At 38.7% G+C, this 288358-nt stretch overlaps 4 protein-coding genes across 14 annotated transcripts; 2 read left to right on the top strand and 2 right to left on the bottom strand.

The window, feature by feature from the left end:
* Positions 1-2765: 2765 nt before the first annotated feature.
* Positions 2766-63546, bottom strand: LOC131677064 (lutropin-choriogonadotropic hormone receptor). Its single transcript, XM_058956609.1, has 15 exons — positions 62735-63546; positions 34225-35164; positions 24516-24668; positions 19660-19734; positions 19202-19267; positions 18447-18515; positions 18304-18378; positions 18064-18181; positions 17768-17950; positions 11676-11782; positions 11357-11599; positions 11136-11288; positions 10932-11074; positions 3530-4154; positions 2766-3467 (listed from the first exon to the last, which is right to left on the bottom strand). Exons 2-15 carry the CDS (start codon positions 34698-34700, stop codon positions 3173-3175), a joined length of 2781 nt encoding a protein of 926 aa, XP_058812592.1. The 5' UTR covers positions 34701-35164; positions 62735-63546; the 3' UTR covers positions 2766-3172.
* A 13949-nt stretch (positions 63547-77495) lies between these two features.
* Positions 77496-86276, bottom strand: LOC131677063 (chorion peroxidase-like). 2 transcript variants are annotated; one of them, XM_058956608.1, is made up of 6 exons: positions 85996-86276; positions 85671-85906; positions 84975-85599; positions 79161-79321; positions 78373-79099; positions 77496-78313 (listed from the first exon to the last, which is right to left on the bottom strand). In XM_058956608.1, exons 2-6 carry the CDS (start codon positions 85825-85827, stop codon positions 77626-77628), a joined length of 2358 nt encoding a protein of 785 aa, XP_058812591.1. In that variant the 5' UTR covers positions 85828-85906; positions 85996-86276; the 3' UTR covers positions 77496-77625. The 2 variants fall into 2 exon arrangements, with proteins under 2 accessions (XP_058812591.1, XP_058812589.1); XM_058956606.1 differs by having other exon boundaries at positions 85671-86276.
* Positions 86277-92333: 6057 nt separating this feature from the next.
* On the top strand, positions 92334-103002 carry LOC131677062 (chorion peroxidase-like). Of its 3 annotated transcripts, none has more exons than XM_058956605.1 (6): positions 92334-92545; positions 92955-93321; positions 100269-101336; positions 101424-101748; positions 101805-102124; positions 102794-102999. In XM_058956605.1, the coding sequence occupies exons 1-6, from the start codon at positions 92473-92475 to the stop codon at positions 102858-102860; spliced, it is 2220 nt and encodes a 739-aa protein (XP_058812588.1). In that variant the 5' UTR covers positions 92334-92472; the 3' UTR covers positions 102861-102999. The 3 variants fall into 3 exon arrangements, with proteins under 3 accessions (XP_058812588.1, XP_058812586.1, XP_058812587.1); XM_058956603.1 differs by lacking the exon at positions 92334-92545 and adding an exon at positions 92573-92750 and having other exon boundaries at positions 102794-103002; XM_058956604.1 differs by lacking the exon at positions 92334-92545 and adding an exon at positions 92573-92750 and having other exon boundaries at positions 101448-101748; positions 102794-102997.
* Positions 103003-105116: 2114 nt separating this feature from the next.
* LOC131677060 (afadin) lies at positions 105117-283674 on the top strand. 8 transcript variants are annotated; one of them, XM_058956595.1, is made up of 19 exons: positions 105117-105949; positions 182417-182784; positions 182863-182971; positions 183227-183420; positions 183504-183654; positions 184112-184395; positions 184503-184584; positions 228591-228943; positions 244997-245118; positions 245462-245896; positions 254110-254316; positions 254400-254865; positions 254951-255475; positions 255897-256266; positions 275362-275499; positions 275911-276037; positions 276104-278396; positions 281716-281834; positions 281909-283674. In XM_058956595.1, the coding sequence occupies exons 2-19, from the start codon at positions 182671-182673 to the stop codon at positions 282087-282089; spliced, it is 6270 nt and encodes a 2089-aa protein (XP_058812578.1). In that variant the 5' UTR covers positions 105117-105949; positions 182417-182670; the 3' UTR covers positions 282090-283674. The 8 variants fall into 8 exon arrangements, with proteins under 8 accessions (XP_058812578.1, XP_058812583.1, XP_058812579.1 ...); XM_058956596.1 differs by lacking the exon at positions 105117-105949 and adding an exon at positions 119168-119688; XM_058956594.1 differs by lacking the exon at positions 105117-105949 and adding an exon at positions 119168-119997.
* Positions 283675-288358: the final 4684 nt, after the last annotated feature.

Here is a 288358-nt window from a genome sequence, read left to right as displayed (position 1 = left end):
GGCAACACTGTAACTAAAAATTATTATTTTTTCTAGATTCCTTGATCAATTTTCTCCAAAACGCACCTCACCAATTTTCTCTAGACCAAATTGAGGATATGAATAAAAGTGAATAATTGATGCATTAATTGTATGAACTTTTATCATCAATACACACATATGACACGTGCGAGTTCGACTTTCGTTTACATTTTTAGTGAAAACTTTCAATATAGTCACAATATTTGAGAGGATATCACGGAATAGGTAGAGGCATCAAATACCTTCTCTGAACTGTTTCTACCAATTTATATGTTTCACTAGATTGAATTTCAAACTTTAAAAATCGTTAATAAGATAGCATAACAGTGGCGATATATCACAGTATGGCCACAGATAACAGACGTTTAGGCTCGATTTGAATCGTGTGCAAATACCCGCTACTGAGATTCCAAATAAAGCAAACGTCTGAAACACGTTTGGCAAACGTTTGTAGATGGCGCAGTGATAGATACAATGCAGTTAGAGTGCAGCTGTCAAACACGTATAGCAAACAGTTGCGCAGATGGCAATAGTGAAACACGGATTTCCAACGTTTATCAATTTGAAAGTTTACACAGGTTTTTGAAGAAACCTAAACGTCTAGCCTAAACGTCTGTTATCTGTGGTATGGCCCTGTATAGAAGAAATTGTGGACCACAATTGACACTTTTTAATGGTACGAATAAGAACGTTTAAGTGATTTTGGTATGCTGAATACATTATTGACATCGGAAAATATAGAAAATAAAATATACTGTTCATTAGATTGGCTCAAAAATGTAGAATCGGAGTAAATAATATTTTTCAAAGTAATTTGGTGTGCTTTGTTTTCTTATATTGCAAAATCATGAAAATAAAATTCACTGTTAAATATGGTGTTTCTAGATGCTAAACTACTCACTAATCGAAAGTTTAAGTGCTCTTCTTTCATCTGAGCATAACTTTTAAATCTAGGATGGGTTTTCAAAACGACCTATCGACATTTTGCTCGAACAGAGAAAATCTAGTTTGGAGTATGGCAAAAATACTTTCAATTCCTAATTTAATTAAACTGTTTTAAATACTGAAAAAAATCGTCTACGGTTTTGTTTTAATGGTGTAATACGGTTGATAAGAAATTGTAACGATTATTGTTACTATTAAGCAAAACTTGACAATACGACCTTTTTTCTGTCAATACGACATTTTACCAACGCACGATACGTCCTTTTCCCTGCATAGGTCTCACATACGTCGTAGCGCATAGGACTGATCTCGAGACACGAAAGCACATGCGACTGTTCAAAAAATACATTTAATCTGTAATTACGAAACAATTATTGCTTATCCCGAGACTAAACTAGCGTTTCGGCGATTTGTTGCTATATGTGACACAAATGAGTGTGAACGAAACAAAAATAAACGTCAAACCGTTTTCTCGCATGCACTAATGCAAAATGAACATGCGCGTAATCCGGCGCACGGCTCGGTGGCGCATGGCTGAAATGTCACGATGTGGATTTTAGAAAATATTCGCAATACATTTCAGGTTGAGTTAACCCAAAAGAGATTATAACTACTAGAGGGAGCAATGCGCTACCCGAGCAAAGTCAAACATCAAAATTACAGCAAGTAGACATCATGTTTTGATATCAGCCATCAATTTGAAATCTTATTTTAATATCGGTTTAAAATTTTTCAGAGATGACATCATATTTTGATTTCACTTTTCTATGCGTTTTTTAGAAAAAAAAAATATTGTTTCTATTTCTTTGGCAAACATTAAATTGATTACCTATTTTGTTTTTATTGAAATATTTCAACATCTCAACGAGTTTTCAATTTGCTTTCACTGATAGCATAAATTGTTTTCTATTTGATGTCATAGGACAATGTTTCTGCTTTCGGTTTTGATCTTTTAACTGTTAAAACGACCAAAACGATTGCATCCTGAGTAATCATTACCTACTACATCACAACATCAAATTTAGTTCTCAATTTGATATCAGGCTCTGCTCGGGTACCTAGTGACTAGAAAAACATTTCCTCCTAGTCAAAAGGTGGCGGGACTGTGAGAATAGGGCCCCTGAAAAAATCGTCGTTTTTGAATGGTAAAATAACTTCACACCATGTTTCCCAAATAGTTATCGGGCTGAAAACAATACCACGAATGGGGAGAACAACTTGCGGTATGGTGTGTTTATTGTCGAATCACAATATGACAAATACCCTTTATTGTAGACAAACAGAACCAATCTTTGTTTTTATTGTTATTCTAATTATAACCGGGAACACATTTGCAACACTGCTTGTTGCGAAAAACAGTTATAATAAAATAACAATTTTTGTAATAATCTTCACATTTACATTTTACGATTTAAATGTAGTTTTTGATTAAAATAGTTGTTTAGGGTAAGCGCTAAAATTTATTTGTATAATACGTCGCAATGTTGTTTACGTCAAATGAAAAAATGATTCTAAGTGTGTATGATACTAAATAATTTGCATGTTAATTTTGCAGTCAGTGCAGTCGATAGCCATGCCCTTTTGTTGGTCCGATGACCTAAATAATTTTCTACCACATGCTAAAATGATTTGCAACTTTTCTGGGGCCTTATCAGGAATAGTTTTCTGTGCGTCATGGGGAAATTTCGCTTCCGAATAGTCTATTCTTCCATGTGTGAATGCCAACAAATTACGAACAAGAAAAAAACCAACCCTTGGCTGTCATCACATTAATCATATGCGTCAACACTCAGGTTTCAGACGTTTCTTGTGTATGTATATATATTAAAATACATCTGTTCTCAGAAACACATTAAAACGGAGCTTATTCCATATTTCCTATGTTCGCGCCCAGGCGGATTTTGTACACATACGTAGCACGTGCAAGTAGATGCGAACGAGTATTTTGTTATCAAGCGTGTTCTATGACACCATCTGTCATCACTTTGTTTTGTAAAACCATCGATAACAATATGTAGCACACTTTTCACGAGGGTCCAGTTAGTAGTTATCACATTCAGATTGGGAATGAACATTCAAAGTCAAGTTTTATGCTTTCAACATCAGTTCCGGTACCGGCTCGGCACACACGAGATTCATCCACAGAAGCTTTCAAATCCGAGGCGAAAAGCTCCACCCCGTCGTTTGTCAGTTTTCTTATAGCAATTCACAGAAAAGTTTCATTTTCCTCCTCTACCACCTCTACAATGTTGGCATGGCCGTTGCCGTTATCAATCGATCCGTTGGGCGTCGCCTTCACGCTAGCTCCGTATAAATCCGCCACACCACAGTTGTTGTTCAAGGGATGGCTAACACTTGCAGGATTACTGATGATAGTTCCACATGTGTTGGAGTTCGCATTTGTCGTGATTGAGCCCCTCGGCTGAGCTGTATGAATCGTATTGGTTGGCATCGAGTAAGTCATTTTGTACTGTTGTGCTCGTTGAGTGCAAAGCCCGTAACTAGAAAAGAAGAAAAGCTCTTACTAACTGAGAATGGCGAAACTTGCATGCAAGCTACTTACTTTGAAAGCAACATGAAAAGATCCTTCCGGTACTGAACCGTCATTATGGCATACAGGTACGGATTGGCACACGAATTCAGCGGATAGAAAAATACCAGCAAAATTTTCGACTTGGTCACATCAATCAGCGGATAACCGGCAATGGCGGTCAGACCGAAGAAAGCTATCGGTGCCCAGCATGCAAAGTTTGTAAACACCAACAGTGCCATCTTCTTCGCTACTGTCATTTCACCGGCGTGTGCCGTCCGTGCCGCGTTTCGTGTTTCCTTCCCCAGCGAAAAGTAGATCTGACCATAGCAAATCACGATGATGACGAATGCCAACCCGTTGATCCCGAGCACCGTTAGCAGGTAAACAATGTCCCAACTATCGCGCGCCTCCATCGGTAGACAAATGCTGGTCGAGGAGTAGTTGCTGATACCGAACAGCGGTAGTGATGCCAGTATGAAGGAGTAAATCCATCCCGCGATCATAATGTACGTGGCCGCCGATAATTTGATGCGATGATCCAAATAAATTGCGTGGGTGATGGCGAACCAGCGTTCCAGTGTAACGATGGTCAGGGTGAAGATCGATAGATGGCTGGCGAATACTGTCAGGAAACCTGCCACCTTGCAGCCGGATCCTGGGAAGGGGGTAGAAAACAAGGGGTGAGTGTTGTTTGAATTTAGTTTAGCTTTATATTATGTAGATTATGTGGGGACTAGCATACGGTAACAGATGTTATAAAGGGTTGAATATTTTCCCTAACTTGATTTCATTTAACGTAATTTAGTAGACCAGCTGTCAGTGTGTTAACTGAATTTAATTTCGATGTATTAAATTTATAAATCAGTAAAGAATAGATAAAGTTTAAAAATAATATGATTGTGCTCGTAAGCACACCCGCTATCGATGCACACGAAAATTGAGAGTTTTGTCCAGATTACTCAAAGTGACCAGATGTTTTCAGGACGAATGCGGGACGTGCTCAAGAAACCAAAAAAATGTACGTTTCCCAAATATTTACACAACTTGTGCAAGACTAAATAACATTTCATGCGGACTCAGGAGCTGGCTCACATTAGATGTCGAAAAGGGCACCGTGACAAACGGAATAAATTGGCTCAATTTGACCCGGCTATGCCAGATGTGAAGACATGTCTTTATTTTGAAAACATTTGAAAGGTGGTGAAGACGGGTTTTTCATTTTGACAACAAATTTCGGTTACCTGAACGATTTCTGGCAGAATGCTGGCTCAAAATCTAAGACCGATTCAGAATCCTGATCGGTGAAGACAAATGAAGACATTTTTTTATGAAATTTGAACATTTGAAAAATATACCTGGTATCCCTGGTTTGACCGTACCCCCCTAGTTCGGATATCAGGCAGCTCGTCTTACAATTTTGTTTATGTTTTGTACAATATGAATGTACAGTATGGGTTCATTCGTACCGCAACTCTCAGACAGATCGGGTGTGTTTTAATTTCTGTGTGATTCGACGCTTTGCCTCGGCGTTGCTTTGAGTCTCCTTCTCAATACCACATTCCTTAGTTTTTTGTTTGCACGTAACTGGGCCGTTTGTGGTCTTCTTTCGGCCCAAGACTAAATCTCTTAATCTTCTTCGGATTTATAAAGACCTGACGGTACGATTCTCGACTGCGTGCGAAATTTCAAAAGTTCGCTCAGAGAAGGTAATGGTTTTGCTAGCCAACTCAAAGCAGGCAAACGATATTGCTTACTGTGAGCACTTTACGCGGGATTATAATGTATATGTTCCAGCTGTAAGGGTAGTAATTGAAGGTGATGTCCATGATGAGAGTTTTACATGCGAGGGTCTGTTTCAATACGGGATTGGCTGTTTTAGAGAGCGCTTACTTCAGCCGGTGAAAACACATAAGTGCAGTGTTTGCACTCAGTAGTAGTTGCGGGGGATGGTTAAAAAATACCCCCAATCCAACTCTTATCGGGCGACCTTCGCTGATACCGAACTACATCCTCTTGCGCGCGCAATGTTCGTCTGCCTGTTCATCTATTTGTAGTGTGGGTTACGAATTGTACTAAGTTTCAACAATTGAGTGACACGACAATAAGGCCCGCTGTGGAAAATGCGGGGAAAATCATTTAAATGATACGTGCAGTAAGAACGCTGAAAATTGTCCTTACTGTGCAGAGAGTCTGCATGATATCTTGCCATATCCCGCGTACAAACGGGATAAACTAAAACGTTCCCTTTGCGGGACGTTCCAAACGTTCTTTCGCAGAAACTTTCGATCGGAAAGCTACGCCACCATCCTCAATAAACCTCTATGTTCTCTTTCCTCCTAACGAGGGTGAGAGATCCACCAAAAGGAACATCTACTAGGGTGCCTAGAAGTTATAAGAAGAGGTAGAACATTTCCTCTCCAAAAATTCCTTGTAAAGGTCAGAAGGAGTCGGGGATCCGAAAGTGGCATTTCTTGGGAGTGCTGCAACTAAACCGAAGCAAGAAGCTACTGGTTTCGGAGTAATAAGATCAGAGAAGAAACTTCAAGCACTTCCTGGAACATCAAAAACCCCAAGTGTTCCTTGGTTTCAGTTCGAGAGCAGCACTGGAATTATCACACTCTCGGACAATGTGGACTTGATAATAAAAACTTTCAATATTAGCTATCAGCAGTAGGCAAAGTTAGAAACACGAATGAATTTGTTGAATTTATTTAATAAGTTTCTCGAGAATAACATTATCCCACACGATTGGAGACAAATGAGTGTCATCTCCGCCTAAAAACCAGGAAAACCAGTCCCCGATCACAACTCGTATCGACCGATCGTAGTGCTGTCCTATATCCGGAGACTTTTCGAGAAAATGATCCGGTTCCGTCTCGACAAATGGGTCGAAGCAAATGGCTTACACTCAGATAAACAACATGGCTTCCGCAAAGGTAAAGTGACGAACGACTGCCTTGCGATGTTGTCTATTCAAATGACCTATGATCGAAAAGAACAAATTGTATCAGAGTTCTTGGATATTAAGGAGGCTTTTGATTCAGTTTCTTTCAACGCTCCATCTGAGAAATTGCACCAGCATGGCCCTTCAACATTTTTTTGCTGGATTTGTGGTCGGAAGAGCACATGTCTTTCTTTGTATGGCGATTCGTCAACGTAGAGATTCAGCTAGATGGGTCTACCCCAGCGTTTATGCCTAAGCCCTCTTCTATACACTTTTTACGTCAATGAAGGCACTAACCGGCTCGGGAGTACCTGGCACATTTCCCCCCAGATAGCCGGCAGCGAAATAAAATTTCTGGCAGAATTCCTGCCGGCTCAAATGCAACAACCGTTTCAAGCAGAATTTTTCGCCTTAACGATTTTTCCTGCCAGATTTCTGCCAGGCACGTACCGGCAAGACCGGTTCTGTAGCGCTTCGAGCTTTTCTTGAATTTTCTCTCTATTTTTTTAAATTTTATATATATTTATAATAAAAACATGTCTTCCGTAATTGGAGACATGAAATTCACATTACTTACCGTCTTTTAAAACAAAATATTTGCTTCTTCTTATATTTTTCATCTGGCAAAACTAACTTTCTTAGAAGTTTGTTGCAAATGTGGCGAAAATTAAACAAAGACTAACAAAGGAGAACCGGTCAGGCGAATCTGCCCGGCATAACTGGCAGGAATATAGTTGAATTCTGGCAGCGCCAGCGCCATTGTGACAGCTGCCGCAACACTGACGCATTTCTGCTGGCTCCCCGATTTTCTTCCAAGCGGGACCTGGTGGTTTGCGTGAGAAGAGCGCGTTAAGCTTACTGTGCCGCGACGGATAGGAATATAAACAATAACTTGATTATAAGCTTTCGACTGTATTGTATTTTTAAGCTGGAATTATTTAGGCTAAGCAGTCTTTACGTTATTGAAACAACTTAAGTTGTGATTATTCCGACGTTTCGATGCAGGGTTCGCATCATCTTCAGGGGATAAATCTTCTTGGTTGTTCCTCGTTAAGAGGCTTTTCTAAGCTTAATGTCTTTGAGTATGAAGTTAGTGGGTACTACTAGTATCAGAACGACAGAGTATATCAAAATCAAGGAAAATTAGTAGTATTTTTTCTTGGTTTTGATATTATTTTCTATATAAAAATCTAGTTAACAAATTTTCTATTGCGATTAGAGCTATGTTCACCTGTTAAAACATGTTAAGATGTCTAGGGAACAACCTTTGATAGTGTGTGGGCATGCAGGGCCTATTAAATCAGAGTGTAAGTGATCTTACCAGGCGCGTGCGCAAGGGGAGGGTTTTAGAGGTTCCCATGAGGGTTTTGAATTACTTTATAACTTTGTGTTCAGGAAAAAAAACATACTGCGAGACGTTTTGACACATAAAATGATATTTGAGTTTGGGCACAAGTCGTTGTAGAAACCAACGAAGAAACCTTGCGAGGGTGGCTGGAAAGGGATGTAAGTTAAGTTGGTCGGTTACTTTGGATCGGTTCACGTTTCGACTTGTTCCGATACTAGCAACAGTTGTGAGTGGACCAGCTACACAGCAAAATCGGAGAAAATCGAGATATCGCAGTCTGGAAAGTCAGAGTGGCTCACAGCTAAATGCGCTACGGTATCGGGAGAAATACCGCCACCGAGGAACTCTCAGCACCAGCTAGCAGACAAATATAAACGAGTAGCGCAAAGAAGGATAGGATACTCTACGAAGGTGCTTGTAAAGAGATGTAAATCATTAGGATTAACTACTGCAAACCAATATTATGTTTAATAATGAAGGATTCAACCGCAGTCCAAATGTACCGCCCGAAATCCACATCCGACTTACACACTACAATATAAACAAAGCGGATTCTTCGAAGCAATTCCGTCCAATCAATTTAACTATGAAGTTGAAAATATAAATGTAAATTCAATGATCATTTCCAGATTTTTTTTTGTTTTCGTTAAGTTTGAACTTGAACTCCTCGTTAAATAGCGAGAAAATATCTTAAAACATACCCAACTGGATTTTTTACAAATAATTTTGATGGAAGGAAAACTAGCAAGGATAAAAAACAAAATAGTCTCGAAAAATTTATCCAAGCGTAGTAAACAAACCGAAGGTTCAATAGAAAACTCGGTTTTATTTGTAAAAGGAATATGAAATAGTTTTGAGCTGCCTAAAATAAGCATTAACTGATCCGATAGCTTTGATTTGTATGATGGATACACTAAATGTTTCACGCGCGCGTCGTTTGTTCCCCTTTTGTTTTTTATCCTTGCTAGTTTTCCTTCTGTCAAAAATATTTGTAAAAAATTCTATTAAGTATGTTTAAGACATTTTCTCGCTATTTAACGTGAAGTTCAAGTTCAAACTTAACGAAAACAAAAAAAAATCTGGAAATGATCATTGAGGTATAATTAAGAAACAACACTTCTGATGACCGCCAATCCGGAGTTCAAGTTGATCTATTCAAATGTTCGGAAATCAATCGCGAACGACTTTCTTACATATAGCTAAAATCATATTGCCTATCATATTACACACCTACTGACCTTTCCGCTTTCCTACTAACATAATTTCATTCCCGTGAGGCTCGGGGAGAAGCAGAGGTAGTATCGGTCTCTATCAACAGCGAGTGTCGAACTAACATTCCTTCGCTTCCTCGGTAGAGCAGCATTTGGTCGTGACCGGCGTCGTTATTGACCATTTTCATGAAAGTTGTCAGTGAAACATGCACAGTGAGAATGATTGGCTCCTACCAATCACTTTTTGGTTCATTGTGAATTTTCACTCATTCGATCAATCACGAAGCGCAACTTCGAGCAGTCTACCTAAGCTAAGCTAAGCTAATGGGATTCTTTGGAATACCAATAACACTCATTGGGGCAAACAAAAGATAATTTTTTTTCAACTACGTATAAGGTCATGAGGTGCAAAAAATGGCGAACATTTTGACAGTATTTGAATCCATAAGCTGAATACTTTTCTATTGTTAAACAATGCACCTGTATTGATAGTAGAACTTTTGATGTTATGAAGGTTTATACATTCGCAAAAGTTCGTAAAATCGGGGTTGCTTAACAACCGGGTGTTCTTACAACAGGTTTTTGTGCTCCACAACTAGTATTATAAATTACGTTTTACAAGATAACCTCTTTGTTGCGTCAAATTGTTGTTTTTTCGTATTCTACAGTAATTTAAAAATCAGTAAAGAATAGTCGAGATTTACATACAATATATGTGTGCTCATCAAGGCAACCCGCTATCGATGCATACAAAAAACTGATTTTTTCCAAATTAAAAATCTCCATCACCAACCCACCACAAACCTGCAAAAGGTAAGACTGCCACGGGCCAGTTGTCAATTTATCAATTTCATTAGCAAATAGAATGCCTCGTCAGGCTCGCTCTGAATGTGAGTTTTTTATTCGAAAGCACTCAACATAAATTGCATAGTCTATGTATAATGTAAAATACACTCAGACCCGAACCCACCTGTCAGTATATACGAACTGAATCTTTGATATTTCGATCGTTGAATCAAAATACACACTAGTAATGAAATCTCGACAAACATATGATTACGGCCTAAAAGCCAACTGTCAAAATCCACTTCAAATGGAAATTCCAGACAAACCGTTACTAGTCGAGCACAGTTCACAACAGTTTATGAAAGAGAAAACTTTTCTCTTTCATTTACTACCAACATCTGTGATTGGCGTGTAACAGTTTGTCCGGAATTTCCATTCAAAGTGGATTTTGACAGGTGGCTTTTAGGCCGTAATCATATGTTTACCGAGAAATGAAAAGATTCGATGCAGTGTGAAAATCCTAACAACTTGACAGTGATTGATTAGGAGAGGCTTTGATATGAGGTAATCCATGAGACGTTTCTGATAAGCTGATTATCGGCGAGACGTTCGAGAAAATCGTAGATTCGATCCAGCATCAAACGAATCGAATTTTCTGTTCAGCAGAAGCAAAACAAATAAAACGTGTTGACAAAACCCACCGCTGATTCAAACAAACGTCTCGTAGATTGCCTAATTCAGCTTAATTCTTGATTACGACAAATGTGAGATTCGTTCGAATGCAGTTCGAAAGAGTAGCATTCCAATATGATTTGGTTGTCAAAAATGAGAATACGAACCACTTTCATTTGAATCTCACATTCGTCGTAAATAAGAATAAGGGTTACAATCATCTGTAATTGTCATTTTTCTATTGCTACTGCTGAGATAATTTTTAGACCTTTTCACCAAATTGATTTTGAGTGAAAAATGTTTCGGGCTTTACAGGATCATCAAGAAATGAAGTGAAGGAAAACTGGGAAATAATACTGCTACACCAGTCATAGGTTCATCTACTGATATTTCGCGGATAACAAATCTTCTAGAAACCACCTATCAATGATGCACACTGTACCTCTACTGCTTCGCCGAAACAACACTCACCATACTGCCAATCGAAAGCAAAGTTGAAATACTCTCCCATGGAATGCGCATCGATGGACGCTATAAGCAGCAGATATAACCCCATACACAGATCAGCGATGGCCAAATTACAAATCAGGAACTTTGGCACAGTCAGGTCAGTTCTGAAACAAAAATCAAAAATATTACCAAGAACCAGCTAGCAATCGTTCATAGGCCAAAAACCTGTTCGAAAACAGTACTACCAACACAGCTACATTCCCGAACACTGCCAACAACACCACAACCCACACGGACCACCGCAGCCAATGGGAGCCCATTACATCCTCACACGGGTTCAGCGCATCCGGCATGGGGTAACATTTCACGTCGAAAGTTCTGCGGAAACAAAATCACACCTGAAACCATAATTTACTAATGTTAAGTATCGAGCAATTAGTACTCACGTGGGCGTCAGATTCCCGCAGAGTGCCTCCATCGACAACGGCTCAATCGCTTGATGAAACACCCCCGGCAGCGGGTTCTCAACATACATACTGGAAACATCCTCCCGCAGTATGCCGTCCTCCATGGGTGAGCCGGTGATGGGTTGGAAAAAACTATCGCCTTCCATGGAAAGTTCGCTTTTAATGGGGCTTACCAGTCCAACCCTTTCCTCGGAAACATCTTCCTCGGCGAGGAACAAATTTCTGTAAAAACAGAAGACGTAGGTATCAAACAAATTTCGCCCACCGTTTTCGCGTTTAACCGTTCGCCAGAACTTACCGGGACAAAATGCGCAACCGACCGAAACTTTGGTCGCTCAATGAAGCGTGCCGTTTTCGGCGCCGGAAAAGCTCCGGATCGACCAGCTGTTCACCGGAACGCATTGCCTGCGAGATACACACAAAATGTCGGTGATTAATTTCGGCAGGTGCTGGTTTAATGATAATGTTAGTTTTCACGGAGTTTGTAATAGAATCTGGTGGAGGGTTCATAGGTTGAAGAACAATTCAAAATGCGAAATGGGAGATGAAATTTCAGGAATGTTCAGTTAAAATCTGCTCAATTATTTATCGGAAAACCCGATCTGAGGCAGATGTGTAATTCAAAACTAAACCTGACGTGCTGATGCAGATAATGATAACGCAGGTTGATGAACATAGTTTTGTTCGTTTCCACGGTTGAAATAGCAAAATCGAGAACAAAACAAATATTCCTGTGGCATCATACGATAAACTATTTCTATTGGCCATGAGAATAGAATTTCAATCAGTCAATCAATTTGATGTTTTGCCAAAACAGTTCTTGTTGTAAAATTTCCTAAAACTGTTTTAGAACAGGTCGAAATGTATTACGAATTCAATCTCTTCAATGTGGGTGTCGAATTTCTTGAAATTAATGAGTTGAACATTGAAGATCATAAAAATTGCCTTCACAGCATCGACTACCGATGACGTAAACTCTGAATTGAGATTTGTAGAATTGTTCCGCAATCTTGTAGATTTTTTGCTCCAGCATCCTGGAATAGCTTAACTCTTACATCTTTTAATTAGTGGATTTTTAAAAATGTAGAATAATAGGATTGATGAAATTATAGTAACACGTACAATCGGCTGCAGCTAAGTTAAAAATGAAAATGACATGCCTAGGAACGGGATACAGATCAGGTGTTTCTCGAGATTGTCGTGGAGAGACGAGAACATAATCGTGCGAACCAATAGAGACTATCCTAAGGGAGCAGTGCTGTCACCCCTTATGTGGTCTCTGGGCGTGGGCGGACTTCTGGAAGAACTGTGACTAAATTTGAAAGCAACGACTTACGTTAAAGACTTGCCATCACTGTTACAAGGGTAAAGATAAATCCACTATTTCGGACTGTATAGAAACTACTCGAATTGTCACAACGTGACAGTGGTTTTAACGGAAGAAGTTTATCATAAAGTCCCACGATTTCATTTACATGGAGAAGACAATCATTGCAACACAGAAAATGTAGTATCTAATCCGTTGTCATCATCGAATACAAACTAAAACTGTTGAGATGTTTTAAAAACAGGTTGTTTGCTTCATTAATCATGCACGGGACTATCAACTAAATCCAACTTTTAATTAAAAGAAAATTATCTTCTTGAAATATCTGCTACTTTGCCTCTATCGCATAGAATCTCGCGAAAAACGCCGAAAAACGCCGCTCTATCCTGAAAAATATCCCATTACATCGCCACAAATGTAAGGAACACTAACACTAGGGCATTGCAAAAAATCGCTTATTTTTGAATTTTCAATGTCCCCCACAAATATAACATCATTCGGACAATTTTAGACCCCCGCCCATTTCGCTTGACGTTTTTAAAATAGGTACTATGGAAAAATATGGAGGAAAAATATATAAAATGGTATAACTTTTGAAGTGTCACTCAGAAAACTACAATTTATGCCTCTTTTTTAAGGAAATAATCATAATAATCGGAAATTTGAATGGAGATATTTCTGTTTCTCGAAAACTACGGGAAAAATGGGTACTGGTTCATTTTGTCCCCAAAACCCCCAATTTTTAATAACGTTTCTGTCAAAATGTTGAGTATTTTTTGCAATGGCTTAGTGTAGGGTTCCTTACCTTTGTGGCGATGTAATGAGATATTTTTTGGGAAAGCGTCGATATAATTGAACATCGCAACTGTACATAGGGTGAAGTGCCTATTTTCACCATACTAAGGAGCGCGCCTCACTGATTCATTAATTACTCGGCCTACAAACAACGGAATGCGTACAAATTGGCATCAATAGCTTTGCTTCGTTGTTAAGTACCAAGATAATAACATACATGCGCTGAAAACAGTGAAATTCTCGTGTTTGAGCGCAACGAAAACACGAATCGAGTGCCCCTATTGTTGCGCTACCATTTGACTCAATGCGTTAAACAAAGATGGCAGACACTGCTCTAACCAACGGCTTCAAATGGGTCGCGTGATAATAGAAACATAGCGATAATGGGCTCATCACCCTATGTATTGAAAAAGGGTACCCTAAGGTGGCATTTCTTAAACGTGGAAAGCATCTCAAACGAGTGTTTTCAGTTTTGGGTAACACCTTGCAGCTTGCACACGTATCCTAACAACTAGTTTTACTCACCGTTGCGCACTGTATTGGTAATTCTTTCTAACGCTCATATATGTCTATCAAAAAAACAGTTCAACTTCAAAACATTGGCAAATGACTCAAAAATGATTCAATAATTTTTAAAATATTCTTTGTACTTTGCATATAGACGATCGACGACGCTAAATCGTATTCAGAGTTGTCAGCACCCTGTCAGATTTTAATGAAACTTTTTGTATATGACGACTTTGTCACAAAAAGCCTCTTTGCATACTTTGCTTTTCCAAAAACGATCTAAACTATCTTTTGAAAAGGGTCAAACTTTTTCTACCATCTTTTTCAAATGGCATTAGTCTTAAATTGACAAATCCTAAAAAAATGTTGAAAAAATTCTTCATCGACTCCTACACTAAAAAAATCGATTTAAAAAATAAAAAGTCGATTATCAAAAAAAATTATATTTGTTTTGGATGAAATTTTGTTCCAAGATAGGTAATTATGTTCACTACCTACCGTCAAAAATTCATGTTGGGCACTTTCAAAGAAAAAAACCTGTTTTAATCCACCTAGCGGTGCAATTGTGCCTTTCTCATTTCTCTAAACTATGGCACGGAGGCTTTTTATGTTCAACATAATTGTGGAAATGTCCATTACATTCTTAGTACACTTTGCACTTATACACAATGGCATGCCAGCCACGAACTTGATGAGCTACGTGTCGACGGTGAAACACTTGAAACAAAAAAATATCACACTCCATTAGTCTAACCAGCATTAGATCAATGTTATCTGCTTGCTAACTCATTTTGTCATGCGGGGGTGGGTATGTGAGGAGGGTGAAAGTCCCATGAACGAACGACTCCCCAGCTTAAATTGGTATGCTTTGTGATATAGTGGTGGTTTAAAGATGATGGGGTTGAAAGGGAGGGGTATGAGGGCTGGATGGGGTGGTGTTCTGAGGGGTGATTTAAGGAGATTTTTAAAGGAGGGGAGTGAACAGTAGAGGGGGGGGGGGGTGTAACCCCTCTCCGTAAACCATCAACTACGCCCCTGTTAAAATCCAGAAACCTTATGCGAGTCGAAAAAAAGGCCGGGATTAGGTTGACGTTTTTCAGAGTGATTGCATAACCTTTCTATATGAGAAAGGCAAAAATGTGCCAAAATCCAAAAAAGTGAATTGTCGTCAAATTTTTTTTCGAGTTTGCATCAAATCTCGACGTTTCATGCACCTTGAACACATTTAGCATCAAAAATAAAAATTCTATTTTTCATTTTTCCTATAGTTTATATGAGAAATTTCTGTGTGGCCGCACTCTGAAACCCGTAATTCCGGAACCAGAATTCCGATCGATCCAAAATTCAATAGCAGCCGATGGGAAGGTTGCACCTTTCATTTGAGACTAAGTTTGGGCAAATCGGTCCAGCCATCTCTGAGAAAAATGAGTGACATTATTTGACACATACGCACATACATACACACACACATACACACATACACACACATACACATACATACATACACACATACAGACTTTTTCCGATCTCGACGAACTGAGTCGAATGGGATATGACACTCGGCCCTCCGGGCCGGGATTAGGTTGACGTTTTTCAGAGTGATTGCATAACCTTTCTATATGAGAAAGGCAAAAAGTTATTTGAAAAAAACTTTTCCTTGTCGAAACAATTTTTTTTCAGCGTATTTTTATCAAAAACTGAACCAATAAAAGTCATAATCATCTCAGATAAATGCCTGATAAATGCAAAAAGTATCAAAAACAAATTTGGTATATATTCAGAACAAACTTGAATGAGGACAAAGATAAGCCATTTAACATCATCGATATATGCGAAATGGTACATAGACAAGATATTTCTTCGCACTTGGCCGTGTGTGAAGAAGTATCTTGTCTATGTACCCACCCGGGAAGTAGAGATTGTTGGTGCAGTCTCCAACAGGGGCGTTAATTGCGAAGCATGGGGTTCGCTCCATCGCATCCATTGCTTTGGTCAGTGAAAATTCTGGTTCGAAAGCATTTTCGTTCAGGAAAAATCAATTAAACCCCCAGTGACTTATTGTAGAAACAAGGCACGCTGTGAAAAATGCGGCGAGAATCATGAAAAGTTTTCCTACTGTGGAGAGACTCCGGATGATCTCCCGACATATCCCGCATATACAAAACCTAAGTAAGTGGTTCCTGGTCTCGGTCATCTTAGAAACTAGCAGGAATTTCCAGCACGGTGGATCGACCAGATAGAGGGCGACCTGCGGACCCTTCGAAGACTGCGAGGCTGACGACAAGCAGCAATGGACCGGGTGATGTAGAGACGGCTTCTGCATACAGCAAGAGACAACAAGGCTCTAGCCTGAACGGTGAGGTAAGGTAAGGAATTTCCACATGGGACATTTTCCCCCAGGTTTTACACAATGTAGTTGCACTACGCTTAAAGGTCTGACGAAACGAGTTTCCGACGCGAACAAGCGTGAACAGTCTCCTACTTCGGGGTGGGCAGAGATTGCTTAGAATTGTACGCGAAAAGGACTTTTTAATGTCATTTCGTCCGATTATTTCCCAATATGCGCGACGCTACAAATGCAAATGAAAAACTTGATGAAAGCAAAAAAACGCAATTATTGGCACGGGTCCGTCGACGGCTTAACGGACGGATCATCAGAGAACAAATGTTTCGGCTGGTGGCTAGGGCCTATGTTGGGTATTCGATTCATCCTCTGATTGGAATACACGGAACGTTCGTCATATGATGACAGCTATGTATCGCTTTTATGGTAATTATTATGACAGTAGTGATGAGTGCGATCATAAAAGAGGCTGTGCTGCCAACATTCTCCCCACAAAACTGATAGTTTTATATTTACCTATCAACGACCATGCCCACATCGTTACAGTTACAGGAGGCTCTCTGTTTGATGGAGCACGGAAAGCACTCTTTGTATTTCCTGGAGAAAACATGGGAGCTTTTGAGTACTTTATCCGAAAAATCATACCAGATTACCTTAGTTTGAGTTCTTTCGCAGTGCTCCATTCCGGGTAATGAGAAGAGAGACACTTGGATTAGAATGATAATGAGAAGATTGACCCTTAGGCACTAGAAGATGATATTTATGAAAGATCGCGTAGCTTCAATGAGTTTTTAAATATTTCTTCTCAGCGATGTAAGTTCAGGAAGCCCAAAGGTATCCACAAACCTTGGTCCAACAGAATGGATGAGGGTCATGACTTCATTCTGGTGATATTTCAGGTCTTGTACAATCATTATACGTAAAATGCCCACCTCCGGCGTATTGGGGTCGTGGAGAGCGGTATCTGCGCTTGTGGTGACGGTTGTCGCGATATTAAACATGTTGTCTGGTCGTGCGCTAAGTGTTCTAGTACCAGATCTCTCGGATCATTATTTCAAAGATTTTAATTACGCATATTTTAAATGCTTGTTGTGGAGATGTAAAACAAGCGAGATAGTAAAAACCTTAACAAGTCTGTTGTCGATATTTTTGCATGAAAACACCACAGAATGTAATTGAAATGATGCACTATGATATACAAAAGTTTTGAGCAATTCGAATGACTGTTTATGCTTCTAAACTTTCAATATTTCCCCAAACGTATTTCATAAAAAGCGACAATTTGAACCAATTGTGTAATTACAAAAACCAATACCACTATGAGATAAACACTGACTAAAAATCAATTCAAATGGGCGCATTTGAATTGTACAGCCTCGGAACCCAAACAACACACAGCAAAAGCATTCCAACTTACACTATCCACCGTTTCCAGGTTGGCCAGCCGAACGTTCGGCGTTGCGTAACCCTTGGCAATGCACTTCTTCTGGTCCTGATGAAACCGCCGCAGGTCCTGCTCGTGTCCGTCCGGGTCATGCCGGGCAGGGAACTTGAATGCACAGCAGTGGAACGAATGTGTCAGGTAAGCGGTTTGTAAGTTCTGCACAGTCCGTCCCACCATCGGGAAAGGTACAAAAGGGTAATCGTATCAACGTCGGAAAGTTTTAATTTACGCGAAGATGAAAATGTTGACAGGAATAGAACTCTACTCACCTTAAAGTTATAGACCGATGGAATCGTTTTGAGCGAGTGTGTGTTCTGTATCCGCAATATTTCCAAATCATTCAGCCCGTCCGATGGCATGGCCTCGATTGCGGTGCTCGACAGATCACTGAGGGAGGATGGAAATATATACATGTAGGTTGGTTCTACCTTAATCCGCTACTTAGACGTAGCATATGGTTATTAGTTTTTTTTGCTCATCCGAAAAGCTCATGCATAAATAATACCTACAGTTCTCTTATGTTCTGAATCCCCGCAAAAGCCCGTTTATGGATGTGTTTCAGCTTGAAGTTCAGCTTCAGACTACTGCTTACCAGAGAACAAAATGAAATGTTACTGGTTTATTTGGGTTTGAAAGAGCTGTTGATACTTACAGTTTGGCTAACTCCGAGCCGGTAAATGCGTCGCCATGTATGTGCGAAAGTGCGTTATTATCTAAAATTCTGGTCGGATTTAGTAGATTTGGAATACATAAGGTATATTATTAGAATAGAAATCAGTATCTGCGGCTAGATGTCAAAAAAATTTGTTAATAGGCTCTATATATTTCTCAAGTCTCATGAGAGAGGGGTAAATGTTAGTATTGTTAGCTTGTAACGTGAGATACCACCACAGACTAACAGACATAACACTCAAAAACAAAGCTTCGCTCGCTTTAACGGTCATTTTAAATATATTTGTAGTTGGGACTGTGGCCACATTTGAAATTATGGCGCCACTGACATATGAACAAGCATATGGGGGATAGACCACTAGTGAAAAATTGTTCCCAAACCTGAGGGGTAACCCACCAGTAAATGAGTGATTGGGACTGTGAATAAAAGGTGGAGCTAGTGTTCTGAAAAAATTGTCGGATCGATGTTTTTGAAGGAATTCCCTCATAGTGTTATGTCTGTTAGTCTGTGATACCAGTTCTGGGTTTCAAATGTAATGATCGGCCGTGAATCATCCGCCAACCTTACATGCCTTATTATAGTCGATTTTTAAAAACAATCAGCTTTTGTTCAAATGAGGACCGATTCCACCAAACGAAAAGCATTGTTTGATGATTTGTGAGTGCGCGTTAGGTGATACTTTGTACCTCCCTAGTTTTATAGGACACCTCATTCACCCACCCACGTGTACTTACAATTCATCAGTCTTTATTCGTATGGTTCTCTCGTGTATCTCCTGGATGTGATTACCGTCTAGATCTCTGCAAAAAACATAAAGGATTACTTTCGTTGGCAACTGTTCCCATGACAAATTCGCTGAACCGCAATAGCTTGTTCTGGTAACCAGAATAAAATGATTGACATGCATGTTCCAACAATGGTGTGAAGGCTGTATACTGATGATGCGGCGATGGCGGTGATGATTATGGTGACGCTATACAGGTGAGTGAAACAAAGGAATGCAACCATTGCCAATATAAGCCGATGCGGTGACGATGTACGAATGATGTATGATGATTCATTGAACATACAAAGCATCATGCATAAATGGCGTATTGCACAGTGCGCTAATTTTGCTCATCTTCACTCAATGCATTGTGAAAGCAATACTACGACAGAAAAACATTCATCAAAACACCTTACGTTTACTCACACCATGTGGAGGATGATGCGATCAGAAAGCATTCGCATATCCGGTACTGCCAGCAGTCCACAGTGGATGATGCGTCTGGAAATTAAAACCAAAAAAAAGGAAGGACATTTTTAACCTGATGTAGACTGGCAGAAGTTGCACGATCTGAAACACGACGTAGCTGATGTTTCGAAATGATGTTCATGATTTTTCTTTCCCGCTATGAAAACGGCTATAAATGGAAGGTGTTTTATGTCCCTGGCTAATACATTTTGCATAAATGCTACCATATTTTTGAGAATCTGAGAGGTTATCGACAGAAAACAAACGACTACGAATGTGATGCGCATTAGTTCACGCAGCAAAATTAAACATATTTAAACCAAAAATATGTGTTATTGGATCCTATCATTTGTTGTATATTACTATAAATAACAAACTTATTGGTCTGAAAATATTTCTTTATTGCAATTACAATAAATTTATGCATTCAGCAAAAAGAATTAATTTCAGTAATTTTGTTTTAATTTCAATAAAATATTTATTAAAAAAATGAAATAATAACTTTTTTTATTGAATCAATACATAAATTTAACTGAATTCAATAAATAAATTTATTGTCTCCCGACCAATAATTTTATTTATTGAACTTAATCCATATTTTGATTGAATCTACAAATCTTTTTTCTGCGTGTTATCCTCTAGGGAGAGAAATGCGGACAAAATGGCAACCTGCAATTCCATTGAGTACTCACGATGAATGTTTACATGTTTTACAATTCCCGGTGGTTTGTTTACTTTCTCGGTTGCGTGAGCTCCAGTGCAACTAGAGCACACTAGCTAGAGTGTGGCCATGAGGAAGAGAAGACACGTGACGTAACCAAACGAGCATGAAATTTGATGTATTTCTATTCTGTATGTGTGTTAAATTTCATGCTAGTTTGGATACGTCATGTGTCTTCTTCTTCCTCATGGCCACACTCTAACTAGAGTGCTCTAAGTGCAATGGGTGCTCATCGGGTACATACGAACTCACGTAACTCCCGTGTAAACAAACGAGAATTTTGAGGGGTTGAGGCAAAGGTTTACAGTTAGGGAAACGTGGCACGGGATTTGGGTCCCTGTGTATTTTAAATGGAGCTCGGGATTTCAAATTCCCTGACGGGAAATGAGTCTACACAAAAATGACACTTTTCATGAAGTGTAAACCCAACCGCGGGAAACAACACGGGATTTTAAAACTCTCCACACAAAAATCCGCCCGGAAACAATTCAACACAAATTGTTTCCGACGGGGAAATTGTATTTTTATTAAGTTTAAAATTCAGCACTATTTTGATACTGTTGGTGTTTTTTAGAAGCAGCAGAACTTTTGTGTTGACAGTTTGGAGAGATCTCGGCGGAAAATATTTCCTGATCAAATCCCGACACAAATCCCGTGCAAAATCCCGTGGCCCATTTCCCAAACTGTAAACTAGCCTTTATGTCGGTTGGTGTGGATAAACATGTGAAAATGGCATATCGCAAATGAGAGCCTCTCTGTGTTTACTTTCTCTTTCGATTATTACGACGTCTTCACAAAACTTTCCAACATTGTTTCAATAAATATCGATAGATTCTGATGTCGTCTAGCATATTAGGTTCTTTGCATACACAGTTAAGCTCATTTTTCTTGGCAGTTCACTTGTACTTCTTTACATGGACTTAAAAAAAAATTGTGGACGACTAGATTCGCTCGAAGCAATTCCCAAAGAATTTTTCAAAGTCCATGTGAACAGTACAAGCAAACTGTCAAAAATGAGCACTTGAGCTCATTTGTGACGTCAGCGTAAAGTATTCAATTATGGTAAGAGTTGAGGAGCAAACGTAAAAGCGGCCTAGTTATTGATGGAAAAGAAAGCGAACACCGAGAGTCTCTCATTTGCGTTATACCCTTTTCACATGTTTATCCAGAATTGTTAAAATCTATCAGTGCTCCCAAAAAGAGGAAGATTGACTCAAGAATTTGACAGTTTCGCTGGCTCAAGATGGCGTCTCCGCATATCTCTTTCTTGAGGATAACTATAGTATGGATTAACTGCGAAGTCACTTCTAATAGGGAATGGAAATTCCATAAAGAAACCGTAATGTCACCAAATTGACGCCAGTTAGGCGCTAAATCCAAACAGTTCACTCAACGCATGTGAACGCCTAAAGCAGCTGGATAGTACCGAGTGATGTCTAGGTTAGGTCTTGTATCTTTATGCGCAAATTGGTTAGTCCAGTTTTTTGCATAACTACAACGATCTAGTATGCAGTTTTAAAATATTCACAACGGACGGAAAGCACTGAAAACTGACATACAAGTAAAGTTTTCAACTTGTGTACGAAATAAAACTGTCGCTTTGAAATGACAACAATAAGTAGCAACTTTCCACTGGACGGCGCTTCGATCGGCCAGCAATCGCTATACGGGACTTGTGTGCAAACTTGGATACAATGGTGACTCACGCAAGCAAACTTGTTTGCGATGGTGATTTTCAAAATATTTTCATTTAAATGTTTACACAGGTTTTTCGGAAAAGTTTGTTCTAGCTTATATGTCTGTTCTCTGTTCCGAAACTAACGAATTTTTTTTTTTTATTTTTCATAAGCGAAATTCTGTTTTAATTATTTGCTGTGTGCCGACGTAATTAGTTTGTGGCATCACGTCTATCTTTTATGTGTTGTTTAATCTTCATCTATGAAAGAACGTGCACTGATTTGGTACATTTAGAATAAAATGAAATAGCATTGAGTGCAAATGAAAGGAGCATGGAAATCGTACTACTGCATTAGGCCTCAGTGAATTGCATTGAATTCTGTCACACCGGAAAAAAGTAAGAAAGAGTTTCTCGCATTCTTTGAAAACGAAAATAATCAGGTATCAGTATTTCACTGGTGCTGATTTTTATCGCTCCCGTTTACTGGTTTCCTTTTACTATTAAAATTGCAATTTTGGATTCTTGTAAACTAGTTTGCAACGTTATTTGGTCTGTTTTCAATTGTGGAGGAATTTGTATTATTCCGAGGAGTACTTCTACGTCCATTGAGGTCGAAAATTCCGGACAAATTCATACATGTATTTTTCCCGGGCATGCATCAAAACTTCGTCTACTCCTCGGATGTACGGTTATTCAGCTTTTTTTTATCCACATATTGTATTAGGATAAGTGTTGCCAGTACCTAGGTAACCACCAGTCATTAGCATTTACATTTTAGTAGTTTTGTAGATGTTTCATGCAGTATTTTCAATGCAATGCAAATATAAATCAGCATAAAAACAATTTAAAAATTTCGTGACATTAACCCTAGAACGTTGCACTTGCTTTTTCCATCCTTGAACGTTGCACTGGGGTACAAACTCGTTTGATCGCAATTTTCGCAGGTAAAAATGCAAACAAAAGAAATGTATATTAGATCATTTTCTTTGTTTTTAATTACGAAAACAGCTGTGTACGTTAAAGTATGGAAATTTAATCAATCATACCAAAATTGGTTTGAACAAAAAAAGTGAAAAAATCGCGGTTTTGACTTTTTTCTCAAAAACTACTATAACTTTGCAAATTTTTAACTGATTTGAAAAAATCAAAGGATTCTAAAAGTTGAAAGAATGGTCTAGAAAGGGTATAAAATTTAATTTCGATATTTTGAAAAAGTGCAATTTTTTGGAAGAGTGAAAGTTTAAAAACCGGGTTTTGGAAAATAGCACAAAATGAGGCGAAAATTGAAATGAAAAAAATATTTGTGACCAGTAATACATTGGTAACACGCAACGTTACTGTTATAGCAGTTACTGTGTACAAATTATAATTGCGATCCACGAAAAACTATAAAAAATAAGCAATAAAACAATAAAATCAGCAAAAATGAGAACAATTTTTTTTCTACTTCAAAATTAAATTAAATTAATTGAATAAATGATTAAAAACGATTATATAATACTAATTGTTACTTACGTAGTAAAACAACCAGTATTTAAACTGGTATTGTCACGAGTCACATTTCCACTGACAGTACGAAACCTGACGAAACGTTAACGGCAACCGTACACTGGGGTACAAACGTACCCCACACCAACTTTGACACCTGCTTCCACGACGACTATAAGCAAGGCAATACCACCTTTTCCTGCTCTTACTAGGAACTCTAAATTGAATAATGGTTAAGGTCTCAGGTCGGTAAATGCCGAATTCTCGCCTTCACACGGCTCCAAAGAAGGCGTGGGGTACATTTGTACCCCAGTGCAACGTTCTAGGGTTAATTTGAATTTTAATGGCAAAATAGCCGTAAATATGCATTTTTATGGCACATGCATAACGCTTAAAAAATAGCCGTTAAATGGCATATCCGTGAATGCCTCAACTATTGTGTACATATCCCTAGTATCAATTGAGGTTTTATGGTAGTTTTATAGCCACTGATAAAACTGCACAGATTGCACTTGTAGCGTGCTATAAAACTTCAATTGTTACTTGGGATAGAAAATATCCCAAATCGTCTAACATACGTAGTGTATGATAATCTGTCCTCGGAGTATCGAACAAATTCTTGATAGTTTGAATGGTATCCAAACCTTCCTGCTGTACTTATGTTAAAATAGGTAAAGATTTATAATCTGCCTTCTTTTTAAATACCTATACCTAATACCAAAACTCGCGAGCTGGTTTGCTTCAAATGAACACATTATCCCTACGTTTCTTACCAAAAGTAAATAAAAGCAAAATCACACAACCCGCATACACTATCCTGAAATCGTGATCTTGAATTAACCGGCGCGATAATATTCAAATCCTTCAGATATGCGTATTGTGATACATTAGCACTTCATTTACATATCGGAAAACATATTTACTTACAATGTCTTTAGTTTGGTGGAAATGCCTTCGAACACGTTCGCTTCCAGATACTGGAGGTTGGGCGCGTGTGCTATGTACAGCGTCCGCAGCTTCCGCAGTTTGGAGAAAGCCCGCGGCTCGATGTGGTGGAATTCCCTCAGGTACATCAAGAATCTGAAAATGAAAGGACGCGTAGAACTATGTAATCTGATTGATTGTATTGTAATTGCATTTATGTCGGAAGGTAAGCAATTTATATGCAGGCAATTTTTCCAACAGCAAGTACCCTGGCGTATCGCTCAAACTATAGATTCGACAGTGCCCTTATACTAGGATAGTCAAGACTGACAAAAGAGCGTAGGGGACCATTCATAAATGACGTAGCATTTTTTGAGTGATTTTTAACACCCCCCTCCCCCATCGTAGCATTTCGTCACAAAACCTCTAAATACCCCCCCTGCTAATTACGTAGCTTGACGGTAACCCTGCCCCTCCTTGCCACCGTAATTTTTTTTAAAAATTCTGTTCTCCCTTTAAAAAAGCTACGTAGCATAACATGACCCCCTACCCCCCCTGTCGTCACACATCATCACAAAATACGAAACTCCCCCCTCCCCCATATAATGCTACGTCATTTATGGATGATCCCTAGTCAGTTTTGTTTTTATTACGTCAAATGATATTTTTTTTAAATGCTTCAGTCGAGTCGAACCCAGTTACTTATTCTGTGCACCAAAATATACAGCCACCAAATGGTATGAGACAGGGATTTTAAATTTCTATTTCATTAGGCACATCATTTTCCACTCATCACAGAGACCGTTTGGAATGCGAAGTAGGGTGATTTGTCTATTATAAACATATTGGCAATGAAACCACGGTCTTCGATTTGTACAATTATCGGCCTACAGTCAATAAATTGCACTTCAAACCATTTTAAAGTTTTCGCTTTCATCCTGAGAAATAGTAATATAACTTTGCCTGGCAGGGAAAAGGTCATCCAATTATGTCGGAGAGAAGCTAAACTGCAAATCGAGCACTGCTATTTTCAGGCTACCATTGGCGTTGATGTCAATGCGTTGCCCAGAGATATCTCTCGCTGCAAAGTAACTTACTAACAGGATCAAATGGGTAAGGTGATAATAGGTACACGGTGAACATTACCGGCTCAAAAGCCCACGCAGTCGTTTCGGTTTTTTTGCTTCTATCAGTAATTAAATTTGTTTGCAGATGGACGATGCTGATGTTGGAGCCTGTTTGGCGATGTGTGGTTTCCCAGAGCAGACACAGTAGCCCATACCATCAGGTCGACTACCAGTGTGTGGTTTCAAAAAGTTTATAGTTGGTGTAGCCAGCTTTATGACCTAGTGGACTGTATACTATATCGCCAATCACAGGGTGCGGACAAATAATCCATGATAAACATTTTAGTCAAATACAATATTTTGTTTTTTAGGAATGTAGGTGCATAAAAATTTATTAATATTTTCCTCAATGTCTCAAAATATCTTCTATTGACTTTTACGCACTTCTGTAACTGCTTAGGGAAGTTGTTGGAGATCAGAGCCTGGAACAACCTACTAGAACAGCGGCTCTCAATCTTTCTCGTATCACAGACGTCTTCGAAATTATCCTGAGTTTTTCTAACTACAATTTTCGCACACTACAATGTACATAACATTGTTACACTAAGTCTGAAACTTTCTGCCTTTGCTTATGGCGCAGAAATTGGTCTAAGTTGATACAGGTATCTTCAGCACTACACTGAGAAAGAATTACAAATAAGCTATTTAATTTCGATTATAAAGGTTTTAACCTTGGGGTCATTCGCCTCTTTTTCGGGTTAGAAGCATTCATTTAAAAAATGTCTAACCCTATGTGCCGCGTGGGGAATTGAACACAAATGAGCTAGGCAATCGATTTCTCAACCGCTAAGCCGCATATATTTACGAATAACTTTTCCCCACCCTGTACTCAGTCTAATATTTGTTCAATTTACTATTTAGCTGCTGTGTTGTGATTACTGTGGCGTATCTAGTTTTTTTTGTAAAAACGAACTGACGACAGTGTTTTGTTTCAACAGTTTTTGACAGTGAACTACACTACATTAGTCAGAACTACACTCATTCGTGGGTGTAATCAATCTCTCAAATCTATCTCTTTTTTGCACTACACCGGTGTAGCACCAGGTACAAATGAAACGCTATTAGTTAATTCTAGCCAAACATGTCAAATGGTGCTAAGTGAAAATGACAGTTTCTTTTTGTTTACTTTCTCTTTCGCTAATAACTCGTCCGTTTATACGTTTGTTAATTAACCCTTAGCATAATATGCTAGTCGAAATCAGCGTTTTTCGATATATTCTGAAACAATATTGAAAAGTTTTATGCTAACGCCGTAATAATTGAAAGAGAAAGTAAACAAAGAGAGGCTCTCATTTGCACTTAGGACCATTTGACATGCTTGTCGAGAATTGCTTGTAAGGGATCATCCATAAATGACGTAGCATTATATGGGGGAGGGGGGAGTATTGTATTTTGTGATGATGTGTGACGACAGGGGGTAGGGGTCCATGTCATGCTACGTAGCTTTTTTAAAGGGGAATAACTAACATCGTTTTTTATTTATTTTTTAATTTTACGTGACAAGGGGGGGAGGTAGAATTACCGTCAAGCTACGTAATTACCAGGGGGTATTTAGAGGTTTGTGACGAAATGCTACGATGGGGGAGGGGGGTGTTAAAAATCACTCAAAAAATGCTACGTCATTTATGGATCGTTCCTAAGGGCAGTACCAGAATATATTAGCTAAAACCCGGTCAGCGTGGCAAGCAGAAAGTTAGCAAAAGTTGAGCAAAGCGAAATAGATGCTGGCAGAGTTTCTGCGAGCATTTTGCGCGATTTGTGCGAGAATTCTGGCAACGAATTCGCTCAAATATAACAACCGTTTCTGACAGAAGCGGTTCAACCAACCGATGCTGCTCACTTTTATCCAGAATCCAGCCAGAAATGTACGGCCAAGATCTCTGTACGCTTCCTGCCACATCTTTGTCAGATGTTTTGCTCGATTCGTGCTAAATTCTACCAGGTAGGAATTGCCAGGATCTTTGCACAGTTTATGTCCGAGTTATGCCAGGGTTTTGCTCGGTTCCTTTCAAAATTTGTCAGAAAACGCGAGCGAAACCGAGTTCACCCTAGGTCAACTAATCCGACAGGATACGCGCAGAAATCTGACAGGGCTGCCAAACCAAGACTTACAGAAATCTAGCAGAGCGGTCTCTGCCAGAAAATTTGCACACTGGGAAGGAATGCCCTCGATCCTACTTCGTATACTTATTTTCAATTCGAAATCTAAACAATGCATTTCCACGCAAGACAAAATCACTTGTAACTTTTACTACATATTCTTTCTCAGATTTGCTAGCAATTTTTCACTTAGGTATAGGCAAATCAACAAACGCAGACAAATGGTTGTTTTCTAAGCGATTTTGATTTCTTTTGTAACTTTCTATTTTTCACAGCAAACAGAACACGTGACTAAAAATATAGCAAACAGCCGTAACGCATGTTCTATCAGTATAAATCTAGAATGGGTTTTCAAAACGCCGTATTGACATTTTGCTCAAACAGAGCAAAATAGGTTAAAATTATGGCGAGCATGCTTTTAATTCCTTTTTCGAAACTAAACAGTTTAAAATACCAAAAAAAATTTGAGGGGCCTTCTCCTGGAAAAATGAAAAGATATACGAACTTTGGCTTTTGATCTTTCAATCGTTATTTGTAATTAGAAAATAATTTATTTTTAAATTCAAAATGGCGGCTTCAAAATGATTATTTTTTTCGAAACCATGTTTTTTTCTGCTAACGACAAAAAATGACTTATGTGACGTCTAGGATACCAACACAGTTGCAATGTATATGGACAACATACGTATAATGCGATGTTTTCAATTCGTCATCTGATTTAACCTCATTTGGCAAAAAATCCACCCGATTTAACCTCAATCTCGCACTAAAACTATTGCACATGGATTAGTCAATAAGTCTTGTCCTATTGATCTGATTTCCTTGATTCAAAAAATTATTGGAAGTATATACTTTTTTGTCGTACTTCCCAGTAAAGTTTAGCCGGAAATGAACTGGAATTCTGGCTGGTTCCAGTTCGTACACCGGCTCCAGTGACACAACCGTTTCTAGTTAGAATCGGTTGTGTCACTGGAGCCGGAATACGAACTGGAACCATCAAGAATTCCATTTCATTTCCGGCTGAGCTTTACTGGGTTATACCGAACATTGGCATGAAAAATTAATTATTTATAATTTTTAAACGAGAGTATACTAAGGTTGTTTTTAACACGGTTTTTTTTGCACGGTTTTCGCAAAAATAAAAGTCCTTTTAAATGTAAAAGACTTACACGATTTTTGGTCAAGTTTTTTTGCACGGATTTTGCAATTAACATGATTTCTGCTTTTATTCCAAGACCTTTTGAATGCAAAGAATTTAGCAGATTTTTGGAAAAGTGGGAAAGGCGGATCTTGACGATTACTTTTGGCACCTCAACAATCTGGTTGCTTATGAAACAGTATTAACGAGTAGACGCCAAATGTCTGAGGCTATTTTAAAAACCAAGATGGCGACTTCTGGTTCAGTGGAAATCTCTAAAACCTGATCAATATGGGTATTTTTGGAACGGGATTGATGAGTAGGCGTCAGATATCGACGTTTATGGTCATTTCGAAAACCAAGATGGCGAATTCCGGTTCAATTGAATTCTCTAAAACCCCATCAATGTGAGCATCTTTGCAATAGGCTTGACGAGTAGATGCCAAATATCGATGTCTGAAGCCATTTGGAATATATGGAGCGGGCCTAATGAAGGTGGTAGAGATCAATATAAGAGGCCATTTTGAAAACCAAGATGGCCACTTCGGTTTAGCAAAATTTTCAATTACCAAAACAATGTGAGATTTTTTGGAATAGCGTTGATGAATGGATACCGGATTTCAATTCTAGAGGTCATGTTTTAATCCAAGATGATGACTACTATATAAGTGGTTCATCTCATTCATCTTAATAATACAGCGAAGACCCGATTTTATTATTTCCCCCTGATTTTGTCCATTTTTTGATTTGAGTCTCGCATAAAAATCCGCTCGATGAGCACTAGCAGACGAACCAACTCGAATTCGAGTAAATCCACTCATGAGCACATTTTTCATATCTCACAAATGCAAAATATACAAAAATAAATTTATCTTCTTGTTATACACTGGATATTTATAGGGGAACCCGGGGCTATTCGGACCTACCAAAGCAAATCGCTCTTTTAGGTGGATAGATGTCAAAGAAATCATCACTCAATGGTCCTAATTGTTATCTTGAAACCTCAGCTATATTTTGGTGCTCTAGAAGTCCATTTGCACCACGCCATGGCAGCGCTAGGCGACCATTTTCAAAACTCGTTTTTCCATCCTTTTACAATGTAGGGGAAATTCGGACCTCCATACGGTGCAATTCAATCGTTAATTTTTTTATAATGAAATTATGTCTACCCATAAAATACTTACTGGAGAAACTCCTCAAGAAGCCAAAAAAAGAATTGCGGTAAAAATATTAATCTGAGTAGTCACAGCTGATGATTACGCATCATGAATTTTCTTTGCAATGGCTTGTACAATCGTGTGCGCAGCCGCAAGCCGCTGAAATGTGGTTGATGGAATAGTGGTGAACGTCTTGAAAATATCTGTGTTTTCGAATAACCTTACCCGTTATTATTTTTATTTTTAGTTGCTACTTTCATCGCGGTTTTACCATTATAATTATTTTTGTTTTGAGGAACGGCTTGTATCTCTTCTCTAAAAAACCCAATGAATTAGATTCAGATGTCAAAATTAAAGTTTTAGAATAGCGGATCCACGATATGTACGACAGTCAGAAAGTCTTACGATTTCCTGAGAAATCGAGGGGGTCCGATTAATCGGACGATCCTAATGACCCCGGGTCCCCCTACCAAATAATTAGAACCATCTTGGGTGTCAACATGACGTCAGACCTCTGGCAATTCAAAATGGCCTCTGGCATCAATATTTTGCGTCTACTCGTCCAGCCCGTTACAAAAATGCCCATATTAATGAGTTTTAGAGAGCTCCACTGAACCGGAAGTCGCCATCTTGGCTTTCGAATATTTGGCAACTACTCGTCAAACCCGTTCCAAAAATACCCATATTAATTGGGTTCTATTGAAATCCGATAGGCTGGAAGTAGCCATCTTGATTTTTAAAATGGTCTCAGACATCGATATTTGGCGTCTACTCGTTAATACATACTGTTCAGAAAACAACCATATTGTTGAAGTGCGGGCCAAAAGGAAACCTCAAGATCCGACGTTTCTACTTTTTCAAAAATCTTCTAAGAAATTAGAATAAAAGTAGAAACAGTGCAAAAAAAACTTGTTCAAAAGTCGTCTAAATCTTTTGCTTTCAAAAGGATTTACAGCATTCTTGATAAAACTCCGAAATCACCCCTTTTCCTAAAATCGTCTTTTGCATTGAATCAAACGCGGTTTTTTTGCACGGTTTTTGCGGTACGTATCCCCCGTATAAAAAAAACCTTAGTGAACAGTAAAAAAGAGACAAATTTAAGTTTTTTCTTAAATTCCTATAAAATTGTCTTTTTTTCATCAAAATTTATTGAAATTACATATAAGTCATAGGAGATTTCCATAATAACTGTTGAATAAGGCTAATGAAATTTGTCAACAAACTTTTGTTTTGCTGATTTCTCGTCAAACGAAATCGTCGTCACACCGCAACGCAACCTTTTGTTTTGCTGATTTCTCTTAATTTGTTATAATTTCAACGCAAAAAAAACATTTGAAATTGATTCTACGAGGGGTAACGATGTGGATTAACCCTAGAACGTTGCACTGGGGTACAAATACGCCATCTTTGGAGCTGTATGAAGACGAGAATTCGGCATTTACTGACCTGGGACCCTAAGCATAATTCAATTTAGAGTTCATAGTAAATGTTGAAAAGGGTGGTAAAGCCAATTTGCTTTTGGCCTTCGTGAAAGCAGATGTCAAAATTGGCGTGGGGTACATTTGTACCCCAGTGTACGGTTCCGTTAGTGTTTCGTTCTGTCAATGGAAATCTGATTCGTGACAACACCAGTTTAAAGACTGTTTGACTACGTAAGTAACAATTAGTATTATGTAATCGATTTTAATCATTTATTCAATTAATTTAATTTAATCTTGAAGTAGAAAACAAATTTTGTTCTCATTTACGCCAATTTTTACTTTTCTAGTTTTTTAAAATAATAGCTTGTAAATATAATTTGAGCACAGTATCGGCTGTAACAGTAACGTTGCTTGTTATCAATGAATTACCGGTTAGAAATAATCATTTCATTTCAATTTCCACCCCATTTTGTGCTATTTTCCAATTCCCGATTTTACAACTTTCATTCTTCCAATTAATTGCACTTTTTAAAAATCTCAAAATTACGTTTTAAATTATTTTCAGACCATTTTTTCAACGTTTGCATTTATGCCTGTGAAAATTGCGATCAAACGCGTGGGGTACGTTTGTACCCCAGTGTAACGTTCAAAGGGAAAAAAAGTAAGTGTAACGCTCTAGGGTTAAGTCTACAATCCAATGAACGAAATTTGAAGCAAACACTAAAAGTTTAAATCGGTAATGGTGAAACGCCAATGTGTACTAGCACGAACATGTAATTTTGCTCTTACATATTTCCATACAAACGTTAAACGCAATGCGAAAAGGGTGAAAACAACCAATCGCTCCCAAAATTTCCGTTTGAGTTTACAAAAGAAACCCAAAGAGTGCTCTACTCGCTAATTAGGATTATTGTTCAGCTTTGGCACTACATACCAAGCGTCCTCACTAAAGCGGTTTAGCTATTTGAATTCAATACACGTTATTTGTAATGCCATTGAACCGAAAATTTCACTTTTCAATTCAATGAACCGTAAGTTTCACTTTTCATTCTCGTAGAAAATGTACATTATGTGAGGTATTTCAATTTGAATTATATGGCAGCAAGTATAAATAACAACTGTAGTTATGTAAACTGCTGTTGGCTGCTCAGTATGAAATAACAGAAAGTACCACCTTAAACAAGCATAAAATATAATCCACATCAATCTCTTTCCGGCTATTGTACGCGCATCATATCTTGACGATTCTTCCGACTTCTATACATCCCCCCACGAAAATCAAATCAAAAGGTAACCAATATCGCTTCCAAGTAACCGATATACTGTCTCGTCAAGTACGGTCAAGAGCCTGTTTGCGGAAAATATGTGAATATTGCCTTCCAGTGTGGTGTGAATTCTTATTCAAATTCGCGTTCGTCTTTCTAAGTATTGTGTAGAATATATAAAACCTCACCCAAAATAGCTTCTGCCGCGTAAAATGTCATACTTGAAGTTGAGTGCGCCCTCGAAAAAATATAAAACTTTACTTGTAAATTATGGGACCAGACCAAGAGGTTGACGTGACGTCATATTTTCGTAGCCAACATAAGAACTTTGCTTGTAACGAAATTAATTCTAAATACCAACGAGGAGCACTTTAGTTTACATCAAATCAGTTAAAGTTGTCATTGTTTTCTTTTGTTTACTGCTACTATTGTTTGTTGATGACGTTTTAAGCGATTTTGACGTTGTCAAACTGACCCCCATCGATCGGTGGAAAAACGATGTTGCTATTGTCAAACTGTATGTAGAGATAGGGATGCCAGTTGCCTGGACCAGACGCATTATATTTCGATGCTGGCGGTAAGGATCGGATTTATATTAAATAACAAAAAAGATAAAATAAACCATGTGTGCGCGTGAGTGAAAATATGAGATTTGTTTTCGTTATTAAACCGCTCGCCGATAAGTAAAATTGCGTCACGTGAGATGACGGTGAGAAAAGGACACTATATAGGGTAAGGTGGGGCTCGTTTGTCGTGTAGAGCATCGAAAATAATCATAATGGTGACATGACAGCATTTTACAGCCGTGATTCACTGGTTGGGCCACAGACTTGTCCAACTAACGAATTTGATTCGCTAGTTGGACCGACTGACAAATGTCAAAAACTCTCCAAAGGAGATGTTGGCAGTGTAAATGCATCTGTTCACATCTCAGAATATTGTCAGATTGATTGTGAAAGTAAATTTGACATGAGATTTTGGCGTTCAGATGCTTTTTAGTTGGACAATGGTCTAACTATCGTCTAGGTCCAACTAAAAAGCGGTCCAGTTAAAAAATGTCCAACCAGCGAATCACGACTGTATTTGTCTACATCAGTGGTTTTCAAACGTTCCATGTACCCCATTCCGAATATTGATCCTTATGATGTACCCCAACCCCTTTCTGAAAATTGTTTACCATCATTACCCTCTCAGAAAAAAACGATAAAACCCATAATTTTCCAATAAGAAACCTGTTCTTGAGCACTCACAGTAAGCATCTCAATTCTTGACACACCGAAACAATATATAAAGACAAAATTCCAACGGCAATGTTAGGACAAGTTGAAATTTATCCCGCATAATTCACCCCCTACAATAGTCTAATTTACCCCTGAGGGTGAATTCACCCCCGGTTGAAAACTACTGATTTAGACAGATTTTTGCGGACACTTTCTCGCTCGGATTCCATCATGTTTATCAACGCAACTCAATCTCAATTAGACGACGAATGAACGATACTCACAAATCTCGTAACTCCTCTGAATACACCGAAAGGGCGTTCTCCCGCAACCGCTTGATGCCCACCTTCTCCAGGATCAGCTTCTGCATCGCGGACAGCTTCTGCGGGATCCTCACAATTGCACGACCCTCGCAGCGGCATTGTACTTCATCCAAGAAATCGTCGGTGGAGTTCCAACAGCGACACTGGCCCCGCTTCGGCTCGTGCGCCGACAATGTGTTGTTAATCTCCAGCACCAAGGTATGATTGCCGTCCGGCGGCACCAGTTTGGGGCTCCCGACAGGGGAAACCATTTCGACGGCTGTTTCGACGATTGACGTGGCATTACTAACGATCGGAACGCTTCGAACGAAAAAGGAACGCTTTTTCAGCGGTCGTCCCATGCTGCCACCCGTTCCACCGGTCGACAGATAACCGAGCAGAGCCAATGCACTCCAGAATAGCTTTCGTTGGACTCGTTTCGAGCTGCATACGCTCATTATTCCGCACGTTTTGCCTCCACCTAGAATGGGGACTTCACCCCCGACACTTCACTTTATCGCTCCGGACGTTTTACAAAGTTTTGCTTTCACTTTCCCGCCGGTTCATAGTAGCCAATCAAGCCCGAACACTGTCACTTGGCAGCAGTTCGTTGTGTCTTCCCCTTCGCGGGTACATCACGTTATCTCGAATACGAAGTTTATCAGTAGACAAAAAAGCATCTCAATTTCGCACTTCATTAACACCTGGTGAAGCTAATGTTCAAATTTTATTATTTTCTGAAAACACACAAGTCTGGAAACGATTCACCGCTGGCGGTTCGTCATTTTCGCCCACCTGGTGATTAGTTCATAGCATCTTCACGAGAAACAGCGAGTCCCGAGCAATTAGCTGGTAGAATCGACTGTTAGCAACTAGGGCCATTTGAAAATTCGATAACGATGACTGTTGACTGGTAGATAATCTGCAATAGATGGAAGATAGAAAACAAATGTTTATTCACTCATATAATTTCGAAACAAATATAACGTTTGTATCATTTTAAAATAAATCGTTCTGTGAAAATCCGTATTCGTTCGACAACAACTTGAATAACTCTCATCATGATATGTTTCGTATCAAAATTCAAAACATATAAAGCGGATTGCATTGTGACACGCTGATAGTTCCAGCTCAGCAAATAAATTGGGGTCAAATGAATCTTATTTACTCCTTCATTCACGAATCGTCTGTTAAACTTGTAGGGTTTCTGGATAATTTTCCGGTCAGCGCTTCTCTTGCATCCACACAGTTTTGGGTAGGTCTTGTGCGTTCTTCTATTCCATTGCAACTACCATCCGAACACCAGCATAACACAGCAACGCATCCGATATTCCATAACTTACAAACTGATGGCCTTCACTCCATCGTGTAACGCACTATCTGTTGCGGTTTAACACTCAATTAAGTGAACCACTCAGTCAGCTGTCGCAGCAAATTAATGCTGGTATCGAAATTAATTACATCACACAGCGAAACAGTTCATTGACTGCACTGAAACTGGGTGGTTCTGGTTGAGCAGATGGGTAGGGTTTTTATAAGGATTATTATCGGAGTGAAGCCGAACTAGGTTGGTATTCCTTATTTTTACTAGTTCTTTTTTTTGTATGACAAACACAAATCACATAGGATAGACTATTCCTTGTCTATCTCATAATTATAGTGCCATATAATTTCACTCAATGGATTCGACAAAATCAATATCAATCGATTCTAGCCCTAGGACGTTACACTTACTTATTTACCCTAGAGCGTTGCACTGGGGTACAAACATACCCCACGCGTTTGATAGCAATTTTCACAGGTAAAAATTCAAACAAAATAAATGTGCAATATATCATTTTCTTCGTTTTTTAATTGCGAAAACAGCTGTGTAATAGAAAGTACGGAAATAATTGAATCAATGATACATAAATTCGTTTTACCTAGGTCGGTAAATTCTGCATTCTCGTTTTTACACGGCTCCAAAGATGGAGTGGGATAAATTTGTACCCCAGTGCACCGTTCTAGGGCTAAGAATCGATAGAATTATCCAGCGGTGTTTCTAATGAGCCGTTTTGACGTTTAAATTTGGAGAAAACCAATTCGTTTATGCAAGGCGAATTTGGGGGTAAACAAACCGCTTCTAGGCTTCAAGGGGAGGGTGGTAGTTTAAATAAAATAACAAAGACGACAGGAGTATCTCTGCGGTTGTTTACTTGTGAACACAAATGGTGTTTCGTTTCAAATTTGGCGTCTCTCTGGTCGGTCTGTCAAACACGCGATTCCTTAACTTATGCTGTTCGCTCGAAACTGTCATTTTTATGTAGACTTTGTAAATATTAGAGCGAACCTGGAGCGACGAAATCATCATCACTAAACCTCCATATAAATAAACCTAGTTTATCGATGTTTTGAATACGCAAGCAATAGTGAAATAACTCATTTTTAATGAAAGTCAGCTGTTATGGAGTTCTCCTTTGAGATATGGGTCAACTATTGACGTTGAGATAAATTCTCAACCATTTAAAAGATCATGGACCATATCAACAGTTGAATAATAAAACTTATTGCTATTGATAATTATAATCTTCAATCATCAACAAGTTAACACTTACTTAAACGTGCATGTTATCCAGTTATGTTTAATGACACTAGTTTCGAGAGTTAAATTAGTACTGCCAGTAGAAATTTCGCGCAAACTAACACAGCACATCCAAAATCCGCAGTAGAACTATTTAGCACTCAGTATCTTCTCAGATTTATTTTAATCTTGCTAACACGTAAAACGTGCTTCGAAAATTAAACCATCTTCCACGCAGAAGCGATATGCAATCAAATGACTAACTGCGAAAGGAGCGATCAGCCTTATCGGCTCCCTACGATCACTTGGAATCGCCAAAGCAACATCTCTGACCGATGTCGACAATTACATGCTCGAAATCGTGGCAAGTTGCTAGAGCACTGGATCATATTTCACTCGATGCACAGGATAACCTAAAAATTTTAGGCTTCGGTTACATTGAGCGGCAACGTCTCACCTTTCTATTCTCCAATTTAAAAAAAATGCATTTTCATTTTGTTTTAGTATATTGATTAAAATAGCTGAAATAGCCGGCGTTACCAGTGAAGGTTTCACGTGAATTTTGCAAATACCAAATTAGGACAATATTTTAGTACACACCAAAAAATAATGAAATTTAAACGACATGTAAATCAATACGAATGTAAACACACAAAGCTTGAATCAAAAATTTTATTGAAAATTAAGTTGAATCCGATGCAGTCAATGGGAGCATCAAAAAGCATATGATTTTACACTTTCGTTCGTGTAATATTACATGTCATTTATTTTAAAGCAATATTGAATTAAAGTGCATAAAAATATAAAGAAACAATGTAATGGACCAGATATGTGAAACAAATAAACATTAAATTCATAAAATAGATAAAAGGAAAATTTTGAGAGTAACAAATACACTACCTAGTTTAAAAAAATAAAGTCGAATTTTGCGTTTCGAATTCATCTCATTAATAACAAGTTACACGTCTTGTGTGAACGCCTAAAAGACTGACTGGTCCCAAGTGATGTCTTGGGAAGCAAACATAGAAGTTCTGGTTTGCTGGTAGGAGCTTGCTTTGGACACAACGGTAAAATTTAAAAAAAAATTTTAAGTGATTCAAAGAAACAAATTAAAGGGAAAAATGATTAAAAGAGATTAAATGAACAAAACTAACAAACAATAAAAGAAATAAATGTGATATGAGAGAAAAAATAATAACAGAAAAAAGGAAATAAACGCAACTAATTAAATAAACTAAAAAACTGAAATGATTAAAATGAATATATATTAATAAAATTAATAAACTAAACAAAACGAAAAAATCATAAATGCATAAAATAAATCCATCAAAAACAACGAAAAAATGAATGAGAAAGATACAATAAATAAAAAATATATTAAACGATTGAAAAAGGACATTAAAATTAATAAAATAATAATAATAATAATAAAGAATAAAAAACAGATTTAATGCAAATATAAAAAATAAAATGAATCATGTCAATGAAATGATATAATGGCTATAATTATTAAAATTATTAAAATGAACAAAACAATTGGAGACATAAAAATAATTAAATGAATGAAATCAATAAAATACAGTTAATCAAGATAAAGAAAATGATAAAATTATAAACGATAGACGAACGAAACGAATAAAATAAAAATGAATAAAAAAAATATTAAATGAGTAGAATGACCACAAAGAATAAAATCAATGAAATAAGAAAAAATAATAAATTAATGCAATTGAAATTTGATTTGAATGAATAAAATGAATGAATTTAATAAACTGAATAAAACAACTAAGCTGAAGAAAATAGAAAACATCTTCAAATCGGCGAGATGAACCAACCATGGTCTTAGCCAAAATAACAGCAAAAAATCTTCAAATAGATTGGAATAAAACTAGTTAAATGATTCAATTGAATAAAATGAAAAAAAAGAATGAGCTGAGTAAAATTAATAAAATTAATAAAGAAAATAAAATTAAATGCAATGAGCAGAGAATGAAGAAAACAAAATGAATAAGTGCAGCATAGGAAAAATAACTAGGAACCAAACACCGTGCACTAAGCAAAATTAAAATAATATCAATATTCATGAAGCAAGGAAAAATATGTAAAAGAAGTTTAAACAAATATAAAGAATAACAGGAATAAGTAAATAATGGGAATAAAATAAATTTAAATAATATAATGAATAAAAATAATAAAATTTTATGAAAGTAATGGTACGAAAAAATTAATAAAATAAATAGTATGCAAGATATTTTTAAAAAATAATAAATAATAGATACAATAAATAAAACGAAATAATAATAAAATGGTATAAATGTACGAAAGGAACAAATTGTATAAATTGTACAAAATGCATAAAACCAAATGAGTAAAATTAAGCACAAGAAAAAAACACAGATAATGCATGAGTTAAATAAAACTGCAAAAATAAAGACAATAAATAAAGAAACAAGATAAATAAATTAATAAAACTCATGAAAGCAAAAACATATAAAATGAATTCTATAGTTCACTAAAAAAATAAGCCGAGTACATCAGATCAAAATTAGTTGCTTTAATCGAAACAATAAAACGAATAAAATGTACAAAATGACTAAGATTAATAAAATAAACCGCTAAAAGGTAAATAAAGCTTAAATGCAAAAACTAAAATATAAAATAAGCATAAAAAAGAAATAAATAAATAAAAGGCATAAAACATATCAAATGAATAAAATAAACACAATAAAAAATGGTGAAAATTTAAATAAAAATGAATTAATGCATGAAAGCAAAACAAATAATACAAGCAGTAAAAGAAAACAAAAGAAGAGAAGGATAACAAGGATGTTTGAAAACAATGAAATCAATACAGGAACGAATAGAAAAAAGGAAACTGAAAGAATGCAACTAATAAAAGGAATAAAATAAAAAGTAGAAATAAAGATAGTGAAAGAAATAACAGAAGTGAAATTCATAAAACCAGCAAACATAAAAGGAATAAATCAACAAAAATATTAACAGACTGAAATTAATTAAAGGAATAGAAGGCATAAAATAATTAATCAAATAACATAAAAAGGTAGAGAATGGATAAAAAATTAATTGCATGGCATGCACAGAATAAAAAACAATTAAGGCCAAAAGAAGTGAAATTTCGATAAATAAGAAGTAAAGTTTCGATAAATAATACAAATTATAGCCAACATGACTTAGTTCTTGGGAGCTGTGAGGGTCATTTCCGAAATAAATTGATGCGTATAATCCGAATAAAGTATAAATCCGGGTTGAGAGTTAGCCCACGACGTTAGGATTTTGAAACATTTGAGTTCATGTGTTATCCGAAAAATGGCGTTTTTCCACTCTTACCACTTAATTTAGGAGTTCAAGAGTTCAATAACGATTTTTCTCGCTAAGTTTTGGCTATTCGAAGTTATACTATATATCCCTTCGACGTCATTAGCACTTGCATTAAACCTTTGAGACAATAATTTTTTACTGTGTAATTTGTCTTGAATATTTTCACTTTAAAGCGGACCCTACACGAGACAAGAATATTGTCAATAAAAATATTGTCAAGACTGCTTCAATACGTCAATCCCATTTGAATTCTACAGAATCAATATTTTCAAAATGTCCTTACACGATCAATATATTGATCAAAAATTGGTTTATTGTCAATATTTCTGCTCGTGTAGGGTCCGCTTAAGTTGCATTTCCAATGTGGCGTAATCAGAATAGCAGATTAATGTGGTTTTTGTTTGAGACGAAACTGAGTCAGTTCCTAACCCCAACTGCTCTCAAAATGTATGAACTGACAGCGGTTGGGGTTAGATTTCCCATGTGGCGTAATCAGAATAGCAGATTAATGTGGTTTTTGTTTGAGGCGAAACTGAGTCAGTTCCTAATCCCAACTGCTGTCAAAATGTATGAACTGACAGCGGTTGGGGTTAGATTTCCAATGTGGCGTAATTAGAATAGCAGATTAATGTGGTTTTTGTTTGAGGCGAAACTGATTCAGTTCCTAACCCCAACTGCTGTCAAAATGTATGAACTGACAGCGATTGGGGTTAGAACCTGACTCAGTTTCAGGTTCAAGCGAAATCGCCATAAGAGACGTCGAACGGATTTTTTTTAACTTTGAATAGCAACAACTTTACGAGAAAATCGTGATTGATCTCTTAAATTCTTAAATTAAAGGGTAAGAGTGCTACCAAATGATGTACCTGGAAAGACAGACCGCAACATTTTTTTGCACCATGCACATAGCCTCAAAAGTAGGAACAACGCTGTTTTTCAGGTACATAACCTCAAATATCTTAAAATACTGACGTGATGGACAAATTCTGACCCCCGGTTTCAGATTCTACGCGGCAAACTACTTCGGAAATAAACATTAGCTTTCCAACAACCAACAGGTTTCTGCTATATTCCTACCTAAGGAGTAAAAATGGGATAAACACAAAAATTTCTCCCCAAGGGAGAATTTTCGATGAAACCACTCTTTGTCCGTAAATGTACGTAATTTTTCCTCTTTAGAGAGAAAAATAGCATAGTGCTTTTGCATTGGCCTGCTAAGCCAAGACAAGCTTCGGCTACGCTGTGTCTCATCGGCATAAACAGAACTTCTGCTTGGACGGGACATCACGTTTGACCAGTCCTTTGATTGAAACACAGGGATTCAACGTCAAGCCGGCGCTAATCTATTCCGACAATCAGTTTGTGTCGGTTTCTGACGAGACGAAACCGACACGCGCCCATGACTTTGTTAACTAACAGGACCTCAGTGTTTGTAGACCTATGTAAACAGAAAGAAATACCTGTATAAAAAGATGATTTGAATAAACAAAGTAATTCAAAAAAACGAACATATGAAATAAATAAAAAAAAATCAGATGAGCAAAACCAATGAAAAGATTAAAGGAATTGAAGGTCCAAAAAGAAATAAAAGAATGCAAGATAAAACAGGAACAAACGTAATAAAAAGAGTATAAGGAATACGGTTAATAAAAACAGTAACAATTGTATAAGAAATAAAAAGGAAATAAAACATAAGTTTACCCATGTATTTTCCCTAGGGATATAGCTTATTTCCGATACAATCCTTATCCTAGGTTTGTCGAACACGCAGAGTAGGTTGCCCGTTTTAATCTGCCTCTCCTAGTAACAATTGAGGTTTTACTTATAAAATTTAGATTGCACTTGTAGCGTGCTATAAAACTTGGGTGGACACGAGCCACAAATAGTATTCTATAGGGACTTTCTCCTGGACGTTCCAAAGCTGTTGCCGTGATGGAATAGCTAGAACAAAATCCATTGTGAATATTTTTTGCGGTGTGTACACTGTTGCTTCGTCTGAGAAGAGCTTTACCTGTGTAGTATTATTATCCATAACTTTGATAGATGTTTCAATATTGGAATACAGGATAGATACGCGCCTTTCCATATATAGGGTAGCAGTTTCCAAGTTTATATTGGCTAAATGCCAGTAAATATGAAGAGTGGCACTCTATTAGCATTTTCACTGCGCTTAAACAAACGTGTTTAACCACTGATAACAGAATTTAGGCTAGAACAAAATTTCTTCAAACACCTGTGTAAACTTTCAAATCGATAGCCGTTGGAAATCCGTGTTTCACTATTGCCATCTACGCAACTATTTGCTAAATGTGTTTGACAGCTACATTGCATCGATCACTGCGCCACCTACAACCGTTTGCCAAACGTGTTTCAAACGTCTCATTTATTCGGAATTTCAACAGCGGGTATTTACACACGTTTCGAATCGAGCCTAAACGTCTGTAGTTTTACCTTTTAAAGTTAGTTGTTTTTATCAATTATAATAATTAGGAATAAATCAAAGATACCGATTCGCGCGCAATCGCTTATAATCTGAACCAAGAAGCTTTTATTCTCAGGTGATACGATACTGAAAAATTCAGAACGGCAATGTAGGTTTTAGAAACGACTGATGATTGTTTACTAGTTTACTACTTGTCATATGTACACTCAATTTATATTTGCTTGGATTTTAGTTTGTACACAAAGTTGTTCGCTGTATTTTGTTATCCCTCGCAGCCTATTGGTCACTTACCTCACTTCTCACCTAGTTACATCGAAAAACGAATCACTTTAGAGCTCTAAGCACAATGATTGAAACAATAATTTGAATGAAGTATTGTGGACGCAATTACCCTTCACAAAATGGAAACGAGGCCCAAAAAAAAACGATGTGATTTTTTCTGCTCTGATAATTGCCTCGGTCATAACAAATGAATGACATTTCCGAAAAATGTACAATGCCGAACATAACGAAAAACCATTCGTATCCTTCATTGTTGATAAGTCACGCAATGATCATTAGTGTTACTGGGAAAGCACGAACCTCATTAGTGATAGAAAAATATTCCGTCCTTTTGACTGAAGGATCGATGGTCAACCCTCGGGATGTGAACTTTACTGCCTGAACGATAAGTATTTTTATTTTTTGTTTCCAGAATTGGATGTATTATATTCGACAACAAAAACAGCAGACTCTACGATTGATTACCCAGATTTAGATTTCATTTGGTTCCTGGTAGGAAATGGAAAACGCTAACAGTTAGGTTCAACTGGGTAACACCAGATATTCTAGCTATCCAATCAATTTCGACTCGTTAAGCATAGCGCACGTGAACATCAACGCAAAATCATAGTCTGCCGAGAAAAGGGCACAAAAGTATCAAAGCAATGAGTGGGGATTGAATTTGCGCTTCGGTTGAAAACATGTAATTTTATATACGAACCATGCTGTTGTTGCATAGGCGATGGTAGTATTTTTATGTTTGCTAGTTGTTGTTGAATTTGGCGGTTAGTTTATATCTCGCGCAGAAGAAATGTATCCTCATACCAAGACGGATACAGGTGTGCACATTTTTTTCTGTGTGAGTGCGGTTGTCATTTTTCTTCGATGAAGCTTAAAAAACAAGAAGATATGAAGAAGAAAAGCACAAACAGTTGACGTAGCGGGCCCTTCTGTTGCCATAAGTTTTGTTTCGGTTCGGTCATAGTTAATTTAATCGATTTTTTTCGAGGTAAAAATTGTCCATAAGTGTTCTAATCGATAGATCCGAAGTGAAGCTCTCTTTTCTCACTTTTCATCGTGCGCCAAAGAATCAGGATGCTCGTTCGGATGTTGATGTTTACTTCAAGGGCCCCGGCCGCCATGCTTAATTTTGCAAGTATAATACTAATACAATCAAAAGTGTCAAATGTTCCCACCTTTCTTTCCATCTTGTCCTCATACATACGCTGCATCATTGGGAACCGTGGCAGCTAGAAATAAAATTCGTTCAACTGGAATCATATCGAGTTTCGGAGAGAGAGAGAGAGAGAGAGAGAGAGAGAGAGAGAGAGAGAGAGAGAGAGAGAGAGAGAGAGAGAGAGAGAGAGAGAGAGAGAGAGAGAGAGAGAGAGAGAGATAGAGAGGCAAACTGATTCATTTCTGAGAGCTTATCATATCTGATTCACTCACATAAAAGAATCGACTCTTTCGTTCGAGTGCCTCCTTTGGGAATACTGAAGAAATGTCTGTTTAAACATAGTTTGGAATATATTCTGTCATAATTCTGACCGGATGGTATTGATTCCTTTAAAGACTCAGTCACGGAAAAAACATGAAAAATTTGTTATAGAAACAAAATGGCGACCACTTGAAAATAAAGTATCGTTTCTTTGCATGATTTTTCCACTTTGGCCGGCAGTAAAAAATCGTTAATGATCAAAATATTGCGAGATTGTAGGTTACAGCGCCGGAGAATCGGCGTTGTAACCTACAATCTAATTGGCGGGCAAAACTGGAAGTTGATTAGTAGAATGGTTCAAAAACGAGAATGCCCGCAGATTCGAAAAATCTTGTTTCGAGAAAGCCGTCATTTTGGACGCCATTTTTGACACATTACACTCGAAAATTTTGATTTTACAGACGAAACCTTAATAAACATTAGCAGAATAGCGCGCATGTCTAAGTTATTTTACTTCATCAAAAAAAAATTCAAGCATTAGGTACTTTTTGCACAATTATATAGGAGGACTTCTTAAATAATTAAAAAAAAAGAATTAAGAGCATTCGTCAACTAAGTTGTTAGAAAATGTCACTTGAAAAAAAAACATTAAAAACACCCCTTTTTTCAATAACGAAAATATGAATGATTCTTGCCTGCAATTTTTATTTCAAGTTCCTTTCTGTTCTCGAACTGAGTCTCGAATATGAGCCTCTGGGATTGGTTTCGGTTGAATCATTCGGTGCTAATCAAAGCTTATAGCAATATCTTCAACTGACAGATTTCAACCATAGGTAGGGGATTCAATCATCGTAGGTACAGGATTCAATCATCGCTCACTCGGTATAATCCGAGTTGGCAAGAATTAAATGGATCACCGTGCCCATCGAACCATGTCTTCCTGGCGAAATTAGCGAGAAAAATGCTCCTTTAGGGAAGGAAACTCGGAATGATGCTGATAGACCAGGTGGTTCGCCTAATTAATTAGAGTAAAACGCATGACGCGGGATTTAAAACAGCTGGAGGTTTCTTTATACATTGGCATTATCATTGTACTGTTTCGAAACAAAAAATTATTCTATCCGTACAGTTGTCTGCAGGCATAATCTTATTGCGACAATTTATGACGATCTTCGTCGATAAAATATCCTCGGGATTATTTTTCAATTTGAGAAGCTGCGATACAAGGTGTCTGCAAATAATGAATTGGATTATTTATTTCCACGGCGAGCAGGGCCGTTTTAGAACCACTCGGGACCCTTGGGCGCTCTTGAACGAAAGGGGTTCTACAGCGAAACAGACGTCGCATCACAGAGATGAAATTAGCATATCTCGACAAACATGTCAAATGGTCCTAAGTGCAAATGAGAGCCTCTCTTTGTTTACTTTCTCTTTCGATTATTACGGCGTCAGCATAAAACTTTTCAATATTGTTTCAGGATATATCGAAAAACGCTGATTTTGACTAGCGTATTCTGCTAAGAGTTAATTAACAAACGTATAAACTGCCGAGTTATTAGTGAAAAAGAAAATAATCAAAGAGAAACTGTCATTTTCACTTAGAACCATTTGACATGTTTGGCTAGATATGGTGCTTTACTTCAAGGGTTCCGAAATGGGACATTTTGTAATGGCAATTGAAAAGATAAGAAAACAATTGAAGGCTATAAATACGCATTGCGTTTCTCTTAATAGCATCCGTATAATTGAATGCGCAGCTGGCTGTATACTTAGGGCATGTTCAGGAGTGTTTCAGTTTTAGATTCATAATTTTGACAGTTCTATAAAATAAAACTGAAAATTTTTAAAACTGGAACTTGCTGTCCCAGCAGCAGTTTTAGCGCGTGTTCTATTCAGTTTAAAATTCATGTCCCGCCATGCCTTCAGCGTTACTGCATTCAAATTTATTTTCCCCGGTCTATCGGGTCTAAGTGTCTGTGCTGAATAGTTTCCATGAATTTAAAACACAGTTCTAAACGTGTTTCAAAATCAGCAACAAATAGAACGGCGTCGTATAACAGTTTTAAATTTTAAAACGAAACTGTTCGAAATTATGAAACAAAACGCTCTGCTGGGGATGTGAATGTTTCAGTTTCAATTCTACTTTAAAACTTCTATACAAAATAAAACGCTCCTGAACATGCCCTAACTGAATTAACACTTTTACCTCCTTAGTTGCACTGCGTTGTTTGAGTATGAAGAGTTTCTTGCCCTAGAAGGAGCAATCATGGAGTAGGACGGATTTACCGTAAACTCACCATTCGTACTCCCTTGTTTTGGCCAGCAAAGAATTCTTTGTATTTAATGATGCGTTTAAGGTTATTTTCGTAAAAAATGCGCTCGGCTATGTACAACTGCGTTAATATTACAGCATTTTTTACATATGCTATTATATGTCAATAGATGACAATCTATTGTCTATCTTTTGACATGTTTTTTTTTGATAACGGAAGAACTAGTACGTGGAGCCAGGTCATGTATCTTTATTTCAATACTGTCAACATCTATATGCGTTGGGATATTGTATAAAATGTCATTACATTCGACGACGTGTTTTATGTTGTTCTGGGAAGCGACTGATTCTGCTTGACTAATGTTTTTGAACATAATCAGTAAAGACGCTGAGTCCCTCTGGATAAAGACTCGCCATATCTATCTTATTCTTCCTATTTATCCGTAAGTGTCATTCCAATCGAGCACGAGACTTGTCAAAAACACCCAATCCGAAGAAAATCATTTCGAATCCTTCTGGAACGAGGGCCATTGACAGGTCTCGTGCTCGATTGGAATGACACTGACAGATAAATGGTAAACGAACGATTGACGTGTCGAATCATGACGTAAATGGTTGAATTGCACCGCATTAACTTCTGCTACGTTAAGCTTCATGTTCACCTTCCACAATTGCTCCACTTCACGAATCGATGGTCTTACCGGACATTCCGATAAGTTAACAGCAACACAGTTTGCCCGCAATGGGATATACTCTTGGTTCGTATTGTCACTCGTTGTTTGTTCACGTTTCACACACTAGGTTGAAAGAATCAATTTTTTCCTTTGCAAATAGAACAAGCGGCGCGCGGGTAAATTTGATTACTTGCCCTGCTATAGCAGCGGAGCGATTGCTACACTGAAAATAATCGACACGATAAAACCATATGCAATTAAACATCACTTTCATGTGCGTTCTCACGTTAAAAAGAAAAAGAAATGATTTCCCTTTGAATTTCACATGTTAAAAAGAAAAAGAAATGATTTCCCTTTGAATTTCACATGAAAATCCATTAAAAAGCATTTCAAATTGAATTCAAACAAATTCCACGTGAATACGACATATTTATCCATTGAATGTTCACTGCCATGCTATTTAGTCGTAAAGTATGAACTTTCCACATGACTTTCGCATGAAAAACATGTAGTGCATTTCTACATGTAAAACAATTAATTTCACCAATTCTTCTGCCCATGAAATCTATAAGCAAAACAAAGTGATAGTCACGTGTAATTCATTTGGAAAAATTAATCAATGGTATTTCTTATGATTTTGATGTGCTTTTCATACCATGTTCGCATGAATTTCATTTCAAAAACCATATTTTCCACACTCGAATGGATATTCAAGTGGCAATCGTATGCATTTCACTTGTCTGTGGATTGAAATAATTTAATAGATTTCCACATGATGTTAACGTGTTCAGTTTTTTTTTCAGTGTAGCGTCTGAACTGAGCGAGATGAGAAACCGAACAGTGCTTGAAGTTTTTGAAATTGGTACTATATGGAAAATATGGAGGAAAAATATATTAAATGCCATAACTTTTGAAGTACCATTCAGAAAATTACAATTCATACTACTTTTTAAAGGAAATAATCTTAGTATTTGAATGGAGATATTTCCATTTCCCGAGAAATACGACAAAGGGGGGATACTCGGTCATTAGCGTCCCTAAAATTCCCTATCTTTAAAAAATTGTCTGCTCCGTGATGCAAATCATACACATAATGCAGTTGATCTAATGTGAAAAAATCTAAGGAATGTCGAACGGAATATTACAGCCTTTGTTCGAATACGCGAAGTTGAGGTTATAGGCCTTTTTTCATGCGTATTAAATTTTAACGTTTTCTCGTGCATACATCTGTATTATTGCTTAATCACTTTTTATAAAATGTGCCTTGATCAACGTGGAAAATCCTTAGGAATAAAATAAAAATAGATTCGTTACCGATTAAATAAAAAAAAATCAGATTTTCGACATTTAGTTTCGATTCCACATTTTTATCATTAAATTGCACATATCAACTCCATTTAACAATACATTAATAATAATTTACTACTTCTACCGACGGCCAACCAAAGTCTCATTGACCACATTGACCATCATAGACGGTTCCGGAAGTGTGCCGGAAAAATGGCTATTAACATTAACATTAACACATCAGTTTATGGTTTGGCCGATTTTCACAAACTTAGACCCAAATGAAAGGTAAATTATGCCATCCCATATACCCATAGACGTCTATAAAATTGCGTACGGATCGGTGATATGGTTCCGGGAATATAGACTGAACCGTCCGCTCACATGAAATTCCCATATAAGCCGGAACAATTTTTTTTCAAAGGGGGGATCCATGAAATTTTAGAGATCAAATTCGTATTTTTCATGCCAAACATCTATAAAATAAGATTTTATGTAATCTCGAAAAATCATTTGTTTTGGGGAAAATCAACTTTTTAGGACGATTTCGCTTATTTTTTTTAAATTTAATAAAAGTGTGGCTGCTTCGAATTTTTTTGTAATTTTTGTGAACACTTTTTGGTGTTAGAGCTTTTGAGCATATAATATCCTTCTTACACATGGTGCGAACATTACCCTTCTTCTTCCACCAGCTGATCATAACAAGACTAAGTCTTAAAGGTCTTAAACCTCCAATTACTGGTTCTGATGGTTCAAGTTTTCGATTTCTTTTTCCTGTTAAAAATAATGCATCTGTACTCCGATCAATTTTTTGGAATCATCAGCATACAAACATGCGACGCGCATGCTAGCTTGTCAATACCTTCATTTAGTTTTAGTAAACATCTCTCCCTCTCCGTTAAAAAACGAGCTGTCATCACTTCTGAAATTCGCGGTAAGCTTTGCACCGTAAATGTCACAGCGCCTGTCAGTTATGCTGTCAGAAATAAACAAACGACGTCAATCCTGTCTTTGTTGAATGTGAAGTAACCCAGTGAGCAAATTTTCTGGCAAAGACCGCTCTGCTAGATTTCTGTAAGTCTTGGTTTGGCAGCCCGGTCAGATTTCTGCGCGTATCCTGTCGGGTTAGTTGAGCTAGGGCGAACTCGGTTTCGTTCGCGTTTTCTGGCAAATTTTGACAGGAACCGAGCAAAACCCTGGCATAACTCGGACATAAACTGTGCAAAGATCCTGGCAATTCCTACCTGGCAGAATTTAGCACGAATCGAGCAAAACATTTGACAAAGATGTGGCAGGAAGCGTGCAGGGATCTTGGCCGTACATTTCTGACTGGATTTTGGATAAAAGTGAGCAGCATCGGTTGGTTTAACCGCTTCTGTCAGAAACGGTTGTTGCATTTGAGCGAATTCGTTGCCAGAATTTTCGCACAAATCGCGCAAAATGCTCGCAGAAACTCTGCCAGCATCAACTTTTGCTAACTTTCTGCTTGCCACGCTGACCGGGAAAAAGTGACAATCACAAAGTTAAATGTTTTTAGGGAAACAACAAACTTTCGAGAATTGTCATTTGCGAAAGATGTTTCAAGGGCGACGATTGAAGAAAATGCGCACACTAGAAGCGCACTGCATTTTACATTCGGCATTATTTGTGATCATTTTATGAAACACCAAAATGATAATTTAATTTCTTTGTATTGAATTATTACGCTGTTTTAAAATGATTACCTTGATTATCTCGTCCGAATGTAAATAAATAAAAATATTTCGTAAAAGATGTCACGAAATTATTTTCTCGCATGGAAATTGACAGTATCATAATTAGTGGACGGCATTCTATGGTGGCGACATCATCCCAAACACGGTGGTTGCAAGCAACTTAGGCTAAACATCAAGTTGCGGTAGGGTTGGATTGAACCGTTGCTATTGTTGCTGTTCCACAGCTTCTAGGTGGCACCGCTGTTTTCTCTTAGCAAAATCGTCATTTCTCGCGTGTTTTTTGTAAACGGCCAATAAGCGTACTGTCAAAATTCACTTTGAAAGAAAATTCCGGACAACCCGTAACTCGCCGAGAATGAATGTTAACATTTTATGAAAGAGAAAAGTTTTCTCTTTCGTCCGCTGTTGTGATTTATAGTCGGCGATTAATGGTTTGTCCAGAATTTTCTCTCAAAGTGAATTTTGACAGTATGCTTATTGGCCCTTTTCAAAAAACACGCGGGATTTGCTTTTGATTTCAGGATATATCAGATTCGGTCTACAAACTCCGGAAGGGTCGACGCAAGCATTAGAAAATTGGTGGGGATAGCCGACATCCTAATAGGGACCCTTACACTCGCAATAAAAAGTGTCATTACTCAGTAATATCATTACTGAAATTGTATGAGAGTTCCATCATTTCACAATCATTGAACGTGACATTACTGCTCAGTAATGACATTACTAGCGCCTCGTGTAAGGAGCCCTAATGAGTGCGCTCATACAGGTTCCATTTCTGCTGCAGAGCACCGTAATCAAGCAGCTGCCCATGCCGGTACCGGTTGCATGAAGCATCCTGTATATTATGCAAATGATATTACACGAATTTGAATACAAGTGCTTCCACATGTGCACCGGCAACTGCGAACGATTGGCGTACATTGAAACCAATTGGCCGTATTTCAACGGCTTCGGTCTGCCGTTGGAACTTCTCCGAGCTGGCCAACTTGCTCGTTATCAGTGGCTGCGTTTCCACATGATGTGATGCTTCCGGCGAACATCCACTGAATGCACGAGGCTACAACAAAAGTGAGTGTATGTGTACCAACATAAATATTGCTGAGTAGCTATATTCTAACAAATAATCATTTTAGGGATCAACATATAGGTGATTCAGGAATATAACTGCTTTCGGAGACAGCCCACAAATGCGGCAATCAGCGACAGCGACATACTCTGCGACAACAATCAGGAGTGTTGATTCAAGTCAAAACAATGTTTTGACAGGTTCAAATAAATTATTTTACTATAAAAGAGGAAGGAGGAAAGACGCTCCGAGTCGGTAATAGGCGGAATCGATTCAGGGATGAAAAATGAAATGTTTAAGCATATATACGATATTACATGAAACCGTTTAACCCTTAAATGCATACTGTTGCCATTTGGCAACATACCGAATTCTGTGATATAAAGCCTCAACACAAGCTGAATATTGCATATATACCGAAAAATCAGTACCAAAGAAAAATGAGTTTTATGCGTTTACAAATGTGGTTTCAAAATATCGTTGTTTTTACATTTTCTGCCCTGAAATATAATCCACTCCTAAAAGGTTTTAATGGTATACGGATTCGTTTATTTTTCCGGACGCTTTAAATATGCATTCGCGATGTGCCTTATAACTCAACTCCCAAAAGTTATTTTTATAACTGGTTGGCAAGATATCACATTAATTTATCAATCGACTTGTAACAATTTGGGAAATGTTGGAAAAATGAACCGCTAGCGTCTAACACGAACTTTTTTTCAATATTTCATTTCTACAAAACTTGTTTTTTTTGTCTAACCAAAAAAGACGGGAAAATTTTTTTATTTAAAACTCAAGGCCAAATTTTCGCATTTTAGAAAAATCGTATCAGACGATAGCCAAGGGATACAAAAATAAATTCTTTTAGAATTTTCTGTTTCAGGTGGATTGCATGACCGGAATCTTGCCAACCGTTTGACCTTACATTTTTGAGAGGGGTGCATTAAAGGTCAAACAACATCGAACAGAAATTCGTGGTAAAAGTTCGATAAGAAACAATTCGAACTGAAAAAACCAACAGGGTGACGCCATATTTTCGTAGCCAACATAAGAACTTTGCTTGTAACAAAATGAACGAAATTAATTTTAAATTCGAACGAGGAGCACTTTAGTTTACATTAAATCAGTTAAAGTGTTGTTTTCTTTTGTTTACTGCTACTACTGTTTCTTGATGACATTTTAAGCGATTTTGACGTTGTGAAACTGACCCCCATCGATCGGTAGAAAAACGATGTTGCCTATTGTCAAACTCTGTATGTAGAGATAGGGATGCCAGTTACCTGGAAAAAACTCATCCCATCCGCATTAATGCTTCTCATCCTCAAAAAAGCGTTATTTGTAGAATACCCCTTTAATCTGACTTTTCCGACAGTCCAGAAAACTTTTTTACTTGGACTTAGAATTTTTGATTCCACCCAGGCCAAGATACCTGGTTCGAATTGCATTTAAAATTCTAACATCAAGTAAACAAGCTAGCTGTCATTTACTCAGATGGCGCCATCTTGAAATGTTTCATGCAAATTTTTGACGAGAAAGGTCTATTGAATTTCTATTCGCTGTGACAAAAACAAGAGCCAAACATGATTGAATCTTTTTCATTGAATAAATGAGAGATTCTGAGAATTCGTACTCTTTTTGTCGTTGCTTGAAGTTGAGTCTTTGGGTGTGTTATATACGATGATAAATTTAGGGTGACCATATTAGACGAGTAAAAAACCAGGACAGTCGTAAGGGGCCCCGCCTTCCCGTTGATGCAACTGGCCGCTTTTTCAGGTTTTCTGTAGCAAAAAAATTTCAGCTCAATTTCTGCATATAGTTCAAGCCAAACGGGTCTTTATTTCGTGAGAATGAGCTCACCGAACACTACTTCAGATTTACACACATGCGGCTCTTTCTATACCAATCAACGAAAACTGGATGCAGATGTTGGAGAATCTATAATTGAGCGAATCAGACGAAATATCTACAGATCATCCGCGAAGGACAGACGTAAAGTCTTCAGCACTAAAAGTACATCATTGAAGTACAGCGAAAACATCAACAGTATCAGTTGCCTTCCATGAGGTATTTGTTGATGTTGAAGTATCTAAATGTGGGTACCCGAAAATCTCTTTCGTGAAGTAGGATCGAAATTAATATTTAAAATTAAAAGTGATTAAAAATATCTGCGTTTTAGAGACTATTCTATGTAGTCTACATATGCTTGACGAAAATAAATAAATTTCAGATTGTTATATCATGGTTCGAGTTATCAGTTATCTTTTTGTCGTTGCTTGAAGTTGAGTCTTCGGATGTGTTATATACGCTGATTAATTAGGGATCAACTATCATTCTTCCGAAATTAATTAGAACACAGTTAATGTGATGATCGAAGAAAGGCAGCGATATGCAGTAAAAAGGTGTATGGTTTGATGAAGACATCACCGTAGCTGTAAATGTTGGGTAATGTCATAAAATAGAAAGACGAAGAGACTGTTACAGTCTCCACAAAACGCAAAATCCGTGTTATGAGAACCAACCAGGTCGGTTTTTTTTAATTAGCAGAAAGGTCTAATTTAAAAAAAATTGACAGTCACGTACATTGATAATTCCTGAATGTTAATAAAAAGCTAAGTGCACAGAACGAATTTACGTTAAGAAATCTAGTGCTGAGCCCCAACCACCCAGTTGCGTAGCAAAAAAAAAAAACAAAACAACAAGGTTTGGCAAGCTTTTTCAATTCTTCTCCCTCAGAATGTTGGCCTAATAAAAATAAACAACAAGCCGCCGTGATGGCATTTTCGGGATATTCCGAACAATGAAATCACTGATCCGGAACGTTGCCCGCCGAAGACGTGTGTGTGTGCTAGAGAGCCGAAAGCAGATTCCCCACGTGCAGCATGAGTTGGGTTTTGCAAGAGGTGATATCATACTGACTGGTTTACTTTTTGAATTATACCCGTATCTGGTGCGGAAACACGTTTTGTTTTTGTTCCATGATTTTGTTTCTCCATCAGAGACAGTGATTTAAAAAAACCCAAAAGTATTTCACGCAATAAGGCGATCAAAACCTGAAGCTTTTATCCCTACTTGCGGGGTAACATCGTAACATTATTGACTTCTGACGGAGGGTACTGCGAAAAATGTTTTATGCATAGAAAATGGTGGAAAGCTGCATGAAACAAAACAAAAACATTCGCTCACAAACAGAATCACATCACCTGCGCAGGGTGTTTGATACGAAAAGGAAACGATACTATATTAAATAGGTTCATTCTAGGAAGTACAAGTCATGCAATGGTACTAAAATATTTGGGAGAATCAAAAGACAAAAGTAGGTAGGGTAATGAGCCTATGTTGACACTATTAGGGAGAGGGCCGCACTTTTTACTGAACTTCACCTCATCGAAAAACAATCTGGTTCAAACGCAATTACTTATATTCCATTTGCGTCGATTCTTACTAGATATTCAGAACATGAACGTCATCGCTTGATTTGAAAAAGGAATCATTCTACTTTTTTGCTGATCAAAATAAACGTAAACATCACGCACATGAAAGAACCTCAACAGCGGATAGAAGATGAGTACCCAGTATTGCACTCGCAGGAAATAATCATGTGAAGGCTAACAACTGGCAATGGCTAGTTTCACACCAAACATGACATTGTCCCGAGCCAAATTTTATGTCTAGATGAAAATAAAATTTCCGCAACCAGAAAGCAGCTGAATAACTTGAAATAATTGATAATTTAACTTAATTAAATTTTGGATTTAGAGGGTAGCTAACTAAATATGTGTACAACAAATAAAGAATATAACTTGAGCTTATTTTTGCATATCTGTTTTAGCCAAACAGATATTGTCACTATCCCATATCTAAGTCCAAAACCAATAGGTGCGAAAGAGGGTCAAAATAGGCTCTCCGGCCACAATAGCCTCATTACCCTATGTATATTGCATTCAATTTTGTTCCATTTTCTACCAGAGGCTCACGTTTGTATGGCTGGATTGTTAGCACAGAAAAGGAGAGACACAAAGAATTTTCACCTCATCTTACAACCCAGTATCCTTTCTCGTATTAAATTTCGTTCACAAAGCTATTAGTGTCCTACTTTATTGTTAGTATGTCATTTAAAGTCAATAAATTTTCTTCGACAAGGAAAATTAGGGTGTCATGAAACACAACTACATGAACGATTAATGCGAAATGCATAATTGACTACAATGTTTCGCTGTTAGTTGCATTTTGATAACCATGATCGATCATCAAAGCAAATTCAAAAATTCTTTAAATGATTCTCTCACCTATCTCGCTAGAAGATAAACAAATTGCACTGATGAGATTGCAAATACTTCTTCGCAAACCGCACAATTGACCCTTTTTTACGAAGACGAAGCACACCAGCCGCCTGCTTACAGTCTTATCGGCGGGTTTATGGATTCTGCTGATCCAGATTGTGAATCATTGAAAGTGTGTCCTTTTATCGGTAAGTCGGACCACTTAGGCTGCGAGTGGTGTTATAAAACTCACATATGCCGATAGCTAGAAATTCCTTCGTGTATTCGAGCTAGTAGCATTCACGAGTTTCGTCGAGTCGTTATTTGAATATTTGACACGGCTCAATGTATGAGCCGCTTTGTGCCCGGATACCAAAAAAAATTAAAATGCTTTTGTCTATGGCAATTTCGAAGCGATAGTATAATTAATATCCCCGCGTATTTCATCAACTAACGATTCAAAGGGTAAGGGGCTGGCCTAAGAAGCCACTTGTAGCATGAAAGAGCTCTCGGACACACTTTTTTGTTGATACTGTAGATTAAAACTCGGCAGCCGAAATATCAGTTCAAGTTCCACAACGGAAAGTTGTACCACGGATAACAGACGTTCAGACTCGATTCGAAATGTGTATAAACGTCAGACGTCTGAAAAACGCTTGGCATACGTTATTAGGTGGCGCAGTGATCGCTACAATGCAGTTGAGTGCAGCTGTTAGACCAGAGATGCCAGATTTGAAGATTTGTCATTTTGAAAACATTTGAAATGTTGTGACGACGTGTTTTTCATTTTGAAGACAAATTTATTCGGATGTCCGAATGGTTTCTGACAGAATTCTGGCTCACAATCAATAACCGATTAAGAATCCCGGCCGTTGAAGACAAATGAAGACATTTTTTACAAAATGTGAAGACATTTGATAAAGATACCTGGTATCCTTGTGTTAGACAGAAACTAAAGACGAACAGTCTAAATGTCTGTTATCTGTGGTAGTATCAAGGCTTTGCTTTGCTTATTGCATCCCGGTACGGCGACCCAGAAATCCTAATTTCTAGAAACCAGATGAATATACCGGGGTCTTTTAGCAGCAGGGTTTAAAAGCTGATGAGTTCATGTAACTAAAACACTTAAAAGTATTGGAATCGGCTAAAGATTGCTATAGTTATGAGCATTTCAATTTTGCATATATCCGGGTACCCTACCGGCCTACTGAAGATGTTTTTTTTTATTGAACAAACAAAACGGAGCTTTGTATATAATCACAAAAAATACTAGAAATAAAACATTTCAAGTGAGTCTTTTAGTTTAAGTACGCACCGTATGATGGATTATTTTCTAGGATGAGATATATCTTCGGCTCCTCCATGATAGCAACTTGGGAATCATTTTATTTGCTGCCCCTGAGGAGTGTTTTGTTCAACATCTTGAGGCTATCGCTGATTGTTTGTCCTTTCATTTTTTTTTTCGTTTTAGTTGGGCATTGATTGCTGTTAGTAGCCTGGGATGATGGAAAATGCGTTGTATGTGTTTTTGCTGTTGTTTTTGTCGTTTGTTTACTCTGATTTTACTTAACTTTTGCACAGTAGATATTTCTGTATCTGTTTTTCTTGGTTATTTACAGCAAGAATTACTAATGCCGTTTTTGCTTGACTTCGAAACTGAATCCGGTAGCAACCCCAGTCGCTGTCAGTTCATACATTTTAACAGTAGTTGGGGTTAGAACCTGACTCGGTTTCTATATGAGAAAGGCAAAATAAGTAAAAAAAAACTCATTCTTCCTTTCTATCATGTTTATAAAGGCCGGAAATCTAGTTTTCCGTTCTAAGTAAATTACCATTGTGAAAAAATAACATAAATGAAATAAACCAATCATATGAATAAAATGGACAAGAATAATGAATTAATAAAAGAGCGAAATTAATAAAAAGACTAAAATTTGCAACATAAATAAAAAGAATCAAATGAACAAAATGAAACGAAATAGCAAAATTAGCAGAATAAATATAATAAATAAAAAGATCAAAAGGAACAAAATTTATAAAACTAATAAAATGAATTAAATCAACAACATTAATGCAATTAATAAAATAAAACGACTAAGCTGAATGAATCTAATAAAACGAATAAATAGAATAAAATGAACAAGATCAATAAAAACAATCATATGAATAAAAACATTAAACTATAAAATAATTAAAAAATAAAACCACTACAATGAAATAAAGTTAATAAAATGACCAAATTGAAGAAAATAAATAGAATGAAAAAATGAACTTAAAAAATAAAATGTATAAAATCAATAGCAATAGAATTAATAAAAATGAGAAAAATGAACAAAATCAATGAATTGATGAATTCAATCAACTTTTTTTAATAAATAGAATGAAATTAATAAAATGAATCAAAAGAATAAAGTTAACAAGATGAATAGAAACGATCAATTGAATAAAATAATAAAATGAATAGAATTATTAAAAAGAACAAAATGAACAAAATGAACGAAATAATAAAATGAACAGCATGTATAAAATAAAATGAATCAAATCATCAAAGTTATCAAAAATATATAATGAATAAAATCAACAACATCAATAAAATTAATTATGATATGTGTAAAATTAATAAAATTTATAAAATGAATGAAATAAATAAAAAGGATAAATCTATAAAATTGCTGAAATTAAGGGGGGCGTCTGGCGTAGGGGACAAAAAAATCGACTTCATTTTTATCCGTTTAATTGTTAGTATTGAACCTCTGGAATAGTCTCCCGCAATCTTGGTGGCCACGCTGAACTTCTTTTGCTTCTAAACAGCTATGTATTCCTCGCGCGTAACACGCTGTAACACATGCAGATTTCAATCTATCGGTAACGATTTTCTCAAAAAACTGACTGCGGTAAAAATACAGTGTAAACGATACACTCTAAACTACTTCTACCCAAATTTTCAACAGAAAATACCCAATGGTTTAATTTCTACAGCATCTTTTATTCCGTGATGTAATTTGATGTGGGACACCCCTTAATAGTGTTTTTCTAGAAACCGCATTTTTCAAATTGGCGAACATGATAACTTAAAAACTAATCAACGAATTGGCTTGATTTTTTTATAAAAATGCACAACACGTGTAGTCTGTCGATGAACCACAGAAAACTGAATTAATGTTTTTTCTCCCTATTATTTTAAAGAAAAGTGACCGAATTTTACAGTAAAATATGAGATTTTTCGGTTTTCCTGAAGCCATTTTCCGTCACTCGAAATATTTTCTATTTTTTTTTTGTTCGTCGAGTAATTACAGGTCTAAACATCACAAACCTTATTGAATTTCCTGTGTTTTATCAAGAGTTATCGTGTTCGCCGCGACGTTCCTCGACGTGGAAATGGTTGGACGTCTACTGTTGGAACGCTTGTATGTTTTTTCATTGTTGCCTTACCTACCAAATTGTAAAGCAAAATAACTTTCGGTTTGAGTACTTTACACTAGACGCCCCCGTAATTCAATATACGAAATTAATAAAACTAATAAATTGAATGAAAATATTAATATAAATGAAAATAATAAAATGGACAAGATGAATGAAAACAATGAGATTAATAAAATTAACAAAACAAATGAAGTGTACAGAATTCATAAAATAAACGAAATAAATAAACATAACAAAGCTAATAAAACGAAAATAAATAGAATGGATAAAGTGAATAAAATAGCTAATGAAATTAACTAAATGAATAACATAAATAAAATGTTTTTCTTTTTATATTAACGACTAAAAGTGAGTCAATTTTCCCTTTTTATGTTTTTAACGACATTCAATTAGCAAGAGACTGGAAAGTGAAGTATATTTTTCAGTATTAAGAACCATAGTACTCAAGAGAGAGCAAGGAGTCCAACGAAGAAAGTTTAGAAAAGCGTGGAAAAGGGTCATATGAGCAAGCTTAGAGTTTACCGGCTACTTAACCCTTTGTTTGCTACCGCAGGAGTCAGGATCTTTTGGCATTAAAAATGCGAATCACCTGAGTCTGCGGCATCTTTGTTCTTCATGTTGTCGGTACCGACAAAAAGTTAAGTCACGATAAACTTCCACACTGAGCTTTTTACGACATTGAAACTCATTGAATGAGCTAGTTTCTGCCCTCACTAATTGCCTGCCGAGGTGTTTTATTTGATCGGCATTTTGTGTTTGCATCAACAGTTGTGTCGTATGGTCACTGTATGCTGATTGAACACGGCTAACCTTGCTAATTGAATGTCGTTAACCCATTCATGCCCATGTTGTTTGTGGACAACAACGTTTTTAAGCAGCTATAGCTTTTGATTGAGGCAAGATTTGCTCACAAAAACAAGTAAGCCTAATAAATGTGACTATTGGCTTTCATTTGAGTGTGAACAGTTACAAAGATCAGCTCTAGAACTGAAGTTATTGCAATTAGTCTGATTGGAGCAGTGCTGCCAGAGACAGTTTACGTTGACGACGGAAAATGATTTTTTCAAATAACTTTGAGAAGTTGCAATATTCGTGAAAACTGATAAAAGTTATCAATTTAGATTATTTTTGGCTACGTTTTCCACGCAGTTGGACTATTGTAAATATTCTAGGAGAATTGTAGTGAGCATTGGAAGGTAAAAATTGAGCCGCTTCTAGCACTGCCATGGAAGGACCTACCTTCATGAAAAAAAGTTTTTCGAGTTTCTTGACCTCACCGTTCTCAAGAAAAAATAGTTTTGAAACCCTACATGCACTAGAAAAAAGTTGGGCATGAAAGGGTTAAAAACATATAAATAAAATGAATACCATCAATAAAATAATTAAAATTAATAAAATGAACAAAATAACGAAACCAATAAAATGAATAAATTGAATGAATGAAAATGAATAAATAGAATAAATTAGCAAGATAAAAAGAAAAATCTGTGGTCACGTCTTCCTTCGAAAGGGAAGTAAAGCCGTAGGTGCCGGTCCATGTGTTGACGGGCCCTTATCTAGGATCCAGACGGTGGAGTCACCTCTTTGGCTTCGGTGATTGGCACTCAGTGTGAACATAGGCCGACGACAAAAATAAACAAACAACAATTAATAAACTGAATGAAATGAACATAATGAATGATATGGAACCCGGGGCTGTTAAGACCGTGCGGGTAATTCAGCCCCCTCGATTTATCAGAAAATCGTAAGACTTTCTGATTGTAGTACGTATACGTGGAAGCGCCATTCTGAAATATTAATTTTGACAGATGAATCTCATTCTACAGATTTTTTTAGAAAGAAAATACAACGTGTTGCATTTTTCGCCATCCTCAAAACAAAAATCATTATAATAGTATAACCGTGATTAAAGTAATAAATTTACATATCGTCGCCTAATGCTGCCATGGAGTGGTGCAAATGAATTTTTATGACTCCAAAATGTAGCTGAGGTTTCAAACATACAATTGGGACCTTTGACCGATAACCTCTTTCACATCTATCCGCCTATGGGCTATAGCAGACGAACCAAGTTGAATTCGAATAAATCCTTTCTTGAGCATAGTGTTCTTATTTTAGAGGTAATATGAAAAAAGTTTTTTTAACCCATTCATGTCCATGTTGTTTGTGGACAACAATGTTTTTAAACAACTTTTGATTGAGGCGAGATTTACTCACAAAAACAAGTAAGGCTCATTAATGTGATTATTGCCTTTATTTTGTGTATTAACAGTTACAAGGATCAGCTCTAGAACTGAAGTTATTGCAATTAGTGTGATTAGATTCCAATGGGGCAGTGCTGCCAGGGACAATTTACGTTGACGACGGAAAATGATTTATTCATATATCTTCGTTATGGTGCAATATTATTGAAAACTGATAAAACTTATCAATTTAGACTGTCATTGGCTACGTTTTCCACGTAATTGGACTATTGTAATTATTCTAGGAGAATTGTATTGAGCATTAGAAGGTAAAAATTGACCAACTTCTAGCACTGCCAGTAGAAAAAAGTTGGGCATGAAAGGGTTAATTTTGCACTATCAGACCCCCCCCAAGGGACATTTAAGCTAAATAATCAGTAAAGAATATGTTCTTCTTTAGTCCCTAGATATCTAGGGACTAAAGAAGAACATTTTAAGAGCTTCGGTTTCTTGAAAAGAAAGAAAAATATATGTCCCGATTTTGCCAATGTCCCCATTTGATCAGCCTAAAAATTACCAAGGGGCTGACAAAAACGAGTCTTCACTGTACTGCCGGTTTTCGCATAACAGTTCCATCCATATGCAAAATCATCATGTCGAGAAAATGCGACCATAAGATTTTTGTTTTATTTGTACCCAGGTGAGCTGCGTACGATTTACAACTACACTATGCCCTAGCACCTCCCAACCGTTTTTATTGATGTGCATTTGATCAGGATAGTCGAAAAAAATGTCACAATACAAATATAACAGATAAATATTGTCTGCAGCTTTCATCCAAAAATTGATATGGGACTGGTATGTGGGTACTTTTCATATGGGACTGACATTAGTTGATGTTTTTGTACATTTTTTGAAAAAATCAATAATTTACAGTGCGTTATTTGATAGTACAATAAGAATGAGACTTAACCCTGAGGTTAACTCAAAAGTGATGAAAATGCATATGGGACAGTTATGCGGGTACCGGCAGTGTACATCTGAGCTATATGCAGGATACAATTCCTCCCAACCAGAATCCTTTCACTTTCTTTGGGTTAGATATTCAAAAAATGATTGCGCATAGACGGCTGCAAAATAAACAATAAAATCGTATTTTGCTCAGAAAAACGTTTTGGAGTTAAGACTTATTTTTTGTTGTCTAAAGAAGGAAAAAGGAGTCATTACGGTAAACATGTGTCGAATGAAGTTTTCCAGAAATTGAAACATCCATGTTCTTTCAACATGAGAAAACGCTTAAAAAGTTTTTGACCATGTGATATTCTAATTTAATTTGTTTTATCATGGATTGAGATGTGTGACAGATTGCACGGAAACATTCTATGATATTTGATTGATTTCAATATTACAACACACAATCAATTTATATAGTAAATAAAACAACAAACTTTTCAGAAACAGTTCCAACCTCCGGACAAGTGAAATCGAAGATGGATGGCAATTAGTTTGAACGAAATTGGATAACTCAATGAACCGAGAATCCTGCTCTGCTCTGGCTGAAATATCACTTACCGTTAATGAACCTTAATTGCGTCTCCTGTCTGGGATCGATAAAATATTCACCACAGAACTCGAACCGACCACGGATACAACTTCACCTGTCCGAAATTGTGATCAAAACTTGTTTTCGCACCTTCCTTTTTTAGCACGTCCGTCGGGCACACTAAATGGGTCCTAATATATCCCGCTTCGATGCCATCATCGCTGCCGCTCTCGAATAAGTTAGCGAATTCGATCACGAACTTACACGCCAAACAGATTTCGGTAAATATCACTGTTTACCACTGGATTCCATTTTTTTTACACATTAAATCAACCTGAGCTCAAGATTGATTGCTAAGTAATCTTCACTTCGAACGTCCAACGCCAAGCAGCACCCGCTCCCGACAGATCACCAACCGTTCGCTGCCAACTGTTTACATATCCAATTAGACCACCATCGGTAATTGACTCCCTTGCTCCATTTCTCGGCCACTCCCGGAGCCTTGATCTTATCTGAATGCAGAATTAAATTGCACCTTCAATCGCAGTAATCTTCCCGAACCACGTCGTTGGATCCAATTTGAAAGAAAGGCGATAATCTTAACTATTTATAGGTTTACCATCATTAAAAATTCTCCTAGTCAAAGTTCCATCAGCTGTTCGCTATACATAGCACGATATTTCACACCACTTCCCTGTACAGCACAAACCAGATTCAGCGGTACAACGCCACAGACAACCTTCTTCCTCTTCTGGCAAAATAAAAAAAAAACTCAACAATCAACAGATTGATTAGCACCTCTCAAGCGCGAAGGACCGGATTGGTAAAACATCTACTTGACGGAACGGTCAAACTGATACTGAATTCCAATCCCTGAGTCTGGTATTTGATGTAAACTTCCACCATCCAGTCCAGCCAATCGGACGGATGAACTTTTCCATCATCGTCACCGTCAGTGGCCACATCGCGTCTACTACCACCATCATCGTCGTCTCATTCTGGTGGAAATCGTTGGGGTGGAAATTCACCCCACCCAGTGCCGATTGCCAGAGATGAATTTTTGCGGGAAGTTTTGGCGGTTTGCTTGTTCGACATCCGGTTTAGCTGTGACACTAATTCGCTAATTAAAGATTTGGTTCTTGTCGTAACATCATAAATCTATTTGACAGTAGATGATAACTTTCCTGGCGTCTTGCGATTCCGAGTAAACATCATCGGCAAGGGCAATATTGGATTAGGTCAACTGGATACACATCGAGTTCGACTCAATTAATGTTTGGTTAGCCGGCAAAACCACCGAATCGTGGCTTACCATGCTTCTCTCTGGGTAATTCAGAGAAGCTGAGATCGGTATCTTTTATTTGAGTAGCGAATGATTTTGGCGCCACCTCTTTCTTTTTGATGGGTTTTGACAGATTTGCAAAAGGCGATTTTTGGTTTCAGAAACGGTTTCGAACCAGGATCCAACTCAGTATTAATTCGTCAAAAGGGCGAAAGTGTCTTTTGTAAACAAACTTGTTTCGCTCATTAGTCTGCTGCAGAGTGGAATTTCACGAAAAATATGCGTTAATGTAAATTTTTACCCTTCGTAGAAGTAATTTCAATTGTTTTCTGCTTTGAAATTATAGTAAATTAAGAGAAACCATCAAAATAAAAGTTTGTTTACAAATCTTATTCGCCCTTTTGAAAATTCAATATGGAATTGATTCCGAGTGACAAAAATTAATCACCAATTTATTGCATAACCAAAAAAATTGCAGTCGGTAAAGAAGAGCATTTTACTAAGTTTTCATCAATTTCAATTCAATAAGCTCCCTTTGCTTCAAGTCACCTCAGTGAAAGCAGAGGAATAATCTAGGAAACAGATTTTAGGCAAAAACAGCGAAATTCTATTTTGGATTGTTTGGATACGATTTTAGCTACCAAAGTCAACTGCCCATCATGATAACCTTGGACATAAATTTGGATCACCAGGTCCGTGCCCCAAAAAAAGGAAGTAAAAAATTTTGGACGTGTTTTTCTCTAGTTCAACCATATCGGCACCAGTGTGTAAAACAGTGACACTAGACAAAGACCTTTGCATGATGTTAAATTGCATTTATAACTTTACACAACTGTTGCGTTGTGTTGCGAAGTAAGGCGCTAGCCGAAGATTGCAATCTTATGACTATCACATTTTCTTGTCGGTAATCCAACTCAATTGACATTATCTTTGTTGAGTTCAATAAAATACCATACCTAGAAATTCGTAATTAACGTATCCGGTAGAAAAAAAACGATAATCCCGCCACCGAGCGCAAAATAATAAAATGTCTTCTCAATCCGAAACATGTTTGCTGTTTAGCGAATGCGTTGTTTACTTTACTCTGCTGTTTACCCTCCAATTTTCATGATGATCCGACTTGTTTTCTGTGCAGTTATAGCTGAAACTGTGAAAACTAACCGTGCATAATTGTTCGTTTTTCGATTTTTACCCCTGAATGAAGACATGCTTTATACTAGGGTTACCAATCATCTTTATTTTAAATGTTTTATTCCTAATTTCGACGGTTTTGGGGATGCGTCCTTCTAAATATCCTTTTTAGCAGAGAGAGTTGACGTTTATTCCAAGGATAAAGGTTATGTAAAAATTAACGATCTGTTTAGAAGTAATTGGGGTATAACCGCCAGGGGCGCTAATGAGTTTGACGGAATAATACACCTCATTGTGTATGCATCAACTTTTACACAGTTCGGAGATCTTGTTTACACAGACTTAGAAAATTTTTGATTCCACCACAGTATAAGACACTGGAGTCGCTTTTAAATTCTAAAACCTTGTGAATAAGCTAGCTGAATTGATTTTTTTTCATTTGATTATGTCATCAGGTTATGTTCTAATTGTGTCATCAGGTTATGTTCAGATGACGTACAGAGAATAGGGATCTTTAGGGGTGCGCGGGTTAAGACATTTTCTGATGCAGATTAGCACCGTGAGTTAATATCTCAATCCTTTTTCTATTTTTAAACCCAAAACTATTGAAAAAGATTTTTTAGTTTATTTCCTTTTAGGACAATAACACATCCAAACCCATGCGACTTGCACGATTCTGTAGGTTGCCTCATCAGATCTACCATAGTTTGCAGATGAAATTTGGGATGGCAGGCTGCTAACGAATTGCAAAAGTACCAGATCATGCTGTGTGGGATGTTATCCTGGTTAACAATGAGGCGAACTAGATATTTGTAGATACGTCATTTAGTAGGACAACTGTCAGTTTGCTAGCTGAATTTCATTTATTTTTTGTAATTTAAAAATCAGAAAACAATAATTAAGGTTTAAAAATGATATGAGTGTACTCGTAAAGACACCCGCTACATCAGTACATATGAAAAACTGACACAATTTTTCCAAATTAAAGATCCCTATTGGCAAACAGAGTGGCGGCGTGAAGATGAGCTGGAGCTGGTACTGACAACTTGGTCGCAGTCAACTAAAGGGTTGATGTCAGTGAAAACGGAGCGGATTGCTTGCTTTTTCGGGCTCCATTTGATTTGTTACAAAGTTTCTCGTATCCTAATACCAGTATCAGCTCCATCTCAGCTTCTCACCGCCATAGTGCGCAACTCTGTGGACCACCTAAGACAATATTCATTTGCTTTGGTTTTGGGGAAAACACGTAGGTATATGGTACCCCTATCCCATTTGTATTGAACTGACATAAGTCAACATCTCAGCGGGCACTAAAATTATAGCCCCACTGACAGTTCAAATTGTTCTGCTCGTTTTGCTCTAAAGCGGACGCTACACGAGCAGAAATATTGACAATAAATCATATATTGATCAATATATTGATGGTGTAAAGTCATTTTGAAAATATTGATTCTGTAGAATTTAAATGGGATTGATGGATTGAAGCAGTCTTGTCAATATAATTATTGACAATATTTCTGTCTCGTGTAGGGTCCGCTTAAGACAAGGCGTGACAATCGGCTTCTTATTTTTCCTTCGGCATTCTCCTTTTCGTCTATTTTTACCCTGCCGAAATCTTTCGAACAGTGTTGCTATTTTTATTAATGAAAATGGAGTTTTGTTAATTTACTTTGTTCCGACAATGTTTTGTATCTTGAATCCACTATATTGATGGAGGGAACCGTTTTTCCATGTCATGAGTGTTTAGTAAGGTTTAATGAAGCCATTTTCTGAATAATTTTAGATTATAGTGTGGTTTCGGTCTTATTTTTGTTACAGTTAATCAACTACGTATACGGTAAATGCATGATAAATACTTGTTTCACATTGCCGCACAATTTCAGTTCAATTTTGTTATTTTTACTTTTTTAACCATACTAATTTCATTTGTCAAAAATAATGACAATCTTTTCCAATTAATACAGCAATACTGCCAAACATCATTTCGATATCCCTGCAGTAACATTGCGTACGGTGCAAAAAGTCAGAATCAATCAATCTGGAGTTGGACCATTCTGACGTAAAATTGCAACAAAAAACGGCCCCCTATTGTCACGTCTTGTCTTAGACTAAAACAAGAGTGCGTATACACACCAAAATTTGGTTGTCGATTTCAGCAAAATTTTGCTGAATTTTCATCAGCTAAAAGTTTCAACAACACAAGATGCCGAAAAATTGGCAATTTGAATTGAACTTATTTGACAGATTCAGAAATCCAACCCGGCATACTGAGAATTCTGCAAGTGCGCTGTCAATTTGACAATTTAAATTGCTGAATTTCCTGCAAAGCGAATCTGTCAAACAGGTTCAATTCAAAATGCCGATTTTTGGCATCCTGTATTGCTGAAACTTTTAGCTGATAAAAATTCAGTAAACTTTTGCTGGCATGCGACGAAAAAAAATTGGTGTGTAAGTTTTACACAACACCGTCGACCAACTTTGATCGCGTCGTAATGGACGATACAATATACGCTATGGCGGATTTCGAGCAACTCTCAAGGCAAGTTTTACTGAAATATCGAAAAAATCAAGGTTCAAGATAAGTTGAAGCAGAAAACATTGTCAAAATTTTCGAGAAAACATGTTTAGCCGGCGATATGGGTTGTGGGATGAAAAACGAAATTTCCGTGAAAACTGGCAGAGTCAATTAAGAAGTGTTTGCATAAGTCTTTTTTGAAAAAGGCACAGAAACTCATTCTTACAGTTATTCTCCACGATTAACAATCACTTTTTTTTTAAATTGGTCTATTTTCATTTTTACTATTTTCAGAGAAAAACATATTTGAAAAAAAATTTAAAAAGAAAACTCATAATTATATCAAAATGTTTCAAACAGCAAATATGCCACCTTTATTATGGCGATATCGCTTGAACCCGAAACTGAGTCAGGTTCTAACCCCAACATACATTTTGACAGCAGTTGGGGTTAGAAACTGACTCAATTTCGCTTCAAACAAAAACCACATTAGTGTGTTAGTGTGTTGTGATGATATTTTCCTGCAAAAAAAAACTAATACGGAATGCAACAATATTAACTGGAAATGCCCGCGCCAAGAAATAATTAACCTCCTTTCGGTCCCCTCCAACCGATCAATGTCCTCACCCATTGAGGTCCCGTCTGAATCTGATGCCAAACAGCTTTTTGTTCATCAATGTGGCTCGATTATTTACTGTTCATGATTCCTAATTAGTTTTCGAAAAGGGTTAAAAAAAATTATAAACGTAAACTACTCCAATCCAGTCCAAGCCGGTCGAGCTGATGCTAACTTTTTTCGTTGGCCGAATCCCATTTTTGAATTGACACATCTTGTTAACGAGCTACGCACGTGTTACTCCGCCGCATCGCAAAATAACGACGATCATCGGGTATAATTCATCGATGTGTACAGCACGGCCCATAAAATGATGCGAAATTTTTTGACAGCTAAATTTTGATTTGGGGATATAATCAAAGCTTTCAATAGGCCGTGCATATAGTACATGGAAAGAAAACGCCCAATTTTGACCCATTCCTTCTCTCCATGGACAAACATGGACACTTATTATACCTTTTACGCCTCTCCCATGACGAATACGGAGTACATTTTCAAATGTGAACTTTATGTAGTGTAAAATACACCAAACATAAAAATCACTCGAAACTACTAATGAATCCTGGCAATTCATGTCGGCGCCAGTAGTACGTGAACTGCGGAAGAGAAAACACATCGAGTGCATTGTGGCCTCTAATTTCACTTTAGGGTTGTCAGATCCACTATTGTTTTCAAATATGAATAGTGTATCATACTTTGTGGTGAGTGAAGATATCATGCATAATCCTCGATTAAAAATAGAGCGAACGAACATGTTTTAAGATACTGACATAATAGCACTGAGAACTGACATACAAGTAAAGTTTTCACTTTGTGTAAAAAATAAAACTGCCGTTTTGAAATGCCACTAGCAAGTAGCAACTTGCCACTAGCCGGCGCTACGATCAGCCAGCAAACGCTATACGGGTGTTGCGTGCAAACTTGGATACAATGGTGGTTCATACATGCGAATCTGTATGCGATGGTGACTTTCAACGTATTTTCATTAAAATGTTTACACAGATTTTCCAGAAATATTTATTCTAGCTTGTATGTCTGTTCTATGTGATAATAGCCACTAAGTCTTATCAGTATCAAAGCTGAAGCTAATTTTTTTGTTTATATTAAAATCACATCTCTTTTGGAGTTTTTAGCATCTGTCAGTCGATCCAACTAGAGAATAAAATTCGTTAGTTGGACAGAGGGTGTGGCCCTAGGGGCAGATCACTTGTGATGCATTTTTAAAAATCAGCGAAATTAAATGCATTTATTTCCATCAAAATAGAAATTCATAATGTATTTTGCGTTGCGTGCAATGTTTTTGCGTTGCGTGCAATGTTGTTTGCGTTGCGTGCAATGTTGTTTGCGTTGCGTGTAAGACGTCAAAACCCTACAGAAAAACTAGCCCTACATTTAACAAAACGTCGAACAAAGTGGATCAGCGTAGGACATTTGTTAAACAAACTTTTATGCGAGGCAGTGCAAAGCTCATGCAAAAATGGAAATTAAATGCATTTTTTTCAATTTGATGCAAATTTGTTATACATTCTTATGTCGTTTTCGATTGAGAACCTAGAAACTAACCCAGGTTAGTTGCTTCAAAAGAACGTTTTTAATGAAACTGAGTTGGGTTCTCGCCAAACAGCGGTGGTGTGAGCGAACCCGAAATATATTTCAGGTTGGAACCCAACCCGGTTTTCAGTTCAGTGGCGCATAACCTAGGTTGGAAACTGGCTTCAAACAAACGGTTTGACAGCAGTTAGGTCCGAAACTGAGTTAGTTTCTGCTTCAAGCGAAAACGACATTAGAGTGATCTGCCCCTAGGTGTGGCCCAACCAGCGAATCACGTCTGTATTTAAAAATTATATAAATAATTTTTTGCAATTTTTCGTGGGACACACTGTACGAATGTGACAATTCGCTTCGGTGGATTTCTTATTAGTTCTAAGATATGTTAAATAGCAAAAATTGTTGTCTGGAATGAACAAGCGTATCAAAAATTCCCGTTTGAAGTCAAATCAATGACTTTAGTTATTTTTTGCGGAAACTACTTATGTTGTTATTTTTAATTCATTTTTGCGTGTACCAAGAAATGGTGATATTTGACGTCCATCTTCAGCATTCAACTTGTGTAAAATCTCTAACGGTTTCGAAGGTAGTTGGGATATCCAAACCAGGTGCGCTACTGTCGTCATGTGTTTTTTGTGGCTGAGTTCGACTGAATTGACAGCGGTTATTCCTCTACCCAGTCAAACTAGTCCGGAACCGATTCGGACTTCCAGCTCAAATGCATCAACCGATAGAGCCGGAATCGGTTGTTTTCTTTGAGCAAGATTCCATACTGAATCCATTCAGGATTTCGAACCGGTTCCGGAATGAATTCGACGGATATTTGGGGTAGGTTGGTTTGGAGGCGCTGGTGTTTATCGTAATTTAATTCAAATGTTTACACACGGTTTTTAAATATTTTTGTTCGATCATGGATGTCTGTTCTCTGTGCTATAGGCTTTCGTCAGGTCGGCCTTCAGATGATTTAGCGAATGTGGGACTTAGTACATGCTGTTTGCTCCAGAATAAACCAGATGGTGTCCATCGGATTCAAATCAGTAAAGTTTCATGGTCATTGGCTAAATATCTCGGGAAAAGTTTACTACATAGTTTTAGTTAAAATAACAGAAAATTATAACAAGTAGCATCGCACGATATAGTTTTCAAATGCTTGTGTTACGTGTTTTGATCAGGATACCATACCACAGTTCAAAGTAGATAATTCACACAAATTCCAGCATTACGTAACATGATGCCGTAGACGAGTAAAATCAACTCTAAGTTCTACGAGTTTGATGCGAGCTCAAATTACCAAATATGCTTTTAAAAATCTAAATGATTACAATTATCAACCGAAAAGTCGACAGTCCAATGTCCGGGAGATGGCAAAATACATAACGATAACCAAATCTACTGGAGCAGCTCGATGCACAGCGAACTACTCGGAAGATCAATTTGCGAAATGTGAATATCAAAGATAAACGAAGCTCTACGACTGTATAGGTAAGGTAGATCAGATTATTAAACACGGTGATTTCAGCCGTTCGGTCAAAATGAACTCCAGTCAGTCAGTCAGTCGGATAAGCAACGAGTTTGCGCGTTGCGAATGTTATTGAAGAGATGAACTTCAGAGTGGAATTACTATAGGGAAAATGTGCCACCTGTTGAATTCTGTCGGCACTTGGCAAGGAGCCTCGACGGGATGCAGCTTGGTGTGAATATTTGTTCTGCATTTCCTTGACTCGAGCGTGAAAATATTTGCCTGTGGCATGACATAAACACGCGCTTACTCCAGAAAGAGCTAGCATGTGTGGTATGGGATGATGAACAAATTATTACCCGGAAGGGGAGGGAGACGAAAAAGAACTGTGATAAGAATTTCATTTCCATTTTTTTAAATTTTTTTGGTGCTAGGTATATGAAACTAGCTCAAATAGTTGGAAAAATAACGAATTTTCCATGTTATCTCTAACAGAAATAACATAACGGAAAGATTTCAAAGCTGTATCTTGTGTTGTTACTTGTTACTATTTTCTGTTATTGTAACTACTAACGAGACTAATGGCGATTTTGCTTGAACCTGAATCTGAGTCAGGTTCTAACCCCAACTGCTGTCAGTTCATACATTTTGACAGCAGTTGGGGTTAGGAACTGACTCAGTTTCGCCTCAAACAAAAACCACATAAATTTATAGCACCAATTACTACAGAAACTGAATTCTGTCCTAATTGTGTTATTGCATTCTAATCGGGATAACTATCAAGAGAAACCAAAATAGGCGATGTAAATCTTTTATTCGACAATTGAAGTAAACCAAATTTGCATCAAATTAAAAAAAATGCATTTCATTTCCATTCTTGCATCACCCAGTTAAGCTCAACCGGAAATGAACCGGAATTCTGGCTGGTTCCAGTTCGTACACCGGCTCCAGTGACACGACCGATTCTAGTTAGAATCGGTTGTGTCACTGGAGCCGGAATACGAACTGGAACCATCCAGAATTCCAGCTCATTTCCGGCTGAACTTTACTGGGCAACTTTGCACTCCCTTGCAGAAAAGTCTATTCATCAAACGTCCTACGCTTATCCACTTTGTTCGACGTTTTGTTGAATGTACACGCTCATTCATAAAAACTCAAATTTGAGTGGCCAGCCACTCAATTTCATAAAAAGTGCACGTAGTCAAAAAATGAGTTTGCCTCGTTTACTCAGTTTTGAGTTTGGGATGCTAATGTCAAATTTGAGTAGATTTTACTCAAAAAGCAAATACGGCAAATAATAATTCCGTATTTTTTATATAACAACAACGAATCTCACCGGCACTTCACATATCATTTACCTGAACCTCCAGGCGCTAGCAATGCCTGGAAATATAATCCTTAAAGGTTTCTCTGCACGTATTCCATGTCTATCGGCGCCTCATAGTAATGGCAGAAACTACAAAAATACGAATGGATGTTTGATTTGAATATCAACAAACCTCAGAGAAACTTACCTTTTTGTGAATGATCCAAGTCGGCTCTACAACTACAGGATTTGCGGCTTGATCTTTCATAAAACTTTTAGTCAACGACAAAGTTCGTTCATTTTCTTTTGAAGTTAACTATTTTTTTCACTCGAAATATTGAAAATTGAATGGTTACTCACCAATTGAGTTCAATCTACTCAAATAAAAACTCATTTTTTGACACATTGCTTCTATTTTTGAAATTGAATGCTCTGAACTCAAATTTTGAGTAGTGTTGTATGAGCGTGTAGGGCTAGTTTTTTGTAGGGTTCTGACGTCTTACACGCAACACAAAATACATTGCACGCAACGCAAAATACATTACGAGTTTCTATTTTGATGCAAAAAATGTATTTCAATTGGACTATTTTTCAAAATGCATCACAATTGATCTGCCCCTAGGACCAGAGTAACTATCAATGTAGATAGTTTTACGAAATGGGCGGACGTGGAATGGACACTGATTGTGTGTTCACTTTTTTGCTCGCTTCCGATTACCAGATGCTTTCGCTTCGGACGAAGATCCTCCGCTCAATTCATATTCTTTTATTTATTTTCTGCAAAGGCAAGGAATAAAAGTTTCGAAAAGTCCTCCTTATCACCCAGCGGAAAACTGTTGAAAAACTTCTTAACAGAATCTGTTTCGGCGAATATGGATTTAGTGGACCAAATAACTTTATTTATAATTAACTGAAGGAGTAATTGCTTGACAACGGACGGTGCATTCCCATCAGAGAAGATTTGTTCTTATCTTTCGAAGACATTGTTTTAACTACTACATTAGAAATATTTCTATAGTGGAATTAAACGGAAGACATCTGCCTTAACAGGATTAATTGAGACTAGAATGAAAAATAGGCAAACTCTGCAGTTTACTAATTTGAAGGTCAACTAAACGGTTTGTGGTTACAAGCAATCCATATGCTTCTGTGTGTATTAAAAGTGCGGACCTAAAACTTTTACTAGAGAGACTTTCGATACATTGACAGATATATACCGAAAGCAAAACAAATCTGCTCCGAGGATAAAATACCAGCGACAATAGGTTTGTTCCAGTACCAGAAGAAACTGGAAGTACTCCGGAGCAGAGAGGGAGAAAATCGTTCCTGTATTATCTTCCTCTCTTTTTTCTTCTTCTGCCCAGTTAAACTCATTCCGGAACCGGTTCGAATTTCTGAATGGAGTTATTATGGATTCCAAATCAAATGCAACAACCGATTCCGACTCAGAATCGGTTGCTGCATTTGATTTGGAATCCATACTGACTCCATTCAGGATTCCGAATCAAATTCCGAATGGTTTGACCGGATTGTCGCCCAACAAGCAACGTTGTCAATTATTTTAAATCAGAAACGATCAAAAAAGTTTGGATAAATCTGGCTAGGTATCTCATAGCAAAACTACTGCCATGCTTACAATTTTTATTCTTGCTGAAAAGTTCGACGATTTTTTTCGAGATACTCTTTCAATCTGAGAGACAGTTGTCTTGCCTGGGACATCGAAATAACAAGATCGGCCATATATTTAATTTGTGAAAGCGAAACCCCATATGTCACTGAAACTGTAAGACTCAAAGTATTCTGGTATTAAGAGAATAAGAATTCGAGATCAGATTCGGCATTTGTATCTCGAAATGCTCAGAAATCTTTATCTAGAAATCCGTAGTTAGGATCGGGATCCCAAGGGCTTTTAAAATCAAATTCAAGCAGTTTTATTTAGGAATTTACTTTCGACTTTGAAAACAGTCTATTGATGCTGAATTTCTGACTTATTCAATTGGCGATTTGCCGCAAAACTCAATTTGATCATGCGACGCCTATGATTCAGCTCATGAACTACCAAAGTGATGCAGTTTGTTTTTACAGTGAGTCGTAGCTTCCCATTAAAAACTTAATTTTATTCACGGAAAAACATTTCCAGTGCCCAAATATGAATGAAATTGGTTAGAAATTTAGTTTTATTTGCAATTATTCGGAGTTTCAAACATTCAAAATCATTTGGCTTATACATTTCTTCGAAATGTAATCGTGGTATTATGGTGATTATAAGAATACTTTTCATAATTAAAATTTCAACTGGAAGTCGAGACTCAATCAAAATCAATATTAAGCTTCCTGATATTATGGACTACGTGGGAGATTCTGGCAAAAAAGTTACTGAGTTTTGCTGTTCAAAAATACTAATTCGTCTGGTTCCCACTGACAATGGAAATTCCCAATGAACCCGACTTATTCTTTCCTCTCGTGGTCCGGAGTTTCTTGAATTATACCATCTCATAAAGGCTTTGCTCGACTTATTAGGGACGGGAAATGATGTTGCGGTGCTTCACGAATTACATTTTGTAATCGCCCACATGTAGCTCTGCGGCAAATATCACAAACTACAATTTTTTACACCATTTTCGCAAGATGTTTACTGAACTTCCTATAAAATGATAGTTTTCCTTCGTTTTAGTAAACAATTACCAACAATTTAAGAGGTGATACGTCGTTTAAAAGAAATTTTTTGGCTAATATTTACATAAAAAATATCTCCACTATGACAGAACAAAATGAGATCAGCAACACTGCTTCCAGCGCTGTGAACGGTTGCGACATAGAATCGCCAATTGACTTATTTTAGTCTACGACACCAACACAGTTGCAACGTGTATAGACAACATACATATAACGCGATGTTTACAATTCGCCATCTGATTTACCCTCATTTTGCAAAAATTCCACCCGATTTAACCGCAATCTCGCACTAACACAACTGCACATGGATTAGTCAATGAAGCAAAGTAATTCGACAGCAGGCATCGTTAATCGATACTACTTTATTTCTCAGAGTCTTATTGATTTTCAGAAGTAGCCAACTGGTTGCTGTAGAGTAAAACGTAATATTCTGAATATCTGAAAAATCTGTCAAAATGTTGAAAAAAAAATCTGGAAGAATTCAAATAAATCTTGAACATTGGCAACTCTGTAAACAAGCTTCAAATCTCGTCAAACATATGATTAGGGCGTATAGACTAACTGTCACAATTCACATTGAGAAAAAATTCAAGACAAACCGTTACTCACACAGCTGTTGTTAGTAAACAAAAGAGAAAACTTTTCTCTTTCATTAACTGATGTGAACTGTGCTCGACCAGAATTTCCCCTAAGAGAAGAGAAGACAATCGCGTAGCCAATTTGATCCAGTCCTAACCTCAATATTGAACCAGCTTCTGATTGGTCGTTTTGTCAGTCAAGAGCGTTCATAATATTTTCAAACGGGATGAAAAACAGTGCTGCTGAATTTATTTTGGCTACTTTTCATACACATGCACATTTCATGCAAATTGAATAAATACCCTGAATGACGATATAACTACGTGTATTGTTAAGAGAGACACGAATAAACATAAAATTCAATTTTTAAATAGAGCTAGTATTGTGAATTCTTGACAGAGGGTCGATATTTGAGGCACAATTATTTTCAGCAATTGTGGAAAACATGCAAATGGAATCTGGCAACGATGGATGCTTGTTGTCTTTGGAATTAGGCAATCCATTAGACGTTTGTTTGACAATTCAGCGGTGGGTTCTGTCAACAGGTCTACTCCTGCGAACAGAAAAACTCGTCCAACAAACATCTTTCGTTAGTCTGATTCGTTTGATGTTGGATCGAATCAACGATATTGTTGGACATCGCACCCCTCGGAGTAACGTCAGAATAAGTAAACAAGAAATAATCAGCTGATCAGAAACGTCTCATGGATTGCCTAATTACGACAGGGCCTGGTAGATAAAATTAAGAAGATCAAGAAGCCTGAGGTCGTCTCTTCTCTTAGAATTTCCCCCACAAAGTGTATTTTGACAGTTGGCTTATACACACTAATCATGTGTTTGTCTAAAAATGACCCCAATGACGCAGCCTCAAGGAGAAAATTGGCAGTAAAGCACACCCTACAACTACCAGCTGATCTGCAATTAACTTGCATGTCCTATAATGAGTTGAACACTAATGCTACTAACGCTGATAAGCAATCAAATTCGGGCCGGCCTTGACATTTCGACACCCATTGAACCTTATATGTTTTGCATTTTCAGCATAATACCGACGACCAAATATTTGCTCAGTAGTTAATATTTTCGACACTAACTAAATTTGTTGTTACTTTTCATTTCACACTTTTAAATTATATCTCTGGATAACGGACGTCAAACTGTTCTTACCACCCGAAATGTGTAATGAAACAATCACTTACCAGAGTTAGTTGTTGGTTGATGTATCAAAACAATCAACATGCATCGTATGAACGCACTTATCCACTAAATGCACTAACTATTTACCAAATCTAGTAAATTATTTGAAACTGCCACAATATCTTCAACTTCCACCGAGAATAAAAATCGCACATCTAAGTCAATTTCAACAACACAGAATATCAACATCTCTCTCGCACTAAAAATGGTATGTACTATTCCGCTGCTGCGCTGGAGCTATGCGGAACGGAATCGTGGGTTTATGGTTCAGCTGGGATGATAACGCAAATATGGGTGACGTGTGGTCATTATTTCAGCAATAATGTATGACGAATATGAATGATGCGAGCAGAGAAAGCAGTGGCAACTTTTGTTTTTCTTGGAATAGAACATTCCAATGTCATAGCTGACTTCTTCTAGGTTTTAAATTGTGACCCTTTTTCGGCATGGGTTAAACAATTAAGATCATATCAACGAACCATACATTTATCACACTTTATTGTAACGTTAACAATATGATTAGAGCACAGATATAAGAAAAAAAAATCCATACACAACTACACATACACACCAAAAAGTATGATAGCTCGAAAAAAATATCATCTAAAATATCAATCCTTCCATGCACCAAAGTCCAAATTGTGATACTGCTTGCACGGGATCGGCATATTGTGCGATCCCGATCGTAGGAAGGCCCGCGGTGCCTGATCGAAATTAACCTGCTCATCCACGTTGGCACAGATCAAACTGGCCATCGTAACCCGTTGAATCTGTTCCAGCTGGGATGGCGTGAAAGCACCGGGATTATTCTTCAAACCTTCGGTGAAGTAGTACCGATCGCCATACTTGAGACGGGCAAATTGTTCCGCGATCAGATTCGCAAAAGTCTCACCAACCAGTCCATCCGGTTGGGAATCTTCCAGTAGACCTCCGACCCAGAGATCGACGTCGTTTGGAGATGCATACACCTGAGCCAATCTGCTACCGACGGGGCCAAATTCGTGGAAGCTTTGAATCGTTGGTAGCCCCGCCCAGGCCCGGTAGTCATTGTACGGGCGCAAAGCATGATCTCGGCCACGTTGAATGTTCAGCGATGCCAAGTCGGATCCGAAAGGTGCCCGCCCGGCAAATAGCATTCCCGCTAGACCCGTAGTTATCGCGTCGTCCACCTGTTGCTGAGCCTGGTTACCAAGGGAGAACATGTAGTCGTCGAAGCTGGTGGGGTGGACTACCCTGGATGGATCGTTGAACACCGTGTGGATGGGAATGTTTTCCGCGCGAGAATGGCGATGTTGGATGCTGAAAGTCAAATGATTTTCTTTAATAGATAATAACTAACAAAGCAGTAAGAATCGTACTGGAGATGGCCATCAACAGTGGAGTGAGCGAAACGAAAGGCAGCTCCGGTAACCTCGCTCAATACGGTGGGTTTCAAATTTGGATTATACTGGTTCGTGTGACCATGGCCCAGATCCAGCAAACCATACTGTCTCGCTTTTCCAGCTCCAACCACAATCGGAAGATATTCGTTAAAGACAATATTTTGCAATTCACCAATGACAATTTTTCTCGTTTCTTGGTATATCTTTTCATCGTTCCACTGAGGATTAACCTGGCCCAAAATACCAGCAATGCGATTGTGCTCACGGATGAACAACGTATGAACTTGGACGAGTGAGATAATCTGATTGGAGCGGTCATCTCCCGCCTCGAAGCAAGCCCTCGCCCAAGGTTCGCAGACGCTGGGATTCCTGTTGAAGGGTGGCAGCTCGATACGTGCCGGGAAGGAATTCCTCATGAAACCATTCTCGAAGGTTCGTAGTGCAGCCGCCAGCTCGCTGTTGGATCCGTACACCGCAGACGCATCGATGAAGTGTGTAACCTTGTTGACCTGCTTTGCGTAGCCAAGCCGGCAGCGTCCATCTTGGGCTAACGCAAGACGAACAAAGTTCAGACAGCGTACTCCAAATTTTCCGTAGAATGGATCCCGTGGGCTAACGTCGATCGGCAGGCAGGCAAAATGGGCCTGATCTCCGTGGAGCGCGTGACTTTTGTCCTGGGAGCAGCATTCGATTTCTTCTTTGCCTTGAATGGAGGGAAGTTGTTGAGAAATATAAGATCTTGAGTGTTTTATACTACAATTTACCGATTTTAATGCTGGAACTTCTGGAGAAATCGTGAGCGAGAAATTGACCAAACTGCATCAGAAGCAGATTCAGGTTGGCATCGGGCCGGTCAATGTCGTGCAGAACTGTGGCGGAAATGGTGCGAGGACTGGCCAGTAGGCTTCCCGTTGTGGAATGTATTCTGGAGAAGTTAGGAGAAAAGTGTCAAACAAAATAGCAGTTTGGCAAGCATTAAAATAAAAAAAAAATCTACATTCAATATGTTTGAAATAATTGTGATCTCTGAGATTGAAATATATTGAAAAAGTAACAAAAACATGCACAATTAATCTGGTAACAATGATCGCTAGTTGCCGTCAACTGTTTCGCTAGTTGTGAAAATTGAAATAACTAAACCCCGAAATGCCATCGGATTGGTTGGATGGCCTCTTAAGCCCTATCTACATCAAGAACCCTACATTCTAGAGTAATAACCAAAAAGGTGCCACCTATAAGGTACTTTCCGGTGTTCTATTTAACAGACTGCGTCCGTTGCCTGAGCGCTTTGTCGAGAAGAACAGTCAACGACGGATCATACCCTGCGACAAACCCTGGAGAAATTGCTGAAATACAACTTGCGGAGTCCTCATCTGTTTGTGTATTTCAAAGCGACGAACGATTCAGTGAATCGAAGCGAGCTGCATTAGAAGCAGCGACCAAATTATGCAACCAAGTTGAAACAATCCAGCAAACCATCAATTGTATATCTAAGTTGAAAAAAACACATAAAAATGTCTACAAAACGTCAAAATCGTCGTGGCAGTCAATTTTAGTCTGTAGAAATTGAATTGTTATCGCAGATTTCTAGAAACATGAATTGAATACGAACTTTGATTCATAAACGCCTTAATATAAAACCGAATTTGTTCACATTTGATCGTTTTTTATTTCAATCCATCTCGGATTAACAACCTTGTAGAGTCACTCTGGTGCATATCAGAGTCGTTTCTATATTTAAGAGTCGTCATTAGGCAAAATAAACATATATACGACTTCGATGTACAGCAAAACGATTTCAAAAAGTTATATAACAGTAGTTTCACTACTTGAAGATAGGATATGAATACGAATATGCTAATGTTTGAAATGAGTTAAATAGTTCTGTGTAGTCGTCTCTGTTCTATAATCCAAATGTCGTAAGTTCGAATCCAACCTCTAAGATTGCACAAATATCAAAATCTATGGTTGCTTGGCCCTGATCACACAATCAGCATTCGTTTTTATCCCCCACTTCACTTTTTCGTACTTTGTTATGTTATTTTGATCTTCTTTACCGACGAATCGCAGTAAATCGTATATCCAGCTTTTACGTGCCATAATGGCGGTCTAAATTATTGAGTTTGTAATACGTTTAATGGCCCATTTTTTGACAATAATCGTTTACGTCAACCGCTCAGTGAGATTAAGTCATCCTACGTTAGTCCAATGCGTTGGATATTTATTCAATGAACGGCCGACATTTTCAACTGGATGTTGCTGTCAAGCTGGCATAAAAGATTATTGTCAAAAAAGAGCAATAAAACGGATTACGAACTGAACAAATTAGACCGCCATTATGGAACGTAAAAAGCTGGATAGTGTTCCGGAATCGTACATGAATTATGGATATCGTATATAGTGTGAAATTGTGGCGCATATGCAATCGTGAATATATTCTCTAGAATCACTTCAAAACTAGACGTGCGCAACATACATATTGCTGCCCGAAATACGTATATTTCAGCACCAACATGGATATATCATCAAAAAGACTGACTGGGACCCGTTTGATACTAACGCTGGTACAAAAAAGCTTTCAGTTTGAGACGCTCAATCTCACTCCAGATTCAGATTGGAACATGGCTCACCGATAAAAATGATTGAGCTAAGCGCACTTTGAAAAAATCACGAACTTAGCTCACTTTTTCGCCCCAACTTTGTATATAACACCCTAATATAAAAAAATATGATTCGTGAAATTCGGAAAATTCGTAAACCACGAACATGAACTGTCACATCGCGGCCATCTGTAAATTTAAAAAAAAATGAAGTTATCGACTGAATTGTTGTCCAGGCCGTTTGGATATCTTATAGATTCCGAAGAAGAAGCACTGACTAAATGTGCAAGATGTCTAATAGAAATTTTTCAAGGGGTATTTCTGTAAAGACTCCATGTTTCTTCCTTTCTTTCCGACCGTGATATTATGTATTTACTTTTACTGAAAAGATGGATTATAGTGGCTACTTCAACTGAGCCTGAAAGTAAGCGTTTGAATACAGGGGAAATAGTATATGCGTTTTGACACTGTGTGGGTTATTACCTAATTACATCATTCTTATTCGTATATATGTAAGCAGTTTTTTTAAATGTTAACAGCTATGGGAACCCGAATAGAAATGTACAACAACAAAACCATGATTTTCACTGTGACAGTACAGTAATTTTACAATTATTTACAGTAAGTTTTAGTGTTACGCTACAATACAAAAACAATAAACTTTAACGTGTTCACAGTAAATTTCAATGTAAAATAGACTTTTACAGTGAAAAAGGGGGGTGGTTATGTATCTTAAAATTTAATGTGAATGCACTGTATCAGTTTTTTGCTGAACAGTGAAATTTATTGTTACATGAAATTTTATTGTAAATCTACTGTGAGAACTTGGCATCGAACAATGTTGAAACAGTAATAACTATAATATTTATTGTTTTTGATTGTTTGTACGGTAAATGTTATTGTAAAATTCTATCCGGGAACTGGTTCGAAATATTAGCAAAATATAATTTACTCATAATTTATGTCCAAGAAAATAATAATTTTTTAACAAGCTTTTTTCTGATTACGCGTATTTTGACCAAACCCCAAACCAAAACAATCGCTCTCTCTCTCTCTCTCTCTCTCTCTCTCTCTCTCTCTTGCTGTTTCATTCATTTCATATATTTTATGCATGGTTGTGCTAGTACCATAGTTGCGTGTATATACAATCTGCACCTTCCCACTGAGACGTCAAAAAAATTGTTTAAAAATCTTTCAACACGGGTCCAGCGATGGACGTTTGTTGAACAGTTATTTGGACGTTGTCCAAATTGTTCCAACGAACGTACTTCATTGGACGATTTTGAAACCAACCGTTCTTAGAGGGTTGTTATTGAATTTTGTTTTTATCAAAAGATGAAAACATGCTTAGCCCTTAAGGTGGAAGGTGATAGCTCTATTACATACACCGTTTTTGAGTGTGTTGCTAGCGAAATTCTCGCGTGTTTTTTGACAAGGGCCAATAAGCATGCTGTCAAAAATCACTTTGAGAGAAAATTAGACAATCCATTAGACGTTTGTTTGACAATTCAGCGGGGGGTTCTGTCAACAAGTCCACTCCTGCGAATAGAAAAACTCGTCCGACAAAAGTCTTTCATTAGTCCGATTCGTTAGATGTTGGATCGAATCAACGATATTGTCGGACGTCGCACCCCTCAGAGTAACGTGAGAAAAAGTAAACAATAAATAATCAGCTAATCAGAAACGTCTCATGGATCGCCTGATTCCGCACAAACCGTAACTCAGGTAACTCAGCGAGAATGGATGTTAACATTTTATGAAAGAGAAAAGTTTTCTCTTTCGTGCGTTGCTGTGATTTATAATCGTCGATTATTAGTTTGTCCAGAATTTCCTCTCAAAGTGAATTTTGACAGAATCCTAATTGGCCCTTTTCAAAAAAACACGGGAGAATTAATCATGGCTTCCGGGCCTCTAAAGAATAACATCAACAAAAGCAATCAATTGAAACGAAGCTTGAAAGCACGCGGTGAAAATAAGTATGGTGGCCAGGTCAACAAATAATAAATATTTACAACACTAGAACAAAGAAAGGCACCAAGTGCTTTTCTTTTCTCCTTTCTGTACTCCATATTCATTAGAAAAAAAAACATGAACCCTGCACTCACACATAGAAAAATGTGCACTACGAAATTTGCCTAACGTTAATGTGACAGACACAATAAAATGTCAATAAATCGAAAACCTTTCATGATAGAAAAAAATTTCCATACAATAAATACATGAGTTTAGGGCCTCAATAATGACACTTCTATAATATAACGGTAACTCACGGATACACTCTTTTTCCCTTCGAGGTACATAATGCAATGAAATGATGCAATACGTCAAGCGAACAGATTTAAATTTCGAAGGATGTTTGAAAAATAAGGGCATGTTCATGAGTGTTTCAATTCTTGATTCATAATTTTGACAGTTCTATTATATAAAACTGAAAATTTTAAAACTGAAACTTGCTGTCTCCAGCAGCAGTTTTAGCGGGTGTTCTATTCAGTTTAAAATTCATGTCTCGCCATGCCTTCAGCGTTACTGCATTCAAATTTATTTTTCCTCAGTCTCTCTGTTCGGAGTGTCACTGCTGAAAACTTTGCATTTATTTAAAACACAGTTCTAAACGTGTTTTAAAATCAGCAACAACCCAGTAAAGTTCAGCCGGAACTGAACTGGAATTCTGGCTGGTTCCAGTTCGTATTCCGGCTCCAGTGACACAACCGATTCTAACTAGAATCGGTTGTGTCACTGGAGCCGGAATGCGAACTGGAACCAGCCGGAATTCCAGTTCATTTCCGGCTAAGCTTAACTGGGAAATAGAACGGCGTCGTATAACAGTTTTAAATTTTGAAACAAAACTGTTCGAAATAATAAACCAAAACGCTCTGCTGGGGATAAGCACTTTTTCAAATAGACGTATTCCACGATGAGAGACTTCTATTGTTTACTTTATCTTCTGTTGATTATTCAGTAATTTTTACGGTTGCTTCTCAACTCATTGCTTAATATGTTAGCCAAAACATCCAAATCACCATTTTATTCACACTAGAAAAAATAGGAAATTTTTTGGAATGGCACTGAATATTCAAAATAATGAACACTACAAGTTGTATAACCCTCCGGCACTCGCGCGAATGGCTCCCCAAATGAGCAGCCGCTGGTGCTGGAAGAAGATTTCGCTAGAGTTTCGGAAGGTGTTGCACAAAATACAACGGCGCGAGTGCCGGAGGGATAATCAAAATAATGAACGTTGCAAGCTGAAGCGATCGTTTCAAGCATTATCCCGAGTAGGCTCTTTTGTTCTAGGCTTAAACGTTCGTGCCCAAACTGAACCTGATAACATCAAAACAACAACTATAGATTATTGTTAACAGACTCAGTTCGCCCAAATACCAACTAGACGAAATCAAAAATTCAACTATGTTTTTTGTTGAAATTGTGATGAATCGGTTTGCCGTGGAACAAAAAATACAACGGGCGAAACTGGATTTACGTTTTACGCTATCGATTTCGTCCGGGTTTTCTCAACAGCGATCATTGTTACTTTTTACAGCTGGTATCAGCTTGATAATCGTCAAAAAAATACGAAAAAACTACTTCGGCTCTAAACTGACAGCAAAACAATTATTATTAAATAAACAAAAATACAGTTTGGCCCGTTGTATTTTTTGCTATAGTTTAAGATAGTTGTAGGATCCAAATTTTTAAATAAAGGTTAGGTTTCTAAGCATTCATTCGCATGTATAGGAAATGCCCTGTTTACATTTGTAAATGTCGCCCTTTTCTCAAAAAGCGTTATCTTGTCTCACCAATGTTTCTTGTGTTGATTTTTTCTGAAGTTTGACCTAAGAAACCGACCATGGAAAGGCGATTTTTGAACAAAGCAAAAGCGTACTCATCTCAAGCCTAGAAACACGCCGTTTACAGTTCGAAACCACTGTGCACAGTCGGTTTGGCACCGATAGTTGCAGAAAATAAACCCTTACTCACCTCGGCGCCCACACACCGTCCTCGTATGCCGGTGGCAACAGCTTCTGAAAGGGTTGTTCGGCTGCACCCCACGAGGTCCGCTCCGGGTGTGCATTGTTACAGGTGCCATCAAAGGACCGATAGGGTACATGAGGATTACAGTTAACCGGAGCGGCACACCGTTTGCGAAGTTCCCTCGGTAGACCCACAAATCGATCCAGCTGACGCTCCTCTACCGACATGTTGGTCATTTCGGCAAATGTTCTGCTAGCAAACAATTCTTCGTACACATCGTGCTGATCCGGTTCAGACTCTGACTCCGGTTGAGCCGGTTGCAGCAGCTGATGGAAAGGCGGGTTCACTAGTCTCCTCTCTGACCTGCCGACCTTTTCGCTCTGTTTCCAACAGCGCATTTTTTCCGCATACTCTCGGTGACCTTCCCGGACGGCATTGATGGACACGTGCTCGTAGTCGTCATATCCCGGTGAACGTTTGCTGCGCACACGCAGCAGATTGTTTTGCTCTAACCGACAACACACTCCCTTTGTCCCGAAAGCTGTTGTGCAGTGTTGCAAACCGGGACTTCCTTCAGACTGAGCAGGGCATCGCATCGATAGAACACACTCTTCATCATCATGCTTACATCCTGCGGAGAGTAATTCAATTATTATCCCGGAAATGTATTGTGGTAGATAATGGTTGTTTTTCTAGGCATACCGGTGGTTTCATCATAGTCAGGCGGTCTGGAACTAGGGCTCGGGTGGAAATATTTGTCTGCCACGGATGATAGCAGCACTCTATTACCCGACACGTCCTGACCGGCTAGGGAGTTGACGACCGTAAACAGGCATACTGATAAAAGTTTCACCAACATATTTACTCGACTAAAAGCGCGCTTCCGTTATTAAAGTTATATTAACTTTTTCGTTTTCGAGCCCATTAACGGAGCAGATCTGGTAATTATATTATGTTTATAATGAAATAAAAGTTTGATGTAACGTAGTTTGTTCGTGGCAGTTCACAAATAAACACAATTAATAACCTTTCTGATAAGAGCCACAGCCGTGACCAGTCGTCACCCACACTGATGAAATGCTATCGATACAGGATAACCAGTATAACAATACCGGAAACCAACCGAGGTAGATTGAAGTAATTTAATTAATCCGAACTAATTTGCACGTTTTTCGAAATAGAATAAATGGTACCTTACGTAGGATCTAGAATTGAAATGGAGGCGTGAGAAACGAATAATCGCTGATCTAATTGATGCTCAAAACAAGTGACGTTCTTGTTGAACTTTAATCGCCGGAAACGATTAAACGCAACTTGCTTGTATGTGTGTTGTTGCATTTACGTTAATCTGAGTGATCATTTATTGGTAATGTTGTAGTGAGCTATCAATTTGCATGTTTGTTCTTTAACATCTTTTGAGAAAGTGTCATTGTAAGATAATTGAAATGTGATATCTAAGGTACCATGGGCAAAACGCCGCAAAATACCTCCAAAGTTAGATTATTTGTTAATTATTTTTTGGTTCAATGTGATAGAATCACAAATGAAATAAACTTCCAATAAATTCTCATTTTTATAATTTAAATGAATATTAATGCCCATATTTATTATTTCCGATTTTGTTTTTCCTTCTGTTATAACCTAAAATAAGCTTGAAAACAGCTAGCATTGTTGAGCTGATCTCTTGGTACACCACAATAATATTTCTGTTTATTGATTGATGAAAGCAGAAAGATATTTTTTTTTGCATTTTTGTGCTAGTGGATTATGTGTTTCAAAAAGTTTGCTCTACTCAATTATTCCTGTTTTTCTGAACCAAAATTAGCACACACGGATTGCTGAAAAACAAAAATTCCAGCTAAAAAGTCTGATCATTTTATAAATTTATCTAGCTGCAATTTGGGTGAATTACGCCGAACATAAGAAATTTACGCAATGTAGATTTGCCTCATTTTTAAACGCGCAAAATACAAATTAAAATTGATGTATGTTAATACAAACGTCAGTCTCAGGCGCTACACGAACAGAAGTTAGTCAATTTATCCCATATCCCATGAAATTCACCATTAAAAATACCATTATAAGGTATTGTTCCCAAACCCGGGACTTATGTATTCCTGAGAGTATTTACTGGATTATTTACATAATAATAGCTAATAATAATTTCCCATAAATTCGTGTGACTAAGCGAAAGAATCGTCGTCTTATATCAAGACCGACTTCCGTTGGCTCCCTAGGCTGGACGTCATGTCGACTTTATGCAGAAAATGTTGGTATGGCATGCAGTTTGCTGGTGTGGTGAATTTGAACTTAGAAAATCACTTCTGAACGGCTACTAGTGTCTTCAGATGCGACTCTTGCCATTTATTCAACTATTTCTGACCTCTTATCGTGTCCTGCAACTACGCTTGAGACGTGTCGGAATAAGACCAAACTAATAACGTCCAAAAGCAACTTTTCATTGGCAATCTAACGTTATTCACCAGAGCTTCGCTCAATTGAAAATATTTGAGCCATTTTGAAGATAATACTTCGAAACCATCCAAATATATTAGAAGTGGCTGTAATATTAGCATATCTGTATACTTGGCGCACGTCACGATTCATGCATGGATTCTTCTCTGATTACTCGATACTCTGCTTCCTTCAACGCCCATGTCTAATGATCGTACGTACGTACGTACGTACGTTGTGTGCGCATCTGAAGGCTACTGAACTGTAGTTGACTACGCAAACTATAGAAAGTCCTATTTGCTGCTACAACATGTCTTTTTACCTCACGGTTAACACCTTTATCACAGTTCACTATAGTATTCCAACTAGTGTCGACAACCTCATACCGTACCCCACCAATTTGCTCATTGGAACCAACACAGTTCGAACTGCCCAGACTCTCTAGCAGCTAACATGTAGTTTATCTTGTCGGAGCTTATAATCAGTCCGAATATCACAATCTACCTTTTAAAAGGCACAAGCAATATCTGACATAGTTTCTTTCGTTGCACTGAATCGAACGTCGCCTTGAAAACTACAAACAAGTCCGCAATATATTCTCCCGGATTTTATCGGTGCAGTTTCAGTGCACTCCACTACACCGGTGTCAATCAATCGAAAACCCCAACTAACACAGTTTCAGACCTAAGACCTAAGAGAAGAGAAGACAATCGCGTAGCTAATTTGATCCAGTCCTAACCTCAATATTGAACCAGCTTCTGATTGGTCATTTTGCCAGTCATGAGCGTTCATTATATTTACAATCGGGATGGAAAACAGTGCTGCTGAATCTATTCTGGCTATTTTTCATACACATCAACATTTCGTGCAAATTGAATAAAAGACCTGAATGACGATATAGTTACGTGTATTGTTAAGAGAGACATGAATAAATATTTAATTTAATTTTTAAATGCAGCTAGCATTGTAAATTCTTGGTAGAGGTGCGATCTTTTAGGTACAATTATTTTCGGCAATTGTAAGAAGCATTTAAAGGGAATCTGGCAACGATTAACGCTTGTTGTCTTCAGATTTACGGCAGGGCCAAGTCGAGAAAATTAAGAAGAACAAGAAACCTGTTGTCGTCTCTTCTCTTAGACTAAGACAAGACGTGACAATCGGCTTCTTATTTTTCCTTCAGCATTCTTCTTTTCGCACATTTTCACCCTGCCGAAATCTTCCGAACAGTGTTGCTATTTTTATTAATGAAAATGGAGTCTTGTTAATTTATTTTAAGCCGGCAATATTTTGCATCTTGAATCCACTATATTGAACAAGGGCACCGTTTTTCCATGTCATGGGTGTTTAGTAAGGTTTGATGAAGCCATTTTCTGAATAATTTTAGATTATGGTGTGGTTTCTGTCATATTTCTGTTAAAATTAATCAACCACGTATACGGTAAATGCATGATAAATACTGGTTTCACTTCGCCGCACAATTTTAATTCAATTTAGTAATTTTTACTTTTTGAACGATAATAATTTTATTTGTTAAAAGTAATGACAATCTTTTCTTATAAATATAGCAACACCGCCACACATCATTTCGCTATCCCTGCAGTAACATTGCGTACGGTGCAAAAAGTCAGAATCAACCAATCAGGAGCTGGAATCTGACGTAAAATTGGAACAAAAACGCCCCCCCCTATTGTCACGTTTTGTCTTAGATTGGAAAGTACTGTATAGACTGGTTAGTTCCAAAGACAATGATTTAAATAGCATCATCTTTGGTTAATTATAGTTCAAGTTGTCTATCTATGAGAACACCATCTCTATCACTTCAAATGTGTGTGGTTTGACAGCTCGCAGTGTTCAGTATCAGTTTTTTTACAGTTTGTAAAATTAAACATGTTGCCCGGATCTCTGAAAGTAAACATAAACCCTTTTTTCGCGAAACTACCGATAAAAAATAATTTTTTAACGGAACTGGAACAAAATTTATTGCAGCAGAAAAGCCCACTACGTCATTTGCTCATGTATTTCTTCTTCATATCCTGTTTTATCGGTTTTATCAAAGAAGAATGACAGCCGCACTCATACATAGAAAAAAAAGTGTCCATCTGTAACGTCTTAGATCAGCTGTTCTTTAGAAAACCAATGAACAGCTGATCAGCAACAATAAATAAAGAAGAGCGCAGCACATGTTATTATGGTCGAGCAGGGGCTCGAGAAGTACCCCTATGTATTGCGAATCTTTTCTAAAATCCACATCGAGACATTTCAGCCATGCGCCACCAAACCCAAGTAGCATTTCTAGTTTTATAGTGCACTACAAGTGTATTCTAAGTTTTAAGAAAGAGTGCCATAAAACCTTAATTGTTACTAGGGAACCGTGCGCCGAATTACGCGCATGTTCACTTTGCATTAGTGCAAGCGAAAAACGGTTTGACGTTTATTTTTGTTTCGTTCGCACACATTTGTGTCACATATAGCAACAAATCGACGAAACGCTAGTTTATCTCGGGATAGGCAATAACACAGCGTATTTTACTTCTTATGCCAACAGGATGCTAAAACAAAGCCAAAGGTTCCAAAATCCGTGCAGCGAAACTGTGCGAGCAAGTTTTGGCTAGTTATTGCCTATCCCGAGATAAACTAGCGTTTCTCCAGGGAGAGATATGCGGAGAGAAATGCAGACAAAGTGACAATCTTCCAATCCATTGTTAAAACCTAGCAGGGCTCCCAAAAATATCAATCCGCTTAGGGCCGATTTCTTCACCCTCGCTTAACTTTTAAACCAGGTTCACCAGTACGGCTTAAGCGCTAAGCGAGGGTGAAGAAATCGGCCCTTAGTCATCCTCCAGTGAGAGATATGCGGAGACTCCGGCTTGAACCAGTAACACTGTCAAATTCTTCTTGTTCTAATTATTCTCTGTCGGCCTATTCCCGCTATGGGGCCAAACACCGACGTTAGAGAGGTCCCTAGATATCGACCCATCAACTCATGGACCTGGGTCCTACGGATTTACTTCCGAAGAAAGTCTTGACCAAAGATTTTTTCTCCTTAAAAAATTTCAGCGACCTCGGTCTGGGATTGAACCTAGACCAACTGTGATGAGTGGCGGTCACACATACCACTCAATCACCGGCACCGTCGTCAAATTCTTGAGCCGAGCCAATTGACCTTTTTGGGAACCCTGCTAGATTTTAACAATGGAACATTGCAAGATGTCGTCAACAGAATAAAAATACGCGAAAAAATAACAGTTTAGTGAGCCTGTTTAATGATTCTTGTACTGGGTGGAATCAAATCTAAGTCCAAGTAAACAAGCTCTCCGAACTGTCAGAAAAGTGAGGTTAAACAATACAATTATCTGTAAAATTCAAGGTTGCCATTATGTCTACTTATTCTCCGCATATCTCTCCCTGGCAGAGTTAAAAATAATCGAAGCTGTTTTTGACGGCTGAGAATGAACCTGATGCGGCTCGTGGTGAATAGAAAAAAAATATTCATTTCGCTTATTATCTAGGTAAATGTTTTCAAATGTTGGAAAAGCATATAGAATAATAATTATCATTGTTTACATTGTGCCACGACCTACTTTGATACGTTTGATTCGTTGCTGCACGTTCGCTTCGTGCAATATTCAGATATGAATGAAAATCTGCATTGAATGAATGAGCAGTTTGTTCGTTTGACGTTTTCAGTTGCGCCACTGAATATTGAAAATGAATGCGGCTGAATATGATCAATTTTCATTCAATGAATTTGAATTTTTAACTTTGCTCTCTGATTTTGACCGATGTTTTTTTTATGAACTGAACAGTAGAACCACTGGGAACTGACATACAAGTAAAGTTTTCAACTTGTGTAAGAAATAAAACTGTCGCTTTGAAATGACAACAGAAAGTAGCAGCTTACCACTGGCTAGCGCTTCGATCGGCCAGCAATCGCTATACGGGACTTGTGTGCGAACTTGGATACAATTGTGACTCACGCATGCGAACCTGTATACTATGATGATTTTCAACGTATTTTTATTTAAATGTTTACACAGGTTTTTCGGTAAAGTTTGTTCTCGCTTATATGTCTGTTCTCTGTTGTAGAACCTCCGTTAAATTCGCTAACAAATTGATGATTCGACATTTTTTGAACACATTAAATAATTTTGAATAAAAAAATTGACCTCGCAACGACCTTTAGTAATTAATACCTATAATTGTAAATGAAACCGAGTTTAAGTTAGTCGATAATTGAACAGATGTTTTAAATATTCGTATGGATAATTTATGGATGTTATAATTTCAGTAAATCTAGTGGATTGTCGTAAGTGCGGGGATTTGACTACGGAATTCAAGCCGGGATTTTGTGCCGGACTTTGATCACGAAAAATTGTCCGCCAAAATCTCCAAACTTCTGACAGATCTTAAAAGTACTTAAAAAAACAGCACAAATTTCCAAAAATAATTTGGGTTTTTGATTTTCCGTGACGGAAAAAAAAGTTTACACAAAATATCATAATTCCCGAAGTGTAAAGTCAAAAGCGGAAAATGTCACGAAATTTCAACAAATCTACGCACAAAAAATCCAGCAGATAACAGTTCTACAAGAGTTGTTTCCGACATTAAAAATTGATGTTTCTGTAACGTTTAAAAATCCTTTCTGAAACAGTTGGTGGTTTTTAGCATCAGAAATTTTATTTTAACAGTTTGGGAAGGTTTTGGCGGAAAATTTTTCGTGATCAAAATCCGGCACAAAATCTCGGTCCGAATTGCTTGATCAAATTGCCGAGGTATACAGTAGCCCTAAAACTGTATACGGCTTAACACACTCTTGAAGGCCCTGATTAGTAACGCCATCGACAGTAGTGTTTGTGTGTCAGCACATATCCGATTACACATCTCTATCTTTCTACCTGTAGCTATCATGAAACCAATAGAGCACTCAAGGACCGTGCTATCGGCATATTTCTTCTTTCCTTACAACGTACATGTGAAGTGCGTGCAGCGTGATAACGGTTAATTGATTGTGTTTTCTTTGTTGTGCATCTCGTTAAATTACCATAAAATAATGAAATTAAGAGATCAAAAGCGAATGATGCTGATGTTGATACTAGTAATTGGTGTTCAGGCACTTGTTGATGGTCTGTATAAATATGCAATCTGTAATATTGTTAAGTAAATATATGTTAGCAGCTCTACATGCGGCAATAAATATCAAACCAGTTCAGTGTGATTTCCCCTTCAAAAGGAATTCTTGTTTTCGTGGACAAAAATTACGCATCAACTTTAATAGTGCATTACGCTTTGGGGATTTCTTTTTCAGCAACGCAACACTCTGTAAACAAGGTAGACAATAATCCCTAATGAGCGTCAGTGCAGTGTCATATGTCATGATTTATTATGCTTTTACACAAAATCAAATTTCTCCCTGAAACGTACGCCAAGGACCGAATAGAGTGAAATTTTCCACAAACCAGCGAACTAAATACTGCTTTCACCATTCCGAATGTCAATATTTGTTTTCTGTTCTCGTCCATCTCGAAACCACAGATCGGCCATGTCCCGCCAACAGCACGTGTGTACATCCGCTTAGATGTACGAGGGCGATCCGCGATTGGGCCGATTTGCCGCACGAAACCGACCCATCAGTGACGCCAGTTTTCGATCGAACGTATCAACAACGCTGTCGGTTTAGTACCAAGTTCGAGGGCATCTGTTGCCAGACGGGTGCCATCGCCGACTCCGCAGAAGTGCTAGCAGACTGCCATCGACGGCGGCCGCAACGGGCGACGGCGATGGCTGGTGGGGAAACGGCGGAATTTGAACGATTGCCTCCAAGCGAAAATAGTGATGCCACCACTGGCTGTGGTCGGAAAGTGCACCGGAGAGCGTTTGCGGATTACGACCAGTTATACGGGTAATTAAACCGAAGATTTTTATTGTTCTGGTAATCGATTGTCGATTAAAACGTTGTTAGGATTAGCTTGGGGTATAATGTATGTTCGATGATTGCATTAGCTAATAATATTAAGCTGTATAATTTACGAGTTGAGGATTTTCGATTGAAGCCAAATTTTATTCGAAAATCACGGAAGCTAATGAAATTGTGCCACGAATTTTGAATGACGGATAGTGAGAGCACAAATAAAAGATTTCTATAGCGATCGTTTGAGTTGAGTAAACAAAAACGGTTCATTTAATGCTGATTTCGGTTTTAGATTCGAGGCGCTCTAGGTTCGCCCTAATGTTTACAAATTCCATATAAAAATGACAGTTTCGAGCGAACCTAGAGCAACTCTGATATAAAAACGAAATTAGCATAAATGTAATTCGATATTTTCCGCCAGATGGCCTACTGAGTGTGAACGCAATTGGGTCATTAGGCCATATGCTGGTTTTGGTTTTTTGCACTGAAGGGGACGTTAACGATACGCAGTCGAACATTTTATGTCGCAAATGTCAAATAAAAATTATTTTACTAAATTGAATTATTGCGATCACTACCTCCTTCCCTCAAATATGCTATCCCATGTGGTAAAATTCATCTGTCAAGGAAGAGCGATAGTGCAAAATGAGGACGTGTTTACATTTCCGTAGAAAATCAATTAAAAATCATTCTACTATATGCTATATTTATCCATAGTGGAGAATAATTTAGGTAAAAACTATTTTTTCTCCATTAAGGAAAAATTGTTTAAAACCATCTTTGCGCGTGAAATACCCACAACATAATACTGAATTAGTTATGGAATTTGCGTTTCGACTTCGCCTCATCAGAATCCAACACTAACTAAATGACAGGACTAACCTAGCGCCAGATTGACGCTAGTTCCACGCTTGACGTTTTTGGAGCTAGCGCCAATCCGGCACTAGCTTAGTCCTATTACTAAGTTAATATCGGATTCTGATGAAACGAGATCGAAACGTAAATTCCACAACCAATTTAGTTGTAGGTTTTGTACACTTCACACTCACGCTCAAAGATTATTTACAATTTTCTCATTACTGGAGAAAAAATAATAGTTTTTACCCAAATGTTTCTCCATAATAGCAGTGTAGTTTCCTACCACCGTTGCCAGTGACAATCCTAATCTAGTGCTCTGCACCTACTTTTCAAACTCACTATGGTCGAAGACTACATATTAGGAAGACTGATATCTCTTTCCTTCCCCCATGTAAACGAGAAGCGACGGAGGTTACATCGCCTCTATTGGAGGAAGGTAAGAAGCTTAATGTAAAAATGTATGTGTGTGCATCACTATGAGAAGTACCACCTTTACCCGCAAGTGGCGTTGCTGTTACTGTCTCCAGATTCTGGACAGAGTTGTCAGTCTTCTTGATATGCAGTCTTCCCTATGGTTTAAACATAGAACACGCGAAGGAAGGAAAACTAACCACCCAACCAGATTTCCCGTTTAGTTTTTCAGCATGCCAACTGCCCGACTCATGCTGCTTCAGCGTAGCTTTGATCCATTTTGGTCAGTAGGGAAACATTAGAAGATAAACAAGTTAGGCGGAATCGCATCTCGCATTGGTCTGGCTACACGTGGATTATTTTATTTACGTTGTGAGAACCGTGTTGTTTTGTAATCGCATGAATTAGCATATATCTGCGGTGAAACCAGCATGGAAAATGGTTAACATATTGCACACTGCCCACTAACATGGACTCCGCACTTTCGAAGTGCGAATGATCAAACTGCTACTGAAAATTTCGAGCTGTCAAAACACGTATTTCAAATGATAGAGATGGCACTCTCGTAGACAAGCCAATCGAACTAACTAGTCTATGAGAAGAATTTATTAGAAGAAAGCTTAAGTGCGCAGTGCGTTTCGAATCCAGTTTTTAGTGCCACAAGCAATATTATTATTTGTATTTTTGTAGCTGTCAGGTTTTATTGACGGACTACTTCCAATTTAAAATCTATGGTATCAATATTTTAACCCGCACCTTTAATATATTGATCAATGATTGGTTTATTGTTAATATTTCTGCTCGTGTAGGTTTCGCTTAAGCGGAATCTACACGAGATGAAATATTCGCAATAAACCATTTATTGATAAATGTATTGATGGGTTGAGGGAATCTTCAAAATATTTATGCCAGAGACGTGAAATAGGATAATCAGTCACTGACGTATTGAACTAGTCTCGTCAATATTTTTACTGACAATATTCTTGTTTCGTGTAGGGTCCGACGCGTCAGACAAGTTTAGTCTGTCGGTTAGTGGGATATGTTTTATAAATATACCTGCTCACATATAGTACAAATATTAAAAATACATAAACGACGACGACCTCACGCCGAACACAGAACGCGGAAAGGGTAACGAACTCGCAAAAAGTTCAAAACTATCGCCAGCACCTACCCAGGTAAGTTCAGCCGGAAAATAAGCCGGAATACTGGCTGGTTCTAGTTAATATATGCCGGCTCCAGTGACACAAGCGATTCTAATTGGAATCCAGTAGTTGCCACTTAAGTCGTTTTTGCTTGAAGCGAAACTGAGTCACATTCAAACCCCATGTCGGGGCCCATATTATTGGCTCGAATCAAAACTCGTCGAAATGTCAATTGACGAAAGGTTCATCCGGAGTGTTCATAGGGCTGGATGTTGTTGGCTCGAATCAAAACTTGTTGAAAGTAAACAAAGTTCATTTCATATCGTCAACCTGGCGCGCAGGTGGTGAAATCAACGGGGTGCTGGAGCGTTGCCAAAAAAAATTTATTTCCAGATTAAATTTTACTAAACTTCCCAGTTTAACTCAACCGGAATGCTGGCTGGTTCTAATTCGTATTCCGGCTCCGGTGACACAACCGATTCAAGTTAGAATGTTTAAGGGGTACCATTTCGATGCGGCTTAGCCGCATAACCGAGGCCTAGGAACTGAAGCGGCGCAAAGCCGCTGAGGATCCGCCGGGCGAGGTGGCCACCGACCCGCCGTCGGAAGCAAGCGAACCTGTGATCCACTCGTTTGCCCGGCTTACTCAAACATAGGGGCTATCCCTAGTTTAAGTCCGACTGAGCGGTAGCGAAGTCGAACAGCACTCGCAAAAGCGATGTGGCGTAGCCACATTGGGTGGTGGACACAAAATAAAATGGCTGGATGTTGTTGGCTCGAATCAAAACTTGTCGAAAGTAAACAAAGTTCATTTCATATCGTCAACCTGGCGCCCAGGTGGTGAAATCAACGGGGTGCTGGAGCGTTGCCAAAAAAATTTTATTTCCAGATTAAATTTTACTAAACTTCCCAGTTTAACTCAGCCGGAATGCTGGCTGGATCTAATTCGCATTCCGGCTCCGGTGACACAACCGATTCAAGTTAGAATGTTTAAGGGGTACCATTTCGATGCGGCTTAGCCGCATAACAGAGGCCCGGGCGAGGTGGCCACCGACCCGCCGTCGGAAGCAAGCGAACCTGTGATCCACTCGTTTGCCCGGCTTACTCAAACATAGGGGCTATTCCTAGTTTAAGTCCGACTGAGCGGTAGCGAAGTCGGACAGCACGCGCAAAAGCGATGTGGCGTAGCCACATTGGGTGCTGGACACAAAATAAAATTGGCAACGCTAGCAAAAGGTAAACACAAATAAACACTCCGGATGAACCTATCGTCAATTGACATTTCGACGAGTTTTGATTCGAGCCAATAATATGGGCCCGAAAAAAGCAGTATTTACGCAATGTAGATGTTGCCAATTGTAAAAACAAAACTCTCGCTTTACGTATGCCTATACCTTATCTGGTATCATCTTGGGTTTTCACGTCATTTGCAGTTTGACAAGACCAAAATTTGACAAGACCATAATTTGATGTTGAAACGGTCTATCCCTGAGAATCATCATAGGAAGGGCAATCCCTCGGGCTGAGGCCGCCAAGCTCAAAACGCCTAAAACGCTAAATACAGCCTCCCAGTCAAAAAAGGCGGACGAAAATTGTCAGGCGAATTGAATATTTTGACGATTTACTCTGAGATAATTACCAGAAGAAGCTAACCGAACCGTAGAGTGAAGAAGTGACGACAGAAAAGTACAACCGACGATAATTTTGCTACTTGAAGACAAGTTAGTTGTCGCTAGTGAAAAACAGTGTTTTGCATGTGATACATAAAGTGCTGTGAAAAGTTATCACCAAAGGACAACCCTTTCGGTTCGAGTGCCGTTTTTGAAGAAGTTGTGCTCTTCTGATTTAGCAAAAAAGGGTGACATCGAAAAACATTTGCATGATTTTGACGAGTTGTTCGATCGTCTAAATGCTGCTGGTACGACCTTGGATAAAGATACCAAGATTTCGATGTTGCTTCAGAGTCTCCCAACTTCGTACGATTATCTAGTGACTGCGCTAGACAGTCTGTCAGATGACGACTTATCTTTTGAAGTTATTAAATCGAAGCTCGTGGACGCGGATAATCGGCATCTGGAGAGAAAAGGCGATAAATCTGCCAAGATCAAATAGGTAATGCGATCTGCAGAAGGAAGTTACTGATTCTCGAACCTGCCACTTCTGGAACAAGAAAGGTCGTATCAAGCAAATTTGCCGCAAATTCCTCGCAACACATAAGAAGGACAAAGATTCTGCTAAAGCCGACAGTGATGGATCCGATAAGGCTAAAGCTGTTCATAGAGACTCATGAGGTGTTGCTTTCACCGTCAGAGAAGATAATCGACAGTGATGCCAGCGCATACATGTCCTATGACAGATCATTTTTTAAGTCGTTGAAAGAATACTCTGGAGGTTACATCACGATGGCAGATGGTAAGAAGACACAGATCCTAGGAGAAGAATGTGGGGCAAGGTATGATGCGGACGGAGCCGGTGAAACAATAAAAATCGATGTAAACAAAGGGTTCGTGCCTGGATTGACCAAGAACTTGATTTCGGTCACGGAGGAAGCGCTTGAAGACTCAATCGCGGAAAACTATAACAAAGCCGAAGATACTGAAGCGTCTGCCAATTCTAGCGTTCGTCAATCGGAATCGAATCTAGGAGCACGATCTCGGCACTTTGAGGATTACGATCTTGAATATGCTGTAGATCTGTGCGATCTTGAATATGCTGCCACCGCTTGTGCTGTGGAAGGACCAGGTCATCATAAGAAGGCTCTAGAAAATCCTATATAGCGTCGAAACGAAAAATGAAAGCTGGTTCCGCTATCGGACGGACAGAAACCTGTCGGTTCGAAATAGGCATTCAAACCTGCCTACCTGAACGGGTCGCTTGAGGAAGAAGTGTTCATTAGACCTCTCCACATTTTGAAAAAGTTTTGAAATATACATGGGTCAGCTCAAATTTTTGTTCTAGGTGTGAATTTAAGAACTTTCGCCAAAAATGGCTTAATTTGAACATGATTTAGAGGCGTCTCCAATCAAAAATCGTGTTTTTGCTATGTTTCCATAGGAAAATCACTTACACTCTGATTTGATAGGCCCTACACGTCCACATATCATCAAAGGTTGTTCCTTACACATATCTTAACATGTTTTAACAGGTGAACATAGCTCTAATCGCAGTAGAAAATTTGTTAACTGGATTTTCGAATAGAAAAGTATATCAAAACCAAAAAAAATTAGTAGTATTTTTTCTTGGTTTTGGTATTCTTCTCTATATAAAAATCCAGTTAACAAATTTTCTATTGCGATTAGAGCTATGTTCACCTGTTAAAACACGTTAAGATATGTGTAAGGAACAACCTTTGATTATATGTGGGCATGTAGGGCCTATCAAATCAGAGTGTAAGTGATTTTCCTATGGAAACATAGCAAAAACACGATTTTTGATTGGAGACACCTCTAAATCATGTCCAAATGAGGCCATTTTTGGCGAAAGTTCTTAAATTCACACCTAGAACAAAAATTTGAGCTGACCCATGTATATTTCAAAACTTTTTCAAAATGTGGAGAGGTCTAGTGTTCATGCGACTACCGCCAGTATTCTTGGCTCCTAGGAAGGAAACCCTTGTTTGTCATCTAGAGCTAAGCATCTACGGACTACGTCAGTTAGCACGATGCTGGAATAGAAGATTGGGTGAAGTTTTGAGACAGAGCGGTTTCAAAAAAGCAGATCCGTGCTTGTATATCAAAAATATCGATAAAATGAAAGTATTTGTGTTGGTGTATGTTGACGATATTTTGATTGCAGGGTGTTGAGTCCATTTTCACCATGTTTCTATTATCACCCTACCCATTTGAAGCCGTTGGTTAGAGCAGTGTCTGCCATCTTTGTTCAACGCATTGAGTCAAATGGTAGCGCAACAATAGGGGCACCCGATTCGAGTTTTCGTTGCGCTCAAACACCAGAATTTTACTGTTTTCAGCGCATTTGTGTTATTATATTGGTTCTTAACAACGAAGCAAAGCTATTGATGTCAATTTTTTCGCATTCTTTTGATTGTAGGCCGAGAAATTAATGAATTAGTGAGGCACCCTGCTTAGTATGGTGAAAATAGGCACTTTATACTGATAAGTCCGAAATTACGAAAATTTGTGACGGACTCAGTTAAATTTGAATTAACATCTCTGGGAGAAGTGCGGTACTCATCATGTTCAAGCTAAGCCTATGAAAACTACATTGAAAAGCTTCTCAACGTATTCGGGCTGTAGCAGTGCAAACCGGCCAAGTCGCCTATGGACTTTAAACCCAATCTGTTTTCTTCATCTGGTAGCAAACCGGAGTAAAAAGGAGCAAGTATTTTTTGCCCCTGTTTGCTCTGGAGCAACTTCCGTGTACTGGAACAAAGCTATTCAAACCACTATTTTCCACTACACATCTCTCTGGACAAATTTCACACCTGCATCGTGTAATTAAGCTAAATCTACATAACTTGTCGATGATGTTCCTAATATGTCTTACTGATTTCTTAAATTTCAGCATAAACACAACGAATCAACCCCACTCCCGCACCAAACGGTGCATCATCGGTCCGAGGTGCAAAGATGAACACATGCGCTACCGACGGTTCGATGGGCGCTGCAACAATATCCAACCCGGGCGGAGTCTATGGGGTTCTGCCGGATACCCAATGGAACGGGTACTAGCTCCAGCGTACGGAGACCGTGTCGGATCGCCACGGAAAATGTCCACCGCTGGCGGCAACGTTCTCCCGAGTGCTCGTCGAATATCCGCTCTACTATTTGACGATGTGCACGTTCCGGACAAGCGGTATAACGTATTGATGATGCAGTTCGGTCAATTTCTGGTGCACGACATCACAAAAAGTCAACCGGCTGCTAAGGATGTTGCTTGTTGTGTTCACAGTGGTATCGAATCACATCCGGATTGCTTACCGATTGCGGTCGCTTCGAACGATCCATTCTACTCGCAGTTTGGTGTGAAATGTATGGAGTTCGTGAGAACGGCCGTCGTACCGAAGTCACGATGTCAAGCTGGTCACGCCCGACAGATATCTGCCGTTACACATTTCATAGACGGTTCGGGTATCTACGGAAGCTCAGCTGCCGAGGCCAACAGTCTAAGAGCACACGAGGGAGGTAGGCTGAAATCTTTGATGCATCGCCAATCGCCCAATGAACTGCCACCATTGGAAACGAAAGCAGGAGCTTGTAGACGAGACGCGGATATGTGTTTCAAAGTAGGAGACGAACGAGTGAATCAGATTGTCACATTGGTTGCCGTTCAAACGTTGTTCCTACGGGAACATAATCGTATCGCGCGAGCCTTGCAGAATATCAATCCTCACTGGAATGATGAGATGATTTTTCAGGAAGCTCGTCGAATTGTGGCAGCTGAGATTCAGCACATTGTGTACAGCGAGTATCTACCGAAAGTTGTTGGGCCAGGTTTCATTGACCAGTTTGACCTGTTTGCTTCCGAGGGGCACAGTAATTTCTACAACCCGAAGATAAATCCGTCGATTACGAGCGAGTTTTCTGCTGCCGCCTTCCGTTTCGGTCATTCCACAGTTCCCGGGCAACTCAAGTAATCTTATTTTAATATACTCAAATAGCAAATTATGTTATTGTATGACATACTCGATTAAGTTCTCGGTACAACGATTTTCTCTAGACTCCTCACGAACGTGTGTTTCAGGCTCCCACAAGGATTCGTAGACACCCACAAAACCTTCTTCAATCCGTCGCCACTGCGTAATCCACCCTTCTATGATGGTCTATTCCAAGGGATGCTGCAACAACCGATGCAAAAGATGGACGATAAATTTGCTCACAGTTTGACGTGGTTTCTGAACTCTAAGGAGCAACAACCGTTCGGATCGGATCTTGCCTCTATAAACATTCAGCGTGGACGAGACCACGCCTTGCAACCTTATAATCATTATCTACGTCTGAGCGGACGTCGGATGAAAAAAGACTTCAAAGATTTCGGCCCATTGGTAAGTATGAGCCTTGCGAAGCTCCCGTTACCAAGTTGAGATCGTTTTATTTTCAGGCAGGACCAAAGCTACAACAACTATACAGCACACCGAACGACGTAGATCTGTACGTCGGAGGGATTCTTGAAAGCCCCGTACAGGGAGGCATCGTTGGGAAAACGTTCGCCGAAATCATCAGCGACCAGTTTTCCCGGCTCAAGCGAGGCGATCGGTATTTCTACAGCAACGGTCTGCGATCGAATCCGGGTCACTTCACCAAGCTGCAGCTGGAACAGTTGCAGCGGGTGACGCTTGCAGGAATACTCTGTGCAAATGCCAACGATCCGTCTAGTTTCAAAGTTCTCCCGGATGCTTTCGCCGTGCCGCATGGTACCAGGTGAGACTGTTTGCGGAATTAATAAAAACGCTGAATCTCCGGTACTCAACATCTCAACCATTTGTTTACCATTCATCTGTCAGTATAATTCCAATTGAACACGAGAACTGTCAGTGGTCCTCGTTCGATAAGAACTTCCTCGATATGAATGCTTTCGACAGGTCTCGATGTTCATTAGAATGACTGACAGAAAATGGCAAACAAAAGATTGAGATGTCGAGTCTTTATTCAGAGATTCGGCGTCGTTAGGAATTATCGGGTTTGTTCCAACTTCCAGTAGCAGGAGAAACTGCTAGTATTTCTATGCCAACAAAGAGTGTTGTTCATGTACCTACTATCGAAGACTGCATATTAAGAAGACTGACAACTCTGTCCAGAATCTGGAGACGGTAACACCAACGCCATTTGCGGGTAAATGTAGTACTTCCCATAGGGATGCACACACATATACACTTTTACAATAAGCTTCCTACTTTCCTCTAATAGAGACGCTGTAACCTCGGCCGCTTCTCCTTTGTAAAGGGGTGGGAAGTAAAGAGATATCAGTCTTCTTAATATGTAGGCTTCGCTACTAGCTACTTCTTTTTTCATTTTCTTGTAGCAAACCAAAATAAGCAGCAAACAACCTATTATATTTGACAAAATGTTTGATTTCAAATATCGTTCTAGCAATCCGCTTGTATCGTGCCGATCGGACAAAATTCCGAAGCTGAATCTGAAATTGTGGAAAGATTGAGATTGTTATGTTTTTAGCTTCGTCTTGTTGATATTTGTAAATTGCATTTATTTTAGAATGTATAGTTGTAGATAAATCGTTTAATACTTGTGTATGCATTTATGTTGTTTTGAATAAAAAAAAGTGTGTGTTATTAAAGATAAACGGATCGAGACAGCCTGGATGACACTTTTCGATTTGCAATTGCGTCATTTAATAAAGAATAAAATTCCTTCATTACATAGGGTTACTGCTCCCTAATTCATCTTAGCTCCTCTGTTCATCCCACCCATTTGAACACATTAGTTAGAGCAGTATCTGCTATCTTTATTCAACGCATTAGCTCAAATGGTAGGATGAATAAGGATACGTTGTACTCGACTTTTCGCTTCGCTCTAGCGCGGGCATTTTAGATTTTTCGAGTAAAAATTTTAACTGCACTACTTCTTAGGAGCAAAGCAAAGATAATGATACCTATTTAAGTGCAATCTAGCCACTCTAAGTCGAGTTATCAACGAAATAGTGTGACATCCCGACTAATGAGATGAATAAGGGCTCGTCTACCCTACATACAGCTCAACTTCTCCAATGTAACAATATAATGTCCAACACTAAATACTTCATAATGATATTTAATTGATTATTAATGTGTAAAGAAGCCCTTGTTTGGGCTTATTTGATATTTATTTTAGTCACATGTCTTAGCATCTTTGACAAAGGAAAAGGATTGTCTGGTCGAACCATTTGGAAGTTAATTCCAAACATATAAGAATACTCTATAGCCTGTGGTTAATTCGGAATCCTGAATTAATTCAGTATGGTTTCCATCTCAACTGTCAGATGCAAAGTCAAATCAAAGGTTTGTTTTCCTCGCGAAATACCTAGCCCCAATTAGTTTTTGCAGTACAAAATGTTTTTTTCCTCACGAAATAATTCGGTGCGTTCTCTTTTTAACGGGAATAGAAAGGCTTATGTTCAACCGATCTGTCAACAGCTGAACGTTCTGTGATTGTAATAATCACAGAACGTTCAATATTTGATTTTTTTCTGAAGATCTAGTTCGGTAATTGTAGTAAAAATTTACTGGACGCTTTCGGTACGTTCACACTTAATTTTGTTCTACCAATTCTCAGCTTTTTCACCAAGATTTATAATGTCGAGAAATCAGAAAGCAAAGCTTTTCCCTAATTTTCAGTACAAGTGACGTTTGTTTTGCTGAAACTCGGAAAATATTCTGGTTGCAGTTGAAAATCGAAATAGTGAACTTGCGCCTTTCGATTTTTCTCTTATTTTCAGCGTGCGAAGCTAAAGCGCAACTGGTGTAGGTGATTCTCTAACATATACACAAGATGCGCTTTAGTTGTCCACTCTGCAAACAGGGAAAAAACGAAAGGCGCAATTCAATTTTTCGATTTTCAACTGCAACCAGAATATATCGCTGAACATCAGTAGTTCATTGTCACTTTACTGAGACATCAGTTGAAATTTTTTACTGACTGTTCGGAAATTATAGAACTGAATTGGGTGTATGTAATCACTTTTTTTATTTTTAACAGAAGAAGTGGATGGTGTGGTCGTAATAATTCATTTTTATAAAAAAAATTTTTGTTATTTTGCGCACACAAAAGTGAATAAAAAGTTCAACTATACGTTACTTTAACATCAGCTTCACAGGACAAAATCAAAAACAGCATTATATAAATCAAAAGAAATCATCTTTCTAGAGTTCTAACTGTTTATGTAATAATAGACGAATATTCTTATTACAGTAAAGCAATCCGTGAAAACGGCAACTCTGTCGATACATTGCGGGCTGGCGAAATAAATTATAATCGAATGCGCGCAACCCCTCGTTAGAAAACATCACCACCCCATCACATCAGCTAATGTTTGTGACGTTCATCGTAGCTGCGCGCGCCGCCATCTTTGCTGCTGTCGGACTTGCGGCTTTCGTTTCTTCTGGCGGCTGCTAGCCGTACCAACGTAGAAATTTCAAGGTGGTGATTGTCCAGAGATGCCAGATTTGCAGACAAGTCTGCAAATTCGCAGACTTTTAATTTAAGCTGCAGATTTTTTCGATGACGCAGATATTTGCAGTTTTTTTAGTTTGGTTGCAGATATTTGCAGATTTTTTAGTTTGGATGCAGATATTTGCAGATTTTTGAATATAAAGGCTTTTGGTTACACTAGCTTTCCTGACATTTCTGTTCTTCCCAGACTTTTAAAATTATTATTGCAGACATTTGAAAAAAGTACCTGGCATCTCTGTGATTGTCAAACACGATTGATTTCAGACAGGAATCAAACTGATCTCCTTTGTTTTTCGTAAAATCTAATGTGAAAAACTTACCTATTTCCGCTGTATTCGTACCGCGATGTAGTGCGCGGTCAGCGCTTTCGTTTGCGATAGTTATTTGCCGGTTAGTGCGCGCGTTTGGTAGTGAATTTGGTGAAAATTCAGTGGTCAATTGGACGACGACATTCGATGATCGTTTTTTTGTGTGAAGTGTGTCTTCGCCTTCCTTTCGCGCATTCTCTCGCTCTTTATTTCGCCGTGTCCGCGTTTCCAGCTGAAAGGAGGTGAATAATAGCAGCAGCAACAACAGCACTCAAACCAAGCAGAAACATCAACAAGAAGTGGCAGAGAGAGAAAACAGCGAAATAAGCGACACAAAATTCCGTCACATACACACACGTTTAATTAATATCGTGTTAGTCCAGTGCATTGGAGCGGAAACGAGAAAAAAGGTGTTGTGTTTGAAGCCGTCAGTGGTGGCGAGTGAATGAAAAGTAAAATAATACAAAATAAAAAAAAGGTTCGTTGAAGAAAAAAGGTGTTCACCGAAGAAAGCAACAAAACAAAAGCTGTCTAGTTTTTTTTCTGGTGCGTTGAGCTACAAAATTCATACCTGCAGCAGCTAGCAGTACACACGGGGGCACCAGTGAAATTGTGTTTGTGTGCTAATTAGTGTTGGTGGTTTCGGGCCGCCAGTACGGTCGAGTGATTCGCGCACGATTCGCAAAACTGTTGGGCTTGTGGGGTGGATATACGCGATCCCGTGGTAGCACCAGCTCTGTTTGGAGGTTGAAGTGTGTACGAAATCAAGCAGGTAAAGGCAAAGGAAGAAATTTGCATTTCACATTGATATTATGTTTGGTTTACGGTTAATAAAGCGTCCTTAAAGGCTATTTTAATGCTACTCAAAACTCTTGAACTTATTTGGTAATTTGTAATTTTATTGAGAGCGACAATATATTAGTTTGCTACAATGATAAAAAAAATATGAGCTAAAATTCAATCTTTGTGGCTGTTTATGATTGATATTTTGAGGTCCCATTACGAACAAATTGTGAATAATAAGCATTCACACAATTTAGTAGATGTTACAAGTGAATCATGATTTTGGACAATGTTCTTGTTGATGTTGATAATATTTTTGATTACTGTTGGTCAGGGTGGTAGTAATTTGTTTGCGGTTCTTAAATTGGAAATCCACTGTATAGAAGAGCAACGATGCTCTTTAGTTGATAAACCCATGAGTGCATCCAATCACTCGACTTTATCCGCCCATTTTTTTTTGTTATCAACTATGTATAACTGGTTTTACTGTGCCGTCCATAACTGTTTGGTTTTCTTGCTGATTACAGGAAAATTTAGATTGAGAATGTTTCTCATGACTCACCACCTCGATTATAGGAACAATATTGTTAATTCATTGACGCGGATAAATGATGAACAGTGAATCTAGTTATATATGGTATCAAAATAACTGGATACACGCACTGCTTAGCATTGGACATCTGTACTCATCGTTAAGACAAGTAGGGAAACTGAGTGTCGGCAGATGTCCTCAAGGGTGTGTACTGTCACCACTGCTATGGAACCTAGTCACCGATGGTTTGTTGAGAAACCTAAATATCTGGATTTCGGACATAAGTATACCAGCGCTCACTGATTTACTTAATAGTCGATTGATCCGCTTCAGACCTAGGTGACCCAAGAAAAGATCAAGAAGAAGACAGAAGCGTAATCAATGCGAAATTTCAATTGCATCACTGACAATTTAGCACGTGTTATTGGGAGCATGATACATTGGACTAGACAAAATAGTGTACTTGACGTTACATACTTCGAGACAAACAAGCGCAAAATTTAGTCCTCCCGAGAAACAATGTTTACTTGGCAGATTGATGCATTTTGCAAATTTTAACTCGAGGGACGGACCGAAATCCGCTAAGTTGTAGCTATAATCTGCAGTCCTGTCAAACCGGCAACCGGACCACGGGTTGATGTTATGACGTCTTCGCCTTGACCGAGAGGTGGCTTGTCTACCGTACTCTGTCTCACCAGGTGTTGTGTTCAGCATTTGATGTCTACCGCTGTGACTGCAAAGCCCTTAACAGCCGTGAAACACCGAGTGGTGGTGTGCTTATTGCTGGTTATAATGGTATAAAGGCCACAGCGATCAGCGATGACCGGTGGGCAAGCTCCAAGCATATGTGGCTACCAGTGAAATTGGTCAATCACATTTTGTTTCTGGGTTTCTTGTATTTCCCATCTGATAGAATTTGTGATTCCAGTCCGAAGGATGTGCCTCTTTGATATTGTTATTCTGGGCGACTTAAAGTTACCTGGCTCGACGTGGTGCCCGCGTATGGAAGATATTTTTGGCTGATGGCAGATCCGTAGATTTTTAGAATGCGGAAAATACGGTTAGCAGTAAGTTGGCGGTACTATTCACAGCACACAGTGCTAAGAAATATGTTAAGGAACTTTGCATTGCTCCGTTTTGAATGAAGAAACATTTTGCCATTGTTTTAAGAATCGGGTTTACTGTGTTTATTACAATTATCAAGTTATAAAACAAAATGATTATAAGCAGGATCTTGATTAGTGCTGTTGAGTTTTTATATATAACAACTCAATATCCAACATTTTTCGGCCGAAAATGTAGCAACTGAGTATCGCTCATTGAGCGGATAGAGAAACCAACGTAACTGGCAATGTGAACAGCACGTCAGAGGTTCAGTGGCGCCAACGAAGCGATTTGTTCGATGAAGAGTGCCAAAGAGTGACGAACGAGAAGAATGCGGCCAGATGCTAGTGGTTGGTACACGCCTCAACAGAGAGCGATACAGGGAAGCGAGAAGTGCGGAAAAACGAATCCAACGCGAAAAAAAAGGCAGCACGAAAAAAGTGTGATTGCAGAAGCCCAAGAAAGCATGGACCGGAATGATATGCGGAGATTTTATGTCAACGGCGCGAGGCATAAATCAGCAGCGCCAGTGCAATGTGCAATGACTGAGAGGAAAATTTGCTGACAGACAAAACAATGGTGGCTGCCAGGTGGAAAGAGCGTTTCGAGGTTTTGTTGAATGTCGGAAGTAAAAGCGTATCTAGGAACAGGATAAACATTGAACATGACGGACAAGCTGTGAATCCAACAACAGTACACGAGGTTAAAAACGCTATACGTGAGCTGAAAACCGGTAAAGCTGCTGGAAAGGACGAGACTCTGGTTGAACTTCTCAAACACGGTAGTGAGCAGCTGCACCAAATAAATCACCGCATTATTCGAAGAATATGGACGGACGAAGAATTGCCCGTCTGTTGGCTGGATGGACTCATTTGCCCCATCTACAAGAAAGGGAACAGACTGAAGTGCGCTAAATACAGGAGTATATCTCTCTCCTGAACTCAGCCTACAAAATGCTGTCGCGTATCCTGTCTAGCAGACTGAGATCTTCGTGCCTTTTAAGAGGACGACAGCGAAGATGGGTAAAGAGAGAGGCAGGTCTGGTATGGAGGTAGTACTTGACGTGTTTGAAGTGGTCGAAGAATTCGTTTATCTTGGTACACTTGTGACTTGCGACAACGACGTTTCCCGAGAGGTAAACATGCGTATTGCAGCTGCCAGCAGGGCTTTTTGCGGTCTACGTAACCAGTTTAGGTCCCGTAACCTGCAAACGTCAACAAAATTTGCCCTATACATGACACTGAAGTCGCTCTTTATTAGTTACGAAGCGTGGATGTTGAGGAAAGCAGATAGGAGAGCATTCGGAGTCTTCGAGCGTAAAATGCTGCGGACAATACTCATCAGTTGTACCAAGTCTACAAAACTGCGGATATTGTTTAACGTAGATAAAATACGGCAATGGGCTGGTCATTTGGTACGAACGTCGGAAGAAAAAATTGCGAAAACAATATTCAGCAGGGAGCCAGAAAGAGGACGCCGACTTCTTGGGAGGCCACGAGCACGTTGGGTATACGCAGTGGGAGAGAACCTTAGATTCTGCGCGAAGAACTGGAAGGTCGCCGCCCAAGACAGACAAAGACGGAGCTCTACGGTACGCCTGCATTAGCGAGATGACGCTGTAGCCAACAAGGTACAAGTCAGATACGAGCTGTCTTGAAAACTCTTGACAAACATATGATTCGTTCTCCGTCAAGATATGCAAAAAAATCATTGCGCGCGATAGATCATCCGGAAAGTCTACACTCTCACATTCATGAATTAAAAAATCATATCTTGATCTTTTAGTTATAATTTTCCTGATGAACCACTCAGATTCGAGATCCCAAATTGTACTATACTAATCCGATATTCCACAAGTCTCCTCTTGCTTCGACGTGTCGAAGAACAAAGGATAGTTAGAAGAGTCATTTGGCATAAGGTCATTTGACATAACGGTTATTTGGCATAATGGTCATTTGGCATAATTTTGAGAATTGATCACACTGCAGGTCATTTGGCATAACGGTCATTTGGCATCATTTTGAGAATTGATCACACTGAAGGTCATTTGGCATATCGGACATTTGGCATAACGGTCAATTGGCATAATGGTCATTTGTCATAATTTTGAGAATTGATTACACTGAAGGTCATTTGGCATAACGGACATTTGGCATAATTTTGAGAATTGATCACACTGAAGGTCATTTGGCATAACGGACATTTGGCATAATTTTGAGAATTGATCACACTAAAGGTCATTTGGCATAATAGACATTTGGCATAACGGTCATTTGGCATAATGGTCATTTGGCATAATTTTGAGAATTAATTACACTGCAGATCATTTGGTTAACGGACATTTGGCATAACGGTTATTTGGCATAACGGTTATTTGGCATAATGGCCATTTGGCATAATTTTGAGAATTGATTACACTGAAGGTCATTTGGCATAATGGACATTTGGCATAACGGTCATTTGGCATAAAGGCCATTTGGCATAATTTTGAGAATTGATTACACTGAAGGTCATTTGGCATAACGGACATTTGGCATAATGGTCGTTTGGCATAATTTTGAGAATTGATCACACTGCAGGTCATTTGGCATAACGGTCATTTGGCATCATTTTGAGAATTGATCACACTGAAGGTCATTTGGCATATCGGACATTTGGCATAACGGTCAATTGGCATAATGGTCATTTGGCATAATTTTGAGAATTAATCACACTGCAGATCATTTGATTAACGGACATTTGGCATAACGGTCATTTGGCATAACGGACATTTGGCATAACGGTTATTTGACATAATGGCCATTTGGCATAATTTTGAGAATTGATTACACTGAAGGTCATTTGGCATAATGGACATTTGGCATAATTTTGAGAATTGATCACACTGAAGGTCATTTGGCATAACGGACATTTGGCATAATTTTGAGAATTGATCACACTAAAGGTCATTTGGCATAATAGACATTTGGCATAACGGTCATTTGGCATAATGGTCATTTGGCATAATTTTGAGAATTAATTACACTGCAGATCATTTGGTTAACGGACATTTGGCATAACGGTTATTTGGCATAACGGTTATTTGGCATAATGGCCATTTGGCATAATTTTGAGAATTGATTACACTGAAGGTCATTTGGCATAATGGACATTTGGCATAACGGTCATTTGGCATAAAGGCCATTTGGCATAATTTTGAGAATTGATTACACTGAAGGTCATTTGGCATAATGGACATTTGGCATAATGATTATTTGTTATAATGGTGATTTGGTATAATTTTTAGAAATGATTACACTGAAGGTCATTTGGCATAACGGTCATTTGGCATAAAGGCCATTTGGCATAATTTTGAGAATTGATCACACTGAAGGTCATTTGGCATAACGGACATTTGGCATAATTTTGAGAATTGATCACACTAAAGGTCATTTGGCTTAATAGACATTTGGCATAACGGACATTTGGCATAACGGTCATTTGGCATAACGGACATTTGGCATAACGGTTATTTGGCATAATGGCCATTTGGCATAATTTTGAGAATTGATTACACTGAAGGTCATTTGGCATAATGGACATTTGGCATAAAGGCCATTTGGCATAATTTTGAGAATTGATCACACTGAAGGTCATTTGGCATAACGGACATTTGGCATAATTTTGAGAATTGATCACACTAAAGGTCATTTGGCATAATAGACATTTGGCATAACGGTAATTTGGCATAATGGTCATTTGGCATAATTTTGAGAATTAATTACACTGCAGATCATTTGGTTAACGGACATTTGGCATAACGGTTATTTGGCATAACGGTTATTTGGCATAATGTCCATTTGGCATAATTTTGAGAATTGATTACACTGAAGGTCATTTGGCATAATGAACATTTGGCATAACGGTCATTTGGCATAAAGGCCATTTGGCATAATTTTGAGAATTGATTACACTGAAGGTCATTTGGCATAATGGACATTTGGCATAATGATTATTTGTTATAATGGTGATTTGGTATAATTTTTAGAAATGATTACACTGAAGGTCATTTGGCATAACGGTCATTTGGCATAAAGGCCATTTGGCATAATTTTGAGAATTGATTACACTGAAGGTCATTTGGCATAATGAACATTTGGCATAACGGTCATTTGGCATAAAGGCCATTTGGCATAATTTTGAGAATTGATTACACTGAAGGTCATTTGGCATAATGGACATTTGGCATAATGATTATTTGTTATAATGGTGATTTGGTATAATTTTTAGAAATGATTACACTGAAGGTCATTTGGCATAACGGACATTTGGCATAATTTTGAGAATTGATCACACTAAAGGTCATTTGGCTTAATAGACATTTGGCATAACGGACATTTGGCATAACGGTCATTTGGCATAACGGACATTTGGCATAACGGTTATTTGGCATAATGGCCATTTGGCATAATTTTGAGAATTGATTACACTGAAGGTCATTTGGCATAATGGACATTTGGCATAAAGGCCATTTGGCATAATTTTGAGAATTGATCACACTGAAGGTCATTTGGCATAACGGACATTTGGCATAATTTTGAGAATTGATCACACTAAAGGTCATTTGGCATAATAGACATTTGGCATAACGGTAATTTGGCATAATGGTCATTTGGCATAATTTTGAGAATTAATTACACTGCAGATCATTTGGTTAACGGACATTTGGCATAACGGTTATTTGGCATAACGGCCATTTGGCATAATTTTGAGAATTGATTACACTGAAGGTCATTTGGCATAAAGGCCATTTGGCATAATTTTGAGAATTGATTACACTGAAGGTCATTTGGCATAATGGACATTTGGCATAATGATTATTTGTTATAATGGTGATTTGGTATAATTTTTAGAAATGATTACACAGAAGGTCATTTGGCATAACGGTCATTTGGCATAAAGGCCATTTGGCATAATTTTGATAATTGATCACACTGAAGGTCATTTGGCATAACGGACATTTGGCATAATTTTGAGAATTGATCACACTGGCATAATAGACATTTGGCATAACGGTCATTTGGCATAATGGTCATTTGGCATAATTTTGAGAATTAATTACACTGCAGATCATTTGGTTAACGGACATTTGGCATAACGGTTGTTTGGCATAACGGTTATTTGGCATAATGGTCATTTGGCATAATTTTGAGAATTGATTACACTGAAGGTCATTTGGCATAATAAACATTTGGCATAACGGTCATTTGGCATAAAGGCCATTTAGCATAATTTTGAGAATTGATTACACTGAAGGTCATTTGGCATAATGGACATTTGGCATAATGATTATTTGTTATAATGGTGATTTGGTATAATTTTTAGAAATGATTACACTGAAGGTCATTTGGCATAACGGTCATTTGGCATAAAGGCCATTTGGCATAATTTTGAGAATTGATCACACTGAAGGTCATTTGGCATAACGGACATTTGGCATAATTTTGAGAATTGATCACACTAAAGGTCATTTGGCATAATAGACATTTGGCATAACGGTCATTTGGCATAATGGTCATTTGGCATAATTTTGAGAATTAATCACACTGCAGATCATTTGGTTAACGGACATTTGGCATAACGGTTATTTGGCATAACGGTTATTTGGCATAATGGCCATTTGGCATAATTTTGAGAATTGATTACACTGAAGGTCATTTGGCATAATGGACATTTGGCATAACGGTCATTTGGCATAATGGTCATTTGGCATAATTTTGAGAATTAATCACACTGCAGATCATTTGGTTAACGGACATTTGGCATAACGGTTATTTGGCATAATGGCCATTTGGCATAATTTTGAGAATTGATCACACTGAAGGTCATTTGGCATAACGGACATTTGGCATAATTTTGAGAATTGATCACAATAAAGGTCATTTGGCATAATAGACATTTGGCATAACGGTCATTTGGCATAATGGTCATTTGGCATAATTTTGAGAATTAATCACACTGCAGATCATTTGGTTAACGGACATTTGGCATAACGGACATTTGGCATAACGGTTATTTGGCATAATGGCCATTTGGCATAATTTTGAGAATTGATCTTACTGAAGGTCATTTGGCATAATGGACATTTGGCATAATGATTATTTGTTATAATGGTCATTTGGTATAATTTTTAGAAATGATTACACTGAAGGTCATTTGGCATAACGGACATTTGGCATAACGGTCATTTGGCATAATGGCCCTTTGGCATAATTTTGAGAATTGATCACACTGAAGGTCATTTGGCATAACATACATTTGGCATATCGGACGATTGGCATAACGGATATTTGGCATAACGGAATCTTGGCATAGTTTTGCTAAGCGATCTCACTGAAAGTCATTTGGCATAACATACGAATGTGTAGTTTATCAGGCAAATGACCCATAAGGTTAAAACTGCACTAAGCAATAATAATAATAATGTGTTATCTATTACCCGATATTCATTATATTTCGAGTGAATTTTTAACATTTATAACTGATTTTGCCTTCTTTTGAATATGAACAGTTCTTTTGAGTTTCGTTTTTGAAATTTGTGTGCTTGTTTATTCTTGCAATTATGGATTCCTTGCTATGACATACGTTTTAGTAAAGTATAGTGTAGAACTGCGCTCCACCCGACGTATGTTTTGTTTTGGCTATTATTATTATGATCGCCAATGAGTTTTGGTTTTCCATACATTGTTACAATAATTAATATTATCCTTAAGCTTTCATCAATTCGGTCAGCAAATAAATTATTGTTATACAGCGCAGATTCGTTAATCGGGTCACGATCTCGCCCCAACTAACGAACACGATTCGCTAGTAGCGAACACCCTATCTAACGAGCCCCCAACTAACGAATTTGCGCTGTACTGAAGAAGCTTATTGGATAAATTCAGCAACTGCTTCTCCGCAAAATTGGTCTGATTCTGCAAAAGTAAAGTTACGTCAACATACAAACGCTCGAGTCCTTCGCGTTCATTCACGCGCACCTGCGCCCCTGATCTTGCAAACAGGATAATGCCCAGATGACTAAGTGAAAGTGTTAGCACTTATAAATTCGCAAACGCGGTCTCAAGAGTGAATCTACCAACGCCCGCGTTCGCGCGCGGTTGCGTCCGTCCGCGGTTGCGTCCGTCCGCGCGCGTTGCGTTTATACTCTCGGCCTAGGTAAATTATTCAGGCTGGAAAAGTTCATATTCTGCATTGTTCGAAAGATAAGGTATCAAAATTTGAAAAAAAAATCTGATCTGGCAAGCAATTTGTGAATGCAGTTACTGGGCGCACTCTTTGATGAAATCAGACTCTTCTGCCCAGACAGATGTATCTGAAACGGCTCTTGTTTTTCCTAAAAGTTCATCTAGTTTTGATTTAGCAGTATTTAACACGGTTTTATCAAAGACAAATAAATGTTATGTTTCTCGAGGGTTAGAGCTCCACTAAGGATTAAAATTTAATCACTCATTAACCGTTATGTGTCTGGCAGGATCCCAGGTATATCCTTATGTTTCAATCTATGAAATACCCCCACGGTGAGCAAGATGAGTAAATCAAAATACAAAGGGCGCCCACTAAAGGAAAATACTGTCGTGATCCGCATTACAAAAATTCGGAGAAGACCCACAGTGCGCCAGGTGGAATAGTTGTTTAAGATGAAAATGGACCTTGATCTTACGTTAGTGACACACCTCCAGCTTCATCATACAAAAAATGTGGTACTGATAAAGCTCAATATGCTAAGCGATGCGGCACTCTTTGCAGCGTTGAGCAGCACGTAACACGACGTCCAATACGACACCACTAAATCAAGATTCCCGTTTATATTGTCAAGGATCTCGACATCCTAGGTCCATGCCCTCAGTTGGACCAATAAAAAATGACAGTTATAACCACTAGACAGCACGTACCATGGTGACATGACCTTGAACTCTAGTGATATAGAGGAACTCTTCTAGCATCGAAACAGTGCATCTAAAATTAAGTATCAGGTTCACGCGAAATGCACACGTCCATAAAATAGAATTTATACACACAAAGCTACATACACGTTACCACAGGCGACATATAAAAGCCCACGCAATCGAACACGTTAACGTGCAAACGCTCGAGCCCTTGGCGATGATACACGCGATCGCGAAGTCCCTATGCCGCCCCCACATATTTGAACCGTACAATGAATATCACATTCAATTGGCCTTAACCAGTGTTTTAGTGGGTGACATTTCCCGTCTTGTCTACAATTGTAGTGAGTGATTCTAACAGCTCCAGTAGAACAACTCTAAAAAAAAAACAATATGAAATGGACCATACTTTTTACCTTAATCTGTCCACATGTAACAAATGTAAGCTATGGAATATATATTTCAAATGAATTGAAGACATTCGATTTTGCGTGAAAAATCATGTGAACAGAAAATACTTGTGGGTCAATGGAGAACAGTGAGTCTAGTTATGTAAGGTATGCAAACTAGGCTCGATGGAACTACCCAAGTCAATCTTGGACATCACATACATTTGAAGTAACATCAGATGTTGCTGCAAGCTGTTCTCAATCGCTATTCGGCATTTTTCGCGTTACCATCCGCGTTACGGCTTAGTAAGGTCAAACTGGTGTCTAAGGGGATCAATTGAGTTTGTCTGGCGTTTTCTTGATGGTCATATCATTAGCGTTTCTGCGCTAGAATCGACAGACAGCCTTAGTTGATTATGGGATTAGGGAATATATTTAATGTGATAAATAATGTCTTTTTCGCTTCAGATAGTTGATATTCGAGCCAGTAGAACTCCTTGAGCGTCTAATATACGAGTCCCGACGGAAATTGAGGATTCGATAAAAGAGATCTCTTCTATGAGGCGGTAAACGAGTTTAACAAGATGTAATGAGACACTTACTACTATTGAAATGAAATCTGTAAGTAGCACTAAGAAAACTCTTAATTTCAGGCATGGAACGTGATAGCACTGGGCCCGTGGCCTTCGACTGGCATGGTCCATACTCATTGGTTCGGAAGTCTTCTTGGCTGGTTGGTAGATATGTGCTACTACTTGCAAGTTGATCAATTCGCTTAGATGAAGCACATGTAGATCCTACTAGTTGTCGACTCTTTTGGCCGTGGGTACGCGGCTAGTTCAAGAAATGAGTGCAGGACTGGCACCTAAGAGATAGTTGATTACAAAGTTATGACACGACGTTACCCGCTCTAAACATGTGCCAAATAGTATGTATGCCTGTATTCGTGTAGGTGTATATATAGGAGCAATGTATCCCTGAGCAACATGGAAGGACAGCCTCTGAGCCGCCAAACGGTTATGGGAAGCTGGGTGCGCGGTCATAGATGTGACCACAAAGCACTGCACACACTGTCAAGTGCAACGGTGAGAAGGTAGGTGTACAGTTAATGCACATAGGTTGCAGAAATAGGTTGTTGAGACAGCCCGATTGGACACTGATAAATAACAAAAAAATCATGTGAACAGAAAATACTTTGAAGTTACATGATGGTTGCGGTAAACTCACGCGAATACTGATATTAAGCGGACCCTACACGAGCATAAATATTGACAATAAACCAATAATTGATCAATATATTGATGGTATAAGGACATTATGAAAATATTGATTCAGTAGAATTCAAATGGGATTGACGGATTGAAGCAGTCTTGTCAATATTTTTATTGACAATATTCATGTCTCGCGTAGGGTCCGCTTTAAACACAACGTAAAGTTTTTTTCTCACGACACCCATAGACGCATCAGATAGGTTTGTTGACGTTTTATCCCTTTTGAGTTAACTTCTCATGTGTCTTCCGATACTTTGCAGAGAGTAAGAAATGAGGCAAAATCAGCGAGCACCTGTGGCTCTGTCTAGTAGAGGGGTCCGAGCCTGCCGAGTGAACAGCTTGAGATAAAATCAATGACCTTTCCTGACGAAGCAAAATTATCTTTTAAAGATAAGCTCGTGTTTGAACAAAAATTCATAATTATATAACTTAGTAGAAGCACAGAAAAAAAGATAGAGAAACTAAAATTCAAAAAAAATGAGATGCCACCAACTAAAACATATCGTTATGCCATTGTGATACCACTGGTTCAAGTGGCAAAGTTTTTTGTGATGTAACTCATGAACCCCGTTATCTGACGAACTAGAGTACCGATTCCGAATTCATTGGCAAATGATAGAAGTCAACAGAAGGAATAAAAATCCCCATCTAATTCTCAGTTCCAATAAACGGAAACAAAAATTTCCTAATATTGCTCAATTCGACGGTTCGTCAAAACAGCCCATAATTTATGCGTCACGCAAGACCGGCTGCAAGCGGACAACGTCAAAAAACGTTATTTCCTACTAAAATATGGTTCCAAAGCAATTCAACCGCACAATGTAAGCACCACCTAAAGGAAAACACTCGCGGGGAACTCTTTCGTACCCTTTACTTGCGAAAACTTGCGACCTCTTCCCTCTCTCTCTCGCTCCTGCACCACCGACCGCGCCGGTGTAATTACCCCTAACGGCGGCATCCTCTCTAGGTTACCGCCGGCTATAGAAGGCGGTATCCCGGACGACACCGTACGCAAGCTGGCCGCTGTGCAATCGACTAAACAAAGTCACAAATACCGACACAGCCGAAAGAATTCCCATTTATTGTATCCCCATCATCATCATCATCATCATTTGCCGTCATTATTATTACTATACACTGCTCCCTTTCTTTCTTCCTCTTCCTCCGGAGCAGATATAGCGGCATGGCTGGCTGCTAGGTCGTCCAACTAATTCTACAGCCAGTCAGGCTGATCGAGTCGAGCCTCGGTTAAAAGTCTTCCCGACTAGTTTGGCACGCAGTAGGAGCCAAGGAGGGCGGTAGCGAGGCAGGTAGACACGTGAAAAGAGAGGGCGCAAGCAACAAGCAGTCAGCAAGTTCCCGTAACAATAATAACAACATGTCTAGAATCCATGACGCGTGACTATGTACGGATGGCGATGGTTGGCTGAGTGACGACGGAACCATTCCGTCCTCAATTGGTGGTTGTGTTGTAAGGGAATGTGCAACGAACAAGAACGTTGTACCTCGTAATCAGTATCCTCGTCGTTCGTTCCCGGTACCTAGTAACCAGGTAGTGTTTGTATAACACTTGTTTCCCCTTCAATAAAACTGGAACCTGCCCCGTGGATAGCCAGCCTACATCGCTACGCTTAGGGATTCGACGGTGAAGGTCATTCGAAGCGAATTTAACGGCAGGTAACCTCAACGTCACAGTCATCCCACAATTCCGGCAGTCCCTGTTGCTGTTTTGTGACGGTAGTTAGGGGCAACGACAGTGTGATATCGGTACCTTCGCTTCACGTTTACACGTAAACACTTACACACACTAGCTAGAGTGATGTAGTTGTGAAACTTACGGAGACACACGCCTAAAGCCTGAAGTTGTCACGGGCGCGGTGGTAGGCTCTGTTGCCTGCCTCAGCTCAGCGTACATATGTGAGAGTTATGTTTTCATACCTTTCGAAGAACTGCGTTGCGTTTGACGTTGTGTCGTGTCGAGGAATTAGTGTCTGTCGTGTTGCGTCTCCAGTTAGTCGTTTTGTCTTTGCTAGTGACGATCGTCGCGAAGATTTTGCGCTGCCTGCCACCGCCCAACGGTATTCCAAGGATTGATTCCTCATCTGGTGATCGTGTGTGTTGTGTTTATTATCAGCTATTGCCTGTTATTGATGACCACCTATATAGATATTGGAATATAAGTGCCTAATTGTGAAAACCTGCAAAATGTCCGGATAAACGAAAAACGAACGGAATGCAAGGTGTTCGTGTAGTGAGTCAACGAGCAGTGAGCAGCAAGTTTGCGATGACCTCATACTGAACCTGCGCGGGGAGGTCTGATGATAATGGAATAGCGATTCGAAATACAAGGTGAAGAGGTAGCACACATGCAGAGAGTGGTGATCTTGGATCGGAGCCTGGCAAACAGGTGTGACGAAGGCAAAAAGTGTGCAGTGAAGTGACGTGCTGGCGAGAAAGAGTGAGAGAGAGAAAGAAAACCAGTGAGATATCCAGATTGCAACAAGGTGATAATCGTGTATTTTGCCAATTTGTCTTGTCTTGGCGGGCAACAGTGCGGGAAGGCAACGTTTACCGCGAAGAAGTTCCGCGAGGAGTGCGCGCATGTGTGAATGTATTAATTGGATTATCGTTACAGTTTTTGTTCCGTCTGACTGTGGATACGGTACAAACTCTCAGCAACGTGAAGGCATAAATTTGCATGTTTTTTGTGTTCGTACGTTTTACGCTGGGCTTCTGTTGCTTTCCTGGTTCGGTCGGCTGCCCTTCTTCCCGTCTGCCAGCGAGTGTGCCGCCACCGGTTTTTTTTTCTGCAGGTTTGTACTGGGAACTGGTTCACTGTCGTTCTTGCATTGACTGCTTCTTCCATGCCTTTTCTTTTCCTCTGCCTGCATTATCTACACGGGCGTCAACAGGCGTGCACAACGGTTTCATGTGCCATGTATGTGTAGAGGAAAAATGTCAGTTTCCTTTCCCGGGCACTTCTTGCCTTGACTAATCCATCAATGAAGACGATGACCTACCGATTACGCTGCTAGCGGTTGGTTGAATACTGCCAGCCGTTCTCTTCTGGACAATGGCCACAATGTAGTAATTGCCATCAGGAACAGTGCTTATTGTTCAGGTGAATTTGCACAATTTACTTGGATTATTTGAGCAGCTTTGCGCTCCGGGTGGTAGCTAAATTGTTACTGTTTCAACAGGAGCTTTCTCCGCGATTTACGTCAAGCGACGAGTTTCGTCTGAGGTGTGTCTAATTTAGTTTTTTTTTATTAAGTTGCTTGTGGTCTGAATTATTTCATTTTAAGGCGTTTATTCGATTGGAAACTTATTTTTCGGAACATCGCTTATCCACTCTAGCATCAAGCCAAGTATGAGCTCACTTTGTTACTTCCTCCTGGGGACATGGATCTTATAAAAATAAGTATGGTTGAAATAAATAAAGAAGCATTTCCCTAAAATACCCAAAAAAACTGGGGTCTTTAAAATGGGATAAACTCACGAGATCATTTTCATAAAATAGCTTTAACTCCCAAGAAATCCATTTAATCCATCGGCAAACCCTGATAAACTACAGCCGATTGTAATCACAGTTCATGTGAATAACAATAAACGGACTATTAAACTACCATAAATTCTACCATGCACCGGGAAGTAAATAAAATAAACCAGCGGTTCTCAACCTTTTTTGTATCAAGGACCGCTTCGAAATCACCCTGGGTTGTTGCGGACACCTCGGTTTACCATCGATTTTTAATACTTATTTTAATTATATTTGATACGATTCAATGCGTTAGCTTTCATGTTTTAACATTACGTAAAAAAATAATAACACAAATTTACTGCGGGCAGGTGAGTCCTGTGCATGCAGCTTGCTGCTACTTGTTTAGAACCTTTTTCTTGGCGGAAATGCATTAGCTGTGTTATCAATCATAACTTGGGAGTAGGGTTGCCAGTATTTTTCAAAGAAAATCTGAAAGTGTAACCAAAAATATCTGACAGTGACCTCAAAATTATCAAAATTTGGCATATATTTTGGTGTTCATAGAACGTGTATTAATCGATTTTGGATAATATGACCCACGTTTACAAAATTTGTGTGTAAACACTTCTATAATTTGAAAATCTCGTAGAATGAAAGATTTGTCTTTTTGCTGGAACCATAGAAAAACTTTGGTTGTGCTAGATAAACCTGACACAGTGTCATCTCCGCTAGGGTGAACCGTAAAATTCAGAATATCTGGATAAACCTGGCAAAACTTAAAAAAAAAACTGGCAAAATGTCTGGCTTGAACGAAGGTCTGTTCAGTTAGAAAAAATCTGGAAGATTCCAGATAAATCTAGAACATTGGCAACGCTGCTTGGGAGACAGTCCATTTGCCTTCTCTTGCGGTATTATTCATGTCCGTTTCTTAATCGGTACAGATTTCATGATGTTCGATGTCAGAAGTTCTTCTTTGTTCTGTGCTCTTATGAGTCGCTGTTGTAAATCCGTCTTCATCGGCATTTGTTGTGCTGGTTGTTGGTTTGGAGACACTGGACCAATCGTTGCCATTTCACTGTTGGTGCTGGAAGTTATTTTGGATATGTAAAGCGCACCAACACCTACATTTGATGGTGGCAGTTTTTGGTATTGGTTGTAACAGGTTCATTCTGGCTTTCTGCAATGCGCCATCTGGTTACAAAACTGGCGCACAGGAATCTGACCACGGTAGGTGTACAGCGGTATTTGCCAACTGCATTTTAACAACACGAACGTCGTTGGGGATGCCACTAAAAATATTTGCTCATTTGTAACGGATTCCATTTCGCTGACATAAATCTTTTATTGTGGTTGGTCGTGTAGACGCACTTCAATTTTATCGCCATCGATATATCTTTATCTTGACTTTAACGTTGTCATTTTCGGCGTCTCATTGTTTGTTGTTCTTCGCATTGAAGTTTTCTGCCTGGGCTAAACTTTTAAACGTTATCTATACACAATTCCTCACGTGATGTAACTGTATGTCTCTTCCGTGAGTATAAGATCCGTTAGTAACAGTTGAACGTCATGTAGTGTATGTCAAAAACGAATTTGTTCAAAGTCAATTGACATTGTATTTTTCCGCTTTACAGACACTTTTTTGTGGCTGGTTCATTTCACTGCGCAGTCGGAGGCGATCATAAAACACTGCATGTGAAGATCGCTTTTGTTTGCTACCAATATTTTCAGCTTGTTACGAAAAAAAGCTTGAATTTTAATCCGGAAAAGATTCATCTTCGCGAACTCCAGGAAAACTATTCACGGCCCCTTAAGGGTCCGCGGACCCTAGGTTGAAAATCATTGAAATAAACTGATCCAAAGTAAAAAAAAACTGAAGTTCAATTAATCGGAAATCGACGGTCGTTCATTTTTTTCTTCATAGCAGCTCTCGTTTTAAATTATTCGATTAAAAACAATAGCTTTAAATAAAGTTTGTGCAGATTGGCTTAGCCATCTGTTAGAAAATTGTGTAAGTTTAATACGTACACACATACATTTTCCGATATATTCTCAGTCTAATCAAAGTTGCTTGAAGAAACTAAACCCCAATAACCCAAACCGTGGTACTTATTAGAGTCACTGAGTCGGAGCGTTACGTTAAGTAAGTACCTTATCAACTCTTCCGTACTAATATCTCAAGTTACGCTAAAGATTGTCGTCATCCACAGCGGTTGCTCTCAGGCCAAGTTCTCGCGTGGACTGTGATAATTGTTATTCACAAACATTGTTCCTCATGTAGTCTGTGTGGGAATGAGTGTCATCAATCTGCAATCTACGAAGTATACCGGGCTTACGCAAAACACAAACACACAGACATTTTCCGATCTCGACGTACTGAGTGGAATGATGCATGATACTCGGCGGTCCGGGCCGGATTTGGGTTACTGCTTGCAAGAGTGATAGCATAGTCTTTTTTAATATGAGATAGGCCAAAAGTGTTAGAGTCCCAAAAACTATTTTCGTCAAAAAAAAAATTTCTCGCCCGAAATGGAGCAGCTCAAACGTAGATTTGAGAATCGCATCAATTTTTAAGTCGTGCAATTTTACATATACTCGATGTAGAAAATCGCCCAACATTTGAATGATCTAGCAGGGAAGAGGTGTTAGATGTAACTCTCTGCTCTGATAGTATTACACATAAGCTAACAAACTGGTTCGTACCCAACGAGCTCAAATCGTCATAAGTAGTATCTTAAGTCTTCGATCATTTAAACGGCTCGTTAGATATCGCCACATTTCGCAATTCCAAATCTATGAACTGGGACCTCTGCGATGCAGATTTTTGGAGCTCAGGTCACTTGGATGAGGTTATGGATAAAACAAACTAACTTATGTATAGTAGCAACATCGCAAGAGCCTTGTCCGCTTCGAGCTATGCGTGCGTCTAGAGCAACTTTGTTAGTGAGAAGCCGAGCTTGCTAGACCCAAAAAATAATGAAGAAGAGCTTGGAATAGCGGACGCAGAGACGGCTCGGAGGCATTGAAGTTGGCCCGCGAAGCTTACCGAAATGCCCTTCGATCCTCGGATTGGACTATTTTGAAAAGCTTCTGCACAAATGTCTGAAATCTCAACGAGCCTGGGGTTGTACAGAACCATTACCGACGACTGCCACTGAGTTTTTTTCTAGTTGTTCAGATTCTCCGGCATATACTCGTAGAATTGTTACGATCGATTCCATAAAACCGTCGCTCGGATGTTTTGCTCCGTATAAATATCCGGGAAGAGATATATGGGTATGAGCACTTCTCAGTTTGGGCGAGCACCCGCTTCATGCAATGCAACAGAATATGCAATGAATATCAACGGGAGAAGTCACTGTGACTCTTACACAATGTTGTCAACATCGTCAAAAAGCCTTTTTTACAAAAGAATCAAATTTACTATTTTTCTTGACATTGCAGGTGCTTTTGACAACGTGTCTTTTTCATCCATTTTAGAAACAGCACGAGGTCATAGAGTACCTCCATATATACTGAACTGGATACACGCAATGCTTAGCAACCAACATCTGTGCTTATCGTTAATATAAGAAAATATTAGGAAACTAACTGTCTATGGATGTCCTCAAGGTGGTGTGCTGTCACCACTTTTATGGAACCTTGTCGATGGCGGTTTGTTTAGGAAAATTGATAACCTTGGGTTTCCGAGATATGGTTTCGCCGATGATTAGCATGTAATGGTCATCGGTATTTGGATTAAAGCTAGCTTTATGTTTTTTTTATTTCGATTGTAAAGGTTTGAATCTTAAGGTCGTTCGCCTCTTCGGGTTAGAAAAATCTCTTATGAAAAATTTCTAATCCTATGTGTGGGGTCGGGACTCGATCCCAGGTGCGCTGCGTACAAGGCAATCGATTTACCAACTACGCTACCCCCACCCCCAGCTTTATGTATTGATGAGCAATGGTGACTATCTGTTAATCCAAAGATAACATCAATTGTACATTTCACGTAATGAAGGATTACAACCGGAGCTCGTCTGTTGCAGTTCTTTGTTTCTGAAATTATTGTCGTTGACCAAGTTAAGTACGTCACAACATTACTGGAATACAGGTTCCTTGTGTGGTGACAGAAGGGGAAGTCAGGGCAATCAAATCAAAGTTAAGCCTTTGCGATGCAGTGGGAACTATACGTCCCACCTACTTCTCCTAAGTTTTTAATGGATTTCTAGTTAGCGTTGATATATAAATATGAAAATTATGTGAATTTGTTAATTACTTATCAGTTATAAAAAATTGAAACTCGAAAGTCTCGTTTTTTATAAGAAATTCGGCTGTGTCTGAACTAAAAATCCTAGAGATCTAAAATTTTTTTGCAAGTATCTTAAACATCGAACCAAATAATAGATTTTTTGAAGAATTTTTCGTAGAAAAAATTATCAAAATATGCAAAAATGGAGTTTATTATTATGTTGGTCTATAAAAGATTCCGAGAGACAGGGATTACTTTTCAACTAGCATAAAAATAGATTATGTGGTTTTTGAGGTCGCTGATTACGATTCTGATAACATAATTTGAAAATCCAAGATGGCGGCTAAACAATGGCCATTTTTACGAGAAAAATATATGAATATAAAAAAACATGATATTTTGCCTAATGAAGTCGCCATATTGGATTCGCTATCACGAAATTTACAGTTATAACGTCACCATAGTGATCAACGATCCCAAAAAACCCCTTGTAAGACGTCTTAGGCCAATATAAAAAAAAACATGAAATTTAGCCAAGCGCAGTCGCCATATTAGATCCGCCATTTTTATTTTGACAATTCTAACATCAGATTCAAAATCATCGACCCCAAAAACCCCCTTGTAAGACGTTTTAGGCCAATACAAAAATTTGAAATACAGCCAGGCACAGTCGACATATTGGATCCGTCATTTTTAATTTTACATTTTCAACGTCATAATCAAAATCAGCGACCCCGAAAACCCCCTTGTAAGATGTTTTAGGCCACTATATAAAAAACGTAATTTAGCCAAGCACAGTCGCCATATTAGATCCGCCGTTTTTATTTTGACAATTCTAACGTCAGATTCAAAATCAGCGACCCCAAGAACCCCCTTGTAAGACGTTTTAGGCCAATATAAAAATATGAAATACAGCCAGGCACAGTCGCCATATTGGATCCGCCAGTTTTAATTTTACATTTTCAACGTCATAATTAAAATCAGCGACCCCAAAAACCCCCTTGTAAGACGTTTCAGGCCAATATAAAAACATGAAATTTAGCCAAGCGCGGTCGCCATATTAGATCCACCATTTTTAGTTTGATAATTCTAACGTCAGATTCAAAATCAGCGACCCCAAGAACCCCCTTGTAAAACGTTTTAGGCCAATATAAAAAAGTGAAATTTAGCCAAGCGCAGTCGCCATATTGGATCCGCCATTTAGAAATTTACATTTTCGACATCAGAATCAGCGACCCCGAAAACCCCCTTGTAAGACGTCTTAGGCCAATATAAAAAATATGAAATTCAGCCAAGCACAGTCGCCATATTGGATCCGCCATTTTTAAATACATTTTCGACGTCAGAATCGAAATCAGCGTCCCCGAAAACCCCCTTGTAAGACGTTTTTGGCCAATATAAAAACAAGAAATTTAGCCAATCCCAGTCGCCATTCTTGATCCGCCATTTTTAATTTTATAGTTTCGATGCCAGAATCAGAATCAGCAACCCCAAAAACCTCCTTGTAAGACGTTTTAGGCCAATATAAAAAAGTATGAAATTCAGCCAAGCACAGTCGCCATATTGGATCCGGTATTTTTAATTTTACATTTTCGACGTCATAATCGGAATTAGCGACCCCGAAAACCCCTTTGTAAGACGTTTTAGGCCAATATACAAAAAAAGCTTAAAATTTAGCCAAGCACAGTCGGCCATTCTGAATTTTACATTTTCGACGTCGAAATCAGAATCAGCGACCCCGAAAACCTTGTAAGACGTTTTAGGCCAACATAAAATAACATGAAATATAACCAAGCACAGCCGCCATATTGAATCCACCATTTTGAATTTTACATTTTCGACGTCATAATCAGAATCAGCGAACCCGAAAACCTCCTTGTAGGTCGTTTAAGCCAATATAAACAAAAGACATGAAATTTAGCCAAGCACAGTCGCCGTATTGGATCCGGCATTTTTAATTTTACGCTTTCGACGTCAGTATCAGAATAAGCGACCCCGAAAACCTATATAAAGCTAAAAATAACAGTAATAACAATGAAAAAAAAATTGTGTCGCAAAGGGTTAAACCATCTCCAGACTAAATTACTTATCAAATTTGCGTTTCGACTTCTTCTCATCAGCATCTGACACTAACATAGTGACAGAAATAAGCTAGCGCCGGATTGACGCTAGCCTCAAAAAAAGCGGAGAGACAATTTGCGTTCCTGAGCGTGAAGTCCCGTTTTGTTTGGAGCTAGCGTCAATCCGGCGCTAGCTTAGTTCTGTCACTATGTTAGTGTCGGATTCTGATGAGACGAAGTCGAAACGCAAATTCCATAACGATTTTAGTTGTTGGTCTTGTGCCCTTCACGCGCAAAGATGGTTCTAAACAATTTAAACTCCTTAATGGAGAAAAAATAGTTTTTACCAAAATTGTTCTCCACTAAGGAGAAATATAGCAAAGTGCATCTTCAGACGATTGGCGATTTGCCTCAAAACTCAAGTTGGTCATGCAACACCTATGATTCAGCTCATCAACTGCCACAGTGATGCAGTTTGTTTTTTACACCCGCAAGTGTTCTGTTAAAACTTAATTTTATTCATGGAAAACCTTTACAGTGCGAAAATATGAATTAAGTCAGTTAAAAATTAAGTTTTATTTTATTTATTTGAAGTTTCAATCATTCAAAACGCCCTCGGCGTGGTACTGTACCTTGATGTGATCCGGGGTCTTTTCCACCAAAGCAGTATTACAGTGATGATATCACAGAAACTTGGGATACGATTATTTTCTTTGTAGTTAAGCTACATTGTGTTCAATTTTAGTGTTTTGCTTGGCGACCTTTATTATCCACTGCCATGGTCAAATAATATACAATGTGCTGGATGCACCCTTCTTTTATTGCTTTATTTTAAATTAGATCCATGCTAACACTCACTAACACAAATTGCTTATTCTCTCACATACACTCACAATCTCTCATTCCAAACGTACAAACGTGGCCTTCGCGATAACACAACCCTAGTCACAACTGCGAGCGCCCGCGATTTCGCCAACATTCAAACACCCCGGTAATTAAGTGAACGTTTGCACCTAAAAATTTACTAACGCTGCCTCAGGCATCCCAAATTCATGCTCTCGGTTGGACCAACAGAAATAAAAACTAGGCAAGACGTCAACGCGCGATCCTTGAAGAATACACAAACAGGTGTGTCCACGCAAAGTTACGCACACACTAGCACACGTGACATAAACATCAACATACAATCGCTCGAGTCCTTGGCGATCATTCACGCACATCCACACCCACGATCTCGCAAACAAGATAACATCCCGGTGACTAAGTGAATGGTTTAGCACTTATAAATTTACAAACTCGGTCTCAAGAGTGAACTTCCAAATTCACGTGTTCGCGCGATCATGAATCGGTTTCATCCGGAAACCCCTATTCTCTTAGCATAAGTCCAATGTCTTCAGGTGGGCCAATCAAAAAGATGATACTCATATCCACTAAACTACGCGTTCCATGGCGACAGAAAAAATCGAATTTATACACACGAAATCACATACACGCGACAACCAAACATACAAATGCTTGAGCCCTTCGCGATCATCCACTCAACCTACACCCGCGCTTTCGCAGACATGATAACATCCCGGTAATAATATGAACGCCTCAGCACTTACAAACATTCAAACGCGGTCGCAAGCGTGAACCTACAGTCCCCCGCACTCGCGCGATCATGAATCGGTCACGTCCGGAAGTCTCTATCCTCGATTCTAGAAGTCTAGGTCCATGCCTTCAATTGAATCAACTAAAAAGAAAGCTCTCATGTCCACTGGACCGACAACGCGTTCCATGGCGACATGATTGGGAATTCTAGTGATATGGAAGAACCCACTTTGTTCTAGAATCTGACCCGTACGCGAAAAATTAAGTAGGGTGATGAGCCTATTTTGGCACCATTAGGGAGAGGGTCGCACTATTTTTGAACAACTTTAAAAGAAGCCATTTTATCTATAACCTTTCTCAGAATAAAGTATCAGTGTACTGTTTCTTAAACATCTATATAATGCTTATTTAGCAGAATTGCCTCAATTTTCAGCATAAATAAAAATAAATGTTCCATTCTGTGAATCTATTCCCACCTCAACGATCCAAATATCGCCTCATGGGTGTGCCAATTTCCACCTCATCGAAAAACAATCTAGTTGAAACGCAATGCCTCATATTCCATTTGCGTCGATTCTAACTAGGTATCCAGATCATGGACGCCAACGTGTGATTTGTAAAACGAATCATTCTGCTTTTTTCAGCCGATCAAAACAAACGTAAACATCACGCACATCAATGAAACTCATCAGCTGTTAGTAGAAGAGCGCCCAGAATTGTGCACGCAGAAAAAAACCCATTCGAAGGTTAGCAACTGGAATGACAAGTTCCACATCACACATTGCTTTCTTCCGATCCGAATTGTATGTGCAGATGAAAATAAAATATCTGAAATCAACAATTAGTTGAATAACTTGAAATAATTGTTTACTTATTCCTGAAATTGCATTACATTATATTTACAATTTCATGTTTTGGTTTGGCCGCACTGGTGATTCTTTTCTGTATGATGGATGCAAAAAGTTGGTTTTGATTGTGGTAGTGTATCAGCAAAACATGCCAATAATAGGAACCCCCGTATTTAGTTTTATCCTATTATAACACTAGGCCTATTCTAGTGTTTGACGAGTGATTTTAAAGTGAAATTATCGTAAAAAGGTTCTCCAGCTAAAATAAAGGTATGTATCAGTGCAATGTTTAGTATATTTGTGCCGGAATAACGAGATATGAGGCGGTAAATGCTGGCTCGTAAGTGTTTATTTTGCTAAGCGCCGTTGCATCCAGTTTCGGTTCACTACGTGAGTGAGGCGGACTAGTAGATATTTCAATAAGGTGATTTTGTTTTAATTAAAAGTTGGATTTAGAGGATAGTTCTAAATACATATGTGCACAACAAATAAAGAATATAACTTGAGCTTATTTTTTCTCACCTGTTTTAGCCAAATCGATAGTGTCATTATCTCATATGCTTGGTTCGAAACCAAGGGGTACGAAATAGGGTCACAATAGGCTCTACTGCCATAATAGGCACATCACCCTATCAGATTCACGGACCGCGCGCGATCATTCTAGAACACATGCGAATATGCGAAAGGCATATTTTAATATAGAATTTATACACGCGAAGTTACATATACGTTAGCACACGCGGCAAGCAAACGCACACGCGATAGAACACTTTAACGTACAAATGCTCGAGCCGTTCGCGATGATACACACGATCGCGAAGTCGCTACGCCCGCATATACCTGAACCGTACAATGAATATCACATTCAGATTCCCGCTGCAATTGGCCTAAAGCAGTGTTTTAGTGGGAGCCATTGCCTGTCTCGTCTGCAATTGTAGTGTGTGATTCTAACGGGGAGCTCTTCCGAGAGCCGTAGGACAACTCTCAAAAAAAAAATATTTGAACAGCATCGTGGTACCAGTTTATATGGGGATTTACTGTGATACAGCAGTCTTCAACCCGTAACTCCAGAACCGAAAGTCCGATCAATAAAGGAAATCTATCAGCTTATGGGAGCGTTATACCGTTCACTTGAAACTAATTTTGTGTGAATCCAGTTGAGCCATCGTGGAGAAAATTGAGTGACATTATTTGACACATTTGACATTTTGTGATAGCAATGAACTCAACTAGCAGCAGCTCCACCGATAAAACAGGAAACGAAGACGATCGTAATTCGCTAAACAACTAACAATTTCCAACTTGAAACCAGCAGTGATGACCGTATGGACGAAAGCGACAATCAAGGACGCTGGAAACTGTTCACCTCTGCGGAAAACGAATTTTCCCACGCGCTGGTAGATCGTATGCGATGACTTCGATGGCACATCTGTATTTTTATTTGTTGTAAATTTGTTTTAAAAGTTCCACAGCAACATGCATCGACCCATGTCAAATAAAGGAATTCGGGGGTAATAAAATAAAATTAAATCCGAACTACAGCGGTTTTCTATCAGAACGCAGAAAAGCAGCAAAAAATAGACAACCGGTGCCAGTTTCCCGAAATTTAGTCCATTTGTTGCTCCTAATTAGTGGGCGCCCACGAACCATTTACGAACTAATTGGACTAGACTCGCAAAGGGCACAGAGTCATGCAACTATAAATACACGTTCCCGGGAATGTTTTGTTTGCTCGGGGTTTACATAAATAAATGGTTAAATTTGAACCCAGGGTTGAGACACGGTGGGATGTACCGACATGAGAAATTTCCAGTAACGGCATTTCCGCTAGCGTCCGCACACATCCACGGAACAATGCGTAATTGCATTTGGCTGCGAGTTCGGAGTAATGCTTTTCATCTGCATAATAATGGGGTAAACAAGCATAAAAGCGGTATCTGTGGAGGTAATTACTTCATGTTAATAGGCGATTCTCCCATTCTGCTTCCTACCTGCTATTTCAACCTGATCTTGACCTTCAGCTCAACGTACGCCTTACTGAGTTTCGCCCATATAGTAATATTGGCAAATTTTGGGAAACTTTGTCGAATGAGCATAAACCTATGAATTGAATCGACTAGCTGATTACATGAATTAATAATGTGATCTTATGACATTTCGACGAGCTAATACCGCCTGACTAGTTTCAGTTTTTGTATCTTTCGCTTTCCGGTGATCTTTCGATTTTCTATTTCATAATCCGATGATGGGGACGTAAGCTGTGTGGTTTCACACAGTCGCAACTACGGCAATTGAAAGCTCTTGACATTCCCGTGCTAGACGACAGTCGATTTAGCAAGTTAATCGACTCGTTGTGATAATTAGTTCGGTTTGACATATAAATTATATGTATATATTATCGCCTTGTAACATAAATGATTCGAATTCAATACCGGACAATCCACTGCCGCTTGTTAGGATAAAGGTTCACAATCCACTTTGAGATCTAGTATTCTTGAAAACGAGACAAAAAATAGCAGAAGGAAACCGAACTGTCAACGACCAGTAACCGATGTTGTGGTGACTCCGTCGGAATTTGCCGTCCAATTGGTTGAAATCGAAACCGCGGCTCACGGACATTCCGCTCTCGTTGTTTGCATGGTTAACCATACATAACCACCTAACACCGATGGGCATCGTAGTTGGGCTGTAATACTAAGGCAAACATTTCGAGCCCGCGAAATTATGGCACACCACTTGTTTGTGTGTGAGTCGGGCTCGGGGCCAAATCGGTGCGATTAGGTGTGTGCTGTGTTGTGTCATCGCCGACCGGCACGGATCGACCGTTTTGTGCGAAGAAAGGGAAAGTGCGAGAAAATCTCGGTGGCATCGCGTGTGTGAAACAATTTTGTCCGTTGGTTGCCTGTTGGCAACGTGTTGAACGGAAGCGATTTAAATTGATTCGATCCGTACGGCAAGTGTTTGACTACGTTTGGTCTTGCATGTGTGTGAGTTTCTGACCGCAAGGGTTTTCTTTAACGGCCGCGAGGCTGTGGGATACTAGAGGAAGCCAACATAGACGACGTAATCGGAAGTTTGCGGTCAATTGGCGTCGTCTTGGGAACCGATGTTTATTGGTTAATAGGAAAAGGTTGTAGTTACACAGAAAATGAAAATTCAGCTTTGCAGCGAAAAGATTAGCTGATTTTTCTGTTATTAGTTGTTATTTAGGTTAGTAACATTTTTATCGTAGGCATGTTTGCTTTTGTCTCAACCATTGTTTTGACTGAAATTAAAATTTCTATGTTTATTTTGGTTAATTTGGTTTTTCTTTTGCTGATTTCAACTAATCTAAAATCTGATTTTAAAGACTTATTAATTCAGTATCAACATTTTTGCCTTTCTCATAAAGAAAGGATATGCAATCACTCAAAAAACCGATTTTTTAACCGAGACCCGGAGGGCCGAGTCTCATATACCATTCGACTCAGTTCGTCGAAATTGACAAATGTCTGTACGTGTGTGTTTTCAAATCTCACTCACTTTTCTCAGAGATGGCTGAACCGAACCGCACAAACTTTATTTCAAATCAAAGGTATAACGCTCCCATAAGCTGCTATTGAATATTGTTGTCGATCGGACTTCCGGTTTCGGAGTTACGGGTTGAAGAGTGCGGTCACCCAGCAAATTCCCATATAAAATGGTAACACCATGATGTCCAAATGGTGTAATACGTATAAAAAAGGGCGCAAATAGACTCGGATTTGCGGGTCTAGATCACTAATGATCATTCTAAGCAGCTTTGACCACATTGGCCACCTATGACGGTTCTTGATGCCACCAGGTACTTTCCAAGTTCGTAAGTTAATCTCACACCTTTTTTTCAGGGAATTCTTGACCGATTTTTATAAACTTGGTTTCAAATGAAAGATACAATACTCCCATGGACTGTTATTGAATTTCATTCATATCTGACATTTGGTTCCGGAGTTACAAGTTGTTTATTGCGACCACATAGGAACTTCCCATATACACCGATACAATCGTAATACTTCAAAAGTTAAAAATCCATTTCTATTTGCAAGTCTAGATAACATCATTTCTATTTACAAGACTAGTTCACTGATGGTCAATCAAAGATTCTTTGAATATAATGTCCACTATCGACAGCTCCGAAATTTTCGGGTTCTGGACGTATTCCAGAATCACATCTATTACTCGGTGATGACTGAACCGATTTTCATAAACCAAATCTCAAATGGTGGGTATAATATGCGGTTGGGTATTGCATACTCCATCAGCCTGCTCTCAGTTTCCCCTCACACCATCTCTTTCTACATCAACCCCCCCCCCCTTGCACCCCTTCGACCTACATTCTCTTCATCCGCCATATACATTTTTAGATTATTTTGTTACATAGCCATATATTATAAGTGAATTTGGAGACGCTCAGCTCAAATTTGAAATCGAAAAGATCAGATCAATTCATCTTATAGTGATAAATTGATTTTGTCACACTTTTTATGATATAAGTTTTGCCAATAGTTGGTAATGAATACGAATGAGAACATAAATAAACTAACCGATTTCATTGTCACCGTGCTTTAGTGAACTGTAATTTTTTTCTACAAATTTTATATTAGGTGAGAGAATCTATCGACATTCTCACTATTCTTACTATAACCTTCAGCTACCAACTCGGTATCGTTTGTAGGTTTTAATCGACGATTTTATTAATTGTGTGTTTAGGCTAGCCTCAACTCGGTTGATTTCTTAGCTGTATTTTCGATTTAGGTATAACACTTTTAGTTATGAAAATTTAGAGCCCTAGTAATCCAGACGCCTTTCTACTAGTTATGCGCAAATTAATCAGTATTGATGCCTTGTTAGCTTAGTGTCGACTATCAGAGATAGTACTTCATCAACCTTTAACTTCGCAAATTCTGTAGCATAAGCAATCAAGTTAACTAGCAGAATTTTCATAATAACTTGAATCAACTTTAGACAATTCTAATACAGTGAAGATCCATTTTTAACAGCCCTTTGGTGAGTTTTAGGCTGTTAAAACGGGGATATTGACAAAATCGGGACATATATTTTTCTTTCTTTTTAACAAACCGAAGCTCTTAAAATATTCTTCTTTGGTCCCTAGATATAGCATCATAACCCTTTCCGATTATTTAGCATAAATTTCGCTTAATAGGGTCAGACAACGCAAAATTTAAAAAAAAAATAAAATTTGGATTTTTTCATATCAAGGGTCTCTAAGATAAGAAAAATATGCTCAAGAAAAAATTTACTCGAATTCGACTTGGTTCGTCTGCTAGAGCTCATCAAACTACCAACTATCAATTTTCATATGAGGCTGACAAAATCGTGGGCTGATAAAAACGTGTCTTCACTATAATATATCAATCGTACAATGTAATGGTACAACAACATGACAACAATGTTCCATAAATACCTTCTCGTCTCATTGTGACTGTACTCTCCGCAAAATAGATCTTTGCCACACACGTCCATAGCGAACTAGTCCATTGTTCACATTGTTCTTTCAAATTGATGTTCTTTGGGTGTTTCTTTTCCTAATACACTAGTTATAACATTATTTATTACTTGTATGGACTTTTTTTTTCATAAAACGTTTATTTGACACGGCATTTGCAAAAGCTTTTTTACGCCGGGGTTTTTTACATTTCTTATAAAAGAAATGTATAGAATTCGCTCAAACTTTCAAGATTTTTTCCGAGGCCCGGAGGGCCGAGTCTTATATACCAATCGACTCAGCTCGACGATTTGGGACAATGTCTGTGTGTGTGTGTGTGTGTCTGTGTGTGTGTATGTAACGGACAAATTCTCATTCGTGTTTCTCAGCAATGGCTGAACCGATCTTATCCAAACCAATTTTAAATGAAAGAACTAAAAAACAGTATGAACGCTATTAATTTGTTTTTGATTCTGATGTTTAGTTTCCAAGATATGAATGTTTGAATGTGTAAAAATGGCGTTTTTTGCAGTTTTTTTGAATTATCTGCCGAAATTGACAATATAGATTAACAATTTATATATTTTTAGACAGCTTTAACGAATACCTTTCGAACAAGTTATAGATTGTTGAAATCGGACTATTATCAATAGAGATATTTAACATTAAATGCGGACGAAAGATTTTTATCATTTCCCATTGCCAGAAATATGACCAAAAACATGTAATCTATTATTAACGCCAAAACGGCTTATTCTAGGTCAATAGTATCTTCGGAGAATTTAATGGAGGCAATATGCCCTTTCTTTTGGTATTGTGCTTTTGCTGATTAATCCCCCTATGAGTGAGATATTTTCACAAATTTTCTTGGGAGTGAGTATATCGAAATGATGCCTTCAGCAAATGTGTAGCTCTTACTTTTACGAATAACTTTACTGAATACTTCAAATATCTATTTTGAATACTTTAAAAGTTATGGCTTGTTGTTTGTGGATTACTCTTTGTCGCCTATTTATTGTTCAATATTGTAATAATCCATTGAAATAAGCCAAACATTATTTCAATAAAACGAATTTTGTATTTCATTTTTCTATCTACAACCGCTAGAAATAATCACCGAACACTTCCAAGTTGTCTGGAAGGAACTTGATAACTTATCAGTGCAAAAATGTTCATTTGTACGAACCTTCTGACTGCAATTTTTCTAAGTTATAACCATCGGATCGATCTGAAAAATATCGGAAAATGAAAAGCGAAATAAATAACTACAAGCAACGGCGTAGCCACGAGAAGGTTTTGGGGTTTACCACCATACAACACCCCCCCCCCCTCCACCACACCCAACAAAAAAAATTGGATTGAAGTTGAAAATCTATTGATTCTGACTGATTTAATTCAATATTACAATAACAATTATCTGATCCGTAGATTGATAACCTGTTGTTGTAGACATCATGAGGACGTTTGATAAATTGTCGGAATGGGGTCCTGATATGTAACTGATCTATTGGTCTTGATTTCACAGTTGTCCATTTGCATCAATATCAAATTCCTGCCTGAAAACATTCCAATAAAAAATTCCAGAGTTCTGTAATCAATCATAATCCTCAGATTTATTTTCAAATTGAGCTCGTTTTTGTAGAGATGTACTGTAATAAGGGTCTTTATTTAATAGGAAGCGAATTTAAAATTGATTTAATGTCTATGAAACATAGAACTGCTCACCAAAAAAATGCATAACTTTCAACATTTGCTAAAAATGTTTTTGCCTTTCTCATTCACTCTAAAGTTCGTCGAGATCGGAAAATGTCTGTGTGTGTGTATGTATGTGTGTCTATGTGTGTATGTGGAAAAAATGTGACCTCTGTTTCTCAGAGATGGCTGGACCGATTTGCACAAAGTTAGTCTCAAATGAAAGGTACAACCTTCCCATCGGCTGCAATTGAATTTTTTTATTGATTGGACTTCCGGTTCCGGGGTTACGAGTTGAAGAGTGCAATCACGCAGCAAATTCCCATATAAACTGAAATGAAAAAAATTCAAAATCAAATTTGTATTTTTGATGCCAAATGAATTTAAAATGCATGAAACATTGAGATGTTTGACGAAAATTGACTTTTTTAGACTTTGGTACATTTTTGCCTTTCTCATATAGAAAGGTTATGCAATCACTCTAAAAATCTTCAATTATACCGGCCCGAGGGGGGGTATGCAGTGAGGGGTTGCTACTTTAAAATTAAAACTAGTTTCAAATTTCTTAACAAGTTGAAAATTTTCGGCAAGACCTGGACCTCCCGGATCTTTCTCCATGATCCGCCGCTGGTTTCAAGCGATGTTTCAATATCACATAGTATCTCAAGATCGTGGCTGTCGATCCATTGTATGTATGTGCAAATCGTACTGAACATGTAATATTCATTTCCACCATTGTAATGAAGATAACCAGCCATGGAATCGTAGTCTGGACAAATGAGAAAAGCACAATTGCACCACTAGGTGGATTAAAACAGGTTTATATTTTGGGAATGCGTCGAGTTGAGACGAAGACGTAATATGATTAATAACGAGGATAACACTTTCCGAATGTAGAGAGAAATTTATGAAAAATGACGATTTCCATTCGACTCTAGCAGGTTCTGATCAATTTTGATGAGCATTTGATTTTTGTTGTATGACCAATTATATGTATAGGTCAAATGTTTAAAAACAGTAATTTAAGGTCAAGATAGCATCATTTTGAAACCGCCAATTTCGGAGGTTTAGTATCTTCAATGAGTTTTATAAACTTTAAACAGCGCATCATTTGATAAAATAATTTTGACGGTATATCGTCCAAGAAGTATTTATGGTGAATTTTCTCAGGTTAATATTCATGACTACAATAAAGTCTCAACAAATTCGCTAAAGACACGAACCTTGTTACTATTTTCTGGAAATTAATTCTGCATAATTTTAAAACTTTAAAATTTATGGTTTCGGAATTATGCCGTTTGGACAGTAAGATCGATTTTCACCAAACCCCCACCAAACCGAATTTCTGGCTACGCCGCTGACTTCAAGTAAGTAGAAACAAAGTCGTTCTACACTCGAAAGAAACTTCTTCGAATGCTGAATATCTATTATAATACATTGACACCCCAATTTTATCAGCCAAATATGAATTGCCAAATATGATTTTTTCATTGCATCGAACTACAACAATTTTTAGGTAGCTGTCAAGGGGTTATTTTATAGACTTCTTCCAAAATTTGGCGAACCTATTCCAATTCGTATACCAATTAATTGGTATACTTAAGGGTTTATATGTTGCAGATAGAAAAATACTGAAGTTTTCAGCTTTTTTCCTACACAATATTACGAAAGCTTATTAAACAATTTTTCCTAATATGTTTGTGAAAATTATAAACTATTTGAAATATTTTAATAGTTTAATTTTTTATTTAACCGTGATTTTTAATAAATAGTGACCATCGCTTAACAACGTAGTCAATTTTTTATGGCTTGCGGTGAGCACGATCTCTCGAATTGCTGAACTGAAAATTATGGAATAGAAATTAATTTTTAGTGTTCTTTACAGATTTAACTCGCCGCGCAGATAGCTCTGAATTAGACCCGCTGGTGCCCTAAGACGATTTTGCTAGATTTTCAGAGCACTGTGCACCCAGTGCATTAACGCAAGTGACGGAAGGTTATCGAAAAGTTTCGTGAAAATGAAAATTTCAGTAATGATGATGATTTTCCCAAACGGTTCGTTTTCGAGAGGTATTTATTTGTTCTTTGGCATTAGGATTAGCGATAATAATTCAAATCAAGGATACTACTGGCAAGTCACCTTTAGAAAAAGTCGATGTCGAAGTAAAATTTGGAACTATGCACGCATGCACTTCAGAGATAGCGTGATATCAGGAGCTGCGATTTCATTTCAACGCTTTTTTGTGAAAAGGGCGATACTCCCAAATGTAAACATAAGGCTTTTTTCATACATGCGAATGATTAATAAATAACCTTTATAGGAAAATTCTGTTTTCCCACCACAATTTAGATATTTTATTAACAGAGCATTAACAATAATTCGATGGTATGTCTATTTTATGGGCCATTTTTTCGCTTTCCTATTGATTTGGTTTGAGATTTCTAGCACTGATGTTGTCCTATGCTGATTTGAGCGATTCTCTGAGTCCTGCCACTATCCCATGTAGTATGTGTTATCAAAAACATCGCGAAGCATCAAGTTCTAAATGTTCTCAAACGATATAATATCCGAAGAGAGTGATAAGAGTTATAAGAAATGTCCCATCACACTGTTAGGTGGATTAAAAGCGTTTTTACATAACATGTTACAAAAGTACTTAAAACTATCACGTTATAATAAAAAATCACTTTCTAATGCTAGCACTGAGGATAATCATCATTTTGAATATTTTTATTTATACTCTATTTCCTTGAATTTCATTGTAAACCTATTGATAGTTTTTCTGTAATCTTTGTTTATATTTTTTCTTTATTTATATCGTTTTATCTAACTTAACTAACTGCGAAGAAATCTAAATTGTTTGTGGGTAGCAAGGGAAAAAAACTAGAAACATTGTGGGGATAATTATATTTGAATATTTATTGTTTTCAGGAAATGCTAAATATGTCCCATGTATGTAAGATCTCGTAAAGCGAGGATATCACGAACAGGAACATAGGGGGGTTTTCTTCTGGCTTATAAGGAGTCTATTAATTGGGATCTGGCTTCACGATATTCAGTGCAAGACCAAACAACATGTTCAATGTCTTCGTAACCCTCTCCGCAAGCACATTGATTATTTTTTGCGATCCCAATGTGGCGAAGATGCGCATTCAACGTATAATGGTTGGACATGAGTCTAGACATCACACGAATGAAGTTTCGACTTACATCCAACCCTTTGAACCATGCTTTCGTTGATACTTTAGGGATAATTGAGTGCAACCACCGTCCCAGATCTCCATTGTCCCATGATGTTTGCCAACTAGTAAGCGTCCTCTGACGAGAAGCGCTTTAAAATTGATTGAAGGCAATAGGTCTTTCATAGATGTCACCGTCCAGTGCCCCTATTTTGGCTAAATTATCCACTCTCTCATTACCCGGTATGGAGCAATGAGCGGGAATCCACACTAAGGTAATTTGATAAGATGTATTTGTTAATTTAGTTAAGTATTCTCGTATCTTCTTCAAAAAGAACGGAGCGTGATTATCAAGCTTTAATGAGCGTAGTGGCTTAATTGTGCTGAGGCTATCTGTGGGGATGAAATAATGACTCGGAAGTAAAGTATCAATGATTTCCAGACTATAGTGAACTGCTGCTAGTTCGGCTGTGTAAACAGAGGCAGGTTCTGCAAACTTGAAAGAGATCGAGGTGGTATTGTTGAAAATACCGAAGCCTGTGGCCTCATTGATTCGTGACCTATCAGTGTAGAACATTTTATGGCAGTCAATGTGTTGGTATTTACTTATGAATATTTTAGGGATCTCCAGAGAGCGCAGGTGATCCGGGATTCCAAGAATTTCCTCTTGCATGGACGTGTCGAAAAATAAAGTGGAATCGGGAGTATCTAGTGTATTAACACATGTCATAACATGACTAGAAGGCGTTGTTTCTTGTGACACGTGATTGAAGTACACTGTCATGAATCTGGTTTGGGATTGAAGCTCGACAAGTCTTTCAAAATTTTCAATTACCAGTGGATTCATAACCTCACATCGTATAAGTAAACGAGAGGAGAGATCCCAGAATCGATGTTTTAAGGGAAGAATTCCCGTTAGTACTTCAAGACTCATCGTATGTGTCGATTGCATGGAACCTAAGACTTGTATGGACTTGTCAGCTTTCAGATTCGTCCAAATCTGAAAAAATCAGATCCGTTCAGATTTCGAAATATATATGTTAGTTAATTGTCAGCTAATAATTTTTGCTGAATTAATACTATCAATGTTAGAAGTATTATTCGAACAGCATCATCTTGAATATAACCAAACATGCTTACCTTGTTCTTGAAAAAATATTTACACAGCTATACTAAAATGACGAGCAGTCAACCGTTTGGCGAAGCTACAACCAGAACAAAGATTTCACGAACAGTACTACTTTCATTAGTGGATACCTCAAATCAATCGACCTATCAAATACGTCATTACGAAACAAATCTACTCTAATACCGATATGAAATTAGTTTGGCTTGGAAATATAAATGATTTTTGGCTTTCTTGTATACATATTAGGATCGCTTCAAAAATCGACCTGCCATTTGAGTCCAAGAGGGCTAAGTATCACATACTATTCGATTCAATTCGTCGAGACCCGCAAAATGTCTGTGGGTGCATGTGTGTATCAAATAAAGCCGCTCAATTTTCTTAGAGATAGCTGAACCGATTTGCACAAACTTAATTTCAAATGAACTGTTCTAACGCTCCCACAAGCTGCTATTGTGTTTTTGTTGATCCTACTTCCGGTTCCGGAATTACGGGTTAAACACTGCAGCCACATAGCAAATTCCTATATAAACTTGCAACATGAAGATGTCCAAATGAAGCAATACATATTGAAACAGATTTAACATTACTTGGATTAGTGGGCCTAGATCCCTAAAGACCAATCAAACTAGTGTTGGCCATATTGGCCACCACTTAGGGGGGTGAAGATAGCGTAGTTGGTAAATTGATTGCCTTGTACGCAGCTCACCTGGGTTAAATTCCCAACCCCGCACATAGGGTTAGAGATTTCTCTAAAGAGATTTCTCCAACCCGACTAAGAGGCGAATGACCCTAAGGTTAAAACCTTTACAATCAAAACAAAAAAAATATTGGCCACCTATGACGGTTCTTGATACTATCGGGTAACTATCAAAGTTCGTATGATAATATCACACATATTTCTCAACAAATTATTAACTGATTTTTACAAACTTGATTTCAAATGATAAATACAATACACTCATTGACTGCTATTGAATTTTATTCAGATCTGACTTTTGATTCCGGAGTTACTACGGTTATATAGGAATTTAAACCGAACTAAGGTTTTTTTTATAAATATTTGTAAGTAACCCTCCACTCACCCCCGCACCAAAAAGCTCGCACTGAGAGCTCCCTGGTGACGGACACTTACAAATATCTCAGCTAATAATACAAAAATAAAAGTTAATACAAATACACAAAACAAAATACTAAGCTGAGATAATACATTATTTATATTGAATGAAAGGTAAAATCGCTAATTTTTATCTAATGAGCACCCAGTGGAATTTATGATTCCTTTTAAGGGGCTCAATTTAACATTAAAGATACACAACAAGATATTTATACGTTATAGTGACAGTTAAACTAATTATTATGAAATTAAACTATTACTAAAGTTAAGATTAATTAAATATGTTCTAATGATAGGATGATACTTTTTATAAAATGTACTCTGTTATTTTTGTTTTTAAAAATGTCTTAAGTCGTGTTTTGAATGTGTTAGTATTTGTTATTTGCTTAAGATCAGCTGGTAGAGCGTTATATATGGTGGGACCATAGTACATGATTCGTCTTTGTCCAAAGCTTGTAGAAGTTCGTGAACGGAGTAATGCATTCGCTTGCCTAGTATTATGTAATCGGTTACCAGTCGAAAAGGAGAGATTATGATGGAATCCTGGCTGAGTGAGAGCTTTATGAACGAAGGTAATCGTTTGCATATCGCATAGTGCTAATAGTGGCAGAATTCTGTGAGCTGTGTTAGAGAAAAGTCTAACTGTTGAATATAAAGTAGGAAGCTTGAAAATTGTCTTGAGGCATCTATTTTGTATGACTTGAAGCGTTTTCAGCTTAGACTTGCAAGCCTGTCCCCATACGGAGATCAGATACTGTAACTGAGAGTGAATACAGGCATAGTAAAAGTTAAGCAAAACTTTCCTGGGAACGAAACAACTAACCCTTCTCAATGCTCCGGATAATGTTGATACCTTACGAGCAATATGTTTAATTTGGCTATCCCAACACAAAGTGGCATCGAGATATATTCCCAAGTATTTAAAATTGTTAACTCTTTCCAGAGGTTTGCAATTGTAGATAGGGCTAGAGTGGTCCATAATTTTTTTTCTTGGTGAGTGAAAAACCATATATTTGGTTTTCGCTATGTTTAGTGACAGCCGGTTTACATTGAAGAAGTGCATTAACAGCTCTAAATCGTGTTCTATGCAGCTAACTATGGATCCAACATTTTCACACGGGTAGAAAAGTGCGGTGTCGTCAGCGAACATTCTCGGAATGCCTTTCAATTTAAGGTTACCTAGGTCGTTTACGTAGAGAAGAAAAAGCAAAGGTCCAACATTACTACCCTGGGGTACTCCAACATTTATTTGACGACGTGAGCTACAGGCATCTTTTATTTTGACAAATTGCTGTCTGTTGCTCAAATAGCTACGGAAAACATCATTTGCCACACCTCTTATACCGCAATAGTCCAGCTTTTGCAGTAGAATGTCGTGATTGATAGTATCAAACGCTTTTTTTAAGTCCAGAAATAGAGCTCCTACAACCTTTTTTGAGTCAATTTCATTAACAAGGCAATCAACTAGTTCGATAACAGCGGTTGTTGTGCTGCTTCCCTGTCTAAAACCATATTGAAAATTATATAGCACATTGTTTGCATTGAGGAAATCTATTAGTCTTTCGACTAAGAGTTTTTCCAGAACCTTATTAAATATTGACAACGTCGAAATTGGACGATAATTACTGGGATCAGAGGCGTCCCCGGATTTTAAGACAGGAATTACTCTTGCAACCTTCAGACATTCAGGATAAATACCAGTTGAAACAATCATATTAAATGATTGTGCTAAAATGGAAGCAAACGTGAAAGCATTGTTCTTAACAACATCCACCGGGATGTTATCGGGACCACAGCTTTTGTTCCCATCTAAGTTGCGGATTATTGTGAAAACCTCGTTGACAGAGGCCGGACGCAAGAATATCGAATTTGGAGTACGGTTAATGTTGCTTACTGGATTCGAGTTAGCTTGTACTGGAATGGTACTTGCTAATTCACCTCCGATGTTCGAAAAGTACTCGTTAAATGTTTCACAAACATCCGAGGTACCAGAGATTTCAACTCCATTTACGGACAAACTGATTCTTTCATCTTTCTTCACGCGACCCATGATGATGTTAATATTTCTCCACATTTTCGAATGACAGGTTGTGCTCAACAGGTTGGAATAGTAGGATTTTTTTAACTTTTTTTTCAATTTATCAACCCTTGTAGAAACATGAAGAAGCAGCTCCCGGGCGTGCGCATCATTCGGCCTATTCCTAACTCTTTTAAGATAGTTAGATTTCATTTGCATCAGCTTCCATATATCAAACGACATCCAGGGACAGTACTCATGCTTTACGGTAATGTGTTTGTCACAGGATTTTGTACATTGTAACAGCATGGAATTGAAAGTAGCTGTTATATCCGAGAGACAACCTTCAACATCATTTACGTTCACTATTCTATCTACATAGTTATTAAACATGTACCTGAGCTTTTCACGATCGACTATTTTCTTAGTAAGAATTTGCTTTTCTTTGCCCACACTGAGTTTGACTGATGAGACGATTTGAAGATGATCGCTTACATCAGTGAAGATTGTATTATTTCGTATACGAAAAGCTACATCTGACTTGCACACAAAATGATCAAGAATATTATTACTTGCCGGACGCGTCGGAAATGTGTTAGTACATATAAACCCGTATGATTCAAGCAGATTTTTGTATCTGACTACGACATTATTGTTGCACAAATTTATTGGAACGTTCACGTCTCCCGCTACGAAACAAGGCCTATTTCTGTTCGAATTAGACAGCATCGATTCCAGCAGATCATGGAATTTCGTAAAGTCAAAGGACGGAGGTCTGTAGATACCTATCAAGTCGAAACAGTAACCGTCGAGAGTCAATTCCGCATGTATGTAGTGCAAGCCTTCCGATACATCATTTCTAAGGTACCGGGCATATTCCAGAATTAAAGTCACATCGGATTCGGTGAAGACTGAATCCATTTTCACCAACTAGGCCTCTCCCACATCCTCTTTTACAGGTATAATCCCTTTCCCCTCCCACTGCATTCCAAAATATGTTATACGAAGACAACATTGAATTAATGCTGATTTATCCACTTAAATATTATATTTTTTGTTCCAAGGACGACATCGTCAACATGTTGCTCATCAGGTTCGTGGCACTCGTGTTCTTGTAAATATGTGCAAAGTGTAATATAAATGTAATAGACATTTTCACAAATATATTGAATTTAACTTGCTATTGGATAATTGAGAAAGGTACAATTACACCATTAGGTGGATTAAAACAGGTTTTTCCTATTTGATTTCAACCAATTTTGTTTCTTGCTAGAATGTTATTTCCACTCTGCGGCATTCCACAGAATTTCTAAAAGAGGTTACAACACGCAGAAAACAGATTTGTAGGTTCAATAAAATGACTTCAATCATGTATAAAGGTTGAGAATTGACAATACGCGAGAAGGATCGAAAACTAGTTACCAATCTCCTTCGGCCATATCAGCACAAATAACGAATGTTAATGTTAATTAAATCGGATCATTCTTGGATCTTTTAAAAAATCATTCATTCATTCAGGATCATTCTTGGATCCTCTAAAAATATGAATCAGCATGGGTTCTTCAACGATAATACCCCAGCTATAGTTCTACAAGTGTAACAGTAGCGGAAAGTTTTCCTCGCTATACTTCAACCTCCCACTAGCCATTGGTCTTGTTATTAACACCTACACAACCATATAAGGCAAACAGTCTGAAGCACAATTTCCGTTCTTTTCCAGTATCCTTAGTAACGTTATGAAAAGTTAATTTAATTATGAATATGAAGCTGCCTATGTCGAAAAATAAAATTCAATTAACACCAGCTGTTCCAGTTTCGCCTCGATCGTAGTTCATGTGCAACGAATTGTTACAGTACCAACGGGTAGCCCCACTTGACCTATCACCTTAACGATTGATGCGCCACTGCTTGCTCGACCGTCAAACGAGAATCAAATGCCAATATTGTGGACCTTCTAGTAGATGGGCTCTAGAAAACTTGCTTCCACTCCCGCCGCCTCCTCCTCTCATCCGTCGACCGTCCGCATAATGATTGCATTATTTAATTGGATTCGAGTAACGGTTCGAGGGAGTACATTTATGTATTTCCTATTTATGTGCTTTTTTTGTTCTGTCCGCAGTAGCAACGACGGCACCCCGCCCTTTCGTTTCATGGTTCGTCGATTTTATATTGCAGACATTTGTAAACGTAAACGATGTTTGAAAATTGATGTCATTGTTTGTTGTACTATTGCTCAAACATTAATTCTTATTTCAGCGACTCAAAGATCAAGCAGCTATGATTATGGTTAGAAATTTTCAAATTCTTCTAGTAACATTATTCGTGGTTCGAATCCTATCGTGGTAAGTCAAAGTTTGACTCACTTCTCAGCGGACGAACTTTTCCGTTCATCATGAATTGATTTAATGTTCTAAGCTTAGTGGCTTTTGACTGGTGTATTTGTATTTGTCGGAGTACGAATCGGTTGGTTTAATTTGTAACTAAACGTTGCTCATCGAAAATTTCCATTCAGTTATTACTGTAAATAAGTCCTGGTGGGGATAGTCCAGAGGAAGAACGCTCTTCTTCAGGCATTCGTTCGCTGTTCGAGCTCTGGAAAGGAACAATCAGAGCTCAGTATCAGATCAATCATTTCATTGACCCTGATGTTGTCCGGATGTACTCTGGGTGTGGGCCTCTCCAAGTCAGTCGATACGAAAGTCAAGTCCCGTGTCAAGGTGTAGCACCTTGTAGATCTTCTCTCCGACTGGCACGTTAGTACATGAAGTAAGCTTATCATTTCCGCTATTCCAAGCGAATGTTATCTGCACCTTATAGGTACATTACAACAAACAGAGTACGTATCGCTTTCATGCACCAACCGTTCGAAATCGCAGGCAAATTAACATTCCGGCCGGTGACGTTTCTGTGGGCTCGATGTTTACTGCTCCGTCACCGGTAGAAAGTTGATCCATTGCCAGTCAAGGGAGGGAGCAAAAAATAAAACACCACCGGAAATCCATTCAGGTTCGTTTCCTTTGCCAACCACTTTCGCCGTATCGGATCCAAAGCGTGCAGCGTAGCGTCGGTCGGTCGGTTGGTCCGTGCCGTCTTATCAATGAATATAGCTGGGGCGCTTGGCTGTGCTCTATGTAAGGTATTTATAACTCTGGAGAGCGCTTGCTACTACCTGACCTGTTTGTCTATTTGAAAGCATTTATCACTTGAGCAGAGGGAAGCGATAGACAGTTCCGAACGTGGACTCATCAACACGAATCACTGCTGGCTGCGTACAAGTCCGGAAATGAGCAATCAAAGTATGTATAGAATGCAAGTTTTAATCTAGTGATTTTATGGCTATGGTAACGCTAATCCTACGTTTATACATTCTGAAAATGCGTTTGGTATTCTTCCACTTACTGTGTAAACATAGATGGTAATCTGTCGGGCAGATTAGCCTACTTTGCGGTACTTGCTCGAATCATGCAGTCTATATTTCTATCTTATCTTGCCAAGCAGCGCTCTAGTTACTCGTTATCAATATAGGTCGGAGGCAATTCAATGATTCGGTTATTGTGTATCTATATATGAACATCACCATTCACGGAATCTAATTTACAGTGAATTGAAAATTTTTAGTTGGTATTTTTGATGCCAAATGACTTCAAAATGCATAAAGCGCCAAAATTTGATGTAATCTCAAAAAAAATTTTTTAACGAAAATTGACTTTTGACGATTTATGTGCAAAGGGAGGAGTAAAGCAAAATTTCAAAATCGAATTTGCATTTTTAATGCCAAATGACTTTAAAATGCATGAAACGTCGAGATTTGATGCAATTTCGGAAAAATTTTTTTTAACGAAAGTTAACTTTTTTGGACTTTTTTCGTTCAAAGGGGGGAAAAATTCAAATTTGAGCTGGTATTTTTTATGCCAAATGACTTCAAAGTGCATAAAGCGTCAAAATTTGATGTAATCTCGAAAAATTTTTTTAACGAAAATTGACTTTTTTGGCGATTTATGTTCAAAGGGGGGAAATCGAATTTGCATTTTTGATGCCAAATGACTTTAAAATGCATGAAACGTCGAGATTTGATGCAATTTCGGAGAAAATTTTTTTTTAACGAAAGTTAACTTTTTTGAACTTTTTTCGTTCAAAGGGGGGAAAAATTCAAAATCGAGCTGATATTTTTTATGCAAAATGACTTCAAAGTGCATAAAGCGTCAAAATTTGATGTAATCTCGAAAAAAAATTTTTAACGAAAATTAACTTTTTTGACGATTTATGTTCAAAGGGGGGAGTAAAGGAAAATTTCAAAATCGAATTTGCATTTTTGATGCCAAATGACTTCAAAATGCATAAAGCGTCAAAATTTGATGTAATCTCGAAAAAAAATTTTTAACGAAAATTGACTTTTTTGGCGATTTATGTTCAAAGGGGGGAAATCGAATTTGCATTTTCGATGCCAAATGACTTTAAAATGCATGAAACGTCGAGATTTGATGCAATTTCGGAGAAAATTTTTTTTAACGAAAGTTAACTTTTTTGAACTTTTTTCGTTCAAAGGGGGGAAAAATTCAAAATCGAGCTGGTATTTTTTATGCAAAATGACTTCAAAGTGCATAAAGCGTCAAAATTTGATGTAATCTCGAAAAAATTTTTTTAACGAAAATTAACTTTTTTGACGATTTATGTTCAAAGGGGGGAGTAAAGGAAAATTTCAAAATCGAATTTGCATTTTTGATGTCAAATGACTTTAAAATGCATGAAACGTCGAGATTTGATGCAATCTCGGAAATTTTTTTTTTTAACGAAAGTTAACTTTTTGGACTTTTTTCGTTCAAAGAGGGGAAAATTTCAAAATCGAGCTGTTATTTTTGATGCCAAATGACTTCAAAATGCATATAGCGCCAAAATTTGATGTAATCTCGAAAAAAATTTTTTAACGAAAATTGACTTTTTTGACGATTTATGTTCAAAGGGGGGAGTAAAGGAAAATTTCAAAATCGAATTTGCATTTTTGATGTCAAATGACTTTAAAATGCATGAAACGTCGAGATTTGATGCAATTTCGGAAATTTTTTTTAACGAAAGTTAACTTTTTTTTTCGTTCAAAGGGGGGAAAAATTCAAAATCGAGCTGGTATTTTTTATGCAAAATGACTTCAAAGTGCATAAAGCGTCAAAATTTGATGTAATCTCGAAAAAAATTTTTTAACGAAAATTAACTTTTTTGACGATTTATGTTCAAAGGGGGGGGGGGGGGAAATTTCAAAATCGAATTTGCATTTTTGATGCCAAATGACTTTAAAATGCATGAAACGTCGAGATTTGATGCAATCTCGGAAATTTTTTTTTTAACGAAAGTTAACTTTTTGGACTTTTTTCGTTCAAAGAGGGGAAAATTTCAAAATCGAGCTGTTATTTTTGATGCCAAATGACTTCAAAATGCATATAGGGTCAAAATTTGATGTAAACTCGAAAAAAATTTTTTAACGAAAATTGACTTTTTTGACGATTTATGTTCAAAGGGGGGAGTAAAGGAAAATTTCAAAATCGAACTTGCATTTCTGATGTCAAATGACTTTAAAATGCATGAAACGTCGAGATTTGATGCAATTTCGGAAATTTTTTTTTAACGAAAGTTAACTTTTTTTTTCGTTCAAAGGGTGGAAAAATCGAGCTGGTATTTTTTATGCCAAATAACTTCAAAGTGCAGAAAGCGTCAAAATTTGATGTAAACTCGAAAAAAAATTTTTTAACGAAAATTAACTTTTTTGACGATTTATGTTCAAAGGGGGGAGTAAAGGAAAATTTCAAAATCGAATTTGCATTTTTGATGCCAAATGACTTTAAAATGCATGAAACGTCGAGATTTGATGCAATCTCGGAAATTTTTTTTTTAACGAAAGTTAACTTTTTGGACTTTTTTCGTTCAAAGAGGGGAAAATTTCAAAATCGAGCTGTTATTTTTGATGCCAAATGACTTCAAAATGCATACAGCGTCAAAATTTGATGTAATCTCGAAAAAAAAAATTAACGAAAATTGACTTTTTTGACGATTTATGTTCAAAGGGGGGAGTAAAGGAAAATTTCAAAATCGAATTTGCATTTTTGATGCCAAATGACTTTAAAATGCATGAAACGTCGAGATTTGATGCAATTTCGGAAAAAAAATTTAACGAAAATTAACTTTTTTGCACTTTTTTCGTTCAAAGAGGGGAAAATTTCAAAATCGAGCTGTTATTTTTGACGCCAAATGACTTCAAAATGCATATAGCGTCAAAATTTGATGTAATCTCGAAAAAAAAATTTAACGAAAATTGACTTTTTTGACGATTTATGTTCAAAGGGGGGAGTAAAGGAAAATTTCAAAATCGAATTTGCATTTTTGATGTCAAATGACTTTAAAATGCATGTAACGTCGAGATTTGATGCAATTTCGGAAATTTTTTTTTAACGAAAGTTAACTTTTTTGGACTTTTTTCTTCAAAGGGGGGAAAAATTCAAAATCGAGCTGGTATTTGTTATGCCAAATGACTTCAAAGTGCATAAAGCGTCAAAATTTGATGTAATCTCGAAAAATTTAAGTAAAGGAAAATTTCAAAATCGAATTTGCATTTTTGATGCCAAATGACTTTAAAATGCATGAAACGTCAAGATTTGATGCAATTTCGGATTTTTTTTTTTAACGAAAGTTAACTTTTTGGACTTTTTTCGTTCAAAGAGGGGAAAATTTCAAAATCGAGCTGTTATTTTTCATGCCAAATGACTTCAAAATGCATATAGCGTCAAAATTTGATGTAATCTCGAAAAAAATGTTTTAATTAAAATGCATGAACCGTCGAGATTTGATGCAATTTCGGAAATTTTTTTTTAACGAAAGTTAACTTTTTTTTTCGTTCAAAGGGTGGAAAAATTCAAAATCGAGCTGGTATTTTTTATGCCAAATAACTTCAAAGTGCATAAAGCGTCAAAATTTGATGTAATCTCGAAAAAAATTTTTTAACGAAAATTAACTTTTTTGACGATTTATGTTCAAAGGGGGGAGTAAAGGAAAATTTCAAAATCGAATTTGCATTTTTGATGCCAAATGACTTTAAAATGCATGAAACGTCGAGATTTGATGCAATCTCGGAATTTTTTTTTTAACGAAAGTTAACTTTTTGGACTTTTTTCGTTCAAAGAAAGGAAAATTTCAAAATCGAGCTGTTATTTTTGATGCCAAATGACTTCAAAATGCATATAGCGTCAAAATTTGATGTAATCTCGAAAAAAATTTTTTAACGAAAATTGACTTTTTTGACGATTTATGTTCAAAGGGGGGAGTAAAGGAAAATTTCAAAATCGAATTTGCATTTTTGATGCCAAATGACTTTAAAATGCATGAAACGTCGAGATTTGATGCAATTTCGGAATTTTTTTTTAACGAAAGTTGACTTTTTTGGACTTTTTTCTTCAAAGGGGGGAAAAATTCAAAATAGAGCTGGTATTTTTTATGCCAAATGACTTCAAAGTGCATAAAGCGTCAAAATTTGATGTAATCTCGAAAAATTTAAGTAAAGGAAAATTTCAAAATCGAATTTGCATTTTTGATGCCAAATGACTTTAAAATGCATGAAACGTCAAGATTTGATGCAATTTCGGAAATTTTTTTTTTAACGAAAGTTAACTTTTTGGACTTTTTTCGTTCAAAGAGGGGAAAATTTCAAAATCGAGCTGTTATTTTTGATGCTAAATGACTTCAGAATGCATATAGTGTCAAAATTTGATGTAATCTCGAAAAAAAAAAATTTAACGAAAATTGACTTTTTTGACGATTTATGTTCAAAGGGGGGAGTAAAGGAAAATTTCAAAATCGAATTTGCATTTTTGATGCCAAATGACTTTAAAATGCATGAAACGTCGAGATTTGATGCAATTTCGGAAAAAAAAATTTAACGAATGTTAACTTTTTTGCACTTTTTTCGTTCAAAGAGGGGAAAATTTCAAAATCGAGCTGTTATTTTTGACGCCAAATGACTTCAAAATGCATATAGCGTCAAAATTTGATGTAATCTCGAAAAATTTAAGTAAAGGAAAATTTCAAAATCGAATTTGCATTTTTGATGCCAAATGACTTTAAAATGCATGAAACGTCGAGATTTGATGCAATTTCGGAAAAAAAAAAATTTAACGAATGTTAACTTTTTTTCACTTTTTTCGTTCAAAGAGGGGAAAATTTCAAAATCGAGCTGTTATTTTTGGGAAAATGTGCTTTTGCATATAAAATATTTAAAATAATCCATAAAGAATTGTAAAACGATCCATAAAAAAGTTGTCAATGTTCCATAAAACAAAACTGAAAATCCATAAAACTGTGTGAATGATCCATAAAAAAGGGTGATTTGATCCATAGATTATGTAAAATTGAACCATAAAATGGTCTCAAAAGAGCACTAAAATAGTAATAAAAGAGCAATTAAAATGGACCAATGCCCCATAAAAATATTGGAAATGTTCCATAAAATGATACATTTTGCGCCATAAATTAACTGACATTGATCCATAGAATATTAACAATGTACATTAAAACACGTCGATATGTTCCATAATATCGACAAAAATGTTCCACGGTATTACAAAATGGAGCAATAAAATGTCAGAAAAAGTTCCATAAATTTGATGAAAATGTTTGCTAAATAATTTTTCTTGGTCCATAGAAGATGTAAAAATGAACATTAGAAATGATTCATATATCGAACGAAATTATGGTTCATGGATATTTACAAAACGATCCATAAGAAAAGAAAATGTAAAACGACCCATTAATATGTGCTTATGCATTAGAAAAAATAAATTTAATGAAATTTTATGGTAAACTTAAAAAATAAGCTGTGCTTAATAATTCTCATAACAGTGACAGTGTTTTAACAAGTGAGCTTATACTGGGAGCTAGTGTGATGCGGCTTGGCCGCATATCCGAGGCCAAGGATCCGAAGCGGCGCAAAGCCGCTGAGGATCCGTTGGACGAGGCATTGATTAACCCGTAGCTGGAATTGCAGGCAAACCTGTGGTTCTCTCGTTTGCCCGGTTTACTTAAACATAGGGGCTATAGCTAGTTAAAAGCCGACTGAGCGGCAGCGAAGTCGGACAGTGCACAAGAAAGCGATGTGGCGTAGCCACATTAGTCAGGGTTCGTGTATAAAGTGTCCGTTTTCGCTTCAGATAGTTATTCAGATAGTATTTGCGACTCATGCCAGCCTGTATAGGTGGTCTAATAACACTCAGCGCTCTAATATCATAAATACCCTGACGTTTAAAGAGTTGCCATAATGATTTCAGGTTAGCTAAGGTCAGTTAGCTGACTAGTTGGGTACGGAAGCTGAAGTTTAACTATAATGTATGCATTGTTTGTTGTAGTTTGACATTACAACCAAATGTAATAAACTTTATTATTAGTTCGAATAGCAAAAATTTCGCATGAATTCATTAAATTCAATTTTTTTGGTGCATAAGCACATATTAATGGATCGTTTAACATTTTATTTTCTTATGGATCGTTTTGTAAATATCCATGAACCATAATTTAACGTTCGATATATGAATCATTTCTAATGTTCATTTTTACATCTTCTATGGACCAAGAAAAATTATTTGGCAAACATTTTCATCAAATTTATGGAACTTTTTCTGACATTTTATTGCTCCATTTTGTAATACCGTGGAACATTTTTGTCGATATTATGGAACATATCGACGTGTTTTAATGTACATTGTTAATATTCTATGGATCAATGTCAGTTAATTTATGGCGCAAAATGTATCATTTTATGGAACATTTCCAATATTTTTATGGGGCATTGGTTCATTTTAATTGCTCTTTTATTACTATTTTAGTGCTCTTTTGCGATTATTTTATGGTTCAATTTTACATAATCTATGGATCAAATCACCCTTTTTTATGGATCATTCACACTTTTTTATGGATTTTCAGTTTTGTTTTATGGAACATGGACAACTTTTTTATGGATCGTTTTTCAATTTTTTATGGATCATTTTTGTTGTTTTAGCGGCGCAAACTTAGGGCTGCCGTTATTTTTGACGCCAAATGACTTCAAAATGCATATAGCATCAAAATTTGATGTAATCTCGAAAAAAAAAATTTAACGAAAATTGACTTTTTTGACGATTTATGTTCAAAGGGGGGAGTAAAGGAAAATTTCAAAATCGAATTTGCATTTTTGATGTCAATTGACTTTAAAATGCATGAAACGTCGAGATTTGATGCAATTTCGGAAAAAAATTTTTAACGAAACTTAACTTTTTTGGACTTTTTTCTTCAAATGGGGGAAAAATTCAAAATCGAGCTGGTATTTGTTATGCCAAATGACTTCAAAGTTCATAAAGCGTCAAAATTTGATGTAATCTCGAAAAATTTAAGTAAAGGAAAATTTCAAAATCGAATTTGCATTTTTGATGCCAAATGACTTTAAAATGCAAGAAACGTCGAGATTTGATGCAATTTCGGAAAATTTTTTTAACGAAAGTTAACTTTTTTGGACTTTTTTCGTTCAAAGGGGGGGGGGTAAATTTCAAAATCGAGCTGGTATTTTTTATGCCAAATGACTTCAAAATGCATAAAGGGTCAAAATTTGATGCAATCTCGAAAAAAAATTAACTAAAATTGACTTGACGATTTATGTTCAAAGGGGGGAGTAAAGGAAAATTTCAAAATGGAATTTGTATTTTTGATGCCAAATGACTTTAAAATGCATGAAACGTCGAGATTTGATGCAATTATGGGGAGAGTAAAGGAAAATTTCAAAATGGAATACGCATTTTTGATGCCAAATGACTTTAGAATGCATGAAACGTCGAGATTTGATGCGATTTCGAAAAAAAAATTAACGAAAGTAAACTTTTTTGGACTTTTTTCGTTCAAAGGGGGGAAAATTTCAAAATCGAGCTGGTATTTTTAATGCCAAAAGCGTCAAAATTTGATGTAATCTCGAAAAAAATTTTTTAACGAAAATTTACTTTTTTGACGATTTATGTTCAAAAGGGGGAGTAGAGGAAAAATTTCAAAATCGAATTTGCATTTTTGATGCCCAATGACTTCAAAATGCATAAAGCGTCAAAATTTGATGTAATCTCGAAAAAATTTTTTTAACGAAAATTGACTTTTGACGATTTATGTGCAAAGGGAGGAGTAAAGCAAAATTTCAAAATCGAATTTGCATTTTTAATGCCAAATGGCTTTAAAATGCATGAAACGTCGAGATTCGATGCAATTTCGGAAAAAAAAATTTTAATGAAAGTTAACTTTTTTGGACTTTTTTCGTTCAAAGGGGGAAAAATTCAAAATCGAGCTGGTATTTTTTATGCCAAATAACTTCAAAGTGCATAAAGCGTCAAAATTTGATGCAATCTCAAAAAAAAAGATTTGACGAAAATTGACTTTTTTGACGATTTATGTTCAAAAGGGGGAGTAGAGGAAAAATTTCAAAATCGAATTTGCATTTTTGATGCCAAATGACTTTAAAATGCATGAAACGTCGAGATTTGATGCAATTTCGGAAAAAAAATTTAACGAATGTTAACTTTTTTGCACTTTTTTCGTTCAAAGAGGGGAAAATTTCAAAATCGAGCTGTTATTTTTGACGCCAAATGACTTCAAAATGCATATAGCATCAAAATTTGATGTAATCTCGAAAAAAAAAAATTTAACGAAAATTGACTTTTTTGACGATTTATGTTCAAAAGGGGGAGTAGAGGAAAAATTTAAAAATCGAATTTGCATTTTTGATGCCAAATGACTTTAAAATGCATGAAATGTCTTGGAAACATCACGACAAGTACAAATGTTAAAATTTGATAATGTCGAAATCAAAAGCGTCTCTTATAATTAATGCGAACCTTGAAGAAATTCTTAGATATTATCAAGTATGTTGGTGTCTTTTTCTTTAGTCTCGGAACCTATACCTTACCATCTGATAGTGCTAAAACTTGAAGAATATTTTCGAAGCGATCAGTGTTTTCCCTACACGTACGTCATTTTTCGTCGTAAGTATCTATTTCGGAGTAGCAAATTGCACCGAACTGTACTAGTAAATAATATCAACCAATGTATAGGTACAAAAAAACAGGATAAAAATGTTTTTCAAGCGATTATGAAAAATTGTAGACGAGCCACTGCTCGAACGTAGGTAGCTTGCTGTTGGAGAAGATGTCAAGTTTAATTCGAAAACTTCTTTCGAAACCACCGGCTCCGCCTCCAGTCAGTACTGGTCCGGTTCGGTGACAAAGGGAAACATTCTTTCGCGTTCCATGTCTCGTGTGCTACTTTAAAATTCACGCAACACAAAACGGAGTATAGAAAATGCTTTGTCAACTTCGTGCCTGGTGAACTTAATTCGAGAATTACCGCACGTTTGTTGAAAACAAAACAATGCTGATGTCATTTATGGTATTATTGTGAATCTCAACTGTAATATACTTATGCGTGTTTTGTTGGTAGAATTAGGAACTGGGAACAGCAATAAGCTTCCAATTTAAGCCCTGTTCCAAATGAAGATATTCATTTAGTCATTTATTCATCATTGGACATTACAGTCTAAATAATTTGGGTGGGAAAAAGCCCGTTTTAGTTGGCTTCCTTCTACCACTCATCAACTTTGAATGGCCACTATCCTTTCATTAGGCCAAGTGTACGATGTAAGAGGTGAAACACAGATATAGTTCTTTAAAAAGCCATTCCGACGTAGCCTGTGGCAGAGAACTGTGTTTATTTGTCAACTAAGGGACCATCCATAAATGACGTAGCATTTTTTGAGTGATTTTAAACACTTCCGCCCCCATTGTAGCATTTCGTCACAAACCTCTAAATACCACCCTGGTAATTACGTAGCTTGACGATAATCCTCCCTCCCTTGTCCCAGAAAAAAATTAAAAAAAACCTCGGTTGTGCAACTATTTTTTCTGATTTTTTTAATTTTTATTTGGCATTGTAAGTGAACACGTATCCGCCGGATGATGCCAATTGAACTGACATTTCTATAGATTTAGCAAACTATTTTCTTTCATTGTTTAGCATTTATTTGATCAACTAGGAAACTAATCCACTGGGTATTTAATGTGCGTGGGAATACGCATGGTCTTGTCTGAGTGAATGATGACTTTTGAATTATGCAAGAGGGTTGAGAATTAACAATTCGCAAGAAGATCACGCAGACCTTCATTCCCGACTGTCGGCTGTCCGGAGCTGATGTTGCTTTTTTTTACAAACCGATCATTTCAAAATCAATTCAATGAACGATGAATCTATCATAAATTCTCGGCAGCCAGCTGTCCAGAGTAATAAACACATGGTAATACTCCTGAATGTTGCATAGATCGTATCACTTATCCAGGTAAATCCAATTTTATATAACAATTTACCCCACCCCACTAACAAAAACTCCTTCCCGTGGCAAACGTGGAGATGCAGAGGTATACACGGTCTTCATAACAACTTTTGTTACACTAACATTCCTTTCCTTCTCCGATGACTGTAAGGACGTGGCCGGCGCCGTTGTTGATATTTCAAAATATAGAACTTTCGAAACGTGCATATTGAGGGATGGATAGCTACTCCCGGGCCCCATTCGATGATTCTCTGTGCAATTAATCTTGTTCTGGTGAATCACGGAGTAGCAATTACGGTCATCATGCTTACGCTCGTACTCATGTAAAAACATTTGAATTAGGTGTAATTTTAGACATTGTCTCTTTATTCGCCATTATGATAATCCTAAAAAGTATTTAAAGCAACTAATGGATTTACTGGTAGCCGAGCACCCAGAGGCTCCTAAAATCTTTAATAGTACGCGAGCTCCAGCACAATATTTTGAATCCCCTAATCTTTACTAACAATATCCCTCCTCCCCTAGCAACAGCAAATGTCGGACTAACATTCCTTCTCTTTTCTGTTGCGATCTACGTTCGGGCCGGTATTGATCAATTTATCGACTTTCTTCGCAGCACTTTTTAGGAATCAAAAATACTGAAATTTACTGTGTGACCGCACTCTTCAAATCGTAGTAACACCGGAACTCTGATTGACAAAAATCAATAACAGCTTGTGAGAGCATTGTACCGTTTGTTTGAAACTAGCATTGTCAAGTATTTTGAAACAGACTGTGCTGACAGGGAAGGTGAAGAAACGACACGTGCTTGGTATAAGTAACAAATGGGGGGGGGCGAGTATAGCGTAGTTGGTAAATCGATTTTCTTGTACGCAGCTCACCTGGGTTTGATTCCCAACCCCACACAGAAGGTTAGATTTTTTTCCAAAGAGATATTTCTAACCCGAAAAGAGGCGCTTAAAACCTCTACAATCAAAATAAAAAAAGTAACGAAGATATGGCGACATTTATAAAGTTTCACTAAAATTCACGTGCATTGCGACTAAGTTAAAATGAAAAAATATATTCCATATAATAAACAACAAATTTAACAACTATATTTTACGGAAATAAAACATTTTTAATTCACTGAAATTGTGAACACCACCACATTTTCAAATTAACTGAGCAAGTGGTTCCGGTTGGATCTTAAATATCTTGTTTTCTCTTATATTTTAAAAATCTGGTTAGGGAATCATAGGATGAAAATTTTTTTTTTTTGGACCGCTCTAATATAGACAAATGTAAAACCGAATTGATCCAACAGGAAGGAGAAAGGGGTCGGAGCTGATGCTTTTTGTGTCCACGTGATGCATGAACGGCCCCCAATTCGATCAACTGGAAATCACGATTTTGGGATTCGAAATGGCGTCAGACATCGATTTCCGTAATCTACTCATCATCCCTAAGCTAAAAATATCAATATCGTTAGGTTCATATAGAATTTCGCGCAACCAGAAGTTCTGGTGTCCAGGAAGTTTTTGAGTTATTTATAGCTCAACATAACTTGTCAAAAGATCCACTGATTACGGATGACTTCCCATGCACATTCAAAGCGCTCTTTACCTATCTCAAGATATCCTAGATGATCTAAATAGCTCATTGGATCAGGAGCTAAGTGGCCCACGAAAATGGGAGCCAAATGGATCACGGAAACCGGAGTTAAATGGCTTGTGGAAATTTACCGCTGGGGGAAGATCCGAGTGAATTTCTGAGCTAAATGGCTCAAGTGCGCAGAGGATCCAACGGGCCAGCGTATGGCGAGAATAAGGAAACACAAGAGGAAATTCGGAAGCTGAATGGTTTGAAGGCCGAGCTATTTCATGGTACAAGCGACAATCCGAGTTAATTACGAAAAACTCCTGACCAAAAAACGGGTGTGATGATACAGGCAGGTATCATTAGGCAGAACAACTCGAAATATTTCGTCGAACATGACAACATTAGAATGAATAACCCCATATATAAAGGACGAAGATTCAGTCGAAGATAGACTGCACGACCTTGCACCGTATACTGATACTTTTCAGATATTTTCAAGCGCACGCAGCGTCGAATTTTTAGAATCCACTTTTACTGTAGTGCTTTTATTTCCTTCATAGCAATGTTTACTACAGTTTCTGTTGTTTAAACGTAGTAGTTGATTCAATAATATTAGTTTAATCAACACAAATAAAATGCCATAAGTTCTATTTAATGTAGTTACTCCAAATATATTTTTTAGCATACCACTAAAAGCAGCAACAGAATGTGGACCTGGTGTACATTCGACCGAATGACACTCTCGCCTAAACCTTCACGATGTCGTCCTCCAAATTAGTGTGCCAATCGAAGCCACGGGAATCCTTTTTGCAAACATACCCTCCCATCGTAACCTATATCTCGTCTTCTGCCACAGAAGAGGATTAGCCATTATTACCATTATTTGAGTTTCTCTTGATTGCCGTCTGACGCTGTCGTTACCTAATGACAGCTAGTGGTACAATGTTCCAGCTAAGGCGTACTTCTTGACTGGCTGACTGACGGTGGACGTTGCCGCCGCCGCCGCCGTAAAGGATTTACGACCATAGCGATCAATTGCCTTTTTTCTATTCTGTTTTCTGGGCTTGGATAATCAGCTGACGGTTGGTTTATTATGGCCGTAGTTGGCGACACAGTAATTTAAACCAGCACTTCTGACATTGCCCGCCGCATGCATCGTATGTGCTTATTTCATTGTCGTTGATCACACATCGATTGGCGGTGATACGATGGAAAGTGTATAAATAGTAAAAAAATCAATCAACTGCCTGTAACATAATATTTGCTGTACTAACGTACGTTCTCTTCTTCTCATTTCAGGTAACCCGGCGGAGCTGTCTATATGTGCTGTTATAAAAAGCGTGAATGTCAAGGTTCTTCGATTGTGGATATATGAGCTCCTGAAATGCGAATATTTTCGCTCTACCTAGCCGTGTCCATCACAGTCTGGTTTGCAGGAAAAATTCAATTTTCAGTGCACATGAACGACGGCATTAAATTATCACATTGCCGTCAGTATGCTTCAGCCTGTTGATAAACGAGGACAATCATAAAAACTACCGTTGCAACGCGTTGGGTTGGCTCTGATAGCAAAATTGACTCCACTTCACTAATTTCAACTGATGCCGGTGACGGATGGTCATTGCAGGGGGAGACTTACAGGGTCCAGCCAAAGAAAGGGTATGCGCAACATGTTGCAATATGTTGCACTGTTTTAGTCCCGAAGCTCAAAACCATTGTTGGTCACTGTAGAATGAGCATCGCGCACATCAACGGATCCCGAGTGGGACAACCCCTTCCACGTACGTTAACTGATGGCAGTTGTCATCGTGAACCGTGTAGAGAGAAAAATTAATTCAGCGTACTGATTTGAGTAATATTTGATTTGCCAAACTGTGACACGCTTATTTTTGCGCCGCTTCTCGTACGGCTTTATCCACGTGTCCGATGGTAGCAGGTTGCTACCTAGGAGTTAGAGCTTATTGTGAGCATTATTATTAGATGAATCATTTGAGTGAATATGGGATGCGAATTCGCTTTGTCAGTTGTCTGAACATATTTCAGTAAGCCACTGTTCAAATGCGTATAAATACGATTGGATATGTATATGACTGCATTGTTCTCTTCAGGCCCAATCTGGCGATAGATATCGAGAGATGGTGCTGATATTTCAAACCAGATTTTTGAATTTCCATCTAGGGACAATTCTCATTGAGGGTGTGCTTTCAGCTCTGGTTGCGTATATTTAGAATAGAATTCGCAAATATACGCAATTTGAGATTTCAGGCTATCAAAAACTTTTATAAGAAATTCGCTACAAAGAACACCTGATGGTGATCATCAAAGCAGTAACCCCGATGATGACCCGGACATGTGCTACGACCATAGGGATATGAATGATTCTCATGATACAGTTGGCGTGGATGCAAATATTCCCACGATGCGAAAACGGATCTCCGCGCGCAATGGCAAGTCGCGCGTACGGGATCGGATAGACTCTTAGCATTAATCTTTTTTTTTTTATTTTTTACATCATGTAAATATATAAAAGACCAACGGTTCCGTAAAGCTAACGCCTTGAGCCGTGTCAAATAAACGAATAAAAAAAACGGATTATATAAATCAAACATTAAACTGACCTTTACTGAATTCTCGAAACTTTTTAGAACTTAGTGAATTTTAGATGGAAATGTTCATGCAAAAATTCTAACTTTTATTTCGACTTTGTGGACGTTGTCTAATTTTTTTTTCTAGAACTGAGTCGATAGTTCCAGAAAAAATAAAAAAAAAAGTAAGCTATAAAGCTCGAGTCACCTTGATATACAAGCTCAAATGTTCTTATGTTCACAACAAACTGCATTATGCGGTACAATCTATAATAAACCGATTTCTAATGTGTATCAAAATATGAGAGGGTCCACAGAAATTCTGCTAGCTAAAAAAAGTTCAGTTCATCGTGAACTGCTGGGATCTAATAGTTATTGGAGGGATTTTTCTTCGATGTCTAGCAATGAAGCTAGAGTTGTGCGTATGCGAGTTGTCCGCTTAATCTACGGTTATTATCGTGACACACGCACCACGCTCCGACAATAGCATCGACCTATGAACGTGAGCTAGATGCATGTCTTTTCTGTCAGCATTTTCTCTCAGTTCGAAATTCAACAACCAAAACAAAACAGACAGCAAAGCAAACTCTCACAGCTCACAAAATAGGAACAAAAATTGTAATCACTGACCTGTAGAAAAAGGATGGCTGCATGCACGAACGGTGTCGGGCCATTAGGCCGAAAGCCGTTAGTCCGAATGAGCCATAAGACAGAGTGCCACTCGGCCGAATAGGTCGTAAGTCCGAAAGCCATTACGTAGAATGGGTCATAAGGTCGAATAAGGTTGAGTGCCATGAAATTTAAAACATCTGAACTAACCATTTAACCTAACTTAAGGCTTTCGATATAGCGAGCGGTAACAATAAGCAGTATTAGTAGAACCCATTTCGTGCCAGGACGTATTGAAATGCTATTCACATTATTGATGTCGTTATTGGTAGTCTAGACAAATCAATTATGTTTTTTTTCCTTCTTTAAAGAGTGAGCAGCTTGAATCAGAAGAGACTGTAGCGAAGTCGGAAAGGTGTCCAGCCGAATGTAACTAGGACAGTAGATCGAATGGACATTAGGCCGAAGGAAATGAAACCAATGTTTAATAAAGAAGAAGAAATTTATCTTGCAGAATTTCCAGGCCTACTTGAAATAAATTTGCGTAGCTCAAGCAGACGAATCTCTTACTATTTTATTACCTGGAGAATTATCCGTCTTAAGACAGATGTCTTCCGTTTAATTACACTATAATAAACAGCTCAGGTCTCATAAACCAAGACTGTCGCTTGCTTTTTCAAGTTCTTTCGAATTTATAATGTATGTTGAATTTTCATAGCAAAATATATGTCAATCAAATTGACCATGTCTGTACTGTACCAATCACCAAACGTGCCAAACTTGTGCGAATTGGAGACGAAAACTCGGTGATTTTTTACTCTCCCTTCCGATTGTGACCGCTGGCGTGGTACCGCACAAAGATAACGCTTTTTATTGGGCTTCCTCGCACCGCAACTGAGATGTTTCTCCAAAGCGCCTAGGAAAGTTTGTCGTTTGTGTCGGGAATTTGCATATACTGAACCATCGATTTTCACAAATATAACCAAAACCAATACTAGGGATCCGAAGCAAAGTAAAGCCGCTGAAGATTCGCCGGACCAGGTGTCCGTCATTCCGTCGTCGGAAGCGGTGGCCCCTCGCAAGCAAACCTGTGATCCAATACTAGGGATCCGAAGCGAAGTAAAGCCGCTGAAGATTCGCCGGACCAGGTGTCCGTCATTCCGTCGTCGGAAGCGGTGGCCCCTCGCAAGCAAACCTGTGATCCATGTGGCGTAACCACATGAGGCGTCATTTTTATTTATTGGATTACGTCAATAAATATGCAACGAGAACGGTGACGTAAATATGCTAAACATTATTCTAAGCCTAAAAAATCTGAAAAATGTGCGCTTTCTTGAAAACTGACAATTCTTTTACATCTTGTTTTCAGTTCCAACCAATCTATTTTCCGCCTAATGGCTATTCGTCCTAATGACCGTATGACATTATTACAATTCGCTCTAATGTCTTTGAACCGATTGATGTTAATTATAACTGAATGCGTATGTTTTTCAGTTATTGAACTTTAACTACCCATTCGGCCTAATGGTTCATTCAACCTAATGACCCATTCGGCCTAATGACCCATTCGGCTTAATGACCCATTCGGCCTAATGACCCATTCGGCCTAATGACCCATTCGGCCTAATGACCCATGCGGCCTATTGACCCATTCGGCCTAATGACCCATTCGGCCTAATGACCCATTCGGCCTAATGACCCATTCGGCCTAATGACCCATTCGGCCTAATGACCCATTCGGCCTAATGACCCATTCGGCCTAATGACCCATTCGGCCTAATGACCCATTCGGCCTAATGACCCATTCGGCCTAATGACCCATTCGGCCTCACGACCCATTTGGTCTAATGACCAATTCGGCCTAATTGGCCATTCGGCCTCACGACCCATTTGGTCTAATGACCAATACGGCCTAATTGGCCATTCGGCGTAATGACCCATTCGGCCTCACGACCCATTTGGTCTAATGACCAATTCGGCCTAATTGGCCATTCGGCGTAATGACCGATTCGGCCCAAATATTTATTTCGCCTAATGACTCAAATTCTTATTGTAATTTCTGGTTAATAGTTATGAATGTGTACTTGCTGTTAAAAAAGCAAGCACACAAAATTAATCTTTTTTGAACATCAAAAATTGTAATTTAAAGACCATTATTTTTTTATTTGCCTTGCCGACGAAAAGCAATTGCTGTTTTCTAATGTGAGAAGCCGATTACCGTAAACCGGGGTGTCATTGATCACTTTTCGAAGTAATCATTGCATATTTTTAGACGCAACACATTTTTTTCAACTTTAATATTTTTAAACCATGTACTGATGTAAGGAGAACAAGATTGGATGGTTTTACCTAAAATTGTCCGCTTACAGCTATTTTTCCAAAACTGATTTCAAGTTGATGTCCGTTTTCGTATTCTGGGGTGACTTTGATAACCTGTATGTTCACTCACATTAAGTTATTGATGTCAATGATTTTCATTCAAGTGTTTGTTTGAACTAATTCTGGAAAGATACTCATTGTTAAATAGATGTTAATTGGTATTATACAAAGTATTCAATGTACTGTAAAATTCGAGTAACCAAAATTCGTATAATTTGTGTCCAACTAGAATAAAAGATTCTGAAAACCTTTAAAACTGCTAAAATTGTTTTATTTCAGTGCTTTATCAATGTACCAAATGTTTCATCCATTTTAACACGTTAGAATATTGACCAATAAAAAAAATGAAATAAAACTCTAAAGGAAAATAAAATCTCGCTTGTAATTTATTACTCTTGCTGAAATCTGAGATTTATTTGTTTTATAAAAAATAGACACTTTATGAAGCTGCGTAAAAATAAGGTAAAGTCAAATTTCGGTTTTTTGTAGTGTTGGTACCCAAAAACCGAACAAAATACTTAAAAAATATAACAAACCAGTATTTCATAAGTTTAGAGTAAAAATCATTTCAAACTAAAATGATTCGGTAGACTATTCTGGTTTAATAAGCGATCTACGAAAAAAGTTTCGAGTGATCAAAGTCACCCTGATGATCAAAGTCACCCCGGTTTACGGTATGTATATTAACAATAAAAGACATCGAATGTTTCCTACTTTTAAACTAGTCATAATTTATATTATGTTTCATATCGCGGCATATGTTCCTAAGTAACCATAAGCATTATATCAGTGCACTATACTGGTTATAAATTAACAGTAGCGTTGTATAAAAACTATTCCAGCATTCACAATGCAATCAAGCTTAACATTAGCATTAGGAATGCTCAAAATCACAGTAAAATCATGTTGCATTATTGTCAGTTCTTTATAAAGCTGACATAACGCATACAGGCCTAATGACACTTTAAACCATGAAAGTATTATATATGCATTCAGTGCTATTATAAAGCAAATATAAAGCCAATGTATTTCTGATAGTTTGCTATCGATCTCCTCTCTGGTATAATATTCGACATATTTCATTGCATTGAAACCTATCCAATACAGACTAAGCAGTTTGCCGTGAATGACGATGCAAAGTTCCTTAGTGTGCACTATAATAGCACAATATTTTGCACTTTCTAGCATTATATCAACATTAAATCCACATATAGGGCTTAGCCGCTCTTGAAAGCTGTTCTATATGCAGATCTAAAGAAGATTAATGGTAAGACGACATGACATCCCGAATCTTCATGCAACTACCTTGGATAATGCAAATGGACATATTATGGAATAATACTTGACATTATCATAAATCAGTAAAAATGACTTTTTGTTCATTCTACAAAGATACCCGTAACTTCTATATAACTTTTCCGATTTCGATGAGCGAACACTCATACTTGTAATCGAACACAATTCAGCAGCCACTAGTAAAACTAATTTTAAAAACTGCATGTCATTGGGCTCTCTAGAGGCCAACAAAAAATAGTTCCAGCGATTGACACTTTTTTTTACATAAATGTATAAATAATGAACAAAATGTAACTGGGATCAAAAATGGTACAGGATAATCACTGAGTTAATTACCGACAATTTCATATGAAAATCATTAAATTCGGCAAAGTACAACAGTAGATATTTGAGATGAAGTGAGGATATATTTTTAAACCGCCGAGACAGGCTTTTTTGTAATATCGCAAAATCTGCAAAACCTGTTCGATTTCAGCAAGTTTACTATGGAAAATTTTGAAAGATTGATATCACAATTTTTGGAAATTCGTGAACTAGTGCTATCGACGGTCACCAGCCACCAGAACTCATCAAACATCTCGATGTCATCGCCGTGTACCGGTATATACGGTGGGAGGGGTAATGTTTCTTCCTTCGAACCTCTTACTTTCATGTATTTTGTCTATGACGCATTGATGAGTAGTCCAATTCGCTTTGCTTAAACCTTCAGTGGGATTTATGTCTTAAGATTATGTGCAACCATATCAACGTGATCGGAAAAACCAAGAGGTTGAACAGAATTTCGGAAAATCGTACCACTTGTGTCAGTACTCGTTATTGTTATCACACCTTCCAAAGCGATGTTGAACCTTTTTCCGAGATTCTAAATGACCCGAGAGTGTCCCTGATATTCCGATGCAACCCATCGTTCGATTCTTTTTAGCTTTGATCAATCGTGTCAACCGGTCCAGGAACTTGTACCCGACCCACAAACACCAAATGACAAATCTGTGGCTACTGTTCAGACAATATTGACAACTGCAAAAGCTGCGTCAAGTACCTCGAAATCAACAGCCAGTACCATCAGTCAGGAAGCTGCTACAGCAAGAATGGAGGGTTCCTATATCTGATATCTGATCGCCAATATCAGGGTAGTAATCAAATACAACGGCGAAGTCGTGGACGTATGCAATAGCGAGTGAAATAAACGTAAAAAATTAAAGATTTATCGGACAACCATTAATATTCGGTTTATTTTTTAATTTTTACCTCATAAATGTATAATACAACACGTTCCCGTTTAACTGACGAAATCGACGTGTCAAATAAATGAATTATAAAAACTAATTGAAAAATAATCCATCCAAAATGCAAATAGATTTTGTCGAGGAATGGCCGATTTTCCGGAACCGCCGGGAAACGGAAGCGACGAGGGAACGTTGGTAGCCAATCGATATCACTGGAACGAAACTTTAATTGGTTCAATATGGATTGAAATAAACCATCAGGTCGGTTCAAGCATGTTCAGCAAATTTGCTTATCTTTTGGTTCATCATGACCGTGGCAAATAGATTTAAATTTTGACCGCATAGTGCGTATAAGTGTATCAGTTTGCGGGTCCCATTAAAAAAATTACAGTGTTAAGGTAATTCGATTGTCCACTTCAAAAACTTTGAACTGACAGTGGCACATCACAAATTGGGAAATTCTAAAATTCCAAAAAATTTCCGTATTTTGAGATAACTTAAATTTTGAATATTAGTACCGATTTTTTTCCTTCTTGGTGTACCACAAATCCACTCCTTCTATTTCGCTGGCAAATCGTTTTCCCATCATCTATTGTAGCAATGCCACCGGGAAATCGTTTGGGAGGGAGGGTGAGGAGTTTACTAGGTGAAATGTGTTCAATTGGTTATAACAACCCTCCCCCCTCCGGATAAAACCTTTTAGGGACAGATGATCAGGGCAATCAGCTTGATTAAGTTTGCTGAATTGTGATTCACGCACATAGTTAGGTTAATTAAGTCAACTGCAACTTTACACTACACCATTAAATTTATAGCCTTCTGAGAATTGAGTACACAGCACATTCAGTTCCACGAATTAGACATAAACGACTCGGTTCAATCAAAAACCACATTCCGATGGCAGTCGCTGTTCATTCATTGTTTTCTTCTTTCGTCTCCTCCATACCTTGCCTGTCGTGCGGTATGCTACGGTAACTACACCGGCACTGTTTCGAAGCGTGCGATGTAATCACTGCATTCAGATCCTTGCATCCCAGGGTACGAGTTTTAGTTGGCGATGTTAATTGACTAACACGATATACTATCGATAGATTGGATTGAACAGAAATAAAAATCGCAATCATTGACAACAAAACTAGACAGTCATTTGCTGTTTGGCGTACCGAGTAAAGAACTACGAATGAAAAAGAAAAACTTGTCAACACCTGTAGAATGAATAAGGTGGACGGCGAGTAACCACGAAGGCAAAATAAATCAATGAATTGAGAGTTCGATTCACGCTTTTCTGACGCGAAACTGAACTTGATTTCCTTGAAGTTTGGATGCAGCTTAGTATGCGAATGAGCACACTCAACGGTTACAATCAGTTCTGTCTTTCTGCCTCAGTACGATGGGTTAGAGACAAGGGACCCTTGGGGGGCTCCATGATTGCTAGCGAGGTGGTCTTCGCATTTCAACAATAACATCAAACTTATTGTCTGCATTCGCGGGTAGTAGCCTCTTTCTTTGTCGATTAAAAACTTTCTAAACGCTTGAAATTTTAAAATTATTAGAATCATTCGAGTTGAGTTTGAAACAGCTTGAAGCAATTTGAATAAATAATTTGTATACATCTCACGATCTGGCAAGGAATTTGCAGTTTTGGAATGAAACGAAACAATGGACGTTTCAACCACATATTGCAAGTGGCAATATTTTCTACACGATATTTTTATAGAACAAGATTCGGGTAATTTACGCTAAATTCAAGGTTATTTATAAAAAACACAGCGCTCATTTTTACCGCATTTTTGCTGATGTCATAAAAAATACGCTTACTCTACAGAACCGATAAATCTCATTCAAGCCAACCGTGTCATATTCAATGTGAACTTTTTTTCTCGCCAACATAATTTTTGTTATGCTTAAAGAAATGGAAACCATTCTCGTCGCATTTATAGTCACAACAACAGCGCTCATCAAAACGTCGACTCGGGATGTCATCGCTAGACGTTATTATTCACTGCAAAACACCAGTGCTCTAAATTACAAAACAAAGCACACATGCTGTGATCAGCTCGTATGACTCGCATTGGAACTCCCAAAGTCAAACTCAGTTGTCTGCTTGTGGCTGAATCAGACTGGAACTGAAGAGCACCACCGCATCCCCACCGCCCCGCGGGCACTGAACTGCATCGAATTATAGCTGAATGAAGATAGCTCTTGTAATAATTCACCATAATTGCCTCGAGAGTAAAAGTGTACGCCTGGGCTCGGGTTAAAGGGGCAAGACCACTGCACACCCACTTGAGATGTATGTTTTTGAAAACACGCCCGTCGCATTCTTCAGTTTGTTGGTTTTGTTTGTACACACTGTTTATTAATATTAATAAATCATCGATGAAAGTGTTGGTCGGGTTCTTGTGTATGTAAGCATTTCTCCAAATGGCTCTAATACCAACCGGTTGTGTTTGAAGAGAATAATCTGTTTCATTCTAGAATTGAAAATCTGACCACACAGCTCCTTTGGAGCTGTAAACTGACCTGAAAGGAGCTTTGTTTCCATTCGAGTTTTTAAGTGGTCATCGTTTTAGTATGAGAAATATATCGAATTGCATACTTTTCCGCAAACAACCCCCAGCGTTGCCTGAAAAAGAGGGTATCCGATGTCCGTTGCACTGGTTACCATCTAGTTTTTTTGGAAGTAGCAACAATCTCAATCAACTAGAATAAAGAGAGAGATTGCACCCGGTGTTAGTTCACCGAGTAGGAAATTAGAAACCTTCACTTTTCACAATTCAATTTAAGATTGTTTTGAATCTCTACTTAATTCATCAGTTTTATTGTTCCACACAAAATCAATATTTTTCAATTACTCAAACTGAATTTGGTTTTGATGGATTGCTTGTATTCGCATTCAAGCTCGATGCTTTGCCATTTATCCAGGACCGTGCTTCGGATGGGTTGCAATGCTCGTGCAGGGTCGATGAAGATGTAAATCTAAAAATAATAGATTATCGATGAGCTCGTTCCACTGGGGACTTGGAAAAGGTTATCTTAAGTTTAACTGAAGTTTGTTTTTTGTTTGTGAAGACTCATTCGGTAAGCTAAAAAATGCGCTGGCGACTATTAGCATTTCGTTCCTGCGGAAAGCTAAAAAGTCGACATTTAAAACGAGGGTTGTTGTGTTTCTTTTTACATTTATATTTTGTGATTTTAACTTATTATTGTAACCGTGATATTTCAGATATACCTAAAATATTTCACCACGAATAAATTACTTTCAGGTGCATTTAATACTGGATCATCCTATGAGTGATGTCGTAGCATATTTCCTGGACATGTTTTAACAATTTTGAAAATGAATTATTTTTTTAACGAGAGTTAGTAACTAACAGCCACAGTAACATTCAGTATTCAATCGAGCGCAACAAAGTTCATTTTATGTGCATGAAATATATGTGCTCACATGTATGCTTAGACCGATATACATATACGAAAACGTAGATGGGTATTAAAGCGTTAGGGTGCTAAAAGTTTCATTTATGGGGAAATTAGTAATCAGCAACACGGCTGTTGCTCACTAAAAAGAAAACAGTCTAATATCTTTCGTATTAAACAGTTTTTTTTATCATTTCGTGAACTAATCTATTTACGAATATCGCGACCAAGTTCCTGCAGCTCATGATTAATTAACCTTAGATTCACGAAGCTATTTGTGTTTTTTAAAAATCTAGTTCGCCCCAGAAATATACAAGGCCTTAAATTTAAGTGTCAAAAAAATCTGACCCCCCATAGCCCACCTCTGAGGCGATTCCTGGTCGCATTAAAAGCATCTGTTCCAAATTTGAACTAAATCGGACAAGTCTAGTTACCGAACAAACCATTTTTCGTCAAATAACCCGTAGAAACCCACTTGATCGCATTTTCACCACTAGGTGGCACTGAATGCATCGGATTATCAACGCAATAAAAAGTAAGAGTTTTTGTCCAAAACTTTGTCGAAGACTGCGAATCCATCCAGTTCTAATAGGAGAAGTTATTAAACTTTTAACGAAGTGATATCTGAATCATTTTTGTGTGGGACCAAATCGCGTTGATGGCAAATCAGTACTCGATTCCCATGAACTTTGTTACTTTGCGAAATAACGGCTTGGTTGAGCTGAATAGTATATTTGGAAGAATTTTAATACATAATTCGCTAGAAATTTTTAGTTTCACATTCCACCACATAGAACGCGCCAACACGAACTTTTCGACAGTGTGAAATTGAAACCAGAAGTCTTCTATAAAGTTGTAGAACGTCTGAACGAATTTTTCGGTAATTTATCAGAACAGAATCAACAGGATCAGAAGTCTATCTCTCTTCTTTAAAAAGTTAGTGACTATTCGATGAAATATGAACGTAATTTTTTGTAGCCAATGACCTAAAATTCCTTGGAACATATTGTTTAGCTAAACTCAACCGTTTTTTCGCAAACAGTAAATTTCGTAAAATTCAACGACTGATCCAGCACCATACGCTGTTTGGTCCCATGCAAAACAGACTTAGGAATCGCTTCGTTAAAATTTTAATAACTTTTCCTACTAAAGCTGGATTTCCCTCTCCAAGGTTTAGGGGTTTCACGGTCGGCCCTACTCTGCGCGGCGTGTGACGTGAGACGACTAATCTCACCTCATTTTACGTGACTTTTCTCACCCTATTCTGAGAGTCGACTCGGGTGAGGTGAGATTCCCCATCGCGGTTAAATGGGCGTCTCACGTCACCCGAAGTGACTCTTCAGAATTGGGTGAGAAAAGTCACGTAGAGTGAGGTGAGATTAGTCGTCTCACGTCACACGCCGCGCAGAATAGGGCCGGGTATTGCAAAACATCATCAAGCCTATTGCGTGCATCAGTCCTACGTAACCTCTGACAGACAATTGCTTTAAGATGGTTATTGCATTACGCCTCGATAGTGGTGCATCGAGGAGACCGAGAGGGTTTATGCGCCTTTTTTATGTGATATGTTTCTTCATACTCTGCACCTGCGCATACCAACGCTAAACCACTGGTCTATGCACGGTGTCGTGGCCGACTGGCGGATCGACGTAGATTGACTTTTGCTGTGTGCCATGTTTGCAAATATTGTTCTATTGGTGGTATTCGTGGACGGGGCTCACAGAGGGAGTCATTGTGTGTCCATTTATCGATCGACTTCGTCATCATGCATCTAGTAATTAAATTAATTTAATAATTAAATTAATTTAATAAAGTAGAATAAGTAGAAACCTATTAGTTGTAGTTTTGTAATAATCGTAGTTTTTCGTACTAGTGCACAACTGCTATGTGCTAGTCGTATGTCTATCTATGTAAGCATTCGTCTGAGTATTTGTGACAGCTGGGTCAAGGAATGACGTAGATGATAGAATAGTGGCTAATGCATCAGGCGATCAATCTGACCATTTGGATCTATTCATTCGGGAAGGTTGGATTGGATAAATTAGGGTACAATGAATTTACCGACGCACGTGAGTCATCCATTTCCGGCCAGCATAGCGTGATGAAAGTCTAACAGCATGCAATTGTCGTTAATGGTAAATATACCACATTTGCTGCATTTAGACGAGTTTTATTGCATGTTACATGTGTTTTTCTAGTCTACTTCATTAGTCTGTTTCTTTTATACATCTATTAGTTTGATTTTTCATTATTTATGTATACCAAAATAGTATTGTTCAATGTATACACTTCTAATCAAGCTTTTTGCATCTTTTTTCTTTATTCGGCATGATATGATTCCTTTTATTAGTATATCTCTACTATACGCTATATATACTCATATAGGTACAAACGCTCATGGCCTTCGCGATAACACAAACCTGGTCACAAACACGGCCATACAATTGCAATAATCCACACATACTTACGCCCGCGATTTCGCCTACATGAAAAAACCCCGGTAGTTAATTAAACGTAACATCTTTAAACTTCTAAACGCGGTCTCAAACATTAACCCATCACTCGCGCGATCATGAAACGGTCACGTCCAAAAGTCTTACCTCGGTCCTAGCAGTCTGGACTAACGTCTTCAGTTGAACTAATCAAAAAAGTGATGCTCATATTCACTAAACAACACGTTCCATAATGACATGACCTGAAACTCTAGTGATATGGGGAAGCGGACTACCATCTGTACCATACACTAAAAATTAAGCATCAGATTCATGGTCCGCGCCCGATCAAACAAGAACGCTACATCATCATAAAATCGAAATTATACACGCGAAGTCACATACACGTGACAAACACATTAATATACAAATGCTTGAGCCCTTCGCAACCATCCACGGCACCTGCACTCGCGATCTCGTAAACATGACAACATCCCGGTAATAAAGTGAATGTCTCAGCTCCTATAAATTTTCAAACGCGGTCTCAAGCGTGAACCTAAAAACTCCCGCGGTCGCACGATCATGAATCGGTCACTTCTGGATGTTTCTATCCTTGATGTCAGCAGACTAGGTCCATGCCTTCAATTGGATTAATTAAAAAAAGAAAGCTCTCATATCCACTGGACACAACGTTACATGGCGACATGACCGAGGACTCTAGTGTAGTGATGTCTGATTTTTGCAAATAATCGATTATCCGTTAATCGAATAATATTTGAGAGATTGATTAATTCATTCGATTAATCGACAAAAATAATCGATTAAAATCAATAATCGATTACTTAGTAAATCCTAGTTTGTCAACAACAAAAAAAAAAAGGTCGCTCGACACATTTTGAAAAATTTGGAGAAGTCTGGTCATATTTTTTTGCTCTGCGACTTTCGTTTTCAATGCCACCCTTCATTAATTATGCTCTCGATTAATCGATATCAGCTACTCGATTTGCTCGATTATACCGAAAGCTTGTAATCGATTATTTATTTTTCGATTATTTTAGAAATTAATCGATTATTTGCGTTAATCGAGTAAAAAAAGACATCACTACTCTAGTGATATGGGGTAACGTACTCCCTGTCAGAATGTGAATTGTACACCGAAAGCTAACTATCAGAATGAAGGTCCGCGTGACCATCCAAGAACGCACGCGTATATAGGAATGGCCACACGGTTACAAAATCCAGTTTTGTACACGCGAGGTCACATGAACGCGAGCACACGTGACAAACACGTTAACGTACGAACGCTGAAGCCCTTCGCGATTAACAACGCACACCTACGTTCGCGATCGCGCAAACTTAATAACACCCCGGTAATAAGGAGAACGTTTTAGCACTCACGAAGTTTCAAAAGCTGTCTCAAACACGAACCTACAAATGTCCGTTTTTCGCGCGCTCATGAATCGGTCACGTCCGGAAACCATTACTCTCTGTCCTAATAACTTAGGTCCATACATTTAGAAGGACCAAAAAAAAATAAAGCACATATCCACTAGACAACACGTTCCATGGCGACATCACCGGGCACTCTAGTGATATGGAAGATCTCACACTCTTTTAGCATCTTAGCAGTACACCAAAAAATAAAGTATTAGACTCACGGTCCGCGCGCGAATATCCAAGAACACACGCGAATATGCGAAAGTCACACGGTTATAAAATAGAATTTATGCACGCGAAGTTACATACACGTTAACACACGCGACATACAAACGCTCACGCGATCGAACACGTTAACTACAAATGCTCGAGCCCTTCGCGATGATACACGCGATCGCGAGTGTCCCTACGCCCGCACATACCTGAACCGTACAATGAAAATCACATTCAGAATCACGACCCGCTACAATTGGCCTAAAGCAGTGTTTTATTGGGCGCCATTGCCTGTCTCGTCTGCAAATTGTAGTATGTGATTCTGACGGGGAGCCCTTCCGAGAACCTAGCTCTACAGCTCCAGTAGGACAACTCTCGAAAAAAATGCGATTTTTTATATCAAAAAGATGAATTTTCCATTCGCAAAGTGTTTACGGTTAAGTGTCCGGCAGCAAATTGGTATTTTACAAGATATATTTTGGTGCTTGCTTATTTTCATGGTGACGAACGTTGTTTTTCTTCAAAATATAGTGGACACGTGAGCTTTAAATATCAAATGATGAGCACCAAGAATTTCTTTTTTGCTAAGTTGTCCATACAGGTTGGCCACAGATTTACGTCAATATAGTTTGTGCGACATTTTGTTTGTAAACATCTGCTCATATTGAGGTTAACAGTGCCTTAGGCGTACAATGAGTGTGACAAGTATATTGGCTAACATTGTTGTGCTTTTTAAACAGCGGAATAAACGTCTGAATTTATTATGCAAACTTTTCGAACAGATGTTAGAACCTATCCACGAGATGCTGTTAAATAATTTCGATGAACGACTTAAGCTCTAAGGTAATTTCACCTGAGTTTTGGAATGGTGCGTATTCAGTTGCGCGTCTGCAGGACAGTTTTCACGACGCCATCCGCGTAAAAGTTTGCTGAGACCAAACTGGTTTCGAAGGTATGTAGGCTAACTCATATAGTATATTTTTAACATTTCTTCCGATCGAAAACTATCTTAAAATGAAGCAAAGACAACAATATTTTATTATTAAAAAGAACTGACACCAATTATTCATCGTTCTATCGAAAAAATTCTCACACACTTCCATTGATGTCGCTTATCAGCTGGCGGATTCCTTCTTCAGTCGCGATCTTGGCTAGATGATTCTACCAAACCTTAAGCCGATCAGTGTCGTTGGTGACTTTTACCTTTGGCTTCATTATCGTCCAGTATTTCTACATTGGACAGAACCCGGAACAATTTGATAATTCAGCTCTTTTGGGATTTACTGAATTCAATTATCTTTGTACCGTTGTAGCACGTCCTTGCTGTGATTGTAGCTGATTAAATCTGTGAAAGCGAAAACGTAACTAGTCCATCATGGGACATGATAAAATTCGTTTGTTGAATCGCTCCCGTTTGTATACTTCCGGATTCGTAGTCTTAAAAACGTTGGTTTTCTTGCCATAGGAACAGATTCATTGCCAAATTTTAACGAAGCTATTCTCGAAAGCAAAAGAATCTGCCAGGAAACTTGCCGCGAGTAGAAGCCTCCAGATTTATTTTCCATAATTTTCGAATTTCGTCAGTACCTGGTCGTACAGCTTTCGGACTCGGAATCTGGTCGCTGTTGATTGAGACCTCGGCTGATTCTTTTTTACCTGGTCGGGTAACATTTATAGCTTTCTCGAAGAAGGTATTGACTAATTGAACAGCGGAAAGCTGCCAGTTTCTTTGACAAGTCATAGTTATTCCGAGATTTCCGAAAGACCTTCAAACGCAGTTGAAGATAAACGGTTCCACTCTGACGCTTGGTCCTCACTTTGCGGGCAGCTGTAAGAGATCATCTGTACTATTAGTATAATTAGTATAATCCAGCAGTTTTGCCAGCTCCCGTGAGGACACTGATAGATTTTGAAGATAACTATGCTTAATTATTTTTCTTTTTTTTGTTTTGTCCATCTTGGAGCTACGTTACGTTATGCTTGTAAAAATGTAGATCGATTGGATTTGTTTACAAACAACGACACACATTAAAAGCTAGCATATTAGATTAGCGCCGTTACCGCAACAAAATCTCTCCAGTTGTTTTTATTAAAAATGTGATGTAGGGACTGGTGTCCACTAAGAGGTTGAAATCACTATTATCTTGCTTCGGACAACCCCTGCCCAGAGACCGCGCGGAATTTGACGATAGAAGCGGAGAATTGATTCCCTGGGTTCATGCTCCCCATGTCGTCAGATGAAACTTTTTTTTTTTTTCATTTTCTGCACTTTTAGATTTTCCAATTCTTTGTACTAAAGCAGTAAATTTATTCTTAGTCTCCCTATCTATTCGCGATAAACCTGTATGCTTCTGCTTCTAGTAGTTGAGATAATAATAAAATTCGTTCGCGTGAAATTGTCAGTTTGGCCGTCATACAAAATAAGGATTTCAGTATAGTTGATGCTTATTTTGGTCCGCTCAAAATTATTTCATATTCTCGTTGAGGAATCAAATGATAGTTTTTTAGTTGTAGGCCAACTTTGTTTACTACACTTAATTTGTTTTCGATTTTTTTTGTGCTTTTGCTTTTGCTAGTTTAACTTCTGTAAACATGATATTTAAATTTAGTTTAGTTTCTAGGCATTTCCTCGCTGTTTGCCTTTACGATATTGCTAAATCGTATTTTATGCACCTACTAGGTCTCTTGGTTGTCCAGAGACTCCAAAAATCTTGATAAGCGTGCCAACTCCAGTACAATTTCAAATTCCTATCCTTTTAATATTGTCTCTCCTCCGGTGGTACTTGTGGAGTGCGCAATAGTATATACGATTTCTAGCAAAAACAAGTGTCTCACTAACATTCCTTCTCTTTTCTGCTGTGAGCTACGATCAGGTCAGTGTCGGTATTGATCAATAAACAACTTGGGATTGATAGATGTTGTACAATGTGCATGGAAGGATGTTTTGTTACACCAAGGCATTATCAATTCGCTGTGTAATTTCTGCTAGTCCCAATCAATAACGGAGTAACAACCACGGTGCTCCCACAAGTCTAATCTGAAGCTCTCTATTTTTTTTTCAATCTGATGTGCGTATAAATTGATTAATATCGGCCAATTTACCAATGTAATTAAGAACTTTCTCCGCATTTTCATCAAATCTTCATCGGTATCGATTATCTTCAAATACATTAAACATTAATTTGTAGTTCTGCAAGACCCAGGTTTAAAATTGTAAAATTCATTTGAAGATTTGATCACGCAACACCTGCAAGTGTTCTATATAGATCATATTGGCTATTTTCCTAGGTATATGCCTCCACTAGTATCACGATTCCTGCCCCCTGTAACCCTCGTGGAGATAGTCTTGCTCTCTAGCAAAAGCGAGTGTCGAACTAACATTCCTTGCTTTGCCCAGTTGAACAGCCTTGGCCCAGACCGGCGTCGATATTGTTCATATTTATTAAAAGAATTAGTGAAATTTGCACTCTGAGTATAATTCACTTCTTCCAAGTATAGTTTTGTTTGTTCATTGTGCATTTTCATTCAATTGGTAAACCGCGAAGCGCAACTATAGTCTACGCATAAGCTATTACACAATTTTATATGTTATTGCTTATTAACGAAAATGATATATAATTAAAAGCTTTCGAAAACAAATCCATATTTCGTTCCTAATAGCACGTATAGTATTTTCTATTTAGCAACCATCAAGCCGTGAATGAAAAAGCACCCTAATGAAGGGACAGTATCGAATGTACCAGCGGCGATCGTCACTTCACCTAAGCTAGTAAGCTATAAGATCTGCATCACAAGGTGACGACGGCAAGCAAATGTGACATTTCACGCCGAAGTGCGCCATTACGATTTCCAAATGGAGTGATATGAACAGGAGATGTGCGAGTAATAAAATATATTATACTGTTTCATAGCTTCCTGAAAGCATATACGACCTGTCTCATGAAGCATTGTTAGTTATAGTGCAAATACTTTCACGACCGACTTAATTTCTCGTGTCAGTGCACATTCGTATGGGTTTTATATTTAATTTAACACAACTGCCCATAACTCGATTGTTACATAAAAACTACGTTTCACAAAACGAGATAATTAAACCAGCATGAACGATTGATATATAAAAGCTGCGTGCAACTAGAATTTAGCCAACACATGCTCCATGGAAAGAAAAACCGGCATTCCTGCCCGATAACCCACGATGAAGACAAATAAACGAAACCACTAGAGACAGCTCCCCCGTCATGTGCAGCATAGTTCAACTGCCATAATCTAGAAACTAAGAATTCCCACACTTGCTTGTCTTGCTCTGTTTCGTATCGGACGATCAAAAGGCCAGGTTGTTTTGGACGTTGTTTATTTACATTTCATGCACACACCACCGCACTGTCTTCTGTTTGGCAACAGTAAACACCGGACGAAACAGTTCCGCTTTTGTATAACCTATACATTGTTCTTTTTTTTCTCTCTGTCAGAAGCATTGCTGATGTAGGGTAAATGGCTCGAATGGTAGGACAAGCTGTGGCACAAGCTTTTTTTATTTGAATATTGAGAATCGTGTAGAGAGGATGTCAAAATACTTTGCGAGATGCTACAATAAAGCAAGGCAACGTTACACTAATTGCCCTGTTGTAGGTTTGTTACAATTTAAATATCCCGTAAAGTTCATCTCTCCGTTCTGATATTTTTTACACTCTTATTAATATATAGATGCTTACAAAAAATTTAAAAAAATATGATCCAGCTTTATTTTTTATTTGTTTTTAACAATTACAGAATACATAAGATAGCTAATAATAAAAGAATACAGTGAAGACCCGTTTTTGTCAGCCCCTTGGTGAATTTTAGGCTGATAAAACCGGGACATTGATAAAATCGGGACATTCATTTTTCTTTTTTTTTTTTAATAAATCGAAGCTCTTAAAATATTATTCTTTAGTCCCTAGACATAGTCTCATAACCTTTCCTGATTATTTAGCTAAACTTCTCTTCTTCAAAAAAAATTAAAAAAAATTTTTTTGCATTTTTCGGATCTCTAAGATAAGAGAAAAATGCTCAAAAAACGATTTGCTCCATTCAATTTGGCTCGTCTGCTAGAGCCCATCAAACTACCAACTATCAATTTTCATATGAAGCTGATAAAATCGGGTCAAAAAGCTGATAAAATAGGAGGCTGACAAAATCGGGTGCTGATAAAATCGAGTCTTTGCTGTAATTGTTTTCTGATGAGCTATTCCAAAAACGCATTTTTATTATTTATTATTGATTATCAATGATGTTCAATTCAAAAAATCCAAATTTGAATAAAATACCATTCGGTAAAAGAGAAAAATCGTATTTATTATTTTTCGCTAAAGAAGGCAAGAATTTTTTTCGAATAAATTAAAATTCGAGTTGCTGATTTAGACAAACAAGCACTGGTTGGAACGGTTTTACATCTGGCAACGTTTTGGCAGTAATGGTTTTATGTTGGGCTAAATATTTTTCAAGCTATTCCTGCGAAGGTACTTTTTGCGATGTTTTTAAAATCTGGAGGTACGATAGGTCACTTTATTCGAGATTTAACAAAACAATGTACAAGTCTAGAAAATCAGCAGTTCTACTTTTATTTGAAGTGCATGAATACTGCATATATTTTAAAAATTAACGCAAATAATAAATGGTATTAATTGACGTAATTCAGGTAAGACATTGAGGAAACAGGCAAATGATGTTTTTTTATTTCGATTATAGAGGTTTTAACCTTAAGGTCATTCGCCTCTTCGGGTTAGAAAATAAATTTACTAACCCTATGTTCGGGGTCGGTACTCGAACCCAGGTGCGAATGACCACATAGTTTCAAAATCCACTTTTGTGCACGCGAGCACACGTGAGAAACACATTAACATACGAACGCTTAAGCCCTTCGCGATCAAAAACGCACACCGATGCCCGTGATCGCACAAACTTAATAATACTCCGGTAATAAAGTGAACGTCTTAGTTTTTACGAAATTTCAAACAACGGAGTGGGCGTAGCGTATTGGTAAATCGATTGCCTTGTACGCAGCGCACCTGGGTTCGAGTCCCGACCCCGCACATAGGGTTAGAAATTTTTCCTAAGAGATTTTTCTAACCCGAAGAGGCGAATGACCTTAAGGTTAAAACCTCTATAATTGAAATAAAAAAAAAAAAAAAAAAAAAAAAAAAAAATTCAAACGCTGTCTCAAGCGAAAACCTACAAACGTCCTTGTTCGCACGATCATGAATCGGTAAGTTCCGGAATCCTTTACACTCTGTCCCAGCAAATTAGGTCCATACATTCAGTAGGACCAATAAAAAAATAAAGCTCATATCCACTAGACAACACGTTCTATGGCGACATGACCGGGAACTCTTGTGATATGGAAGATCTCACTTTCTTCTAGCATCTGAGCCGTACACCAAAAATTAAGTATTAGATTCACTATCCGCACGCGATCATATAATAACACACGCGAATATGCGAAAGACGCACGGTTATAAAATAGAATTTATACACGCGAAGTTACATACACGTTAGCACACGCGATATACAAACGCTCGCGCGTTTGAGCACGTTAACGTACAAATGTTCGAGCCCTTCACGATGATGTACGCGATTGCGAAGTCTCTACCCCCGCACATATCTGAACCGTACAATGAATATCACATTCAGAATCACGGCCCGCTGCAATTGGGCATAAGCAGCGTTTTAGTGGGCGACATTGCCTGTCTCGTCTGCAATTGTAGTATGTGATTCTGACGGGGAGCCCTTCCGAGAACCCAGCTCTACAGCTCCAGTAGGACAACTCTCGAAAAAAAACCTAACCTATTCATGCCCATGTTGTTTATAAACAACAACGTTTTTGAACAGTTGTAACTAGCCAAGTTTTTACAAAAATAAGTAATGCCAATTATAAGGACTATTACCCTTCTTCACCTGAGCACAAACCGTTATCAGTTTTGTCCATAGAACTGAATTTATTGCAATCAGTCTAATTGTATTCCACTGGAGCAGTGCTGCTAGCTGAAGTTTATGGTTTAAAAAAATAATCAATTTAGGCTGTCGTCTACTATCTCCAAAGCAAAAGAAGCACTTATATAGATTAATACAGGTTTTTTGTGTTCCTTTACCCCGAGCCGTTTCAAGGAAAATAGATTTGAGACCATACAGGAAGTGGTAGAAAAAGTTGGGTATGAAAGGGTCAAACGAAATGATTGTCCTTCAATGACCAGGAAAGTATATATTGATACTATGTCTAGTAAATATTTGATAACTTGCCGTGATTCTATCGAAACGTTGATATCGGGAAAATCTAGTGGTTATTTTGATTTTCTTTTGTGGTGAACTCACCAATATCAGTGGGGAATCAATAGCTTGTCGAATCTGAGTACTGTGAACTAGACCAGGTATTATTTTAAAGCAAACCTTGATAAAGGTTGTACTTGAGTTAGAATTTGTTATTTCCGAGTATCAGTAACCTGTCTTGCTCCCTAATATGTGGAAACCTTCACTTTTTTGCGAAGGTCGGTGCGATGACTATTTAGCACCATAATTGTTTAAGACCGTATTGAGAGTCCTGTCACTAAGTTAGTGTCGAATACTGATGAGACAAAGTCGAAACGCAAATTCCATAGCTGCATTTGTCAACAATACTTCAAAATATAAATTCATAAATTTGAATCTTACCAATATATGTTAAACAGTTTAGAATAAATCGCGCTCACAATCTTCAAAAATGTCCCATCTGTCCGCACTTTAATCAGCGAATCACGACCCCTTGCGGCTGCAAAGTTTGAATCCAATTGGTCTTAATGAAATCAATTATCATTCACTCGACCCAAGCTGCTGTACTAATCTATCGTTTTCTCTCTCTTTCTTCAACGCACAGCACCGGAGACAAACGGTTACTAACGCCAGGGACTTTCAGTACAACCCCCAACCGCACCACCGCCATCGTTACCAACGGCAGCGATTTTCCCGCGGTGTGCACTAATTAGCTCGGTAACTTGAAGGCGGCATCGAACGCTTGCGGGGCCAGAGCCGGTCCAAATGTTTTGCGTCTTTGCGCATCTCGGGACCTAGGTGATTCCACGCCGCAGTCCCCGCTCCCGCCCCTCAACCTCCGGCCCCTCCAGGCCCTAGATGAGTATGTCAATGAACGAAAAACGAATGCTAGACCGCGAAACGCTTCGTTCCGTTATCCAGCAATGGAACACGGTTCGGCTGGATATCTTCGCTCTGTCGGAGCCAAACGAGGTAGGAACAGGTGGAAGGTTCTCGTTGATGGATTTTTCCACAATTGAGTTATTTTTCTTTGTTCGTTTTTTTTTGCAGAACTTGGAATTCCATGGTGTCATGCGATTCTATTTCCAAGACGAAGGGCAGAAGGTGGCCACGAAATGTATCCGCGTGGCATCGGATGCCACCGTGTCCGACGTGATTGGTAAGTAACTAGGTTTTATGTTTTCAGTTCAGCCGCAAATAATTGGCACTATTTGGATTATTAGTGAAATGCCACGCGCATGCTAATTTTCTATGAATACAGTCCCACCGTTTTCTGATAATTAAAAGCTAATTTGGCAAACAGTAGGACACAACTGAAATATTTAATCGAATTCCACACCCACCTTCTTCTGTCCCAATGTAAAACGCTTTTATATGTATTTACTCACTTTTTAATTAATTTATGTCACAACAGAGACGCTAATAGAGAAATTCCGCCCGGACATGCGGATGCTATCCCTGCCGAACTATGCTCTCTACGTGGTGCATGCCAACGGGGAAGAGCGCAAGTTGAACCCGGATGAAAAGCCACTGCTGGTGCAGCTCAACTGGCATAATGACGATCGGGAGGGACGGTTTTTGCTAAAGAACTGTGCCCAGAAAACAAATGTAGGTTTTTCAATTTCCGGCTGAGATGTTCTTACCCTTTCTGTGCCATCGGTAACTAAATTTCCGTTTTTCCTCACCACCAGACACTAGACAGTATTACCGATCAGCCAAGCTTCAAGCGGAAACTATCGAAACGGGAAAAGAAAGAGCAGAAAAAGAAGGAAAAGCTTTTCAAGCTGCAGTCAAGTGGAGCTGCGGGATCCGAGAATCATGTGGCTGAGAAGCTGTACACAGGTAAGTCTATCGACGGGGTGGAATGGTGAATGAGTTATTTGTTCAAGAATTCCAATGAATCATCGCCAATTGCATGCTTGTCGTTTGTTTGGGCAGTTTATAAAATGATGTTAGAATACCTACCACGTTCATTCTTCTCTTTATTTTCTTTTTCACGGGTTGCGCGGAGGATGCGTCCGAAGATAAAGATCAAATAATCTATGTTATTTTGAAATAAACCAGGTTCTGTCATGATACTGCGTAGCAGACTTATGCAAATATGCTTTATGCTTTCTGCTTACTCCTGAATTTGCTTTAAAGCGAATGAAATACATCAATCATCTTCATTTTTGTATTTCTCACGGGACATGCAGAAGCATCGTAATAAAAAACGCAACAGCCTTATTCCGCCGACAGGCCCTGTCAGCATCATCTCAAACATAAATCGAATAACTCTTCATCGCGCTATCCCTTCCAGAGCTGCCGGAAACATCCTTTACGCGTTCCATCTCCAACCCGGAAGCGGTGATGCGACGACGGCGGCAGCAAAAACTCGAGAAAAAGCTGCAGCAGTTCCGTTCCCGCGACGGGGGTCCCGACACCGGTGGGACGCTAAAAATCTACGGTGAAAGTCTATGTCGCGATGTGCCTTACAAAACGCTACTGCTCTCGATACGAGACTGTGCCCAGGCCGTGGTACGGGAGATGCTCGCCAAGTACGGCATGGATAAGGTGGACCCGCTGCACTACTGTCTGGTACAGGTATGTATCGACTCTCGTCTTTTGCGGTTATTTCCCCTGTACATCTGAAAGCAGATTGCAGTTGGATTTTGCTCCGACCCATTACAAATGATTCTTCCTGGTTGTAGGTTAACAGCGATGGATCCGAGTACATCCTGGACGATGACGAGTGCCCGCTGTCGATATTGATGAATCATCCCACGTCAAGGGGTAAGTAGCTTTCGATAATTTCGTTTTCTATTTTACTGTAGCAACAGGTGTGTTGCATTACCTGTCTCGTGTTCGCACAAAGTACAATTCAATTTTGCCTTTGGAATTGTGTTGCTTCGCTAATAAAATATTGAGTTTATAAAAGAATCAACGTTGGATCTTAAAATAGAGTGAAATTGAATTCTGCCGTGAATAGAGATTTTAAACAAATTAGTTGGATAGTTACGCTGCTAATGTATTTGCGTGAGTATAATGCAGACTTGTAAATAATTTAAAAAAATGGATCATCAGTCTGCTGACCACTCACAGAAATTGGAAGTGTTAAAAAAACAAAATCAGTCGATTTTAAACAATCTATCTTTATTTGACACGACATTTTGTTTACACTTGTAGGGTTAATCGAACCGGTTTAACGTGTGAGCTTGATATGCAGGGTACATCTTAGTTACGCAGGTTGGTTCATAGGTCAGAACCTCTCGACAGATGTTAGTGGGTCATGTTTGGGGAAAGAATCGTTCTAAACATACCTTCGAATCTCAACCATTGCAGAATTATTGAACTTTTTTCTGTAAATACAGGGTGATTCATCTTAAGGTTTTCTTAAAAAAAAACTAAATAAATGGTTTTCGCGAAATCTTTATTATCCCTCGAAGGAACATTCTTGGCCATTTATTATTTGAAAATTTCTTTTGATTGTTGACCATAGCATCGCTTGAGGTGGACCATTTGAGTGGTCAAGTTTTTGATGACGAGCTCGAGAATTTCAAGTGATATCTGGCTAATTACTCGAGCAATGTTGGCTTCCAATGCTTAAAACGTTGTAAGCTTATCCACATAGACCATTGACTTCACATAGCCCCATAGAAATGGACTAGAGGAGTGATATCGCACGATCTAGGCAACCAATTGACAGGTCCAAGGAGAATTTCTCACGCAATAATTCCATTGTTACATTACTTGTGTGACACATGGGGCCGTCCTGATGCAACTAAATGTTGTCAAGACTACGGGCTTTAAGTTCGGGTCTGTTAACCCTCCGGGAATTGCGTTTATGGCCCACTGAACGAGCAGCTGATGCCCTAAGACGATTTCGCTAGATTTTCAGAGCAGCGTGCGCTCAGTGCACTAGCGCGACTGCCGGAAGGTTAACATGGCACGATAAAGGGAGTTACTCACAGTAATATGGCGCCCTCTCTTACTTTTAATGATACCATACCGGCCCATAATCCGCACCAAACTGTTGTTTTTTGTGGATGAAGTGTTAGTTCTTGCATCTCTTCCAACTGTTCCTAACTTTAAATACGGCAATTTTTCTTATTGACGGCAGAGTCGTGGGTCTCATACGTTTTACAATGTTTAAGATCACCAGAAATAAAAATTTCTTGCTCTTGTGTTTAAATTCTTTTTCTTGGTGGTGAATCATTAGCTGCATTATCCACAAGAACTTGGTCGTCAATCCTTCGCCTTCTCTCGTGTTCACGTCCAGATTGTCATCGCAAAGACGCCGATAATAAATTCGCTAAAAGCCCATCGCTTTCTTGTTGTTCATGATGAGATGTTCTTGTTGGTTTATTGTTCTTACCAGCCACTATCGTGTATTAGTCTTCTTCGGTGTTGGCTGCTTTGTTTATTGTGCTGGTTTTTGATTTGCAGACATTAGGTGATGTCGTTGTTGCGTGAGTGTTTGTTAATTTCAGATCTGCAAATAATACTTTAGTAATCATTTTTTTCGGGAGATTTTGTGAAGTCAGTTGACCTTAGGTGTCTGAAGGCGACGGACAGAATATTTTTTTGGGAGACAGAAGGTTCAGATCGGTTTACTAAGCAGATGATTTAATGGGGAATACAATCCAGACAGCAGATGATTTCATGGGGAATACAATCTTTACGGTTGGCAAACAAGATTCATCATCATTCTCGTTCAAGATCATATCTATCGAACTCCATCGAATCATGTCTGATGTGCTTTCGGATCAAAAATATCTTCCGCTAAGTATCTCGAAAATTCGCCCAGATATTCTCAGATTGGTAATAGCCTGCCTAAAAATGCAATTAATATTACTGACGACAAATATTTTATGAAAGACTACCGACTACATGCCCGCCCACGAAATTGAAATTGACGGTGTGGTTACAAATTGGCGTTTTTCATGTGTGAATCTACTGAACCTCGGTTGGCTGTTTCAAGGGCTTCTTACTCCAGGCACCTGCACAGGACGGGGCAAAATAGTATGCTCCTAAAAACTCGTATCGGGTGACCTGTAGTGGAACTGTTTTGCCTATTTAGGTCCTGTTCGACATGACTGTGCCTATGTGCCTAAAATCTAGCGAAATCGTCTTAGCGCACCAGCGGCTGTTCATTCAGTGGGCCATTTGCGCGACTTCCGGAGGGTTAAGCAAGCTTTTTCAGAAATACTAAAAGGAGTTACACCATTTTTCGCGACACATTATGCTCTCTTGGCTCAGTAATAGTTCAGCTTTGGCTATCCGCTTGAAGACGTCTGCGTAAATCTGAATGGGCCTGACAGGATCGTAGTGTAATCTTCTACCCTTCTTTGACGGAGTCTCTATCTTGCACCCTTTTGTTATTTAGATTGGTTTTCTTTACAATTTAATATTTATCTGAAACCGGCACATTTATTCTGTTATATTTTATATTATTCCAATTGTTCCACCTGTTTTATAATGCATATGCCCGTTTACACGTTCCGTACGTAAACTCGCTCCGTGCCGTTGATGTCGTGCCTCCTTTTACATCGCTCAACGGCAATAAGGATTCTATGCCTGGCTAAATATTTTTCAAGCCAAATCTAATAAGGCGAAGGTACTTTTTTCGATGTTTTTAAAAACTGGAGATTCGATAGGTAACTATATTCAAGGCTAAATAAAACGACGTACATGCCTAGAAAATCAGCGGTTCAACCTTTATTTGAAAAGTATGAATACCACAGATTATTTTAAAATTAATAACACATTAATAATAAATGCAGTCCATTGACGTCAATCAGGTAAGAACATCAGGAAGTGGCAAATGATGTAAAAAATCATGAAACCGCGGAAGAGAATGCTGAAAACATGTTTTTTAAACAGCTGCATGTGGCTTTGTACTTGCGAATAACTTCTTAGGCGTCCTCGTCGTCGGCAGAGTGTGGAATTGAAGTTGTACATTCTGGTTCACGTGGACGATCATGTTTGCGGTTCGTAGCATTTTTTGGGTTCCTTTTCCTACTCTGTTTCGATCATGTTTTTTTCGATTATCTACTTCAACAACACCTTGAAATATTATATTGTAAACTCACGCGAAATATCTGACGCGCTTTCATTGATGAGCACTTTCCTTTACCACGTGCACGTAATGTTTCGAACGGAACCTTGAATTGTTCAGAGGCTGAGCGAATACTGGCGCCATCTTGAACAGATGCCATTGCGTTACTTATGTCCTCTTCACTTTGTTTTGGCGTTTTTCGCACGAAATTACGCGTAATTTTCCAGTCAATATAATTCAAATTTATATCATAGTAGTGACCTATAGTGCCACAAAACGGCTGATCTATCGTGCATGGGGCTTAACTACTTCTTGTGAAACACATATGGTATTAGCAAAATAGTATTCTTGAAAAATTTTGTACATAATAGTAGCCATTTTCTGGCTAGAAAATTTTAGTTCCACATTTTATTGAATAGAGTATGCCATCGCCGTGACCTCATTTCCAAAATGGATTCGAAAGACACATTGTCAAAAGAGGAATTCCACGAAGATCCGCCCGAAAATCTCCAAAAACGTGACCGACCATCTTCGATTCAGATGAAACTTTACGCGTCTCACCGGTACGAAAGAATAAACTTTTCCCACAGTCATTGAGATCATTTGGACTCAAGAACAATTTTTTAAAAGGGCGGCGAAGTTTTTGCGTGCATTAATATAAAAAAAATGTTACGATTACCATATTTTGTACAGCAAACCCTCCCGAGAATAAATTAAAAGGAATACACAGCTCTGCACGAAAAAAATACACGCTAAAAAAATGTGACATTTTTTTACAAAAACAAAAATTTGTGTTAAAAAAATAAATTATAAAAAACCCATTGTTTTTGTTTTTGGTAAAAAACCTTAAAAGAAAGGAAATATTTTAATTGTAACTACATCATGGAGAGCTTGTCAGTAAAAAAGTTTTTTTAACTTTAACTTTATAGCTGTTTTCAAATTTCACACTTATTGGCCGACTGTAGTTTTATTACAAGATATGATTATAAATGTCATTTCAAATTAAAATGTATGAAAATCTTTCAAAAAGTAGTTTTAGAGATATTTGGAATTTTGTTCCAAGAAAAAGAATCAATTCGTGCAATTATGTCCTTTTTATAAATTATTCGCATTTCTCCAGCTATTAACCATTATTTTAAGCACGAAAACAGATTGTTTTAGTGTATTTGAGTCATGGAGAATCTATCAATTTTCCTAACAACAACTTTTAACATAATTTTGTAATTCATACTGTTTGTAGTCAAAAATACAATTTTCTTATTGAATATGATTCTAAATGCCAATTACTTTGTTTTATTACAACCTTTTGATAAGTTGTTCTCGTTTCTCCATCAAGAACAATAGGTTTTTCAAAATGCACATGCAATTTGCTGCCCTTTCCTTTTGACATCACGGAAAACATTGAAAATATTATTCCACTATGTTCCAATGATTAAACTATATAGTTGAATCATATTTCTATTTTTCCGTGTAGTTTTCAAATGGTTTACAATATCGTCCTGAAATCAAGATTTAAGCTATAGGAAATTTTATGTGCATTTTGAAAAGCGTATTGTTTGCGATGGAGATACGTGAATAATTTATGAAAAGGTCGTAATAAAACAAACTGATTGTTTTTGTTGAATCAAAATTTTGAATATGTCGAAAACTACCACAATTTTGAAAAAAAAACTTATTTTGAGCATTTTGATTTGAAAAGGCATTTAGAATCAGATTCAATTTAAGGAAATTGCACTTTTCACAGAAATAGTTCTAATTATGAAAATATGATAAGGTATTATTAGGAAAACTTTCTTATTGACAGCTCATTAATGATCCATATGCACAAAAACAATTTCTTGTTCAAAATGATAAAGATTTGATTGTTGATAGTTCATGATGAAGAAACGCGAGTAACATAGAAAAATGGCACAATTTCACGAATTAATTGTTTTTCTTGAAACAAAATTGCAATTATCTCACAAACTGTCACATTTGGGAAGCTTTTCGTTAAAGGCATTTTGATTTGAAATGACATTTACAATGAATTCTGTAATAAAATCACAGTTTTGTCGAGCATTTAGCGTAGAATTTTTAAAAATGTATAAAATTTGTTTTTTAGTGTTTCGGTTTCTCCTCGTCAGTAACTAACACCAACTTAATGCTAGTTAGATAAATCACAATTATTGCGTGAACGTCAAACAACTAGTTTATACCGAGTGATGTCCCGATAGTAAGCACTATAAGTGCTATACGATAGTACACTATCGAGACAACACTCGGTATAAGCCAGTTGGTTAGCGTTGACGGAAGACGTGTGACATTTTGAATTTTAGTGTTTAACTAGCGCCAATTTGATGCTAGTTTGGATTTATCTAACTAGCGTTAAGTTGGTGCTAGTTACTGAGGAGGAGAATACGAAACACTGAAAAACCATACTTTATGTTAGCTGTTGTGTTTACATACTCGTCTACTGTTCATTTTTCATCCAAAAAAATTCGATTTTTCGAAATAAATTTTTGTTGAAAAATTTTAACGCTTCAAATTTTTTTTAACCAAACCGTTCAAGTACAAGTACAACAAAATTTGCTTAACACCCTTAAAAAAGGTTACGAACTTAGCTGACATTTTTCCGTAACTTTGTATGTAAGCCCTTGAGGATTTTCTTGACAAAAAAATAAAACATTACACAATGGCGCTTTTGTAATATAATTTTATTTTTTTTTTGTTTTTGTACAAAATGTCAACATTTTTTTCAGTGTATTTTTATCGTTGTAAAACTGTTTATTCCCTTCAACTTATTCTCGGATGGTTTTGCTGTACAAAATACGGCAATCGAACATTTTTCTTGCAGGTAATGCATGTAAAATCTTCTGCGCCCTTTTGAAAAATTGCTCTTGAGTCAAATTGTTTTAATTGACAGAGTATATCAGGGAGATTCATCATCCGAACACAACTGCAAAGTTTTGCTCGAATCGGCGATGGTCATAATTTATGATTCGCATCTTCAATATCTAGAAGAAAAAAAAAACTCCCACGCTTGATTTCTTCTGCGAAAAAACTTATTCAATGTTAAATATAAATAACATTGTGCAGCAAAGTGGTTACAGACTTCCCTCGCTGATGTGCATGGTGCATTACGTGAAGTGGATGCTCGCCCAAGCTAGTATCCCGAATGTGGTGGTAGATAAATGGTTCCCCTGATTTGAGTTCAGGTCAGACTGATCGATCTAAAGCTCTTTGCCTTCTCATAAATGACGCCATCGTTGGAAATGAATTGTACAGTTACTTTTCGCTACGCTACTGGAATGCATTTTGTTCGAAAACTACAAGTGAGAACTTTCAGCAAAATATATAATAAGTGTTCATTTTCTCGTTGAAGTAAAGCTGATATGATCCCATCCTTTCCATCAAATGTGTACGAAGTTTGATTCAAGCACCCGTTTGGTGAATTCTGTTGTAACAATTCCACGAACAAGTATCCAAGAATCAGAAGCATCCGAAAAGAACACAGTGGCAGTCGCCGATGATGGCTTCGTACAGCTAGGAAAGTTTGTGTCAAGAAGACAGTTGAGTACGTAGCACAGCTTCGTCAACATTCGAGCATTCTCCACTACTAGTTCAACCAGAAAAACTTCCAAAATTGCAGAATTCAGTAGATAATTAAATAGGTGATTTTATGGATACAATATTCCTAAACCTCCTATATATATTGTTTACTTTTAAAACTGCTTTTATCAATAATTTTTCAAGCGATATTTCCGAATTTATAGCACATAATATGGGGACATTGGTCATTTTAAAAAAAATGCTTCCCTAATATAAATTAAACGCAGCCGAAATAAGTTACAGATTCAAAAGTAGTAATTTAAGGCAAACAAAATGTTGAAGGAATTATCTGAAAATTTCCACTAGTTTCGTTTAAATAGTTTAGAAAACATTTCGAGATTGACTATCACACAGGTCGTACCCATTAAAATCTACATGAAACCACGCACCTCCATTGTATGAGTCAAAGATAAAGTTCAACTCATAAACCTAATGGTTGACGCTTTCGAACAGCAATGTTTCTTAAAACTGCCATCAGGTGGCAATCAAAGTGAAAGCTCCCATAAATGAAACCATTTCATGGAGTCCCTTGGTCGTTTATAGCAAACCATAGAATTATAGCAACAATCAGCTCTTATGTACTAACCACCGTACTATCAGCCGTTGTTTTTGTGGGTGGATGTGTGGGTGTATATTTATTTCATTTCCCGCTCACAACCTGTAGAGAGCATCCATCATTAGTTCTCCGTTTTGTCTTCACGTGCTCGCTCCCTGCTATGGAGCAGCTGACGGACGAGCACACACCACCTCTTCCGTGTCAAGTGGCCGCCGCGAGTCATGCTAGAGCGGTTTCGTTTTCCACCAACGCCGGACGGAAACGACGGTGGTGCGTCTTTGTCGTGGCGGTTCTATATATTTTTTTCGTTGTTTGAGTGCGTGAGGAGTCGTCTGCCGTTATCTTCGATTGCTCAATTTTAGGCTGGATACTGGGTCGTGCTGATAAGACAGTATTGTTTGTTTTGCACTTTGTTTCCAATCGATAAAGTCGTGAGTGGGACACGGTTCATTCGACTCGCATTGTGCTGGCGTGTGTGATAAGACGACGTGCTCTCTAGAGCAGTTAAGTGAGAATGGTTTAATTTCGCTGTGTCAGGTGGAAAAGGTGTATGCTACGGAGCGGAGCGGGTAGCTGGCAGAGGCAAAGAAAAACAGCTAATTGAATGGATTTTTTTATTGACCATATTCTGGCGAGGCAAGCGTTTGAGGAAGCGCCAATTAAAATGTGAAGTAGGAAGGAAGATCGAGTGATGGATGGGTCCTTTCAGGGTGGTTACGGTCAAAATATTCTGAATGTTCAGAATCCTTTCGTTATCTAGCATGTTGACTGATCGAAGCATAAACATAAAATAAAGATTTCATGTTTCAAATGCTTAAATACATCTATTGGAACAACCCTATCACGGTGCATGGTGCCACATGGTTTTCCGCACGCCGCACGTTCTACCGTAGTACACTTTTCATGTTTTGCGTTTTTGGGATTAGTAACCACAACAGAGAGGAACTTTCCATGCCGAACGAGAAGACGTAGATGAAAGCTGCAGCTCCGTCAAGAACGAGCGACTTGTGACATAGAAGTGTCTCAGTCGGTACTTTCATGGTGAGCAGAACGGTTCGGAAAATTACGGCGTCTCGGCGATTGGACATAGTTCGCTAAATTTGTCTAGCAAGCAATATCAGTAATTAAGTGTCAAAAGATAATTATGTAGGACATATTTGTTTACGAGTGTTTTTTCGGGATTTTTTTTTTGTCAAAAATTGATGGCTTGAATTTTGGTAGTCGAAGTAAAAAGGTCAAGTGTTTTCTATTACCGATATTGCTGTGTATATTTATTAGTTCTCTTGAGTGCCTCCCGCTCCTTGCTAGCGTCTGCAGAGAGTGTATAAATTCAATTTAAAGTGAAACCTAACGAAGCAGTAGCAGTGAATGTTTGCTCAGAAGTGATTTAGTTCAACAACTTTGTGATAGATTACGATCGTTTGTGCCACCATACGCACCGAATGGGACATCAGTGGGAAGGCACAACTTAAGTTAATCAAAATTGTTCCATTCTTTCGTGCGATGGCGACCGTTCGAACGGAAACAGTACTGTAAATGTGTAACCAGCATCCAAGTAGCCCACATCGCACAAAGTCCTAAGAGAAAGTTTGTCTACTGGGGCACTGTGACCGATTCCGCCATTGGAAGCCGGAAGCGATCCTGTATCCTGAGTAGCCCATGCAGGCGTCAAACCGAGAGCCGACACCATGATGGACTGGGGCATCCGGCGTAAGTTTGACACGTTTTCCCACAATTTCTGACCCCGTATACAGTTGTTGATTTGTTAACAATCGCCCGCGAACCGAACCCACCGTGTGCCTGGTGAATGCTTGCTGTTTTATGTTTTGCGTTGTTACTTGCACGGCGGCCGGCGGGTGTCTATTCTTCCAATTGCCTCAGGCCTACCAGGCGTGCTGTGCGGTAAACAAACGGAAAATGAAATTCCTTTATTTTCTTTACCATTGCACGAAATTGCCAACACGCTCTGTGAGCAACGTCGAGATGTGTTGGTTTTGGATACGAGAGAATTGGTGTTCTATCCTTTGGTGTGTGGACTCCGGTAATAGGAGATGCTTGAGGTAGAACGTGCAGATGCTGGCAACACGCACCGCATAAGAAATAGGTTGTGAATCTAGCCCCCCACAACACGTGTGTTCTTATAGTAACTCGACATATGGGGCACTTGAAGCAAAGCAATGCCCTGGTACTACATTCCGTAGCCGGACTTGACCTTCTTTTTCGACAGACTTCGCAGCTGATTCTTAGTGTACAGGACAATGGCAGGGCTAGTGGTACGGTCCCAATGATCATTAAGAGTCGTGGCTGGGGCTCGAAACATACGACAAGAGGTTTATGAGACCAACGGTTTACCCTCTGAACCACCAGAGGGGATTACGGGGCACTTGCAAGTTGGAATAAACTTGAAACTACTATCAAATATGTAGGTCAGGTTCTGTTGGTTTCCGATAGATGAGATAGACTTTTTTCGTATATACCACATGGAGGAGTCGCATGGTCTTTTGTAGTATTCATTGTGAAGTTCTATGGAGACGCAAGCCACTTTACCACATGGTCATACTAATTCGTCTAACAAACATCGAGTCACTCTCAGTACGGTTTTTTCTCTATTGAGTGCAAAAGCTGAAAAAGCAAATATGAAATAACTTCCTCTACATCACGCGCGATAGTGTTTGTCTTTTCGTTATTTCCTTTTCCTGCTGTATGTTTACTTTTGCCTGATGAATTTACTCTGTGCCTTTATTGCTCAATTCGCCCTTTGATTGAGCTGATGCTTCTATTCCTATACCTCCCGTGTGAGATGCAGTCAGATGAGTGAGAATACGCCCTGTTTACTTTTTACGTATGTATAGATCAACTACACATACGACATAATACGCACGGGATGTTTTTTCCGGAAATGTGCTCCGTCCTTCCTCGTTCCTTGCAGAAATAATGAATTGTACGCCAAGACATATGTTTGAAGGCTTGTGATGTCGTATCAGAGTTTTTGATCTTTTGTAGCGATCCCCAATTCGTTTATATGACACGATTTTATAAATTCACAAAAAATAAATAATTAAAAAACAATGTGTTACCATTGAACTTTTCGCACGTAATTTATCAGTGCGCGTACAGATTCTTTTCCGCGGCGGTAGTTTCCGTGACACCTACCTGACAGTTGTTTTTTTCATTAAGTTGTGTGCTCTATAGATGTCATCAAATAACACTTCGTTACAAGTATGACATCCCATCGGCGATAGAGCAATTAGTATACGATCAAGTCCCCCTAATGGTGCTAAGCTACTGCAAAAATTACACTTCGTTCAGTTTAGTAAGCTAGGAACCTATACCTTGGTTATTCTATTATGCGAGGAAAATACGCATTGTTTGGTCTGAGTAGAATGCACAAATAAAATAAATTCGTAAATAAAACAAAAAGGATTATACAATGCACTAATTCATTCGTCATTTTCTGCAACGAAGCATTCTCGTGAATTGAAATGGTTGGTTTCGGTCATTTTGAAAAAAATGTTGTTCGATGAAAAACATGAAATCGGTCGACTGATGAATCATTCGTGCTATTCACAAACTTTTAGTAAAATAATGAAACATTTCGTTTCATCAAGTCACCATGTTTTTAGATCGTGAAATGAACGAACCCAACTATTTACAATGTACAACAATGCTCGTATCCGCGAGTGAACTTATTCGTAGCAGATTACCACTAAACGACTTTCATAGGCTTATTACGAATCTCTTTCATTAATCAAACAAATAGTTTGATGAAATATACGAACGTCTTGTAATAAGAATGATTCATCATGTATATGAAAAAATTGTATATTTTACGAAAGTTTTCTATACGAATCCTATTCGTAGCACATTTACAAATATATTATCTCGACGTGGTAGCTGATGTTTTTATTATTAACCAACAACTGATCTCTGATTAAATGTGACTTTCAAAAAGATTGAAAAGGCTCAAGTATTTTTCTTAATTGTTAAGATGTGGCGCTACGTATACACTACAGAAGCAGCGAAGTCCTGTTGCCTCCCTACTGTGAGTGCAATCAGTGAAACACAAAGTAAATTGCGCCAATTACGGGAAAACACATTCGCGATTCACTTCACGCAGACCCAGATCGCGAGATGGAACTGTTGATAATGGTAAAATGGAGTTTGTGCTTACAGAAGTGACACACATACAACTGCATCATACGAGTAATGTAGTACTGATAACGTTCAATTCTTTAGCCGAGGCAGAAAGCTACCGCACAACGTCAAATATAACGGATAATATGACGGAAATTCGCCTACGTGGTGCCAAATCGCACTAGCACACCAATCGTTGTATATTTCACATTACAAATTAAACCACTGAATCAATAATGAAAGTATTGGTCTGTAATATGAAAAGTATAAAATATATTTTCGGCCTGTACAGACGTTTTTTACAAATCATGGTTAGGAAAAGGTTTTCAAATTTATTTTTTTAGTGATTTGATAGCGCTTATAACGGCTAATTTGCTCGTCAACGAGAATATACTCGCTGGGAGATTTTTGTTCCAATCGGTCCTAGTTACTCGCACGGAGCTGCACAAATTGATCCACGGAGATGAGTTCTAAAAGCTTCTCTCCCGGTGTTGACATACAGTTTCCGGACATCTGACAAGTGGACTTGCTGAAACCGGCTGAAATCACAATTCTTTCTGTTCAAGATTTGCTACTCGGTGCATGAAATTGGCGGGAACCAATGACGAACGAGCTTCGGTCAGATGCTTTAAAATCATTTTTTTCGTGTGTGTCTGTGTGTGTGTTTTTTTTAAAGAGCATTAAAAACTTTCAAGAAAGTCCTGAGACGGGTAAAAATGTACAAAAACTCTAATGTCTCAGGGATTGGGCTTGGGCTGCCATCACCCGACCCGATAAAAACCACTACTCTTGCCCAGAACCTGATTCCTCCCCCGCACTACCTTACGGCATTACTTCGGGAAGGGGTTTCTATGTACAAGACACACACTCTTATTCAACTATATAGTAGTTTGTGCGTCAGCAGGGTTGCGGCACCACTCCTCAAGATACCACCAGTTCTCCACACAGACCGGCAATTCCTGCATAGCAGTCGGAAAGCTGGCTGTGAGTCGAGACTTAATGCTTATCCCCTACGACGACAATCTGGGCGGCAAACTTCAGATTGTCCACTTGACCGAGCCCTTCGGCTTCCTTCTGCCATTCAGCACCACGACACAGCTCTCTTGTGCCAGTTAGCACCGCAACTCCCTGCTCGCACAATTCAGCGCCATTTATTCGTTGAGCTCCCGACTTGTTCGCGAACTACTTGGTCTGGTCTCCGACGGTGCACCTAGTCTACTTCGACGGAGAATTCCCCGGCGAGAGAAGTTCTCCCGAAACCGAGCCAACCAGCAAGGTGTCGAGGTCAGTTTGGCGATTCCGATGGAACAGGGCGTCCGGTTCGCTGGTGCCCCGACGACCCGCGACTGGTGGTGTCTAATCGCGGTCTACTCAGTCTAGTCTCCGGTGGTGAATCTAGCTTCCGCCGACGGAGAGTTCCCCGGCGAAGAAAGTTCTCCCGATACCGATTCTTCTTTGGATTTAGCACCTCAATTTCTTGAGTCCTTCCCTCTCACATTCGTTCCAGTTCGCTCAACTTCCCCGATGAACCATTCAGCTCCCCTCTTACTTGTTTGCGAACTACTCGGTCTAGTTCCCGACGATGGATCTAGCCTACTCAACGGGCCAGCCAGTAGGTGCTGAGGTCCATCCAGCGATTCCGGGTGAAGCATAGCTTCCGGTTCACTGGCGCCCCAGCAACCCGCTGCTATTTGACGCGGTCTACTCGGTGGATCTAGCCTACTCACAAGCTACCCGGTAGTGTGTCGAGGTCGGTCAGGCAATTCCGGTGTAGCTTGACGCTCCGACAACCCGAACCCGGTGCTGCGTCGCGTACTACTCACCTGGCCCCGGCGGTGGCCGTAGTCTACATCGTCGGAGAGTTCCGGCGGAAGAATTTCTCGAATCCCCATTTGTGGTTTCACGGTGGCTTTCTAGCCAATGGCACTACACTTTGTTGGTCCCTTCGAAAGTTCCTCTAGAGCTTAGAGAGTATACTCGTAACCGATCTGCTGACAGCGTCCCAGGTATGCTCGTCGTGGCACATCTTTTCAATGATATTGTCCACTGTCGCACCAGGCGAACTTCGTCGAACCTAGGGCATTCAAATACCACGTGTTCCGGTGTCTCTGGCACGTCCACACACTCCGGGCAAAGGGGTGACGAAGCATATCCAAACCGATACAGGTACTTCCGGAAGCAACCGTGCCCTGACAAAAACTGTCAAATGGAAGTTCACCTCTCCATGCTTCCTATGCACCCAATCGATGACATGTGCACGTTTTTTACGCTAGTAACTAGAGCATGGCCACAATAAGAACGAAAAGAAACTAATTTGTCATCTCTTGCGTTAATAATCAAACTATAATATTTTTATACTCATGAAGAAATCAGTTTAACATGACAATAATATAGATTTTTTTTATTCAGTTCGTTTATTTAATAGGCACACATGCGTTAGCTTTGCGGTGCCAAATTCTTTTACATTTTGAATATCTTAAAACTAAGATGTTACACTGCACAAATATTTTTTTTAATATTAGGAGCAACATTTTGACAATAATGTAGTGTAGCATATGAAAGTACTCAATATAATGAGAACAATAAATATAATATATTGAAGATTTAATGGACTAAAATAAACCAATAAATATGACAATAATATATTTATTCTTCGTGCTGATATGACTGCCGAAAATTGGTAAGTGCGTTTGAGTTCTTCTTGCGAATAGGCAATTTCACCCTCATACATAATTCAAAAGTCATCATTCACTCAGGCAAGACCATGCGTATTCCCCCCGTGCATTAAATACGCAGTGGATTAGTTTCCTAGTTGGTGAAATAAATACTAAACAAACAAACAAATCACTTTGCTCAGTCTAAAGAAATATCAGCTCGATTAGCATCAACTGGCGAATACGTGTTTCCCTACTATGCTATCAAATCAAAGAACATTTAAAACTATGTACAAAATATGTGCAATTCTGAATATAACAAAATGAAGACCTAATTATTTGCATTAAAATAAGATCGGAAAAAAATGGTTGCATGACTGAGCTAGTTCCAAAGATAGCACTGTTGAGTAATCATTTTGTAATAATAGGTGATAAGGGACGCTGACATCTATTTTCGTCACCCTCCCTATGGCTTTGTTCTCTATACAGCGCACACACAAAATACTATCAATAGTCCAAGTTTTTGCGTTTCGACTTCTATCTATACTATCGTTACCTCTGGCAGTGCAGTGAAAAGAACCAACCGCAAAAATAAAAGTGTCCGTACTAAGCACAGTTTTGATTGACTTTAAGCAAGCAGTTATTAAAAACGAAATTGGAGCTTAATCTGAAGGAAGTGACATGCATACAGCTACACTATGTTAGAAAATGTGTATTGACAACGTTGAGAAAATTAGCCCAGCACATTATTGCGAAGAAGAACATGCGACACGGCGTCGAATATTCTGGTTGCAGTTAAAAACTGGAAAATCCAACCAGCGACAAATGGTTTTAAACAATGAAATCACGCTGGAAGTAGTGCGCTGTATTCGTACAATGATGCGCTATACAGCGCACTACTTCTGACATCATAAATTAGCACTAAACAAGAGCAAAAACGATTGTCGCTGATTGGATTTTCCAGTTTTCAACTGCGACCAGAATATGACAACGTTAAAACTATGTAGATGTCGACAAGTTGGAGTACGCCTACACGACTTAGCACGAAGTCCTAGGCCAGAATACATTAAAAGATCCATGTCGAAATACGGAGAGGCGGAATCCGTTACAAACGATGCTGGCATGCCCAACGGCGTTCGTATAGTGGAAATGCTGTTGACAAAACCTGTCCCTTTCTATTTGGTTTTGGAATCCAAAGAAGGGACATTAACTATAAGCAAATAACGTAGTGTACCTACCCTGGTCAGATTCCCTTCTGCCAGTTCCGTTACCAAACGGCACAACCGACTTCAATCGACACGAACAAATTGTCATCAATATACGCTGCTAAAACACAACCAAATGGCCAACTAATAACTGAAGCGCTTTGTACATTGAAACTAGTTACCTGTACCAACAACGAGTGCGTCAAATGTATCTAAACCAACACCCACGATGGACAACGCAGCATCATCACCGAGAAAGAGGACCTCAACACGCAGTAGCAAGCTACGTCAACAAGTCCCAACAGACAGATCTTTCAACCGAGATCCAGAGGGCCGAATGTCATATACCATTCGATTCAGTTCGTCAAGTTCGCAAAATGTATGTGTGTGTGTGCGTAAGTATGGAAGTGTCAAATGAAACTCCCATTGACTGCGATTGAATTTCATTCAGATCTGACTTTTGGTTTCGGGGTTATACGTTGGTTGGTGTGGCCACTTAAGAATTTCCTATATAAACCAGTACAATCGTAATACTTCAGAGGTTAAAAATCTATTGAAATAGACATCATATCACTTTGATTTACAGGTCTAGATTACTGATGGCCAATCAAAGATTCTTTGAATATATTGTCCACTAGCGACAATTCCGAAAGTCCTGCGTAGGCATATTCCAAAATTAAAGTCACATCAGTTATTGAGTGAAAACACAATTTTTCACAAACCAAATATCAAATGAAAGCTAAAATATGCGGATGGGTGTTGCGACCCCTTCCCCTTGCGTCTTACACCATCCACCCGTTAAAATAATGCAGACTTTCGTTTTTTTTTCAAAAAGATGTTTAAGCTTTTAATTACGCATTTGACCTGCACTAATCAGTGAGTCTAGCACAAAAAAAATCTCCTTCCAGTCTGATGGCACCATAATTAATTTCTTACTGCCTTGACATTTTCCTTCCATCGCGGCACCGTTTTATGTTAATCTTTGCAAAAACTGATTCTGAAAAGGAGGGAGAAAAATTAACTAAAGCACACGGTGGTGCTCTGGAAGACAAATATTGTAACTTGAGAGGGTGCCTGTTGGTTTGCGTGTGAAACGTTCCGTTTTTATGGAAATGTGAAAATCAAACTCGGAGGAAGTTGTATTGTTCGAAATTTTACATTTTCTCCATACTAATGGAGACACATGGTACTTGACATCCGTAGTGTTTTGTAAACACTATTTCTAAATAGTGAAAACTGATTCATTACCACATTTGTTTGAAAGCATGTTTTCAAAATACTGTGGACATGGTACACCGTGCCTCTCCAGTAGTAATACGAAAATGTGAATATTCGGAAAATCATCAGGTGATTAAATGATTACATTTCCAATTTTTTTCTAAAATAGACCACTATAATATAATGATTCACGAATAAATCAACTCACATCCCCTCGAGCTACAACATTCGTCTTCCTGAGCATCGCTTGACATTTACTAGCGAATTTCGGTCAAGCCCTGTTGCTGATGGGTATAACTTCACGTCATTCTGTTTCCATATTACGCTACAGAGAGGATACTTGTCTAGAGCTTGTCACCCAGACGAGTGAATCTACGACGCATCAGTCGCTGTTCAGAGTCTTGTTTAATTTCCCGAAAGGACATACTCTTCCGAAGCGTCGCTGCAGCCATGAACTTACACAAACAAAGCAGCTCGCCGTGAATAATGATTGGTACTCTGTTCGCCTCGGCTATTTCTAAGAATTTGAGCAATAAAGTAGTAAACGATCAAATTGTTTGTCTTTTCGCCATGTCCGACCAAACCAGCCCCCTGTCAAGGACGACGTCTCTGTACAGCCAGCATCACTGCCATGAAAGGCAAAACATTGATTTTGAACCGAATGATTAGAAGCTGTATTTAGTTACAAAATGTCGATTTTCTGAATGATATGATATTAAATCATCCCACAAGATGCAAAACGTCGTGTGGAATGCTTGAATATCGAGCATAGTGCCGAACATAATTCTTTGTTTGGGGCTTTATAGCTATAACGCCCCATATATGTCGGTCGCTGTCAAACTCCATATGATGGTATAGGGTTGCCAGGGGGCTGGACCAAACTGACGAGAACTCAAAATAAAAAAAAAGAAGTTAAAATGAACATTTGACATTTTTCACTTCCATCGTTCGCCTGGGAAATGTCTCCCCCGTGTAGTCGTTGCAAGAATATATAATGCCATACACAACTGAAAGCTGATAACAAACTCCAGTCAAAACAACGAACACGACTCGACAAAGTTACGCTGCTCGAATCCATCACTGTCAATGGTGTTGGGAATGAAATTGAGTGCCTTGATCCACGCGTTGGGAATGAAATTGAGTGCCATGGAACGCGAGAAGAAACGGAAAGTCAATAAACCATCAGCAGAACCAGGCGCTAGTATGACTGCGACGCGACGTGAGTCAATGCGGTTAGTGACATGCAGACAGCGAACGTCTCTCAGTACAGTGCCGTTCGATGTTCGATGGAATGTAAGAAACAAATTGAGATACCTACTGACTCGGTCAGCAGCACTATGAGGGAATCGATATGTACCGGGACGGGCATTTACGTACGTTCCCGGGTTTAGACTAACGCACTGCAATAAATTGTAATAGTTTGCAAACATCTATTAATCTTTGGTTAGCTTAGTTCACAGTTGGATCACTCGGAATGGTTTAGAGTGAAAGAAAAAGATAGAGACATGGTGTAGTTTTAGAACAGTGTCGAATGTCGGTAGCAAATTATGTGCATAGTCCATCTATCATTCCATGAAGTGGCACGTCAGTATCTTGACATTTATGTATAAGTAAGGATTTTATTGAGGCAAACGTTAACGTTTTAAAGATTGCGACTAAAGGACGATTCAGACGATACATCAGCTTCCGTCAACGTCAACGGAACGTCACCGTTCCGTCAGGATAAGTTACATGCAGTTAAATGGAGGCATTCACACACAACATCAACGGCACGGAACGTTTTGACGTACGGCATGTGTGAACGGACGCAAGAGAAAAGTATTTAACTTATCCTGACGGAACGGTGACGTTCCGTTGACATTGACGGAAGCTGATGTATCGTCTGAATCGCGCTTAAAACGTCCTGTCATTAAGTTAGTGTCGGATTCTGATGAGACGAAGTCGAAACGCAAATTCCATAACGAATTTGGCCAAAACGTAATTTGTAATTGAATAGGGACAAATATGCGATCATGGGCAGTATATAGTTATGTTTTATTATTCAGATAGCTTAAATATCTGAGACGGAACGTGTGTCAGCTTTGAGGTATCGGGATATTTGCGTTCTAATGCCGTTAAAACTATGGGAGTGACTAGTTTTCAAAAGATAGTAGATCGACAACATAGAGGTTTAGGCTTGCCAAAATGCCACGAACTGGAACGTAGGGCGGTCTTCCTCGGACGTATACACACCAAAAAATCTGAATTTTATCGTTGACGTAATTTCAAACATGACACAATTTAACAAAGCGTAATTCACGAAATGATTAAATATAACCGTGTTCCGTTTAATTTTACATGAAAGATATACTTTACATGTGCAGTGCTATAAAATTACACTATCAACATTTAAGACACTCGCCATATGTGGAGTGAGATTACGTGATTTACGAAATTCAGTGTCATGTAAAATTAAAATCGAACGTAAAACTGTGCCATTTTCAACGCTCGTATATGTCAGGGTCACGAGACGTAATTTTACACGATTTTTTCTAGGTGTGTAGGGAATCTTCTAAAAGGGACCTAGCTACATGATACTCCGCCCACGACCAAACAATGTGCTCGATGTCTTGATAACTCTCATCACAATGACAAATATTACTCTCACCAATTCCCATACGAAAGAGATGAGCGTCGAACATGCAGTGATTGGACATGTGTCTGAACATCACGCGAATGATATACCTACTTACACCCCATCCCTTGAACCATGCTTTCATCAATATCTTTGTGAATAATACAATGTAGCCATTGTTCCATGCAGTTTGCAAACTTTTGAGCTTTCTCGGACGCAACGTACTGAAAAATACATTGAAAGCGACAAGTTTCTCGACAGTATCATCGTTTAATGCACTCATTTCAGCGAGAGAGTCCACACTCTCGTTTCCCGGAATTGAAGAATGAGCAGGTCAAGTGGAATGATTTCCCTTCTAATGCTCTGTATATTCTCCATAAATATGGGGAGTGCTTGTCGACCTTCACTGATCGAAGAGCCTCTATTGTGCTTAAGCTATCAGTGAAGATGAGATAATGGTCTATGGGCAGAGTGTCAGTGGTGGTAAGGGTACACTGCATTGTAACTAATTCTACGACGTAAACAAGACCATTGAGTTTGCAGGAGATGGATATATTGTTGTTGAGCCAGTTTTTCACAATCAACGTGTTGTACTTATTTGCAAAAAAATCGGATTTCCCGTGAACGCAGGTGAACCAGAATTCCAACAAAATCCAGTAATTGTGGGAAAAAAATATCTTTACTGGCATTTAGTTATCACATACCTAATTTGTCCTCCCGAAGTACCTTTAGAGTGGAACCGGACTCCGACGTACTTAAATGTCAAAATTTGTACGATCATTCTATCCGTTAGCAGAAGCTAAAGTTGAGCTGGATCAAGCTTCATATACTATGTCGGTTGTCTCTGTGGAGAGCTCGACGCCCAGCTTTAAGCTAATTGTACTAATTGTTCTGTGAAAGACCTAAGTAGTGTATTCAAGAAGTTGTCGAATCGGAATAGGAGAAGTTCGTGTATTTTTCTGACAATCGGACACAATACAATTGTACAACAACTGCTAAGAATTAATCAAAGGCCGAGTTGCTGAAGTTTATTCAAGAGAACCTCAATTGATACACCATCGAAAGTCCCCTTAATGTTCGCGAACACTGATGCCATTTGCTCTTTGCGAGCGCATGTCAGTTGAATTTCTGATGAAAGCAGCGCTAGACAATCGTTCGTCTCTTTCCCTCTGCGACAGCCAATCTAAGTATCTGATAATAATAAACCAATCGTTTCAACTCAATTACGAGAGCGCTGTAAGATTTTTCCTATCAATTTCTGGATACAGAAATACATTGCAATCGGCCGATACGAATTGTGGTCAGAGGCTAGTTTTCCCGGTTCATGGATAGCTATCACTCCGGTCACATGGAACAGAAACCCATTGAGGAAATGTGTGGCCCTGTTGTATCCCTAAAAGTACTCCTCCGTAAGCAAAGTGAGAAGTTGAGATTAATGTTTGAAGTAAGCCATATTTCACAAAGAGCATACGAACAACATTTACGGCGATGTATCAAATATTTACAAGAAACAATTTTAGGAATGAGACTTCTGCACTTCCACTGTAGAACAGTGGTCATTTTCCTGACCTCTGTCAATGAATCCTCCTTTAGAGTCTGGCTGCAAATTAATGATAGGCGGGGATTTTGCTTTCTTCGATAGTGATGGACTCCTGTATGGGTTTCAAATTTCCAAATCCATAAGACACCTGCTTCGGTTTGGTACGAGCACTATTTAATTTTGCTTCAAACGACACTATTGGGGATTTACTAGTGAGTTAAGCAAAATAAATACTCTTTCTGTTTCTAGAACCGCCAGTTTCAGCAAAAGAAGATCCCTCGTAGGGGTCTTCACAGTCTGCATCACTAGAAACTAATATATCAAAGAGATTGACACAAGCGTAACTCTTTAAAGCATTTCAGCATAAGGGTTCATTCATAAATGACGTAGAGTTATATGGTAGAGGGGGAGTTAGCTCTTTTAAGAGGGAATAGAAGTCGACCTAATGCCAGGACAATTTTCAATCCCATCCACTATTTTTAAGATTGATAATACAAAAAAAAAATAAAATCATCGTAACAACTGATTCCGACCTACTAGAGACACAGAAAATGTCATTCTACATCATTTTCTTTCCTATTTCCAAAAAAACATGTTATTTTTCCTGAATTAATAAACGAGTTCTCATGTGACGGCAAGGTACATAACATCAGTCTACCTTCTCAGCTCGCCTAAAGCAGAATCAAAAAATCATACTGCTGAAGCAAGCACGTAATTGTTGCATATTTATTGTGAAAATAGTGTAGTGTCGTCACCACCGTTTTGTAGTTGAAATGAGTGTACCACAAAGGCAAAACGGAGTCTTGCGGAAGAAGACCATTGTGATTGATTTTATACACACTGGCTTTGGACCTATGATTCGCGGAGTGGAACAACTACTAAAAGTGAAAATGTCGCTGGGGCTTGCCAAATAGATTATTGATGTATTAGAAGAAAATATTAGTCGACAAAATTTCCGAATATCATCTAAAGGATGTATAAGTAAAAAATGAAAATTGCATAAGTTATATTCAAAATTTAGTTTTCCATGAATTGGTAGTATATTTAAATTACTTTTGTGGTGGACAATATAAAAGGTATAGTTTCGTTCTCGATAAAACTTTGCACTTTACAAGACTTACAAGACAAGGCAGTCTTTCAGAAAAATGAAGAAAATCTAATTTTAAAAAACTTTGTCGAAGACACTACAGCTCTATGTCTGGTACTTTTTTATTTTACAAGAAATGTACCAAAAAGAGTGTTTCTCAAAGGTTTTTATATAACTTTTGCGTAGTTTTGAATTTTCGTTAAGAGGATTTTAGGAACACTCAGATATTTGAAGGGAAACAGTTTGTCTCAACATACTACTGAACCTCTAGCTTGTTTCGTTAGAAAGTTATATATACTTTTTAGTACAAAGAAATTATTTTTTTAGTAAATATTGCAAGATATATAAAAGATCGTATTTGCCATCTATACTACAAATTATGATGTTTCATATGGCAGAAATAGTTATCAGTGTTAAGTACCCTAGTCCAGAAGAATGATATTTGACAAAGTTATGTAAACGCACTCATAACATTGAAACACAAAAAAAATAGTTGGTGTAAATGAACAAATTATGCACTCTTAATAAATCTTCAAGTTGTCCGAAACTATTGTAAAATAAAAACTACAAAAGTTATATAAATAAAACTGTTTTTATGGAACACCTTAAAGCTTTAGATTTTTAGTGCAATGGAAAGTATGAAAGATTGAGCTTGCATGTCTTCAGCAAATTTGTCCAAAACATCTACAACTTCATTGAAGACATTGACTGTCTCTATCTCGAACCATTGAAAATTTTGATTTTAGGTCTTGCTATAATTGGAGTCACCCTAGCTTCTTTTTAAAGGAAATAATGGGCCTTGCAAAGTCCAACAACGTTCTTGAGCATATTAACGTATGCGGAATAAAATTTGGACAAAATTCAAAATTCATTTTTCAGCTTATGAACTTAATGTAGAAAAAAAATTGAGCCATTTTTAAGAAGCTTTATGATAGTTTACAGGAACTTTTTGCAAAGGAATCAAAAAAATTGATGTTGGCATATTCTCAATTTCTTTCTTAATTTTGATTATCACGTTTGTTTGTTTTAGGTCGAAAATTATTGGCATATACTCTCTGCTTCAAATTATTCCAGAAATCCTCATTCGGGCGAAATTTTGGTACATTTGGAGGTTTATCAGCCTTTGGTACAAAAAATATGTCGTAATCCTCCAATGCGCCAAAACTTTTTTTTTTTTTGGCATAATAGCTAGGTGCCAGATTGGGCGTTCGCTGCCATTTCGTTCACATGGTATCTCCTAGCGGGTCGAAATTAACACTGGATGTTTAAAATAAGTGTGCCTAGAGTATGACGTTTAGTATGATGCCTTGCAACCGGTTGCATTTTTGTTTTAATGCTGGAAGCGTTGTCCAAATTTCATTCCGCATACGTTATAAGGGAGAGTTATAGTTTTTGCCAAAAGGTAAAATTGCAAAATTTACATTCCGGACCACTGTACAATGGTGACACGATACGTTTTATCCCGTTTACCTCAATTCTTCCGAAAACTCGATTTTTCAATTGTACAACTCGGAGGAAGGCCCGAATTGGCGGTAAAACCATCAAAGAAAGACCATAGTTGACTTTCCTTACACCAGTGGTTTTCAACCTTTTTCGTTCCATGTACCACTTTCCGAATATGGATCACCATGATGTACCCTTTTCTGAAAATTGTTTACCATCATTGCCCTGTCATTTTATAGGGGTTATGTTCAGCTTCCAGTCTTTGAAATATTTAACAAACGGAATATTTACTTATCATTCGACGTTTCAGCTACATGTATTGCGCCTTTCTCAATGAATTAAGCTAGTTACCGTGTTATCGTCAAGCACACCTTCGTATATTGGTGCAATTGTCATATTTAGCTGTTTTTGCGTATTGCCACTGACTTACGTACGTGGCGGTTTAATAATTACCCGAAAACGGTCCGTAAACGAAGAAAACTATTTGTGTTTGCTGTTTCTGTGTCTTGTCAGAAAAAAAATGATTTTCCATTGGATGAAAACCATAATTTTACTATCAGAGATCTGTTCATGAGCACTCTCAGTGAGCATCTCAATTCATGACACACTGAAACAAATTTAAAAACAAATATCCGACGGGAATGTTAGGATAACAAGTAAAATTTTGTCCCTCATAATTCACCCCCTACATTAGACTATAATTTACTCCTTGGGGTGAATTCACCCCCGGTTGAGAACCACTGCCTTACACCTTCTGAATTCGCAAAATAATACAGATGGCGCTGATTACTGCTTAAAGTATTTTTAGTATAACGGTAATATAAAAATCCTAATTAAAAATTTGCTAAAAATTGTGATGAGTTATGAAAATGTTTGCTCTGAAATTGTGTTCTAAATCGTGGAATGATTTTTTTCGATTTTTACATTTCTTATAAAAGAAATGTATAGAATTCGCTCAAACTTTCAAGATTTTTTCCGAGGCCCGGAGGGCCGAGTCTTATATACCAATCGACTTAGCTCGACGATTTGGGACAATGTCTGTGTGTGTGTGTGTGTGTGTCTGTGTGTGTGTGTGTGTATGTAACGGACAAATTCTCATTCGTGTTTCTCAGCAATGGCTGAACCGATCTTATCCAAACCAATTTTAAATGAAAGAACTAAAAAACAGTATGAACGCTATTAATTTGTTTTTAATTCTGATGTTTAGTTTCCAAGATATGAATGTTTGAATGCGTAAAAATGGCGTTTTTTGCAGTTTTTTGAAATTATCTGCCGAAATTGACAATATAGATTAACAATTTATATGTTTTTGGACAGCTTTAACGAATACCTTTCGAACAAGCTATAGATTGTAGAAATCGGACTATTATCAAAAGAGATATTTAACATTAAATGCGGACGAAAGATTTTTATCATTTCCCATAGCCAGAAATATGACCAAAAACATATAATCTATTATTAACGCCAAAACGGCTTATTTTAGGTCAATAGTATCTTCGGAGAATTTAATGGAGGTAATATGGCCTTTCTTCTGGAATTGTGCTTTTGGTGATTAATCCCCCTATGAGTGAGATATTTTCACAAATTTTCTTGGAAGTGATTATATCGAAATGATGTCTTCAGCAAATTTGTAGCTCTTACTTTTGCGAATAACTTTACTAAAGACTTTAAATATCTATTTTGAATACTTTAAAAGTTATGGCTTGTTGTTTGTTGATTACTCTTTGTCGCCCATTTATTGTTCAATATAGTAATAATCCATTGAAATAAGCTAAACATTATTTCGATAAAACGACTTTTGTATTTCATTTTACTATCTACAACCGCTACAAATAATCACCGAACACTTCCAAGTTGTCTGGAAGGAACTTGATACCTTATCAGTACAAAAATGTTCATTTGTGCGAACCTTCTCACTGCAATTTTTCTAACTTATAACCATCGGATCGATCTGAAACATATCGGAAAATGAAAAGCGAAAAAAATAACTCCAAGCAACGGCGTAGCCAAGAGAAGGTTTTGGGGTTTAACACCGTACAACACCCCCCCCCCCCCACAACACCCAAAAAAAATATTGGATTGAAGTTGAAAATTTATTGATGCAGACTGATTTAATTCAATATTACAATAACAATTATCTGATCCGTGGATTGATAACCTGTTGTTGTTAACATCATTAGGACTTTTGATAAATTGTCGGAATGGGGTCCTGATATGTAACTGATCTATTTGTTTTGATTTCACAGTTGTCTAATTGCATCAATATCAAATTCCTGCCTGAAAACATTCCAATAGAAAATTCCAGAGATCTGTAATCAATCATAATCCTCAGATTTATATTCAAATTGATCTCGTTTTTGTAGAAATGTATTGTAATAAGGTTCTTTATTTAATAGGAAGCGAAGTTAAAATTGATTTAATGTCTATGAAACATAGAACTGCTCACCAAAAAAATGCATAACTTTCAACATTTGCCAAAAATGTTTTTGTCTTTCTCATTCACTCTAAAATTCGTCAATCTAATCCCGACCCGGAGGACCGAGTGTCATATGCCAATCGACTGAGTTTGTCGAGATCGGAAAATGTCTGTGTGTGTATGTATGTGTGTATGTGGAAAAAAATGTGACCTCAGTTTCTCAGAGATGGCAGGACCGATTTACACAAAGTTAGTCTCAAATGAAAGGTACAACCTTCCCATCGGCTGTTATTGAATTTTTTATTGATTGGACTTCCGGTTCCGGGGTTACGAGTTGAAGAGTGCAATCACACAGCAAATTCTCATATAAACTGAAATGAAAAATTTTCAATATCAAATTTGTATTTTTGATGCCAAATGACTTTAAAATGCATGAAACATTGAGATGTTTGACAAAAATTGACTTCTTTGGACTTTGGTACATTTTTGCCTTTCTCATATAGAAAGGTTATGCAATCACTCTAAAAATCGTCATTTTCGGCTGCACCTGGACCTCTCGGATCTTTCTCCATGATCCGCCGCTGGTTTCAAGCGATGTTTCAGTATCACATAGTATCTCAAGATCGTGGCTGTCGATCCATTGTATGTATGTGCAAATCGTACTGAACATGTAATATTCATTCCCACCATTGTATTGAACATAACCAGCCATGGAATCGTAGTCTGGACAAATGAGACAAGCACAATTGCACCACTAGATGGATTAAAACAGGTTTTTATTTTGGGAATGCGTCGAGTTGAGACGAAAACGTAATATGATTAATAACGAGGATAACACTTTCCGAATGTAGAGAGAAATTTATGAAAAATGACGATTTCCATTCGACTCTAGCAGGTTCTGATCGATTTTGATGAGCATTTGATTTTTGTTGTATGACCAATTGTATGTATAGGTCAAATGTTTAAAAACAGTAATTTAAGGTCAAGATAACATCATTTTGAAACCGCCAATTTCGGAGGTTTAGTATCTTCGATGAGTTTTACAAACGTTAAACAGCGCATCATTTGATAAAACAATTTTGACGGTATATTGTCCAAGAAGTATTTATGGTGAATTTTCGCAGGTTAATATTCAGGACTACAATAAAGTCGCAACAAATTCGCTAAAGACACGAACCTTGTTACTGTTTTCTGGAAAATAATTCTGCATAATTTTAAAACTTCAAAAATTATGGTTTCGGAATTATGCCGTTTAGACAGTAAGATCGATTTTCCCCAAACCCCCGCCAAACCGAATTTCTGGCTACGCCGCTGACTTCAAGTAAGTAGAAACAAAGTCGTTCTACACTCGTTCACAAGATACTTCTTCGAATGCTGAATATCTATTATAATACATTGACACCCCAATTGTATCAGCCAAATATGTATTGCCAAATATGATTTTTTTATTGCATCGAACTACAACAATTTTTAGGTAGCTTTCAAGAGGTTATTTTATAGACTTCTTCCAAAATTTGGCGAACCTATTCCAATTCGTATACCAATTAATTGGTATACTTAAGGGTTTATATGTTGCAGATACAGAAAATACTGAAATTTTCAGCTTTTGTCCTACACAATATTACGAAAGCTTATTAAACAATTTTTCCTAATAAGTTTGTGAAAATTATAAACTATTTGAAATTTTTTAATAGTTTAATTTTTTATTTAACCGTGATTTTTTAATAAAGAGTTACCATCGCTTCACAACGTAGTCTATTTTTCATGGCTTGCGGTGAGTACGATCTCTCGAATTGCTGAACTGAAAATTATGGAATGGAAAATAATTTTTAGTGTTCTTTACAGATTTAACTCGCCGCGCAGATAGCTCTGAATTAGACCCGCTGGTGCCCTAAGACGATTTCGCTAGATTTTCGGAGCACTGTGCACCCAGTGCATTAACGCATGTGACGGAAGGCTATCGAAAAGTTTCGTGAAAATGAAAATTCCAGTAATGATGATGATTTCCCCAAACGGTTCGTTTTCGAGAGGTTTTTATTTGTTCTTTGACATTAGGATTAGCGGTAATAATTCAAATCAAGGATACTACTGGGAAGTCACCTTTAGAAATAGTCGATGTCGAAGTAAAATTTGGAACTATGCACGCAGGCACTTCAGAGATAACGTGATATCAGGAGCTGCGATTTCATTTCAACGCTTTTTTGTGAAAAGGGCGATATTCACAAATGTAAACATAAGGCTTTTTTCATACATCCGAATGATAAATAAATAACCCCTTTAGGAAAATTCAGTTTTCCCACCACAATTTGGATATTTTATTAACAGAGCATTAACAATAATTCGTTGAAATGTCTATTTTATGGGACATTTTTTCGCTTTCCCATTGATTTGGTTTGAGATTTCTAGCACTGATGTTGTCCTATGCTGATTTGAGCGATTCTCTGAGTCCTGCCACTATCCCATGTAGTATGTGTTATCAAAAACATCGCGAAACATCAAGTTCTAAATGTTCTCAAACGATATAATATCCGAAGAGAGTGATAAGAGTTATAAGAAATGTCTCATCACACTGTTAGGTGGATTAAAAGCGTTTTTATAATGTAATAACAGTTCATGTTGTAAAGAAGGATATAAAATTAAATATTGTAAAATTCTTATTTACCATTATCGAATCTACCTTTGGCAGAGAGGAATACGACAATTTCAACAAAATTGAGTATTTGAGTGTCCGTCCTGTTCTGCTTTTGCTTTTTTCTTCGAATTTAACTTTGGATGCAGTCAGCAGTAATTTATTAGTAAATTATGGAGTCGCATAGTATTTGGTAACATTTTATACTGGTTATTAACGAGTGACCTTTTACGATTTCAACACGACCTTCCATTGGTTTGTTTTTACATCACCAGATACTGTCATTAGTCTTCCGATTGAAATATCAAACACTGCCCCAATCCATTCATTCCGTTAAAATGTGCTTTCCATGTGAGGTACATGCATGCATAATTAGACGACGACTTTCATGAATAGTCTGCAATTCGTTCGACAGCAAGGACTAATGGAGTACAAAATTGCAGTAATTCAACCCTTTTCATTGCAGTAACGATTGATATGAGGCTTCAGTGATGACATCAATCGATTTCAAATTGAAAAAAAAAATTGCTGAAGCACTTACCATTTTTATTCCATTTCACAGCTGAATTAATCAGTTCAGTAATGGTATTGAAAAGATCCCTGAATGAATGGCGTGATATTTTTTTTTATACGCACGGTAATGGGCTAATTTTCGCCCTATTCCTATTATCACTTTTCCGATTTGAAGTTTTCGTTCTAGTGGAGTTTTAGTTGAGCTTAAATACGAGTATTTAACCATTTTGAGGCCTTTTTCGTTATTATGCTTGCTCTCAGAAATGATGCAAAGTTTTTGAACTAATGTATACGAATTGGATCGAGTGTAGAGCGAATAATTATCAATAGGCCTAAAATAGGCTAATTACTCAAATAAATGAAAAAATATGTTGAAAATATCACATCGTTCATGAGCCGATTTGGAACTGTGTCCGGTCCCGTTGATGCCAATAATAAAAATAAAAATAATACGTTAGATTTAGATGATGAAGTAACATGCCCCTGAAATTGGACAGATGTTCGGGACGCCGAACGAATACAAAATCTACTGATTTATGTCCGTTTGTGAGTTTCTGCAGTGGAGAAAACAACTCAACACTAATAGAAAATAATGAATTCCCCCACACAAAACGAAACATGTATCACTTGCGACAAGACAACGATCGCACGTAAATAGCTACTCTGCGGTTAAGTGAGTCCTTGACAGTAAAATTCAGCTTCTTGCTCTGATTACAATCTAAAAGGTCGCGTTTTTTTATTATTTACAAACATCACCTCAAAACTCACATGCGTCACATAGTCAGACCGGCCACACACACACGTCAGAGTTTTTCTCTGGTAAACACGTCAAAAGTCCATCAAGCAACCAACTAGCGGCGATACTTAGCAGCTGCAGAGCATCGGCACTTCCAGCACCGGGCGGGAAAGGGTTGTCAGTTGGTAAATATTGGGGTTGTTCTAAATAAATAGAGTTTATCAGTGATATTTCAAAATGGTTGGTTCAAATCAGCTGCCATCTTACCGCAATTTAATTTCACGGGATTTCTAGGACCCAGATGAATATTTGTCGGTGGTGCGGTGTGTAAATTTTTTTTCGTGCCACCCCATCGGATACCCTTGATCCTGTCCGCTGTGGCGGTTGGCGGCCGTTAACAGTGTCCTTTCCTGCTATATTGTGTCTGCGTGTCTTGTGTTTAATGAAAGTGGAACTCCATGCGCTCGTCGGTAGTATATATGTGTGCCATCCACTCGGGACAATGCCATTGCTGCTGATGGTAAAGTGCTCAACTCATGTGAACCATAATGACGAAGATACACACTGTACCCACTATCCGACGAGCAGGGGAAAACGGGCGGTTAACCATATTTTTTCCTCGGCATCATTTGCCCTGCTGGGATAGTGTCTCTATTTAGTTTAGGTTACTATTTTTTGCTGCTGATGATGCTTTCGTCAATTCGGTTTTTTTGTGTTCTACATATTATACAGAACATAGAGAGACGGATGTCACGGCACATACTTTGTCTGGCTCGTGTTTTTTTAATGTCTGTCGTGACAAATTGTGATTAATTTATCAAACAACGCGGTAGCATTTTTGTGATTTGACATTTGTCGGTTTTGGAAATACAGAGAAATTCCCATTCTAAAAAAACTATCATTTTAATATGATTTTTTAAATAAATGTAATAAAAGATAATTACAAAAATCCTACTAATAATCAAGAGGTAGCGCGTTAAAAAATTGAGGCGGTCATTGAACATGTACACCCACGTGTACATAGACATATACGCGTCTGCCGCCGACCTGTCGAAAACAGTTTTTAAGTCTTCATCCTCCGCCTTCATTGAGAAAATTCTCGACAATACTGCCTTCGAATCGACTCGGCATGCTACTGAATGAAAAGGGATAGAGCGTTCCACTGTTGGTTGGATTACTAAAATGTTGTGTTGCCAGAATGTGACTGCGTCGTTGGGAGGCGAGACCATGAGAACCACCGGAGGCTGTCCTCAAGGTGAAGTGCTGTCACTCCTTCTGTGGTCTACTAGTAGATGGTCTCTTAAAAGAAATGAAAGGACTGGGATTCCAAGTAACGGGATACGCAGACGACATTGTCACCATTGTTAGCGGTAAGGATGAATCTTCGATTTCGGACCGTATGCAGACGCGGCAATTGTGTGAAATGGAGAATCTTGGTAGAAATAAAAGATACCGCAATTCCATTTACAAGAAAATTGAAATTGAAACCTTAATGAAGTCAAACTGAAACCTTAATGGAATCGCTGTCCCATTTACAACGGAAATAAAATATCTTGGAGTAATTGTAGATAGTTCCCTACCTGGAATCAGCATATCATACAGCTACGGAAAAGTCTTAAAATGCATAATAGCTTGCTGAAGACTCCTTTGAGAAAACGGGGAGGGGAGAGCTAGAAAGCAAACACTAAGCAGCATCGTCGAAGAACAGCACAAACAGTAGTGGTCCCATGTTGCTGCCTTGCGGGACTGAAGATTTTTTTGTAATCTAAGAGGAATCACAATCACATAAGGCTCTGCCACAAAAGTAAAAACCCAACCATTCAACGAAAGTCCGTGATGCAGTCGAGACATTTTCGTCAAAAGGTTTCCATGGCAGCTCGTTCGAACGCCGCCTTCAAGCCGATGTACGTTACATCAATTTCTGCCTTTTCTACGGTATGTTTTGCGCAAAGGTTCGGCTAAACAAATAGCTCATCAACCTACAGCTGGAATGTCGTCCGGTCCCACTGAGTATGGTTTTTTGCTCGCAGCGATAACAATAATGGCGGAAGTAATTGAAAGGACGGAAGCCAAACATTTTTCAAACGGCTCCCATGAATCCGCAAGCCAGACGTTAATTCTATCAGGTCGTTTTGGTGCTTTTGCTCGAGATGAGTTCGTGGCACGATGTACCAAAAATCACCTGACTGCAGATAAATCATGCAATAAAAATAATCGGGCTGTTAACGATGCATATAAAACTGGCTCAACAGATTTCTGAAATTTTATGTTGATCCCGCCACAGCTCATCGTTTATTTCTATTGACCTACTGGGGGGCGGGCCCACCTGAGTTTGATTCCCACCCAGTACCGTCTTTACGTATGGGCACACAGGGCTAGGACCAGGGGCATTGGAATTTTGGGGGCCCCGTGCTTAAAGTAATCATGAAATCAAAACAGTTGTCTACACTGGTGGCATCAATAAAAATGCAAAAAAAAACTTGTTTGTGTTATCAAAAGTAGTTTTATGGACATTCTTGGAAAGGAATCCAAACAGAAACTGAAGCTTTCGGAACAGACCGAACAATATGGATCAGTGAACTCGTTGATCATTCTTATAATGAAACCGAGGCTTCTATTCGCATTTGCTATAACATGGAAGCAAATGGATCTCCGAAAGACATTGTTGAGCCTAGAAGAACACCAAGGTCTCTGACGACTGACACTCTCTCAAGCGATTTTCATGAAATAGTGTAGCTCCAGAATATTGGTTTCTGCGCATGAAAGAGATTTCCGAGCACTTAGATACACTGAGTGTCAACAATTTTCGATTACACCAATCACAGAAAGCATCTAGATGTCGCTGATGTGCAGTACAATCTGCTGTGGATTGTACAATAAGAAACATTTTTAGATCGCCAGCGTACGTAAGTATGCATTCTGTTGTGGTGACCTAGGATGTATCATTGAAGAACAGATAGAATAGCAAAGGTCCGAGGTTGTTTCCTTGGGGTACTCCTGATATATTGATAAAACTGTATGATTCATTATGCCCAAACTTCACAGAACAATCGATAAGATATGATTTGTGTTATTCGGTATAGTCAGATGATGTTCCCAGTCGCTTAATCTTCGCAAGTAGGAGGGAGTGATCTACACAGTATATTCTCGATAACCTTAAGAATATGGGTATTTTTTGGAATGAGATTGACAAGTAGATGATGAAAATCGATGTTTTGCGCCATATTGAAATCTAAGATGGCGATTATTCTCGATGGGGAATGGGTTTAAAAGCTAGACGATGGAAATGGATGTTTTGCGCCATTTTGATTTCAAGACGGCGACTTTTGATTGAACAATATTATTGATAACTTCAACAATATGGGAAACGCGCTTGAAAAATAGATGATGAAAATCGATATCCAAGATTGCGACCTGGTTGAGCAATAGTCTTAATAACCCTGAAAATAAATATTTTTGGAACGCACTTGACGAGTAGGTAATGGAAATGGTGATTTGGGGCCACTTTGGAGCCCAAGATGGCGACTTCCAGTTGAACGAAATTTAGTACAACCGTAACCATAAGGATATTTCTGAAATGGGCCTGATGAGTAGATGACGGAAATCGATGAATGGCGTCATTTTAAAGGTCAAGATAGAAACATATGGTTCAGCGAAGTTTTCTATGGCCGATCAACTAATCACGCGTGACCTACGGTGGCCACTGACTTCGTTTATAATACTCTTCGAGAGCTTTCAACAATTGTTAAGGTCGCCAGAAATACACTGTTGAATTTTTATTCGATCACTTTGACTAAGAATTTTCATTCAATCACTTTGACTATCAATTTATCGCCCCGGTCTCTGCCGGGCGATTATCAACTACACACTGACTCATTAAACTTGACCCAAAAGACTTAACAACGCGTGTTTAGACCTCTTTCGCGCATCTCTGAGCGAAAAGCACGAAGCTTTTTTGAAAACATTTCTAATGTTCTTACTCGGTCTGTCGGTCGCTAGCCGATTCCATTAAAATCAAAGGACCGTTTCACGAGGTAATGTCATGCCCCTGGCTGCGCGAGGGTTGCAGCTTATATAAACAAAGGTTTTTTTTGGTAAACATCACCTTTTCCAAAGAAAGTTTACTCGGCTTAATACCGAGTCTCATGGAATCGAGCATCCATTAGGTTGGAAAAATAATTGCATTTTCCCGGGATTGAAACTGGAGAAAATTAGAGCCTCTGCACTATATCTATATAAATTGTCCCATTTCTAAAATGCCCATATTCTTGAGGTTATAGAGAATTTATCTAAACCGGAAGTCGCTATCTTGGATTTCAAAACGGGTTCAGACATATTTCCACCACGTACTCGCCAGGTCCCTTCCGAAAATACTTAATCTTTATTAGTTCGCTAAGAATGTGTTAAATTGTATACAATTTCATACTGTACTGTATGTATTCAAACTTTTTTCACGAACTTGGTTCGTAAAAATAGAATACGAATAGAAACCGATACGTCTCGAGGAAAATTTCCTGGTCCCAATTCGATTACTATAAAAATTTGACTTCGTTTGCCTAAACTGCAGATTGCTTGCCAGACCAAATATTGCTCAGCCAAATTCATAATTTTGTTTGTTTGTTGTTTTTCTGTGGTATCAAATTTAGCTCTGGCGGTAAAATATCGAACATTCTCAAAACATTTGTGTACATTTTAATCTGTTCAACTATAGAGGCCTCGTAGTTCATTGGTGCCCAAGGACCCCGCATGGTCTTAGGACGGCCCTGTTCCCACCCACACATGTACGATTGGATATTTTTTCTACCTCGGAATAAAAGGCGAATTACCCTTATGCTAAATCGTATATTAAAAAAAAATGGAGCCATTAACCTACAATGGCAGAAAAATATTAATTACCGAAAACCGTTCATTTTCAGAATAAATGTCTGAATTTTTGACTCCAAAAACTATTAATCTTTAATCGATCCAGAACTATGTACTTTTTTGTGAATTAACTGCTTTTAAACATTAAGATTAATTACACTTTCCATTAGCATCTATATTAAATGTACACTTTTCTTTCGCTGTCTATTCGCAAACGGATCGTTCAGCATCTGGTTGTATACTATACTTGTGTCAACATGCCAGTTCGTCAGGCAGCACCATCATTTCATCCGTCATAGTATTCAAAATTATAGGATTACTTTCTCGTCCCATTTCGCTGATCAACCAAGCAAACCAATCAACAATCAAGATAAATATAGAATTTGTGCACAAAAAACTAACTGCTGAACCTTCCTTTAGTCATAACTGTACTCTTATCAACAACCGGGAAAGGGAACGACCAAAAAGGCAACTACACGGGTACGGAAAAATCCGGTGAGACGCGAGGGACAGCGAGCAGCGGTAAACACTCGAAACAACGGTGGCTCCCAGTTGTAAAGCGCGAACGTCGCTGTTCGCCCACTCCGGATCGGCAAGACACCACCAGCTCCAGTTGATATCGGATTACAACCCCAGTTGGACGGTGGTGCGCGTTTCGGTCGACCGTCGTCGTCGTCGTGTCGGTGTTGGCTGACGGGGTACAGTGCCAACTGGCGGACTGAACGTTAAAGTCTGCGACACAAAACTGCAGCCGCGATACGCCCCCCAAATTTGATTTAGTGTCGGGTGTCTGTGCGGTATCAACAGAGAGACAAATGCATCACTCACTGGCTGCTGACTGAGCTAAGTAGCTGGTGACCTACTGATAAATACGTTTGTTCGTGAAGGATCAGTTTGCTTTACTTCCGAAACTGCTTTATGTCAACGAGTGCATCTGGGTGACTTCTGCGCCAACATTTATCTCATCTGTCGCAGTAAGTTGCGTAGCTGAATGTGCATTAATAGACGCAGAGCATGATTTTGATGGTGTAAAATATTCCGAACAAAATATACGAAAAGTGTCATCATTGCTTCCAGCTAACGCTGCTTGAACGGAAAATCGATTTTTCATCAGCCTGGTTGTATTGTATGCTTTTTGTGAGCAGTTTTTTCTGCTGTTATTGCATTTACTCCTTGCTATGGTGCCAGCGTGGTTTCTCCAAAGAAGAAACGATGGATCCAAGATAAGCTTTTATCAAAAGCGTTGGGAAAAGTACGCTGTTATGGGTAGAGTAGGAAGGATGGACTTTGCGATTACAGAATAAAAATTGCATGGAAGTTGATTTTTTTGTGTTTCGAATTCTTCTCATCAGTAGCTAACAGACCGACTGGATCGTGAGTTAGACAATAAATCCAAAAGTATTACGCAGCTTATATGTACAGTTGAAAGGACCGGTGGGAATTGATGTCCCGGTGGTACCGAAGTTACGATTTTTTCTGGTGAGAACATAACGAAATCGTAACTTTTTTGGTTATCAAGAATATCGCCATAGTTTTCGAGTTTAATTTAAAATAGTGTTTTTTTTTCTCGAGAGTAAATTTTTACAGTTAAAAAAAATTGGTTTTAAATAAACTTTTTTTTTGTTTGGAGAAAAAGCAATTCGGAAGAAAAAAAAAACGAAGGCGTAATGTCTGGTATAGAACTGGAGTAACATGATTGAACCTGAATTGTAGCCGCCTCTGTTTCTTTCGCAGTCCATTTCTTCGTTGATAGTTTCCAAAAAAAAAACTAGAAATAAGGTATAAAACTGAACTTAAGGCACAATAAGAAATATACCGATTTAGGCAATTAAAAACTCGCCACCGCACCGTCGAGTATTGAGCAAAGCTTAAAAAATTGATATCCCTGCGTGAACTTGAAAGAAAACGAAATTAAACTCATGCCCGCTGCGATGAATGAAATGTTTGGTTCGTTTCCCTCGTCATACGTTCTCCCGACGCAGCGCATTCGGACATGTTCGGTTTAAGAAGCAAACTGTTTCTATGCTAGCTCTGAGAGGAATTATTGAGCAAAAGTGCCTCAGATATAGTTCATTTATGCTTGAAAATGTAGAAGATGCTAACTTCTGCCTTCAAATTGTCCACATAATAACAAATGAATGCTTTGGTTGGTGAATGAATTTATATTTCCTATGCACTTCGATTCTGCATGAAATTTCAGTCGGTTGGAAAGTTAATGAATGCGGGAGGCGTTGAATTTGAATGTCGGTTTTGGTAAATGCAAGCAGAAATAGGTAACTGATTTTGAAATTTCGGAACACTGGTATTGAGCGTAGAAATTCTGTCTCGACTTTCGCTCAGAACAGAAGCCAAATTGCTCCACTGCTATCAGCAGGACTTACATGTGAACTTATCCGTGTTTCTCTTTGTCTACGTTGCAGAAGCATAATATCGTTGCTTTTACTTTAGTATCGAGCGATTCTGCATCGATGCATAGAATATCGATATTTTATCTTCAGAATATCAAGATTTTCAATCAATATTTTGGAGCAATTATCCAAACACAATGCACTCAAATTTTCTAAAAATGTGTAGTAGAAACTACTCATATCTGGATTGTTGTGGTAAATAAAAAAGCGCTTGAAAAATTTACAAAAAGTGAAATTGGGAATGTATCAGAGAGAACCGATAGATCATCTTTGTATTGAGCATATTGTGTGCAATTCCCATTTTCACCATCCGATGCAAATGCAATGCAGTCGATATGGAGAGTATCGATACTTCATTCCCGATAATTTTACTGTATTTATCACTTCCTAAATCGTCCATAAATGCACCGGAGACAACAGTAGACAAATGAAATTAATTGGATTTTGTAGTTTATGTATTGTACAACTGTTTATAACTATGGCTGGTTGCCCATTTGTGCCCGTTCAAAAGTTATTGCTATTGGAAGTAGCACTATTTTTCCAAAAAATCTAAATAACTTCGAAAATAGAAAAGCTAGGACAAAACGTTCTTCTAAAGAGTTGCGGGTGGCATTGACGCAAATAACTTTTTAGAACATTTTAAATTCATAGGTACGATACCAAGTTATATTTAAAAAAAATATTTTAAGGGGTCATCCACAAACAACGCTCTATAACATCACAAGTATTGAAGATGCAGATTTGGACTCTTAAGTTGTTCGCAAAAAGTAGCTCTACAACATTGCAGAACATATGATCTCATTATCTATACTTTTAAAAAATAAGAAAAATATCTCACTTTTAGGAAGATTAATCACTGAATGTACTAAACTAGAGGAAAGGTATTGAAATACTGATAAAACCTTCAGAAGACATTATTGCTCTTAACTTGACCTTTTTTGTGTTAATAATTAATTGCGTGTTTTGGCAAACAAAACCACTGTGCAGAGACAGGATTCGAACCTGCAACCCTTGGGACTCAGGTTCAATGCACAAACCTTTATTCTATCCCTGAGATATGATGACGTCCCAACAAAAACATATCCATATAAAATTTGCAAAAGGGCGAATAAGATTTGTAAACAAATTTTTATTCTGATGGTTTCTCTTAATTTACTATAATTTCAAAGCAGAAAACAATTGAAATTACTTCTACGAAGGGTAAAAATTTACAATAACGCATATTTTTCATGAAATTCCACTCTGCAGCAGACTAATGAGCGAAACAAGTTTGTTTACAAAAACACTTTCCCCCTTTTGACGAATTAATATTGATATGATTATCGCATTGGCTACAGTGATCGTACCTTGCCTCTAAAGCGAAATCACATACACAACCTCAGCCGCCACTCAACACATTTGATCTATTTAATTTTCCCGCTAGATACCAGGGCCCGGGTTTTTATCATCGTCTGCTGTCTAATTTTAGCTCATTACCGATTATACTTCGGTGGGTGAAGAGCTAATGAAGGCTGTCGATTTCTGGTCCCTGGCCCAGTTCACAGAGCTGTGACGGGAGTGAACCCGCCATTCGGTTTAGACAAATAATTTGTTTTTTTTAGTTTTTGACGTAAGTACCAATACCTTATTTAAGACTTTTTGTTGGTATTCACAAATAGATCAAATATGGTGGGTGACAGCTGCGATACGATACGATACGATCACTGTCACCAATGCGTTAACCATGTGTTCTTTCTGGGGCATCATATCATGGGAAAAAAGGGTTTATACATTGGGTCGGAGTCCTAAGGGTTGCAGGTTGGTATCATATCTCTGAGGAGATCTTTTTCACATAATTGCTTCCGCTCAACTCACCATTTCAATCTATTTTCTTCTTGTGGATACCACCAAAAAGTTTTTTTTTTGAGAGCATTCGGCACTAAAAAGTTTGCTACGTTGTCATTTTCAACCGATTTTTAATTTTTTTCATAATTTTAGAACGAATAAATGACCTTTTCAGCGCACAGTGTTTCAAAACGTCAATGTGATATTGACGTTTTGAAACACTGTGCGCTGAAAAGGTCATTTCTTCGTTCTAAAACTATGAAAAAATTAAAAATCGGTTGAAAATGACAACGTAGCAAACTTTTTAGTGCCGAATCAAAATTCAATAACTCCTGAACCATTGGTTTTGGAGATTGGACTTCTTCGAAAAAGTTTCTAGATGTAAATAGACGTATCTGTTGATATAATGAATTGAGTGATTTTTCCTTATTTTCTTGTTCAGCACGAGATGGTAATGTATTGAGTATTGGTTTTGTACGTAACCGATCTAGTAGTCACCGTCAGACAAATTTTATCGAAAGAAAAAAGTTAGAAATTTCAACTGTAATCACAGTCATCTGTGAAATTTTGCGATTAAGAAAGTTGCTTAAAGTGTAAGTTGATCTAAAAATATTCGAAAATTGACAACAACTTTGTTGTTTCAAGAGCTACAGATTCATCGTCTTCATTAAAAATGTGTATTTAATTGCTCTTAACAGCTTTGTAGAAGACCCTTTTAATATAAAAAATAATCGTAAAAAAATAATCGTAAAAAGTTCTAATCTAAAAACTGTTTTAAGCGGTTTATCTCAAGCAACCCTACTTATCTCGCTACCGTTGCTATGCAGAGCTTTAGTATCTTCAGCAAATTTCTTCACAGCAATATTTCCTAGAACTTTACTGAAGACTGCGAGCTTCTAGCTAAAAAATTTGGGGGGAAAAATCTATCTCATTTTAAGGGGATTAATCACTCAAACCCTTATATAAAAAGATATATCTATAAAGATCTTGAAACTTCGTCGAAGAAGTCCATTCTTCAAAATTCAGGAGTTATTGAATTATTTTGATCGTGAAAACGACGTTTTGAAACACTTTGCAGCGGTATGGTTCTCTCTTAATTTCAATTAAAACAAAGACGTTTCTTTACAAAAATGTCGATCAATTTTCATATTTTCAATGATGACATCGCAAAATAATGACTATTTTCATGTTGTTGTCCCAAAACCAAACAAAACAAAAGAACATAACATAACATAGGGTTATTCATTATAGAAAAAATGAAAAATTGTAGATTTGCTGAAAAATGACTACGTAGTTAAAGTTTTAGTCCCAAACAATGGTTTTAATGTTCAAATTAAGATTTTGTGAGTAAATTGAATTGTACAAACATAGTTTTGGGTTGTATTTTACCAGATTTACCAACTTCACTAGATCACTTGAGAAACACATCGTTATCACACGTCAAAAATGTTTCAAAAATATATGAATTCATCGACTGTCTCGTACCGTGTCCCATTGGACCGACAACAATTTTGGCCATTTTTCGGAACACCGAACAGGTGATTGGGTTCATACATACGGATACCAAATACAATGCAAACAAAAATATAGTAAGAAATCGCAGAATCATCTTGTGCATCCCAAAATGCACAGATATATCGTTTTGGGTGTAAGAAACAACATTGCCGAAGACTGCAAATTAATCCGATTTTGTAGTAAAATGATATTCTCCTATAAATTTATGTGTTAACTCTCTTTTAGCGCACATGCTGAGAATAGGAAATTTTCAAAAATTCTGTTGACCTAGCTTTGTCTAGTGACTTCCAATCAATAAGCAACAGTGATTGTTATAGAATAATCTAAGCGGCCTTAAAATTTTACGTATACAGAGTTACTTTGGGATTTCTTTTATTGAATTTTGAGTTTTTATTTCCGATTTTTCATATACCATAGAAACTTGAAAACTCTTGTAAGTGAACTAGAACTGTCGTAATAGGCTCATATTCGGTATATAGTTTATGCAGCCAATTACCATTTGATTTAGCGGTGTTCGGAAAAAAAGGTCAAAGTTGCTGCCGGTCCTGTGTCCCATCCATCCTAAATGATAAATTTTTCATTCTCAAAGTGTTTACGGTGAAGTGTATGAAAGCAAATTGGCATTTTTTTCGCTTACGTTTATGATAAATTACGTTGATACAGACGAGTTTTAACTGCCAAACTTTCGTACCAATTTGTGAGTAGATTGTCCATCCTTGTTTTTGGCACTTGGAGCACATTTTTCTTTGTTCTAACACTTAATTATGGTGGGCGATTGGATTTCTTTTGATTTCCCGGCATTTTGCCATCACGACAATTTTTCAAAACACGCAAGATTGACCTATCTCTGAACAGTTGATGATTTGTTTTGGGAACTGAGTCGTCCAAACAGGATGACGACAGATTTAAGGAGATCAGCTTGTACTACATTTTGTTTGTAAGCAACTACAGTAGTAGTAGGGGACGGTGGGGAGTTGTGAACACCGCCAATTCCCGCTAAGCTATAGATGATAAAAATGTTGTAACTACTGTTAAATGTTTCTACTGTCATGACGTCACTTTCTCCTTAGCAGATGTTGCATTCGCTCATGTTCTTTATGTTTAGGTAACTAGCAACTAGGGGGTGGGCGTAGCGTAGTTGGTAAATCGATTGCCTTGTACGCAGCGCTCCTGGGTTCGAGTCCCGACCCCGCACATAGGGTTAGAAATTTCTCATAAGAGATTTTTCTAACCCGAAGAGGCGAATGACCTTAAAGTTAAAATCTCTATAATCGAAATAAAAAAAATAAAAAAAAACTAGCGACTAAATATACAAAAAAAAAGTTTTTTTACTCAATTGTATTTGTGGTATGTGGAGTCCCGTTATCTAACTGATTTCAAAGTAAATTAGTGCAAAACATTCCTTGGGTAATTGGCTTTCATCGACAAAAAAATGGAAGAACCTTTAGTGTGTCGATGGAGATACATTTTTTCGAAGATATGTACAGTGGGGAGTTGTGAACCACCCTTAGTGGGGAGTTGTGAACCGTACATTTCAATGTGTTATAGTATTTTTTTAAATAGAACAGTATCATAATTCGAAAATCAGGGATGAATCATACATATTATAATATACAAATGTTCAATTTTATGCGAAGAATCGCGAATTCAAGTGGCTTGGCGCGAATCATGTTGTCACCGACTCATTGCGAATCAGATAATCTTAAGTTTAGAAATATCTTAAAATTTATCTTCTAAAGCCCTAATAAAAATAAATCACAAAAATATTCCGTCTCTTCTACTTTTTGCGATGGTTCACATCTCCCCACCAAACTAAAAAATGACGATTCCACGCATTTGACGCATTCTGTGATATCTCAAACAAGACAATGATTTTCTTAAATTGCTTCAGCCTGCGGATGTATTAAGGTGTCCTTAACAAATACCAGGTCTAACATTGAAAATCGACTAATATTTATGGTAGTTATGCTCCGAAAACAAAATTATGTGCACAACTCCCCACCGTCCCCTACGGTTAAGTATAACAAGTGCATTGGTTGTGCATTTTGTGTTCGTTTATGCAATGGAATAAACGAATGAATTTAGACTTAAAACTAAAATCTTCAACTTGATTTTATGATTTGGGATCTGTTGAAAAATATCGGAGGAAGAGATCCTCGGTCTCGTTTTTCATGATGAATGATAATTGCACTGACAGGCAAACATTATAGATACGTAGAACCGTATATTTATTCATCGTGTCCCATTTTCAATATTTAAATTATATGTCTTGATTTACAGGATTATATAATTACAACGGCTCTATCATAAATTGTACCGAGTACCATGGATTAAATTGTACTTTCCCCATTTACTATTCCCCTTTCCGTGTTTCTCACAGCGCTCCACCTACGTTCGTACCCGATTTAACACCGCCATTGTGCTGACGTGCAGCTTTTTCTATAGTCTAATTAGTACGTGTTCATAATTAATTATCTTCCATGCTTTTATCAAATCGAACACTAAGATTGGAACTATACCCAAATAGGCGGAAAATCACCATTATCACAATTCACATATCAGCCCCTGGCACAGAATCATACAACGTTCGGTCAGTTCCAAATGTAATCTGTACTACATGAAACACGTAGCCCTACACACACCCACACGTATACCCGAAACCCGTCACAGTGGTGTGGAAAATTGGATTCCAAAGTGAAAGTGTATTTATTTCCTAAACCCAGTAACAGCACTGCTATTGGGTCAACCATGTTGTACGTAGGGAGACCAAAATTGCCCGTCGTTCCTACGGCCATAAAAACAGCCCGCAGCGTTGCATTTCATCGTTAAAAAAATAAACTTCATTTCCCGCGGGACACCTCCCGGCGAACGTCCTGCTGTTGGTTTCAAATATGAAATGCTTTTATCGGTTACGTGGTGACCCACAGTGTTGTTTTGGTCGATTGCTTAATTAATAGAATTTTGACCTTTAGCTAAAAAGGTTTCGATCAATATTGTTCCGAATCGCGCAAAACTTATCAAACTAATTAAACTAAAGTAACGTTGCACCAGCAAGCTATTGTTACATTCTCTTAGACTTTTTTATACAAAAAAATATTTTCATCGTCATCGATTTCCACATAAACTTTAAATTAATTTGAAATGTGTTTTTACTGGCTGCATATCGCCATCATTCTATTTAATCACAAAAGTGAAGCGATCTGATTTCATTGTACCTACATCCCAAACACACTCTGCCGGTTTCAGTTTTCCACCAGCTTGACTCGGCTCCGATCACAACGGAAGCCACTTGTACTGATCCGTCTGCCGGTCTGTAAAGTTACTCTGGTTTTTCTGCGCCATTCTACGTGATCAACGAGCTTCTATTTTTATCTGAAAACATTTACTGGCGCTTGCAGACATTTACTGCGGGAGTAAATCAATTTTCAATAGACGAAAACCCACTACCGCGCCATGATCGGTTCTGTTGTTTGCTTTTTTTTCGTATCGGTTGTACAATTAAGCCAATCGGGAGTCACGGTCGGAAAATTTAAAGTGGTTTCTACATCTGCTGAACATTCCCACGAGCAGAATGTAGCAGCCAGATTAAGATGTTTTCTATGTTTACATACGTCACTAATTGTAATGAATCTTCAGAATATTCTATTTTCGGAGGAATTGCTTTTCTCTGCCATTCCAATAGATTTTTCCGCCTGCGGCAGTCGGCCCCGAATACGCGCGTGCCTATAGTTACGAACTAATCAAAAACCGACCGATTTTAAAGTTTTATATTTTTTTCTCTTTCCACCCTTTTTCTAGGATCCATTATGTTTCACGTTCGCCGACGACCTGCAGACTCCCAGCCCCGGCGGCGAAAGAAAAAGCCCCTCGGCGTATCGAATGGTGGCGGCAATCTGAGCGGCGAGCGGGACGGTCCGATGCTGATCGAAATCACCCACAGTGGCGACGGTGGCCGGCGGGTCAAGCTGGGCAGTGAACCGATTGAGGTCGGCTCGGCAAACACCAATGCGCTGCAGCTCTTCGGACCGTCCATCCAGGCCCGCCACTGTTTGATTTCGCTGCATGACGGCGTGTGCACTGTGACGCCGCTGCACGCCGACGGGACAACCTTCGTCAATGGACATCACATCCAGCAGCCCACGATTTTGCATGTGAGTAGACTCCCGCACCTGCACCGTGTCGGAGGTGTCGATTGATTGTGTTAATGGGTTGTTGTTTTTGGTCCCGCTAACTGACATGGTAGGAGCGAGGGAACTGGGAGCGTTTGAAAAAGGTCAAAACTTGTCAGAACATGTCAGTCAAGTGTTTCGGCACCTACGGTAGCTAAACCGTAACGGGGCGCTTGCAGTAGTTGACTTTTGGAAAGATGTTGATCATGTCAACCGGACCTCCAGTCAGCTCTGTTTGGATGAAAAAATAGAACCTTAGTATTATATTGAGTAACGGAACTGAACCTGCCATTTCGATAAATTTCTCAGCCGGTTAGTGATCAGGATAACTGCAGGTCTAACTGACTGCCCAGCATCCTACCCGGCTGAGACTCGGTAGGTGTCCCTCTAAACGTGAATTGAAATTAAAAGGGCTCCCCTTTGAATGTGTGACGCGACTCACAGTGTCGCCTAGCCGGACAAAACCTCAAAATTTTGTTTTTGATTTATCATGATCTAACATTTTTCTCTGTTTCTTAACAGGTTGAATAGAGTCTTTTCGAAATATTAAGACTCAAGGACGATAGTTCGATTTTTTACATGACTTCAAAGGTGAAATAGATGATAAATTCCGAGGAAAACTATTTTCAAACCTAAGTTATTCAAATGCACATATCTTTTTAGTTAAGATTCCGATTGGAGTCAAACTGATTTCATGTGAAAGGTTATTCGCTGGACTTATAACTGCCATTCGATTAAGTCGATACAAGCCTTTCTTCTCGCTCAGACATAAAAAACAAATAATAAATCTAGCAATAGTTTAAAGTTATAATGTTCAAAGTGGCTGTACTTTTTTTTGAAACGGTTCGAAAAGATCACTTGTTGTTCACGATACTTGAAATTTGGTGCACTTTCCGAAAATGAATATCTTGTTTTGCCCCTTTCTGCCCCGAGGTATGAAAAAAGGTGATTTTTCATGATACGTCTAAAGGAGACGCATGGTAGCCTTTAACTACCCAGGGCTCGCAATATAATTTATAGATGTGTCTTATCATTATCAACAATTGAAAAAATGTGTGTTCTGCTAAAAAATTCACCGCACCTAATTTTTTGAAAATGAATTTTATGGAAATAGTGCACTTTATATTTGTACATGTTGAATTTTCGAACCACCCTAAGTGCCAAAATTTTGAGGAAATAAAAAACAAAAAATAAACATCAAATATGAATTCAGCGTCACAAAATTACCCTAATGTGAAGTTTTCATCAAATTCGGGCCACTTTTGAGGTTTTGTCCGACTTTTGTATGGAAGATGATCACTGTGCGACTGTGCGTTATCTGGGGAGTGAAATACCACGCGTCTCCAGAATTTTTTTTCTGATTTTAATTATGTACTGTTTTCACCCTCATTCATAGAGTAAGGTGGGGAAAAAGTGTGTACCTAACAGTTTTCGTCTTTCCGTGTCTCCGTAATGTAATCCATTTCATGTTTTTTTTTCCTAAAAAATACATAAAATTTGACACACGACTCAGTCTACATAATGCAAAAAAATGAAAAAAAAACAGATACTGCATGCAATATAAAGCTACCCACAAACACGGAGTAGATTCCCTGTAGAACAATCACACGAACTAAAAGGTAATGACATTCCAGTGGGAAGATTTAACATCCACGGGTGCACCCGTAGAAACTATTTTTATATTGCTCCGTTTGCACAATACGTACTTCTGATGGCTCGGAGAGCTCTTCACTCTGCTGTGAACCACTGTACCAGCTGTAACCCAATTACTCCGTTATAAATAGGAGATGGTTGCAGTGGAGTGATTTTCTAACTAGCTGGACACTAACTGCGTTGTGCTGTTGCTGCTGCTGCTGTTTGAATCATATGTATAGGTGTATATGCTCTTCATAAGTGCACCAAGGACGAAAGCAAAACCAAATAACCTTTTGCCGTAATCATGCAGCACTTCGGATGCGGTTCCAGGTTCACGTGAATGAAAAATCGATTACCGTGCTGCTTTAGATTACTATACCTTTGGTTTGTGGTAGGTTGTCAAAGTGTTTTTGAAGGTGATATTCGGATTAGTTTATATATGCCTTCATCGGTTTCTCAACATTACATTTAACTAGGGTGATGAGCCTATTTGCGCCATGTTTCTATTATCACCCTACCCATTTGAAGCCGTTGGTTAGAGCAGTGTTTGCCATCTTTGTTCAACGCATTGAGTCAAATGGTAGCGCAACAATAGGGGCACTCGATTCGAGTTTTCATTGTGCTCAAACATGAGAATTTTACTGTTTACAACGCATTTGTGTTATTATATTGGTTCTAAACAACGAAGCAAAGCGGTTGATGTCAATTTTTACGCATTCCATCGATTGTAAGGCAAGAAATTACCGAATTAGTGAGGCACCTTGCTTAGTATGGTGAAAATAGGCTCATCACCCTACGTGTTGAAAATAACAAAGTAGGTACTAGTGTGATTGACACAAAATAAAACTCATTCAAAACATGCACACATGTGTAATTTTAATATCACACCATAAAATGTTACAAGTTTAAAGCTGTGAGCTTGTGATAGATGTACCTCAGGTGAAGTTTATGTGTTGCATTTTTCAACCAAACATCTATGTGTGGATATGGCCCAATTAGTAAAGAGCCGTACTTAGTGAGTAAATAATTACTGGTTCGAGCCCCCGTTGTTGCCGGTTACCATTTTTTGCAGAGCAATGCTTCTAACATTTCAGTGTAGGACCCCCGTTTTAAAATTTTCGACTGAAATAGTACTCGAGTTTTTGAACCCAATATCGCGACTAGCAGCTTTGCACACTTACATTTGATCCTTCAGAGATTTTTGCCTATGAAAACTTAATTAGTCATTGATTGCATTTTGTAAGTAATGGATATGCGTTTCGACTTCGACTCATCAGAATCTGGTACCAATTTAGAACCAGATTGACGCATGATTTGTTTTCCAATTCCAAAACAAACAACTGGGCAAGCAAAGTTCTGATTTGGTGATGAGACCAATGGAATCGAGACAGGGTTCGTTTGAGCAAGCCAATGCAAAATGCACTACGCTATATTACTATCCAAGGAGATAGTTGGATAAAAACCAATTTCACTCTCTAAAGGAAAAATTAGGTAAAACCACTGTTGTTCATAAAGGGCCCATTATCTATAATCTAATAAGTCATTAATTTAACGTACTTTCCCTCACTGTGCGTTGCCACAATGGAAATAGTTTTAATAGGTGAAGTAACTCCTTTTTGAATGTAACATCCTAACGAACGAACTGAGCACCTACTCACCCACAAACAATTTAATCATACCTTTCATTATTCAAGTCGCTTGAACAAAATTAACTGGTGAGGAACGGGACGTGCGGTAGATTACCGTAACGGAATAAAGGAGTTCTTTTTCTACTCGCGATTGAATTTCCGGCTTACTGTCTGATTTTTGGATACCAGCCAAGGGAGCATTCATAAATTACGTAACGCAAAAATTTCCCGAAATTGACTCCCCCTCCCACCATGTAACAAATTATCACATATTTCTCTATCCCCCCATTACGTAACTAATACTTCGAAAAAAAAATTTTTTTCAGTGAAATCATGTTACGTAACGATCTAGCTTACTCCCCCTTCCCCATATATCACAACATGTCACAACTTGTCGTACCCCCTCCCCCCTAAACGCGTTACGTAATTTATGAATGGTCCCCAACCAGCACGCAAAACCTGCGTTCCAACATTGCAAATATACCATCTCTTGGTAGCTCGTTCGTTCGTAGATCCAACTTTAACTCTGGATAAAATATTACCTGTCATTCGAAGACAAATGCGCGTTGAAATGCTTGTCATCGCAGACCGTGGCTTCGTTGGATTCTTTTTGATACGCCGCACAGTGGGCACAAATTGGAAAAGGTCAGTTTTGAAAAATGTTCAAAAAAGCATCGGAATAAATACACTTGTTAACTGGTTTTTTATTTATTTGCTACTTGTTCAAAAGGCGAATTAATAATTTTCACAAAGCCGCATAATTAGTCAAAATCGGGTAGAAACTACCGGAGGTTCGACGAATTTTAATGACTTGTTCTATAAAAAATGCAATATAGTGAAGACCCGTTTTATCAGCCCCTTAGCGAATTTTAATCTGATAAAATAGGGACATTGATAAAATCGGGACATATTTTTTTCTGTCTTTTTAATAAACCGATTCTCTTAAAATATTCTTCTTTGGTTCTTAGATATAGCATCGCAACCTTTTCTGATTATTTACTTTAAGTTTCCCTTAAGAAGGTCTGACAGTGCAAACTTTAAAAAAATTGATATTTTTATTTTTGCATTTTTCGAATCTCTAAGATAAGAAATATATGCCCAAGAAAGGATTTACTCGAATTCAACTTGGTTCGAGTCTGATGGTAGTTACCAACTATCAATTTTCATATGAAGCTGATAAAATCGGGTCAAAAAGCTGATAAAATCGGGGGTAGATAAAATCGGGTCTCCACTGTATTACATAATAAAATAGACAAAACAAATATTTTTAAACAGGCTTCTTTACGAATCATTTTAGAATACATCTATCCAATTTATTTATAAATTCAATTAAACTTAGGCCAGGGGACACTTTGGCCCTACTAGCATGCCTTCAATGGGATCAATCAAAAAATGACGCTCTTATCCATTAAACAACGCACCCCCTGGGCGCCATGACCGGGAACCCCAGTGATATGAGGAATCTCATTCTCTTCTATCATTCAGCACTTTAACATACAAACGCTTAAGATTTTCGCGATCATCCACGCAGTCACAGCCCGCGGCCTTGCAAAAATAAAAACACCCCGATGATTAAGTGAATGTTTCAGCTCTAATAAACTCATAAACGCTGTCTCAATCGGAAACCTACAAACCACGTTCGCGCAATACACGTCACGTACGGAAATCTGTACGTTTGGTCTTAGCAGGTCCATGCCTATAGCTGGACCGACAAATATTACGCTCATATTCACTAGACAACAAGTTCCATGGCGACATGACTGGGAACTCTAGTGATATGGGGAAACCTACGACACGAAACTACATACACGCGAATAGCTACACAGTTATAAATCGAAAGTTACATACACGCTAGCACACGCGACAAACACGTTAACATACAAACGTTCGAACCCTTTGCTATCATCCACGCACATCTGCACCCGCGATCTCACAAACTGGATAACACTTCGATGACTAAGTGAACGTTATAGCACTTACAAATTTACAAATGCGGTCATGCGAGTTAACCTATGAACTCCTGCGTTCGCCTGATCATGAATCGGTTACGTCCAGAAGTCCCTACTCTCGGCCCTAGTAGCCTAGGGCGATGACGCTCATATTCACTAGACAACAGGTTCCATGATGACATCACCGGGAACTCTAGTAATATGGAAGAACTCACTCTCTTCTAGCATCTGAGCCGTACACCGTAAATTAAGTATGGGATTCGCGGTACGCGCGCGATGATCCAAGAACACACACGTATAAGCAAATGGATACACGGTTAAAAAATCCAACTCGGAGAAGCGAAGCTACATACACGCTACATACAAACAAACGCCCACGCGATCGAACACGTTAACGTACAAACACTCAATCCCTTCGCGATGATACGCGCGAGCGTGAAGTCCCTACACCCGCACATATCTGAACCGTATAATGAGTATCACATTCAGAATCATGGCCCGCTGCGAATGGCCTTAAGCAGTGTTTTAGTGGGTGATATTTCTCGTCTCGTCTGCAATTGTAGTGAGTGATTCTGACAGGGAACCCTTCCGAGACCCTCTAGCTCTACAGCTTCAGTGGGACAACTCTCGAAAAAAAAATTAGCAAAATTTTCATTTTCCTACCTTTGATAAGACCTTTTAAATTTAAATTTTGGCAGTTTTTTTCTGCGAGGATTTTGCAAAAACCGTGTTTATTAGAAAATTCGCGTTAATTGGAAAATCCGCGTAAAAAACCGCGTTAATTGGAAAATCCGCGTAAAAAACGTCGTAAAAAACCGCGCAAAAAAAACCTCAGGGGATTATAAAAATGCTCAGATTTAAATAAACAATGTGTTTATTTTCTTCCATTCCCAAAAAAGCTTTTTCTGATACCTTTCATGGTAAGTTCGACCACTACTAAGTTTCAAAATTTTTCGATTACTTTTTAACTTTTGAATTTTTATATAAAGTTTATGAAAAAACATGTAATTCTCATATAAAACTTAAATTGCTTTGAGGCGCTCCAGTTTCGCTCAGATTTTTTTTAATTTTTTTTATATATCTTGGTTCATTTTTTGACCAATTAAAGCAGATTTAATAACACACGCCAAAAAAATCTGAATTTTATCGTTGACGTAATTGCAAACATGACACAATTTAACAAAATGTAATTCACGAAATGACGAAACATCACCGTGTTTCGTTTAATTTTACATGAAACATATACTTTACATGCGCAATGACATAAAATTACACGAACGAATAAACGCCATATGTGGAGTAAAATTACGTGATTTACGACATTCAACGTCATGTAAAATTAAAATCAAACGTAAAACTAAGTCATTTTTGATGCTCGTATATGTCAGGGTCAGGAGACGTAAATTTACAGGATTTTTTCTAGGTGTGCAAATAAAATTATTGATATCAAGCTGCCAATGACTGAAGCTAGCCAAACGATATCGGAATGGATTGTTAGTGTGTGTAATCGGTATAGTTCGAAAACAAAGCTGTGTGGTGTCCGGCGGGCTGAATTTTTTTTTACACTATTTCAGCCAAGAATAGAACCTCTGGGAACCTGCTTCCATGTCGTAAGAAGCGACTACCAACGTGCTAGGAGGTCCTAGGTCAAGGTATTGCTTCGTATCAAAGACTTAACCTGGACCTGGACCTTAAGGGGTTGGGAGGGTTTCAGCGTGGAAGGGGGACACTTTTTTTTGAGATTTTTTTGGGGGTCTGGGTGAGACGAATTGGTCAGAACTTTTGTACAGTGTAGTGTATCGTTTCAGGAACATTAGTGTATCGTTTCAGGAACATTTTGACGACTCGGTGACGAGGATTTTTATGGAGCGTCTCTCGAGAAGGCGCGGTTTGAGGTGTTGGCTGCCATTCGGGGACAACTTAATCGATTTACCTTTTTTATTTCGACTATGTTAGACACATTTTCTTTTTTACGTTTTAACGACATTCAATTAGCTAGAGATTACTGGGTAGGGAAAGTTATGAAACTTAGAGCCATAGTACTCAAGTGAGAGCAAGGATGTGAAGTAAACAGATCGGAAAACTAGAAGTGGCAGGGTCATTAGAACAGGCTTAATATCGTGCGGGCTTAATTTTTGCCTTCTGATAATGAGGGTCGAGCTTAGGCAGAATAACTACGAATCACCCGAGTTCACTATCATGTGTCCTGATAAAGGTAGACGTATCTATCTTTACCGTGACAACCGGCGATTTATTTCAGACTTTGCATGCGCATTCTGTGTGTGAGGTACCGGGCTCTTGCGTTGAGTTTTCGGGATGGTTGGGGGGGGGGGGGGGGGGGTGGTTATTCATAAAATGGCGGAATTTTTCGCGGAAAATAGCGATTTTTATTTCAGTTGTCCCAGGGGCTCAGCGGGGGAGTTGGGTGGTTTTTGCATAGAGTGTGTGTGCAGACTTTGGGGTTGGGTAGATACCGCTAATCGTGTTGTTCGGGAGACGTTCCGCAGGGGGCTTCGTCACCTAGTCGCTTGTAAATGTTTTTGCGTGGAGTGATTGCAGGGTGTTGTTGGGGTGATGCATTGTGGTGTGCAGAGGTTTATCGATTCGTTTCGCCCAGATTTCGGGAAGGGGTTCTCGGGGAGGGTGTTTTTTTCGCGTTGAGACACTTGCCTCCCTTGGTTTTGCATCATAGCCTTTATGTATTGAGTGAATCACTGACATATAGTCACCTTTTCTGATTCGCTATTCCCGATTGTGTACCAACGTTATAGGTTTGTTCTAGCGGTTGTAAAATAGCCTAATCAGTGGTGAACATTTCAACATTCCAGAACTTCACTTTGTCAGAAAATGTAGGGCTTTCTTTTATATTCGCCTCTTTGTCGTTTTATGTAATGCCCGCGAAAGAATAATTATTAAAATGCCTGTTCGAATGGCATTCATATTTCTACTGGTGGTCGCGCACCTGAGAAGTTTGATCTAAAATGAAAAGACATAGTGCGTGAGTACTAGCTAAATCAAAATATCTACCAAGTTGTATCCTGATTCATTTCGCTACCTGCTAACACAAATCCTATCCTGCGACACTTGTGAATGATGCAGAGAATTCCTCGGTCATAATAGTCACAAGTGTTGAACTAACATTCCTTCCCATCCCAAAATTGACCTGCACGGGCGTGGCCATCTATGTTATTGATCATACTATAATCTTAGTCTCTTTAGGTTGCACGTTGAGTATGGTGAGGTGTACTACTCTCAAGTATCATACAATTGGTTCAATATGCAATTTCAACAGGCTTTGATCAATTACGGAAAACTCACGGGCGGTCAACTAAGCTAAGGAATCGGTATAGCTCGAAAACATAAAAATATCTGTACCTTTGTTATACATAATTTTGTTTGCATTCTAATAAGTAAACAGATACCTTCACGAATGAAAAGATGAAACATTTCCAGTGTAAGCCTTTTTCAAAGCCGTATCAAACCACATCCCCCCCAGATTTAACTCATTTCGAGCACGTTTTGCTTTTGCGATGTCAGACCTGACACCTTTTTATACCCTTCCGAAATCCGGTGGTATGTTGTGAGGATATCAAATAAGCACCCCTTCTCGGAAGAGTTCACCTTCAAGCGCAATAAAGTTTTCTGCGAGGTGAATCAAGGTGCAAAACACAAAGAGACAGCTGACACTTTCTTGTCTCGGTAATATCGAACGGCTTTTTGTTAAGCTTTCTACCGTGAGTGCGGTATTTCGTTTCCGCTACGTAGGCTAGTTAAATATAGGTTTTTGTTCGAGCATCCCAATCTTTGCGAAGGGGTAGTTTAACGATGAAAGCAGCTAAATACTGGATTGATTCAATTTGACTTTCCAATCCCTACCATTATTAAATATTTAAGAAACGAGCAAATTTTATCTTAACTGAAAATAGAGCGTCGGGCTGGAGTGGAGCGGCTGGATCCAGTCCTTAGGGCTCCATAAGATCAATAGAAGAATTGTGATTCGTAACGTTTTTCTGTTCTTTTATTCTTCCAGAAGTCCAGAGTTATGAACCTATAAATCGTCCAATTTACGTCCATAATCATGTACATGTTTTAGCTAACGCGGATCACGCTGGTTTCAAAGCAAGATTCTGTTCCTATATACCAGTCGCCATAGATTGGATACTATTAGTTCAGAAGAGCTCTGTACGCTTATCAACTTGAGATCTGTCTTAAGTAGAATTTTATATAGACTTCTATATCAGAATGCCTTGTTTTATTAATAGTTCAATGGCACTGATTCCTTTTTATTTCAAATGAACAAACAATTAAAGTCAAACTAACCTTCGTGTCAGTAACAAGTAGTGCCGAAAACATGAAAAAACCCGATAGACGAGGTACAATCATCCAATCAAAACAATGCACAGTGGTCGCAATGGTACCAAAACGTGCGTTTAATTAATGGTGCTCTAGGAGTTGATTTTAGCGATTTGGGGTGTTAGAAACACTTTTTTAGAATGGAAGCCCCCTTCTTTTGATGTATATTGAATTGTGATTAATCCACCTAAAACTGAGATAGAAAATTTATTTTCACTAACTTTTAAGATAGAGGCACGATGTTAATGACAAAGTTATAGTAAATTCTACTGCGAGAAAACTTGTTGAACATGCAAACTCTCCAAAATGTAATGGTGTTGAGATAAAGCACATTGTTTGTGGGAGGCACCCAAAACATCATTTTTTCATTATAACTTTTTTCTGAGATTTTTGCAATTCTTCAAATGTTTTATGAAGTTGTTGAAATTAAGAAATTGCAGATATTTGTCGAAGACGTCAACATTTTTTATTTCAAAACTTATGAGTTATTAAATAAAGTGGGTTTAAAATACCGCCATTTTGAATGACAATTACTAAGAGATGTGGAAATATGTGGAAGATATTTCGATTCTATGAGAAAGACAGTGACAAGTACTATAAGAAAAAATACTACTTACAACGGGCATCCACCGGCCTGTATACAAAAAATACTTTCCGGCAATGTATGTTTTGCATTTTGTAACAAAATAAGTACAACTTTTTCAGCATAAATTTTTTAGCGATTTTTTTTTTGTATTGAATATTCTAAAAAATCATTGAGAGTAATAAATACACATATAAATCGTGAACTTTGAATTTCTGTTATCTGAAACTATTCATAAATTAACAGGATTTGGAAAGTGAACACTAGAGACGTCTAAAAAGGTTTACTGTATTTTCATGAGTATGAACCATAGCAAAGAGTATTAGATATCATTTTCACGAAACGACTGTGTAGTCAGAGTTGCTACTTAGGATCCGACTTGCCAGAAAATCTTTAGAAAAATATTTTCACCTATATATTACATCTCTGTCAAATTTTAACCCTCAAAAAGGCAAGGGGTCTGAGAGGCTCGGCTAGTTACAGTTCCCTAGTTTCAATGAATTTGTAATTCGAAATACAAATGATCGAGCATTTTCGGGCTTTCGATTCTCTCACTGGTAAAACGACAAAAAAGAGGATCTTGGTTTCATTGGGTCTTAGAAGCGACGCTTTATGAAGTCACAATTTTCGCTTGCCTTTTTGAGGGTTAATTTCAAATATTTAATCATTCAATGCGTGCTTGCAAAAGAATTATTGACAACTCCGGCCACGTAATCGTTTCATGAAAACGGCATATAGGGTAGACTAGCCCTTATCCATCTCATTAGTCGGGATGTCACAATATTTCGTTGATAAATCGACTTAGAGTGACTGGATTGCGCTTAAGTAAGTATCACCATCTTTCCTTCGTTCCTAAGAAGCAGTACAGTTAGAATTTTTGAGCTAATGCATTGAATAGAGATAGCAAATACTTCTCTAACTAATGAGTTCCAATGGGTGGGATGAATAGAGGAGCTAAGATGAATTAGGGCGCAGTAACCCTAATACTGTTTGTAATGGTTTTTATTCTTGTAAAGACAGCCAAAATTTTTGCGCATTTTTTAGTTGATCACTTTTGTTGTTGTGCTAGTTAAGGAATAATTCGTAAGTTGGAGACTACAGAGCTGAGAGTTTTGGATTCATATGTGTACTTTGACATTTCCAAAGATTTTTTAGAATATTCGTAGAATAGAATAACACATAGAAACAATTGCTATAAAAAGTTATGCTTAAAATGTCGTAATTATTTTGTTACAAAATAAAAACATGCACTGCCGGAAAGTAATTTTTATATACAGGCCGGTGGATGCCCGTTGTAAGTAGTATTTTTTCTTATAGTACTTGTCACTGTCTTTCTCATAGAATCGAAATGTCTTCCACATATTTCCACATCTCTTTGTAATTGTCATTCAAAATGGCGGTATTTTTAACACATTTTTTTAATAACTCTTAAGTTTTGAAATAAAAAATGTTGACGTCTTCGACAAATATCTGCAATTTCTTAATTTCAACAACTTCATAGAACATTTGAAGAGTTGCAAAAATCTCAGAAAAAAGTTATAATAAAAAAATGATGTTTTGGGTGCCTCCCACAAACAATGTGCTTCATCTCAACACCATTACATTTTGGAGAGTTTGCATGTTCAACAAGTTTTCTTGCAGTAGAATTTACTATAACTTTGTCATTGACATCGTGCCTCTATCTTAAAAGTTAGTGGAAATAAATTTTCTATCTCACTTTTAGGTGGATTAATCACAATTCAGTATACATCAAAAGAAGGGGGCTTCCATTCTGAAAAAGTGTTTCTAACACACCAAATCGCTAAAATCAACTCCTAGAGCACAATTAATTAAACGCACGTTTTGGTACCATTGCAACCACTGTGCAATGACGAATTTATCATTTGTTTTTGGTTGCACCTCATCCCCGTTGAACACAAAATAACGCCTCAGGCTGGCATTGCAATCTCAAATGGATCCAGTTCGCTCGGATCCCCTAACTGAAGGCAGCGGTGAAACAGCCTAGCCCCCCCCCCCCTCCCATACAAAGACGATTATTGTTGATTGTTGACACGCTCAATCGATTGTTTGCTGAACTGGCAATAATTGTGATGATGTAGGGCCAGAACGAAGGAACCCACGGGGGATTGGCATATGTGCGAAGCATAAAAGCATACCGGGAACCGATACGGGACGATGCTTCTATAGGGTTCTTCAAGTTGTATTAGGATGATTTATGGCACACTGCGGAGGACTTCCAGTGATCTTCTAGGCCGCACAGTGGCTCACAAACCAGGACATGTTGGGTTCGATTCGAAGTGAAATCTAAAATTGATTACTTGTTTACTGCCGATAAAAATAAATGGCTTTATAGAATGAAATGATCCAAATATATGTGCAGTGAAAACGGAAATTATCGTGCTGTGCATCGGATATTATCGTCACTCAACAAACGTGGATGCTTTATACTGATTTGTGCTTTTCAAAGCACATTCGCTACAGCCAACACATATACACAAGAGAAATTTGTGATGCGATTTGGAAAATGATAATCCAATCATGGCTGCAAAAAACATGGTTAAAGGGGGAAAGCTTTTACTCGAGTATCTCAATATGAATATCTGTTTACTTGTATTATTCGACGTTCCCATTTCTCGTATTATCGTCAACCTAAAACATCGTCGCATGAAAAGGAGAAAATGCCAAGCATATAAATTCTCCATTCACAGTCCACCATCCTCACTGGAGCGTTATCTTTGTGTATGTGTATAGCAGAAGCAAATTCGCTTCGTTTGAAAAATTATGATAAATTTAGGTACATGCGACGAACGCGTGTCCTTTCCTAGTAAATGGGGTCACGTTGAATGAGGTACAAATTGGCAGCTGCTTGACGAAAAGTTTGTGCTCCCAGACTGTCACGTAGGATCATTATAAGTCCGTAGACCTTACTCTCTTTTCAAGCGAGACAGAAACTGGCGCACAGTGGATCTAAACTGAATGAAATCGATCAAAAATATTTTCTGTGTTTTAAGTGTATGAATAACTTTAAAAGAAGGAAAAAATCAAGTTGTAAATTTCAAAAACCGCGTAAATTTAAAAATCCGCTTAAATTAAAGAATTCGCGTTAATGGATTTTATATGAATTTATATGAAAATTTGCTGTGTGACAGCACTCTTCAACCCGTAACTCCGGAACCGGAAATCCGATCAATAGGGCATTGCAGAAAAGCACTCATTTTCGAAATTTCTCTCTTTCATGTTGTGACAAATGTCAAAGTAATCTAGATGCCAAATTTCACATCATTTGGACAATTTTAGACCTCCATCCACTTCGCTTGAAGTTTTTGACATTAGCACTATGGGAAAATATGAGGAAAAAATGTATTAGATGCTGTAACTTTTGAAGTAGCACTCGGAAAATTATAATTTATATCATTTTTTGAATAAGAAAATCTTACACTTGTGATGAAAGTAGAGGAAGCTGGCGTTTTAAGAGTTCCATAAAATGACTTGTTTTCAATAACCATTCTGCTCTATGCTGCAAATCATGCATTTTTTGCAGATTTTGTGATGTGAAAAAATCTCAGAAATTGAACGGGAACTTTGCGACCTTTGTCAGAATACGTTGGGGTTGGGGTTGTAGGGCATTTTGTTATTCAAATTGTATCATTTTCTCGTGCAATTTTAAAGGCAAAAAGTACAAAAAATGCATGATTTACAGCAAAGAGCAGAATGGTTATTAAGAATAAAGCATTTTTTGTTCTAAATTCCCCAAAACTCCAACTTCTCCTATTTCTTGAGAAACGGAGATACTTTTATTATTTTTTCTTTGACAAATGGTATAAATTATAACTTTCCGAGTAATAGTTACAGCATTTAATATATTTTTTCCTCATATGTTTCCATAGTGCCCTTATCAAAAACATCAAGCGAAGTCTACAATTGTCCAAATATTGTGAAATTTGGCATCTGAATTTAGTCTGACATTTGGCACAATATGAAGGCGGCTTTTTAAATTCAAAAAAAATTGCTATGCCCTACCGATCACCTAAAAATTCGATAGCGTCATTTGAAACTAAGTTTGTGCAAATCGGTACAGCCATCTCTGAGAAAATTGAGTGACATTATTTGACGCACACATACACACACAGACATTTTGCGATCTCGACGCACTGAATCGAATGGTATATGACACTCGGTCCTCCGGGCCTCTGTTAGAAAGTCGATTTTTGGATTGAGTGCATAACCTTTCTTTATATGAGAATGGCAAAAGACAAGATTTCTATATAAACTATATCTATCTATAAACATAATATTTTCATAACTGCGACAGATATTACATCCAGAAATGCTCTTCACATTACTTCAGTGAATAGCAAAAAGGCACTCGAACATTTTTAATGCTACATATATCTGTGCACAACAGAACAAAAACCGGGCTAGGTGGTGTTATTTGTATGTTGATAAATCGTGCCTCTTTGCTTACATTTCGCCATGACCCATCTGCTCTGTTTCATTGCCGTCATTCAAGATGAGCTACATTAGCACTGCTACTGCAAGACTGTCAAAGTTTGCAAGCAGCCCATTATTCAAAAGTTAACGCGCAATTAAAAGAGAAAAATGATTTATTTTGTTTGAGAACTGCGTTTATCTAGTAATAGTTGTACCCATGGGATATGTGAAAGCAGTTGGTCTCTGATTACTACCGAAACCGAGTTCTTCCAACAATGTTTTTTTTTATTAATGTATCCTTTTTCTAGCGAAACTATGTCTTTTATGTCGCAATGACGCGTATTCATCGCTCGCTAAGCAACACACCGGTACCACCCACTGCCAGTAACTAGATGGATTGATGGGTAATGGATCAAGGAGGTACCTACTGATTTTGCTTTTAGCCTAAATGTCACTTGGTTGCCACCAACGCGACATCAACCGAACCCGGATGGGTGTATTATAAAATACGTGCTACCCCCTTCTAGTGATCACACCACTGATGGTTTCCGGAAGTGATTCGAACTCCACAGAAGATTCAGGCAAGCGAAAATTGTTTCGCATAAAATATTCAATTACTTCTTTGTTCGCTATTAAACTTCGACGTATCTTTTCTTGGTGGAAGTTGAGGCGGTTAGCTATGCGAAGCACCGCACCTGGCGGAAATTGCAATCAGAAGAAACGACACCGGGAAAAGCGGATAACACTGTATCAAGGTTTACGGCTCTTATTGAAAATTAATCTGCTTCAGAACAGTCGAGATACAATTGTGTACCGAGCTATCACTCACCGACTGTTTCCGATGGCTCATCGTTTTAATTGTGCCAATTAAATTTCTTAAACTATTTTCCGTACTATGTTGTGAAGAAGTCTGTTGTCATCGTTTATTGAAAGCGCTTTCTACAGCGACGGTAAATGTGGGTGATGATTTTACACCATCCTCGACGTCAGTCCTTCGAAGGGAACGGTGATGGATTAGTTGCTAGCACCATTCTATTCCCTAGAACGGTAGAAGGAACACAAGGTTTCAGAAATTGATTGCCTGTTTAGTTTAAGTGCCGCTTAGTTCTGCTCTTAAATGGCGAACTCTGGCAGGGCTCTTTACTTCCAGAATTTATTTGCTATTTTGTTAGGAGATATTCGGGTTTTAAGTTGGAGGTGACTTGGTTCTAAAATTTAATAACTAACTGATGTTATGTAATTCATTAAATTTTACGAGCGGCCAACTCGTCATTGAAATTGAAATTTGACCATAGTGCTCTCTCAATGCATCAATTGTCGGAATGATGTAAATAATACTACTTTGACATGAAGACCGAGAACATACAATAAACCACAGCCTTGGATCATTTACCTATCATTTCAATGACTCCAACTATCCGTTAATTCCCGTTTTCAATTGTTACTATCATTTCAGAACGGCTCAGTTGTAATGTTTGGTCGAGTGGCATCCTATCGCTTCGTGGATTCCCCTTCCGATGGTCGATACAATCTTGCCCTGTCCCAGTCTCAGCTGGATTCGGCCTGTCTGTACGAAAGGTAAGTTTGACAAGCAGCCACAGCTCAGCTAATGAAGTAATCATTGATGTGCTCGCTCGGTAGCAGCTAGCTTCATTGCGCTTTCAGTGTCGTCTGTCGTCGTGATAACCCATATATTAAAGGCTAGACAATCGATCGTTAGATGCCAACATCCTATAATTAATCAATTTATTTTGCTCACCAGTTTAATTGTTTTGCTAATGTGCTTTAGTTTGTTACTCATGTTGTTGTTTTATGCACCATTTTTATGTATTTTTATGTTCATCATTTGTTCGACATCATGTCCGTCATTTAAACCCACCCACACAAACAAACACAAAACTACCACAACCTCGCCGAGTAGTCGATCGCCCACCTCACCTACCTCCTGGAACGAAGAGGAAAGTCGCCCAATCAGCCCCGTAAGCTCCGTACAGCCGGTTCCGAGTCAGAAACTGAACATCTACCTGGATGCAACCGATGGCGGAAAGTTACTCGATCAGCAGCAAATCACCAAACCTCCGTCGTTTGATATTCAACACAGCAACGTTGCGACTTCTGCCATCCCAGCGGTGAGTGGCAACGTGGGGACGTCCCATTCTCACATCCATCAGACGCAAAACTTGCTCATGACTAGCCTGGACTCGGTGGATGTGGCCTCGACTGCTGGTGGCGTAGCTGTGAATGACGACGCCAAGAGTAACACCACGGCTGAGTTCAACGAGAACGATGTCGGTAACATCGAAACGGAAACGAAATCGATATCCAGTTTGAAATCCATCGGATCCGCCCAGGACAGGTAACGGTGCCAAGCTTCGGTCTCGAGAGCTCAACTTTTCCTATCGCTTCCCTGTCTTTTAGGTTACGAAACATACATATACTAATTCCTTGGTGAAGGGAATAAACATTTCCCGAACGTCGCTTTTCATTACTTACATAGCCGGGCTTGCATCCATCAGACTCTATCCATTTCGTCCTGTAGGAACACAATTTATGTCAATTTTATTACTTTTGCCTTTCTTTCCGTTTCTTGTTCGAATGCTCCTTCCGGGGGGAGCATGCTAATTTGCCACCCATAGATCATCCTTGATTTTTCATGACATCGGGAAAGCTCCCCAGTTGAGTTTGGTATGTTATCGAATTTGGCACGGGGTTTTGGTAATGTAGCGCGATTAGCATTATAGATTATTTATTAGTTTATTCCATTAAACCATGTTACATCGATATTTTACAAGCTCGTTTTTCATAAAAAAATATTTCAAGATTAAATAGACAACAAACCAAAGTCTGCATTCTGAATTTATAACGTTGCGTGGAAGTTTACAATGATGGAAAGATTGGTTTATTTATAAGCACTAACAGCATGTTTCCGTTAATATGACCGTTTTGCTAATGTAGTTTATAGTTGGTAGTTTTAAGGAATAAGTTATTTCGTAAAATCTTCGTTATGTTACGTGTTCAAAAAGCGTATGTACGCTTCATCGCAAAACGGATCCAACATTAGTATAGTTCCGCAAATAAATCAAACAAATAGTACGGAACAGTTTTAAAGGGATCAGTTACAAAGTTTATACATCTAGACCCCGATATGATTAAAACTAGGAGTTAGACAAACAGTCACCTAAATAAATAAAAGTGAACTATTTCTGCAATTTGGCACCATTTTCTAACCATGTGGTGCCAAAACTATTTACGAATCAGACCGTGGGGGAGTTGCCTAATCAAACCCATCCTGAATTTGATTCGGAATTTTACTTGGTCGGAATCTAAAAGGTAAAAGTATGAAAGAAAGCAAAAAACTAGCTATAGCTAGATACCAAATCCAAACAGTTACACCACTTGTGTGATCGCCTAAAGCAAAGACTATATATCAAGAAGACTGACACCTCTTTCCCTTCCTTGTACAAATGAGTAGCAACAAAAGTTACAACGCCTCTATTGTACGAAATTAGTAAGCTCATTGTTTTTACAGTGAGCTTTTAACCCATAAAAAGGCAAGGGTTCTCTAGTTTCAGTGTATTTGTAATTTGAAATACAAATGAGCGAGCGTTTTTTGGGCTTTCGATTCTCTCACTAATAAAACGACAAAAAATGGTTTTTGATTTCATTGGGTCTTAGAAGCGATGGTTCTTGAAGTCACAATTTTGGCTTGCCTTTTTGATGGTTAAAAGCTTAAAAAATCTGGCCTGTAGTGTATTGGCACTGTGTTGGATTCACGACTCTCTTTCGTACCTATCCACTAAAACACGCCTTACTCTTTTTTCACCCTTCTCCAAGTTTTCAGAACCTTGCACAAATAGTCCGGGACCCGCATTCTGTGCAGCGCTACGGCGATAGCCACCCAGGGGTGACATTACGCATCTCGAAACGAAAGATTTATTGTATGCAACCTTGTATGAAAAAGTCGTTTCGAAATGGTTCCATAATGTCGCCCCAGCTCTCACTATTGAACGCGTTCTTCGCGTCAATCGTAACCGTGGCGCAGTAACGATTACCCCTTTCTTTCGTGCTCACGATAACTGTGTGGATGGCGTCCACCGTCGAGATCCCTTTCCGGAATCCGAACTACCTCTCCAGCGTAGTTCGTCTACCTGTTGAGGATGACCCTTTCCATAAGCTTATCAAGAATATCCAGCAGGTATATAGGCTGGTACGATGATGGATATCCTGATGGTTTCCCTGGTTTTGGCAGCAACATCAACTTCTGAATCTCCCATCTATCCGGGGAGTATCCTTCATCCAGGCATTTCTGTAGAACTTTCGTGAACATGTCCGGAAACGCCAGGAAATGCGGTCTTAAGTGCAACTTAGGGGATACCGTTTGGATCGAGAACTGTTTTTTGCTTTCAACCCTTTTGCCACTATACAATTCGCACCTTCAAGTTGCTACCAGCTGCTACTGATACACCACCTCCAGTATTTTTTCGATAATTTCTAAGGTTCCATTCACAACGAAAAAGCTCATATCCGCCAGACAGGAAATCATGTCATCATTTAACTCTTATCGGAGACCACAAGGCGATATTCCTCAACGGTTGAATTGACACCACCAACGTTTGGGTAGTATGCTAGCAGCATCGCTGACCAAGGCTGGACATCGAAGAGCTTTGAGGAAGGGAAGAGTTTGCAGATGAATTATACTTGGCTGCTGCTGGTTTGAGGAAAACCCCTTGTCAATTTCACTGCGAAATCTGGCACGGATACGAAGTCCGAGCAATTGACGGTGAACTGAAATCGATGGAATGTTTCGAAATTGATGGATACTTGACGCAGTAGAAGGTTTGGAAGACCCTTTCTCCCCTCTCACACACAAAATCGGGACGACTAGTGAATGCTGGCCCCAGTAGCTGGACTGTAGCGGGGAAATCGAGGGGTTTCATAATACAAGCGGCGGTGTATGCCGGTGTCCGATGTAACCTAGTGATACTATCTGTCCTAAGAAATTCACGAACACTACTTCGGTTTTCCAAGTAGGCGCTTTGATTGCTTCGTCCTACAGATCACTCGAAAACTCGACTCGGAAGGAAACAAAATTAAGCCTTTTTTGACTGGGTGGATCCCCCGGAAGCTTGACAAACAGCCCCCTTTAAGCTACATGACCAGAATTGGCCGGAAAATGCGTCTCAATGCGGCTCGGAAGATTTGAGACGACCATCTACACGACCTCTCATAATTTTTTGGTGTTCACAATGGGAGCATTGTAATGGGTTAGCTCCACCCACTTGGTGAAACTGCAAGCACAATCATCGCACAGCCAGTACAAGTTCTTCTTATTTTTAATGTACAAGTTATTTTCCGGCGGCCTATTTATTTCAGTTACAGGCCAAACATCGACGCAAGAGAGGGGACTCCATTATCTGGACTAGGTATCGACCAATCAACTCATGGACCGGGGACCAACGGCTTTGCTTCCCCTCCAAAGAAAAGCGTGACAACAGATTCTTTTTCACCTCAGAAAAAATTCCAACATCAGCCGAGGTGGAGAACCCGGACCAACTGGGGTGCGTTGCGATCTCGCTTACCACCCTACCACCGGCGCCATCAGTACTGATTCTCAATGCAAGTGCGGTGTAAAACCGATCCACAATTGCCGCGACATACAATTTTCTCGATCCCATTAGCAGGAGATTCACATGTCTTACAAGAAGAACCCATGGCTACTTTCAATCCGCCTTCATAAAGTGTGGGACACTTTCTGCTACTCGCCTGCAGCTTGCGAGCTATGTGTAAAATTTTGTAGATGAGTTCCCAGTGAAGTAAACAATATCACGCGTTCAAAGAACAACAACAACGCGTTCACAACAGAAAATTAAATAAAATACACCAAAAATTCAAAACAAATGCAGCACGTCGTTTTAAACGGGATTTTTTAAAAACTCCCACTTTTGTAAACCACAGGAACTTTGAATCGGTTCGTCCGTTGAAGCTATAGAGCGCCTACGAAAAATGCTGTTTCGAGAAAAATGCATTAAAAGTTTATCGTTACGAATAAATGCATTAAGCTTCCGCCCACAATATTTTTATAATCCCTATCGAGGTTGCAAAACTTCCAGATTATACTGGATTCTTCCAGTTCCATCGTCCAGACATACAGATTAACTGTTGTTCAGTCCCATGATTGAAAGAATTTATCCCAATCAGGCAAAGAGACAATCAGGAATCAGGAATCAGTAGCGTCTGGCTCAAATGGCACTTCCCCATGTTGATCGGAGATTTGTGCCTTGCCAAGAATAGTCTTTTCATCATTTTCCTGATGGGAAGGATTGGGAAAGTGGTAAGGTTAGGGGTAAGGAAAACAACGACACATAACAATTAAAACAGAGCATTCTGCACCCCCGGAGTGATGCTGAACGATCTGCAGGTGCTACAACAGCAGGAATAAAACTTCCAACCCCCGGAGGGATTTAGAACCTCTACACAAACAGTGAGCGGGTATATCAACACCCTCGAGGGGATATTGAGATAACAGAACGACAACACCCCCGAAGAGATATTGTCATTCAAATACGGCTAAAAAACTATAGCTCTTTACCACACTGGGTTAGGAACAAAAGCATATCCTTAAATTTCAGCTCTCTGTACATAGGTTCATCTATGTATGGAGAACCAAAAATCCGGATGCGCAATTGCATTAATACAGGGAAATTGCATATCAAATGATATGATGTTCCGTAATCGGATTCACAAAAGATCACATGAATAATACTCAGCGCTGAATAGTAGCCATGTGATAATTGAGTTTGCAATGTCCAGCCAGTGCCCTGACCAGAATACTGCAGTTGTGCTTGGAAAAATGCAACAAATTTCTTGACATTTTCGGACTCACATCCGGCAGAAAAGCCTTTGTTTGAACGCAAGTTTGCAAGCTACGCCAATGGTTGGCATGTTCGAATGCAGCCCAAGAGCGAATCTTGTGCTTTATCCAACTTATTGACAGTGGTAGAACTGGTTCTGGACCAACGAAATCAGTCGCAGCGCCAGCTCTAGCCAATTCGTCCGGCCATTCATTTCCAGTAATACCGGAATGACCGGGTACCCATAGAAGGTAGATAGCATTTGAAATGCTAAGTTCTTCGATTTGAGTTCGACATGCGAATACTAATTTCGATCTCGAATCTGCCGAACTAAGTGCTTTCAGGGCAGCCTGACTGTCAGAGCAAAAATAGTTTCTTTTACCGTAAATTCCCTGTTGAAGTGCGGATTGTACGCCACACAGAATCGCAAAGATTTCTGCTTGGAATACGGTACAGTATCTACCAAGCGAATGAGATTGGTTTAATCTCATCTCATGACAATAGACACCAGCACCGGCTCGGCCCTCCAACAAAGAACCGTCCGTATAACAAACTACGTATTCTTCAAGTTGTCGCTCCATCCAGCCAGACAGCCATTCCTCACGAAGAGGAATTCTCACATTGAAAGTTTTAGTAGGAAAACTACATGTGAGTGTAAGGTCACTGGGAGCAAGTGTATATTCATCCCAAGTAACCATTTGGGGCCACAGTCTTGTGTGGCTAGTTACACGATCTATTGGGTTACTGTTCCAGAGCCCAGTAACCTTAAGACGGTATGCACAAGAAAGTGCTTCTTGTTTCAGAAACACATGTAGTGGTTTTATGTTCAAGAGTGCCTCGAGAGCAGCAGTAGGTGTTGTCGAGAACGCACCAGTCATCGCCATCAAGACCATCCTCTGAAGATGGTTTAACTTTGATTGGATTGTCGTGACTCCTTCCTTCTGCCACCAAACAAGGCACCCGTATGGCAGTATTGGTCTAACAATTGTTGTGTAGATCCACTGAATGTACTTGGGTTTGAGTCCCCAAGATTTGCCGAAAGCCCGTCTACATTGGCCAAAGGCCATGCAAGCTTTCTTGATCCTGAAATCGATGTGAGCTGTCCAATTAAGTTTTGAGTCGAGAATTACCCCAACGTACTTAACTGGATCTTCGACAATAATTTCAGAGTCAAAAAACTGCAATGGACGAGCTCCGGTTGTAATCCTTCGTTGCGTGAAAAGCACCATTGAGGTTTTATTTGGATTAACTGATAGTCCAACATGAAGACACCACCGCTCAACAACACATAAGGCTTGTTGCATCAAATCAAAAAGTGTGTTAATGCAAATACCGGTGATCATTATATGATAATCATCGGCGAAACCATACGTCGGAAACCCAAGCTCATTTAGTTTTCTCAACAAGCTATCGGCGACAAGGTTCCATAGAAGTGGTGAAAGCACACCACCTTGAGGACATCTGCAGACACTCAGTTTCCTCATCTCTACTAGTCTTAACGATGAGCACAGATGTCGGTTGCTAAGCATTGCGTGTATCCAGTTCGTGATATATGAAGGTACTCCATGATCTCGTGCTGCTTCCAAAATGGATTCGAAAGACACGTTGTCAAAAGCACCTTCAATATCGAGAAAAACTCCTAAACTTGATTGCTTTTGTGAAAAGCTATAAAAGCTTTTTCAATGTTGTAGACAACATTGTGTAACAGGATGGTAGTAGACTTCCCCCGCTGATATCCATGTTGCATTGCATGCAGCGGGTGCTCGCCCAAGCTACCATCCCGAATGTAGTGGTCGATTAAACGTTCCACTGATTTGAGAAGGAAGGAGGTCAGACTGATTGGTCTAAAGCTCTTTGCCTCCTCATAAGTGACGCCGCCACCTTTGGGAATGAATTTGACAGTTATTCCCATAACTGACATACTTCAACCCGCCGGATGCCACGCGGCCTCTAGGCTGGTTTTGTCCGGAGAAAGATAATAGAGTTATCAACCTCCTAGTGGACCACAGCCAGTTACTGGGGAGTTCGCCCGGCTCTTCCCAGGCTCCGTTCGCCATTGAGAATATTTTAAACCCCCTCAACAATTTTACCCATAGCACGGGTCGCATGACACTATGGAATTGGGGTTCCCTGTTTGGTGTTACCACCGGAACAGGTAGTGCGTAGTGTAATTCTTAGCCGGTTGAAACAACCACTACCGACACTACACGGCTTATCTAGGCTGTTCGGAGAAAGAAGCTGACATTGATGGACAGCTCCCATAGATGGCCGAACAGCCGTTCCATCGTCCAGACATACAGATTAACTGTTGTTCAGTCCCATGATTGAAAGAATTTATCCCAATCAGGCAAAGAGACAATAGAAAATTTAAATAGCAATGGAGAACCTTGCGGAGCGATGGCAGCGGCAGAATACACGGCACTGCAAGACCAACATCAATACCAATTCAAACGTCGATCCAACATTTCGATTCATATTCTTTAAGCAAAACTATGAAACGTTCACGTCTTCAAAGTTGGAAAGGTACCAACCGGAGCAGCAACCAGAACACGGTGACAAAACTTGCACAAGGAGGCTTTACAGGAAGTGGAAGTGGAAGATGACGATATTCGCCAAAAATCCCTTGTTTGGCAAGCGATCCACGGGTGTGACAAAATAACTCAGCGGTGACCGTCAACAGACAAATCTACAAGGACACCTCAAAAAATAACTTATTCACTTCTTCAGGTCTTGCAACGACTGGACACTGGATTTGGCATCATAAACTATTCGCGGACCGTGTTAGACTGATACTAAAACCTACACTCCGCCCTATCTTTTAAGCCGTCATTCATAACGTTCGTAAAATCTCAAAATGTTTTGAAAGGCCCTTGTGAAGGTGTCACTAATTGACCCAAGCTTCCATGGGAATTGGGATCCCATGACCAATCCTTCCGATTTTGCCACCGACAATATCGGCTTGCGTCGGCACAATCGGCTGACTACTCAATCGGTCGATTGCTTCATCGACTCGGAAGTATAACATGGACGTTTGCCGATGTGACAGCCGATTAAATATAACTGACGAAATCTATGAAACCAATGAAATCGATCGATTTGTTGATAGTTTAAAACTGGAGATTAAATCTGACAACTTGTCGGTTAATTAATCGATCGATGTCGAAGCACCCAATTTCGTACGTCGACTGGGAAATTTCGCAACTGTAAAATTTTCTATGGGGCTTTTCGTTCCGTTTGAAGCTGCCCTTACACGTTTAATATTTCTGCTTGTACTCTCTAGTATCCGTGTAAGGATAAGTATAATGATATTTTATTGTGCGGAAAGATGTTAATAATCTAGTTTCAGTAGAAGGCATTCAAAAAATAATGTGAATCGTTGCCTAATAGGTTCATCACTCTATATGACAAACTATACATTTGCCACAATAATTAGTTGGAAACAGGCTTTTTTATTCCGTCTCCTTTCTAATTTTTATATAATCTAATAGGTAATAATGAAATCGCTGTCAGATTATATATTGCAAACCATGGTGCTTAGTTCACCAGTTTGATTGAAAACGAAAGTTCATGTTGTGAAATATTGATAGTTAAAAATGATAAAAAATAATTTAAAGCAAGGTGCAGGTTACACGTTTCATTGCAAAAAAAAACGTTCCGAAAGTTTCCCCTTTCCTGAAAAAATACTTCTAACAACAAACACTTCTCCACCTCTATGCAGGGTGAGTACATTCCCCAAGCTGCAACCATCGCATGCAGCAGCATCCATCTCGAGCGAACCGGGTGGTCAGGAACCCATCCTACCCGCTGTGTTGGAATTTCCCGAACAGCACCAGGAAGCCTTCTTGCAGGCCGTCACCAGCGAACTTGATGTCAATTCACCTAACTTTAAGCTAGCACCAGTGTACACACTTTACCTATGCGCCAGGTACGTACCGGTCACTGCCACAACAAGCGGTTCGGGGTTCGTTTGCACAGAATAAACAAGTTGTTAATTATCCACACACACAGGTACCGCGCATCCACCCACTACCGTCCCGATTTGCAACCAACCGAGCGTGCCCACAAGTTAACAGTATTCCTCCATCATGTTGCCAATCTGATCCAGAACGTCGTTCAGGAGCAGTACACCGATGCCAAAATTCTGTCCTTTTGGATGGCCAACAGTTCCGAGTTTTTGCATTTTCTCAAATCCGACCGACACATTTCGGCATTCAGCGTTCAGGCGCAGGAGGTCCTTGCCGAGAGTGTGCAGACCGCATTCCGAAATTTAGTATCTATATTTCATGTGGAGCTTTCGCAAACGTTGAACCAGTTTCTGTCGGAAAATATTGACCACGACTCTGCCGCCGGTTTGGTGCTATCCGTGCTGGGCTCAGCGATGGCCCTGCTGCGACGGTGTCGGGTTAACGCCGCTCTAACGATACAACTTTTCTCTCAGCTTTTTCACTATATCAATGTGGTCTGTTTTAACAAGGTGGGTTAGACGTTAACAGGCGTATAATTGACATCGATATCGGTTGGTACAATAGTAGGTAATCATTTATCAATTTCGTCAACAGTTTGTCACAACATCCCACATGTGCACGAGCGCCTGGGGAAAAGCACTAAGCGAACGTCTCTCGCTTCTGGAATTATGGGCCGAGAAGCAAGGCCTCGAATTGGCTGCTGACTGCCATCTGGCCAAAATCAACCAATGTGCACAGTTTCTGCAGGCACCGAAAACGTCCGTCACCGAGGTTCAACAACTGGTGTGCTCCTGCTTTCGGTTAAATTCTCTGCAAATGGCAGCCCTGCTGTCGCAGGAAACAATCCCACGCAATCTGATCGATGCCACCGTACGGATGGCTGAGTCCGTGGCCGACGAGCTAAGCCGAGCTGATGGGCGTGAAATTCGGTTAGAGGAATCACCGGAACTACCGTTGGCTTTACTGCTGCCGGACGATGGTTTCAGCTGTGATGTGGTTCGCGGTATCCCTGCCGGACTGGTGGATTTTCTAAATCCGTTCCAGATGGCAAATATGTGCCGGCTGGCATCGCAGCCTACTAGCATCGGGCTGTGGACCGTTTATATGCACCAATTTAACGTGAGTATAATACATCCCAATTAAAACAATATGACTTGAATCAAAAATTGATTGCTTCAAATTAATCGTTAGTTCAAATGCTGTTAAAAATAGTTTTGATAATTTGAGACTTTTTATAAGCTGCTAAAAATGGTGACGTTTTGTACTTTCTTAACACCTAAACATGAAGCGTCTCCATCAATTGATTAGGCAAGAATTTTCTGTTCTATTTTTATTTTCAAGCCATTTATTTGATACTCATATAGCACACTACGCTCCCTTGTAGGTTTCTTTAACCTAGATTACACATTATTTCAAATTTGAGTACTGTTATAACTGCTATCATTAAGAGTTTTTTTTCTAATTCAGAACGTAAAAATCATTAATAGCTTTCTGAAAAATGTATCCCAATTTTCAAACCCCCTTTTATTCCCGCCTACAGCAAGGACGATCGCCCAGTGTAATGTCCAGCAAGTTGCCCCAGCCAGAGATTCAGATCATCAAGCTGCACAAAAACGCCAACGGTATGGGACTGTCGATAGTGGCCGCGAAAGGTGCCGGTCAGGAACGGCTGGGGATCTACATCAAATCGGTCGTAATGGGTGGGGCAGCCGATCTGGACGGTCGGTTGCAAGCCGGCGATCAGCTGCTGGAGGTAGATGGGCAAAGTTTGATCGGCATAACACAGGAACGGGCGGCTGATCATCTTGTTCGGACCGGTCCCGTAGTGACCTTGAAGGTAGCAAAGCAGGGTGCCATTTATCACGGGTTGGCCACATTATTGCAGCAGCCCAGTCCCGTTATACAACGCGGTAAGTAACGAGTTTTTTTGTTTGCCCTATAACTAACCTATAATGATAGCTTTCTGTCTGCACATGACTTTCAAAAGGTGATGGGTTAGTCATATGGGTGACATGCTAATCGCTGCATAAATCATAAGCTAGAGTATTACTAATTTGATAACATTTGCTAAACTTCCCATGCTGCTTGTAAATTGTCTGAAACACCTGGCAACCATCCGTGTAATGATAAAACGGTAATTAACATCACTACATACATTTGCTTTGCTACTGTTACTAATGCTTAAATAGAAGTAGAGAATGAGTTCACGTGTAACGTGTACGACAACGATGGGAACCAGCGGTACCATTTCGGCCGTTCTAATGAAAGTCTTAACTTTCACGGTAGTTCACGGTCTCTGTCCCGCCGGGGATCCTTGCGACGTCCGTTGACGTCAGTGATGAGTCACACCACATCCGCGCCTTATCTGTCTTACAACAACGATGCATTTCGTAGGATGTCAAACCCTGACATCGTACCATCGAGACGGTTTGGTTTGTCGTTCTCAAATGATGACATCCTGTCTAATGATCAACTGCAGCAGATTCATTTCGATCCCCGATACCGTGACTGTCGGTCGACTGTTAGTTTGAGTAGTTTTCACAACCGATCGAGAAGCAATAGTTTAGGAAGTTTAGGAAGATCAAATGGAGGAGCGATGAGTATTGGGCCGGCTCCCTCGACGGTGAGTGTAGGAAGTGGTCCGAAACCGATCCGCTACGATACACCACCGTCAATTTATGTGGAAGACTATGATTCAAGAGGAAGCAGCCATAGTGGTAGTCGGGAGATGATCAAGATTGAAGAAGCAGCCGAACCGGAGACGCTTATTACGGTTGAACTACCGGTTTTTGAGATCAAAGTGGATGCCCCCTCGACGGATTCGAATTTATCATTCGTGGCTGATGTGAACTTAGACGATATTCCTTTCATCGATGATGACGAGGACGACGAACGGGTATGATCCTTGAGCTTTATCAGGCTATAGGCCTATTACAGTGTTAGATGATGTTTTTAATTATTCCCAGGATGTGCCAGTTATCACACAGTTTGTCACGATTGTTGCAATGCTGTGACTTTTCTATGTGGCCAAATGCTTACTGCATTTAGATGCAGACAATCGCGCAAACATTTCTAAATTTTATTCTTTTGAATGATACAAATGTTTCCTTGGCAACACTGTCTGTTCCCTTTAGAGTTTTATACCGTTGAATTTTTCTTAAATTTAACGTGACAGGTTTCTTTTTTGTCACTAGTTTCTTGTGCAATTTATTTTAAATATCTAGTTACGAAGTTTTCAGAAATTAGTACTAATGTTGTCACCAACTCGTTTACCACTAGGGAACTAGATTCTACACCAACCCAGATAGCGACGAGGATCATTCACCGGTGCCACCCGTATATAAAGCACCCCCCACCACAGCAGCAGCAGCACCACCACCACACAGTGCAACGGTTGGCAACATCTCCAGCATTATGATCTATCCTGGCAGTCGGCGTGGTAGCAACTCTTCATGTCGAAAAACAGTCAGCTTCGATATCATAGCTGATGACAATAACGAAAGCAATAATAGGAATAAAAGCTACGGCTCGTATGGCAATGCAACCACTCGCACCAATGGTGAATCTGAGGATGATATCGATAATATTCACTATTTTGAGTGGTCTAGCAAGGGCACCAAGAAATCATCAAGTGAACCAATATTCAAATTTTGCCGAGTCAAGTCCAACGCCGTAAGCAATAATGATGATAGCAATAATAATAACAACAACAATGATATGCATGATGGCGATAAACCCAGGTACGGAGAGAATGCTAAAACCACCCACTACAATCAAGTGGAAGCCATTAGGGATTATGTGTCTCGCAATTACACTTTTGCGCCCCACTCGCCGGACGATAGCCTATCCAACAACAACTGTTGCTCGGTTAATGAGCGAAGAAGGAACGATACCTGTGGCGATGACAGTGAAACCAGCAACGGTGGGGACAATTGTAGATTAAACAAAAACATACATCTGCCCCAGGATTGCGGAGTCGGCGACAAACTCCCAACCGGAGTTAACAGAAGTGTAAACAATGGTGTCCCAGGTAAACTTTCCAGAAACGAGCGCTGTTTAATATCTGACATTCACTGAGAGCTGGAAACGAACGCGAAGCAAAAGCAACACATAACATCAAGCCAAAACCAAGTAGACTAGACTATTAATCGAATGAATGATGTAAGTGCAGGGCTCCTCGGGTGGTTGCACGTTATCACTGAATATTATGATTGCGATCCCTTTCTGTTTGTGTTTCGGTATCGGATCCATGGTGTATGTGTGTGCAACACAATCTCAGTTTCACTTCTATTGTTCGTTCAAGCTCTTTTTTCATCTATTGTTTACCTAATGCGTTCAGTTGGAGCTGGGTTTAATGAATTGGTTGGTCTGCTATTGCATCGAATTACACGTTAAGGATACTACTGAAATGTAAGTAATTTGATAATTGGTTCATTAAGCCGCTGTCGGTCGGTCGGTAAAATGAAGGAAAAAAATGAAATTGTATTTATAGTGCCACAGCTTCTTACGAATCAGAGTATGTGGGCTCAATTGGAATATTCCCTATGTTGTTCGAAGATTTGTGTCTTTCCATGTCGTCTCATCGCTTTCCTGATAGGAAGATAGGGAAATGGTAAATGACAACACAATCACAACACAAAACTATAAACAGCGTGGATTTTTCACTCCCGAAGGAATAATGAGCCTTACCGGTAAAGCCTATAGCTCTTTACTCTACTGGGTTCAAACAATAGCATATCCTTGAGTTTTAACTCCCTGCACATTAGTTCAGCTATGTGTAGAGAATCAAAAATCTAGATACGCAATGACATTACTGCAGGGCAGTTATGTACATATCAAATAACATGAAGTTTCGTAATCGGATTCACTAAAATCACACGAATATTACTCAGCGCACTGAATAGTAGCAGAGTGCCTTGTCTAGAATAGTACAATTGTGCGCGGAAAAATGCAACAAATTATTTGACATTTTCGGACTCAAATCCGGCAGAAAAATTTGAAGACAAGTTTGTAATCTGCGCCAAAGGTTGGCATGGTCTGATGCAACCAAGTACTGGTTCTGGATCAACGAAGTCAGTCTCAGTGCCCGCTCTAACCAATTCGTCGTTCTTCGATTTGAGCTCGTTATGCGATTGATAATTTCGATCTCGTATCTACCAAATTAACTGCTTTTAGGGCAGCCTGACGGTCAAAACAAAATGCCCACAGAAGAGCTGGCATAAAATATCCTAAAAAACTTTACTTGTGAAAATTGACTGAAAAATGGCGGAGTTGTTCAATGTTTAAAAAGGATACATCCAGCTGACGCATCCTGTAGAACTGGAATGATTCCATCTTGTTCCGGAGAATATATTTTTAATCGCCCATTTGATCGTTTCGGTTGCCACAAGTCTACGAGCAAATGTCCAAGAATCAGAACTACCTGAAAGGAACTCCGCGGTAGTGGTGATAGCTCCGTACAACCTGTGTCAAAAAGACAAATGAGTTCTACATCTTTGTCAGATTTATATTCCCCATTATCAGTTCTAATCGAACGGACATGGTACTGACTCTTGATTTCGAAAGTAACTTATTTCAGCTACTAGCCTCGTTGAGACTTGAGAGGCTAGTAGCTGAAATTGTGCAGAGGCTTTTTAACCACTTTGCTCAGATAATCAAAAGGCATTTCTGTAAACTTTTGGAGCCAACTTAAATGCCTCCGAATCGTCTCTACGTCGGTGATTCCAAGATCTTCTACAGAACTTTTTGAGTCTAGCAAGTTCGGTATTCCACCAAGGGGTTCCTCTAGAAGCACTTGGTATGCTACTACCATGAGTGAGTTGGTTTTATTCACGGTCTCATCAAAGTCTCTTATATATTCAACCCATGAAATATAGTCGCCAAGTCCTTTTCGTAGAAGTCCCAGTTCGTAGATTTTGAATTACAATATGTGACGAAATCAATCGAGACGTTGGAATGATTAGCGATGATGTGTTTAATATCAGATATCGAGGTTCGAGCTTGTTCGGTACTAGCTATCGGATCATACAAATGTTGAACTATCTGCTAAATTGAGATATGTGCTGCTTACGTAGTTTATCAATTCGGTGACTCTCAAATTGATATCTGTGCTGCCCCAGATGGTGTGATGGGCCTTTGCATCACTGCTGATTATGACCGCCAATTTCTACCACAGTATGATACAACACTTTTGAAATCGTCAGAAGGCGATGATTCAATATGCGACAGATATGCTGATCAAGAGATCTATTGTCTGTGTTATGTTTATGTTATCACCAGTCAAATTGGCCATGACAGCACAAATACCGCGAGTCGTCAGGTTGAAAATAAAACATGCGTCTTGCAAGTTTGCTTGTGCTTTCACGTGGATTAGTCAACAGAATATATTGGCGTAAATGGCACGTTCCCCGTATGTAGTCGGGGATTTGTACCTTGCCGTGTGTTTTCATAATTTCCTGAGTGGAAGGAAAGGAGAAGGAGATGTGGGGAAGTAGAATTGGAAGGGTGGGAAAAATAACAGCACAGTATGTCTCTGAGTGTCATTTGTCCAAACATGATGTCGTCTATGTAAGGACGGTCGAAAATTCGAAATCGCAATTGCGCTACTGCTGGACAGTTGCATATCAGATGATAAGGGGTTCCGTAGTCGGATTCACAAAGATTGCATGAATAGTTGCCATGTGATAATTGAGTTTGCAGTGGCCGGTTGAAGCCCTGGTCAGCATGCCGCTGTGGAGCTTCGAAAATTGTAGGAGATTTTTCGAAATCACTGAGCACGGTTGTTCTAGAAACACCTTTGTTTGGCGACGCGTTTGTAGATTTCTTCAATAATTACGGTGCTCGGACGAAACCCAGGACCGTATTTTTTCCCTTATCCAACTTATCGAAATTGGCAGGGCGGACTCAGGACCAACGAAGTCAATCGCTGACCCTGCCCTGACCAATGCGTCAACCCCTTCATTTCCAGTAATACCGGAATGTCCGGGCATCCAGACAAGGTAGATAGTGTTGGCCAGAGTTAAAAATATTCAAATTCATTGAATGAAAATTGATCATATTCAGCCGCATTCATTTTCAATATTCAGTGACGCAGCTGAAAGCGTCAAATGAACAAACCGCCCATTCATCCATGCACATTTTCATTCGTCTACGATTATTATACGAAGCGACCGTGCAGCAACGAATCAAACGCATCAAAGTAGGCACTGGCAAAATGAAAGCGATGATGATTGTTGTTTTATATGCTTTACCGGCATTTGAAAACATTTTTCTTGATAATTAGTGAAATGAATATATTGTACGATATTCAACTGAATGAATAACATGGATATTTGAATGAATATTTTTTCTATCCACCGCGAGTCGCATCAGGTTCATTTTCAGCCGTCAATAAAGAGCTTCGATTATTTGTAACTCTGGTGTTGGCAATGTTTAGTTCTTTGATTTGGGTTCAGCACGCGATCACTAGCTTGGACCCTGATTTGTCTGAGCTAAGGGTCTTGGTTGCAACCTATCTATTGGAGCAGAATACAGAATACAGTACAATATCTACCTTGTGAGTGAGATTGTTCCAATCTCATTCCACGACAGTAGACACCAGCACGTCCCTCCATCAGGGAACCGTCAGTGTAACAGACCACTTGCGTTTGTTGACAATCACTCCTCTCGAGAGGGAATCTTCACATGGAATGTCCTGTAAGGAAAACTACATGTGAGTGTTAATATCGCTGGGAGCAAGAATATCTTCACCCCATGTAACCATTATTTAGTCATTTAGCCATTCTTGTTGAAAGATAGGAAGATGGGTTCCCGTAAATGGAAATACCAAACACCAAACTCGTTCGAATTTGTTATAAATCAAAAATATCGTTTCTACTAATTTGACAGTTTTATGCAGTTTAGGAAAAATCGAGTCGTCATTTTCAAAAATTATGTAGGTCAAACAATATGAAAAAAGAGCTTGCAACAAAAATAACAATATTCCTTCTTTAATCGAACGTATACATGACGTCATTTGATCTCAATAAATATCCAATATCTTACCGCATGCAACCTTTTGCTATAGTAAATGTATCAGTAATCAAACAGTTCGTTCGTTTTTTGTGCAAAAATGTCAGAACTCGGTTCATTGTAACTTCCAGCATAAGCATAATTCCCCAAAGTACGTGTTCTCACACGTCACCATCATTACAGCTGAGCTCAGACCACGTCCCGTGACGTCACCCGTTCCAACCGCATGTGCACTTATGAAAAAGCTCATCGAACAGGACTTCACCCGTTCAGTGCTACCGTCAGCAGATGTCTCTACACCCGGCACTCGACTGCAGTGGCAAACACCAAAGCCAACCGAATCGATCCAGTTCGGTCACGGTAAAGTAAGAACTTTGACTAAATTCTTTGATTCGCTGAAGGATCACAATAGCAATTGGTTGGAGGACAGTAACGAACAGTTAAATCTAGCTAAACATAGAACTGTCTCTTCATCTGCTCCCAACCTTTGTTGGTCTGAAAATTCCACCAGAGAAGGCAGTGCCAGTAACAAGCTGTCATCTGTTGAAGAGGAAGAGATCATGAATCAACTGAAACAATGGAGCGAATTTGGGTCAATTGGCGAGAATCTGGATACGACGGATAAATTTGATTCAACTAAACCCTGTGAATCGCTCGAAGCACGTGACGATAGATTAGATAGGTGTATAAACAAACCGAAAAGTGCCTTCAACTTAAACAACTACCACATCGTGGACTACTGGAATTCTTCTCCGCCGGATGGATTCATTTTGAAAAAAGTTAAAATTTGCAAGAAAAACTGCACGAATATCGAAAATAACGTCATCAAACTTCGACTCCTGTACAGCGGAAGCTGTCCGAATTTAAACTTCGCTCCACCATCAACCCGCCAACAGAGACCATTCAGTCCCTACCAAGAATCGTCCAATCAAACGCTGCGGCAGTTAAAGAAGCAGCAAAATTTGATTAAAATTCTGAAATCAATCAATCGGAAATACGCACCCGCCCCTGCCGTCGTACCGGTCACCACGCGGCGGGACGATTGGAATACCAATCACAGTGCAATGCCGCAGGATGACTGCGAAACGGAATCGACCCCGGACGAAAGCTGACGCGAGTCGACGTCCAGTATGACCAGTACGAAAATCCTCCTGCTGTACAGCTTTATGTAAACAACACATACACGCACCATTTTCGCTAGTGCTTTGGCCTTCATGCAAATAATAATTATTAATTTATTCACGAACAAATTATCGCTTGTTGATGCATCAGAAATTGCGATTACGCAGAATGCGTTCACCGCTTCAGCTTCCTCCTACGTGCGTGATCCGTTAGAAGGGGAAGGGCGTTTCACAGATCAACAATGCTATTTGAATTATAATTTTGAAACTTGATAAAAAACCGTCTGCCATGCATATCTGCCGATGCTGGTGTAGTGAGGTGATAGTGGGTTAGAATCGACTGAAACATTTCGTTTCAATCCTCAGGGAATTTTTCATAAAATTAGTCTAATTTTGGCGTTTATCCGATAGCAGAGAATTATTCAAAAAATCAGCGGAACAAGTTGTAAAATTAGCCGTCAATGCAACAACTCTCAATCGATTATTCAGAAAAGAAAATTTGCATAAAGGTCGTGCAATTTTGGCGTTCTTGTTCCGCTCCGAGTAAAGTGGTCGATGAATTATTTAAAACATCATCGGAATTAGCGTTGAAATTAGTTCCTTTTTCCCTCTGTGATTTGGTACAATTTTATCTTTCTCCTTGGTACCACAACTGACATTGCATTTATCACTCATATGCGAGAAATAATCCGCAGAATGCACCACTCCGATAATGTGATTTCCACATGAAAAGTTACTAGCACAAGTTTTCCGGATACATCGCACAGTTTTGTCGGATAAATAAATCTGCCGGAAAATGAGTTAGTGAATTTATCACGGTATCCCTTTTGTAGTCTCTGTTTCACGGGTACTTTTCATAAACATGCAAAACAAGTCGTTGTGTTTTGTTTTCTAGCTTATACAGTGGAAATTTCGACATTTTTGTGTATTTCTACGAACATAAAAAACACCTCCGGTGAGCGAAGTAATATTCATTTCAATTAGACAGGAAAATTTAATCTGACACTATTTGTGGAGCCAGATTATTGTACGACTCATTCGTATCCGGGAAAGATGAACATCGGATAAGCCTTCTAACAAGTAAGTCGATGATAATTGCCACACTTTAGATTGACTGGTAAATCGCCTATAGAACGACTTTAAAGAAAAAGTGATAGTTTGGCAAACTTGTTTACAGAGTGTTCCCACTCTACTTTTCCAACTAACGGCAAGTTACGGCGGGTAGCCTAGAACAAAGTTTAACCCACCTAGCCCCCTTTTGGTTTATTGGGTTCGAATCCAGTTTCTTGTTCTGTGGTGGACTCAAAAAGTTGATGTAAACTAGCTCTCCGATCTGTCCAAAAATGAGGTTCAACATTTTCATGCAATGTTTTATAGTTAGCGAAATAATATCAAAGTTTCTCAGTGGTATTAATTTTGTAACCCGTCAGGGTAACAATTTAGCACTGGGTGGAAATATACCCTTTTTGTGTATACACTCCGTAGAGTGTATTTGTTTACTTATGGCGATTTCGCTTGAACCTGAAACTGAGTCAGGTTCTAACCCCAACTGCTGTCAGTTCATACATTTTGACAGCAGTTGGGGTTAGGAACTGACTCAGTTTCGCTTCAAACGAAAACCACATTAAAGTTATGCTCACCGCTGTTCGATCCCTGTCAAAAAATGCGGACGAACATGGTCAGACGATTTAAACAGTTTGACTTTTGACTCAACTCGCCTGTGCTAATTGCCCCTCGGAACAAATGCAATTTGCGAATGCGATTTAAAGGCAATTTCAATACTTAGACAAATTTTCTGGCGGCTGAAATGGACTTGGTTGTTTTTTGCGTTTTTTCAAACATGGCGCTTCATTTTTGGCTTAAGCTTAAAATTGTTTTTTGAACAATTGGTGTGTTCTCATTTGTATTTTGTTTGTCTAGTGTACTTCATTTAGCCAACGAATGTAGAAAATTGTGGAATCTTGTGTAAGTATAGTAGAACAAGATCTTTGTCTTAATGAACGTCAGATTGTGATAAGTTTTGGTGTGCAATACCAATTTCACCTTTGATTCTTCCTATAAGTTGGTTGTGATTACCTAGTATACTGGTAAGTATATGTGAGTAGATAATGAATCCGAAAATAAGTATTATTTTTAATTTTCATATTAGGCAATAAATGGCGATTAAATGGCGCGTTCCGTGGGAGATTTAAAGGCGGCAAAAAATGACGGCGGCAAATCTCCCAAATGTTGCATTTGAAATAGCCCCCTAATTGCCAGCAATTTGCTGGCAAATTGAAGGGCAATTAGCGCATCCGAGCTGGCAAATAGCCCCCCGTTAGCCAGCAACTTGCCCTTTTTGACTGGGATACCGTTCACATTTAGTTTGTAAATTTTTATATAGTTTCGCGTTTGTGAACAGTTTTGTTTGTGAAGATAGGTGTAGTAAATTTTGTTTGACAATTGTAAATAATTAACATAGCGCTTAGATAGGCCACCGCTCTCTTACTGCTGAAATAAGTGTACTGGCTATGCTGCGCATAGGTGATGACAGCTATGCGGCGGGACGGTTTTTTTTTTGTCTTGGTGTTTTCTTGGTGTCGAGTGCGAAAGGCGGCCATCGTGATACGCCAGAAAGTAGAGGATAAGTCGAACGAGCCTAGCTCTCCTCTATAGGTAATAGCCAAGGAGAACAAAGCAGGGCGGACAAAGGTTCCCCCTGGGAAGTGCACTGCGGTGACTTCCGGGATCGTTTACGGCGGGTAGACGATCCGGCGATTCGTCGCCAACGTCGCTAGGGAGGTTCCAACAAAGGAGCGAAGCTCACCTCCCTAGCTAAAAGCCAAGGACCGCTGGCGGAGCAGCCAACGACATTCCGGGAGAACTCGGCCGTTGTAGTCCCGGCCGGTCGGAAGAAACCGCCCGTCTTCCCGCCAACGGTATCAGCAGATCGACGAGATCCATCAGTACACAGTGTAGCAGAGGAGGAATAAAATCGGTAAACTTATTAATTTATTTTATTTGTTCATCTTTTTTGTTGTGAAACGAAAATCCGAAATTATGTAGAAGCATCTAGGCCGCCCTGAAAAGAAGGGTACGCCGGGCAAACAAGAACCCGAGTAGTGGGCAAACCCCTACTTACAATTTCAGCTTACATACGTCGATTAAATTTTAGTATGAGTTTGAGTAAAATGTCCGACATTTGCGATTGACGCCCTCCATCAAAGCCGGCATAGTTCTTTCCGGTACGTTTTGCTCAGTTTTTAGCTTTCTCATCATTTTTTGTCCGTAAGCTGTCTTTTGACCTTTCGAAGTGGGTGCTTCGTTATGACCCAATAGGGTTCAATCGGACGGAGTTCAGGCGGGTTTACGATTGTCGGTACAAAATCCACAGAATTAGCTGCATACATCTTCGACACGGCTTTCGAGTAGGCCGTTCCTCTATCGAAGCCGAAACAGCAACGGGTTTTGTTAGCAACGTCATGTAGAGTTTCAGAGCGTTCTGAAGTTTTGCACTTTGTCGGTTTTCAATTTGGATCGCTGCTTGACCATCTGGACGTCGAAACAACATGTGGTTCTAATGACAGTTTCTTAAAATAGTTAAAAAAAATTGTTTATGCTCTGCTACGTGGAATGTGAAAATCAAACTCAGATGGAACTCTGTTAAAAGTCCGCTGCCAACCAATGACGGCACCTTTAGCTCCATAGTTAGTGCGGCGAAGAGGTAATCAGAGGAATACATTATTGCAGAGAGCTCCAGGGTGAACGTTCACATTCATCGCACTGAGAAGCCCGGGGCAGCTCAAAATATATAAAATCAAAGAATAGGATAGATCCCGCCGCACTTGCAATGTATCGAGTCCGATAAGCAGTCCACGACTATCGTAACTTGGCAGCTGGTGTGGGTTGTTCGAAGGCAAACCAAACAAATCTTCGCTGAACTATATTCCAACTGATCAATATTCCAGTGTTAATGGAACGAGGGAGCAGTAGATAGACTTTCAGCAGTAAATATCTGAAAAGTTCTTGGATATTCTCATTATGAACCCGAAACACCGTGATGCTTTTGCGACAATATAGCTAATATGCTGCTTAAATGCCAATTATTCATTGAAAAAAAAGATCTTTGACACAATTCGCACTCTCAATCGTGGATTCTGCTAGACAGTATCGGAATCGAATAAGATTTAGGGATTCTGTGGTATAACTTAACGTCGTTTGCGAATGATAACCGTGGGCCTTCTAAACAAAAGATAACGTCGATAAAGCAGGACAAAAATCAAAGGACCGAGATGGCTGCCTTGGGGAATACCAAATGAAGCGAAAAATTCTTCACCATCTATCCTGACAGCCAGACGACGATTACTGAGATACGATTGCATCCAACGGAAAACAACGGTACCAAAATCAAGTCTATCCAACTTTGCTATGGCAATTGCATGATTAATTCGAAATCAGATGAAAGATCCGTATAGGTTATGACAATTTTCCACATAGATCGTGAACAACAGAAGATTCGTAGATGTTAAACGTTTCGGTATAAATCCATGTTGAGTCTAGGTGATGTATTGTTTGCAGTGATGACAGATGAGTTCTAACACAATTATTTCGAACAGCCTAGGAACTGCACTTAGCGTAGTGCCGCGGTAGTTGTCAAGCTCTTTGTTATCCCCTGTTTGTAAAATGGAAACATTAAGGAGAATTTCCATAGGTTGGGAAATACTCCGGTTGTGATTAACGAATGAAAAAGATAACAAAGAGGCTCCAGTACACCGACAGAGCTTTTTTGTAGATCATCCTAGACGGAAGACCCGTTTCCTTTCTCTTCGTATTAACAAAAGCTCAGAAGCCCTTCGGATTTCGTCTAAAGTTTTGTTGGATGTTGAATGCGATGTTCACTTATCATTTGTACAGCAAGTTATTGTAACTGCGGTACTCATTACTGGCTTTTGCGAAAAAGCACTTGAGAATCGGATATCGTCGATTTGTGTACGCACGTAGAGCTTTGGCACGGGTACGTTTCAGATTCCGAAGCATGGCATTAGACCAGGCAGGCTTTCTGGGAGGTTGATATTTTGGTATGGATTTTTCAACACAGTCAAGGAAAAATCCGTTATAGAGATCGACAGCATCTACATCCACTTGATCAAGTAGTACAGTCCAGTGGGATAAACAATTGGGAGCGGCGTTGTGCTACTAAAACAGTTTTGTGAACATTTCGACGAAGCACAGCTAAAGCTTCTTCATATTATGGTGCATTAATGATAGAAATTTATATTTCTAAAGCGGGATCATAGTTATTCAAAGGAACGATCACACTGGGAACTTCACTCTCAGAACAATCAGACAGAGTGTTCCCATTGACGAAGACAAGGTCAAGAAAACGAGGCTGATGTTTGGAAATAGTGTTTACTTGATTTATTTTTGTGAAAAGCTATCTCGTCCATAAGTAAGTGGCTGGCATGATTAGGCGTATCCCCCATACGTTCTAGTTGGTTGAAATCACCAAGGACTATCATCACATCGTCTGCCTGCCTGAGAAGAAGCTCTATAGAGTTTAGATGGAGCTCGTAATAGAGCAGTCAAATCGTTTTTCTCGAGGAAAGTAAACAGCTCCAATAAAGTAGTTCTTCGTTTGCGTACTAATCTTCGTCCAAAAAGCTTCAATGCTTGATTACCTATCCACAACAAATTCACAGTAGTCAAGTGCGGAAGAAACAGCGATCGAAACTCCCCTGCCGCTACTTACGAGTGCCTCGACCCGCACGATAAACCCGAATCCCCGAAGAGCTACATCTATGTAGTACGCCCATCAAGCCAAATTTCTGTCAGAACGTAAATATAGTACTCCCCGTCAACACCAGCCAAGTACAAGTCCTCGATTTGCGTCCCTAGCCCTCTGACATTTTGTTAGTACAACCGCAAAACGTAAGCGCCACGTGCCAAGCGTCCCGACATATTGCAGGGACGTGATATCGTCGCTGTTGTGCTAAGTGCTATTGAGCTATGAGGTACAGTTGTGTTCTAAAAAATAGCAGCGCTGCATCAACCTTGAATGCTACATGTATTATTCATGTGTGTGTTGCAGTTTCGCAAACCAAGCGTATCAATATGTAGTGGTGACATCCCCCATCAGAAACGAAAATTATTTGTTCCGCTTTTGATTTCATTCTGTGTATATTTTACATCAAACCTATTTATGTGTTCGCTTGAGGCCGTTTAAAATAATAGCAGTGGTTATCATTTTTTTAAACTATTTGATTTCGTTCATACTTTTATTGAAGATTTTCCATTTAATTATTCCGTAAGTGTATGGAAAACAAGATGGAATGAAAAAGTAAAACTTTTTTTCGTATATATTGCAGAAAAATGGGTCGTGGTAAACATTGTTTCGAAGAACAGCGAAAACTGATAAAAACCTTGATAAAACAAGGTAAATCGTACAGAGAGACACAGGAAATGATGATAAGAAATGCTATAAAATGGACTCCCAAAGCTGAAAACCGAGGCCGGAAGCGCTGTACCTCCCGCAGGATCGACTGAAAAATTGTTAATCTGGCACGAAATGATCCAATGACGACTTCTATAAAAATTAAGGATGATTTGAACTTAAATGTTAGCTCTGTTACTGTCAGGCGAAGGTTGCTGGAAGCCAAGTTGTATGCCCGTAGTCCCCGTAAAGTACCGTTATTCGCAAAACGGCACGTTTTAAATCGCATTAAGTTTGCTAAAATGCACATTGACTGGCCCATACAAAGATGGCGGAATGTTTTGTGGACAAATGAGTCAAAAATAGTGCTCTTTGGAACAAAGGGCCGCCGTCAATACGTCAGACGTCCACCGGGAACAGAATACGAACCAAAGTATATTGTAAAAACAGTATAACATGGCGGAGCGAAAATTATGGTGTGGGGATGTTTTTCTTACTATGGCGTAGGTCCAATACATCGCATACCAGGCATCATGGATCAACATGGATACATCAAAATACTCAACGAAGCTGAGTTACCATATGCCGAAGAGGAGATGCCTCTAAAATGGGTGTTCCAGCAAGACAATGACCTAAAGCATACAAGCAAACGTGCTAAAGCTTGGTTCCGGGAGAAGAAGATTGAGGTTATGGAGTGGCCAGCGCAATCTCCAGATCTTAATCCCATTGAAAACCTGTGGGGAGATGTAAAATACGCTGTTTCTGAAGCAAAGCCGAAAAATGTAGAAGAGCTATGGTCTGTAGTTCGTGATTCGTGGGCTGCAATTCCTGTCTTTCGTTGCCAAGTCCTTGTAGACTCGATGCAGAAGCGATGCGTGGCAGTTATTAAAAATAACGGATATGCTACAAAGTACTGAAGAATAGCAATGAGTTTCAGAACGAGCGGATCGCTGAATATCTTTAAACCATGATTTTCTTGTTTTAAACTAACGTGCTGCAATTTTTGTGAACAGTGATTTTTATAAATATCTGAAATTTAAAATACAGAAAAATAAATTTTGCGAAATAAAACCTATATTCAAGTGGGGTTGAACTAGTTTCATGTATTGACTATGAAGTACATTCGAATTAATACGTACATTTACAATTGTTCTAGTTTCTATATTTTGGAATACCCACTGCTATTATTTTGAACATAACTGTATAGCGAGAAACATGCTGAAAAATTCTGTAATATGGCTACGTCCGGAGATTGGCACTATCTTGATGTATTAGACGTTTTTCCACGTAAAACTATCTGAGAAACACATTGGCATAATCATTTTCAAAATAAAAATACACGAATTGTGAGAAAAATGCAGTTTTAGTTTTAATGTGGAAAATAGAGTATATTTAGCAACACTGTAACCCAAAATTATTATTTTTCTAGATCCCCTGACTCATTTCCTTCAAAATTCATCTAACCGATTGTTTATAGACCAAGTTAAGCCAAATAAATGAATAAAAGTTATAAATTGATGCTTTATTTGTATGGAAAATTTTTCATGCTCGATTATGACACGCCATACAAATTTTGTCATCAACCTATGACACGTGTGAGTGCGACTTTTGTTTTCATTTTCAGTAAAAACTCGCAATATAGTCAACCGATCTTCGTAATATTTGAGAGATTAATATAGAATATATAGAAGCATCAATTGTCTTCTCTGAATTGTTTCTACCTTTTTTAAGTTTCAAGATATTCAATCTCAAACTTTACGTTTTTCGAAATGTTCGAAATGCTAAATGGCGCTTGTCATAAGATAGCACAACAGCGACGATATACCCAACGGCATGCTAGAAACCAAAATGACTTCAGGAAACGGATCATTATTTGAAGCAGAATACTCGCCTGAGAAAGGAGTTCGGAAGAACCCCTCACGACCTCCGGAACAACTCAGCCGGTTGCTGGGCCAGAACGGGACACGGACGACAGCGCGGCGCGTTCGGAGGCTTCCATAGTACGGTACAACAGGTGTCCCGGATTTGTTGGAGCAGTCTCGGCGAAGATATGGTGGTATGTTGTTCAAGAAAAGAATTCGGAAATCGGCGTTTTATTTCCCATCAGTTACTTTGTCACCATGGCTTACTAAATTCTCAGTATGTTCATCTGAATTTTGGAGTCGGTGTTGCTCAGGTCCACAATTGGGTTTTATGGACATGTCGATGAATTCTCGAAACAGTAGGCACTCGGGCCAAGTAGCTGGAGTAAGCGCTATCTGTTTCAGTGCTTGACCCGATCTGATCTCATATCACTGTTGAGCTTGAGCTTGTGCGATCACCCCTAGCTGCTACTCCGTTATCGATCTGGAGCAGCTGAAGTTGCACAGGGGATCAGTAGATAATTATGCTTAGGAGTAGCGAAAACATCTTTCAATGTGCAACTATTGGTAATCCTAAAATGTTTATTGATCAATACCGACGCCGGCCAGACCCGAACGTAGATCGCGGAAGGAAAGGGAAGGAATGGTTTGTCCGATACTTGCTTTTGCTAGAGGCCGTATATACTACTGCGCACTCCACAAGTATCACGGGAGGAGGATATTTTGTTAGTAAGTATAGAAGTTGGATTTTAGTTCTTCTTTACCGACGCCAGAGAGGACTAGATATCGATCCATCAACTCATACATAGACTGGGGACCAACGGCTTTACTTCCCTTCCGAAGGAAGACGTGACCACAAATTTTTTCACCTCAGAAAAATCTCAAGGACCTCGGCTGAAATTTGAACCCAGGACAACTGGTATGAGTGGCGCTCACGCTTACCATTCAACCACCGGGGCCGTCAGATCTGAACTCATGTCACTGTTTACTTCAAAACCGCGGTATGCGGCCAATTCTGTGGATTTTGTGCCGAAAGATCTAAACCCACTAAACTGTCCTGAACTCCGTCCAATCGATACTTAGAGCCACGATGAAGCGTGAACTTCAGAAGACCAAATAAGAGGTTATGGACGAAAACGGTAAAAAAAAACTCCAAGGGACAGCCCTATGGGGTTGTACGAATTGCAGACGTAGGACTGCAATACGTGAAATATTTAATTTCTTATTACATTTGGATTAATAATTAATCAAACATTTCTTTCTACAGTTCACTTCATGAATCAAACCGTCTTGCTCATCAGGTCATTTTATTTACAATGAGCGATCGAATCCGATTAAAGAAAGCAGACAGAAAACTGCGATGGAAAACCAAACTAATATCTGGAACTGCTTTAAATTTTAAAAAGTTTTCTATTGTGTGCGGTAAACAACCAGACCGATGCTTAAAAATCTTGTTTTAGACAATACAGTCACAGTTCTTGTATAGGACAAGCTTTATAGTTTTATTTTGCCGTTATTGTAATTTTCCTAAAGTACACATAAATGTAGCGAATGCAGTGGTCTTAATCATATGTCGAAGCAAAACATATACAAGAATTGAAAATAGTTTTATGAATGGACTTAGATGCATTTTTGCAGCGATTTTTTGAGTAACAGTGCAGTGCAGCTCAGATTTCTATCATACACGCAACACTTGGATATACCTACACATTCGCCTCAAACAATAAACCCAAGCGAACGGTGTACCGTGCTTGAATCAAAAAGCTGTGTCAGTACAACGTGTCCGTACACGAATGGAAGATACGCACCAAGCAAAATGAGTCAACGCTGGTGATGATGGGTTGTGCGAAAGAGACAACTAGTACCACGACGCTAGTCTCTGCTACACTTGCTGTGGGAGCATGCAGCGCAGTGCTCTGCTCTGCCTGCTGTCCAAGAGTTAACTGAGCTTGCCCGACCAAATCTGCTCTTTAAATAGTCGATGGTGACGTCATTCATAGAAGCGTTGCGCGTTAGGTACATAAATCTGTCGTGCCAGACTAGGGAAGCGCAGAAAATGCGTGGTATTTTAACTATGTTGAACATTATTTAAAATTTTAATGCCGTGATATCAAAAATCTTTGGGTTTATCTATTGAAATCTATTCTTAGAAGTATTTCTGAGCGATATGCGCAAAACAAATGAAAATTTACCGTAAGATGGCTGAATTATAAGCGTTTAAAATTGGACCACTTTTCGTTACATACCATTTTTGTTGAATTTGCAACGTGCACCCCCATATCGAAAACAAAGACGTAGTCCTACGTCAAAACTCAGAAAACATATTGGAAACGACCTCACAAACTCTGAGGGAGGTCGTCAATCGCAAATGTCGAGCATTTTACTCACATTCATCCAAAAATTCAACCAACATGAACTTGCCAATCAAACTAAAATGTCACCATAATTATCGACTCACCCTTTGGTTCCTTTTTCGTCGCGTGGGTCTTTGTTCCAATGCGTATTACCTTCGTGATTAGTCGTGATTTGTATTTTTATAGGCATCTACCCCCGTAACCCCACATAACTGACCCCTATGACAGCATTGAGTTATGTTGAACTCTCATATCACTTCTTCCACAAAAAGCGTTAGCACCCAGTAGACGCCAGTCTACGGTTTAAATGTCATCAATAGACGTAAGGAGAATCATGACATAGGAGCTTGATGAAACTGGGAACTATACACCATGGGCCCTATTCTCACAGTCACGTCACCTAGTGACTAGAGTAAATTTTGTTCTAGTCACTAGGTGACGTGACTGTGAGAATAGGGCCCCATTTGTCGAAAAAAGTTTTGATAATCTTTGAATATCCTTAAAACGATATTTGAATTCATGAAAAGTCCATTGTCATAATATATTTTTACTTTAGAAAACTGCTCATCACGAAGATGTAACTTTGCATAGAGCCAACCGTCAGGGTCAAGTTTGTCGCGTTGATTTATTTATAATATATTATTGATAAAGTCTAAGTATGAAGAAAGCATTGTTGATCTGTGATGATAGCGTAAAAAAATTGCTATCTATAGTGGTATTCTGATACAAAACACAGTGAACTAGAAGTAGGTAGTAAATCGACAATTAAAAATTGTCCACAGAATCTTCGAATGTCGAGACTCAAAACCTATTCAAAACTGTAGATTTGAACCAATAAATCTATGTATTATTTGTATGTAGAAATATTCTTGCCTATTAGTTTAATGTTGATCACTGTAGGAAGTTTAGCTGCATTTCCAGTAGTTAGTCTAAACCTCGATTTGCATGCGACTTTGTTGGATTATTTGTTCCACTACTCACGAAAAGTAGTTTATTCTTCAAGTATACGCAGCTAGTGACAGGTATGCATTAAATAAACGATGAAGCATTCATCCAAATCCATTCCAACTAGATATCTTTTAATCCCAGCTCATACATGGGTTTGGTTTGGTCTTCCACCATTCCTTTTGCTGCCAATACTAGAAGAATCACCTATCACACCTATGTCGTCAATTAACACCACTTTCGGTTCTGTAACTAGCAAAAACCGGCTCCGTTCAAAATTTGTTGTTCCCCCCCTCAAATCCAGGTGGCAGACGAATGTCCGAACGAGACATGACACGCATAGGCACCAGTGACCCCAGCAAACCACCTCTACCTTGCCCTTCTGGACAGCAATTACTCAACAGCAAATCGGTTCCTGCGCTGCACCACGTTGGCAATATCGGTAAGGAGTAGCGATGTTATAGATGACAATCCGGCTTCACCGGAAACTTGCGAAACGGATGGCGTATGCTTACTTGCAATGTTCCATTTAGTATCCATCATCTGTGAAGACGTCCATATGTTTTTGTATTATATCCGCACATAAAACACAACTCATGCGCACGTTTTGAATTCTGCATTTTATTATTTAGCACGGATTTACGAACTAATAACAGGTTGCACCACATTCTATAGTAGGTGCAAATACACCACGCGGGTCTCGAAGCATTGCGTATTTAATTATTTACTGTACTACCCATAATCGTAAGTTAGTTCCATGTGGATAACGAATACCATAGAACATGGGATAAATGTGCGATTATGGGTTGAGTACAAGGAAGAACAGAAAAATGTATAATTTTTATTCTCGTAGGTGCCTCTGCTAGTAAATCTCGTAGCATCCACAACCTTGCGGGAGGAAGCAGTCAGGATCAAGGTTTTTATCAAAATCTCAGTGTTTATCGCGCGCAGAATCAAAGTCATCCAAACTTGGGTGAAAGGTAACCTCAAAACCTTAGCCTTAAAATTCAACCAATTTCGATAAATCAATTTATTTTCTGCTCTAGACCTCCAATGCCACTCCAAACATCACTCAACTCCCCGGGTGCATCGATAAGCAGTGGCAACAGCCAGCAGCAATCAATTCTTAGCCGTCCAGCATCTGCCTACTTCAACAGCAATAACAATGCCAATCCAAACACCTTGTTGTTGACAACACCAACCAACTCGATGTCGTACGCAGCAATGCCTAATCAACAGCAACATCACCCGCAGCAACCTCTTAGCAGTAACATGTCACATCCGAACCTAGTGGCAACCGGTTCTAATACGATGAACAACCGACTTCAGAAAATGCAACAGCAGCAACAACAACAGCAACAAATCGGCATGAACAACTTCGTACGGGATTCACAGGGACAGCAGAGTCTCAGACTGAATCAAATGATGGCTCCGTCTATGCCCAATATTGCACATTCCTTCCAGCAGCCACAGCCACCACAGCAGCCCCACCAGCATCCGACGCAGCATCCATCTGGTTTATCGGCTAGTCAAAGCATGCAAAACGTTAACATGATTGCTGGTGGGTTTGGATACCAAAATGGTAGCCCCATGATGTCCCCTCATCTGTATCCCAACGAGCAACAGCAGCAACAACAACAACATGCCTCGCTACTTCGTGGTCAAGCGAAGCTAGCAGAGATGAACGAGTTGATAAAACGGCGCAATCAAGCTGTGCCTCCTCAGCAGCGTTCCCAAAATCCAGATTCTTCAATGATGCCATCCCCCTCCATGCCGCCGCAGATGCAGCAGCAACAACATCAAGCCTTTAGCGGTGCTAGTCCTCATCCCAGTACTCCAATGAGCTCTCACAAACAAATGCCCCCGTCAACGGCTCCTAAGCCACAGATCCGTCCTGGAGCTCCCGAGCTGCAAGAGCATCCACCACTTCCACCAACTAATACGCATCCCCTGTTCAAAACAGCACCCGGAAGTGGTCCCACCGTAGGCGCATACAGCTCTTCCGAACCGCCAAAGGTAGGTTTCTATCCGACAATGCCACAGCAGTCAAAAAATATAGCCCCAGGAAGCAACCCCTGGGAACGTGAGGAGAAGGAGAAGGAAACTGAAGTCCGCCGAGAACAAATACGCGCTTGGCGCGATCAACAAATCGCTGAATTACAAAATTTATCGCATCGATCGCCCCAACAAGATGACCAACTTCGTACTCTCATGCTTGAGCGGGACTTTGAAAAACGTGCTATGGAGGAAGATACTGATTTCGACAACGATTCTTCTCCGTACGGGAAAGACTCTGCTGCTGTTCACGAAGTGTTGAGACTCACACAAGCACAGAACACTATATCAGCACCTCTAACCAAAATGAAGCAAGTCGACGTCAAGACGTCATCCATTCAAAGCTCTGAAACCACATCAAACGATGGTCAGCAGCCTGCAAATTCCGTTGCGAACACCATCGCCAGCTTCCAGCAGCAGGTGGCCTCCGCTAGTGCCTCTATTCAACCGAAAAGTATCCTTAAACACAACAACAGTACGCCATCGTCTCCATCGAAGGGTTCCGCTAAATCAGCCAGTTTTGCACATCACGATAAGCAGCTTAATCTCAGTGAAATTACTATAAACAACACTAACGCCAACCAGTTGATAACTCAAATGGCTTTGGACATGTCACAAATGAATCTTGGAGAACAACAGACAGAGGAAGAACCATCCGAGTCGCAATCAGCAATTAATGGCTACCTCCAAGACACAACCAACAACAACAACCAGGGAATAGTTCCGCCTCCACCACCACCGGAACGAAACAGCTCGTATGTCATAATGTCCCAACAGCAGCAAAAAATTAGAAGCAGTGCCACAAAGCTTACTTTCAACAGTAATGTTGCAACGCCGGAGCATCAACAACAGCAAAGTATCCTTAATAATAACAACAACAATAACAATGGAAACAGTAACACTTTGGGAAGATACAGCAACAATCTTCTCGCAACCGCCCCTACTCATACGACAATGCCCGCTAATTTTGGTGCCGGACAGATCAACAATGCCGGCGGTAACGTCGTTGGTAATACTGGAAACATTAACAGTAATAATAACAACAACAACAATATGGCAACACTCGGTGGATCTTTCCGGGATAACAAACGCGTTTCGTTCCACGACGAAGATGCCATTACGGCAGCCAATATGATGAATAACAATGCCGGCGGAGGAGGTTTCTTCTCCGGGAACAGTAGCAACATAGGCAGTAGCTACACGGAAGCGGGACATCTGATCGGGAGCAGTGGTGCCGGCGAACAGGGAGCGCTGGGAACGATTATGGAGCGACCGGATCCGGATGTAAGTAGATTTTTTTTAATTTTTATAAATTCTAAATGCATTCAAGAATTTATGAGGGGGCTATTAGAAGACAGGCTAAAAACACCTTCTAAAAAATCATGACATTTTATCGCCAGCATGTTAATCACGAGTATTCAAGGTGATTTGTTTCAGAAGGTAGTAAAGTAGCTGAGTTCGATATTTTTTGAAAAGGAAAAGGGGTCATGCAACAATAAAAACCCGTATTGATCAACATTTATGCTTTTTTCGCAATGCTACAAGCTGCTCAATTTTTACATCCTCAATACAATTCTCCTAGAATATTTATAGCTCCTTAATTGCTTGGAAAAGATAGTCGAAGACAGCCTAATTTAATAGGCATTATCAGCTTTCAATATATATTGCAAGACAACGAAGTTATATCAAAACTTAACTTTGCATCTTTTACTGAAACTGTCTTTGGCACACAGCTTCAACGGAATCCAATCAAACCAAATGTTTTAACATTGAGTTCTACTGATAATACTAACAATTGTGAGTGCTCAAATGAAAGGTGATAGCCCCAGTTATCTAGCTTACTTGTTTTTGTGAACAAGTCTTCTGAAAACCAAAAATTATAGTTGTTTGAATTTTCGGTGCTCTACAGACACCATAACCAGGAAAGGGTTATGAAGCGGTTTGTTTGCGTTACAATTGGCTGTGTGTACGATATTTGTATGCCTTTCAATATTCAAATGTCAAAACGGTACAATACCGACGTAGCTAGACGAGTCCATAGTTCGGTTTGTTTACTACGAATTTTAGATTTTATCTCAAGAAAATTACCGATTGTGGAAGAGACAATCAACTAGTTTTTCAGCATTAAAATTGAAGAGCTTAATACGTAAATTGTTACAAGCATCACCATCGCGCTATCTGTGTCCTGAAACGATTCTGTCACGTTCGCCCGAATGACATTCGCCCGAAAGCCATTTACCCGAAAGACATTTGCCCGAATGTCACATAAACCCGAATGTCATTCACCCGAATGCCACGAACACCCGAAAAACATTCGCCCGAACGCAACATAAACCCGAATGCCATTCGCCTGAATTCCATATACCCGAAAAACATCGAAATGTCAATCGAAAAAAAATTAATTTATTAAGATGAAATACAAATTTTATTACATTTGATGCTATGAAGAAATTAACACTAAAGCTATACCAGTCAAATAGTTAATGGTTTGTATGATTTAATTAGGGTTTCCAGTTTTAGGTCCTTTCGTGAGTTATTTTTAGACTTTTTAGCTGTTGGTACCGCTTGTAGTGTACGTAAAACATACGTACTATGATTTTTCTCTTCAAGCTGCAACTGCTTCAACACACCATAGAATTTCCACGAGTTAACAAACCGTTCCATTTATTGTGCTAGTCTTCCACATTATTGGTGGTTCTAGGAATCTTTGTCTTCATTTTCGAAAACTGACCACGAAGCGGGGGGCAAAGAACGGTTATCGAGAAACTTTTTGATTAGTTTCCTTCCTACCAAAAATACAATTTTTACTAATGTAATCCAAAAAATCGTCGAGAGCCTTTGGACAACTTTTCCTCAATTCATCGAGTTCCATTGGAATACCTTAATGGGGCAAGAAAGCCAAAGCAATAACTTGTTTGTAAATTAGTTGTATTCGGTGATCTTCCGAATATTTTGTCTGATGACCAAGTTGTTTCATTTTTCTTTGGTTTAGATGGAAGATTCATCCGTGAATTAGGTGGAAGAATCATCCTGTCTCGAAATCCAATATTACGTAGAGAGCTATTTGGTATATAGATTCAAGAAATTGCTCTTGTTTTGAAAGAAGGAATCAACCCTTATGTTTGAGTATACCGGGCAGACGAGTGGATCAACAGTTTCTTTGCAAACTTATTTGGCATGCAGATCCAAAGATGTGTCATGTTTGAAAGAAGCAATCAACCCCTAATTGTGGGAAAAGAACTGCTCATGTTTAAAAGAAGGAATCAATCCCTAAGTGTGAGTAAACCGGGCAAACGAGTGGATCACCGGTTTGATTGCGAGGGCTATTTGGTATACAAACTCAAAGAACTGCTCATATTTAAAGAAGGAATCAACCCCTATGTTTCAGTAAACGAAGCATACGAATGGATCACAGGTTTGCCGAGTAGGGACCTCCGCTTCAGTTCCTCGACCTCGGTAATTGTGGCAAAGCCGCATCACACTAGCTTCGCCACATAACATTTATGAGCTACTATTTACTAACATTGTTGTGCCAAATGGACTTCCACCATGCAAGATATAATTACTAATTTAATTGATTCAATTCGTTAACGGAACATCTTAATATATATTTACCTCGATCGATGGTGTTTCCGAAAGATTTCTTATTATTTTGTCCGGTTTATCACAAGATTTCACCGCTCGAGCTGACAACTGCGTCTTATATGCATCAGTTTGCACCTGAAGAGCATTTGTGGCGTTGGCAACAGAACCTCAGTGACGTCGAATAGTACACCCAAAAGCGATGTCGCATAGCCACATTGGTCAGTGTACGGTTGACTAATGTGGCTACGCCACATCGCTTTCTGGTGCACTGTCCGACTTCGCTGCCGCTCAGTCGGCTTTAAACTGGCTATAGCCCCTATGTTTGAGTAAACCGGGCAAACAAGAGGATCACAGGTTTGCTTATAACTCCGGCGATGGGTGGATCAACGCCTCGTCCAACGGACGGCTTTGCGTTGCTTCGGATCCTTGGCCTCGGATATGCGGTCAAGCCGCATCACACTAGCTCCACTCTATAAGCTCACTTGTTATTGTTCAGTTTATCAAACTTTGGTTAAAGATTTCACATTTCCCGCACGGATTTGGTTTAATTGGGTTAAAATACATCCTTTTGGCAAAAAACCGCATTAAAGTCGGACTTCACTAAAGTCACTAAACTAGACAATTACCGATTTTATATTATGCTTGAGTGAATGTGGTATTCGGGTTAATGACATTCGGGCGAGTAGTCCATTCGGGTTGATGGCATTCGGGTAAATGGTCCATTCGGGTTAATGACATTCGGGTAAATGGTCCATTCTGGTAAATGGTTTTCGGGCGAACGTCATTCGGGTAAATGACTTTCGGGCGAATGTCATTCGGGCGAATGTGATAGAACCCCTGAAACGTAGCTAGATTTCTCAATATGCCGAACAGTCAAACTAGTTGGTAACCAATAACACAGGTAGCGCTGCTGCTACAAAAACGAACCAAACCTTGCTGTTTTATAGCAACACCGCCGCATCGTACGCTATAATCTCAAACGTGTCTTCGCTGTGTTCACCCTTTTTCCTCTCGGCAGCGCTTCATCGATGAAACCATGCCAGCCATGCTGCACACACCGACCACCCCCGATGCGGAAAGCTGGAACATGCCGATGCAGGCCACGCCTGGTGTGATTGGTGCCCAGGAAGTGTATCGGTATGTTAATTTTTCAACAAATGCTCACTTCAAAACACACTAAAAATTGCCATATTATTTCCTCCCCCCCACAGTGATCCTCGCACTCGCCGGCTGGCCGAACAGCAGCAGAAGCAAAAATCCGAACCCGTACCAGAAAAGCTGTCGTTTAAGGAGAAAATGAAAATGTTTGCCCTAGAGTCGGGTGAAGATAATACCCCGAAAGATAAGTTGAAAATATCCCGCGCTCAGCGAGACATTGATGCAGTCCACTGAAGTGGTTCAAACTAGCTGTTGGAAGGAAACCCCGGAACATAGGCGCCGTCGAGCTAAGGTAAAGTACATTTCCTCTATCCCTCACATTGGATAGGCTGGTGCGAAACGAATCGGTATTAAGTGGTTAGTATTAAAGAAAGGTAGAAACTGTTTTTTGTTTGTTTTAGTATTTAACCGCTGTGAAAAGTTGATTTTATTCGTTTTATGACACTGAGTGATGATCACGATCATCCTGTATAGATTTAGCTGAATCGGAAGCAAGGATTTGAATATGCTAGGGAACACTATTTGTTATTACTTTTTTAGAGGTGTATAAACAAAGTATAAAATTGAAGGACTATTTGCTGAAGGTACATGATGATTACATTATTGTAATTTAATAAAATATACATCTCACAACATATTGCCTGCTACATACAAACAAACCCCTGGATTAGGACAAAGCATGGACATGATAACTTCACTAGAGGAACCCATTGGACCAAAAAAACAAGATATATATTCATTCTTAAAACATTTTCTAGAAAGTTGTATATGTTAAGCAAAAAAAAATAACTAGACAAAGTAGAAAACAATTTAAATATTAGATTTTATTCCCGGACCTACAAGTGTAGCGAACAAACTGTGGTAAAGCGCGAATCTTGTTCAGAGAGGAAAGTCCTTTTTTTTCTACAAACAGATGTGACAGTGATTCGTATCGAAGTCCTATTTTTGACTAGAATGTTAGCTATTTTGTATCGAAACTTATTCAAATAAGTGACCTAAACCCGAGATGCGGTAGCCAAAACCGTACATATAAAAAGTTGAATATAACCTGTCTCTGCGTGGGATTGACGCGTGAAAAAAAGAAAGCATTAGTGATTATGGCACCCTGAGATGTTTGGTCAATTTTTGCCTCCTCACACTTTATTATTACTTGCTAACCCAACCTGCTAGCAAAAGGACACACCACTGGGATTTGATACATGTTTACACTTAGGAGATCAATGTATAGCGATACAACAGCATGTTATAAAACCTGTTTCCAAACATTGCATTTCATGGTTAGACTATCGACTATTTAAGTGACAACACAAGCGGGCGAAACATTAGGGACTAGAATAGGAATTGAGCGAACTAAAAACACAGAAATGCAACCTGTTAGGCAGCGAAAGAAAGCTAAGGCAGGTATGATTTTATTTGTTAATATGTTTTTATATTTCTGATGATTAATCTTATATATAAAATATATACGAGTCCACTAGCAGATATATTCTGGATTTTTTTTATCAAGGTGAACCCCATTTCAGACTACCGGAGACAAGTATTTCACAAAAAATAAGGTGTTTTAAACTCTTCACATATTTAAAGAAACTGAATCCTCCGATAGTACGAGATTTGTTAATGAATACAATACTATAAACACACATAGAATTGCACAGGCGATAATAGCAGAACAAACATAGTACATTTTCAAGCAAAAAAGCATATTTCTCAGATAATAGCTTATAATTATGTCTCATATAGTAGAATTTTATTAAGAAATCAATACACACAGCAACTAACATACACTTTAACGGAAAATACAGCAAACATGTAAATGTTACTGGAATGCATATTTCTTTGCCGAAAACTCCAACAGTGTGATATATACAAAGAATCAGTGTTCAAGACCTGCAAATCGAAATAATTTGAATTGACTTGAACCTCTTAGGTTTGCTCCGGTTTATATGGAAAATTCGTACGCGACCGTAGTAACCAACCTGTAACTCCGGAACCAAAAATCGGTTCGGAATGACATTCAATAGCAGTCAATGTATCTTTCATTTGAAATCAAGTTTGCAAAAATCGGTAGCTGCGACATTAGCTTAATAACTTGTCAAGTACCCTGGTGGCACCAAGAACCGTCGTAGGTGGCCAATGTAGTCAAAACAACTTTGATTGGTCATTAGTGATCTAGACCAGAAAATCCAAGTAATTTTGCATCCATTGACCCCTATAACACTCGCTATCTTCTTCGAATAGAAGGTTTATAGGAATCATTTCAGCTATCACGTAGACTTCATCTAACACTTTTTGCGGTGTCATTTGCATAGATCAATTGCTGGCTCTGAAAGTAACTCCTCAGAATCCTACAGAGGTACTCGGGAACCATCAATCTGTGCAGCGAATCGAAGATTGCAACCCAACTAGCACTGTTAAAGGCGTTTTTGTTACTTCCTAGGTAACAACTCCGCAATAACGTTTACCTTTTCCCTTTTTCTTCTGCGCAGCCCCCATAGTTTCCACGACCATTCGTATGGCGTCCACAGTAGATCTACATTTCCGGAAGCCGAACTGCACATTAGATACGTCAGGGATTCTCAACTCGTAGCACCACTGTTTTTGGGTTTGGGAAAAATTCTGCCGTCGGGGAACCCTCCGCTGGAGTAGACTACATCTAACGCCGGGGGTCAGTTGAGTAGTATGCGACGCAGCACCGGGTTCGAGTCATCCAGGTGCCAGCGAACCGGACGTCAGGTTCTACCGGAATCGCTGGACCGATCTCGACACTAACGGGTAGCTGATGAGTAGGATAGATCCACCGTCGGGGACTAGTTCGAGTAGATCGCGTCAAACAGCCAGTAGCGGGTAGTTGGGGCGCTAGGTAAGCGGAAGCTGCGTTCCATCCGGAAACACTGGACAGACCTCGACACGTACTGAATGGCCTGGCTAAGTCCACGACCGGGGACTACATCGAGTAGATTGGGATGAAGCGGGGAGCTAAGTGGCTCACGAAAACGAACATCGGTATCGGTAGAAACCTACCGCTGGGGAATTCACAGTAGGGTAGATTCACTATCGTGGACTATACGACTATATCGTGACAAAATGGGAGCTGGAAGCTAAATGGCTCAAGGAAGCAGGAATCAGTGTTGAGAGAAATTCCTCCGTCGGGGAATTCTCATTCGGAGTAGGATGAGTCCACCGCCGGGGACTATTCGAGTACATCGTGATAAGGCTGAGAGTTGAACAACTCACGGAAACAGGAGCCAAATGGCTCGTGGAAGCAGCGTCTAAATGGCTCACTGAGGCAAGAGCTAATCGACGACGTAATAGATGGATACAAGAAGCAAGAGAAGAGTCGAGAGTTCAATCAAAACGCCAAGTTCGAGCCATTTCATTTCATGGATTGTTTTTAATGGTTAGGCGAAAAAGAGTCGCGAGTCGTACACAATGCCAATACACTAGAGGACAGGCGTTTGAAGCGTTTTAAACCTTACTTAAAAAACTACTCAAAAAATCCGAAAGCATCTACGAGAACACGAAATTTACATATAGCTTCTATGGCTATTATGCGACTTTGAATTTCCAATAGGCTTTCACTTACCAAAATATTTTTAAAATTTTTAAAAATTTCTCACGATTAAACTGTTGAAAATTTTGACTCGCTCTTCTCGACAAAATGACGGCATCAGTTCAGGGTTTAAAAAAATAATAAAATGTATTTTGAAAGTAAACAATGAGAGTCTCATGGTTAGATACAGTATTTAAGTTTATCCACCCTTTTACGAAATTGCAATTTTCTTCTTATTATTTCTTATAGTCTGCTTAGAATTCCATTGCGTATTGTTTTCATACCATGAGTAATAATTTTTACATGGTCAGGTTTATCCTGAGAACAAAAAGATGCTCAAGAAAAAGACTCAAAAAAGTTTATCCACCTAATTTCTCGTCATTATATTTTAGTGTGTATTTAGCAGTTGCTGTCACTTTTTCGAATGTAAACATCGGATAGTACTGTTTTTTGCCGTTTAAAACATTTTGAAGCCAAAAGTTTAGTTATACCTAAGCTGACCAACTCTGACGAAAAAATCCGTACACCATACCGCAACGAAGCGAAATCGTTCATCACGCTCAGGCAAACGGTTTTCATAGTGTACGGATTTTTTCGTCAGAGTTGGTCAGCTTAGTTATACCCCATCAAAATACTCAAAAATCCACAGATATCATTGAGTATCCGAGAATTGATAGTAAATCATCATAAATCCGGCAAAAATATAACCACGTCGCTGATATCCGTCTTGATTCATAAAGACACGGTTGCAAAAATTGTTCATTAGTTGAAGAAGTGCTGTTCTGTCGTTCCTACGAAGCGTTCTGGATGTCCATCGAAGACAAGTTCTCGGATTGACCGAGCTATCGTCAACAAAGTAAAGCAGAAGCAAATCGAAAGTGAGTTTTCTATTTATGTGACACCGTAGACAATCCGAAGTAGACTTCATCAGCAAGATTTTGCGGATAGAGTAGCTCTGCAGAAACCATGAAGAGTAGGTCGGTTCGTCGCGTGTGAAGTGAAAAACTCTTCCGTAAATTGCTGTCATTTCGGGACGTTTTTTGAGTGTTTATTAGCTGGGAAAAAATACCAAAGGATCGTCGGACAATATGGGATACGTCGAAGAAAATAGATTCCTGACGTGGGACGACTCGAAATACCGTTTTTCGAAGATTTTTCTTCCTCGCAGAAGCATTGGGGACCATTCATGAATTACGTAACGCTTTTAGGGGGGGGAGGGGGTACAACAAATTGTGACATGTTGTGACATAGGGGGAGGGGGAGTTAGCTAGATCGTTACGCAACATGTTTTCACCGAAGAAAATAAATTTTTCTGGAAATTTGCTACGTAATAGGGATGGGGGGGATCGAGAAATTTGTTATATGGGGAGAGAGGGGGGTTAATTTTGGGCAATTTTTGCGTTACGTAATTTATGAATGGTCCCTTGTCAGGAGAGGAGACAAACGGGGCGTACGAATACCACGAATACACCTCCGCGCCCGCCGCTCATCGCTTCTGTACGAACGCTGTTGCTGCTAACGAGAGTGCGAGAAGAACCAAGCTATTACAAAAGTGAGACGGACGAACCCACTGAAAAGTGCGTATGCACACTACACGGAGAGCTTTATTTGATCATCGATGGCAGTTTTTTCCCTGGCTCGTTCTTTCCGCTGTAGAATTTGTGCGATGGGCCTGTTCACTCGTTGGATGCTTGCTGAAGGTGTATTCTGTGGGGTGCATGGGAGTAGCGGCGGAGTGTGAGCGACGTGAGTAGGGGCTGTGTGGGCTCTGCGTGTTTTTTGGGATTTTCGATTGATTGACACCGGTGTAGTGGATTGCACTGGTTTTGCACTTTCTAGCAGAAGTGTCAATGGAACATACCCAGTTTTCTGCACTTCTGCTAGAAAGTGCAAAAACGGTGCAGTTTCAGTGCACTCCACTACACCGGTGTCAATCAATCGAAAACCCCATTTGTTGAGAAACAGACATATGCAGACCTTCTATGTTTTCTATTTCGGTCTCTTATTCTACTGTGATTTTTATGTATTTTCTGGAATATATTTCTGAGTATTCGTCGGGTGGATGGACCGAGTATGTCCAATGCGAGCGGTGCAGATAGAGGGATATGCTGTCGAAGATGTTGAAAAAATTGGTATATTTTTCTATACATATATTCAAATTTATATATCAATTATATTATATTCAATTAAATACACTAAATACGTGTCGATTTCTTACCTCATGTAAGGAATCGAAAGTCCTATTGTAATGTTAAAATCCATTTGATACAAACATTACATTAAGGCGGGGCTGGTTGATGGAACGATTGCCTCGGAACACGGTTTGCCCCGTATACGAAATGGGTAATCGGAAAATCAATTGAGCTATCACCTACCCAAATCCTGGAATCAAGTTATTTGCATGCATGCATATAAATGCATGCAAACATCTTTTTCCGCAGCCAGCCAGTGGGAGATGGGATAGGTTCCACACACACAGAGTAGCTCTGCAGAAACCATATTTATCAGAGCAAAACGGCTGCAGTGGGCAAAGGATCTTATTTCATGGACTGTCGACGATTGGAAAATCATTTGGTCAGATGAAACGAAAATAGTATTATTTGGATCTGATGGTATCACAAGAAAGGTTGATCACAAGAAAGAGTGTTTGAAGCCTAATACAGTCAAACATGGCGAAGGTCACTTTATACTGCATTGTTAATTATCAATATACTTAAACTGTTTTTTCGTTGCTTTAGCAGGTACGGTTATGATATGGGGATCGATGGCTTGGTCTGGCACTGGAGAATTCGAATTCATCAACGGAATAATGACAAAAGAAGTTTATCTGGATATAGTGAAGTGAAAACTTTTTGCAAGTGCGCGTAATCTAAATATAAGCCGGGCATATTCGTTCCAGCAAGACGAAGATCCAAAGCATACGTCAAAACTGCAGTCTCCTAACCTTATACCA

Source organism: Topomyia yanbarensis, chromosome 1 (genome assembly GCF_030247195.1).
Source record: "Topomyia yanbarensis strain Yona2022 chromosome 1, ASM3024719v1, whole genome shotgun sequence".
Taxonomy (NCBI): domain Eukaryota; kingdom Metazoa; phylum Arthropoda; class Insecta; order Diptera; family Culicidae; genus Topomyia; species Topomyia yanbarensis.
This window is presented reverse-complemented; position numbering and strand designations above follow the sequence as displayed.

Bases quoted from the DNA above. Each gene is read 5' to 3' on its own strand.
- LOC131677064 (XM_058956609.1), bottom strand. From the start codon at position 34,700: ATGAGCGTATGCAGCTCGAAACGAGTCCAACGAAAGCTATTCTGGAGT. The intron at 24,669-34,224 runs GTGAGTATCGTT...TTTCATTTTCAG, and splicing joins TCAGAGGAGTTACGAGATTT to ATTCTTGATGTACCTGAGGG. The intron at 4,155-10,931 runs GTGAGTGTTGTT...CCCCCTTCCCAG, and splicing joins TGCTTTCGATTGGCAGTATG to GATCCGGCTGCAAGGTGGCA.
- LOC131677062 (XM_058956603.1), top strand. From the start codon at position 92,588: ATGTTAGCAGCTCTACATGCGGCAATAAATATCAAACCAGTTCAGTGT. The intron at 101,337-101,423 runs GTAATCTTATTT...GATTTTCTCTAG, and splicing joins ACAGTTCCCGGGCAACTCAA to ACTCCTCACGAACGTGTGTT. The intron at 101,749-101,804 runs GTAAGTATGAGC...TTTTATTTTCAG, and splicing joins TCAAAGATTTCGGCCCATTG to GCAGGACCAAAGCTACAACA.
- LOC131677063 (XM_058956606.1), bottom strand. From the start codon at position 85,827: ATGTTGGTGAAACTTTTATCAGTATGCCTGTTTACGGTCGTCAACTCC. The intron at 85,600-85,670 runs GTATGCCTAGAA...TACTCTCCGCAG, and splicing joins TGACTATGATGAAACCACCG to GATGTAAGCATGATGATGAA. The intron at 79,100-79,160 runs GTAAATTGTAGT...CCTCCATTCAAG, and splicing joins AAGTTCCAGCATTAAAATCG to GCAAAGAAGAAATCGAATGC.
- LOC131677060 (XM_058956595.1), top strand. From the start codon at position 182,671: ATGAGTATGTCAATGAACGAAAAACGAATGCTAGACCGCGAAACGCTT. The intron at 184,396-184,502 runs GTATGTATCGAC...TCCTGGTTGTAG, and splicing joins TGCACTACTGTCTGGTACAG to GTTAACAGCGATGGATCCGA. The intron at 256,267-275,361 runs GTAAGTAACGAG...CCTCAAATCCAG, and splicing joins CAGTCCCGTTATACAACGCG to GTGGCAGACGAATGTCCGAA.